The 220,000-nt window shown below is 46.9% G+C and overlaps 2 protein-coding genes across 5 annotated transcripts; both read right to left on the minus strand.

The window, feature by feature from the left end:
* Nucleotides 1–18,667: 18,667 nt before the first annotated feature.
* LOC123757338 (uncharacterized) lies at nucleotides 18,668–175,973 on the minus strand. Of its 4 annotated transcripts, XM_069323613.1 has the most exons (10): nucleotides 175,824–175,959; nucleotides 170,063–170,246; nucleotides 150,360–150,497; nucleotides 127,744–129,661; nucleotides 124,659–125,143; nucleotides 113,913–114,150; nucleotides 84,172–84,318; nucleotides 64,560–64,687; nucleotides 30,407–30,526; nucleotides 18,668–19,365 (listed from the first exon to the last, which is right to left on the minus strand). In XM_069323613.1, exons 3-10 carry the CDS (start codon nucleotides 150,456–150,458, stop codon nucleotides 18,709–18,711), a joined length of 3,792 nt encoding a protein of 1,263 aa, XP_069179714.1. In that variant the 5' UTR covers nucleotides 150,459–150,497; nucleotides 170,063–170,246; nucleotides 175,824–175,959; the 3' UTR covers nucleotides 18,668–18,708. The 4 variants fall into 4 exon arrangements, with proteins under 4 accessions (XP_069179714.1, XP_069179713.1, XP_069179712.1 ...); XM_069323612.1 differs by lacking the exon at nucleotides 170,063–170,246 and having other exon boundaries at nucleotides 113,913–114,138; nucleotides 175,824–175,973; XM_069323611.1 differs by lacking the exon at nucleotides 170,063–170,246 and having other exon boundaries at nucleotides 175,824–175,964.
* LOC138364498 (large ribosomal subunit protein mL41-like) lies at nucleotides 101,175–101,748 on the minus strand. The gene has a single exon (XM_069324143.1). It carries the CDS (start codon nucleotides 101,736–101,738, stop codon nucleotides 101,175–101,177), a length of 564 nt encoding a protein of 187 aa, XP_069180244.1. The 5' UTR covers nucleotides 101,739–101,748.
* Nucleotides 175,974–220,000: the final 44,027 nt, after the last annotated feature.

The raw sequence follows: 220,000 nt of genomic DNA on the forward strand, positions 1-220,000 counted from the left end.
GGGGAGGCAGGTGGTGTCAGGGGAGGCAGGCGGTGTCAGGGGAGGCAGGCGGTGTCAGGGGAGACAGGCGGTGTCAGGGGAGGCAGGCGGTGTCAGAGGAGGCAGGTGGTGTCAGGGGAGGCAGGCGGTGTCAGGGGAGGCAGGCGGTGTCAGGGGAGGCAGGCGGTGTCAGGGGAGGCAGGCGGTGTCAGGGGAGGCAGGCGGTGTCAGAGGAGGCAGGCGGTGTCATGGGAGGCAGGTGGGGTCAGGGGAGGCAGGTGGTGTCAGGGGAGGCAGGCGGTGTCAGGGGAGGCAGGTGGGGTCAGGGGAGGCAGGTGGTGTCAGGGGAGGCAGGCGGTGTCAGGGGAGGCAGGCGGGGTCAGGGGAGGCAGGTGGTGTCAGGGGAGGCACGTGGGGTCAGGGGAGGCACGTGGGGTCAGGGGAGGACAGGTGGTGTCAGGGGAGGCAGGTGGGGTCAGGGGAGGCAGGTGGGGTCAGGGGAGGCAGGTGGGGTCAGGGGAGGCAGGTGGGGTCAGGTGAGGCAGGCGGTGTCATGGGAGGCAGGCGGGGTCAGGGGAGGCAGGTGGTGTCAGGGGAGGCAGGTGGTGTCAGGGGAGGCAGGTGGGGTCAAGGGAGGCAGGTGGGGTCAGGGGAGGCAGGTGGTGTCAGAGGAGGCAGGCGGTGGAAAGAGGCAGGTGGTGTCAGGGGAGGCAGGTGGGGTCAGGGGAGGCAGGCGGTGTCAGGGGAGGCAGGTGGGGTCAGGGGAGGCAGGTGGTGGAAAGAGGCAGGTGGTGTCAGGGGAGGCAGGCGGTGTCAGGGGAGGCAGGCGGGGTCAGGGGAGGCAGGCGGGGTCAGGGGAGGCAGGCGGGGTCAGGGGAGGCAGGCGGGGTCAGGGGAGGCAGGCGGGGTCAGGGGAGGCAGGCGGGGTCAGGGGAGGCAGGTGGGGTCAGGGTAGGCAGGTGGAGTCAGGGGAGGCAGGTGGGGTCAGGGTAGGCAGGTGGGGTCAGGGGAGGCAGGTGGGGTCAGGGTAGGCAGGTGGGGTCAGGGTAGGCAGGTGGGGTCAGGGTAGGCAGGTGGGGTCAGGGGAGGCAGGTGGGGTCAGGGGAGGCAGGTGGGGTCAGGGGAGGCAGGCGGTGTCAGGGGAGGCAGGTGGTGGAAAGAGGCAGGTGGGGTCAGGGGAGGCAGGTGGGGTCAGGGGAGGCAGGTGGTGGAAAGAGGCAGGTGGGGTCAGTGGTGGAAGGTGTTGTCAGGGGAGGTGGAAGTGGAGAGAGAAGGGTGGTGACCACGCATGGCTGCCAAACCTCTCATTCATACTCTTATTATAAATCTCAATCTTAGCTGTAAAATATTTATGCCAAAATATGTTAATTTTCGTGTATTAATATACATTATTAATCATTAACACGTTTTATTGTTTCCTGAAGAAAACAATAGCTGACTTGGCATTGTGGTGTGTATGGCCGGGTACCTGGGGGGGGGTGGGGGTGGGGGGGTCCTGGAGGTGTGAGAGGAGACCTGTCAACCCATCATTTTTTTTTTGTCGGGCGAGTTGAGACGCTTCCAAGCCTGCTGCTTCAATACACGGTGTGGATAGTGTGGTATGGTGTGGGTGGTGTGGTATGGTGTGGGTGGTGTGGTGTGGTTTGGGTGTGGGTGGGTTGGTGTGGGTGGTGTGGTTGGGTGTGGGGGGATGATGTGGGTGGTGTGGGGTGTGTGGGGGATGCTGTGGGTGGTGGTGTGGGGTGTGTGGGTGGTGGTGTGGGGTGTGTGGGTGGTGGTGTGGGGAGTGTGGGTGGTGGGGGCGAATGGTGTTAGTGGTGTTGGGGATGGTGTAGGGGTGTGGGGGATGGTGTGGGTGGTGTGGGGGATGATGTGGGTGGTGTGGGGTGTGTGGGGGATGGTGTGGGTGGTGGCGTGGGGTGTGTGGGTGGTGGTGTGGGGAGTGTGGGTGGTGGGGGCGAATGGTGTTAGTGGTGTGGGGGATGGTGTGGGTGGTGTGGGGGATGGTGTGGGTGGTGTGGGGGATGGTGTGGGTGGTGTGGGGGATGGTGTGGGTGGTGTGGGGGATGGTGTGGGTGGTATGGAGGATGGTGTGGGTGGTGTGGGGGATGGTGTGGGTGGTATGGAGGATGGTGTGGGTGGTGTGGGGGATGGTGTGGGGGATGGTGTGGGTGGTGTGGGTGGTGTGGGGGATGGTGTGGGTGGTGTGGGGGATGGTGTGGGTGGTGTGGGGGATGGTGTGGGTGGTGTGGGTGGTGTGGAGGATGGTGTGGGTGGTGTGGAGGATGGTGTGGGTGGTGTGGGGGATGGTGTGGGTGGTGTGGGGGATGGTGTGGGTGGTGTGGGGGATGGTGTGGGTGGTGTGGAGGATGGTGTGGGTGGTGTGGAGGATGGTGTGGGGATGGTGTGGGGGATGGTATGGGTGGTGTGGGTGGTGTGGAGGATGGTGTGGGTGGTGTGGAGGATGGTGTGGGTGGTGTGGAGGATGGTGTGGGTGGTGTGGGGGATGGTGTGGGTGGTGTGGAGGATGGTGTGGGTGGTGTGGAGGATGGTGTGAGTGGGGTGGGGGATGGTGTGGGTGGTGTGGGGGATGGTGTGGGTGGTGTGGAGGATGGTGTGGGTGGTGTGGAGGATGGTGTGGGGATGGTGTGGGGGATGGTATGGGTGGTGTGGAGGATGGTGTGGGTGGTGTGGAGGATGGTGTGGGTGGTGTGGAGGATGGTGTGGGTGGTGTGGGGGATGGTGTGGGTGGTGTGGAGGATGGTGTGGGTGGTGTGGAGGATGGTGTGGGTGGTGTGGAGGATGGTGTGAGTGGGGTGGGGGATGGTGATTCTCGCATCTCAGATTATTATTGACACCAAAAGAGCATGAAAGATATTATAATGAAGCACCACACAACAAAGAAACAAACTAATGTGTCCTGGCATATGTTTAACAAAAAAAAAAAATAAGAAGGTTGTTGGGGCCGGACGGATGGAACGAATTCCGCACTGGAACGAATCGGCTTCGCCCCATATAGTTCGTTCAAGTGAGGACACACTGTATATATATATATATATTATTAAATATGACCGAAAAAGTAAGATTAATAATTCTAACACGAATTTTCTCGATCTTTCGTACATTTCTTTTCACTGTTGGTGGTAATTCAAAAGTCAATTCTCCAAAATTCATTTTTATTTCTAGTCTGACGCGACACTTGAGCGCGTTTCGTAAAACTTATTACATTTTCAAAGACTTTAGTTTACACATACACAACTGAATAGAACTTACACATCTCCGATTTGTTTATATCTACATTTGAGTGAGGTGGATGGGGTGAGGTGGTATTAATAAGGTATTAATTTCATCAACACAAGACAGAACACGAAACAATGGGTATTGAATGGAAGTGATTGTAGAAAGCCTATTGGTCCATATTTCTTGATGCTTCTATATTGGAGCGGAGTCTTGAGGTGGGTAGAATATAGTTGTGCATTAATTGGCTGTTGATTGCTGGTGTTGACTTTTTAATGTGTAGTGCCTCGCAAACGTCAAGCCGCCTGCTATCGCTGTATCTATCGATGATTTCTGTGTTGTTTACTAGGATTTCTTTGGCGATGGTTTGGTTGTGGGAAGAGATTATATGTTCCTTAATGGAGCCCTGTTGCTTATGCATCGTTAAAAGCCTAGAAATAGATGTTGTTGTCTTGCCTATATACTGGGTTTTTTGGAGCTTACAGTCCCCAAGAGGGCATTTGAAGGCATAGACGACGTTGGTCTCTTTTAAAGCGTTCTGCTTTGTGTCTGGAGAGTTTCTCATGAGTAGGCTGGCCGTTTTTCTGGTTTTATAGTAAATCGTCAGTTGTATCCTCTGATTTTTGTCTGTAGGGATAACGTTTCTATTAACAATATCTTTCAGGACCCTTTCCTCCGTTTTATGAGCTGTGGAAAAGAAGTTCCTGTAAAATAGTCTAATAGGGGGTATAGGTGTTGTGTTAGTTGTCTCTTCAGAGGTTGCATGGCGTTTCACTTTCCTTCTTATGATGTCTTCGACGAAACCATTGGAGAAGCCGTTGATGACTAGGACCTGCCTTACCCTACAGGGTTCTTCGTCGACTTGCTTCCATTCTGAGCTGTGGCTGAGAGCACGGTCGACATATGCGTTAACAACACTCCTCTTGTACCTGTCTGGGCAGTCGCTGTTGGCATCTAGGCACATTCCTATGTTCGTTTCCTTAGTGTAGACTGCAGTGTGGAAACCTCCGCTCTTTTCCATGACTGTTACATCTAGAAAGGGCAGCTTCCCATCCTTTTCCATCTCGTAAGTGAAACGCAGCACGGAACTCTGCTCAAACGCCTCCTTCAGCTCCTGCAGATGTCTGACATCAGGTACCTGTGTAAAAATGTCGTCAACATACCTGCAGTATATGGCCGGTTTCAAGTTCATGTCGACTAAGACTTTTTGCTCGATGGTACCCATGTAGAAGTTTGCAAACAGGACACCTAGGGGAGAACCCATAGCGACCCCATCTACTTGCTTATACATGTGCCCATCCGGGCTCAAGAAGGGTGCCTCTTTAGTACAAGCTTGGAGTAGTTTCCTTAGAATATTTTCTGGTATGTCAAGAGGAGTACAGGCTGGATCACGATACACTCTGTCGGCTATTATCCCGATTGTCTCGTCCACAGGTACGTTGGTGGACAGTGATTCTACGTCCAACGAGGCTCTTATCCCTGTGGCCCGTGTGCCCCGCAGTAAGTCAACAAATTCCTTTGGAGACTTCAGGCTGAAGGCGCAAGGGACATAAGGAGTCAGCAGGCCGTTGAGTCGCTTTGCCAGTCTGTACGTGGGTGTGGGTATCTGGCTAATGATTGGCCGAAGTGGGTTTCCAGGCTTGTGTGTCTTGACATTTCCATACGCATATCCAGGTTTATATTCCCCAATAATCTTTGGCAGGTGGAGTCCGGATTTCTTGGCGTTCACAGTTTCGATCAGTTTGTTGACCTTTGCCTTCAATTCGGCTGTAGTGTCCTTCGTTACCCTTTGGAATTTAGTTTGGTCAGAGAGTATGAGGTTCATTTTCGCCAGATATTCGTCTTTTTTAAGAATGACGTATATTGGCGACTTGTCGCCTCTCCTGACAACTATCTCCTTGTTCTCATGAAGGCTTTTAGCTGCCGCTTTGAGCTCGGGGGACAGTATGGTGCTTCTGTAATTGCCTCGATTCTTTCCTCCTTCCGCAATACGTTCTGCTTGTAAGGTATCTTTGGTAGTGACCTTCTTTTGTGTCTCGAGGTCGAATATGTCGTCCAACAGGATTTCCAACTCCACTTTCCGGGCCATCTCACTCGGTCTGGACATAACGTGCCAGTTTATACCCAGATTTAAGAGAGTGATTTGGTCCTCAGTGAGGTTAATTCCTGCAAGGTTCAGGAAGCCATCTCTTGGTCGTGGAATTGCCATAGGTCCTCCATATAACGTTGTTAGTTTCTTGATAATCCTAGTTTCTTGATAGGATTATCAAGAAACTAACAACGTTATATGGAGGACCTATGGCAATTCCACGACCAAGAGATGGCTTCCTGAACCTTGCAGGAATTAACCTCACTGAGGACCAAATCACTCTCCTAAATCTGGGTATAAACTGTCACGTTATGTCCAGACCAAGTGAGATGGCCCGGAAAGTGGAGTTGGAAATCCTGTTGGACGACATATTCGACCTCGAGACACAAAAGAAGGTCACTACCAAAGATACCTTACAAGCAGAACTTATTACGGAAGGAGGAAAGAATCGAGGCAATTACAGAAGCACCATACTGTCCCCCGAGCTCAAAGCGGCAGCTAAAAGCCTTCGTGAGAACAAGGAGATAGTTGTCAGGAGAGGCGACAAGTCGCCAATATACGTCATTCTTAAAAAAGACGAATATCTGGCGAAAATGAACCTCATACTCTCTGACCAAACTAAATTCCAAAGGGTAACGAAGGACACTACAGCCGAATTGAAGGCAAAGGTCAACAAACTGATCGAAACTGTGAACGCCAAGAAATCCGGACTCCACCTGCCAAAGATTATTGGGGAATATAAACCTGGATATGCGTATGGAAATGTCAAGACACACAAGCCTGGAAACCCACTTCGGCCAATCATTAGCCAGATACCCACACCCACGTACAGACTGGCAAAGCGACTCAACGGCCTGCTGACTCCTTATGTCCCTTGCGCCTTCAGCCTGAAGTCTCCAAAGGAATTTGTTGACTTACTGCGGGGCACACGGGCCACAGGGATAAGAGCCTCGTTGGACGTAGAATCACTGTTCACCAACGTACCTGTGGACGAGACAATTGGGATGATAGCCGACAGAGTGTATCGTGATCCAGCCTGTACTCCTCTTGACATACCAGAAAATATTCTAAGGAAACTACTCCAAGCTTGTACTAAAGAGGCACCCTTCTTGAGCCCGGATGGGCACATGTATAAGCAAGTAGATGGGGTCGCCATGGGTTCTCCCCTAGGTGTCCTGTTTGCAAACTTCTACATGGGTACCATCGAGCAAAAAGTCTTAGTCGACATGAACTTGAAACCGGCCATATACTGCAGGTATGTTGACGACATTTTTACACAGGTACCTGATGTCAGACATCTGCAGGAGCTGAAGGAGGCGTTTGAGCAGAGTTCCGTGCTGCGTTTCACTTACGAGATGGAAAAGGATGGGAAGCTGCCCTTTCTAGATGTAACAGTCATGGAAAAGAGCGGAGGTTTCCACACTGCAGTCTACACTAAGGAAACGAACATAGGAATGTGCCTAGATGCCAACAGCGACTGCCCAGACAGGTACAAGAGGAGTGTTGTTAACGCATATGTCGACCGTGCTCTCAGCCACAGCTCAGAATGGAAGCAAGTCGACGAAGAACCCTGTAGGGTAAGGCAGGTCCTAGTCATCAACGGCTTCTCCAATGGTTTCGTCGAAGACATCATAAGAAGGAAAGTGAAACGCCATGCAACCTCTGAAGAGACAACTAACACAACACCTATACCCCCTATTAGACTATTTTACAGGAACTTCTTTTCCACAGCTCATAAAACAGAGGAAAGGGGCCTGAAAGATCTAGTTTCCTCTTGAATATGTCCACGGTTGTTCCTGCAATATTTCTGATGCTCGCTGGTAGGACGTTGAACAACCGGGGACCTCTGATGTTCATACAGTGTTCTCTGATTGTGCCCATGGCACCTCTGCTCTTCACTGGTTCTATCCTGCATTTTCTTCCATGTCGTTCACTCCAGTACGTTGTTATTTTACTGTGCAGATTTGGGACCTGTCCCTCCAGTATTTTTCACGTGTACATTATTTGGTATCTCTCTCGTCTCCTTTCTAGTGAGTACATTTGGAGAGCTTTGAGACGATCCCAATAATTTAGGTCTTTATCTCGTCTATGCATGCCGTATATGTTCTCTGTATTCCCTTTATTTCAGCAATTTCTCCTGCTCTGAAGGGGGAAGTGAGTACTGAGCAGTACTCAAGACGGATGAACACAAGTGATTTGAAGAGTACAACGTTGGACTTGAAGGTTCTCGTAATCCATCCTATTATTTTTCTGGCTGATGCAATACTTGCTTGATTATGCTCCCTAAATATTAGGTCGTCGGACATCATTATTCCCAAATCCTTGACATGCTGTTTTCCTACTATGGGCAGATTCAATTGTGTTTTGTACCCTGTATTATGTTTAAGATCCTCATTTTTGCCGTATCTGAGTACCTGGAATTTATCACCATTAAACATCATGTTATTTTCTGCTGCCCAATCGAAAACTTTGTTAATATCTGTTTGTAGTTTATCAATGTCTTCAGCAGAGGTAATTTTCATGCTGATTTTTGTATCATCTGCAAAGGATGACACAATGCTGTGACTTGTGTTTTTGTCTATATCTGATATGAGAATAAGGAACAGCAGTGGTGCAAGGACAGTACCTTGAGGTACAGAGCTTTTAACTGTGCTCGAACTTGATTTTACTTGATTGACTGTTACTCTTTGTGTTCTGTTTGACAGGAAATTGAGTATCCAGCGTTCTACTTTACCAGTTATACCCATTGACCTCATTTTGTGTGCAATCACTCCATGGTCACATTTGTTGAATGCCTTTGCAAAATCTATGTATACTACATCTGCATTATGTTTTTCTTCTAATGCCTCAGTGATTTTGTCATAGTGGTCAAGTAGCTGTGAGAGGCATGATCTTCCTGCTCTAAATCCATGTTGGCCTGGATTGTGGAGATCATTGGTTTCCATGAATCTAGTGACCTGACTCCTGATCCCTCTCTCAAATACTTTTACAGTATTATGTGGGACGTTAGTGCAACTGCCCCTATCCTCCAAAGGATACCTGATCAACCAGGCTGTGACTCATACGTCAGGCTGCAAGCAGCCGCGTCCAACAGCCTGGTTGATCAGTCCGGCAACCAGGAGGCCTGGTCGACGACCGGGCCGTGGGGACGCTAAGCCCCGGAAGCACCTCAAGGTAACCTCAAGGTAACTGGTCTATAATTCTTTGCCAATGCTTTGCTACCACCCTTGTGTAGAGGGGCAATGTCTGCTGCTTGAAGCGCATCTGGTATCTCCCCTGTATCCAAGCTCTTCCTCCACACTATACTGAGTGCCTGTGCTACTGGCACTTTGCATTTCTTTATAAATATTGAATTCCATGAGTCTGGACCTGAGGCTGAGTGCATGGGCATATTGTCAATTTCTCTTTCAAAATCTGCTACGCTCGTGTTGATATCAGTTATATTTACAGGTGTTTGAATATCATTCATAAAGAAATTTTCCGAATCTTCCACTTTCATGCTATGTATCGGAGTGGTAAACATGTCCTCATACTGCTTTTTTAGGATTTCACTAATTTCTTTGTCATTCTCAGTGTATGAATCTTCACTAATACAAATAGGTCCAATACTGGCAGTGGTTTTCACTTTTGATTTAGCATATGTGAAGAAATATTTTGGGTTTTTCCTTATTTCTTGAATTGCTTTCTGTTCTAGTTGCCTTTCTTCAGTCTGATAGGAATGCTTCAGTCTGTTCGATTTCTTCAATCTCCCTGTTTAAATTATTTCTTCTTTGTATGGAGTCGTGTCTGCTTAAACATTTCCATTAATTTCTTCCTTCTTTTGTAATGTCGTCTACGTTCTCTTCATCTCTCTTCAGCTACATTCTCTTCAAACTACACAGTACCTTGCACCCCTAATAGTGACGACGCTACATCCTACCCAGAAACAAACAGTGGTGCATGAAACACCCCCAACTGAGCCCAAGGGCAGGCAATCACCGAGCAGAAAAAGACCTCAGCGGAGGTAGCCCCCAAGTGACTTGCGGAAGAGAACCCCAAGCCACAAGGGCACCTAGGGAAGGTAACCCTAGGCGCATACAACCCGAGTACAGGTGAAATTACTCCTAGCTCGTACACCACCGAAGAGACAGCACCACATCACAAGGCACAGTACTGAAACAAGTTGGAGCCAGAGTTGCACAATCCACCAGGTCACACATCAGCCGTGAACTAATGGTGTTGATAACCGGCACAGGGGGTCTGGCGCTCCCCCTTTCCACTCCTGGGGAGTGGGGAGCTGCGCAGTCATGGCGAGGTGACAGTTGTGACATCATGATCGTTTGTTCGTTTTTCGTTTAGGGGAGTTCTGTCCAACAGTTTGAATTTCAGTAGCAATATTTTAACCAGAGTTTGTTTTGGGGCGCCTACTTTTCTGGGTGCCTGACCTGGTCGATGGCAGACATAGAATGCTCCCGACCACAAGGGGGTTTCTATAGGCCATTGCTTCTCATGCCTCTCTGAGGGGGCCAGGTTCTGGCTTGTGGTCCCCGGTAGGCAAGAACTCCGAGAATGCTTCCAACCACACAGGGGTTTCTATAGACCATTGCTCCTCGTGTCTCTCTGAGCTGGCCAGGTTCTGGTTTGTGGTCCCCCAGTAGGCCTAAGAACTTCATTTGCTTTAACTGATGCCAGGGGTCTAATACATACCTATCAGCCTGGATAGCTCCAGAGAGCCGAAAGGGCTCCCCTCAGAAAAAAATACGATGACAGCATTAATGTTGAGAGAGGTTATTAGCGCACAACGTATAAATGGCTAGGAGGTGAGGCATAAAGAGCTAGATCTAGCTCCCCTGTAGTCACTCACAGGTAAGCACTTAGTCCAACAAATGTTAATGTGTTTCACATCTTAATGATTACTTTTGTACCCTATGATATATATGGCTGAAGTGTAATATTCAGACATGTTTCTTCTATTAAAACTGACATTAGGAAAATAAATCAGTTCATAACAAAATATAATACTTTATATAGACCTTGATAATTTCACAGCTTAGCTTTCCCAAAAATGGAAGACAAAGGAACAATGGGAATATACATACAATAACTGTGTGTGTAAATTACAAAGAAATTAACACATGATAAATAATGTGAAAATATTTAATCATGAAGGAAAATGGGACCAGAGAAGACTTGAGGCCTTGTGTTCATCAACACATTATCAAAAGTACAATCACTGACTGATGAAGATTAAGGCATCCAAGAGGTGGCACGAGCGTGAGTAGCCCATAAAACAATCACTAAAATTGTACCAGAATATACAGGCAGTAAGGAGACATGTAAGGTGAAGAACAATGCCATTGTAATATTGGTTTATGAACATAAGAACAACATGAAACTGCAGAAGGCCTATTGGCCAAGACATGTGTGTTTCTGGAAGCACCATCCCTAATGACTTGTATAATTCATCTTACAAAAATTGTTTCTTAACTGATCTTAATTTAACCCTTAGACCGCGCAATACATATATAGCTGAGGGGAGTAACTTTAGCGATACCGCGCAATACATCAATAGACGTTTAAGTGTCTAGCGCTAGATTTTAAATGCCCTGGGAGGGATAGGGGCAGCTATAGTCCAGCCACGATCGATAGTTAACAGACGCCACCTAGAAAAAAAATCGTGGGCAATATTCCCAGGTGTGAGAGCCTCAGTACTGAGTGAGCCACCAAGGCTGGTGCACACAGCATGAGCTCACAGCACCGCTGTTCAGCTTGTGACCACAGCATCGCCTAAAAATGTCAAAATATATATATGTACATGCTATTATTTAGCGATGATAGTATTACAGAAGACCCCTTGACTGTGATAAAACTGACCAGGATTCTGATAATAGCAGGATTGTGGTGATATTTAGCGCTATGCTCCATGGTGGGAATAGTAATGCTGAGGGAGGGACACAGGTGGCATCGTCTTCTGACTGTGTGTGGCCAACTATTATTGACTAAACTTACCATACCAGCTTAGCGGTTCGCTATGGTGAACACAAATGTAGATACCTATATATAACATGTGTATAAAGTGTATTAACAGCAATAGGAGTGTGTTGGTAGCTGCCATTTAGGTGACAGAGGTGCGTCATCTGCACGACTTGTCATGTTGTTTACTGGTGGCCACTATGGTCTTTGGACACCATACCAGCTTATCTGTACAGGTATGGTGATTAAAACATGTAGATACTTGTATATAATGTATGTATATAGTGTAATAACACCACAAACAGTATTGTTGGAGGAGAAATATTAGTGCGTGTGGCCTTGAACCAGTGGCGGCAGCAGCCACCAGCTGACTGTGTGTCTAGCTACGTCTTATTGCCTGAACTCACCTACAAGCTTAGATGTACAGTTATGGTGAACAAAACATGTAGATACTTATATTTAACATCTGTGTATATTGAATAAAAGCAAAAACAGTATGGTGGGAGGAGTATGTTGGCGAGTGAGGAGGTGAGTGAGGGAGTGGTGGGGAGTGGCTGACTGGCTGGTGAGTGAAGGCCACTCTTCGTTGCTTTTTGACTCACAATACCAACTTAGTTGTTCGTTATGGTGAACAAAACATGCAGATACTTATATATAACATGTGTATATAGTGTAATAACAGCAAACTATTTGTTTATTGTTTTATGAACATAATAATTGAATCACTAATATGCACACCATAATTTTGAGTACAGTGATGGTTCACACATTTTATTATATAAATATATCACAATACACACTACTGAATAATATTACTGCAAAAAACTAAGAAAAAATCAGAGGCATTGAAATAATTAGGTAATACAGTATTGTCTTTGTGGCAACCCCCGCCTAACATCTCGGGCAGAGCAGACCTCGTCTGGCGCCTGCTCTGTCAACGCCTCTTTTTTGCCAGACTTCCTCGTCCTATTGTGGCCAAAATATGCCACCTACAATTTTTTTTGTTATTTTTCCCGTAATCAGGGAACACAAATGAAAACTTTTACAGGAAGAAAGAATTTTTTGGATTTTTTTTTGTTGTGCCTGTGGGTGTTGAAAGCAAAAAGGCCCTTAGCAGCCTGGTTAAAAATTAATTAAATTGTATTATAAACCACCACTAATACACTAATATTCATATTGTATAGTTTTGTAATTTGCATTAAAGCAGATGTTTGTATTAAAAATGTTTTTACAATTTGTTATTGGTGAAAAACTCTCCCAATCTGATGAGAATTTTTGGACAAATGAAGCATTAGATAACTGACTACTTCTTAAAAAGTATTTGTGCTGCAAAATTCTAAACTTTGAATTTTATATGTTTGATCTAATACAAAGATATCCCATTAGAGCTTGTAGAAACTCACCTGTATTGGTCATTAGGAATAGTACTTCCAGAAACTCATAATACTCATTAGACCTTCTGCAGTTTCATACTGTTGTTATGTTCATGAATTAATATTACAATGACATTGTTTTACACCTCACATGTCTCCTTCCTGCCTATATATTCTAGTGTATTTTCAGTGATTGTACAGGGTCTCAGAGACACTTAAAGATGTTACACGGCCAAAGAATTCATTCATTCCAAACATCTACCACCTACAGGTTACTCATGCCTGTGCCACCTCTTGTAACATCTTTCGATGTTAAGTAAGTAGTTACTCAACACGTCATATGACGGGTTGAGTAACTTACCCAAAAGTGCGCATCACGTAATATGACGTGTTGGAGTACTACACAAGATTTAAATGGCCCGTGGATATACAGGGTTCACCTCACCTTCATCAGGGCTCTTGTAAACAGATGCCATTTTTTAACCCTTGTGTTAAAAGGGCTATTTGGTCATTGTCACCCACAGGCGCATAACAAAAAAAATATATATTTTTTCGTCTAAACCTATTAATTTGTGTTCCCTGATCACAGAAAAAATAATAAAAAAATCCTAAGTGGCATATTTTACACGCTATAGGGAGGGGAAGTCTGGCAAAAAAGTGGCGCTGACTCAGCGTGCGTCTGAGGCGGTCTGCTCAGCCCCAGCTGTCAGGCAGGAGTGGCCATAAAGAGATAATTACCTAATTATTTCAATGTCTCTGATTTTTCTTCATTTTTGTTAATGTAATATCATTCAATAGTGTGTAGTGTGATATATTTATATAATAAAATGTGTGAATCATCGCTGTACTCAAAATTATGGTGGGCATATTATTGATTCAATTATTGGGTTCATAAAACAATAAACAAATACTTTGTCAGTTATTACACTATATACACAGGTTATATATAAGTATCTGCATGTTTTGATTAATTATTTGTACATGCATAACAAACCACTAAGTTGATACTGCAAGTCAAAAAGCAGTGAGGTGGCCACCACACATAAACCCAGTCAGCCTCTCACCGCCACTCCCTCAATGACTCCTCACTCGCCCACATCCTCCTCCCACCATACTGTTCTTGCTTTTATTCACTATATACAGACGTTATATATAAGTATCTACATGTTCTGTTCACCATAACTGTTCATCTAAGCTGGTATAGTGCCCAAACAGCATAGTTGCCACCCCAACCCAGCATGATAAATCATGCAGATGTCGAAACCTCCCTCACCAAAATGGCTTCTTCCCACACTCCTTTCGCTGTTATTACACTATATATACACATTATATATAAGTATCTACATTTGTGTTCACCATAACGAACCACTAAGTTGGTATGCTGAGTAGCAGTGGCTGTCACTCCCTCCCTCCCTCCTTCACCTCACCTGACTCGCCACCCTTCTCCTCCCACCATACTGTTTTGCTTTTATTCACTATATACAGACGTTATATATAAGTATCTGCATGTTTTGTTCACCATAGCTAACAACTAAGCTGGTATAGTGAGTCCAGACAGTAAAAGGTGCTCACACACAGTCAGCAGACAACACTTCCTCCCTCCCAACCAAGATTACTCCTCCCACTACAGCGCTAATTATAACAATAATCCTGCTATTATCAGAATCCTGGTCATTTTTATCACAGTCAAGGGGTCTTCTGTAATACTATCATTGCTAAATAATAACATGTACATATATATTATGGCATTTTTAAGCAATGCTGTGGTCACAAGCTGAACAGCAGTGCTGTGAGCTCATGCTACGTGCGCCAGCCTTGGTGGCTCACTCAGTACTGAGGACCTCACACCCGGGAATGTGGCTAACGATTTTGTTTAAAAATGCCGTCTCTTTACAAGAGCCCTGATGAAGGTGAGGTGAGCCCCGTGTATCCGGGGGTGTGTGGTTAAATCTTGCCGCCAAACGCACACCGAAACTACGACGTTGGTACAACGTTCGAACAAGTTTTAACACCTCCTAACCAGTTATAACAACCAATATAGCAAGTTGTAACAATGTTCTAATATGTCATAAACACGTTAAGCCAAGATGTAACAACTTTATTACAAGTTGTAACAAGCGGAAAAGAGACAGTTTCAGTTCGTGTTTCCAGGGATATGACGTGATGTGCAATTTATAGCAAGTTACTCAACACATCATATGACGTGTTGTGCAGTTTAAAATAATTGTGAGCAACATTCCCGGGTGTGAGCGCCTCAGTACTGAGTGAGCCACCAAGGCTGATGCTGGCGCACGCAGCATCAGCTCACAGCACTGCTGTTCAGCTTGTGACCACAGCATCACCTAAAAATGTCAAAATATATTTGTACATGCTATTATTTAGCAATGATAGTATTACAGAAGACCCCTGACTGTGATAAAAAATGACCAGGATTCTGATAATAGCAAGATTGTTGTGATAATTAGCGCTGTAATGGGAGGAGTAATCTTGGTGGGGAGGGAGGAAGTGTTGTCTGCTGACTCTGTGTGACCACCTTTTACTGTCTGGACTCACTATACCAGCTTAGTTGTTCGCTATGGTGAATAAAACATGCAGATACTTATAACATCTGTATACTGAATAAAAGCAAAAAATGTATGGTGGGAGGAGAATATGGGTGAGTCAGGTGAGGTGAGGGAGGGAAGGAGTGGCAGCCAGTGGAGGGCTGGCTGGTGTGTGGTGGTCACTACTTGCTGCTGTTTGACTCAGCATACTAACTTAGTAGTTATACAGTACCTTGTTGATGGGGTTCTGGGAGTTCTACTCCCCAAACCCGGCTCGAGGCCAGGCTTAACTTGTGCGAGTTTGGTCCATTAGGCTGTTGCTTAGAGCGACCCGCAGGCCCACATACCCACCACAGCCCAGTTGGTCCGGCACTCCTTCGAGGAAACAATCTAGTTCCTCTTGAAGATGTCCACGGTTGTTCCGGCAATATTTCTTATGCTCGCTGGGAGGGTGTTAAACAACCGTGGACCTCTGATGTTTATAGTTATGGTAGGTAGGTATATTATTGTAAACACATATGTAGATACTCATATTATAGCGTGTATATATATAGTGTAATAACAGCAAAAGGAGTGTTAGGAGAAGCCATTTTGGTGAGGGAGGTGGCAACATCAGCATGACTTGTCATGCTGGGTAAGAGTGGCCATTATGCTCTTTGGGCACTATACCGGTTTAGTTCAACAGTTATGGTGAGCAAAACATGTAGATACTTATATATAATGTGTGTATATAGGGTAATAGCACCACAAACAGTATACTTGAAGGAGGAATGTTAGTGCGTCTAGCCTTGAATCAGTGAGGGAGGGAGCATCAGTTGTGTGTGGCCACCTGTTAATTTCTGCCATCACCATACAAGATTTAGTGGTTCGCTATCATAAACACAAATGAATATACTTATATATAATGTGTATATATATAGTGTAATAACAGCAAAAGGAGTGTTGGGAGAAGCCATTTTGGTGAGGGAGGTGGCATCTTCTTCCTGATTAGTCATACTGTGTAAGGGTGGCCATTATGCTCTTTGTGCACTATACCAGCTTAGATGAACAGTTATGGTGAACAGAATATGTAGATACTTATATATAAAGTCTGTATATAGTAAATAAAAGCAAAAACAGTATGATGGGAGGAAGATGTTGGCGAGTGAGGAGTTTTTGAGGGAGGGAGTGGCAACAAGACGCTGGCTGGTAGATGTGGTGGCCACTCCTCATTGCTTTTTGACTCGCAATATCATCTGAGTGGTTCGTTATGGTGAATAAAACATGCAGATACTTATATATATCCTGTGTATATAGTGTAATAACCGACAAAGTATTTCTTTATTGTTTTATGAACATAATAATTGAATCAATAATATGCACACCATAATTTTGAGTACAATGATGATTCACACATTTTATTATATAAATATATCACACTACACACTATTCAATGATATTACAGCAAAAAACAAAGAAAAAAATCAGAGACATCAAAATAATTAGGTAATTATATCTTTGTGGCAACTCCCGCCTGACAACTGGGGTGAAGCAGACCGCTTCCGACGGGGGCGAAGCAGTCTGCTTCCAACGCTTGCTGAGTCAGCACCTCTTTTTTTGGCCAGACGTCCCCACCTCATTGTGGCCAAAATATGCCACTTACGATATTTTTATTATTTTCCCGTGATCAGGGAAGACAAATTAACAGATTTAAAAGAAAATTTTTTTTTATTTTATTTTACGCCTGTGGGTGACAAAGGCCAAATAACCTGGAGAAGCTTAGGGGTTAAGGATCTGCGTGGTGGAGCTGTCAGAGTACTAATTTGTGTCTGGGTGTGCGAACACCTGGGCCTCAATGGGGCCTCAACTTACGATGCTAATCCGTTCCCAGAGATGGATCGTAAGTCGAAATATTGTAAGTTGAAGCGATTTTTCCCGTAAGAAATAAAGGGAATTGAATTAATCCGTTCCCCACCCTCCAAAATATTAACATACAAATACATTTTATACTGAATACAATGTTTTTTTTCTAACTACAATACAGTACCAAAGTTTCTCTTACCTTTATGGAGGGCTCTTGATGGTGTATGGAAGATGGTGATGAGGGGGGAGGAAGTGAGTTGTTCCTGTTTGGAAGGGAAGTCCCCTTCCATTATCACATCAGGCAGTGATGTTTTCTCTGGGGTACTCTCTCTCCTACGTTTTGCCTGAATACCACTAGGACCTGGTTGTGGTTCAGTGCTTGTTTGTCTCACTACAAATTTGCCAAGAGACATTTGTTTTTCCCTTCGTTTTACCATTTGTCTGTAATGATGCATCACAGTGTCATTGAATAGGTTAAGGCAACGACCTACTGCAGCTTGATTTGGGCGAGTCGTTTCAGCAAAGGTTTGCAGTTCTTCCCATGCTGCACACATTTTCTTAATTGTTGAGGAAGAGACATTCTGTACTCTTGTTTCTGCTCTATGGTTATCCTTACATGGGTTTTCATATGTTGAGTCTTACCATTGACTTTCCTGGGACTCATGGCGTGATATATAACAATTACTTAAATCTTCAAAATGCAAAAAATCACCACAAACGCAGAATTTCTTATAGGCGCGATCGTCACTAAGCGGGCAGCTGTAGTAAACTGAGGCAGGTTGGACCGCATGACTGGGAACCACACGCTCGGTCAACCCGAACGTGTACCAACAAATATTGGAAGTCGACGACACCATCGGATGTCGAGTCGCATTTTTTGATGAAATTTACATCGTAACTCGAAATTATCGTAAGTAGGGGCAATCGTAAGTCGAGGTGCCACTGTATGTATATGTATATGTATATGTATATGTATATATATATGTATATATATGTATATATATGTATATATGTATATATATATGTCGTACCTAGTAGCCAGAACGCACTTCTCAGCCTACTATGCAAGGCCAGATTTGCCTAATAAGCCAAGTTTTCCTGAATTAATATATTTTCTCTAATTTTTTTCTTATGAAATGATAAAGCTACCCATTTCATTATGTATGAGGTCAATTTTTTTTTATTGGAGTTAAAATTAAAGTAGATATATGACCGAACCTAACCAACCCTACCTAACCTAACCTAACCTATATTTATAGGTAAGGTTAGGTTAGGTAGCCAAAAAAGCTTAGGTTAGGTTAGGTTAGGTAGGTTAGGTAGACGAAAAAACAATTAATTCATGAAAACTTGGCTTATTAGGCAAATCGGGCCTTGCATAGTAGGCTGAGAAGTGAGTTCTGGCTACTAGGTACGACATATATATATATATATATATATATATAATTGAAAATATGTAACACTGTACACAAGCAGGTTTATGATACAGGAATTAATTTTCACAAAGGATGTGTGGATTTATATGGACCCTTGGCAACATGACTGATGGTATGCTTGTAACCTTGCCTACAATTCCACAAAGAACATAGGAAGAGCATTCTGGTACATCCTGAGAATAATTGTTGGTACAGTATATTAAGAATACAAAAATAGTCTGCTAAATGACTAGTAAATGTTTTTATTCATTTGCCTACAATTACTCTTGTCCTTGAGGCTGTTGATAAGCAGCTTCTTGTAAACTAGCGCCCAAGATTTCTGGGTCATATGAAACAGTCGAAAGAAAAACTTGCGACTGTAAACTGGACGAGCGAGAAGTGTTATCATTTCTAGTGTTTATTAAGTGTTCTTGGTGTTGAGACTGTCCTACTGTTACTGTGTGAAGCTGCTGAGCACTCTGTAAGTGGTGTGCATGTTGCTGTGGCGGAGACATTTCTCCAAGATAATTGTCCCCACATGTTTGTTGGCTAAGGTTAGTGGTTATTTGTGAAGAGCTCTGAGCTTGTTGAAACAATGATGGCTTTTTCTCGGATATGAAGCAAGCAGCATCTGCCTGCCTCAGTGTGACCAAGCCCCGATTCATCTGACTAGCTGTGGTGTCCCTGCTGCAGTCTTTGTTCTGAGATGCAGGGAGGGATTGATTGCTGCTTTGCTGTTGGAATGCTGAATGTGAGTGAGTAGCAAGATGACGAGATAAATGAGCTTCTTGGATAAATAATTTATTGCATACATGGCATCTGTGTGATGCGGATAAGGATGACTGCTGATGTTGACTCTGATGCGCTGTTAGTTGCTGGTGGTTGATGAAGTCCTGGCCACATACATTGCACTTGAGGGAGTTTTGACGCTCGTGGCTCTGGATAAAAGAAATAATATTTAAATGAGAATTTCCTCTGTAGGATATTAGAGTATACAATAATCATAATGTATCCATAGGAGCAGCGATAAGGGTTCAAAATTATGCGGTGTATGTTCCCACTCACACGCTTCTAGCGACTAGACTAACAACATGGTATAAGGATTGCAACCAGGTGTTCAAATGAACCCACAAGGATTTCCTGAGGCTTTTACTGAAGCCAGAACAGGATTTCACACATTTTCTCCATGCACTCAGTTATGCTAGTGAGATTACTCTCTCTGTATTGAAAGAGGAGCATCAGAGGTAGAAAAAGTACTGTACTAGACGACAGAGCCAGAGTGCATGGCTAGATTGTGTAAAAATCTTGCTCCGGCATCAGTAGAAGCCTCAGAAAATCCTTGTGGGTTCAGTAAAATTCCAGGTTGCAATCCTTATACCATGTCGTGGTCTAGTTGATAGAAGCGTGTGAGTGGGAACATACACCGCATAATTTTGAACCCTAATCACTGCTCCTACGGATTTCCCTCACTGATGCAGTCACGTTAAGTGTGATTACTCCCTGTGAATCATAATGCATGATATTTGTATTGCTGCAAAAAACCAGCGTTGAATGTAATGAAACGCCATTTTCTGGGTGAGCCCCGGAGGCTCCCTGGAGCTTATCGGGCTAATGTATGTTGTATTAGACCGGGACATTAGCTAAGGAGTTCAGACCTACCAGGGACCAGTGCCAGAACCTGGCCCCTTCAGAGAGGTTTCAGGGAGCAATGGCCCTGGAAAACCCCTTGTAGTTTGGGTTTTCCTTATCTGCCATCGACTGGGGTTAGGCACCCAGAAAGGTAGGCATAACAAAACAAACCCCACATGGTAAAAAACTAAAACAAAAACCGAACAGAGAGGTAGAAACTCCCTACAATCACAAGGAAACAAGCAAAAAAGCAAACATCACACTTTACTGCCGCGCCGATCATCCGCGCAGCCCTCCCCGCCCCGGGAGGGGGAGGGGGGAGCCCCGGACCTACCGCGCCGGCTGCCAAGCTTCAGTTCGTTCGCTAATGTCAACCGGGATTGACTCTTCTCTGGCCTCAGTTTCCTAGGCGATGTTTGCCTTGTGTGGCGTTCACTGCCGTGTGTTGTGTTGTGCGGTGACCAGGAGTACCTCATTAGTGCCGGGGCTGCATGTGCTTAGTGGCTGACTTCCTTAAGCGCCCTGTGAGTACTGCCCTTGCGTAACAGGGTTATCTTCCCTGGGGCGTTCGGGAACCATTCCCAAAGAGGTTCTTGCTGCTTGGCATTTGCCTCCCCCTTGGGGCCAGCTGGGGCTTGGGGCCCTTGTTTGGTCCTGGGTAGGGATTGGTATTGTGCTGGTTAAGGTGTCAAGGTGTTGCACAGCCTGCCACCTAAGCGGCGGCCGGTTTCTGTTGCCTCTGAAGACGGTGTACTTTTGTGTACCTTCCGCTGGTAGTGTTTGGCGGCTCTCTGCTAGGCCCCCGTGATTGTACACGTCTCAGGGGTTTTCAGTGCTATAATCTACCCTCTTGTTATGTTTGGGTTTCTTAACCGGTTAGTAACACCTTGCCCGGGCTTCCCGTAGTTGTTACCCTACGGGCCCTGGAAACCCCTGTCTGGGCTCGGGGGTCCATTGAATGTGTCTTCCGGGTTCCAACCCGTCTTGTACGGGATCGTTGGTTGCTGTTCCCTTGTCTCCGGGTGACAGTCGCCATTTTTACACAACAAACGACACACAAAACGAGAAGCATAGAACCGCGAAACCGCATCACGCAGGATGGGCGCGAAGAGCTTCAACAAAGCAGATGACGCCTGCACAGCAGAGGGCAGCGCACCAGACCCGGCAGAGGCCCCAAGCGCTCCCACATCCAACTCGAGTCAATCCGAAGACAGCTCAAGGAGGAAAAAGAAAAGCAGAGCCGAAGCAAGCAGGCCACGAGTCCGCAAATCCTCCGCAATCAAGGCAGTCGAGAGGGAAGGAACCTGCACGTGAAGCTGCACGACACCAACATCCCGCGGAAGGGCAGGGGCGAACAAACAAGCATTTAGATGCTCGAAAGCGCCCCCAAAAGAAAACCTGCAACGCCGAAGAAATCTCTCGCCACTCAAGCGCGTGGGACCGACAGAACGTGTGCCAAGCCTCCAACAAAAAGAGAGGACAGTCTGCCAACCAGGATGACTCCGGAACTTCATAACGAAACCAGCACGAACCAGGGGATCTGTACACGAAGGAACGCGGATCCAGCATGAAGGCATAATCCGGGTCACGCAAGAGGTAAGCAGCCAAGGCCTCCCGCACCTCCGAAGACGAAACATGGGAAGCCGGAACCCTCTGGAAAGACAGAACCGAAGAACCTTCGGGATCACGGAACCGAACCCGGGGAGGGGTGGACACCAAATCCAATTCGTATGTGGAGGGAGCAAAAGAGAACCCCTCTCCTTGTAACACCAAGCCCTGCTCAGAGGATAGAAAAACCCAGGTGGGGTCCAATGGGGCCCAAGGCCCCCAAGCTAACCCCCCCAACCCCAGGAACCTCGCCCAGAGGGCCCAGGGCTGAGCCGTCCTCCTGAGCCCCCACCTCCAAAGAAAAGGTGGGAGCAGCCGAAAAAGCAGGAACAAGGGGGGCTCACTGGCCAGACCCACAAGCTTCGGCAGAAGGACCAGGCTCAAATGCCTCTGCCACCGCCCCAGAAGGAGACACCCCTGTGACTGCCCGAGTCTCACAACCAACTAAACCCAGCCCCGGCTCCGAAACCCTCAGCCGTTTAGGAACCGGAAGCAAGGGGGGGGGGGGACCGAACGGGCAACAGAAGGGGAAGGACTCGGAGGGGGCGGACGGAACCAGAGCCGAAGTGACTCCCACCCCAAAGTCCGGGTTCCTATAATCAAAACGGGGCAGTCTCGGGGCATCCGGGGCAGCAATTAACCTAGCGTGCTGCAGCAACCTAAAGCGAGCATGCAACGCCTCAGCTGCCCTCACCCGCATATCAGGCGCAGTAGCCTGAGTGAACTGGAGAACGTACAGACAACACACGTCGCACGACTCCGGGTCAAAACAATCACTGACCCAACAGGCAGCATGGCGGAGGCAAAACCGGTGAGTGTTCCCCTGAGACAAGGGAACAGAGCAACCTTCAAACTCGTAGGACGCGAGGAGGGACTCAGGGGTCACATCCATCGGACCACGTAGACCCCCATGGGGTTTTCCAGGGCCCTAAGCCATGGTAACTCGCTAACGGAAGCTCAGGCAGGGTACTGCGAACCAGCACCCAAAACTACCAAACAAACTGCTATAGCTGAACCCCCAGGACGTGTACACTCGTGGGGGCCAAGCGGGGAGGACCACCAACACAACAAGAATGAGACAACCCCAGGAACAGCGATGGGGGACCAAACAGGCAGACCCCCCCCACACCAGGTGAAAACAAAAACAAAAGAAAAACCCTGCAAGAGGACAATGTACCCAGGCGGAACTGAGCCGGCTGCTGTTAATGGTGAAAACTAGCTGTGCAGTACCCCGCGCCCCTACCAGTGACGAAAACTACCACCTACCCAGAGACAAACAAGGGCAAGAAAAACCCCCAGCTGACCCCAAGGGCGGACAAGTACCGAGCAGTACATGGCACAGCTGAGGTAGACCCCAAGGCGACCCAGGGAAAGTGGCCCTAAGCCCCAAGGGCAGTACTTACAGGGCACCTAGGGAAGATAACCCTAGGAGTATGCAGCCCGAGCACCGTGGAATAATACTCCTGGCCCACACACCACCGGAAGAGACAGCTCATACCACAAGGCACAGAACTGCAACTGCAAACAGGAGCCAGAGGCACGACCACACCAGATCCCATCAGCCTGAGAACTAATGGTTGGACACCACCGTCGCCGACGGTGGGGTCTGGGGCTCCCCCCGTCCCCCTCCCGGGGAGGGGGGGGGGTTGCGCAAACTGTGGCGCGGCGACATGATGACGTCATGATGGTTATCTAATTTTCGCTTGGGGAGTTCTGTCCACCTGTTCGATCTTCGGTTGTAATAGTTTACCAGAATAGGGGCTTGTTTTGGGGGCGCCTACTTTTCTGGGTGCTTATCCCGGTTGATGGCAGACATAGAATGCTCCCAATCACAAGTGGGTTTCTATAGGCCATTGCTCCTCGTGCCTCTCTAGAGGGGGCCAGGTTCTGGCTCGTGGTCCCCGGTAGGCAAGAACTCCATGCATTGACTGATGCCAGAAAGTTATACATATCCATTCAGCCTGGATAGCTCCGGGGAGCCGAAGGGGCTCCCCCCAGAAAAAAGGACATTATGAGTGCTAAAGTGGCAAAAGGCATATCAACAATCACGAAACAAAGAACACAAACACTTGAGGATGTTGAAAAGTTGTTATTAATTCACCCAGAGCAAGCTGTAGCAAGTCATTGTATTAGCCTCTTTAATGACAATGTGATGTCTCACTTCAGATAAGTGTTACAACATAAGGAAAAACAAGTGTCACTAGACAGATATTTAGTGAGAAAAACAAGCAGTGAGCCACAAGCAGGTTCCAATGGTATGCAGGCAAAATGTTCCAGAGAGTGTACCCCAGAGAAGTCATCACTGTCTGATGTTATAATGGAAAGGGACTCCCCTTACAAACACTAACACCTTTCCTCCTCCCCCTCTTCACCATCTTCCATACACCAACAAGAGTCATCAGTAAAGGTAAGTAATAACTTATATATGCTTTAGTACTGAAGATTTAGGAGAAATAGGTATAAAATTTACTTTGAAGTTAATTTTTTTTAGAGTCTGGAATGGATTAATTCAATTTCCATTATTTCTTATGGGGAAATTCTCTTCAGTTTACGAATATTTACGAGCCATCTCTGGGAATGGATAAAATCCGTAAGCTGAGGTACCACTGTAAAGGTGTTTATAATAAAACAGACACTTCATCCACTCTTCTCTCATGCTGCAATAAAGACATTTTATCACAAGTTCCCTCAGTCAGTCTAAATAAAACTTTACTCATTTTAAGAGTGAGAGATAAAAAAAAAAACAGCATTGAATGTAATGAAACGCCATTTTCTGGGTGAGTCCCGGAGGCTCCCCGGAGCTATCCAGGCTGAATGGATATGTATAACTTTCTGATTTCAAAGTTCTAGGAGTTCTTGCCTACCGGGGACCACGAGCCAGAACCTGGCCCCCCTCAGAGAGGCACGAGGAGCAATGGCCTATAGAAACCCCCTTGTGATTGGGAGCATTCTATGTCTGCCATCGACCGGGACAAGCACCCAGAAAGGTAGGCGCCCCAAAACAAACCCCTATTCTGGTGAAATTATTGCTACCGAAAGCTGAACGAGTGGACAGAACTCCCCAAACAAAATTATCAAACTAGCATGATGTCATCATGTCGCCGCGCCACCATCTGCGCAACCCACCCTCCCCGAGAGGGGGAAGGGGGAGCCCCAGACCCTCCACGCCGGCGATCCAACTGGCAGTTCTTAGGCTGGATGTCAAAAGACGCGAAAACACCGCCGACCGGAGGGAGGGAGGGATGCCGGGGAGCCTCCGGGACTCACCCAGAAAATGGCGTTTCATTACATTCAATGCTGGTTTTCTGGGGGAAGCCCCGTCAGCTCCCCGGAGCTACCTTACCAAAAGATAAGTAAAACAGGGAAGAAACTGGGAGGCGGATACCACATGTCCTAACTGAACAACCAAAACCAGAAACAAAAAGACCAAAACAAGAAGAAAAAGACCACCCAGACCAACGACCAGGATGGCCCCAAAACTCAAGAGCGGGCCAGAGGGGAACGATGCCCAGGACAGCAAGTGAAATGGAGCAGAAGGAACTGCAACACTGAACGTAAGCAGGAGCGGCTCCGCCAGCACCACCCAACATAAGGTGACAGGACAATCCCAGACAACGGTCCCAGAACAACCCTGAAGGGAAGACAAACCAACCCTATCAAAGACCGAAGGACCCTTCGCAGCGATAGGAAAACCAAACACCGCCCCCGAGACGAAACGTGCAGGTGGGAGACCAATAACGAACCCACCTGTGCCGACACAAACAACGAGAAACGAACACCACGATCGAAAGCGCAAAACGCGAATCTAAAAACAGCGACCCCGCAACCCAAAGGAGCAACAGAACCAGCTCCAGCAGGGAAGAATGATGCATCCCCGAGGCATCCAAGAGGAGAACTACCGAGGACTAGAACCACAGGAAAACAAACACACCCGGTCCAGGAAAGGAACAAAGAAAAACCGACACCAGGACCGGAACCCAGCAAACCCAGTTCCAAGAAATGGAACCAGGAAGGCAGGAGCGGCAGACCGAAAAGTCCACACCTCCCCCCACAGACAGCGCAACCCGAAGCCTGCAGAAAACCACACAGAAATCGCAGGAACTCGGTACCAAAACGGAACACCGGAGAAGTCCAAAAGCAGGACGTGGAACATGGACAGAGGTCCACCGGAGCACCAAACAGGATAATCAAGAAGCACTGACTCGGATACACAAAAAGTGTAGCATGGGGGGAGGAAAAACTGCATTAGGTAAGGAAAACCACGATTACGGCCCAAAGAGCGGCCGGGAAGTAACGCACACGACCAACCACAGAATGTGTAGAGGAGCACGTACATACCTGAGGGACCTTACGAACAGCAGGGTTATCTTGAGGTTCTTGAGAAGATCTCTCCCTCGGCTATGTGAGGGTGCAGTCAGGCACCAAAGATAGGCAAGGAAAGTGTCCAGACAGGGAAAAGACCCAGGGGTCTACAACGAAAACAAAAAGCACCGCAATGCGGGGCAGAGCCTCACAGGACAACAAAGAACAAAAGATGGACAAAAGGCACTAAAGACGCACGCAAGGTGACCAAACACCACACCCAACACCCCCAGTCAGGAGCCATCGACGCAATCCCGCCAAGCGGGGAAGAGTAAACAAGGCTGGAACAGTGAACAAGGGTGGCGGAAGGAGTAGAGTATTCCAAGCAGATACTCGCTCCAAACGCATGAGCCTAACGAGAGAAGCAAAGCTCCACAAAGTACCAACGACGGAACTCAAACCGTTCCGTATGTCCAACAAAAAGTCCTGCCAACCTGTGGGGAACTGAGGCGGCGCCCAAGCATATAACCAGCAGAGTAGCGAATAATAACTAGTCTACCGGCAAGTGTGGTCTAGAACAGACATGCGAGATACCGTACCGACACTCAGTGCGCCCAACCCGCACCATTGCCCACCAACGATCACCCACAACTACTGTATATGCAACAAAAGATAAGTAGTCCCTTAGTGTTTGTGTTAATTGACCAATCTCCACGAAACAATAGAAACTGGGATAGTGGCACACGCCACCCGTGCGGCACAGTAACAGGCCCGGTGATGTGCGGAACCAATTACCACGTAACGTGGTGGTGGGGCCCCACTATTGGTGCAAGGGCGGGTTGGACATGTAAGTGAGTGGGAATGTACGATAATCTTCTTGTTTGAGGAACTGTTCACTGGAGACAGTTAAGGAAATCCCAGCTGTGTCTGGGTATAAGTGACCGGATGAACAACCCAGCAGGTATTGCTCCTATCGGAGTGTGTTGTACATGCTGCTATGGCGGTGTGTCTACTCACAAGATGAGTGGCGCTGCCCAATAAACTCGCCCCTCGGAGCAAAATTTAATTTAAAGTAGTAGCAGCCTCGCACGGGCCAAGAGGCCCTCCGCAGGGCCATTGTACTTATGTCCGAATGCAGGTATGCACAAGGGGACACAGAAGGTAGTGAGCACCCAAAGGAGCCAGACACTAAAAAGAACCCGAGTAATGGCAGAGGGAAAGGAAGCCAAAAGCACCAAAATGCCATGAGGAGGCAGACGCCACCCACAGGAGCAAACAAGAAGACAGAGCCCAGAAGGCTCAGGAAACTGCGCAACCGTCAACTGACAGGAGAGGCGGGGCTCAAGAGCCAGAGCTCAACCCCCGCAAGCACTACTAGGCAAGCACCCCACCAAAAGTGAGAACCAGCCCATGGCCGACAGAAGCGCCAGACAAAGACAACCTCACCTGCAGAGCAGACACACGACCATGCCACAACACAGGCGAGCCAAGTAACATACTAGGAGCAGCGCTAAAGGTGTGCCCGAAAGCCATGCATACTCGAGGCAGTAGGCATAGTATGTACCCTTACCTGAATAAAATGCGAGGTCAAAGGAGAATACAGCCAGAGGTGCGTGCCCTGCAGAAGACGAAGCAGGACAAAGGGAGAACAAAGTGACATCTGCCGACATAAGTCCAAAACACCCTCAGCATCCAGAGGGCCACGACCGGAGGGAGAAACGAGCAAGAAGCCGTAGAAAACCACGAGAAATGGCGTGAACACACGAGCATACCGCCCGTAAACAAAACGCACACCGCGGCCCCAGCACACGAGGTACGAAACGCACCACCCGTCCACCGGGAGGCGTGGCTCGTACACCAGGCGGACACACAAACCATACACACAACGTACAGACATCGTACAAACACCAGGAAGATGTGCGGAACGAAGACAAAGAACGCCAAAACTGGAAGTAGAGACGACGCGAAAACAAAACAAGGCGAAAACGAAGCAAAAGAAAAACAGATGAAGGAAGGGAACCAACAAGGCCGACAAAAGACCCGATGGAAACCACATCGAAAATCAACAGACGTTCCAATAATATTGAAAGGTACGAAGAGACTCATGAACCAACGAGAACGCTTTGCCCTATCTATAAATCCATCATTCTTTGTAAAATCTCTCGGACGTACGTACCTTACCTAAATAAACATTTATATTTATTATTAATATAGAACCCCGACAAGCACCCCTGACCAAGGAACTTGCAGGTACAATGATACGAAACGGTTGAGGCCCTGCGTACTAGGCCAAGATAGAAATCCATCAATGTTTGTTACACACCTTGTATGGATGTACCTTACCTGAAGACATTTTTTTTTTTTTTTCGTGAACAGCATCGCGACATAAGAGCGAAAAGGGTAAGGAAAAAGGGAGTGAAACACCCCCATGAACGACGGGACCGAAGGAACACGGAACCGAACCCAGGGAGGGGATATACCCGAAAACAACAGGAACACAGAGGGAAGGAACAAACCCACTCTGAGGAACTGCCAGCCCCACACCAAAGGTACAAGGACCCAAGAGGGGCAAACGGGGCCGAGGCCCCTCAGGTAACCCCTCCCTAACCCCGGGAACCTCTACAGCATGACCCAGGGCCGAGCCGCACCCCCAAAGCCCCAGCTTAACAAGGAAAATCCGGGGCAGCCGAGCAAACACTAATGAAGGGAGCCCACTGGTCAGACCCATACGGCACGGCTGGAGGAACCGACTCAAATGCCTCCGCCGCCACCCCGGAAGAGGAAAATCCCCAAGACCGCCCGAGTCTCAACCCAACCAGACCCCGCCCCAACCCCGAAACCTTCCTATGGTTTGGAGCAGGAAGCAAGGGAGGAAGTGAGTAGAACAGAAGGGGAGGAACAAGAACCGGAAGGAGCCGGAGTCGAAGCGACCCCCACCCCCAAGTCCAGACCCCAACCACCAATACGGGGCAGCCTCGGGGCATCCGGGGCCGCAAACCAAGAGCGTTGCAGCAACACACACCCAGCAAGCAACGGCGCAGCTGCCTGCACCCGATTATCAAGACTAGTGGCCTGGGTGAAGGAGAGCGCGTACTGACAACAATCATCGGACGACTCCGGGTCACAAGAACAAGGACCCAACAGGCAGCATGGCGGAGGCACAACAGGTGAGTGTCTCCCTGAGACAAGGGGACAGAGCAACCTTCAAACTCGCAGGACGCGAGGGGGACTCTGGGGACACATCTAGGGGACCACGGAGCCCCCGTGGGGTTTCCCAGGGCCCTTAGCCTTTGGTACACGCTAAGGGAAGTCCAGGCAGGGTACCGCGAATCGGCGCCTAAGTCTACCAACAAACTGCTAAAGCTGAACCCCCGGGACGTGTCCACTCACGGGGGCCAAGCGGGGAGTACCGCCAACAGAATAATTCGAAAGAAATTCACCTAAAACAGGAAAGGGGGACCATAGTAAAAGCAGACCCCCCACCAGGCAAAAACAAAAACAAAAGAAAAACCCTGCAAGAGGACAACGTACCCAGGCGGAACAGAGCCGGCCGCTGTTAATGGTGAAAACTAGCTGTGCAGTACCCCGCACCCCTACCAGTGACGAAAACTACCACCTACCCAGAGACAAACCAGGGCAACAAAACCCCAGCCGACTCCAAAGGCGGCCCAGTACCGAGCAGTAAAGGACACAGCGGAGGCAGAACCCAAGGTGACTTGTGGAAGGTGGCCCCAAGGGCAGTACTTACAGGGCACCTAGGGAAGATAGCCCTAGGCGCATGCAGCCCAAGTACTGTGGAATCTTACTCCTGGCTCACACCCCACCGGTAGAGACAGTCCACACCACAAGGCACAGAACTGAAACAAAAACCGGAGCCAGAGGCACTCGACCAGCCAGTATGACCATCAGCCAAGAACTGCCAGTTGGATCGCCGGCGTGGAGGGTCTGGGGCTCCCCCTTCCCCCTCTTGGGGAGGGGGGGGGGGGGCGTTGCGCAGATGGTGGCGCGGTGACATGATGACGTCATGCTAGTTTGATAATTTTGTTTGGGGAGTTCTGTCCACTCGTTCGGCTTTTGGTAGCAATAATTTCACCAGAATAGGGGTTTGTTTTGGGGCGCCTACCTTTCTGGGTGCCTGTCCCGGTCGATGGCAGACATAGAATGCTCCCAATCACAAGGGGGTTTCTATAGGCCATTGCTCCTCGTGCCTCTCTGAGGGGGGCCAGGTTCTGGCTCGTGGTCCCCGGTAGGCAAGAATTCCTAGCACTTTGACTGATGCCAGAAAGTTATACATATCCATTCAGCCTGGATAGCTCCGGGGAGCCGACGGGGCTCCCCCAGAAAAATCTTTATAATACTTACAAATTATACACATGCAATCTCATTCACTTTTATCAATCTAAATACTTGCTGTAAATGTTTTAAACCGTAAATACAAACCGCAATGTGTCTTTTAAGCAGGCTGGGGGTGGCAAATTTTTTGTTGCAGATGTGACATGCTGGCAGCACCGGGTTCTTGCCAGAGCCTTCATGCAGTCGCTGGTGACGCCCCAAAGAATCCTGACAAGAAATATAATATTTATCTTACTTGATATAGTTGCAAAATATTTTAAGCTTAATATTACTGAAGAGTATTTCACATAATAATTTTCAAAACAGAGTCTGACATAAGTTGTGTAGAGGTAGTGTGAGGTGCACCATTTATTCCGGGGCTACTCCACCACTACATTGATTTCACGCCCTCCAACTTCACGCTTCTCATTCACTGAATACTTTTTCTCATTTTTCCCTTTAACCACTGTGATGCACCGAGTTTATTGTGATATTCCCCCTGTGCGCATAGTATCAAGTGTTCCCAAAAAACTATTTTTTGTTTGTAAAATGATAAATTCCCTTCTCGGAACATGTCTATGTAAAAATAAATACCAAATTCCACTTACTTTGGATATGGGGACGTGGACAAGGTGCGCTGTGACATCACGCTTGGGTGACCAACCCGTGCGTGAAGCTCCCAGAGGCGATCGCGCGGGCCATTCAAACACCGCGAGTTGCCACAAAAATATTTTCAATTAATTGTTCCATGTATTTTCAATGTGGTTTTATTTTTTTTTATTGTATATGATGCATATTTGTGCCCTTTACAATATGTATACAATAGAACGTTCATACTTTCCCATGGAACTGTGATACATGTGTCAATAATGTGTCTACAATAAATGTTTATTTTCGCAATATTACTTATTAAAAATTCACTAAAATTGCAATATGTACAGTTTCACACACTATTATACAGTAACACATTGTATTACACACTCAGTACTTTGGAAGTGAGAAATAATCAACGAAGTAGCCCATGGTACACAGCGCAACTTCGCTCTCGTTGCACCAGGTACAGATTGATTTTCGCTTCCTGTTTCTTCGTTCTGTGTGCTTGCAAATAACGCACTCTCGTACACCCTTGGCTTTAGTACTTGTAGGTGGTATGTAGCCAAGCTTGTAAATCATAAGGTAGTCTTGAAAAGATTATAGGAAAAGATAAATTTGTAAGGTAGTCTTGAATAGATCACTTTGTATGGTCCCACACAGGAAGAGATTCATTCATTCTCGAAGAGTGTCAGTCAATCTCGAAGAGAATCATACATTCTGGAAGAGATTCAGGCATTCTGGAAGAGATTCAGCCATTCTCAAAGAGTGTCAGTCAATCTGGAAGAGATTCAGGCATTCTGGAAGAGTTTCAGCTATTCTAGAAAATTTCTATGTATCTTCTATATAAATTGAAGATGGCAAGAGTGGCGCTCAGAGCTACAACTGTCACTGTATTGTCCTAATAGGTGCTGTATCACTTGCATCCGATCTCTGTGTTGGATCCTTATTGCGCTTAGCTTCATCAATATCATGACCCTTATGTTATTCAAGCAATAAAGTCTGAATTTCACCGACAGAGAGTGATCTTTCAATACCATGTCGGACAGGTGTTTGGGAGTCAGAGGCGCGTGCGCCACCCATGGTTACTCACTCAGTACTAACCCAGTCTGCAGCCTTAGGATATTCTGGGAATTTTTTCCAATAAGATTTCCAAGATTTTTTTCTTTCATTGGAGGTTCCAAGAGTCCATTTCGTACCCAACCTACCGTGAGCGCTCTTCGACTGTGTACGAAAAAATATAAAATACTTTCGTCGGTTGGTGCAGTAATCGGTGAACGGCATTTGTCGTTTGGCGCAGTGCAGTGGTTAACTAAACTCTACCTGTGCTTGCTTGATTTGTTCTTTAGCCAGAAATAATAGCTTGGCTAGATCAGACAGGAGGAAGATGAGGCATATTAGAAACACTAAAATTGACATTGAAAGACAGCCAAAGCCGTAAGTGAAGAGCCAACAGTGAACCTGGTGACAAAATCCATCTACGTCGAAGATAATTTCACGGACGTACTTCTCGTGCACTGTTCCGTTTGATGCTTTATTCTGAGTATAAAATTGCCTGTCAGTAAGGAAATTCTGGTTGGACCAGATATGATGTTGTCTTAACACTTTCGCGCTTTCCGCAAAGGTCACTCAGCCAACCGAATGTGCGCGCAGCGTTTTTATCGCTTAAGCGTAAAAAGAAAAATGTGTATACTCTTTTTACTCTTCTGACCTTAGTTCTCATGCTACGTATTTCATTTTGGTACCAACGTGTTCGCAATAAAATTCTCTAGAAGAACATCAGTAAAAAAAGTCACGAAACGTATAGGGATACCAGCACCAAATAAATAACTACGAAGATGACTCGCCGTGAGCGCCCATCAGCAACAAAATGTTTTTACTCTTGGGATTGTAATCACCTCCACACTTATTCTACAGCGTTAATTTTGGTATCAATGGACTCGCAATGAAATTCCCAACACGGTGATATGAATATAAGCGTAGAATAATGATGCGGCCCGCCCGCAAGAGTGTGGGAAGTGGTGAAATTGTTACCCGGTATCGGTGACGGGATGACGCACGGCGCTTTGAAAGTTTATACTTATTTCACTCTCATGACATTAATTTTCTATGTACGTCATTCATTTTTGTGTCAATGTGTTCGCAATAGAATGTTCTATGTGCCCATAGGTAAAAAATATCAACAAAGCATAAGTTAGAATAGCGCCAAATATAAAACAACGCTGGAACATATCAGTGAGCGTCAAACACACACGAAATGTTTTTACTTTTGTTATGTTTGTCAAGTTTATACTTGTTGCACACAGTTATTTTTGGTTGTATATTGATCGGAATAAAATCAATATTGATTTTAGCAGGTGGGTGGCTAAAGTCACCCACCTGCAACCCGTTTGGGACAAAATACCATTTGATCGAAGTTATCCACACCTTTCATGAACTTATTGTACCATGCAGCCTAGTGGTGAGAAAGAGAGCCTCATAGCGCGCAGTTTGAAACAAACCCAAAGTAAATCGGATAAAAATTGAATTTTATACAAATATTTTAAAAGAGGACTCAACTTTATGTCCACTATGCGTTAGCGTTAGACGAAACGGGACGCGCCGGCGCGTCCAGATAGCGCGAAAGTGTTAATATGGATAGAAGTGCTATATTGACATAGAAAAATTACCAAGGCTGGGAGTAAGGAGGCTGCCTTAGAAGTGTTATGTTGACAATAGCACCATTTCTGAAATAAAAACTAGTAGAAAGTGCAGATTTTTAGAGAACATTTCCAAGAGAGAGAGTTCTGACAAAAAAAAAATGCTCTGTGCCTCCAACTGAGTTAGATGAGAGAGTTCACAACAATAAATAATGTTTCCAAAATGCTAGTTAAGGAGTCTCATAGTCAGGGACATGAAGTCTGTTAAGGTTATCGAGATGCACCGAAGCCAACTACAGCCTGTCTACTCGTGCTAATTTGGATCATATGAACACTACTCCAATCTGAAATGTATGAAGGTTTGAACAAACCAAATTTCTTGAGGCATGTTAAAATCAACATATTTGCTATCATTTGTACCCAACAACAAACAAATTTACATGATTAGGGGAGAAGCTTTAGAGAATAAATTAGAATAACAGTGACAAATACCAACTTGCCTTGATAGAGGTAATGTCTACTTGACTGATGAAGGACTAAAGTTCTGATCATCTACCAAACCTAACCTTAAACTTACAGCACAAGTGCTTGTATAGCATGTATTATCTTTCCCTAATATCAAACTTTGCACTTGTGCCTAATCCAAATTCTCTTGCAATGACTCACATCGGTACAGCCACTATTCTCAAAATTTAGTCACTGAGCTTAGCGATAATTGAGAAAGTAACTTGCTCCCTGTTAATACCTTTATGTTGACAAAAAACCAGCGTTGAATGAAATGAAACGCCATTTTCTGGGTGAGTCCCGGAGGCTCCCCGGAGCTATCCATGGCTGATATGGATACCCTAACTATTTTGCATCAGTCGATGTGGGTGGAGTTCTAGGCCTACCGGGGACCACGAGCCAGAACCTGGCCCCCTCAGAGAGGCACGGGGAGCAATGGCCCATAGAAATGCACATGTGATTTGGAGCATTCAATATCTGCCATCGACCGGGACAGGTACCCAGAAAGGTAAGCGCCACAAAACAAACCCCTATTCTGGTTAACAACAAAAATCGACAAACGAGTGGACAGAACTCCCCGGGAGGGGGAAGGGGGAGCCCCAGACCCCCGCGCCAGCGATCACCGCCCCAGTTCTGAGGCTGGATATCAAAACCGCGAAAAAAAACGCCGACCGGAGGGCGGGAGGGTGCCGGGGAGCCTCCGGGACTCACCCAGAAAATGGGGTTTCATTACATTCAACGCTGGTTTTCTGGGGGGAGCCCCTACAGCTCCCCGGAGCTACTTCACCAAAGACTACTTAAGAAAACAAGAGGACATACCCGGGAGGCAGTCGGTGAACCACTCCTCAACACGAAGTCGAGACAACAACCCAAGGACCCCTCCGGAAAGCAGCAGGCACATCATTCGCCAGAAAAAAGGGAGAACGGCGCAGACGAAGAAACCTATGACCACGACCATAGGAGCCAAAAACCAATGCACCCGAGAAGAGCAAGAAGCCCTGCCACACGACCCCCAGAGGCCAATGCCAACATAAAAAGCAAACCTGACCCCAAGGAGCCACAACCACCAAGGAGAAGAAAAACAGGAGAGCACCCTGTCCAAAGACCAGGACGACACAGGCAGTGCATAAGCAGGCCGGAGGTGAAACAATGCAAGATACAGCCTGTGAAACGGCGCAGAAGGAATATCGAAACCGAAAGCTAGCAGCAGAAACCAAGGTGCCATACCCAGGAACGGCCCCAAGCGCCTCTTACATCCTCCGCAAGCCAATCCTATGACAGCCCCAGGAGGGAAAAGAAAACGCAGGACCAAAACGAAAATGCCACAAGTGTGCAAGTCCACCTCCACAAGTGCAGCTGACAGGGAAGGAACTCGCATAAGGAGCAGCCCCGCACCAACATCCCGCAGAAGGGCAGGAGCAAAAAGACTCATTAAGAGGAGCAAAATTGCCCCCAGGAAAACGAGTAGCGCCGAGACAGCGCGAAGAGAAGAGATATGCACAAAAGAACAAGAAGGCCAAACACCCAGAAGCTGCCGGGAAGAGGACCCACAAGCCCTAGAAAGGACCGGAGGGAAGCTCAACCGAATGACGACAGACGCACCAGAAAACGGGAAGGAGCAAAACCGTCCCGAACCTACAAGAACAAAAAGAAGCAAACACAAAGGACGAAGGCACAAAAACCCCATCACACCAGGCCTCCGTCAAACACAAAGGCCTTTGCACAAAGGCAGCAGAGGAGCTCCAGCATATTTCAACAATCCTAAGTATTGTAGTACAGGTTGATGGTAGTGAGTGGTGTCCCAGAGAACATAAAGGTATAGTGCTCTTGAAAAATAGGTGAGATAACAGGAAAGTGCTAAGGGAAGTGAAAAATCGGATGAGAAAAAGTTGCCCTAGTGTTTACAGTGCAGAGAAGAACATTCAAGATGGCCACTGGCAAGGGGAAAAACAAAACAGAGCTTGATTTTGAGGGATTCAATGAAGAAAGCATTGATATTAGTAGTCTACATAACAAGTTGGTAAATTTAGATACTATAGTGAACTCTCATGTAGAAATAATTAGTAAATTGAAAGAAAGTAATGACCATTTGAATAGCAAAGTTTTATGTCTTGAGGGTTTAGTGAAAGACTTGCGCAAGGATAAGAATCAATTGGAAACAAATTGCAAAGCCATGGAAGAAGAAAATAAACTCTTAAAAATAGCTTTGGAAGAAGTTAAAGTAAATTTAAACATAAATGACTACAATAGGTTAGGCAAGGAAATTCAACAGGAGAAACAGCTTTTGTCAGCACAGATGGAGGAAGTTACACAGGGAATAGAACAGTGCAAGAAAGATATGCAACTCACTTATGCACAAGTGGCCAAGGAGAAGGAAAAAATAGAAGAAGCAGTAAAGGAAGTCAAACACTGCAGCAACCAAGATAAAACAAACATTAGGCTAGAAGTGAGGAAAGAATTGGCATCTAACCCGAAGTTGGTGCAAAACACAGTTGATCGGAGTAAGTCCCTGATCATTTTTGGCTGCAAAGAAAAGGCGATAACATCTAGGTCAGAAAGAGCTGTAGAAGAAGCTAAAATAGTAGATAAAATTGTTGGCCTCGTGGAAGGTCTTACAAACAGAGAGAATGTGTGCGACTACAGGAGAATAGGCAGGTACGTAAAAGGGAAAGATCGACCTTTGAGGATCACCCTAAACGGTGCCAAACAGATGGAAGAAGTACTAAGGAATGCTAGAAAATTGCAAAGGGATGAGGATGGGAAAGGGTGGTCGTTAAGACGAGATCTTTCAAAAGAAGATAGAGAGAAGCTGAAACTGAACCTCGCCGAGGCAAAACATTTAAATGAGAGCAGGAATGAAGAAGAAATAAATTCTTTTCTGTGGGGAGCCCCTACGGCTCCCTGGAGCTTATCGGGCTAATGTGTGTTATGTTAGACCGGGACATTAGCTAAGGAGTTCAGACCTACCAGGGACCAGCGCCAGAACCTGGCCCCTTCAGAGAGGTTTCAGGGAGCAATGGCCCTGGAAAACCCCATATGGTAGGGGGTTTTCCTTATCTGCCATCGACCGGGGTTAGGCACCCAGAAAGGTAGGCGTAACAAAACAAACCCCACATGGTAAGAAACTACAACAAAAACCGAACAGAGAGGTAGAAAACTCCCTACAATCCCAAGGAAACAAGCAAACAAGCAAACATCATACTTTACTGCCGCGCCGATCGTCCGCGCAGCCCTCCCCACCCCGGGAGGGGGAGGGGGGAGCCCCGGACCTACCGCGCCGGCTGCCAAGCTCCAGTTCGTTCGCTAATGTCAACCGGGATTGACGCTTCTCTGGCCTCGGTTTCCTAGGCGGTGTTTGCCTTGTGTGGCGTTCACTGCCGTGTGTTGTGGTGTGCGGTGGCCAGGAGTACTTCATCAGTGCCGGGGCTGCATGTGCTTAGTGGCTGACTTCCCTAAGCGCCCTGTGAGTACTGCCCTTGCGTTACAGGGTTATCTTCCCTGGGGCGTTCGGGAACCATTCCCGTAGAGGTTCTTGCTGCTCGGCATTTGCCTCGCCCTTGGGGCCAGCTGGGGCTTGGGGCCCTTGTTTGGCCCTGGGTAGGGATTGGTATTGTGCTGGTTAGGGCGTCAAGGTGTTGCGCAGCCTGCCACCTAAGCGGCGGCCGGTTTCTGTTGCCTCTGGAGACGGTGTACTTTTGCGGGGTTTTTCTTTTGTTTTTCATTTTCTTGCCTGGTGGGGGTCTGCCTAAGGTGGTTATAGTTCCACTGGTAGTGTTTGGCGGCCCTCTGCTAGGCCCCGTGCTTGTACACGTCTCGGGGGTTTTCAGTGCTATAATCTACCCTCTTGTTATGTTTGGGTTTCTTAACCGGTTAGCAACACCTTGCCCGGGCTTCCCGTAGTTGTTACCCTACGGGCCCTGGAAACCCCTGTCTGGGCTCGGGGGACCATTGAATGTGTCTTCCGGGTTCCAACCCGTCTTGTACGGGATCGTTGGTTGCTGTTCCCTTGTCTCCGGGTGACAGTCGCCATTTTTACCTCCGTCATGCTGCCTGTTGGGTCACTGACACCTTGACCCGGAGTCTTGCGAGTGATTCTCTGCTTGTTCTCCAGTACTCTCCTGATGTTATTACTGTTCAGAGTACAGGCGGCATCCGTGTTGCAAGCTAGGTTAGGTTGCTGCAACATGCTAGGTTGGTTTCCCACTCGAATGCCCCGTGGCCGCCCCGTTTGGTTAGGTGCTGCTCGCCCCTTTCTCTCCATGTTCCCGGCTCCGGACCGTCTGCGTGTTTCTGGGTCGGGGCGGGGTTCAGTTGCGGCAGAGACTCGGGCGGTTTTCGGGGGATTCCCCGTTCGGGTTGGGGACGGAGGTTTGAGCCTGTGCCTCCTGCCAAGGCTTCTGGGTCTTACCAGCGGCCCTTTCTTGTTGCCTTTCCCATGGGCTCTTGCTTTTCTTTACGGGCGGAGGGCTTGGAGGCCGGCTCTGCCCCGGGGCCTCTGTTGTTGGTTCCCGGGGCTGTGGGGGATGCCTACTAGCAGTTCTGGGGCGGTTTTGCCCCTTCAGGGGTTTTTTCTGCTGTTGGGCGTCGTTTTTCGCTCTTCCAGTCTGCTAGCTTCCCACATTTGCTGGCGTGTTTTTGTGTATTAAGCGTCAGTCACAGCCCCTGCTGGCGGCCATTTTCGTCTGCCGGTTTCCCGGCGTGGCCACCAGGGCGGCGTTGCGGTTTGTTTACATGCGTCTGGGTGTGCGAGCGAGCGTCTCTGGTGAGTTTTCAAAAAATTTGCAGGGTTTTTGTTCTCCTGTTGTCGTTTCTTTGTTTTCTGGTGTTTTCTTGCCGTTGCCTGTTCCTCTGGGAACGTTTGGGTGTTGATTTTGGGTCTGAGCCTCTGGGTTTAGGCTCAGTGCCCCTGGCTGGTATGCTTGCTCCCACACCTTGCCCCTCGGTTTTCGGTCTGTTGGGACCGTTTTCCCAGGGCGTTCTGCTGGGGTCTGTGCTTTGCCTTTTAGTGGTGTTCTCCGCCGGCAAATGTGGTGGTTTGGGCTCCCCCTGGTTCGATTCTGGGTTCCTTTGGGTTCCTTGGTTTTGTTCTGGAGGTTTCTTCCTCTTGGGCCCCCTTTTGTGGGTTCAGGGGACTTTGTTTCCTCGAGTGACCCGGTTCTGCCTTTTGGGGTTCCGGGGTCTTCCTGGCTTGCAGACTGAGCTTTTTGGGTCTTGGCACATGTTGTGGTTGTGCTGGGACTTTGTGGTTTTGCTGTCGAGGTGGGCCTTTTGATGCAGTTTTGTGCCTTCTTTGCCTGGCCGGTGTAGTGCTCTTTGCCACTAGTCGGCGGCTTGTGCTTTTACAAAATATGTCCTCACCTAGTTGTGCTTGTGGGGGTTGAGCTCTGGCTCCTTGGTCCTGCCTCTCAACCGTCCGTCAACAGGTGTATCGGTTCCTGTGCCTCTTGGGCTCTGTCATGTCTACATGTGACATTGTATGGGGGTCAGCCTCGTTACTTGTGTGAGGAGTCGCCACATTACTTCTTAGTGCTTTCCCGTTCCCATTCTGACACTCAAAAAAAAAAAAAAAAAAAAAAAAAAAAAAAAAAAAACTCTATCTGTGGCTCTTTTGGGTACTCAGTTTCCACCTGTGTCCCCTAGTGCGTGTGCCCCTTGTGTTACATATCCTGTCCTTCTCAACCCTGTCGATTCCCTTGGGTATCTTGTATGTGGTGATCAGGTCTCCCCTCACTTCCTCTTCCAGCGAAGTGTGGTTTCATTCCCGAAGTCTCTCCTCATGACTTCGGTAGTGTACTTTTTCTTTCTGAAGGGGTTCTGTTCCCTTCTCTGTTGAATGGGCGCTGGGGGAGCAGCTTGCTCTGTTGCCTCTCGCTTGGTCCCGCTGTTGGTGGGCGCTTTGGGTTGTCTTCCGGCCTCTGCTGGCGTCGGAGGACGGCTTCTCCCCCTTGGGGGGGGGTTCAGAGCTGGCGGGGTGGGCTTCTTCCCTGCGCTTCGTCATTTCCTCTTCGTGGGTGCGTGGGGCGTGGTCGATCCGCCCCATCCTTCTGGGCTTCCCGTCTGCTCTTTGCAGTCATGAGTTTTCCCGTCTGCTCTTTGCAGTCATGAGCTTTTCCAGTCTGCAGTTCTTCTGGACTACTTCCGTCTGCGCCCTGGATCCTCTGCCCTGCTCGGAGGACTGTTGTCTCCTGTTCGGATTCTGTTAGGGCCGGGTGCATGGATGGTGGACCTGGTCCTCCAGGCCACTTCTTGGCACGTTCCTCTCCAGTTTTTCTGGGGCTAGCACGGTTGGTAATTACCTATGTGTACTTACCTAAGTGTAGTTACAGGATGAGAGCTACTCTCGTGGTGTCCCGTCTTCCCAGCACTCTTTGTCATATAATGCTTTGATTATATTTGTCATAGTCATATAATGATGGTCATATGTCATAATGTGTCTTCATATGATTGTCATACAATGCTTTGGTGGTGGGGCTTTCAGGTTTGCTGTTTTTATTGCATTCCCTATTTTGTGAAGGGCACTTTGTATACTCTTTGCATCTTTACCGGATCTTAGTGCCCTGTCTGCGTCTGAGATTCGGTGTCTGGCCTACCTCGACGACTGGCTGGAGTGGGCTCCCAGTCAGTCCGCTTGTCTGCTCGCCAGGGGATGGTTCTTTCCAGATCGCTGGGTTTGGTTTCCTGGTGATCTGGGGGTTTTACCTTCTGTTTCCGTCCCGGGTTCGGACCTGGGCCTTGTTTCAGGCTCTTGGGCCCCTCATTGTCTTCCCTCCAGAAGTGTTACTGTGGCTGTGGTCCCGCCTTTGGCTGTTCAGGAGGGGGTCCCGGGTTGCTCAGAGGTTGCTTGGGCGGTTGTGCGGGAGTTTGCACTTCGGCGTGCTTGTCTGCCCGCGGAGTCGGGTTTGGCTCCGGCGTCGGTTGGTTCCTACGGAGACTCCACTTCCGCCTCTTGCATTCCTTGGGTTCCTCTGGGGATCTGGTGTTGGTGCTGCGTCACCAGCTTCCTCTTTGGGGTTTTCGGGGTTCCGTGCCTTGGCGGCTCCCCGAGCCTTCGCTCGATGTGTTCACGGACGGGTCGTCTCTCGGCTGGGGCTTTGTGACCAGTGCTCACCAGGTCGGCCGAGGTTGATGGAGTCTGTCTGTCCGTCGGGCTCACAGCCCGGTTCAGGTGTTCATGGCTGTCTGGTTTGCGCTTCGGAGGGTTTGGGTCACTAGGTACTCTACCATTCAGCTCTGTTTGGACTGTTCTCCGGTGGTTCTTGCCGGAACCACAAGGGGGGTTTGGTTAACAGTGTGGTTCGTGTCCGGGGTGTGTCCTGCGTCCTGGTGGACAGCTGTCTCGGTTCATTCCTCTTCGTGGGTTGGCCAGTCGTCGCCGATGCGTTTTGTTGGCTCTGTTGGGCTTATGGACTCATGGCCATGGACGTCTTCGGGTCGGCGTGGTCTAGGCGTCGCCCGTTTTGTGGCGCCCTTCCCACCTGCGAGGTCTTCACGGTGGAGGCTTTCGGCAGGCCTGGTCGAGGTGGGGGGTACCTGTACCTCTTCTCCCGGTCCAGCTGTTGCTTCGGTTTCTGGCTCAGTTGCAGCCCATTCCCACGAGAACAGTCCTTATGGTTCCACTGTGGCCGGCCCGGCCTTCTTTTCAGACGCTGCTTGATAGGTGTCCGTACCCGGGGCGTTTTTCCTGAGGCTTCGCCTCTTTCAGCAGGCCGAATCGGTCCTGTCCGTGACTGGTTCGGCCTTCTCTTTGGCTCTTCGCGTCTGGTATTTTGACGCAGGTATCGCCATCTCTATGGTGTTCAGGTGGCTTTGTTGCCGGTGTCCCACCTGCGAGCTTCGTCTTGGAGACTGTATGACGTTTATTACGTCTTCTCGCGTTTTGTTTCCCCTCCGGCCTGCTCATGAGTCGCCTGAGCCATCCTGGTCCTTGTTCAGGGTGCCTTCTTCTCTTCCCCTCAGTTTGTGGTAGCCCCTTCGGTTTCAGTTTCCTCCTCTTTGGTACTGGTGGTAGCTTTATTGGTGTGCAGCCTTTCTCTGTCCTGGCGACGGTCGAGGCGGCTGCTTTCCGGAGGGGTTCTTGGGGTATTGGTACTTGTTTGGTTTGGCCGGGGGGTGCGTCCTGTGTTGTCCAGTTGTGCTTTTTGCTGTTGCCGGCGTACCATGCCTGGGGATGCGCTGTGGTTGATCCGGTTCCTTCGTTCCCTGTTTTCAGGGCTCGGGTCTCCCGGGTCGTCCGCAGTGTTTTCCTTCTTACTGCGGTCTGTCTTTGCGCCCGTGCTGTTCAGACGTTTGCAGCAATTGCTGCTGTGTTGGTGACGTCTCGGGCTCATTTCGGGCGCAGGGAATTGTGGGTCGCACAGGTTTTTGGCCGCCCATCCATGTGTGCGTCTGTTCTTGGGCGTTCTTGTTGCCTTGGGTCGCAGGTTTGCGTCCGGTTGTCTTGGCTTTGCGTTGCAGAGTTTGTGGCGGCCGCCTCCCGGGTTAGCCCTTTCTTTTCCTTCTCTTTGGGTATGAAGCTCCAGGGAGCCGTAGGGGCTCCCCACAGAAAACCAGCGTTGAATGTAATGAAACGCCATTTTCTGGGTGAGCCCCGGAGGCTCCCTGGAAACCCTCCCTCCCACCGGTCGGCGGTTTTTTTCGCGTTGGTTGACGCTTAGCTTCCGAACTGGAGCTTGGCAGCCGGCGCGGTAGGTCCGGGGCTCCCCCCTCCCCCTCCCGGGGAGGGGAGGGCTGCGCGGACGATCGGCGCGGCAGTAAAGTGTGATGTTTGCTTGTTTGCTTGTTTCCTTGGGATTGTAGGGAGTTTTCTACCTCTCTGTTCGGTTTTTGTTGTAGTTTCTTACCATGTGGGGTTTGTTTTGTTATGCCTACCTTTCTGGGTGCCTAACCCCGGTCGATGGCAGATAAGGAAAACCCCCAACCATATGGGGTTTTCCAGGGCCATTGCTCCCTGAAACCTCTCTGAAGGGGCCAGGTTCTGGCGCTGGTCCCTGGTAGGTCTGAACTCCTTAGCTAATGTCCCGGTCTAACATAACACACATTAGCCCGATAAGCTCCAGGGAGCCTCCGGGGCTCACCCAGAAAATGGCGTTTCATTACATTCAACGCTGGTTTTTTCTACAAAGTGATAGGGGTAGGCAAACCAGTAAAGTGGTACATAAAGGCAAACCAACAAAATCAATAGAGAGAGGGGGAGTGAAGAATAGGGAGAGGGGGAACAAGTTCCTGAAGATTGCATACACCAACATAGATGGAGTGAGATCGAAGATACTGGAGTTAAGTGATGTAATACAGCTGCAGACACCAGACATTGTTGCACTCACGGAGACAAAACTTGAAGATGTAATTTTAAATGAGGTCATATTCCCAAGGGGCTACTCAATTTGGAGACGGGACAGAAAAATTAGGAAAGGCGGTGGCGTTGCTGTGCTGGTAAAAGAACACCTAAAGGTGAAGGAAATAATGACTGCCAATCCACAAGAAGTTGACATAATAGCACTAGAGATCTGCTATGAGGATGATAAACTAATGATGATAAATGCATATAGTCCACCGCCAAGCAGCACATGGTCAAAGGAGGAGCTAGATAGTAAACGTGAAGGTCTTATAACAATAATGAGAGAGATTATAGCGAGAGCGGATAACGATAGATCACGACTGTTGATAGTCGGTGACTTCAACTTGAAATCCATAGACTGGGAAGCATATGAAGCTAAAACAGAAGATTTTTGGACCTGTAAATTTGTAGACCTCATCCTGGAAACATTCTTGTATCAACATGTTAAACAAGCTACGAGGATGAGGGAAGGGGACGTTCCCTCCATGCTAGATTTGATATTTACCAGGAAGGAGGAAGAGATATTTGACATTCAGTACCTTCCTCCCTTGGGTAAAAGTGACCATGTCTTTTTGGGAATAAAGTATGCAATGCGTTATAAGCTGGAAGAAAATAAGGAGGTTGAAGCAGTGGAAAAACCAGACTTCAGGAGAGGACATTATGGTGACCTTAGAAATTTTTTTAGTGAGTATAATTGGACAGACTTGATGCTAGGCAAGGAAGTGAATGAGATGTATGGCAAGTTTTGTGAAATATATGATAAAGGCACAAAAAAATTTATACCAAAACAGAGATGCAGAACTAGGAAACAGGATTGGTTCAATAGAAATTGCGAGAGGGCTAGAGACCGAAAGACACAAAAATGGAATCAATACAGGAAGAGGCCGAACCCCCAAACATACCAGCGATACAAAGATGCGAGAAACAACTACACGGCAGTGAGGAGAGAGGCAGAAAGAAATTCTGAAAAAGGGATTGCGGACAAATGTAAAACAGAACCAGGTCTATTCTATAAATTCATAAACAACAAATTGCAGGTAAAGGATAATATTCAGAGGTTGAAAATGGGAAATAGATTCACGGAAGATGAAAAGGAAATGTGTGAAACACTAAACGAAAAGTTCCAAAGTGTGTTTGTACAAAATGAAATCTTTAGGGAACCAGATACAATAAGAATTCCAGAGAACAACATAGAACACATAGAGGTGTCTAGAGACGAAGTGGAAAAAATGCTCAAGGAGCTCGGTAAGAACAAAGCAGCTGGCCCAGATGGCGTTTCACCATGGGTTCTGAGAGAATGTGCATCTGAGCTCAGCATTCCACTTCACCTGATCTTTCAGGCATCCCTGTGTACAGGAATCGTAGCAGACGGGTGGAAACAGGCTAACATAGTTCCAATCTACAAAAGTGGCAGCAGGGAAGACCCCCTCAATTATAGACCTGTATCATTGACAAGTGTAATAGTGAAAGTATTGGAAAAACTAATCAAAACTAAATGGGTAGAACACCTAGAGAGAAATGATATAATATCAGACAGACAGTATGGTTTTCGATCTGGAAGATCCTGTGTATCGAATTTACTCAGTTTCTATGATCGAGCCACAGAGATATTACAGGAAAGAGATGGTTGGGTTGACTGCATCTATCTGGACCTAAAAAAGGCTTTCGACAGAGTTCCACATAAGAGGTTGTTCTGGAAACTGGAAAATATTGGAGGGGTGACAGGTAAGCTTCTATCATGGATGAAAAATTTTCTGACTGATAGAAAAATGAGGGCAGTAATCAGAGGCAATGTATCAGAATGGAGAAATGTCACAAGTGGAGTACCACAGGGCTCAGTTCTTGCACCAGTGATGTTTATTGTGTACATAAATGATCTACCAGTTGGTATACAGAATTATATGAACATGTTTGCTGATGATGCTAAGATAATAGGAAGGATAAGAAATTTAGATGACTGTCATGCCCTTCAAGAAGACCTGGACAAAATAAGTATATGGAGCACCACTTGGCAAATGGAATTTAATGTTAATAAATGTCATGTTATGGAATGTGGAATAGGAGAACATAGACCCCACACAACCTATATATTATGTGAGAAATCTTTAAAGAATTCTGATAAAGAAAGAGATCTAGGAGTGGTTCTAGATAGAAAACTATCACCTGAGGACCACATAAAGAATATTGTGCAAGGAGCCTATGCTATGCTTTCTAACTTCAGAATTGCATTTAAATACATGGATGGCGATATACTAAAGAAATTGTTCATGACTTTTGTTAGGCCAAAGCTAGAATATGCAGCTGTTGTGTGGTGCCCATATCTTAAGAAGCACATCAACAAACTGGAAAAGGTGCAAAGACATGCTACTAAGTGGCTCCCAGAACTGAAGGGCAAGAGCTACGAGGAGAGGTTAGAAGCATTAAATATGCCAAAACTAGAAGACAGAAGAAAAAGAGGTGATATGATCACTACATACAAAATAGTTACAGGAATTGATAAAATCGACAGGGAAGACTTCCTGAGACCTGGAATTTCAAGAACAAGAGGTCATAGATTTAAACTAGCTAAACACAGATGCCGAAGAAATATAAGAAAATTCACCTTCGCAAATAGAGTGGTAGACGGTTGGAACAAGTTAAGTGAGAAGGTGGTGGAGGCCAAGACCGTCAGTAGTTTCAAAGCGTTATATGACAAAGAGTGCTGGGAAGACGGGACACCACGAGCGTAGCTCTCATCCTGTAACTACACTTAGGTAATTACACCCGAGACCAAAAGTCATGCAGAAACCCCAAGAAGAGGGGGACATGACGGAGAAGGCCCATCCCGGAAAAAAGGGGCGAAGACCGTAAAAAGCACCCACCGACAGGACGGAAACAATGGGCACAATGGACAAGGAAACCGAGCCCAGGGAGGGGCCGACGCCCACAAAGCACGTGCGGAGAGGGGGAACGGAAAAACCCCACACCACAAAACTGCAAGCCCCGCCCAGAGGGGTAGAAACACCCCGGCGGGGACCAATGGGGCCTGAGGCCTCTCACGTTAGCCCCACCCCAGCCCCGGGAAGCCACCCTGCAGGCCCCGGGGCCGAGCTGTCCCCTCAAATCCCCAGCGTCAAGAAAATCCCTGGGGCAGCCGCGAAAAACACGAAGGAAGGGAGCCCACTAGGCTCTGGAACTTGAACCGAAACCGGAGGATAGGCGAGGGGCGAGACGAAGACCCCAAGCTCATCCCCAGCCAGCACAATGAGGCAAGGACAAGACAGAGAATCCAAGGAACATGGAAAAACCAGGCCCGGCACAGCAAGACCGGCAAGGAAGGAGAGCCCCAGAGGGAGCACGGAAGAGCCGAACATAATGCCACAACCAACCCCGACACGCAGCTGCAGTACCAAAACCGCAGCAAAACGTCACCACACTCCCCGAGGAAGCGACAGAGAACATTGAAAAATCGTACACGAGTGGCACACAAGGGGACACAGGCAGAAACCGAGCACCCAACTGAGCCACAGGGACGGTAGAAGAAACGTGTGCAGTGTAACAGGCAATCAAAGGAACACATTAGGCAGCCCAACATGGGCTGACCCCATACACAGCCCCAAGAGCAGAGATGAGAGCGCCCATGAAGCACAGAATCCGCCAGACAGGCAAACGACAGGGGAGAGGCGGAACCAAAGAGCCAGAACCCAACCTGCAAGCACAAGGAGGCGAACACAAAACCTCCGACACAGGAAAACGTACTACCAAACTGGCACCCCCCACTGTTGCACTGTGGAACAAGGTGGAGGCGGGGCCCCGAACTCAACCGAGGAAGGAATCAGGTGGAGAGAACAAGAGCTGCCCAGTATGGGCTAATAGCCCTGCAGTAGGCACCTCGGGTGATACGGTCCACGTTCTCAAGTACGTATGTACACCCATTCCTACTCCCAAAAACAAAAACAGCGGCAGGACGAAGGAGACGCCAAACCGCACCAACTCACCTGCAGAACATAGGCACTGAAGGGCCATGACACAAGCTTTCGAGTCCGTATCCGCCGGAGGCGGCCAGGGCGCCCATGCTGTAGAGGAGGGGAGCAGCGAAGGAGGCTCCCCACCCTAGAACGCAGGGAAAAATCTTGTGACTTCCCCACAGCGGCACCCCATAACACCCCCAAAGCAACGGGGCTCGGATTGGATTAAGAAAAAGAGCGAGAGGCGAAACCCCCCCCCCCCCCCCCCCCCGAGAGAAAATGGATGCAGAACACATGTGCACACCGCCCGGAACCAAAACAAACTCCCACGGCGCATGCGCAGGACGCGAAAGAAAAGTAGCCCAATCAGGCGAGAAGTAGCCCAACCAGGCGAGAAGTAGCCCAACCAGGCGAGAAGTAGCCCAACAAGGCGAGAAGGAGCCCAACAAGGCGAGAAGTAGCCCAACCGGCGACAAGCAGCCCAACCGGCAACAAGCAGCCCAACTGGCGACAGTAGCCCAAACTGCTACAAGGAGCCCAACGGCGACAAGGAGCGCAAACGGCGACAAAGGAGCGCAAACGGTGACAAAACAGCCCAAATGGCTACAAGGAGCCCAAACGGCTACAAGGAGCCCAAACGGCTACAAGGAGCCCAAACGGCTACAAGGCGCCTAACCTGTCCAGAACAGAAGGAACCAGTATGGAGGCAAACTCCGGGACACGCAGGAGGTAAGCCGCAAAGGCCAACCGCACCGCAGGCGGAGAGATGCGGTTAGCCGAAAACCTCCGGAAGACGGAACCGAAGAAACCACAGGGACATGGAACCGAACCCGGGGAGGAGCAGAACCCAAGCCCAAATCGTACGCAGAGGGGGGGAAAGAAAACCCCACTCCTCGCAACAGTAAGCCCCGCTCAGAAGGACGGAAATCCAGGCGGGGCGCAATGGAGCCCAAGGCCCTCAAGGCCACTCCTCCCCAGCCCCCAGGAGCCTCTACACCAGACCCCGGGGCCGAGTCGACCTCCAAAGCCCCGGCCCCACAAGAAAAAGCCGGGGCAGCCGAGAGAGCTGAAAGAGAAGGGGCCCACTGGTCAGACCCCGGAGCATCGGCCGGAGGAACAGACTCGAATGCCTCCGCAGCTACCCCGGACGGGGCAACCCCCGAAACTGCCCAAGTCTCAGAACCTCTAACCCCGCCCTGACCCCGAAGCCTGCAGATGCGTAGGGGCCAGAAGCAGAAGGGGGAAAAACAAGGGGGGCGTTCAAGAACCAAGGCCGAAGCGACCAAAACCCCCAAGTCTGGGTCCCTACACAAGCGGGGCAGAAGCGGGGCGTCCGGGGAAGCGACAAACCTGAGCGCGTTTTAACATCCTACCCTGCAACGCGCGAGCTGCCTGCACCCACAGGAATTCATCAGCAGACTGGGCGAATGGAGTCACAAACAAGCAACAAAGCTCGCAGGACTCAGGGTCGAATGTGTCACCGACCCCACAAGCAGCATGACGGAGGCAAAAACAAGGAGAGTCACCCTGAGACAAAGGGACAGAGCAACCCTCAACTCACACAAAGTGAGAGGGGACGCAAGGGTCTCCACTATCGAACCCGAGAGCCCCCGGGGGGTTTTCCAGGGCCCCTAGACTGGGTCTGCTAAGGGTTATCCCAGGCAGGGCACTGCTAACCGGCGCCCCAAACTACCAACCAAACTGCTAAAGCTGAACCCACGGGACGTGTTCACTCGTGAGGGCGAAACAGGGGGTGCCACCACACAAGTGAACCTAATATAAGGGGGGGGGGGGGGGAACACAAGGCAGACCCCCCTACCAGGCAAAAACAAATATAAAAGAAAAACCACACAAGTGGACAACGTACCCAGAGGGAACAGAGCCGGCCGCTGTCATAGGTGAAAACTAGCTACGCAGTACCCTGCGCCCCATCAGTGCTATAACTACCACTTACCCTAAGGTAAACAAGGGAGTAAAACCCCCCAAACCCTCGGGGCGGCCAAATGCCAAGCAACGAAAAGCCAACAGAGGTAGACCCAAGGCGACTTGTGGAAGGCAACCCCAAGCCCCAAAGGCGGTACTTACAGGGCACTCAGGGAAGGTGACCCTAAGCACATGCAGCCCGAGTACCTGAGAATAATACTCCCAGCTCACACGGCCACCGTAAGAGCAACACTGCAAACAAGTCACAGCACTGAGACAAGACCAGAGCTGGAGCCACACGACTGTGCATTATCCCATCAGCCGAGGAACTGGGGCGGGGATCGCTGGCGCGGGGGTCTGGGGCTCCCCCTTCCCCCTCCCAGGGAGGGGGGAGCTGCGCAGACATGTAATTACCTAAGTGTAGTTACAGGATGAGAGCTACGCTCGTGGTGTCCCGTCTTCCCAGCACTCTTTGTCATATAACGCTTTGAAACTACTGACGGTCTTGGCCTCCACCACCTTCTCACTTAACTTGTTCCAACCGTCTACCACTCTATTTGCGAAGGTGAATTTTCTTATATTTCTTCGGCATCTGTGTTTAGCTAGTTTAAATCTATGACCTCTTGTTCTTGAAATTCCAGGTCTTGGGAAGTCTTCCCTGTCGATTTTATCAATTCCTGTTACTATTTTGTATGTAGTGATCATATCACCTCTTTTTCTTCTGTCTTCTAGTTTTGGCATATTTAATGCTTCTAACCTCTCCTCGTAGCTCTTGCCCTTCAGTTCTGAGAGCCACTTAGTAGCATGTCTTTGCACCTTTTCCAGTTTGTTGATGTGCTTCTTAAGATATGGGCACCACACAACAGCTGCATATTCTAGCTTTGGCCTAACAAAAGTCATGAACAATTTCTTTAGTATATCGCCATCCATGTATTTAAATGCAATTCTGAAGTTAGAAAGCATAGCATAGGCTCCTTGCACAATATTCTTTATGTGGTCCTCAGGTGATAGTTTTCTATCTAGAACCACTCCTAGATCTCTTTCTTTATCAGAATTCTTTAAAGATTTCTCACATAATATATAGGTTGTGTGGGGTCTATGTTCTCCTATTCCACATTCCATAACATGACATTTATTAACATTAAATTCCATTTGCCAAGTGGTGCTCCATATACTTATTTTGTCCAGGTCTTCTTGAAGGGCATGACAGTCATCTAAATTTCTTATCCTTCCTATTATCTTAGCATCATCAGCAAACATGTTCATATAATTCTGTATACCAACTGGTAGATCATTTATGTACACAATAAACATCACTGGTGCAAGAACTGAACCCTGTGGTACTCCACTTGTGACATTTCTCCATTCCGATACATTGCCTCTGATTACTGCCCTCATTTTTCTATCAGTCAGAAAATTTTTCATCCATGATAGAAGCTTACCTGTCACCCCTCCAATATTTTCCAGTTTCCAGAACAACCTCTTATGTGGAACTCTGTCAAAAGCCTTTTTTAGGTCCAGATAGATGCAGTCAACCCAACCATCTCTTTCCTGTAATATCTCTGTGGCTCGATCATAGAAACTGAGTAAATTCGATACACAGGATCTTCCAGATCGAAAACCATACTGTCTGTCTGATATTATATCATTTCTCTCTAGGTGTTCTACCCATTTAGTTTTGATTAGTTTTTCCAATACTTTCACTATTACACTTGTCAATGATACAGGTCTATAATTGAGGGGGTCTTCCCTGCTGCCACTTTTGTAGATTGGAACTATGTTAGCCTGTTTCCACCCGTCTGCTACGATTCCTGTACACAGGGATGCCTGAAAGATCAGGTGAAGTGGAATGCTGAGCTCAGATGCACATTCTCTCAGAACCCATGGTGAAACGCCATCTGGGCCAGCTGCTTTGTTCTTACCGAGCTCCTTGAGCATTTTTTCCACATGTGGCGCGGCTCGTGTGACATCATTCTTGTTAGTTCGTTTTCCTGGGGGAGTTCTGTCCACTCGTTTGTCGATTTTTGTTGTTAACCAAAATGGGGGTTTGTTTTGTGGCGCTTACCTTTCTGGGTGCCTGTCCCGGTCGATGGCAGATATAGAATGCGATGGCAGATATAGAATGCGATGGCAGATATAGAATGCTCCAAATCACATGTGCATTTCTATGGGCCATTGCTCCCCGTGTCTCTGTGAGGGGGGCCAGGTTCTGGCTTGTGGTCCCCGGTAGGCCTAGAACTCCACCCACATTGACTGATGCAAAATAGTTAGGGTATCCATATCAGCCATGGATAGCTCCGGGGAGCCGTAGGGGCTCCCCCCAGAAAACCAGCGTTGAATGTAATGAAACGCCATTTTCCGGAAGCTCCCTGGAGCTTACTAGGTTGATAAACTAATGTTAGACTTTGGCATCATTCATGTGTATGGAGTTCTATGGGCCTACCGGGGACCACAAGCCAGAACCTGGCCCCCTCAGAGAGGCACGGGGAGCAATGGCTTATAGAAACCCCCGTGTGGTTGGAAGCATTCTATGTCTGCCATCGACCGGGTCAGGCACCCAGAAAGGTAAGCATCCCAAAACAAACCCCTATTCTGGTGAAAATATTGCTACCAAAAGCCGAACAAGTGGATAGAACTTCCCTAAACGAAACGAGCAAACGATCATGACGTCACTTGTCGCCGCGCATCTGTCTGTGCAGCTCCCCCCCTCCCCGGGAGGGGGAAGGGGAACCCCTAGACCCCACACGCCGGCTATCCATCCTTAGTTCTTAGGCTGGATGTCAAAATACGCGAAAAACCACCGACCGGAGGGAGGGAGGGATGCCGGGGAGCCTCCGGGTCTCACCCAGAAAATGGCATTTTATTACATTCAACGCTGGTTTTCTGGGGGAAGCCCCTTCGGCTCCCCGGAGCCAACTACCCACAGAGGAAAACTTAGGGACTTACCCGGGAGACGGTCACTGTTCACTCCTCAACCCAAAGTCGAGACAACTGGCTGCAACCGACGACCCAAAGCGACACAGGTGCGACTAGGCCCAGGGACGTTCACAAGGTAATGAGCAGCCAGGACCCTGTTCGACTGTCAAAAACCCGGCGCCCGAATGTCAGCCCAGGACATGTTGCCAAAGATGGCAGCAAGAGCAGCGAATTTACAAACGTCATGGGCACGGGGATAGGCCGCAGGCTGGCTAGCCTTAATAACTCTGCGGACGACCTGGGAGACCCGCACCCGCGAACAGGGAAGAAGGGAAACAGGATCAACCCAAAGCGCGTCCCTGGACACAGAAGCCGTGGCGTGCAAATAACGGCGAAGAGCCGCAACCAGACACAAAACATGAAGTACTCCTGGCTTAACCAACCAAGCATCCACAACCCAGGGACCCCCTCCAGAAAGCAGCAGTCTCGTTCTTTACCAGAAAAGGAGACAGCTGCAAACAAACAAAACCATCACGAAGACTGAAAGAGCAGAAACCCCTGCACCGGAACAGAGCATGAAGCTCACCAACCAACAGCGTTACTCGACGTGAGGCAAAAGTGTTAGGCATAAGGTGACGGTCCTGGAACAACCAAGAGAGAAAGGACAACACCACCGAACAGAAACCGAAGTACAGTACAATGACGAAGACGCAAGAAGAAATGGAAGGACCACCAGGAAACCTCATACTGCCGCCAAGACGAAACCCACAGGTGGGACACTAACAAGGAAGCCACTTGATCACCATAGAGATGATGATAAACTCGAGTAAAAAATACCATACGTGAAGACTCGAGGGAAAGATCGAACCAGTCATGTGACATTCCGGTCCAATCTGCTGGAAAAGACAGAGCTGCGAGAAAACCTCCAGGTTCAGACACCGAGCAAGCAATGCCTAAAACCACGGCTGGGCCGGCCACCAAGGGGCCAAGAGGACAACTCTCCCCTGGTAAGTCTCCAAGCGAGTCAGGACCTGGAGCAACTGCTGAACCGGGGAAAAGAGGTACAGGAACCCCTACCTCGACTAGTCTTGAAGACAGGCATCAACCCTGACAGCCTCGCAGTCGGGGAAGGGCGCCACATAAAGGGGAAGGCGCTGCAACCACGTCAAAGCGAAGAGGTCCACCTCGGGGCGACTGAACGTGCGGCAAAGCCAACTGCAGGAGTCGGCGTCGCCTGTCCATTCCGTGGAGAGGGGAACGAAATGTAACAGGCCGTCAGCCAAGACATTGGAAACGCCCCGCACGTGAACTGCCAGGAGAGCCAAACTCCGAGAACTTGGCAGACGAGTCACCCGAAAAGACCAGCGCCAAAGAGCCAAGGACCGCATCAAATTCCCCCGGTTTTGACAATGAACCACCAGGGAGCAGTCCGAATGGAGTCGGATCGTTAATCCGCGGGCAACCCGAACCCTCCGAAGAGTAAACCACACTGCTGCAAACTCCCGCACCATGCTGTGGACTCGACGGAAGGACGGACTCCACCGTCCCTGGTCAGCCTTATGAGTACTGGTCACAAAACCCCAACCAAGAGACGACGTATCCATGAACACATCGAGTGTGGGCTCGAGTAGGCGCCAAGGCATTGAACCCTGAAAAACCCTAAGATAAAGCCAGCGACGCAGCAGCCGACGCAAGGCCCCCGGGGTCCAAACCCAGCGATCGCGAAAGGCGGAAGGGATGTCCCGGAAGGAACCAGGACAGCCGACGAAGCCAAACCCGACCCGGCGGGTAGACCAGCATCGCGAAGTTAAGGCTCCCGCACAGACCCTCGAGCAACCGCCGGGTGACCTGGGAGCTCCCCAGAAACAGGCGCAAGCGAGATCGCAGCTGCAGGAGAGATTCCGGAGAGAGAAACAAGGAAGAGCTCCAAGAGTCCCACAAAAGACCCAGCCATGTCCGAACCTGGGAGGGAACCAAACGGGACTTCCTCCAGTTCACCAAGAACCCGAACCCAGCAAGCTGGGAAAGAACCAAATCCCTGGCTAGCTGACAACTGAACTGGCTGGGAGCCCAAACCAGCCATTTGTCAAGGTAGGCCAACAACCGAACACCTAAAAGACGCAAACAGGCCACAACTACCCATGTAAGGCGTGTGAACACGCGAGGTGCCAGGGTTCAACCCGAACGGGAGACAATGAAAGCAGTAACACTGCCGCCCCACAACAAAACCGGGCCAGTCCCTGAACCCCGGATGAATTGGGACGTGCCAATAAGCGTCCTGAAGGCTTGACTCTTGTTGGAGCCTGGTTCTTGGATGATCCAGGGACACCATCCAAGAACCCAGCTCCAACAAGAGCCAAACTTGGGACAGCGTAGTCATCCAAAAGGAGGGGCAATGAACCCAGGGGTTCAGACAGGACAAGTCCAGAATGAACCGCAGGTTCGCACAGTCCCGTTTCAGCACTGGAAACAGACGGGAAACCCATCTGAGGGAAATCGTCATTTCGACGACACCCAAGCGAACCCACTCCACGACGGAGCGCAGGAAAAAGAGGCCTTCCCCGCTAGCCCTGAACCTCCCGAAGGAGGGGCCACCCAACGCCACTGCAGGCCGAAAGAAACGACCCAAAATGCCCACAAATCGTGGGACCAGGCGTGAGCGAACAGCGCAAGTCTCCCCCCCATCGCCCCATCAATGGGGCGAACCGCAGGAGCCGGTGCCCCTTACGAGACCCAAAACCCTGAACAGGGCGAACACCACGCCGACCAGCCAAAGGCGGGTCTGAAGGTGGAGCCGAGCCTGAACCTGGCACCAGTGGCCTACCACAAAGAGAGGGAACCCCGAGCCCTGGCACGACCCCTCTGGGAAGGCATCCCACAGGACCCCCGGAGAACCAACAAGTCCGACATTGGATGGCAACTGGCCGACGCCGCCTGAATATACTGCGCCACGGCCGCAGGAGCAAAAAGCAGCAGACAAAAAGGCGAAGACATCCTAATAGCCAGGGCCTAGGCAGATTCCATAGAGGAGGCAAGCACCACCTGTCGACACGCGAGCCGGGAAGCGTAAAACTGGGTAACCGCATCGTTTAAGATTGGCCCAAAGAGTTTCAACAAGGCAGCCGACTCGCGAGCAGCCGAGATCAAGGCACCAGACCCCAGAACAGCCCCAAGCACCCCCACGTCCTCCCCAAACCAGTCCGAAGACAGCTCCAGGAGGGAAAAGAAGCACAAGGCCGAAGCCAAGAGGCCCCTGGCGCGCAAATCCTCAGCCACCTGCACAGCCGACAGGGAGGGAACCTGCACATGGAGCTGCAGAACACCAACATCCCGAGGAAGGGCAGGAGCCAACAAGCACTCATTAAGGTGCTCAAGGTGGCCCCCAGGAAAACCTGAACCACAGGAGAAACCTCGCACCACTCAAGCATGCAGGAACGATAGAAAGAATGCCAGGCCTCCAAGGCAAAGACAGGACAGTCTGCCAGCCACGACTCCGGAACCTCGTAATGGACCCATAAAGAGAATGAAGTCCCAAACCTGAAAGACGACAGATCCATCATCGAGGCATAATCCGAGTCACGCAGAAGGTAAGCCACAAGGGCTGCCCCCACTGCAGAAGGTTGGATGCGGGAAGCCGAGAACCTCCGGAAACACGGAAACGATTCACCCGAGGAGGTTATCTTGAGGTTATCTTGAGACGATTTCGGGGCTTTTTAGTGTCCCCGCGGCCCGGTCCTCGACCAGGCCTCCACCCCCAGGAAGCAGCGCGTGACAGTTGACTAACACCCAGGTACCTATTTTACTGCTAGGTAACAGGGGCATAGGGTGAAAGAAACTCTGCCCATTGTTTCTCACCGGCGCCTGGGATCGAACCCAGGACCACAGGATCACAAGTCCAGCGTACTGTCTGCTCGGCCGACCGGCTCTCACGGAAGACACAGAACTTAACCTGGGGAGGGGCAGACACCAAATCCAATTCGTATGTGGAGGGGGGAAAAGAGAACCCCCACTCATTGTAACAATAAGCCCCGCTCCGAGGGTAGAAAAACCCAGGGGGGGTCCAGCGGGGCTCAAGGCCCCCAAGTCAGCCATTCCCCAGTCCCAGGATTCACCTCCTTGGGACCCGGGGCCGAGTCATTCCCTAGAGCACCGGCCCCTAAAGAAAAGGCCAGCGCAGCAGAGTAAGCCAAACAGAAGGGGGGCCCACTGGTCAGACCCAGAGGCTTCGGCTGGGGGATCGGAGTCAAGGGCCTCCGTCGTCACACTGGAGAGGGCATCCCACGAGATGCCCGAGACTCAAGACCATCTAAACCCTTTGGAGGAAGTACATCGTGACGACAAAGATGTTTTTGTATTTGTCAATAGCCGAGGAGCACTTTATTCCTTAAACAGTCGAACTGCAGTCTTCATGTCCATAGTTGAGGATTGTAAGAAAAGGATAACTGAAATACAGCTGAAAGGTCATAGTGTGAAATTCATGTGGATTCCATCTCATGTTGGAATAGTGCTCAACGAGGTGGCGGATGACTTGGTCAAACGTGCCACATCAAAACCACAAGTTGACATCGAATGTGAATTCACAATAAGACAAATAAGAAGCAAAATCAGAAATATTCAGGCACAGGCAGAAGTGGAGAGGAGAAGTATATTGTATCAGAGAAGTCAAACCATGCAACATTACATGTGTGTGAGTCAAAACACCCATTTCACTTATGGTAAAAGGAGAAATGCTTGGAGTGACTCTGCGCACATGCGGCTCAGGCTTGGGTACAAATATTACTGGGAATATGGGATAGGTGTTCATGATAATGACACGAAGTGTAAACTATGTGGTATGTTAAGGTCTCACACCCTTGCCCATTATGTTCTTGATTGTCTGTTGATTAATGGTATAGCTGGTATGGTGCCCAAAGACCATAGTGGCCATCAGTAAACACCATGCCAAGTCGTGCAGATGACGCTCCTCCCTCACCAAAATGGCGGCTCCCAACCTTCCCCTTTCGTTGTTATCTCATACTATACACACGTTATATATAAGTATCTACATTTGTGTTCACCATAGCGAACCACTAAGCTGGTATGGTGAGTGCAGTCAATAAATGGTGGCCACACACATTTATTGACATTTATTGACGACGCCACAACCCTCCCTCCCACAGCCTTACTCCTCCCTCCATGGAGCACAGCGCTAAATATCACCACAGTCCTGCTATTATCAGAATCCTGGTCAGTTTTATCACAGTCAGGGGGCTTCAGTAATACTATCACTGGTAAATAATAGCAGTATCATTTACATTATGGTATTTGTAGGCGATGCTGTGGTCACAAGCTGAACAGCGGTGCTGTGAGCTCGTGCTGCATGCGCCAGCCTTGGTGGTTTCCTCAATACTGACGCTGTAACACTCAAGAATGTTGGCCTGGATTTTTTTCTAGGTGGCATCTGGCAACTATCGGTCGTGGCTGTACTATAGCTGCCCCTATCCCAGGCGGGGCGTTTAAATTATAGCGCTAGACACAAAATCATATCTAAATGATGTGCGCGGTTTTGGTTTTGTCACTGATATCATTTATATATGATATGCGCGGTTTGAGGGTTAAACTGAGGCGCAATTGCCGTGCCACCATGTGCTAGTTCGGCCGTACGCATATCAACAAACTCGTATCCCGATGTAAAGTTCATATCCAGATTCAAATTTTACATACAAATCGGGCTAGTAACCCAAAAAGTTCATAAACAGGGTCGTTCGTAACCCAAGATACTACTGTATATCTATATCAGCCTGGATAGTTCCAGAGAGCCAACGGGGCTCCCCCCCCCCCCAAGAAAATAAAAAATAAATTCTTAAAAATTATACATTTGCATGGAAAAGGTAAGGAAAAAACCAGCGTTGAATGTAATGAAACACCATTTTCTGGGTGAGTCCCAGAGGCTCCCCGGAGCTATCCAGGCTGAATGGATATGTATAACTTTCTGGCATCAGTCAAAGTGCTAGGAGTTCTTGCCTACCGGAGACCACGAGCCAGAACCTGGCCCCCTCAGAGAGGCACGAGGAGCAATGGCCTATAGAAACCCCCTTGTAATTGGGAGCATTCTATGTCTGCCATCGACCGGGACAGGCACCCAGAAAGGTAGGCGCCCCAAAACAACCCCCTATTCTGGTGAAAATATTGCTACCGAAAGCCAAACGAGTGGACAGAACTCCCCAAACAAAATTATCAAACTAGCATGACTTCATCACGTCGCCGCACCACCGTCTGCGCAACCCCCCCCCCCCTCCCCGAGAGGGGGAAGGGGGAGCCCCAGACCCTCCACGCCAGCGATCCGACTGGCAGTTCTTAGGCTGGATGTCAAAATACGCGAAAACGCCGCCAATCGGAGGGAGGGAGGGATGCTGGGGAGCCTCCGGGACTCACCCAGAAAAGGGCGATTCATTACATTCAACGCTGGTTTTCTGGGGGGAGCCCCGTTGGCTCCCCGGAGCTACCGTACCAAAAGATAAGTAAAACAGGGAAGAAACCGGGAGGCGGATACCACACGTCCTAACTGAACAACCAAAACCAGAAACAAAAAGACCAAAACGAGAAGAAAAAGACCACCCAGGCCAACGACCAGGACGGCCCCAAAACTCAAGAGCAGGCCAGAGGGGAACAACGCCCAGGACAGCAAGTGGAATGGAGCAGAAGGAACCGCAACACTGAACGTAAGCAGGAGCGGCGCTGCTAGCACCACCCAACATGAGGTGACAGGACAATCCCAGACAACGGTCCCAGAACAACCCCGAAGGGAAGACAAACCAACCCTATCAAAGACCGAAGGACCCTTCGCAGTGATAGGAAAACCAAACGCCGCCCCTAGACGAAACATGCAGGTGGGCGACCAATAACGAACCCACCTGTGCCGACACAAATGACGAGAAACGAACACCACGATCAAAACGCGAATCTAAAAACAGCGACCCCGCAACCCAAAGGAGCAACAGAACCAGCTCCAGCAGGGAAGAATGATACACGCATCCCCGAGGCATCCAAGAGGAGAACTACCGAGGACGAGAACCGCAGGAAAACAAACACACCCAGTCCGGAAAAGGAACAAAGAAAAACCGACACCAGGACCGGAAACCAGCAAACCCGGTTCCAAGAAAAGGAACCAGGAAGGCCGGAGCGGCAGACCGAAAAGCCCCCACACCCCCCCGCCTCACAGACAGCGCAACCTGAAGCCTGCAGAAAACCACACAGAAATCGCAGGAACTCGGTACCACAATGGAACACCGGAGAAGTCCAAAAGCAGGACGTGGAACATGTACAGAGGTCCACCGGAGCACCAAACAGGATAATCAAGAAGCACTGAAAAACTCATACACAAAAAAGTGTAGCATGGGGGAGGAAAAACTGAATTAGGTAAGGAAAACCACGAATACGGCCGAAGGAGCGGCCGGGAAGTAATGCACACGACCAACCACAAAATGTGTAGAGGAGCACGTACATACCCGAGGGACCTTACGGACAGCAGGGTTATCTTGAGGTTCTTGAGATGATTTCACCCTCGGCTATGTGAGGGTGCAGTCAGGCACCGAAGATAGGCAAGGAAAGTGTCCAGACAGGGAAAAGACCTAGGGGTCTACAACGAAAACAAAAGCACCGAAATGCGGGGCAGAGCCCCACAGGCCAACAAAGAACAAAAGATGGACAAAAGGCACTAAAGACGCACGCAAGGTGACCAAACACCACACCAAACACCCAAGTCAGGAGCCATCGACGCAATCCCGCCAAGCGGGGAAGAGTAAACAAGGATGGAACAGTGAACAAGGGTGGCGGAGGGAGTAGAGTATCCCAAGAAGATACACGCTCCAAACGCATGAGCCTAACTAGAGAAGCAAAGCTCCACAAAGTACCAACAACGGAACTCAAACCGTTCCGTACGTCCAACAAAAAGTCCTGCCAACCTGTGGGGAACTGAGGCGGCGCCCAAGCATATAACCAGCAGAGTAGCGAATAATAACTAGTCTACCGGCAAGTGTGGTCTAGAACAGACATGCGAGACACCGTACCGACACTCGGTGCGCCCAACCCGCACCATTGCCCGCCAACGGTCACCCACAACTACTGTATATGCAACAAAAGAGAAGTAGTTCCTTAGTGTTCATGTTTATTGACCAATCTCCACGAAACAATAGAAACTGAGATAGTGGCACATGCCACCCGTGCGGCACATTGTGGGCACGAAACAATGGGCATAAAAGGGATAAGCTCAGAATCAGGAAAGACCGGAGGAATGACCGGCACGGTAACAGGCCCAGTGATGTGCGGAACCAAGTACCACGTAACGTGGTGGTGGGGCCCCACTATTGGTGCAAGGGCGGGTTGGACATGTAAGTGAGTGGGAATGTATGTTAATCTTCTTGTTTGAGGAGCTGTTCACTTGAGACAGTTAAGGAAATCCCAGCTGTGTCTCGGTACAAGTGACAGGATGAACAACCCAGCGGGTTTCCATCCTATTGGGGAGTGTTGTACATGCTGCTATGGCGGTGTGTCCACTCACAAGATGAGTTGCGCTGCCCAATAAACTTGCCCCTCGGAGCAAAATTTAATTTAATGTAGTAGCTGCCTCGCACGGGCCAAGAGGCCCTCCGCAGGGCCACTGTACTTATGTCCGTATGCAGGTACGCACAAGGGGACACAGGAGGTAGTGAGCACCCAAAGGAGCCACAGACACTAAAAAAAAACAATTAATGGCAGAACGAAAGGAAGCCAAAAGCACCAAAATGCCATGTGGAGGAGGCAGACGCCACCCACAGGAGCAAACAAGAAGACAGAGCCCAGAAGGCTCAGGAAACTGCGCAACCGTCAACTGACAGAAGAGGCGGGGCCCAAGAGCCAGAGCTCAACCCCCGCAAGCACCACTAGGCAAGCACCCCACCAAAAGTGAGACCCAGCACTAGGCCAACAGAAGCGCCAGACAAGGCAACCTCACCTGCAGACACACGACCGTGCCACAACACAGGTGAGCCAAGTAACATACTAGGAGCAGCGCTAAAGGTGTGCCCGAAAGCCATGCATACTCAAGGCAGTAGGCACAGGATGTACCCTTACCTGAATAAAATGCGAGGTCGAAGGAGAAAGACTGGCCAGAGGTGCGCGCCCTGCAGAAGACGAAGCAGTACAGAGGAAGAACAAAGTGACACCCCCAGATATAAATCCAAAACACCCTCAGCATCCAGAGGGCCACGACCGGAGGGAGAAACGAGCAAGAAGCCATAGAAAACCACGAGAAACGGCGCGAACACATGAGCATACCGCCCGTAAATAAAACGCACACCGCGGCCCCAGCACACGAGGTCAAAACGCAACACCCGTCCACCGGGAGGCGTGGCTCGTACACCAGGCGGACACACAAATCGCACACACAACGAACAGACATCGTACAAACACCAGGAAGGCGTGCGGAACGAAGGCAAAGAATGCCGAAACTGGAAGTAGAGACGATGCGAAAACAAAACATGGCGAAAACGAAGCGAAAGAAAACAGATGATGGAAGGGAACCAACAAGGCCGACAAAAGACCCGATGGAAACCACATCGAAAATCAACAGACGTTCCAATAATATTGGAAGGTACGAAGAGACTCGCGAACCAACGAGAACCATGACAAGCACCCCTGAGCAAGGGACACGCAGGGACAACGATACGAAGTAATTTAGGCACTATGTATTAGGTCAATATAGAAATCCATCAATGTTTCACACCTTGTACGGATGTACCTTACCTGAACACTTTTTTTTTTTTTTTTTTTTTTTACTTTGTGAACAGCATCGCGACATAGGAGCGAAAAAGGGTAAGGAAAAGGGGGTGAAACACACCCCCAGGAACGACGGGACTGACGAACCTGAAGGAACACGGAACCGAACCCAGGGAGGGGTATACCCGAAAACAGGAACATAGAGGGAAGGAATAACCCCACTGTGAGGAACTGCCAGCCCCACACCAAAGGTACAAGGACCCAAGAGGGGCAAACAGGGCCGAGGCCCCCCAGGTAACCCCTCCCTAACCCCGGGAACCTCTACGGCATGACCCAGGGTCGAGCCGCACCCCCAAAACCCCAGCTTAACAAGGAAAAGCCGAGGCAGCCAGTGCAAACACTAATGAAGGGAGCCCAATGGTCAGACCCATACTGCACGGCAGGAGGGACCGACTCGAATGCCTCCGCCACCACCCCGGAAGAGGAAAACCCCCGAGACCGCCCGAGTCTCAACCCAACCAGACCCCGCCCCAACCCCGAAACCCTCCTATGGTTCGGAGCAGGAAGCAAGGGAGGAAGTGAGTAGAACAGAAGGGGAGGAACAAGAAGCGGAAAGAGCCAAAGCTGAAGCGACCAACACCCCAAAGTCCAGACCCCATCCACCAAAACGGGGCAGCCTCGGGGCATCCGGGGCCGCAAACCAAGAGCGTTGCAGCAACACACACTCAGCAAGCAACGCCGTAGCCGCCTGCACCCGATTATCAAGACCAGTGGCCTGGGTGAAGGAGCGCGCGTACCGACAACAATCATCGGACGACTCTGGGTCACAAAAACAAGGACCCAACAGGCAGCATGGCGGAGGCACAACCTGTGAGTGTCACCCTGAGACAAGGGGACAGATCAACCGTCAAACTCACAGGACGCGAGGGGGACTCCGGGGACACACCTAGAGGACCACGGAGCCCCCGTGGGGTTTCCCAGGGCCCTTAGCCTTTGGTACACGCTAAGGGAAGTCCAGGCAGGGTACCGCGAACCGGCGCCCAATTCTACCAACAAACTGCTAAAGCTGAACCCCCGGGACGTGTCCACTCACGGAAGCCAAGTGGGGAGTACCGCTAACAGAAGAATTCGAAAGAAATTCACCTAAAACAGGAAAGAGGGACCATAGTAAAAGCAGACCCCCCACCAGGCAAAAACAAAAACAAAAGAAAAACCCTGCAAGAGGACAACGTACCCAGGCGGAACAGAGCCGGCCGCTGTTAATGGTGAAAACTAGCGGTGCAGTACCCCGCGCCCCTACCAGTGACGAAAACTACCACCTACCCAGAGACAAACCAGGGCAACAAAACCCCAGCCGACTCCAAGGGCGGCCCAGTACCGAGCAGTAAAGGACACAGCGGAGGTAGAACCCAAGGTGACTTGTGGAAGGTGGCCCCAAGCCCCAAGGGCAGTACTTACAGGGTACCTAGGGAAGATAGCCCTAGGCACATGCAGCCCGAGTACCGTGGAATCTTACTCCTGGCTCACACCCCACCGGTAGAGACAGTCCACACCACAAGGCACAGAACTGAACCTAAAACACAGTTTTAGGTTCACAGTTTTAGGCTGGTCAAGTGCCAGAGGCACTTGACCAGCCAGTAATACCATCAGCCAAGAACTGCCATTTGGATCGCCGGCATGGAGGGTCTGGGGCTCCCCCTTCCCCCTCTCGGGGAGGGGGGAGTTGCGCAGACGGTGGCGCGGCGACGTGACGACGTCATGCTAGTTTGATAATTTTGTTTGGGGAGTTCTGTCCACTTGTTCGGCTTTTGGTAGCAATATTTTCACCATAATAGGGGTTTGTTTTGGGGCGCCTACCTTTCTGGGTGTCTGTCCCGGTCGATGGCAGACATAGAATGCTCCCAACCACAAGGGGGTTTCTATAGGCCATTGCTCCTCGTGCCTCTCTGAGGGGGCCAGGTTCTGGCTCGTGGTCTCCGGTAGACAAGAACTCCTAGCACTTTGACTGATGCCAGAAAGTTATACATATCCATTCAGCCTGGATAGCTCCGGGGAGCCGACGGGGCTCCCCCAGAAATCTAAGTCATCTGACTTCAAGCACTGTAGGAGGAAGGTGGATGGGGGTCATTGGATACATTGATACTCACATAATTGACAAAAAATAGTGAATGAGTACTATACAAAGGCTTACAATGCAATATGTATATATATATATATATATATTGCATATAACCCTTTTTCTGGCAGAACTCAGATGAAGTGTCTTGTAACCCAACTCCTTTGCTGCTACTCTGTTGAGTAATGTCATTCAGAAATACCCAAAGGTGTGGGTGAACAGAGTCCGGATTAGCGAACACTTAAAACACTATATTTTGATTTGACAATAACCACAAGCCACTAGTACATAAGCTCACTGTATAGTAAGACTTTCATATATGTAGTGGTCTCCCCTATTCATGATTCAGTCTTCTGAAGTACTCTGAAAGTGAAAGTATTGTGGAGCCCTGCCTTACATGATTACTTAGCAAACCTGTAGAATTTGGATTTTTCTTATAGATCTTTTCTTTTAGAAAGTGTTAGAAAGTTAAATGCTATGTATGCAATTCTCAACTATAGTACATATTAATGGGCTGAAAAATAATATTTGAAAACAAATCAAAATACAAAAATACCTGAGAGGTGAACTGCCGGCCACATACAGAGCAAACTAATTCTCCAGTGTGGGCTTTCATGTGGGCACGTAACTTGTATTTTGTCACGTATGAACGGCCACAAACACTGCACACCCAAGGTCGGCTTCCTGCCATTGGAACAATATGTAATGAGTTACATACTGACACAAAATTAAATTCTCCCTTTATCATGAAAATGTTTACAATTCCTACATTATACAGTACTATATTGTTACGGAAATCTCTCGCTTAGGCTAGGAGATCCTGCCTATTCCTTTACTGCCTATTCAACAACATATCTTCATACTAAAGTATAAGAAATTAACAACTATAATACGGGCTCAGAAGCCTGTATCTGGAGCAGACACGCACCCCCCTCCACCCTCAAGTACCCGAGATACCAAGATAGCAGTCTGGGGCCAACACTGCTCTCCGGTCGACCAGCTGAACCACTAGTTAACACTATCAGCCACTCTGGACCGGACTCGCGTCCATTATTTTTCTCCTGAGTCCTAACTTTGGACTGGACTTGCGTCCACTACAAAAATATTTGTATAAAATTCATTTTTTATCCAATCGACCTTGGGATAGTATCAAAATAAGCGCCTTTAGAATGCACACAATTTGATACCAAAATGAAAGATGTAACATGAAACGTGATGTCCGAACACTTATATGATTATAAAACCAGCGTTGAATGTAATGAAACGCCATTTTCTGGGTGAGTCCCGGAGGCTCCCCGGAGCTATCCCAGGCTGATATGCTAATGTCAGACTTTGGCATCAGTCATGTGTATGGAGTTCTTAGGCCTACCGGGGACCACGGCCAGAACCGGGCCCCCTCAGAGAGGCAAGGGGAGCAATGGCCTATAGAAGCCCCCGTGTAGTTGGAAGCATTCTATGTCTGCCATCGACCGGAACAGGCACCCAGAAAGGTAAGCGCCCCAAAACAAACCCCTATTCTGGTTAAAATTGCTACCTAATACCGAACTAGTGGATAGAACTCCCCAACCGAAAATAAGCAAATTAGTGTGACGTCACACACTGCCGCGCCGCTGTCTGCGCAGCTCCCCCCTCCCCGGGAGGGGGAAGGGGGAGCCCCAGACCCCCCGCGCCGGCTACCCACACCTCAGTTCCTGAGGCTGGATGTCAAAAACGCGAAAAACCGCCGACCGGAGGGAGGGAGGGATGCCGGGGAGCCTCCGGGACTCACCCAGAAAATGGCGTTTCATTACATTCAACGCTGGTTTTCTGGGGGAAGCCCCGTCGGCTCCCCGGAGCTAACTACCCACAGACAGAAAAAGAGGGACTTACCCGGGAGGCGGTCGTTGCTCACCCCTCAACTCGAAGCCGAGACAACTGGCTGCAACCGCCGACCCAAAGCAACACAGGCCCGACGAGGGCCAGGGACATTCACAAGGTAACGAGCAGCCAGGACCCTGTTCAACCGCCAAAATCCCCGCGCCCGAATATCAGACCAAGACATATTCCCAAAGACGGCAGCAAGAGCCGCGAACTTACGAACGTCATGGGCACGGGGATAGACCGCAGGCTGGCTAGACCTAATAACCCTGCGGACGACCTGAGAGACCCGAACCCGCGAACAGGGAAGAAGGGAAACCGGATCAACCCACAGCGCGTCCCCGGACACAGAAGCTGTGGCGCGCAAATAACGGCGAAGCGCCGCAACCGGACACAAAACATGATGCACCCCCGGCCTGACCAACCAAGCATCAACCACCCATGGACCCCTCCGGAACGCAGCAGTCTCATTCTTCGCCAGAAAAGAAGGAGACGGCTGCAAACGAACAAAACTATCACCACGACCAAAAGAGCAGAAACCCCTGCGCCGGAGGAGAGCATGAAGCTCCCCTACCCGACCCCCAGAGGCCAAAGCCAACAAGAAAGGTGCCTTGGAAAAACAATCCTGGACCGAAGGGGCCACAACGAAACGAGGAGATGAAAGGAAAGAGAGCACTCTGTCCAAAGACCAGGACGGCTCAGGCGACGCATGAGCAGGCCGGAGGTGAAACAATGCACGAGACAGCTTGCGAAACGGCGCAGACGTAACATCGATACCGAAAGCAAGCTGAAGCGGCTCCGCCAGCGCCGCACGATACGAAGCGACAGTGTTAGGCATAAGATGACGGTCCTGAAACAACCACGAGAGGAAGGACAAGACCACCCGAACAGACAAGGAGCTAACACGACGAAGACGCAAAAAGAAACGGAAGGACCGCCAGGAAACTTCATACTGCCGCCGAGAAGAAGCCCTCAGGTGGGACACCAACAAGGAGGCCACCTGATCACCATAGAGATGATGATAGACTCGAGTCAAAAAAACCATACGCGAAGACTCGAGGAGAAGATCGAACCAGCTACGTGACGTACCGGCCCGATCTGCTGAAAGAGGCGGAGCCGCGGGAAAACCCTCGGGTTCGGACACCGAGCAACCAGCGCCTGAAACCAAGGCTGGGCCGGCCACCAAGGGGCCAGAAGGACAACTCTCCCCCGGTAAGTCTCTAAGCGAGTCAGGACCTGGAGCAACAGCCGAACTGGGGGAAAGAGGTACAGGAACCCCCACCTCGACCAGTCGAGCCGAAAGGCATCGACCCCGACGGCCTCGCAATCGAGGAAGGGCGCCGCATAAACGGGAAGACGCCGCGACCACGCCGACGCGAAGAGGTCCACCTCGGGGCGCCCGAACGTCTGGCAAAGCCAACGGAAGGACTCGTCGTCGACCGTCCACTCCGTGGAGAGGGGAACGAAGCGAGACAGGGCGTCGGCCAAGACGTTGGACACGCCCCGTACGTGAACCGCCAGGAGAGCCAAACCCCGAGAACTCAGCAGACGAGTCACCCGAAGCGACCAACCCCAAAGAGACAAGGACCGCATCGAACCCCCGCGGTTCAGGCAATGAACCACCGGAGAGCAGTCCGAATGGAGCCGAATCGTCGATCCGCGGGCCACCCGAATCCTCCCCAGAGCAAACCACACTGCCGCGAACTCCCGCACCGTACTGTGAGCTCGACGGAAGGACGGATCCCAACGCCCCTGGCCGGCCTGGTGAGCACTGGTCACAAAACCCCAGCCGAGAGACGACGCATCCGTGTACACATCGAGCGAGGGCTCGGGTAGGCGCCAAGGCACTGAACCCGAAAAACCCGAAGAGGAAGCCGGTGACGCAGCAACCGACGCAAGTCCCCCGGGGGTCGAACTCTGCGATCGCGAGAGAGGCGGAAGGGGGAACCCCGAAGGAACCAGAACAGCCGTCGAAGCCAAACCCGACCCGGCGGGTAGACCACCATCGCGAAGTTCAGGCTCCCGCACAGCCCCTCGAGCAACCGCCGGGTGACCCGAGGGCCCTCCAGAAACAGACGAAGGCGGGACCGCAGCCGCAGGAGAGACTCCGGAGGGAGAGACAAGGAGGCGGTCCGAGAGTCCCACACGAGACCCAGCCAAGTCCGAACCTGAGAGGGAACCAGATGGGACTTCCTCCAGTTCACCAAGAACCCGAACCCGGCGAGCTGGGAAAGAACCAAATCCCTGGCTAGCAAGCAAGCTGACTGGCTGGGAGCCCAAACCAGCCAGTCGTCGAGGTAGGCCAACACCCGAACACCTAGGAGACGCAAACGAGCCACCACAACCCGTGTAAGGCGTGTGAACACGTGAGGTGCCAGGTTCAACCCGAACGGGAGACAACGAAAGCGGTAACTCAGACGCCCCACTACAAAACCGAGCCAGTCCCTGAACCGCGGATGAATCGGGACATGCCAATAAGCGTCCCGGAGGTCCAGGGACACCATCCAAGCACCCGGCTCCAAGAGGAGCCGAACCTGAGACAGCGTAGTCATCCGAAAGGAGGGGCAATGAACCCAGGGGTTCAGACGGGACAAGTCCAGAATGAACCGCAGGTCCGCGCAGTCCCGTTTCGGAACCGGAAACAGACGGGAAACCCATCTGAGGGACGACGTCGTTTCGACGACGCCCAAGCGTACCCACTCCAAGACGACTCGACAGAGCGCAGGGGAAGAAGCCTGCCCTGCCAGCCCCGACCCCCCAAAGGGGGGAGGGGCCACCCAACGCCACCGCAGGCCGCGAGACACGACCCGAAAGGCCCACGAATCGTGGGACCAGGCGCGGGCGAACAGCGCAAGCCGCCCCCCCATCGCCCCGTCAAAGGGGCAAACCGCGAAAGGGCCGGCGACCCTTTACGAGACCCAGAACCCCGCACAGCGCGAACACCGCGCCGACCAGACGAGGGAGGGTCCGCAGGAGGAGCCAACCCCAAACCTGACACCAGAGGCCTACCACGACGAGAGGAACCCCGAGCCCTGGCACGACCTTTCCGGGAAGACCCACCCCAGGGACCCCCGGAAAACCAACAAGTCCGACATCGGACGACAAGCCGCCGACGCAGCCTGAATAAACTGCGCCACGGCCGACTCCCCAAACAGGAGAGGACAAAAAGGTGAAGAACGCCTAAGAGCCAGAGCCCAAGCAGATTCCACGGAGGAACCCAGCACCGCCTGCCGACACGCGAGACGGGAAGCATAGAACAGGGAAACCGCATCCCGCAAAATCGGCGTGAACAGCTTCAACAAGGCAGCCGACGAACGCGCAGCCGAGGACAAGGTGCCGGACCCCGGGACGGACCCAAGCGTCCCCACATCCTCCACGAGCCAATCCGAAGACAGCTCCAGGAGGGAAAAGAACCGCAAGGCCGAACACAAAAGGCCCCTAGCGCGCAAGTCCTCCGCCACGAGCGCCGCCGAAAGGGAGGGAACCTGCACATGGAGCTGAATAACGCCCACATCGTGGGGAAGGGCAGGGGCAAACAAGCACTCATTCAGGTACTCAAGGTCACCCCCCAGGAAAACCTGAAGCACCGTGGAAGCTTCCCGCCACTCCAGCGTGCGGGAACGACAGAAGGAATGCCAGGAATCCAGACCAAACAAGGGGCAGTCTGCTAGCCAGGATGACTCCGGAACCTCGTAACGGAGCCAGAAAGGGAACGAAGTCCCAAACCTGAACGTGGACGGATCCATTTCCGAGGCATAATCCGGGTCACGCAGGAGGTAAGCTGCAAAGGCCGCTCGCACCACACCAGGTTGGATGCGATAAGCCGAAAACCTCCGGAAGGACGGAACCGACGTACCCGGGGGAACACGGAACCGTACCCGGGGAGGGGCCGACACCAAATCCAACTCGTACGCAGAGGGGGGGAAAGAAAACCCCACTCCTTGTAACAATAAGCCCCGCTCAGTGGGAAGAAAAACCCAGGCGGGGTCCAGCGGGGCCCAAGGCCCCCAAGTCAGCCCCTCCCCAGCCTCGAGGTCCGTCACCACAGGACCCGAGGCCGAGTCCTCTCCCCAAGCCCCGACCCCACAAGACAAGGACGGAGCAGCCGGAAAAGCTGGAGGAAGGGGGGCCCACTGGTCAGACCCTGAAGCTTCGGCCGGGAGACAAGACTCGAATGCCTCTGCCGCCCCCCCGGAAGGGGCAACCCCCGAAGCTGCCCGAGTCTCGAGATCAAGTAACCCCTGCTCCGACCCCGAAACCCTCAGACGCTTCGGGGCCGGAAGCAGGGGCGGGGGACCAGAACGAACAGAAGGGGAAGGACGAGGAGGTGCGGACTGAACCAGGATCGAAGCGACCCCCACCCCCAAGTCCGGGTCTCGAAAAGCAAAGCGGGGCAGCCCCGGGGCATCCGGGGAAGCAACCAACCGAGCGCGTTGCAACAGACGAAACCTAGACTGCAACGCACGTGCCGCCTGTACCCGAATAGAATCATCAGAGGATTGGGTAAATTGAGTCACAAGCAAGCAGCAACACTCACAGGACTCAGGGTCGAAAGTATCACCGACCCAACAGGCAGCGTGGCAGAGGCAAAAACAATGAGGGTCACCCTGAGACAAGGGGACCGAGCAACCCTCAAACTCGCACACAGCGAGTGGGGACTCCGGGGTCACATCCATCGGACCCACGCGCCCCCTAGGGGATTCCCAGGGTCCTGAGCGTTTACTTTAAGAGGACTCGCGCTCAGGTAGTCCCAGGCAGGGTGCTGCAAACCGGCGCCCAAAACTACCAAGCAAACTTCTAAAGCTGAACCCCAGGGACGTGTACACTCACGGGGACCTAGCAGGGGGCGCCACCGAGGAGAACAGTGGAAGGGCAAAAACAAACTGAATAAAATGACAGAACCCCCCACCAGGCAAAAACAAAAAGAAAAACAAAACCCCGCAAGAGGACAGCGAACCCCAAGGAACAGAGCCGGCCGCGATGTCGGGAATTACAAGCTGAGCAGCACCCTGCGCCCCTACCAGTGCAAACTGCCTCTTACCTGCCGGTAACAAGGGAGAACAGAACACCCAAGAGCCCAACAGGCGGCCGAAAAACCGAAAGGTAAAACGGACCAGCAGAGGCAGACTCCGAGGAGCCTGTGGAAGGTGGCCCCAAGCCCCAAGGGCAGTACTTACAGGGCACCTAGGGAAGGCAGCCCTAGGCGCATGCAGCCCGAGTACTGAAGATAACTCCTGGCTCTCGCACCCACAAAACTAACACCACACTCAAAGCACAGTGCAGTAGCGACACCGGAGCCAGAGCACACGACCATCGCCTATAGCATCAGCCTCAAGAACTGAGGTGTGGGTAGCCGGCGCGGGGGGTCTGGGGCTCCCCCTTCCCCCTCCCGGGGAGGGGGGAGCTGCGCAGACAGCGGCGCGGCAGTGTGTGACGTCACACTAATTTGCTTGTTTTCGGTTGGGGAGTTCTATCCACTAGTTCGGTATTAGGTAGCAATTTTAACCAGAATAGGGGTTTGTTTTGGGGCGCTTACCTTTCTGGGTGCCTGTTCCGGTCGATGGCAGACATAGAATGCTTCCAACTACACGGGGGCTTCTATAGGCCATTGCTCCCCTTGCCTCTCTGAGGGGGCCCGGTTCTGGCCGTGGTCCCCGGTAGGCCTAAGAACTCCATACACATGACTGATGCCAAAGTCTGACATTAGCATATCAGCCTGGGATAGCTCCGGGGAGCCGACGGGGCTCCCCCCAGAAATAGGTTTTTGGTCAAAATTGTAAAATATTTGTTAAATTTTTATTTATTGTTCTATTATGTTGGGACTAGTTTTAAAATGTGCGCCTTTACGTCGCGAACAATTTGATGCCAAAATGAAAGATGTAACACAAAAATTTAGGTCAGAACACTGGAAAGATATAAATAATTTTGTGATGATGAGCTTCCAGAATTAAAATATTTGTTAAAATTTCAGTTATTCCTCTATTATTATGGGACTAGTTTTAATATACGTGCCTTTTTATTGCGAACAATTTGATACCAAAATGAAAGACGTAACACGAAAACTGATGTAATCAAACTGAACGAGTATACACATTAGGTTGCAGTATACAAATTGGTGCTTGTTCACGGGTAATTTTAGGCTTTTCTGCGGGGAGGCACTCCAGGCTTTTGTACATTATATTCATACACATCTGTAGGGAATTTAATTGCGAACACAATGATACCAAAACGAGCGATGTAGCACGAGAATTAAGGTGAGAAAAATGGAACGAGTATGCACATTTTACTGATTTTGTGCGCTCACGGGTAACTTTTGCCGAGTTTAGGCTTTGCTGTTGGGAGTCACGCCAGGCTTTTGGACATTATATTTATACACACCTGTAGGGAATTTCATTGCAAACACAATGATACCAAAATGAACGATGTAGCACCAGAATTAAGGTGAGAAAACTGAAACGAGTATACACATTTAGGCTGTCGCCAGCACGCTCGCCCGCACCATTGGGGCCATGACAGTCAAAGTCTGCGGCGCGTTCATGGGGTGCGTGATAGTGTTAAGACTGCCGGCAATAGTTACATGCACATCAGTGCCACCTACAATAGGCCTGGCCACCTATATATGCAGCTCATCACTAGCCAGACCTCAGAATACTCTTCGTGCTCCAAGCTGCAAGATCTACTCCCGCTCCCCTGGGTGTCGGTAGACTCGAGCAGCTCTTGTATAAAGTATGTGTTTTGCACGTTTATTTTGCTATTAACATAACTGTCACATGTTTATATTTGTTTTGCATTGTATTTTGTGTTCTTGCCAAGTATCATAGGGGAATTGTTTTATTTGTTGTTCAAGTCATTTTTGTTATATTAAATATTTAAGTTTTTAATTTCTTTAGAATTTATTCCGCAGCTCTCACACCGTAAAGAGGTCAGAAGCAGTTTTATTTAAGTATCCACTCGATTTAACAGCCTATATGGGGCTGTACCCTGGCCATTATTTCCGGAGCTTCGGTATTTCCGAAGTCGATAATTTATCAAGTAACATTCAGGTAAGAAATATTTTGTACTAGACAGCCACTGGGTCCACCATTCTAGTGCCTCCTACCCTGTGACTGTCACAGGGTAGAAGTGTGATTGGAAGCATTCTATGTCTGCCATCGACCGGGTTAGTCTCCAAGAAAGGTAGGCGTCCCAAAACAAAACCCCATTCTGATGAAAACTGCAACCAAAAGCCAAACAAGTGGATAGAACTCCCCAAACGAAAACAAGCAAACTTGTATGATGTCACTCGTCATCACTGCCGCTGTTTGCGCAGCTCCCCCCTCCTGGGAATGGGGGAAGGGGTAGCCCCAAACCCACCACTGCCGGTGATCTACACCCCAGTTCTTGTGGCTGATATTACCGGCTTGGTTGTGTGCTCTGGCTCCAGTCTTTTTGCGGCGCTGTGCCTTGTCTGTGGCTGCTGTACTCCAGAGGTGCGAGAGCTAGGAGTTATTCTTCAGTACAGTATTCAGGCTGCATGCGCCTAGGGTTCCCTTCTCTAGGTGCCATGTAAGTACTGCCCTTGGAGCTTGGAGTTGCCTTCCACAAGTTCCTCAGAGTCTGCCTCTGTGGTCCGTTTAATTGCTCAGTTTTTCGGCCACCCTTTAGGTACTTGGGTGTTTTGTCTCACTCGTTTACCTTAGGGTAAGAGGTAGTTTTTGCACTGGTAAGAGGGTGCAGGGCTTGTTGTCACCTATCACAGCGGCCGGCTCTGTTCCTTGGGGTACATTGTCCTCTTGCAGGGTTTTCTTTTTCTTTTTGCCTTTGTCGGGAGTTCTGCCTTACTTACCACTGGTGTTTGGCCTCACCCTGATACTTGGTGGTGCCCCTTGCTTGGTCCCCATGTACACGTCCCTGGGGTTCAGCTTTAGTCAGTTTGTTTGGTAGTTTTTGAGCGCTGGTTAGCAGTACCCTGCCAGGGTTTACCTGGGCACGAGTCCTTTTCAAGTAAACGCTCAGGGCCCTGGGAATCCCTTAGGGGACAGGTGGGTCCGAGGGATGTGATCCCGGGGTCCCCTCTCGCTTCATGCGAGTTTGAGGGTTGTTCGGTTCCCTTGTCTCAGGGAACTCACTGTTTTTTGCCTCCGTCATGCAGCCTGTTGGGTCTGTGACACTTTCGACCCTGAGTTCTGTGAGTACTGCTGCTTGCTGGTGACTCAATTTACTAAATCTGTGGATGATCATCTTCGGGTACAGGCTGTGCAGGCGTTGCATTCTAGGTATCGTTTGTTGCAACGCGCTAGCTTGGTTGTTCACCCGGATGCCCCGCGGCTGCCATGTTTTGCTTATAGGGGACCCGGACTTGGGGGTGGGGGTCGCTTCGACCCTGGTTCAGTCCGCACCTCCTAGTCCCTCCCCTTCTGTTGTTCGTTCTGGTCCCCCTCCCCTGCTTTCGGCCCCGAAACGTCTGAAGGTTTCGGAGCCAGGGCTGGGGTTAGTTGGTCTTGAGACTCGGGCAGCCTTGGGGATACCCCTTCCGGTGTGGCGACGGAGGCATTCGAGTCTCCTCCCCCAGCCGAAGCCTCTGGGTCTGACCAGTGGGCCATCATTCTATCCAGCTTCTACAGCTGCGCTGGCCTTGTCTGGTGGGGTCGGTGCTTGGGAGGACTCGACCCTTGGTCCTGCGGAGGAGGACCCGGGGCCGGGGAGGGGCTGGACCCCGCCTGGATTTTTCTGCCCTCCGAGTGGGACTTACTGTTACAAGGAGTGGGGTTTTCTTTTCCCCCCCTCTGTGTACGAGTTGGACTTGGTGTCTGCCCTTTCCCTGGTTTAGTTCCGTGTTCCCTCGGGTGCTTTGGTTCCGTCTTTCCGGAGGTTTTCAGGCTTATCGCATACAACCTGCTGTGGTGCGGTCAGTCCTAGCAGCAAACCTCCTGCGTGACCCGGATTATACCTTGGCAATGGATCCCTCGGCTTCCTTGTTTGGGACTTCGTTCCCTTTCTGGTTGCATTACGAGGTTACGGAGTCATCCTGGCTGGCGGACTGTCCTGTCTTTGCTTTGGAGGCTTGGCACTCGTTCTGCCGTTCCCGCACGCTTGAGTGGCGGGAGGCTTCCACTGTGCTTCAGGTTTTCCTGGGGGCGACCTTGAGCACCTCTATGAGTGCTTGTTTGTTCCTGCCCTTCCCCGGGATGTTGGTGTCGTTCAGCTCCATGTGCAGGTTCCCTCCCTTTCAGCGGTGCAGGTGGCGGAGGACTTGCGCCCTTGGGGCCTTTTGGTTGCAGCCTTGTGCTTTTTTCCCCTCCTAGAACTGTCTTCTGACTGGCTCACGGAGGATGTAGGGGCGCTTGGGGCTTGTTTCTAGGTCTGGTGCCTTGGCCTCGGTGGCTCGCTCGTCGGCTGCCTTGCTGAAGTTTTTCGCGCCGATCTTATAGGCTGCGGTTGCTCTGTTTTATGGCTCCCAGCTCGCATGTCGGCAGACGGTGCCTGCCTCCTCAGAGGAATCTGCTTGGGCCTTGGCTCTTAGGACGTCTTCCCCCCTTTTGTCCCCTCTTGTTTGAGGCTTCCGCCATTGCGCAGTATATTCTGCTTCGGCTTTTTGCCGTACTATGTCGGACTGGCTGGTTCTCCAGGGGTCCTGTGGTGGACCTTCCCGGAAAGGTTGTGCCGAGGCTCGAGGTTCCTCTCGTCGTGGTAGGCCACTGGTGTCAGGTTCGGGTTCGGTTCCTCTTTCGGAGACGCCTTCATCAGGTTGGCGCGGTGTTCACTCTTTGCAAGGCTCTGGGTCTCGTAAAGGGCACCGGCCCTTTTACGGTTTGCCCCATTGATGGGGCGATGGGAAGGGGGGGGGGGAAGCTTGCGCTGTTCACTCATGCCTGGTCCCACGATTTGTGGGCGTTTCGGGTCGTTTTGCAAGGCCTCGTTTCAGCCCCTCCCCCTGCAGGGGGTTCAAAGCTGGCGGGGCAGGCTTCTTCCCCTGTGCTCTGTCAGGGTCATCTTGGAGTGGGTTCGCTTAGGGTGTGGTCGAAAACAACTACGTCCCTCAGATGGGTTTCTCGTCTGTTTCCAGTCCTGAAACGAGACTGTGTGGACCTACAGGTTCATTCTGGACTTGTCCCATCTGAACCCCTGGGTTCCATTGCCCCTCCTTTCGGATAACTACGCTGTCTCAGTTTCCGGCTCCTGTTGGAGCCGGGTGCTTAGATGGTGTCCGTGGATCCTCCGGGACGCTTATTGGCACATCTCGATTCATCCGGGGTTCAAGGACTGGCTCGGTTTTGTTGTGGGGCTTCATGCTTACCGCTTTCGTTGTCTCCCGTTTGGTTTGAACCTGGCACCTTGTGTTTTCACACGAGTCACACGGGTCATGGTGACCTGTCTGCATCTGTTAGGTGTTCGGGTGTTGGCCTACCTCGACGACTGGCTGGTTTGGGCTCGCAGCAGTCCGCTCACCTGCTGGCCAGGGATCTGGTTCTTTCTCAGCTTGCCGGGTTCGGGTTCTTGGTGAACTGGAGGAAGTCCCATCTGGTTCCCTCCCAGGTTCGGACCTGGCTGGGCCTTGTGTGGGACTCTCGGACTGCTTCTTTGTCTCTTCCTCTGGAGTCTCTTCTACAGCTGCGGTCCCGCATGTGCCTGTTTCTAGGGGGCTCCCGGGTCACCCGGCGGTTGCTCGAGGGTCTGTGCGGAAGCCTGAACTTCGCGATGCTGGTTTACCCGCCGGGTCGGGTTTGGCTTCGTCGGCTGTTCTGGTTACTTTGTGGACATCCCTTCTGCCTCTCTCGCTGGGTTTGGACCCCAGGGGCTTTGCGTCGGTTGCTGCATCGCCGGCTTCCTCTTTGGGTTTTTTCGGGGTTCAGTGCCCTGGCGCCTACCAGAGTCCTTGCTCGATGTGTTTACGGACGCGTCGTCTCTCAGCTGGGGCTTTGTGACCAGTGCTCACCAGGCCGGCCAGGGACGGTGGGGTCCGTCCTTCCGTCGAGCCCACAGCACTGTGCAGGAATTTGCGGCAGTGTGGTTTGCTCTTCGGAGGCTTCGAGTTGCCCACAGGTCGACAATCCGGCTCCATTCAGAATGCTTCCCGGTGGTTCATGGTCTGAACCGGGGTGGGGGGGGGGGGTTCAGTCATTGGCTCTTTGGCACTGGTCGCTTTGGGTGACTCGTCTGCTGAGTTCTCGGGGTTTGGCACTCCAGGAAGTTCACGTGCGGGGAGTGTCCAACATCTTGGCTGACGGCCTGTCTCGTTTATTTCCCCTCTCTATGGAATGGATGGTCGATGCCGACTCCTTCCATTACCTTAGTCGTTTGGACGCCCAGAGGTGGACCTCTTCGCGGCGACATGGTCGCGGCGCCTTCCCCTGTACATGGCGCCCTTTCCTGACTGCGAGGCCGTCGGGGTTGACACCTTTCAGCAGGACTGGTCGAGGTGGGGGTTCCTATACCTCTTTCCCCCGGTTCAGTTTTTGCTCCAGGTCCTGACTCGCTTGGAGACTTACCAGGGAAGAGTTGTCCTCTTGGCCCCTTGGTGGCCGGCCCAGCCGTGGTTACAGGTGCTGCTTGCTTTGTGTCCGAACCCGTAGGTTTTTCCGTGGCTCCGCCTCTTCCAGCAGATCGGACCAGTAACATCACGTGGCTGATTCGATCTTCTCCTCGAGTCATTGCGTATGGTATTTTTGACTCGAGTATATCATCTTTATGGTTATCAGGTGGCTTCCTTGTTAGTGTCCCACCTGCGGGCTTCTTTTTGGCTGCAGTATGAAGTTTCCTGGCAGTCCTTCTGGTTCTTCTTACGTCTTCGTCGTTGTACTTCGCTTTTTGTTAGGGTGTTGTCGTCCTTTCTCTCTTGCTTGTTCCAGGACCATCTCCTTATGCCTAAGACTGTCGCCTCGTATCGTGTGGTACTGGCGGAGCTGCTTCAGCTTGCTTTCGGTATTGATGTCACATCTGCGCCGTTTCGTAAGCTGTCTTGGGTGTTGTTTCACCTCAGGTCTGCTCATGCGCTGCCTGAGCCGTCCTGGTCATTAGACAGGGTGCTCTCTTTTCTTTTTTCTTCTTGTTTTGTTGTGGCACCTTCGGTTCCCTGATTGTTTTCAAAGGCTCTTTTCCATGTTAGCATTGGCCTCTGGGGGTCGGGTTGGTGCGCTTCATGCTCTCCTCCAGCACAGAGGTTTCTGTTCCTTCGGGCAGGGGTGATCGGTTTGTTCGTCTGCAGCCTTCTCCTTCTTTTCTGGCGAAAAACGAGATTGCTGGTTTCCGGAGGGGTCCCTGGGTCGGTGATGCTTGGTTGGTTAGGGCGGGGATGCATCATGTTTTGTGTCCGGTTGCGGCTCTTCACCATTATTTGCGTGCCACGGCTTCTGTGTCCGTGGACGCGCTTTGGGTTGATCCGGTTTCCCTTCTTCCCTTTTCGAGGGCGCGGGTCTCCCAGGTCGTCCACAGAGTTATTACAGCTAGCCAGCCTGTGGTCTATCCCCATGCCCATGACGTCCACAAGTTTGCGGCTATTACCGCCGTCTTTGGCATTATGTCCTGGGCTGACATTCGGGCGCAGGGATTTTTGCGGTCAAACAGGGTCCTGGCTGCTCGTTAACTTGTAAACATTCCTGAGCCCAATCGGGCCTATGTCGCTTTGGGTTGGCAGATGCAGCCAGTTGTCTCGACTTCGGGTTGAGGAGTGAGGAGCAACCACCTCCAGGGTAAGTCCCTATTATTTTCCTCTGTGGGTAGTTAGCTCTGGGGAGCCATAGGGGCTCCCCCCAGAAAACCAGCTTTGAATGTAATGAAACGCCATTTTCTGGGTGAGTCCCGGAAGCTGCCCGGCATCCCTCCCTCCCCTCCCTCCCTCCGGTCGGCGATTTTTTCGCGTGTTTTGACATCCAGCCTCAGAACTGGGGTGTGGATTGCCGGCGTGGTGGGTCTGTGGCTACCCCTTCCCCCTCTCAGGGAGGGGGGAGCTGCGCAGACAGCGGCGCGATGACAGGTGACGTTATACTAGTTTCTTCGTTTTCGGTTATGGAGTTCTATCCACTCGTTCGGCTTTTGGTTGCAATTTTCACCAGAATAATGTTTTTTTGGGGGACGCTTACCTTTCTGGGTGCCTAACCCGGTCGATGACAGACATAGAATGCTTCCAACCACACGGGGGTTTCTATAGGCCATTGCTTTCCTTGCCTCTCTAGAGGGGGCCAGGTTCTGGCTCGTGGTCCCCGGTAGGCCCATAAGAACTCCATACACATGACTGATGCCAAAGTCTGACATTAGCATATCAGCCTAGTAAGCTCCAGGGAGCCTCCGGGACTCACCCAGAAAATGGCGTTTCATTACATTCAATGCTGGTTTGTTGGACATATCTGCGTAATCAAGGAACATCCGTGCACCATGTCGGCTCCAAATGCACTCATTGTGTCAGTGATGGCTGATGGGTGGATGGGCAGGCAGACAGGGATGGAGAGGCTAAAATGTAGGCAGGAAGAGGCTGGGAGGGAGGCAGGCAGGCAGAGTTTGGGAGGGAGGCAGGGAGGGAGAGGCAGGGAGGGAGAGGCAGGGAGGGAGGGAGGGAGGGATGAGAGGGAGGGATGAGAGGGAGGGATGAGAGGGAGGGATGAGAGGGAGGGAGGGAGGGAGGGATGGGTGGGAGGGAGGGAGGGATGGGTGGGAGGGAGGGATGGGTGGGAGGGAGGGAGGGATGGGTGGGAGGGATGGGATGGGAGGGAGGGAGGGAGGGAGGGATGAGAGGGAGGGAGGGAGGGAGGGAGGGATGGGTGGGAGGGAGGGAGGGAGGGAGGGAGGGAGGGAGGGAGGGATGGGAGGGAGGGAGGGAGGGAGGGAGGGAGGGAGGGAGGGAGGGAGGGATGAGAGGGAGGGAGGGAGGGAGGGAGGGAGGGAGGGAGGGATGGGTGGGAGGGAGGGAGGGATGGGTGGGAGGGATGGGATGGGAGGGAGGGAGGGATGGGATGGGAGGGAGGGAGGGAGGGAGGGAGGGATAGGAGGGAGGGAGGGAGGGATAGGAGAGAGGGATGGATGGAGGGATTGAGGGATTGAGGGATGGATGGGTGTTGATTTGAGGTGAAGCAGAGAGAGAGAGGGAGAGAGAGTGTGTATGGGATGTAGGGGAGGGGGGCAGATGGGGGAGGTGTGTCGGTGGTGGGGAAGGGACCAGCTCACTCTGATAAGCCTAACACACTTGACCCAGTTAACCAGATTTGTTTTTTAAATTTTGGATGCTCATTGCAGTGCACAGTGCACCGATCTCGTGCACAAGCCCTATCTCTGTAAGGAGCCGGTCGGCCGAATGGACAGCACGCTGGACTTGTGATCCTGTGGTCCTGGGTTCGATCCCGAGCGCCGGCGAGAAACAATGGGCAGAGTTTCTTTCACCCTATGCCCCTGTTACCTAGCAGTAAAATAGGTACCTGGGTGTTAGTCAGCTGTCACGGGCTGCTTCCTGGGGGTGGAGGCCTGGTCGAGGACCGGGCCGCGGGGACACTAAAGCCCCGAATTCATCTCAAGATAACCTCAAGATAAGATCATATATATTTTTGGTTACAGATTTTGTTTAGTAATATTATTAGGATAATAAAAAGTTATAAATACTTGTTTCATGAATGCTTTATTGTATTAGATGGAGATTCTCCAGGCTGTCTCTAGCTGGCTGGCAATCTACTGAGCCATTTCCCAGAACGGTCTTGGGGGGGGGGGGGGAGCAGAAAGTGAGGGTGTGGGGGAGAGGTGCAGTGAGGGTGAGGGAGAGGATGAAAGAGGTAGGCAGGGTGCTTACCATGTGAGGACCCCCTGATGCCAAAACAAACCCAATAATACTTCAACTCAATAATACCCAACTTCAGTAATATCGACCGCCAGACCGGTACATGAGGCTCTAGATACCGGTCTCCAAAACCGGTCGTTATTACCGGCAGATCAGTATGAAAGAGGCCGTTAAATTGAGTGGATACTTTTGTTTTACTTTTTTTTATTTAATGTGATTGGCATTCCACCAGCCAAAATAGCCACTGCTTTATTCTTTCACTTAAACGTCACAATAGCAATAACCCAACTCAACAGTAGAGTTCATATGTATATCCTGGTTAAGTTTTGTAGTTCCTTAACTGCTTAAACTTTGTAGTGAGGATATAATCCCATTATCTCTCCTACCATAGACAACTGCTTCCTTAACTGCTTAAACTTTGTAGTGAGGATATAATCCCATTATCTCTCCTACCATAGACAACTGCTATCTAGGCTCGGTAATGCAATACAGTACATCTATGTGCTATCTCTAAAATTATAAAATAAAGTACTTTACACAATACTTAAATTACCTGTAATAAACAAACATAAGTCTTTTCGTTCTTTTTTTTAGTAATTTACATTTATAGTATAGAGTGAGATATATTTTCTAAATAGCATCACTTTGTAATTTTACAAAATAATAACCCATCTGCTCTTCAATGACCACACAGTTGTGTGGTTTTGCTCTTGGGAGGATAAATGTTCTTTCCCAGAGGGCCCTTTCTCGCTTCATGTTAGTTGTCAATGTAGTCCTGTTTTAACTGCCGACGGCATTCCTTTGGGCTGTTTTGACCTCTACCTTTGGTTTACGACACTTTCACACATGCTTGTCTGACTCCAATGTTGAAAGCCCCTTTCACCAGTAAAGCTAGGGGATGGAGGCAGCATTTAAAAATGTCATCTGCAGTCCCACCTCTCCACCCCTATACTGTTATAGTATTGGTGGGTTAATTTTGCCCTGAATTGAAGGCCTGTAGTGAAGGAGCACTCCTCCTCCTTGTGGGCTGGTGGAGGCCTCAGTGGGGGTATACACTGGGTCCTCAGGAGTCTTAACCTGTTGGCCGGAGGTCTATTTCTTCCCCATTGTGGCTTGTATCACTGTGCTGAAGATGTAAGCATACATCATTGTGGATGAAGGTGTACGCTTACATCATTGTGGATGAAGGTGTAAGCTTACATCATTGTGGATGAAGGTGTAAGCTTACATCATTGTGGATGAAGGTGTAAGCTTACATCATTGTGGATGAAGGTGTAAGCTTACATCATTGTGGGTGAAGGTGCAAGCTTACATCATTGTGGGTGAAGGGGTAAGCTTACATCATTGTGGATGAAGGTGTAAGCTTACATCATTGTGGATGAAGGTGCAAGCTTACATCATTGTGGATGAAGGTGTACGCTTACATCATTGTGGATGAAGGTGCAAGCTTACATCATTGTGGATGAAGGTGTAAGCTTACATCATTGTGGATGAAGGTGTAAGCTTACATCATTGTGGATGAAGGTGTAAGCTTACATCATTGTGGATGAAGGTGTAAGCTTACATCATTGTGGATGAAGGTGTAAGCTTACATCATTGTGGATGAAGGTGTAAGCTTACATCATTGTGGGTGAAGGTGTAAGCTTACATCATTGTGGATGAAGGTGCAAGCTTACATCATTGTGGATGAAGGTGCAAGCTTACATCATTGTGGATGAAGGTGTAAGCTTACATCATTGTGGATGAAGGTGTAAGCTTACATCATTGTGGATGAAGGTGCAAGCTTACATCATTGTGGATGAAGGTGCAAGCTTACATCATTGTGGATGAAGGTGCAAGCTTACATCATTGTGGATGAAGGTGTAAGCTTACATCATTGTGGGTGAAGGTGTAAGCTTACATCATTGTGGATGAAGGTGTACGCTTACATCATTGTGGGTGAAGGTGTAAGCTTACATCATTGTGGATGAAGGTGTAAGCTTACATCATTGTGGATGAAGGTGTAAGCTTACATCATTGTGGATGAAGGTGTACGCTTACATCATTGTGGATGAAGGTGTACGCTTACAACATTGTGGATGAAGGTGCAAGCTTACATCATTGTGGATGAAGGTGTAAGCTTACAACATTGTGGATGAAGGTGTAAGCTTACATCATTGTGGGTGAAGGTGTAAGCTTACATCATTGTGGATGAAGGTGTAAGCTTACATCATTGTGGATGAAGGTGTACGCTTACATCATTGTGGATGAAGGTGTAAGCTTACATCATTGTGGATGAAGGTGTAAGCTTACATCATTGTGGATGAAGGTGTAAGCTTACATCATTGTGGATGAAGGTGTAAGCTTACATCATTGTGGATGAAGGTGTAAGCTTACATCATTGTGGATGAAGGTGTAAGCTTACATCATTGTGGATGAAGGTGTAAGCTTACATCATTGTGGATGAAGGTGCAAGCTTACATCATTGTGGATGAAGGTGTACGCTTACAACATTGTGGATGAAGGTGCAAGCTTACATCATTGTGGATGAAGGTGTAAGCTTACAACATTGTGGATGAAGGTGCAAGCTTACATCATTGTGGGTGAAGGTGCAAGCTTACATCATTGTGGATGAAGGTGTACGCTTACAACATTGTGGATGAAGGTGCAAGCTTACATCATTGTGGATGAAGGTGTAAGCTTACAACATTGTGGATGAAGGTGCAAGCTTACATCATTGTGGGTGAAGGTGCAAGCTTACATCATTGTGGATGAAGGTGCAAGCTTACATCATTGTGGATGAAGGTGTACGCTTACATCATTGTGGATGAAGGTGCAAGCTTACATCATTGTGGATGAAGGTGTACGCTTACATCATTGTGGATGAAGGTGCAAGCTTACATCATTGTGGATGAAGGTGTAAGCTTACAACATTGTGGATGAAGGTGCAAGCTTACATCATTGTGGGTGAAGGTGCAAGCTTACATCATTGTGGATGAAGGTGTACGCTTACAACATTGTGGATGAAGGTGCAAGCTTACATCATTGTGGATGAAGGTGTACGCTTACAACATTGTGGATGAAGGTGCAAGCTTACATCATTGTGGATGAAGGTGTACGCTTACATCATTGTGGATGAAGGTGCAAGCTTACATCATTGTGGATGAAGGTGTACGCTTACATCATTGTGGATGAAGGTGCAAGCTTACATCATTGTGGATGAAGGTGTACGCTTACATCATTGTGGATGAAGGTGCAAGCTTACATCATTGTGGATGAAGGTGTAAGCTTACATCATTGTGGATGAAGGTGTAAGCTTACATCATTGTAGATGAAGGTGTAAGCTTACATCATTGTGGATGAAGGTGTAAGCTTACATCATTGTAGATGAAGGAGTACGCTTACATCATTGTGGATGAAGGTGTAAGCTTGCACTTTTAGTTCATTATTGTGAATGAAAGTGCAAGCTTACATCATTGTAGATGAAGGTGTAAGCTTGCATTACTGTGGATGAAAGTGTAGGTTTGCATTATTGCAGATGAAGCAAATTCTGCAAATGCATGCAAATTAAAAAATTCAGATCCATATTATGTACCTGTGTGCTGGGCTTTGTGAGTGTCTCGAGTAAACTTGAGAGCAAAGGACTGGCCACAAATATCACAGGTGAAGGGCTTGTTAGTGGCATGAGTAGCGAGATGAGTTTGTAAGGAACTTCGTAGCCCGAACCCTCGATGACACACATCTAGGAGACAAAATTGAACAATGTATTAAAATCTTAAAACGACTAAGTGTATAAGAAAAGGAAAGGGTGGGAAATTGTGTTCATAAACATGTGTATATATTGTATGTGACAAAAGGTACCAAAAAACCAGCGTTGAATGTAATGAAACGCCATTTTCTGGGTAAGTCCCGGAGGCTCCCCGGAGCTATCCAGGCTGAATGGATATGTATAACTTTCTGGCATCAGTCAAATTGCTAGGAGTTCTTACCTACTGGGGACCACGAGCCAGAACCTGGCCCCTCAGAGAGGCATGAGAAGCAATGGCCTATAGAAACCCCCTTGTGGTCGGGAGCATTCTATGTCTGCCATCGACCGGGATAGGCACCCAGAAAGGTAGGCGCCCCAAAACAAACCCCTATTCTTGTAAAAATATTGCTACCGAAAGCCGAACGAGTGGACAGAACTCCCCAAACAAAATTATCTAACTAGCATGACGTCATCACGTCGCTGCACCACCATCTGTGCAACCCCCCCTCCCCGGGAGGGGGGAGGGGGTGCCCCAGACCCTCCACGCTGGCGATCCAACTGGCAGTTCTTAGGCTGGATGCCAAAATACGCGAAAAACGCCGCCGACCAGAGGGAGGGAGGGATGCCGGGGAGCCTCCGGGACTCACCCAGAAAATGGCGTTTCATTACATTCAACACTGGTTTTCTGGGGGAAGCCCCGTCGGCTCCCCGGAGCTACCTCACCACAAATAAGGAAAACAGGGAAGGAACCGGGAGGCGGATGCCACGCGCCCTAACGTAAAAACCAAGACCACAGACAACACAAAGACCAAAACGAGAAGAAAATAGACCACCGCGGCCAACTACCAGGACGGCACCAGAACTCAAGAGCAGGCCAGAGGGGAACAACACCCAGGACAGCAAGTGGAATGGAGCAGAAGGAACCCCAACACTGAACAAAAGCAGGAGCCGCTCCGCCAGCACCACCCAATACGAGGTGACAGGACACCAGCCCAGACGACGGACCCAGAACAACCCCGAAGGGAAGACAAGCCAACCCTATCAAAGACCGAAGGACCCTTCGCAGTGATAGGAAAACCGGAAGGACCGCCAGGAAAACCACACACCACCCCGAGATGAAACACACAGGTGGGAGACCAATAAGGAACCCACCAGTGCCGACACAAACGACGAGAAACTAGCACCACTTGGATTCTGTGACAAATTTTCACTCAATCAGCAGATATCGGAGCCAACGAGAAATTAAAATATTTTAGATCTGGTCTTTACGAACAATGAAGACATTATCAGAGACATTACGATATCAGATACCACATACTCAGATCACAAGCTCATTGAAGTGCAAACGACCATCAATACTCAGAATAGACCTAAAACGTTGATAATGCGAGAGGGGCTATTCAGTAAATTCAATTTTAATAATAAAAGGATAGACTGGGAGATAATAAACAGGGAACTTACAAACATTCCATGGGAAACTGTTCTAAGTAATACAAGTCCTACAGAAGGAATAGAAAAACTGACTTCGGAAGCGTATCAACTCTGTCTGAAACATGTTCCTTTGAGGAAAGCCAGAAAGAGATCCAACGTAGAAAGAGAATGCAGACGACACTATAAACGCAGGAAAAAACCAGCGTTGAATGTAATGAAACGCCATTTTCTGGGTGAGCCCCGGAGGCTCCCTGGAGCTTATCGGGCTAATGTGTGTTATGTTAGACCGGGACATTAGCTAAGGAGTTCAGACCTACCAGGGACCAGCGCCAGAACCTGGCCCCTTCAGAGAGGTTTCAGGGAGCAATGGCCCTGGAAAACCCCATATGGTTGGGGGTTTTCCTTATCTGCCATCGACCGGGGTTAGGCACCCAGAAAGGTAGGCGTAACAAAACAAACCCCACATGGTAAGAAACTACAACAAAAACCGAACAGAGAGGTAGAAAACTCCCTACAATCCCAAGGAAACAAGCAAACAAGCAAACATCACACTTTACTGCCGCGCCGATCGTCCGCGCAGCCCTCCCCACCCCGGGAGGGGGAGGGGGGAGCCCCGGACCTACCGCGCCGGCTGCCAAGCTCCAGTTCGGAAGCTAAGCGTCAACCAACGCGAAAAAAACGCCGACCGGTGGGAGGGAGGGTTTCCAGGGAGCCTCCGGGGCTCACCCAGAAAATGGCGTTTCATTACATTCAACGCTGGTTTTCTGTGGGGAGCCCCTACGGCTCCCTGGAGCTTCATACCCAAAGAGAAGGAAAAGAAAGGGCTAACCCGGGAGGCGGCCGCCACAAACTCTGCAACGCAAAACCAAGACAACCGGACGCAAACCTGCGACCCAAGGCAACAAGAACGCCCAAGAACAGACGCACACATGGATGGGCGGCCAAAAACCTGTGCGACCCACAATTCCCTGCGCCCGAAATGAGCCCGAGACGTCACCAACACAGCAGCAATTGCTGCAAACGTCTGAACAGCACGGGCGCAAAGACAGACCGCAGTAAGAAGGAAAACACTGCGGACGACCCGGGAGACCCGAGCCCTGAAAACAGGGAACGAAGGAACCGGATCAACCACAGCGCATCCCCAGGCATGGTACGCCGGCAACAGCAAAAAGCACAACTGGACAACACAGGACGCACCCCCCGGCCAAACCAAACAAGTACCAATACCCCAAGAACCCCTCCGGAAAGCAGCCGCCTCGACCGTCGCCAGGACAGAGAAAGGCTGCACACCAATAAAGCTACCACCAGTACCAAAGAGGAGGAAACTGAAACCGAAGGGGCTACCACAAACTGAGGGGAAGAGAAGAAGGCACCCTGAACAAGGACCAGGATGGCTCAGGCGACTCATGAGCAGGCCGGAGGGGAAACAAAACGCGAGAAGACGTAATAAACGTCATACAGTCTCCAAGACGAAGCTCGCAGGTGGGACACCGTCAACAAAGCCACCTGAACACCATAGAGATGGCGATACCTGCGTCAAAATACCAGACGCGAAGAGCCAAAGAGAAGGCCGAACCAGTCACGGACAGGACCGATTCGGCCTGCTGAAAGAGGCGAAGCCTCAGGAAAAACGCCCCGGGTACGGACACCTATCAAGCAGCGTCTGAAAAGAAGGCCGGGCCGGCCACAGTGGAACCATAAGGACTGTTCTCGTGGGAATGGGCTGCAACTGAGCCAGAACCCGAAGCAACAGCTGGACCGGGAGAAGAGGTACAGGTACCCCCCACCTCGACCAGGCCTGCCGAAAGCCTCCACCGTGAAGACCTCGCAGGTGGGAAGGGCGCCACAAAACGGGCGACGCCTAGACCACGCCGACCCGAAGACGTCCATGGCCATGAGTCCATAAGCCCAACAGAGCCAACAAAACGCATCGGCGACGACTGGCCAACCCACGAAGAGGAATGAACCGAGACAGCTGTCCACCAGGACGCAGGACACACCCCGGACACGAACCACACGGTTAACCAAACCCCCTGTGGTTCCGGCAAGAACCACCGGAGAACAGTCCAAACAGAGCTGAATGGTAGAGTACCTAGTGACCCAAACCCTCCGAAGCGCAAACCAGACAGCCATGAACACCTGAACCGGGCTGTGAGCCCGACGGACAGACAGACTCCATCAACCTCGGCCGACCTGGTGAGCACTGGTCACAAAGCCCCAACCGAGAGACGACCCGTCCGTGAACACATCGAGCGAAGGCTCGGGGAGCCGCCAAGGCACGGAACCCCGAAAACCCCAAAGAGGAAGCTGGTGACGCAGCACCAACACCAGATCCCCAGAGGAACCCAAGGAATGCAAGAGGCGGAAGTGGAGTCTCCGTAGGAACCAACCGACGCCGGAGCCAAACCCGACTCCGCGGGCAGACAAGCACGCCGAAGTGCAAACTCCCGCACAACCGCCCAAGCAACCGCTGAGCAACCCGGGACCCCCTCCTGAACAGCCAAAGGCGGGACCACAGCCACAGTAACACTTCTGGAGGGAAGACAATGAGGGGCCCAAGAGCCTGAAACAAGGCCCAGGTCCGAACCCGGGACGGAAACAGAAGGTAAAACCTCCAGATCACCAGGAAACCAAACCCAGCGATCTGGAAAGAACCATCCCCTGGCGAGCAGACAAGCGGACTGACTGGGAGCCCACTCCAGCCAGTCGTCGAGGTAGGCCAGACACCGAATCTCAGACGCAGACAGGGCACTAAGATCCGGTAAAGATGCAAAGAGTATACAAAGTGCCCTTCACAAAATAGGGAATGCAATAAAAACAGCAAACCTGAAAGCCCCACCACCAAAGCATTGTATGACAATCATATGAAGACATATTATGACATATGACAATCATTATATGACAATATGACAATTATAATCAAAGCATTATATGACAAAGAGTGCTGGGAAGACGGGACACCACGAGAGTAGCTCTCATCCTGTAACTACACTTAGGTAAGTACACATAGGTAATTACCAACCGTGCTAGCCCCAGAAAAACTGGAGAGGAACGTGCCAAGAAGTGACCTGGAGGTCCAGGTCCACCATCCATGCACCCGGCCCTAACAGAATCCGAACAGGAGACAACAGTCCTCCGAGCAGGGCAGAGGATCCAGGGCGCAGACGGAAGTAGTCCAGAAGAACTGCAGACTGGAAAAGCTCATGACTGCAAAGAGCAGACGGGAAAAACTCATGACTGCAAAGAGCAGACGGGAAGCCCAGAAGGATGGGGCGGATCGACCACGCCCCACGCACCCACGAAGAGGAAATGACGAAGCGCAGGGAAGAAGCCCACCCTGCCAGCTCTGAACCCCCCCCAAGGGGGAGAAGCCGTCCTCCGACGCCAGCAGAGGCCGGAAGACAACCCAAAGCGCCCACCAACAGCGGGACCAAGCGAGAGGCAACAGAGCAAGCTGCTCCCCCAGCGCCCAGTCAACAGAGAAGGGAACAGAACCCCTTCAGAAAGAAAAAGTACACTACCGAAGTCATGAGGAGAGACTACGGGAATGAAACCACACTTCGCTGGAAGAGGAAGTGAGGGGAGACCTGATCACCACATACAAGATACCCAAGGGAATCGACAGGGTTGAGAAGGACAGGATATGTAACACAAGGGGCACACGCACTAGGGGACACAGGTGGAAACTGAGTACCCAAAAGAGCCACAGATAGAGTTTTTTTTTTTTTTTTTTTTTTTTTTTTTTTTTTTTTTTTTTTTTTTTTTTTTTTTGAGTGTCAGAATGGGAACGGGAAAGCACTAAGAAGTAATGTGGCGACTCCTCACACAAGTAACGAGGCTGACCCCCATACAATGTCACATGTAGACATGACAGAGCCCAAGAGGCACAGGAACCGATACAAGAAAAATGAGGGCAGTAATCAGAGGCAATGTATCGGAATGGAGAAATGTCACAAGTGGAGTACCACAGGGTTCAGTTCTTGCACCAGTGATGTTTATTGTGTACATAAATGATCTACCAGTTGGTATACAGAATTATATGAACATGTTTGCTGATGATGCTAAGATAATAGGAAGGATAAGAAATTTAGATGATTGTCATGCCCTTCAAGAAGACCTGGACAAAATAAGTATATGGAGCACCACTTGGCAAATGGAATTTAATGTTAATAAATGTCATGTTATGGAATGTGGAATAGGAGAACATAGACCCCACACAACCTATATATTATGTGAGAAATCTTTAAAGAATTCTGATAAAGAAAGAGATCTAGGAGTGGTTCTAGATAGAAAACTATCACCTGAGGACCACATTAAGAATATTGTGCAAGGAGCCTATGCAATGCTTTCTAACTTCAGAATTGCATTTAAATACATGGATGGCGATATACTAAAGAAGTTGTTCATGACTTTTGTTAGGCCAAAGCTAGAATATGCAGCTGTTGTGTGGTGCCCATATCTTAAGAAGCACATCAACAAACTGGAAAAGGTGCAAAGACATGCTACTAAGTGGCTCCCAGAACTGAAGGGCAAGAGCTACGAGGAGAGGTTAGAAGCATTAAATATGCCAAAACTAGAAGACAGAAGAAAAAGAGGTGATATGATCACTACGTACAAAATAGTAACAGGAATTGATAAAATCGACAGGGAAGACTTCCTGAGACCTGGAACTTCAAGAACAAGAGGCCATAGATTTAAACTAGCTAAACACAGATGCCGAAGAAATATAAGAAAATTCACCTTCGCAAATAGAGTGGTAGACGGTTGGAATAAGTTAAGTGAGAAGGTGGTGGAGGCCAAGACCGTCAGTAGTTTCAAAGCGTTATATGACAAAGAGTGCTGGGAAGACGGGACACCACGAGCGTAGCTCTCATCCTGTAACTACACTTAGGTAATTACACTTAGGTAATTACCTGTTGACGGACGGTTGAGAGGCAGGACCAAGGAGCCAGAGCTCAACCCCCACAAGCACAACTAGGTGAGGACATATATTGTAAAAGCACAAGCCGCCGACTAGTGGCAAAGAGCACTACGCCGGCCAGGCAAAGAAGGCACAAAACTGCATCAAAAGGCCCACCTCGACAGCAAAACCACAAAGTCCCAGCACAACCACAACATGTGCCAAGACCCAAAAAGCTCAGTCTGCAAGCCAGGAAGACCCCGGAACCCCAAAAGGCAGAACCGGGTCACTCGAGGAAACAAAGTCCCCTGAACCCACAAAAGGGGGCCCAAGAGGAAGAAACCTCCAGAACGAAACCAAGGAACCCAAAGGAACCCAGAATCGAACCAGGGGGAGCCCAAACCACCACATTTGCCGGCGGAGAACACCACTAAAAGGCAAAGCACAGACCCCAGCAGAACGCCCTGGGAAAACGGTCCCAACAGACCGAAAACCGAGGGGCAAGGTGTGGGAGCAAGCATACCAGCCAGGGGCACTGAGCCTAAACCCAGAGGCTCAGACCCAAAATCAACACCCAAACGTTCCCAGAGGAACAGGCAACGGCAAGAAAACACCAGAAAACAAAGAAACGACAACAGGAGAACAAAAAACCCTGCAAATTTTTTTAAAACTCACCAGAGACGCTCGCTCGCACACCCAGACGCATGTAAACAAACCGCAACGCCGCCCTGGTGGCCACGCCGGGAAACCGGCAGACGAAAATGGCCGCCAGCAGGGGCTGTGACTGACGCTTAATACACAAAAACACGCCAGCAAATGTGGGAAGCTAGCAGACTGGAAGGGCGAAAAACGACGCCCAACAGCAGAAAAACCCCTGAAGGGGCAAAACCGCCCCAGAACTGCTAGTAGGCATCCCCCACAGCCCCGGGAACCAACAACAGAGGCCCCGGGGCAGAGCCGGCCTCCAAGCCCTCCGCCCTTAAAGAAAAGCAAGAGCCCATGGGAAAGGCAACAAGAAAGGGCCGCTGGTAAGACCCAGAAGCCTTGGCAGGAGGCACAGGCTCAAACCTCCGTCCCCAACCCGAACGGGGAATCCCCCGAAAACCGCCCGAGTCTCTGCCGCAACTGAACCCCGCCCCGACCCAGAAACACGCAGACGGTCCGGAGCCGGGAACATGGAGAGAAAGGGGCGAGCAGCACCTAACCAAACGGGGCGGCCACGGGGCATTCGAGTGGGAAACCAACCTAGCATGTTGCAGCAACCTAACCTAGCTTGCAACACGGATGCCGCCTGTACTCTGAACAGTAATAACATCAGGAGAGTACTGGAGAACAAGCAGAGAATCACTCGCAAGACTCCGGGTCAAGGTGTCAGTGACCCAACAGGCAGCATGACGGAGGTAAAAATGGCGACTGTCACCCGGAGACAAGGGAACAGCAACCAACGATCCCGTACAAGACGGGTTGGAACCCGGAAGACACATTCAATGGTCCCCCGAGCCCAGACAGGGGTTTCCAGGGCCCGTAGGGTAACAACTACGGGAAGCCCGGGCAAGGTGTTGCTAACCGGTTAAGAAACCCGAACATAACAAGAGGGTAGATTATAGCACTGAAAACCCCCGAGACGTGTACAAGCACGGGGGCCTAGCAGAGGGACGCCAAACACTACCAGTGGAACTATAACCACCTTAGGCAGACCCCCACCAGGCAAGAAAATGAAAAACAAAAGAAAAACCCCGCAAAAGTACACCGTCTCCAGAGGCAACAGAAACCGGCCGCCGCTTAGGTGGCAGGCTGCGCAACACCTTGACGCCCTAACCAGCACAATACCAATCCCTACCCAGGGCCAAACAAGGGCCCCAAGCCCCAGCTGGCCCCAAGGGCGAGGCAAATGCCGAGCAGCAAGAACCTCTACGGGAATGGTTCCCGAACGCCCCAGGGAAGATAACCCTGTAACGCAAGGGCAGTACTCACAGGGCGCTTAGGGAAGTCAGCCACTAAGCACATGCAGCCCCGGCACTGATGAAGTACTCCTGGCCACCGCACACCACAACACACGGCAGTGAACGCCACACAAGGCAAACACCGCCTAGGAAACTGAGGCCAGAGAAGCGTCAATCCCGGTTGACATTAGCGAACGAACTGAAGCTTGGCAGCCGGCGCGGTAGGTCCGGGGCTCCCCCCTCCCCCTCCCGGGGTGGGGAGGGCTGCGCGGACGATCGACGCGGCAGTAAAGTGTGATGTTTGCTTGTTTGCTTGTTTCCTTGGGATTGTAGGGAGTTTTCTACCTCTCTGTTCGGTTTTTGTTGTAGTTTCTTACCATGTGGGGTTTGTTTTGTTACGCCTACCTTTCTGGGTGCCTAACCCCGGTCGATGGCAGATAAGGAAAACCCCCAACCATATGGGGTTTTCCAGGGCCATTGCTCCCTGAAACCTCTCTGAAGGGGCCAGGTTCTGGCGCTGGTCCCTGGTAGGTCTGAACTCCTTAGCTAATGTCCCGGTCTAACATAACACACATTAGCCCGATAAGCTCCAGGGAGCCGTAGGGGCTCCCCACAGAAAAATAATGGAAATGCTTATGCAGACACGAATTTCCCATCAAAGAAGGAATAATTTAAATAGGGAGATTGAAGAAATCGAGCGGAAATTGAAACACTCATATGAAACTGAAGAAAGGCAGTTTGAACAGAAAGCAATTCAGGAAATAAAGAAAAATCCAAAATATTTCTTCACATATGCGAAATCAAAAGCAAAAACCACTGCAAAAACCACTGTCTTTTGGACATGGACCTATTCGTACAAGTGAAGGTTCATACACGGAGGATGACAAAGAAATTAGTGAAATCCTAAAAAAGCAGTATGAGGACATGTTTAGCACTCCAATAAACAACATGAAAGTGGAAGATCCAGACAATTTCTTTATTCGGGATATTCAAACCTCTGTAAATATAACTGATATCAACACGAGCGCAATAAATTTTGAAAGGGAAATTGAAAACATGTCCATGCACTCGACCCCAGGTCCAGACTCATGGAATTCAATATTCATAAAGAAATGCAAAGTGCCGGTAGCACAGGCACTCAGTATAGTGTGGAGGAAGAGCTTAGACATGGGGGAGATATAGATGCACTTAAAGTAGCAGACATAGGCCCTCTACACAAGGGAGGGAGCAAAGCATTGGCAAAGAATTATAGACCAGTTGCACTAGCATTGCACATCATAAAAGTATTTGAGAGAGTGATTAGGAGTCAGGTCACCAATTTCATGGAGACCAATGACCTTCACAACCCAGGCCAACATGGATTTCGAGCGGGAAGATCGTGCCTCTCACAGCTACTTGAGCACTACGACAAAGTCACTGAGGCATTAGAAGAAAAACAGAATGCTGATGTGATACACAAGGACTTCGCAAAGGCTTTCGATAAATGTGACCATGGCGTGATAGCACACAAAATGAAGTCAATGGGAATAACTGGTAAAGTAGGACGCTGGATACTCAGTTTTCTGTCAAACAGGACTCGCGAGTAACGGTCAACCATATAAAATCTAGTCCAAGTGCAGTTAAAAGCTCTGTACCTCAGGGTACAGTCCTTGCACCGCTGCTTTTCCTTATTCTCATATCAGATATAGACAAAAATACAAGTCACAGCTTCGTATCATCCTTTGCAGATGACACAAAAATCAGTATGAAAATTATCTCGGCTGAAGACACTGAAAAACTTCAAGCTGATATTAAAAAAGTTTTCGACTGGGCATCAGAAAATAACATGATGTTTAACAGTGATAAATTCCAGGTACTCAGGTACGGTAAAAATGAGGACCTTAAACATAATACAGAGTACAAAACACAATCAAATGTACCCATAGTAGGAAAACAGCATGTAAAGGATTTGGAAATAATAATGTCTGACGACCTAAAGTTTAACCCTTAAACTGCGCAACGCGCCTGCAGGCTCACGTCTGGTTTGCGCAACGCGCCTCAGGGTATTTGTATTTTTCACGATCCATTCAAAACTCCCGCGGCTACATGGGGTTCACATCAGCTTCCTCAGGGCTCTTGTAAACAGACGCCATCTTTAAAAAAAATCGTGGTCCACATTCCCGGGTGTGGGAGCCTCAGTAGTGTGTGAGCAACCAAGGCTGGCGCTCGCAGCATGAGCGCACAGCACTGCTGTTCAGCATGTGACCACAGCATCGCCTAATAATGTCAAAATATATATATAACTTGTATTATTTAGCTATGATAGTGTTATATTAGAGCCTGAGTGTGATAATGACTGGGTACAATGTTCAAATGTCAGTGATTCAATGCTGTTCACGATGTTCACAGCGCTAGCCACAGCACCACAGCATTATTTCGTTCATCTAGGAATCTTCAAATACGTTCTTACGTTCCTTTTCAAAATAAACGTGTGGTCAATTATTCATTTACAGGAATTAGTGACCAGGATTGTGATAATAGCAGGAATGTGGTTATAATTAGCGTTGTGCGTAGTATTGTGAAAGGAGGAATTTTGATGAGGGAGGGAGGGCGAGAATTGAGGTAGCCTCATTGTGTGTGTGGCTGCCACTCTTGTTTTGCTCACCATACTAGCTTAGTGGTTCGCTATGGGCAACACATATGTACATGGGTATATATAGTGTGTGTATATAGTGAAAGAACAGCAACAGGAGAATGTTGAGAGGAGCTACTTTGGTGAGGGAGGTGACGTAATCGTAGCGTCGTCTGCTGTGTGATTTTTCATGCAGTGTATGGTGGCCACTGTACTGTTTGGACACAATACCGGCTTACTTACATAGTTCTGGTAAATAAAACATGTAGATAGGTATATAGAACATGTGTAATAAGAACTATAACAATATGGTGGGAGGAGCAATGTTGGCGAGTAAGATGTTGGAGTGAGGGAGACAGGCTGGGTGTGGCTGCTCTCACTCGAGGGGTTCTGAATGTGTTCATGGCCAAATGCTCCTGTTGGCCCATACGAGGCAGCTGCTATTGGCCCATACGAGGCAGCTGCTATTGGCCCATACGAGGCAGCTGCTGTTGGCCCATACGAGGCAGCTGCTGTTGGCCCATACGAGGCAGCTGCTGTTGGCCCATACGAGGCAGCTGCTGTTGGCCCATACGAGGCAGCTGCTGTTGGCCCATACGAGGCAGCTGCTGTTGGCCCATACGAGGCAGCTGCTGTTGGCCCATACGAGGCAGCTGCTGTTGGCCCATACGAGGCAGCTGCTGTTGGCCCATACGAGGCAGCTGCTGTTGGCCCATACGAGGCAGCTGCTATTGGCCCATACACGGCAGCTGTTATTGGCCCATATGAGGCAGCTGCTATTGGCCCATACGGGGTAGCTGCTATTGGACCATATGGGGCAGCTGCTATTGGCCCATGCGAGGCAGCTGATATTGGCCCATGCGAGGCAGCTGATATTGGCCCATGCGAGGCAGCTGATATTGGCCCATACGAGGCAGCTGCTATTGGCCCATATGAGGCAGCTGATAATGGCCTATATGAGGTAGCTGCTATTGGCCCATGCGAGGCAGCTGATATTGGCCCATACGAGGCAGCTGCTATTGGCCCATACGAGGCAGCTGATATTGGCCCATACGAAGCAGCTGCTACGCGGTGTTCTGAATGTGTTGATAGTGAATGTATATAGTGTGTGACAGTGTATAGTGTGTAAATAGATTGTATATATACACAAATTAGCATGATACATAGTAAATATGTGCTGCATATGTGTACACAAGTTTCATGCACGTAACACAGTGTCTACGGACAGTACGGATGTTGTACTGCGATATTATAGTGTACGTGTTCATTATACATTGGATTGGCACATAAAAACAATGAAAATGTGTTTGGAAAGGTGCGCAAAAAATGAACGAAAATATATTCGCGGCAACTCGCGCGCCCCGCCCCGAGTGCCCCACCGCCCCCGAGAGCTTACGGCACGGGCGCACGGGGAATGATGACGTCACGCCCCAACTTCCGGACCCCATAGCAGCCAAAGTAAGTACAATTTCGACTTTTTTTTTACATACCCATACTGAGGGAAGGGTTTTTGACACTTTAAAAAGAAAAAATTATTTTTTCCAGAGAATTTATTTCCTGCGCACTGCGGGGGTGTCACATTTGGAGGCAACGCAGTTAAGGGGTTAAGGAGCATAACCAAGCAAATATTGCGACAGCCAGAAAAATGATAGGATGGATTACGAGAACTTTCAAATCTAGGGATCCCATCTCAATGGTTGTACTCGTCAAGTCACTTGTGTTGTCCCGTCTTGAGTACTGCTCAGTACTCACTTCCCCCTTCAGAGCGGGAGAGATTGCTGAAATAGAGGGAATACAGAGAACATATACGGCACGCATAGACGCAATAAAGCACCTAAATTATTGGGATCATCTCAAAGCCCTCCAAATGTACTCACTAGAAAGAAGACGAGAGATATCAAATAAAATACACCTGGAAGATACTGGAGGGCCAAGTACCAAATCTACACAGTAAAATAACAACGTACTGGAGTGAACGATATGGAAGAAAATGCAGAATAGAACCAGTGAAGAGCAGAGGTGCCATAGGCACAATCAGAGAACACTGTATAAACATCAGAGGTCCACGGTTGTTCAACACCCTCCCAGCAAGCATAAGAAATATTGCCGGAACAACCGTGGACATCTTCAAGAGGAAACTTGATTTATTCCTCCAAGGAGTGCCGGACCAACCGGGCTGTGGTGGGTATGTGGGCCTGCGGGCCGCTCCAAACAACAGCCTAGTGGACCAAACTCTCACAAGTCAAGCCTGGCCTCGGGCCAGGCTTGGGGAGTAGAAGAACTCCCAGAACCCCATCAATCAGGTATCAACCAGGTATCAACCAGCACCACAAACGAAGGCGCAAAATGCGAATAGAAAAACTGCGACCCAGCAACCCAAAGGAGCAAGATAACCAGCTCCAGCAGGGAAGAAAGACGCACGCGTCCCAGAGGCATCCAAGAGAAGAACTACCCAGGACATGAACTGCAGGAAAGCAAACACACCCGTTCCGGAAAAGAAACAAAGAAAAACTGGAGCCGGGACCGGAACCCAGCAAACCCGGTTCTAAGAAAAGGAACCAGAAAGGCAGGAGCGGCAGACCAAAAGTCCACAACCCCCCACAGACAGCGCAACACCGAAGCCTGCAGGAAGTCACACAGAAAATTGCAGAAACTCGGTACCAAAACAGAACACCGGAGAAGTCCAAAAGCAGGGAACTGAACATGGACAGAGGCCCACCTGAGCACCAAACAACAGGATAGGCCAGAAGCACTGACCCAGATACACAAATAGGTGGAGCATGGGAGGAGGAAAAACGGGAATAGGTAAGGAAAACCCCGAATACGGCCCAAGGAGCGGCCGGGAAGTAAGGCACACGACCAACCTCAAAATGTGTAGAGGGCGGCGTACATACCCGATGGACGTCATGGACAGCAGGGTGAAGTCAGGCACCGAAGTTAGGCAAGGAATGAGTGTCCCGAGAGGGAAAAGACCCAGGTGTCGACAACGAAACCAAAAGCACTGAAATGCGGGGCAGAGACCCACAGGACAACAAAGAACAAAAGACAGGGACAAAAGTCACTGAAGACCCACGTAAAGTGACCACACACACCACACCAAACACCCCTTTTAGGAGCCATCGACTCAATCCCGCCAAGCGGGGAAGAGTAAACAAGGATAGAGCAGTGAACAAGGGTGGTGGAGTGAGCAGATTATCCCAATAAGATACTTGCTCCAAACGCATTAGCCTAACGAGAGAAGCAAAGCTCTACGTAGTACCAATGATGGAACTTAAACCGTTCCAAACTTCCAGTTAATATGCCTGCCAACCTTTGGAGAACAGCGAGGTATTGCCCGAGCATAGAAGCAGCAGAGTAGCGAATAATAACTAGTTAGTGGCATGATTTGCCACTAACTTTGCCTGCAAGTGTGGTATAGAACAGACACTTGCGAAAAACTGTACCGACTCCCAGTGAGCTGAACTCTCAACACTGCCCGCCAAAATAACACCCACATACCACTGTATACGCAACAAAACATATGTAGCCTCTGTGTGGTTGTGTTTATTGTCACCAATCTTCACAAAATAATAGAACTGGGACAGAGGCACACGCCACCCTTGCAGCACATTTTGGACATGAAACAATGGGCATATAAGGGATAAATGTAGAATCAGGAAAGACCCGAGGAATGACCAGCACGGTAACAGGTTCGGTGATTCGCAGAACCAATTACCACGTAACGTGGTGGTGGGGCCCCACGATTTATGCAAACGTGAGTTGGACATGTATATGAGCGGGAATGGTTGGGAAGAAATAGGAGCTGCCTCGGACGGGCTAATAGGCCCTCTGCAGTTCCTCTGGTCTTATGTCCGTATGGTCGTATGCACAAGGGGACACAGGAGGAAGGCGAGTACCCAAAGGAGCAACAGACACGAAAAAGAAACCGATCAATGTCAGAGGGGAAAGGAAGCAGAAAGCACTAAGAAGCTATGTGGTGGAGGCAGACTCCACCCACAGGAGTAACTGTAGAGAAGACAGAGCCCAGGAGGCTCAGGAAACTGCACAACTGTCAACTGACAGGAGAGGTGGGTCCCAAGAGCCAGAGCTCAACCCCCGCAAGCACAACTAGGCAAGCTCCCCACCAAAAAGTGAGAACCAGCCCATGGCCGACAGAAGTGCCAGACATGACAACCTCACCTGTAGAGCAGACACACAACCGTGCCACAACATAGGCGAGCCATGTAACATACCAGGAGAGCGCTAATGGTGTGCCCGAAAGCCAAGCATACTCAAGGCAGTAGGCATGGAATGTACCGTTACCTGAATAAAATGCGTAAGTCGAAGGAGAAATACGTCCTGAGGCGTGCGCACCGCAGAAGACAGAGCAGGACAGAGGGGGAGGAAGCGGCGCCATGCCAAGCCATCCCACACCCGGAAGCAGAGGAAGAACGAAGTGACACCCCAGACATAAATCCAGAACACCCTCAGCATCCAGAGGGCCACGACCGAAGAGAGAAAACAAGCAAGAAGCAGTGGAAAAACCACGAGAAACGACGCGAACACACGAGCATACCACCCATAAACAAAACGCACACCGCGGCCCCAGCACACGAGGTACGAACACACCACCCATTCACCGGGAGGCGTGGCTCGTACACCAGGCGGACACACACATCGTACACACAACGTACAAACACAACGTAAACACACATCGTACAAACACCAGGAAGGCGTGCGTAACGAAGACGAAGAACGCCGAAAATGGAAGTAGAGACGACACGAAAACAAAACAAGGCGAAAACGAAGCAAAAGAAAACAGATGACGGAAGGTAACCAACGAGGCCGACAAAAGACCAGAGGGGAAACCTCATCGAAAATCAACAGACGTTCCAATAATATTGGAAGGTACGAAGAGACTCGCAAACCAACGAGAACCACGACAAGCACCCCTGAGCAAGGGACACGCAGGGACAACGATACGAAGTGGTTTAGCCATTGTATGTACAAGGCAATATATAAATCCATCAACGCGTGTTTCACACCTTGTATGAATGTACCTTACCTGAACAAACATTTGATTTTTTTTTTCCGGAACAGTATCGCAACGTAAGAGCAAAAAGGGTAAGGAAAAGGGGGCGAAACACACCCCCAGGAACGACGGGACCGCCGAACCCGAAGGAACACGGAACCAAACCCAGGGAGGGGTATACCCGAAAACAACAGGAACACAGAGAGGAAAGGAACAACCCCACTCTGAGGAACTGCCAGCCCCTCACCAAAGGTACAAGGACCCAAGAGGGGCAAACGGGGCCGAGGCCCCCCAGGCAACCCCTCTCTAACCCCGGGAACCTCGACGGCATGACCCGGGGCCGAGCCGCACCCCCAAAGCCCCAGCATGACAAGGAAAGGCCGGGGCAGCCATGCAAACACTAAGGATGGGAGCCCACTGGTCAGACCCATACGGCACTGCTGGAGGAACCGACTCGAATGCCTCCGCCGCCACCCTGGAAGAGGAAACCCATGAGACCGCCTGAGTCTCAACCCAACCAGACCCCGCCCCAACCCCGAAACCCTCCTATGATACCTGGTTGATACCTGGTTGATGGGGTTCTGGGAGTTCTTCTACTCCCCAAGCCCGGCCCGAGGCCAGGCTTGACTTGTGAGAGTTTGGTCCACTAGGCTGTTGATTGGAGCGGCCCGCAGGCCCACATACCCACCACAGCCCGGTTGGTCCGGCACTCCTTGGAGGAATAAATCTAGTTTCCTCTTGAAAATGTCCACGGAGCTATGGCCAACTATAGTTATTCTTAAATACGTAGTCATTATACAAGTATCCTTTAATTTTTTGGTTCTATTATTAAATTATTTTGTAAATCATAAAAACTAATTTTCTATTATACGAGGTGGAGTTTGACACCCCCACTGCACTGTGTACACATGAATGAGCAAAATTTTAAATCATTATAACAAGAGTGGGGGTAAACTATATTAAACACAGAAAGGCATAAATTGCACACAGTAGTTCAGAAATAAAGTATATGACATGCTTTACCAATTCCAAAAAAATTACATAAAATATATCTGACCCAATGGAGAGTGCCTTTTTCTTAGCCTCATCTGCTGTCAAGAGTTCCATCTCTGATGGTTCAACTGGGCTACCGTCTTCATTTAACTTGCCATTCTTGAAATCTTCTGTTATCTTTTCACTATATACTGCATAAAATAAATCTTGTGGTCCAAATTCGCTTTGTATAACATCTGGTACTTTGTAAGACACGTATGGCTTTAGCTCAAATCCTTCCAGGTCAGGAACAATAATTTCAGGAAACATTTCTGGAATTATCTTAAATTTGTTTCCAATGTTCATGCCAATTGGTCGTACCCCTCGGTCAAAGAGGCCCTCTAACTCTCTATGTAACTCTGGTTTATGCATCATTTCCTCTTTTAGTTGCCTGGTCCCTCGCTTCCCATACATGAGGAATTTTCTAAAATTCCTTTTTCCTAGTGCAACAGAGGAGGTGGACAATGAGCGTGTGTGGACCAGCATCGCCGCTGGTTGGTTGGTTCGGAGCAGGAAGCAAGGGAGGAAGTGTATAGAACAGAAGGGGAAGAACAAGGAGCGGAAGGAGCCAGAGCCAAAGCGACCCCCATCCCCAAGTCCGGACCCAACCACCAAAACAAGGCAGCCTCGGGGCATCCAGCGCCGCAAACAACCAAGAGCGTCACAGGAATCTACAACCCGCAAGCAACGCCGCAGCCGCCTGTACCCAATTAACATGATCAGTGGCCTGGGTGAAAGGGAGCACATACCGACAACACTTGCCGTATGATTCCGGGTCACAAAAACAATGACCCAACAGGCAGCATGGCGGAGGCACAACCTGTGAGTGTCACCCTGAGACAAGGGAACAGATCAACCGACAAACTCGCAGGATGCGAGAGGGACTCCGGGGACACACCTAGAGGACCACGGAGCCCCCGTGGGGTTTTCCAGGGCCCATAGCTGTTGGTACACGCTAAGTGAAGCCCAGGCAGGGTACCGCGAACCGGCACCCAATACTACCAACAAACTGCTAAAGCTGAACCCCCGGGACGTGTCCACTCACGGGGGCCAAGCGAGGAGTACCACCAACAGAAGGAATCAAAAGAAATCACCTAGAACATCAATGGGGGACCCCAAAGGCAGACCCCCCCCCCCACCAGGCAAAAACAAAAATAAAAGAAAAACCCCACAAGAGGACAACATACCCAGGCGGAATAGAGCCGGCCGTTGTTATGGTGAAAACTAGCTGTGCAGTACCCTGCGCCCCTACCAGTGACAAAAACTACCACCTACCCAGAGACAAACCAGGTTAACAAACCCCCAGCTGACTCCAAGGGAAGCCCAGTACCGAGCAGTAAAGAACACAGCGGAGGTAGAACCCAAGGTGACTTGTGGAAGGTGGCCCGAAGCCCCAAGGGCAGTACTTACAGGGCACCTAGGGAAGATAGCCCTAGGCGCATGCAGCCCGAGTACCATGGAATCTTACTCTTGGCTCACACCCCACCGGTAGAGACAGTCCACACCACAAGGCACAGAACTGAAACAAAAACCGGAGCCAGAGGCACTTGACCAGCCAGTAATACCATCAGCCAAGAACTGTCAGTTGGATCGCCGGCGTGGAGGGTCTGGGGCTCCCCCTTCCCCCTCTCGGGGAGGGGGGGTTGCGCAGACGGTGGCGCAGCGACGTGATGACGTCATGCTAGTCAGATAATTTTGTTTGGGGAGTTCTGTCCACTCGTTCGGCTTTCGGTAGCAATATTTTTACCAGAATAGGGGTTTGTTTTGGGGCGCCTACCTTTCTGGGTGCCTATCCCAGTCGATGGCAGACATAGAATGCTCCCAACCACAAAGGGGTTTCTATAGGCCATTGCTCCTCGTGCCTCTCTGAGGGGGCCAGGTTCTGGCTCGTGGTCCCCGGTAGGCAAGAACTCCTAGCACTTTGACTGATGCCAGAAAGTTATACATATCCATTCAGCCTGGATAGCTCCGGGGAGCCGACGGGGCTTCCCCCAGAAAACCAGCATTGAATGTAATAAAATGCCATTTTCTGGGTGAGTCCCCGAAGGCTCCCTGGAGCTATCTAGGCTGATATGGATATGTACAACTTTCTGGCATCAGTCAATGTGCATGGAGTTCTTTGCTACCAGGGACCATGAGCCAGAACCTTGGCCCCCCTCAGAGAACTACGAGGAGCAATGACCTATAGAAACCCCCGTGTGGTTGGGAGCATTCTATGTCTGCCATCGACTGGGCCTGGCACCCAAAAAGGTAGGTGCCCCAAAACAAACCTCTATTCTGGTGAAACTATTGCTACCGAAAGCCGAACGAGTGGACAGAACACCCCAAGCAAAAAGTAGCAAACAAGCATGATGTTATCACATTGTTATGGCTTCTTGTTCCAGGGGAAGGTGTTTTCTTATTCCCCCCCCCTCCCTCCTCCCTGTATGAATTTGATATGAGTTCTGCTCCTCCCCGGGTTCGGTTCCAGATTCCCTTGGGTTTTATGGTCCCTTCTTTTTGGTGGTTTTCAGCTTACCACATCTCGCCTAAGGAGGTTCGGGATGTGGTAAGCCGTTGCTTGAGCAGTTGTGTGGGAGTATGAACTTCACCATGCTAGTTTACCTGCCGGGTCGGGTCTGGGTTCAGCGTCTGTTCTAGTTCCTTCGGGGCCATCCCATCTGCCTCTCTCGTGACTGCTGGGTTAGCCTCCAGGGGAATTGCGTCGGTTGCTGTGTTACCGGCTTCCTCTTTGGGTTTTTTGGGGGTTCAGTGCCTTGGCGCCTACCCAAGCCCTCTCTCTCTATGTGTTCACAGATGCCTTGTCTCTCAGTTGGGGTTTTGTGACCTATGCCCACCACGTCAGCCAGGGGTGGTGGGCTCCTTCCTTCTGCAGCAATGACGTCAGAGGGAGAAACAAGGAAGCGGTCCGAGAGACCCACAGAAACCCAGCCAAGTCTGAACTGAGAGGGAACCAGATGGGAATTCCTCCATTTCACCAAGAACCCGAACCTGACGAGCTGGGAAAGAACCAAGTCCCTGGCGAGCAGACACGCAGACCGGCTGGGAGCCAACACCAGCCAGTCATCGAAGTAGGCCACAACCCGAACACCTAACAGACGCAAGCAGGTCACCACAATTTGAGGTGCCAGATTCATGAGGTGCCAGATTCGAGCCGAATGGAAGGCAACAAAAGCGGTTGATACCTGGTTGATGGGGTTCTGGGAGCTCTTCTACTCCCCAAGCCCGGCCCAAGGCCAGGCTTGACTTGTGAGAGTTTGGTCCACTAGGCTGTTGCTTGGAGCGGCCCGCAGGCCCACATACCCACCACAGCCCGGTTGGTCCGGCACTCCTTGGAGGAATAAATCTAGTTTCCTCTTGAAGATGTCCACGGTTGTTCCGGTAAGCGTATCGCCCCAAGAAAAACCCGATCCCTGAACCCCGGATGAATCAGGATGTGTCAATACACGTCTTGGAGGTTCAGAGACACCATCCAAGCAACCGGCTCCAAAAAAAGCTCGACCTGGGAGAGAGTAGTCATCCGAAAGGAGGGGCAAAAGACCCAGGGGTTCAGATGACCTCAGATCAACAGTCCCGTTTCGGGAATGAAAACAGGCGGGAAACCCACCTGAGGGTGGGATGAAGGAGGACACAACCCACACCCAAGCGCACCTCACTCCAAGATGACCTGATAGAGTGCAGGAGAAGAGGTCTGCCCTGTGAACCCGAATCCCCTGAAGGAGGAGGAACCACCCAACGCTACTGCAAGCTGAAAGAAATGACCCGAAATGCCCACAAATTGTGAGACCAGGGGCGAGAATACAGTGCGAGCCTCCCCTGCCCCTCCATCGACCCGCAAAAGAGCCAACACCCCTTATGAGAATCCGACCGACGCACAGGGCAATCATCGAGCCGACCAGACGCAGCCGGCTCCGAAGGCAATGTCAGTTCTGAAACTGGCACCACTGACCTACCACGACTGAAGGAAACCTGAATCATGGCATGACCCTTCCGGGAAAGACCCCCATGGCCACCTCAAATAACCAGTAAGTCAGACATATGGCAACAGCTAGACAAAACCACCTGCAGATGCTGTACTGCAGAATCTGCAAACAGCAATGGACAAAAGTGCGACGAAATCCTAAGAACCAGGACCTATGCAGATTCCAAGGAGTGAGCGAGCACGTCAGCGAGCGCAGCCTGCCAGCATGCGAGACGAGAAGCAAAGAACAGAGACACCGCCTCCCTCAGAATCGGCGCAAACAACTTCAACAAGGCAGCCGACGCCCAAGCCACCGAGGCAAGAGCACCAGACACCAGATGGGACCGGCCCAGCAACCAGTGCCTCCACATCCTCCTCGAGCCAGTCCGAAGACAGCTCGATCAGGGAAAAGAAACACAAAACTGAAGCCAAGTGCCACCGGGCGAGAAAATCCTCAGCTACTAGGGATGCTGAAAGGACAGGAACCTGCATGTGAAGCTGTACGTGGCCAATATAAAGTTATAAAGTTCGCCCCCAATAACGGGGGCGAACAAACATGCATTGAGGTGCTCCAACTTGCCCCCCCCACCAGGTAAACCTGAACCACCATAAAGATTTCCTACCATTCAAGCGTGCGGGGACCGACAGAACGAGTGCCACACCCTCCAAGAAAAGAAAGGACAGTTTGCTAACCAGGATGACTCCAGCACCTTGTAACACATACCAATAAGGAAAAGTATAACCGAACTCAAACGAGAAAGGGAAAAAACCAGCGTTGAATGTAATGAAACGCCATTTTCTGGGTGAGACCCGGAGGCTCCCCGGAGCTTTACCGGCTGATATGCTAATGTCAGACTTTGGCATCAGTCATGTGTATGGAGTTCTAGGGCCTACCGGGGACCACGAGCCAGAACCTGGCCCCCTCAGAGAGGCAAGGGGAGCAATAGCCTATAGAAACCCCCGTGTGGTTGGAAGCATTCTATGTCTGCCATCGACCGGGTCAAGCATCCAGAAAGGTAAGCATTCCAAAACAAACCCCTATTCTGGTGAAAATTGCTACCTAAGCCGAACTAGTGAATAGAACTCTTCAACAGAAAACACGGAAACTAGTATGACGTCATACGTCACCGCGCCGCTGTCTGCGCAGCTCCCCCCTCCCCGGGAGGGGGAAGGGGGAGCCCCAGACCTCCCACGCCGGCTATCCACCCATCAGTTCTGAGGCTGGATGTCAAAACACGCGAAAAACGCCGACCGGAGGGAGGGAGGGTTGCCGGGGAGCCTCCGGGTCTCACCCAGAAAATGGCGTTTCATTACATTCAACGCTGGTTTTCTGGGGGGAGCCCCGTCGGCTCCCCGGAGCTAACTACCCACAGAGGAAGGTCAAAGGGACAAAACCGGGAGGCGGGCACCACGCACCCCCCAAGGAGGCGAGACAACCGGCAGCAAACGCCAACCCAAGGCGCCACAGCCCCGAAAATCCCGGGAACAACACGAGAACCACGAGCAGCAAGGCCCCTGCACGAACACCAAAAATCCATGCCCGAAAGACTGCAAGGCCACGTCGCCCAGACGGCAGCGAGAGCAGCGAAGCCACGAACGCCACAGGCATGAGGGAAGAACACAGGCAGCTTAGCCGCAAGAACACGGCTGACCACCCGGGACACCATCACCCGCGAATCGGGAAGAACAGAACCGGAACGCAAAACGCGCTCCGGACCCAAACGCCGTGGCACGCAAACAACAGCAGAGGGCCGCCACTGAACACAAAAACGACACACCCCCGGCCCGACTAACAAAGCACCAACAAACCCTGGACCCCTCCAGAATGCAGCAGCCCCACCCCGCGCCAGAAAAGATGGAGACTGCTGCCATCAAACAACCAAAACGCTAAAACCGAAGGAGCAAGAAAACACAGCGAACCGACCCCCAGAGGCAAAGGCCCAAAGGAAAGAGCCGACGAAAAAACACACCGGAACCGAAGGGACACTACCAACCGAGGAGAAGACAGAGCACGCTGACCAGAGACCAGGATGGTGCAAGCGGCGCACGAACAGGCCGGAGGTGAAATGACGCACAAGACAGCTGACTAACGGTGCAGAAGCAACACCAAGACCGAAAGCAAGCTGAAGCGGCTCCGCCTGCGCCGCACGAAAAGAGGCGACAGTATGTGGCAAGACGACGGCCCCCAACCCCCACTAGAAAACCAAGCCGAGAGTAAACCAAGCCAACAAGAAGGACCCACCGAAGAAGGGACAGGAAAAGGAAGGACCGCCAAAATACCCCATACTGCCGCCAAGAAGCACGCAGGTGGGACACCTACCACGAAGCCACCCGACCACCAACCGGAGGCGAGACCACGAGGCAGAACATAAGCAGCCCCGACAAGGCCCCCCCTGAGCCCAGGAAAAAGGCGGAGCCGCGAGAAGATCTCGGGCGCGACCACCGAAACCCAGGCGGCACAAGGAGATGGAACGTCTGCCGAACAGAAAAACTCCGAAGCATGAAAGCCCGCCAGGAGTTCAGAAACGACGGGTCCGACGCGAGACATCGCAAGACCCCCCCCCCCCCAAAAAAATAAAACAACAACAACCGGCAGGGCAAGCTAGGAAAACCAAAGAAGGCGGAAGGGTCGCCGCCAGAACAGGACCCGAACCAAGGGGCACGAACAACTGCAACAGACCGAGACAAAGAAGCACATCACAGGACACACGCAGAACATTCCTGCTGCAGAAGAGGCAGGAAGAAAGAGCAGAAGCACAAAAAAAAAAAAAAAACCAGGAGAACAACCAGGGGTGGACAATCAGGCAGGGACAAAAACCCCACGCAATCCCCAGGCACAAAACGGCAGCAAAGCGCCACTCCACAACCGGACACAGGAACAAGGACACGCCACCGTGAAACACGGTACCAATGCTCACGTGCAGCAGCAGCAGCAACAGGCACCACTGCAACATGCAACATGTAAATAGCAACTCCCCTCTGCAAAGGCAGAGAACGGAGCAGGCAGACCCCAGACAGGGCCAACGGAGACACGACAAAACCCTGCAGGCCCAGAAACCTGCACCAGGCGACCGACGGCGGAGAAACCCCGCTCGATACCTGCTGGATGAGGTACTGGGAGCTCTTCCACACCTCAAGCCCGGCCCAAGGTCAGGCCAGACCGGCCAGAGGATGGCCCACCAGGCAGCCGCTAGGAGCAGTCCACCGGCCCACATACCCCCACAACCAGGACGGGCCGGAACTGCCATACGAAAACAGGCCAGTGCGCCCTGGAAGTCCACGGACGAACCAGCAAGAAGGCTTATGCTCGCAAGTAGGTCGTGTAACAAGCACAGACCACTGATGGTAATACAGTGTTCCCCAAAAGTGCCAATAGCACCACTGCACTCCACTGGTACTATCCCGCAAGTTCTACCAGATAGGCGGGACCCAAGAGCCAGAGCTCAAATCCTGCAAGCACAGCCAGGAGACTCACCAGGTGAGTACAGAACCAACCCTACAACCCCCACACCTCACAACATTAAAAAAGGAGGGTCCCCTGAATGACTCCAGCATGGGTTGGACATGCACATGAGGGGGACAGGAAGGGGTGAGAAAGGGACAGTCACTGGTGTGCGAACGGTCTCAGTCGTACAAAATTATACCTAAATAAAGACAGGTATATGAACACCGCCGCATCCAGCGCCCGGCCAAAAGACGCCAGACCGCAGAAACTCACCTGGCGAATGGTGGCTCGAACTTGACACGACTCAACCGTGCCCAGAAGAACTTGGGAGCACCGCCAGGTGAAGACGCCAGAGCCGGACCCGCAGGAGAACAGGGAGAGGCGAAGGAGGCGGTCCACACCCATGACACAGAAAACCGCGGTGTCCTCCCCACAACTGGGAACCAGGACACCCCTGGCGCAAAGGGGCACATACCGCAGCCAGGGAGAAGAACGAGAGGCGAAGCACTGTAGCAAAAAAGGGCGCAAAACCCCAGCACTGAACCATCGCCCAGACCAAAACAAACTCCACGGCGCATGCGCATAACACGCTGGCCGAACCGCACACCCTCCCTGCGGGAAGGCGCCAGCCAGGACTATTGCACGAGAAAAAGAGCCAAAAGAGGAAGCAGGAACAATAAAACCGGCCAAAGAAGCAAAGAGCCCAAAAAAAGGGAACCCAAACGGGCGACAAGTAGCCCAAACGGGCGACAAGTAGCCCAAACGGGCGACAAGTAGCCCAAACGGCCGACAAGTAGCCCAAACGGCCGACAAGTAGCCCAACCGGGCGACAAGTAGCCCAACCGGGCGACAAGTAGCCCAACCGGGCGACAAGTAGCCCAACAGGGCGACAAGTAGCCCAACAGGGCGACAAGTACTAGGAGCCGACAGACGTTCCAATAATGCGGGAAGTAGCGAAAAACCTTCCCGTACCCTCGAGAACACAGAAGCCAACACTAGTCCCGAAGGCACACGAAGGCGCAGGCGCACCCGAGATCAAAAGTCACGCAGAACCCCATCGAACGGGGAAACATGACAAAAACACCGTCCCAAAAAGCGGGGGAGGAAACATCCACCCACAGGACGGAACCAACCGACTCAAAGGCCAAGGAACCGAGCCCGGGGAGGGGCCGACGGCCAACAGCACGTACGGCGAGTGGGGAGGAAAGACCCCACTCCGCGTAACCACAAGCCCCGCCTAGAGGGGGATAAAACCCCCCACGGGGTCTAACGGGGCCAAGGCCCCCCCAAGTCAGCCCCTCCCCAGCCCCGGGAACCTACACGACAGGCCCCGGGGCCGAGCCGTTCCCCCAAAGCCCCGGCCGTACCAGAAAACCGGGGCAGCCGTGAAAACACTAAGGAAGGGAGCCCACTGGCAGACTCATACAACACGGCTGGAGGAACAGGCCCAAATGCCCCCGTCACTACCCCGGAAGGGGAATTCCCCGAGACTGCCCGAGTCTCAACACCACCAAACACCCCGCCCTGAACCTACAGACGGTAAGGAACCGGATGCAGGCAGGAAGGGTGAACCAGGGGAAAGACAAGGGGGCGTGGATGGAACCGAAGCAACCAACACCCCCAAGTCCCAAAACGAAATACAACGGGGCAGCCCCGGGGCTCCCGGGGAGGAAACCACGAGAACGTTGCCACCACCAAGGCTCAAGTGCAACGCCCCTGCTGCCCGCACCCGCTTTGTTAGCACAACTGGGTAACCGAGCCACAACGAGCAACCAAACTCGCAGGACACCGGGTCGAAGGTGTCACCGACCCCACAGGCAGCAGACGGAGGCAAAACAGAGAGTCACCCAGAGACAAAAGGTGAGAGCAACCCTCAAACTCGCTGGAAGCGAGGGGGGGGCTCTGGGGTCACATCCATCGGACCCGCGCGCCCCCAGGGGTTTCCCAGGGTCCCGAGCGTTTACTTTAAGAGGACTCGCGCTCAGGTAATCCCAGGCAGGGTACTGCTAACCGGCACCCAAGCTACCAAACAACTTTCTAAGAGCTGAACCCCCGGGACGTGTACACTCACGGGGACCTAGCAGGGGGTACCACCAGAAATACTCAGAACACAAGGGACACAAGGGGCAAGAACGAAGGCAAACCCCCCCACCAGGTATATAAACAAAAGAAAAAGAAAACCCCGCAAGAGGACAGCGTACCCAAGCGGAACAGAGCCGGCCGCTATGATTGGTAAAGACAAGCTGCACAGTACCCCGCGCCCCACCAGTGCAAACACTGCCCCTTACTCTAAGGCGAACAAGGGAGACAGAACACCCGAGCACACAAAGAGCGGCCGAAAACCAAGCGGTAAACGGCCAAGCAGGGGCAGGACCCAAGGAACTTGTGGAAGGTGGCCCCAAGCCCCAAGGGCAGTACTTACAGGGCACCTAGGGAAGGGAACCCTAGGCGCATGCAGCCCGAGTACTGAAGAATCACACCCGGCTCACGCACCACCTAGAAAACAGACACCACACTCTAGGTACAGTGCTGAAACAACCACTGGAGCCGGAGCACATAACCATTGCCTATAGCATCAGCCGAAGAACTGATGGGTGGATAGCCGGCGTGGGAGGTCTGGGGCTCCCCCTTCCCCCTCCCGGGGAGGGGGGAGCTGCGCAGACAGCGGCGCGGTGACGTATGACGTCATACTAGTTTCCGTGTTTTCTGTTGAAGAGTTCTATTCACTAGTTCGGCTTAGGTAGCAATTTTCACCAGAATAGGGGTTTGTTTTGGAATGCTTACCTTTCTGGATGCTTGACCCGGTCGATGGCAGACATAGAATGCTTCCAACCACACGGGGGTTTCTATAGGCCATTGCTCCCCTTGCCTCTCTGAGGGGGCCAGGTTCTGGCTCGTGGTCCCCGGTAGGCCCTAGAACTCCATACACATGACTGATGCCAAAGTCTGACATTAGCATATCAGCCGGTAAAGCTCCGGGGAGCCGACGGGGCTCCCCCCAGAAAGGGTACATAATCAAAGCAAAATCCGGGTCACGGATGAGGTATGCCGCAATGGCCTCCCAAACCATCTTAGGTGTGACACGGAAGGCTAAAACCTCTAAAAGAGACCAAAGAACCCAAGGGAACCCAGAACCGAACCCGGGTTCGGGTTTGGTTCTGAGAAGCAGAACTCATATCAAATTCGTACAGGGAGATGGGGGGGGGGGGGTAAGAAAACCCCTCTCCCCTGCAACAGCAAGTTCTGCACCGAGGGTACCAACACCCAAGTGGGGTCAAACAGGGCCCAAGCCCCTCACCCCAAGTCAGCCCCACCTCAGCCATGGGATCCTCCATGCTAGGACCCGGGGCAGAGCCTTCCTCCATACCCTCCGCCTCTAATGAAAAGGCCGTCAACCGGAAAAGCTGGGAAAAGAGTGGGTCTGCTGGTCAGACCCCGAAGCAAAGAACTACTGGAACTACAAAGAACCCCGAAGCCCCAACTGGAGGAACAAGCTTGAATGCCTCTGTCACCGTACCGGATGGGGCAGCTCCCAAAACTGCCCAAGTCTCAACACCATCTAAACCCTGCCCCAACTCCAAAACCCTCAGATGTTTGGGAACTAGCAGCAGGGGGAAGGATGAGGGAGGAGGACAAATAACAACAGGGAGAAGGACAAGGGAGCACGTACGAAACCAAAGTCGAAGTGACTAACGGCGCCAAGTCCGGGTCCCAATAACCAAAGCAGGGCAGCCTCGGAGCATCCGGAAAGACAACCAACTTAGCGTGTTGCAGCAACCTAAACCATGCATGCAACGGCGAAGCTGCCTGCACCCGATTATCAGTATCAGTGGACTGGATGAACTGGAGCACCAGCAAGGAACACCACTCGCAGGACTCAGGGTCAAAGGTGTCACTGACCTAACTGGCAGCATGATGGAGGTAAACACAGTGAATGTCAATCTGAGACAATGGGACAAAGCAACCCTTGAATATGCACAAGGTGAGATGGAACCCAGAGGATGCATCCACTGGACAAATGAGCCCCAGTGGGGTTTTCCTTGGCCCTTAGCTGACTGCTAAGTAAAGCCCAGGCAAGGTACTAACCGGTTGGCCCAAACTACCGCGAGAGCAATTAAAGCTGAACCACTGTGACGTGTACAATCACGGGAACATAACGGGGAACCACCAAAAGAACAGAGGGTGGACAATAACCAAGGGGCAGATCCCAACCAGGCATCAAAGAAAAAGAAAAACCCTGCAGAAGCACAATGTCCCCAGGAGGAACAGAACCACCTGCTATGTATCAATGTCACACAAGCTGCACAGTACCTTGCACCCCTACCAGCGACAATACTATCTCCTATCCAAGGTCAAATAGCGGGTATAAAAACCCCCGCTGACCCCAAAGGCAAGCAATCACCAAGCAGCAATAGATCCCTACGGAGGTAGTTCCCGAACAGCTTATGAAAGAGAACCCTAAACTGCAAGGGCAGTACTTACAGGGCACCTTGGGAAGGGAGCCCTAAGTGCGTGCAGCCCCAGTACTTCATGAATTACTTCTGGCTCGCACACCACAACACAGCAGAACAACACCGCAAGGGCACAGCACTGCACCGAGTCTGCAGCCAGAGTCAAACGACTGCCACCAAGCACAACAGCCTCAGAACTGAGGTTGGATAGCCGGCAAGGGGGTCTGGAGCCCCCCTCATCCCTCTTCCAATTTGGGGGAATCTGCTCTGACAGGCAGCGAGGCGTCCGGTGTGACGTCATGCTTGTTTGCTTGTTTTCAGATTGGGGAGTTCTGCTTAGCAGTTCAGTTTTCGGTAGTAATTTCACCAGTTGAGTCTGTTTTGGAATGCCTACCTTTCTGGGTGCCTAACCCGATTGATGGCAGATATAGAATGCTTCCAACCACACGGGGGTTTCTATAAGCCATTGCTCCCTTTGCCTCTCTGAGGGGGCCAGGTTCTGGCTCGTGGTCCCTGGTAAGCATTATTACTCCATTCGAAGGACTGCTGTCACGGTCTAATATATGTATATCAGCCCGGTAAGCTCCAGGGAGCTGGAGGGGCTCTCCATACAAAATACTTGGAAAACACTGATAAAAATATAAATCAACTGAGAAATGATTACAAGTATTGTATTATTAAAATCTGGTAAGGAATGGGTGATGGATGATGTTTAATCAGGTGCATTTGCTCTCTAGTCATGTAAAATATATTATATTGCAAGTGAGAATAAATAATAATTGTATCCAAAACAAGTTACTTACAGCATGAAAACTGTCGTTGATGAGAAGGTACATGACAAGTAAGGCGATGTTTCTGGAGGTAGGATGTAGTACTGAAAGTCTTGCCACAGTTGCTACAGCCCCAGGGTCGCTCTCCAGTGTGAGTCCGATGGTGTTGTTTAAGTTTAAGGAGGCGGTTGAATATCTTACCACATACCACACATTCTAAGCCTTTGCCCCCAACAGACCGACGAACTTCAAGAGGAATCTGAAATATTCCCTGTTAATTTTTTTTCCTCATATCCTTTCACAGTGCTTCATAGACATACTAGCTTAGCACTTTTTCCTCATAATTGACTAACATTTTCCCTGTTAATGTTAAATGAATTCATTTGGCATTATACACTGGCTATATAAACTTTGTTGCATGATAAACAAGAATAAATTTTGATGAAAACTGAATAAAACCAGCGTTGAATGTAATGAAATGCCATTTTCTGGCCGAGCCCCGGAGGCTCCCTGAAGCTCTCAAACTGACATGTCCCATATTAATTTGGTGCCATCAGCCCCTGGAGTTCGAGTGCCTACCCGAGACCAGTGCCAGAACCTGGTCCCCTCAGAGAGGCACAGGGAGCAATGGCTATATGAGCATTCTACATTTAGAGTTTGTCATGTCTGCCATCGACCAGAGATACAAACAAAAAGGTAGGTGAAACAATACAAACCTTTAACTGGTTAAATTTGTAACTTACATCCAAACAGAGCCACAGAACTTCACCCCAAAAGAAAACTATGAAACAAGTCAATCATCATCCCACTAGGACGCCCGCTCGTTAGAAACGAACGAGCTCCACCTTGTCGAGGGTTGGAGGAGCCCGCTCAGGTGATCTGGTGAAAATCTGATCTGCTGAAAGAGGCGGAGCTGCAGGAAGACCCTCGGGTTCGGACACCAAACAACCAAGGCCTGAAACCAAGACTGGCCGCCCACAAGGGGAAAAACAGGATTACTCTACCCTGGTAGGTCACCAAGCGAGCCAGGACCCGGAGCAACAACAGAACCAGGGGAAAGAGTATAGGTAACCCCGCCTCAACTGGTCTAGTCGAAACGCAGTGACCCCCAACGGCCTCGTAGGCGAGGATGGGTGCTGCATATACAGGAAAATGCCTCGACCAGGTCGTCGCAAAGAAGTCCACCTCCGGGTGCCCAAACGTCCAGCAGAGCCAACGGAATAAGTTGGCATCAACTGTCCATTCTCTGGACAGGGGAATGAACCGGGACAGGCTGTCTGCCAGGACGTTGGACACACCCTGGATATGAACCGCCAGGGAGAACAAAACCCCGAGAACTCAGCACACAAGTCACCCCTGAAGCGACCAGACCCGAAAAGCCAAGGACCGCATAGAACCCCCCCGTTGTTCAGACAGTGAACCACTGGGGAGGAGTCTGAATTGAGCAGGATTGTCGATCCTCGGGCGATGCAAACCCTCTGAAGCGAAAGCCATATTGCCGTGAACTCCCGCACCGTGCTGTGAGCCTGACGGAAGGACAGACTCACTGACTGTGGCCAGCCTGGGGAGCACTGACCACAAAGCCCCAGCCAAGACACGATCCATCCGTGAACATATTGAGCAAGGGCTTGGGTAGGTACCACGGCACTGAACCCCAGAAAAACCCGAAGAGGAAGCCAGCGATACAGCAGCCAACGCAAGGCCCCCAGGGACAGAACCCAGTGTCCTTTCATGTAAAAATGTGAGGTGCCAGATTCAAGCCAAATGGAAGGCAACAAAAGCAATAAGCACACCACCCCACCAAAAAACCAAGCTATTCTCGGAACCCCGGATGAATCAGGACATGTCAATACGCATCCCGGAGGTCCAGGGACAACATCCAAGCACCCAGCTCCAAAAGCAGTCGGAACTGGGACTGAGTAGTCATCGGAAAGGAGAGGCAAAAGACCCAGGGGTTCAGAGAAGACAAGTCCAGAATGAACCTCAGATCTGCACAGTCCCATTTCAGAACTGGAAACAGGCAGGAAACATACCAGAGGGACAACATCATTTCAACCACACCCAAGCCTACCCACTCCAGGATGACCCGCCAGAGTGCAGGAGAAGAGGCCTGTCTCGCCAGCCCTGAACCCACCAAAGGAGGAGGAGCCATCCAACGCCATCGTAGGCCAGAGAAAACAACACAAAATGCCCACAAATCGTAGGACCAGGCGAGAACAGCGCGAGCCTCCCCCACATCGCCCCGTCAACGGGGCGAACAACAAAAAGACCAACGAACCTTACAAGAGCTCGATCAATGCTCACAGCGAGCACAGCGATCCAGCCTGGTGAGCACCGATCACAAAGCTCCAGCCAAGACATGACCCATCCATGAACACATCGAGCAAAGGGTCAGGTAGGTGCCAAGGCACTGAACCCCGAAAAACCCGGAGAGGAAGCCGGCGACACAGCAGCCGATGCAAAGCCCCCAGAGGCCAAACCCCAGTGATTGTGAGAGAGGCGGACGGGACGGCCCCAAAGGAACCAGAACACCCGACAAAACCAAACCCGACCCAGCGGGTAGACCATCATGGCAAAGTTCGGGCTCCTGCACAAACCCTCGAGCAACCACCGAGTGACCCGAGAGCCCCCAGAAACAGGTGAAGGCGGGACTGCAGCCGAAGCAGACACCGGAGGGAGAGACAAGGAAGCGGTCCGAGAGTCTCACACAAGACATAACCAAGTCCGAAGCTGAGAGGGAACCAGATGAGACTTCCACCATTTCACCAGGAACCCAAACCCGGTGAGCTGGGAAAGAACCAAGTCCCTGGCGAGCAGACACGAGAACTTGCTGTAGCCTACACCAGCCAGTCGTCGAGGTAGGCCAGCACCCAAACACCTAACAGATGCAGATGGGTAACTACAACCCAGGTAAGGCGCGTGAACACACAAGGTGCCAGGTTCAAACCGAATGGAAGGCAACGAAAGCGATAACCGAGACGCCCCACCACAAAACCGAGCCAGTCTCTGAACCCTGGAAGAATCGGGACGTGCCAATACATGTCCCAGTCTGGGAACACCATCCAAGCGCCCAGCACCAAAAGAATCTCGACCTGGGACAGAGTAGCCAAACAGAAAGGAGGGAGAACAGACCCCTGGGTTCAGACGGGACAAGTCCAGAATAAACCGTAAGTCCGCACAGTCCCGTTTCGGGACTGGAAACAGATGGGAAACCCACCTGAGGGACGTTGTCGTTTTGACCACATCCAAGCGCACTCACTCCGAGATGACCTGACAGGGAGCAGGAGAGGAGGTATGCTCCGCCAGACCCGAACTCCGCAAAGGAGGAGGGACCACCCAACGCCACCGCAGGCGACTCAAAACGACCCAAAAGGCCCACAAATTGTGGGACTAGGTCACGATTGCCTGGTCTCGGTGATTACCCACCCCCCAAGGGTGGGCAATAACCGAGCAACAAAAGAACCCTGCGGAGGTAGTCCCCGAACAGTTTGTGGAAGTTAACCCCCCAACCGCAAGAGCAGTACTTACAGAGCACCTAGGGAAGATGACCCTAAGCGCATGCAGCCCCAGCACTTCTTGAATTACACCTGGCTCGCACACCACCACACAGCAGAGGAACACCGTAACGCACAACACTGCTCAAAGGATGGAGCCAGAGTCGATCTACTGCCACTCAACACAACAGCCTCAGAACTGGGGTTGGGTAGTTGGTGCAGGTCTGGGGCTTCCCCTTCCCTCTCCTGAGGGGGAAGGATGGGGAGCTGCTCAGACAACAGGGCGGCAGCTGTAGTGACGTCATGCTTGTTTGCTTGTTTTCTGATTGGGGAGTTCTGCTTGCTCGTTCGGCTTTCAGTTAGCAATTTTTAACCAGCTGTAGTTTGTTTTGGGATTCCTACCTTTCTGGGTGCCTGACTTGGTAGATGGCAGACAAAAATTGCTTCTAACTACATGGGGGTGTCTATAGGCCATTGCTCCTCTTGCCTCTCTGATGGGGCTATGTGAGAGTATGGTTGATACCTGGTTGGTACCTGGTTGATAGGGTTCTGGGAGTTCTTCTACTCCCCAAGCCCGGCCCGAGGCCAGGCTTTACTTGTGAGAGTTTGGTCCATTAGGCTGTTGCTTGGAGCGACCCGCAGGCCCACATACCCACCACAGCCCGGTTGGTCCGGCACGCCTTGGAGGAAGCAATCTAGTTTCCTCTTGAAGATGTCTACTGTTGTTCCGGCAATATTTCTTATGCTCGCTGGGAGGGTGTTGAACAACCGTGGACCTCTGATGTTTATACAGTGTTCTCTGATTGTGCCTATGGCACCCTTGCTCTTCACTGGGTCTATTCTGCATTTTCTTCTATATCGTTTACTCCAGTACGGTGTTATTTTACTGTGTAGATTTGGTACTTGGCCCTCCAGTATCTTCCATGTGTATATTATTTGATATCTCTCTCTTCTTCTTTCTTGCGAGTACGTTTGGAGGGCTTTGAGACGATCCCAATTATTTAGGTGCTTTATCGCGTCTATGCGTGCCGAATATGTATTCCCCCTATTTCAGCAATCTCTCCTGCTCTGAAGGGGAAAGTGAGTACTGAGCAGTACTCAAGATGGGACAACACCAGTGACTTCAAGAGTACAACCATTATGATGGGATCCCTGGATTTGAAACTTCTCGTAATCCATCCGATCATTTTTCTGGCTGACGCAAAATTTGCTTGGTTATGCTCCCTAAACGTTAGGTCGTCAGACATCATTATTCCCAAATCCTTTACGTGCTGTTTTCCTACTATGGGCACATTTGATTATGTTTTGTACCCTGTATTATGTTTAAGGTCCTCATTTTACCGTACCTGAGTACCTGGAATTTTCACTGTTAAACATCATGTTATTTTCTGATGCCCAGTCGAAAACTTTGTTAATATCAGCTTGAAGTTTTTCAATGTCTTCAGCCAAGGTAATTTTCATACTGATTTTTGTGTCATCTGCAAAGGATTATATGAAACTGTGACTTGTATTTTTGTCTATATCCGATATGAGAATAAGGAAAAGCAGCGGTGCAGGGACTGTACCCTAAGGTACAGAGCTTTTAACTGCGCTTGGACTAGATTTTATATGGTTGACTGTTACTCGCTGAGTCCTGTTTGACAGAAAACTAAGTATCCAGCATCCTACTTTACTGGTTATTCCCATTGACTTCATTTTGTGTGTTATAACGCCATAGTCACATTTATCGAAAGTCTTTGCGAAGTCCGTGTATATCACATCAGCATTCTGTTTTTCTTCTAATGCCTCAGTGACTTTGTCGTAGTGATCAAGTAGCTATGAGAGGCACGATCGTCACGCTCGAAATCCATGTTGGCCTGGGTTGTGAAGGTCATTGGTCTCCATGAAATTGGTGACCTGACTCCTAATCACTCTCTCAAATACTTTTATTATGTGCGACGTTAGTGCAACTGGTCTATAATTCTTTGCCAATGCTTTGCTCCCTACCTTATGTAGAGGGGCTATGTCTGCTACTTTAAGTGCATCTGGTATCTCCCCAGTGTCCAAGCTGGTCACTGGGGAGATACCCCAGTTGAATCGTGCCTGGCACCCAATGGCGTATTTATACGCCATGCGCACAGTGGGCCATGTTACTCATGGCGTATATATACATCATGCGCAGCTTAAGGGTTAAGCATACTTGTCATAGGGTCAATGAGTACATAGCTGGTGCCAAGCGTGAGAGAGAGAGAGAGAGAGAGAGGCCCCCGCGAGGCGAGAGAGCTCTGACCTCTGGGTTCAATCTCAATAACAACAGTGACGTATTCGTGACATGGTCATGACATCACTCTTCTACCGATCATGTAACGATCAATATCATTGGTTAACCCTTAAATGGCACATGGCTATATACTGATTGACACCCACAGGCGCATAAAAAAAAAAAAAAAAAAAAAAAAAAAAAATTATTTTTTCTTTCTAACCTGTTAAGTCGTGTTCCCTGATCACTGGAAAAAAAAATTCAATTGTACTTACCGGCGATGTAATTGAACCGAGAATATGGATGATGACGTCACAGTTTGCATGTTCGCTCATTCATGGTGCGTCCCGGAGGCGTCGCGCGCGGTCTTCAAGCAGCCACAGTTGCCATGAATTTATTTTCGTGTCATTATTTACAGTGTTTACGCGTGTATTCTTTGCAATATTAGTCACTAATTATGTTGCACATAATGTCACTTGACAGTTATTGTCAATATATGTTGCACACATCGAGTATACACTTGCGCACACAAACGTTTTCCATTATGGCATTATATTATGTACAGTAATCACAATGTTCATTATTTTATATGTACACACTAGCACACACTATGTACAGGTTTTTGCACTATTATTGCACATTTAGAAGTCTTGGAGTGAGTGGTAGTTGTTGAAGCAGTCGACAGCACACAATGCAACTGCACACCCTTCACACCATGTTTGCACCATTTTACGTTTTTGCTTTCTTCGTTTTGTTGTTTTACATACTAAGGCAAGCACGTTGGCCTATTGCACACTTTCCACCTGCTGGCAAATTCTTTAGTCTGTGTTGCTGAAAGGCATCCATGTGAGCGAGCCTGGGTGTTGCATCATGCTGCAACACTGGGTTCATGATTGGTCTTCGTATGCCAGGGACTTCTTGACCAAACGTTGCTAATAACTGTGTTGCAAGTGTAAAAGCAAATGTACGGAAAATAGGTTTACGTCCAGTTTTCACCAGGTACAAATTATAGCAGTTCAACATGGTCATGTCAACAAGAGGGAAAAACACTTTTTTCGTCCACCTCAATGTTTTCCGCACACACTCGATAGTGCCAATCATCACGTCAGCCTTATCAATCAAACGCATGTTGATATTGTAGTCAAGAACACAATCTGGCTTATATACTGGTTCTCTTGTTACACGGTGCACCTTGCCACTGTTCAACATTGTACCCTCATGAACGGTTGTCAGCAGGTTCACTTCTCTCTTGTCTTTCCACCATACTGAGAGAATTTCATCACATTTCCGTACCTGGCACTCACCAACTGCAAGTCCACCGACAAACACTGGCATTTCCCTTCTTCGTGGCTTTACTGTGCCAACCAACTCGGTTCTATTTTCAATCAAGAACTTAGCTAGCAATGGACTTGTATAGTAATTATCTGTGTATAGGATGTGGCCCTTGTTCATCCATGGTGCCATCAGTGACTTCACCACACTACCAGAGAAACCATGTTCATCGTTACCGGGAATGTCTACATCGCTAGCTGAATACAGAATCATGTGTAACACGTATCCTGTTTCACAGTCACACAGTACAAAGAATTTCAAGCCAAATCTGTTTCGTTTTGAGGGAATATACTGTTTGAATGAAACACGTCCTTTGAATAGTATAAGGGATTCGTCAATCACCAGCTTCTGTGCTGGTACGTAAAAATCTCTGAATTTTCCAATCACCTCATTCATATAATGCCTCACTCGCCAAAGTCTATCCTCCTCAGTCCGGTCCTCATTAGTTGCAAAATGCACACACCTGAGGAGTATCTGAAATCTGTCTCTGGACATATATTTCCTGAAGAAAAGTGTTGGAATAGTCAGTTTTTTTCCCCAGTAATCTGTGAGAGCGTGTTTGACACTGTGTTTCATCAACATACATATTGCAAGAAACACATACATTTCACCTATATTGGTGTTTTTCCAACGTTGCAAGCGTGAAAATTCTGTTATCTCTTTTCTAATGAGATGAGCCGCATGAAGGTTCGTTTGGTGTACAATATATTCCATGAGCGGCTCATCATAGAATGCGGTAAAATAATCACATTCACTCATATCATCACCATTATCAGGGAAAAGATCTGTAATCCCAACGTCTTTATTGTCAAAGGCAGGAATTCAGGGAATAAAACCAGCACCATCACTCCACACTAGTACACCTGGTGTCCTGCGAGACGCAGGGGATGCAGCAGAGGCACTACGGCGAGGAAGCGATGCACCCCGTGGACTAGGAGCTGAAGCCCGTCTACGCACAGTACGGCCGCTACCTGCACGTGAGGTAGAGGCACGTGAACATGAAGCTCTTGGTGCCTCATGTTGTTCCATGCGGTGGCGCTTGGCTGGCCGAGATGCTGCTGACGTGACAAAATCTCGTCCAGTAACACCACTGGTACTGGCACCAGGCTCAGTAACACTATGTTCTGATTCCACTTCACTAAAACCAGAAAAAGAGTTGCCTTCCTCTGACTCGTCACCGAAAATATCCTCAGACTCTAAATAATCACAGGAACTGTGTGGCCGAGGGAGAATTGGAGTAGACACTGGGCGAGGTGGCAAGGGTGAGCGTATAGGCCTCACCATGGGAGGCGGCTGTATCTCATATTCACTGTCCGTGCTATCAACATCGGTCAATTGTGTGTAGTCTTTATCAATATCAGAGTCATCAAAGTCACTTTCCTCACCATCGGAAAATAATTCACTGTTTATTTGCGCTTGGGTGAGTGATTGCGTAGGGTGTGCCCGGGAAGCGTTCGGCCGTGCGCTCGACATGGTGGCTGCTGGGTAACTGAGGCCTCCCAAGCAATGGTAGCGTGAGCTGGATTTTTTTTTCAAAATGGCGGCTGTTTACTATAGCCCCTGGGCAGCGTATGGGGACCCCCTCTACCCCGCGGGCCTTTCAAATCGTGCTCAGTATGCCCGCGCATCATATGATGCGATGCGCAATCTACTGCAAGTCGGGCAAAGCATCATATGATGCGATGCGCAATTGAAGGGTTAAGGCACCTTTGCTGCAACGCCATTGGTCAATTGTAACCCCCCTTGTGTTTGTGCTACCACGAGGAGCGCTGCATCCCTTTACTCGTATTCACGTGAGGACGTCCGAACATGGTGGACATGTCCTTCTGTCTATTCAGCCAATAGACAGAACACCGTCCATTCCTCACCGTCAAGTTAAACTCAGCGTCTTTTCGATATACCAACGCTCGCCCGGAATCACGAGCGTGAATATATTGCTTAGAAGCCTTCTAGTGACAAATCACCAGAGCGAAACAGACTGGTATCAGGTAACCCCTGGTGACAAATAGAGATCGTCTGTGAGTGACCAAGAGTGACTTAAGGAGTGCTGCTGCCTAAGTAATCTGTGTAAGACTTTACCAAAGTGTACCTGTATGGTACCATATAATCAGCCGCCGCCAGTCACCACTCAGACCAGAGCGTGTAGCCGCCTCAAGCTGCCACCTGCCCTGCTTCACTGTACTACGTGATGTCACCACCTGTCACACCCTTACTCACCACCAGCGCCATCAAGGGTATGTCTGTCTGTTAAGCATACAGCACGCCCTCCTATGCGAGTACACTCCGTGTCAAGTACGGTTTGTTGGGAAAGTCTGTCATCAATGGTCTTACATCATAGCAAGCGAAACCAGCTGCCAGGCTACCTACGAGTTCTTGCATAAATGTGCACGAGTGAGTGAGTTAATGGGAGAGGTAGCCTACCTGTAAGTACAAAATCTTGTTTCTTTATTAGTGTGTCTCTGTCTGTGTTGATCTCAGGGATCAACCACAGTTCTCACCTTCTCGTACCTGACACAGGTATAGGTGCAGACCTATACACCCAGCGGTGTATGCGTGTTTATCACAACATTACACTCGTCTGTGAATGTGAGTTTCACATACACCACACATTTAGTTACTGTGTGACATAATTATTGTGCATTATTATTGCCTGTCCCATTGACAGTGCCATTGTGATTTATTGCACATCATCATTACCCGAGTATCCGATTGGAACTCCTGTGATCCCTTTGCACACCGGCAGTTAGGTTTGCCATGTTACTGATTGGCTGTCAATTGTGTTAAGTTAGGTGTTAAGTTAGGATCAGAATCGATTAGTCAGACGGCAAGAGCCTCGCTAATGCAACCATAGCCTTTCTGACGCTAATTTAAAGTAAATCAAGCACCCTTTGTATTAGTGGTTAAGTTTGTAAATAAAGTACTGTCATGCTTTATGTGGTGTTTCCATTGAACCACTTCTGAATACTGCCAACTATTTACTCAAGCCTTCAGCTCCAGATATCTTCAACACCGAGTTGCCTATTATTCACTAATCTATAAATGTGATGAGGACCCTGGGAGTCCCTTAAAGTGTTTCAAGCATTGAGGAGATTCCAACGATCAACGTGGAGCAGGACCAGGTGAGGCTAGTCTGAGAAGAGACCCTCAAGGACACTAACTCAACCTTGCTCCCAGGCCCTGTACAGTTGCTCTCGTATTTTCTCTGCTGGATTCCGACAGCTTCGTGAAGCGTCTGCCACATGTACATTGGTGACGTACGCATTGCAGTCGGGAAAGCAAAATAGAAAACCCCACAGGCTAGGGTTTTGGCTCGTGGTTCCCGGTAGGTTAGAACTCCATCGATTGATTGTTGCCATGGTCTAATATATATATACACATCAGCCAGGTATAGCTCCGGGGAGCTAAAGGGGCTCTCCACAGAAAAGGTATGGGATTATTATGATCATCTTCACCAAGAAAACATCCAGAAAGTGAGGCAAACATACAACTGCATAGTGTATAAAGAAACAAGAAGTGAAGCAGAAAACGTCTCTGCAGAAATCTTATTCAGTGGTCAGTTTGAACCCCTCTAGTTACAGCTGACCCCCCCCCCCATTTCCTTTGTTGCAAATCTTAATACATTCACAATCACAATCAATATAGATCACAATCCCTACTAATTATGACTCTTAGATCTTTTTCACATTCAGAATTGAGATTTTTTGGGTCACTCACCTCCTGTAGTTCATTCACCATGAAGGTCATTGGGTTGGCTGTAGAGCCTGGAGGGTTACTGTTGAGATTCAGGTTTTGACCTCTCTGTAAGTCAGCCAAGCCTTGAGCTGCCTGTAGATCAGCTGGGTCACGCCCGCTGTGCTCAATCTCTATAGGCTCTGGGCACGCTAAATGTGGAGTTAGACTAAGTGAGCCAGAGGGAGGCTCCACATAAACCGAGGCAACAGTTGGGGTTGATACTGTGGCAACTTCTTCATTGTTGTGTGGTGCAATATCCTCTGAAGAAGAAGCTGCAGAGTCTGATTCTATTTGATCTTCCATTTGGTCATCTAATTGACACTGAACATCTAGTTTGTGGTCAAGCCCTAGTTGGTTTGTGTGGTGGCCATCATTACACATAGGTGTCTCCTGGTTGGTAACACTGGCAGAGAGACGTGCTGCTGCTGAAGCTTCTGCCTCACGAGCTGCTTGAGCTGCCCTCTCCACTGTAAACAAAGAGAGTTTATATATCCTATAATAAATACAAAGTTTATTGAATGACAAAATCAATTTTACCAGCAAAACTGTCTTTCATGAAATTACATTTATATTTTCCTTAGCTAACCTAAAAACCCAGCACTGAATGTAATGAAATGCAGCTTTCTGAAGGAGCCCCAGTGCTCCCTGAAGCTGTCTTGCCAAAATTGTTCCATACTAAAGAGGTCACATCAGTCACATAAATTCTGCTCGGCCTGGGAGCCGGTCGGCCAAGCGGACAGCACACTGGACTTGTGATCCTGTGGTCCCGGGTTTGATCCCGGGCGCCGGCGAGAAACAATGGGCAGATTTTCTTTCACCCTATGCCCCTGTTACCTAGCAGTAAAATAGGTACCTGGGTGTTAGTCAGTTGTCCGGGCTGCTTCCTGGGGGTGAAGGCCTGGTCGAAGACCGGGCCGCAGGGACACTAAAGCCCCGAAATCATCTCAAAATATAACCTCAAGATAACCTACCTGGGACCAGAGCCAAAACCTGGCCCCCTCACAGCATCAATCACCAAAGGACCCCTTCGGAGCCCACTGACTCATTTTTCACCAGAAAAGAAAGGACACAGCTGAAAATAAACAAACTGCCTGCCAGGACCAAAAGAACAAAACCTCTGTCTCAGAAGAGCCTGAAATTCCCAAACATCTACCATCTAACATGGATGCCACCTGTACCCGAACCTCAGTGACAACAGAAAGCGTAAATTGGAGCACAAGCAGAGAACACATCTCACAAGACTCCGGATCAAAGGTGTCTTTGACCCAACAGGCAGCATGACTGAGGCAAAAGAGGTGACTGTCTCCCTGAGACAAGAGTACAGAGCAACTTTCAAACTCACACAAAGCGAACTGGAACTAAGAAGATGCATCCAGCGGTCTACTTAGCCTCGACAGGGTTTTCCAGGGCCCACAGGCTGACTGCTTGGGGAAGCCCAGGCAAGGTGCTACAAAACCAGTAAAACCCAATAGCTAACAAAGGGGGGATGAGCTAAAAACTGAACTCCTGCGATGTTTACAAACACGGGGGTCTAGAGGAGACCCACCAACAACTTAAGTGGACCAATAACCAAACAAGGCAGACCCCCTCCTGACAAGGAAAACAAAAAGAAAAAAAAATGGCAAAAGTACAATGTCTCCAGAAGGAACAGGCACATGGCCGCCAAATATGTAGGCAAGTTGCGTAGCACCTTGTGCCCCAACCAGCAACAAGTCCACTGCCTACCTAAGGCCAATCAAAGGCCACAAAACCCCAGCTGGCCCCAAAGGTGGGGCAAATGCTGAGCAGCAAGAACCCCCTATGTAAGTGGTTTCCCGAAGGCACTATGGAAAGCAACCCTAACACCCAAATGTAGAACTTACAGGGCACTTAGGGAAGGTAGCACATGCAGCCCCAAGTATGTTGTTGTTACAGCTAGCCACCGCACCACAACACCGCAGAGAACACCACTAAGGCGAAACACTGCCAATAAATCAAGGCCAGAGTTGATGACTGCCCCAGATCACATCAACCGATGAACTGAAAGTGTGAGTAGCCGGGGGGTCCGGGGCACCCTCTTCCCCTTTCCAGGGAGAGGGGGGGGGGCTGCGCAGACAAGCGGCACGGCAGCGGTGTACGATGTTTGCTTGTTTCTTTGGATGTTTGGGGAGTTCTGGCTCTCTTTTCAGTCTTTGGTTGCAATTTTCTTACAAAGTGGGGTTTGTTTTGTCGTGCATACCTTTCTGGGTGCCTAATCCCAGTCGATGGCAGACAAGGAAAGCCCCCAACCACATGGGGGTTTTCCATACGCCATTGCTCCCTTGCCTCTCTGAGGGGGCCAGGTTGTGGCTCGTGGTTCCTGGTAGGCTGAACTCCAACTGACTGATGCCGCAGACTAATATATTGCATATCAGTCTGATAGCTCCAGGTAGCCAATGGGGCTACCCACAGAAATCATATGTATTTAGCACTGATTACAAAAATACTTGATAAGCAGTTTGAAATGGGACCTACATTTCCCATCCAGCCTAGGCCTATTACCAGCTTTGCATGGCCCTGGGCTGGAGCCCCCAGGTGACTGGAGCTGCCACCTGCTGCCACATTCATTGTTTATCAGCATACTACTGATGCCTGCTTTATTTTCTATATTTGATCAAGATTTGTGGTTTGTTTTGGTTCATCTGTACTTTCAGGACCTTTTTAGGGGGTTTGGGTTGAACTAAACCCCTTGCTTGTCATGCCACTATGACCACATCAGATTCTGTTCCTGGTATTTGGTAGGCCTAAGAAAGTCTTAAGGCCTGGTAGGGTTATGGGTGCCTCTTAGGTACTAGAGACTTTTGCAAATAGGGAGCTACTGAGGGGCCAGCCAAGAGAAGACAGTACAGTACTGTATATATCCAAGAAGGGATATGAAGAACTCATTGCTGTGAGCTGACACAATAGAATCACCTATGCTTGGCCCAGAGTTAATGTTCGTGAAAAAAGACTAGGTTACTCTGAGTACAGTATTTGATTACACAAAAGTAGTGGCCATCTTAAATTTCCTGCATATACAGTAAATGAAGAACAAGCAATTTCACTTTACCTCTTTGTTTAAAGCTTATTCTGTCATCATCATCACTACTGGAGGAAGATGAAGATGAAGAACTACTACTGGATGTGACTGAGCTGGAGTCGTCATCATCACTCTCATCATCATCATCATCGTCATCATCATAGTCATTGTGCTGTTCATCATCACAACTCTGTTCACTGGCAATCTTCTCCATCTCAACATTGTTACCACATGAATTACTTTGAGTCTGTAACCCAAAAGATTCAGGATTGCTCTTTTTTTCCTTGACCAATGAGCAGTAGCCTAAAGGAAGGTCTAACGTTTCTAAGTTCCTCTCTTCTTCCTCTTCTTTTGGAGCTCTGATCACTTTGTCTACACCACATCTATCTGGGGTAAGTCTTTCCTCTTTATCTGCACCTGGCTTACAAGCTTCAGCATTTTGCATTATGTTTGGACTAGACATACCATCACTCGTTCCCTCCCTAGAGATGCCCTCCCTAGTGTCCTCTTCGTGAATAATGAGGGTACAGCTGTTGTCTCCATCAATGCTATCCTCACTCATAATGGCTCCTACAGCTGACACATTCCCATCTATGAAGGAACTACTGGGTTCTGATGGTTTACCTGGACTCATTGGATGAATACCCGATGTGTTTTTCTCTTCTTCACTATTACAGTTTTCACTCATTTCTTTCTCATGGACTCCACTTTCACTTACTACATCCTCATCACTTTTCACAGCTTCACTTCTTGCTTCTCCATCACTTCTGTCATATTCACTCATTGGTTCTTCCTCACTACTCTGGTATTCAATAACGGTATTATTGTCATTTCCATCTCTGCTGTCGTCTGAGTCCCTACCCTTATCTGCACATCTCATGCGTGTGTCCACATGGTGTTCGGGATGTCTAGCTGCATACAACTCGGCTTCGTCAGTTATTCCTTCATTCTTTTCACTTTCATCAATATCCACTTTTCTTTTTAATGAATATTTTCTAATGAAACCATTACAAACATCTTTCCCAACTTTCTCAGCATTCCCCATTTCCTGTTCAATGGCATAAGATTCCGATTGGTCCTCCATTTCACTGTCATCTTCTGCACACTCTTGACCACAGCTGTGAAGAGAGGATGACCGCTTTTTAAACTCTTCTATAGAGCCACCAGTTATTGCTGTATCTACAGACTTTTTGGTGAACCTTTGTGATTTTTTCCACTTATTTAGATCATACTTTTCACCTTTTGTAGAACATGAATGGATCTGGCAGCCTGACCAAACACTTGGTAGTTTACTGGGGTCAAATTTTACTCTTACCTGAGTGCTACTTAATTCATTATCATCCACTTTTAAAAAGTCTTCAGTTTCATTTGAGGCTGGTGCAGAACTATGACAGTGTTCCAGTTCCTCATTTTCTTGGCAGAATTCAACACTGTCTCTGTGCTCATTCTCATCTTCACCCAACACATCTTCGTCTTCACCTAAGACATCCTCATCTTCACCTAAGACATCCTCATCTTCACCTAAGACATCCTTATCTTCATCTAACACATCACAGTCTGCTGATGCTTGAGAAGGGTCTGGTTCCTCCCCACTGTCCCTATGATGGTTTTCTTCACTCTCCTCCTGGCCTTGGCAACTGTCCTTCATGTAGGGTTCTTCATTAGTATGCTCTTGCAAATAACTTTCCTTATTATCACTCTCTGCACCACTTCCTGGTTTTCCCTCATAGTCATCTTTGGTTTGATCATCTTGCTCCCCATCCTGATACACTTGAGCGTCTGCTTCCGTTGATGCTAGAAGTACATAGCACTCGCCCTGCACCCAGCGTACAACTGTCCCCGAAGTATATCTGTGGATATCAGTATGCTGTGACTCAGGCAGCTGAGATGTATCCCAACCACAACTACAGGCATCTGTGTAAATCTCATGACCCAAGTCTTCCAGTTTCTGAAAAAAAAATTAAATAAATAATATTTTGCAGGATACCTTTATCACTGCACACTTTGAGAAAATATGCAGTGCATTTGAATCATTTCTGAGATAGGGCACCTAAGGTGTTACCCAAACTAGAGCCTTATGGCCTACACAGAATAAAATACACAAACTAGACTCTATTTGATGTACCTACCACAGAGACAAGGATTTATGAAAACTGCTGTACAGTACAAACTCCATCATGCAGAAAAAATTGGTACTCTGGCATTCCAGATAACTAAGAATAGGATAATCACATAAAAGATCATGAGATGTAATTTTTTGAATTTTGTTTTTAATTTAGTATATATTTAAACAGAGGTGATAAAAAACCTGCATTGAATGTAATGAAACGCCATTTTCTGAGTGAGCCCCTACGTCTCCCTGGAGCTTATCGGGCTAATGTATGTTACAAACCCCACATGGTAAAAAACTAAAACAGAAAATTAAACAGAGGGGTAGAAACTCCCTACAATCCCAAGGAAACAAGCAAACAAGCAAACATCACACTTTACTGCGGCGCCGATCGTCCGGGCAGCCCTCCCCGACCCGAGAAGGGGAGGGGGGAGCAACGGACCTCAAAACGCCGGCTGCCTAGCATCAGTTTGGAAGCTAAGCTTCAACCAACGCAAAAAAAACGCTGACCGATGGAAGGGGAGGGTTGCCAGGGAGCCTCCCGGGCTCACCCAGAAAATGGCGTTTCATTACATTCAATGCTGGTTTTCTGTGGAAAGCCCTCTACGGCTCCCTGGAGCTTCATACCCAAAGAGAAGGAAAAGAAAGGGCTGACCCAGGGAGGCAGCCGCCACAAACTCCTGCAACGTGAAGCCAAGACAAAATGATGCAACCTGGGAGGCAGCCGCCACAAACTCCGCAATGTGAAGCTAAGACAAAAGGATGCAACCTGCGATCCAAGGCAACACACGAACGCACAGGATCACACACGAGCACAAAGAAAGGGTGGCCAGGAACCTGTGTGACCCTTAAATCCTTGCGCCCGAAATGAGCCCTAGACGTCACCAACACAGCAGAGAAAGCTGCAAACATCCAAACAGCACCGGGCAAAAGGATAGACCGCAGGCTGGAAGACTTAAAAACTCTGCGGACGACCTAGGAGACTCGAGCCTTGAAACAGGGAACGAGTGGAACCGGATCAACCCAAAGCTGCATCCCCCAGACATGGTACGCAGGTAACTGGCAAAGAGGCGCAACTGGACAACACAGGACACACCCCTGGCCGAACCAATCAAACATCAATAACCCAAGCACTCCTCCGAAAAGCAGCAGTCTCGACCGTCGCCAGAAGGATGGAGAAAGGCTGCAAACGTACAAACCTATGAAAACCAAACTTGAACTAAAGGGGCTACCTCAAACTGAGATGATGATAAGAGGGCACACTGATCAATGACCACGATGGCTCAGGCAACGCATGAGCAGGCCGGAGGTGAAACAAAACACGAGAAAGTGTACAGAACGGGACAGATATGATGTCCACCCCGAACACAAGCCGAAGCGGCTCCGCCAGCGCAGCACAAAACGAGGCGACAGTAAGAAACGTCAAATAACTGGAGTCCTGAAAAACCCAAGAAAGAACAAGACAACCCTGATGTGAAAGAGAAGACAACCTACAAAGGAGCAAAAAAAAAAAGGTGCATAGAAATACCAGGAACGTCATACTGTCGCCGAGACGAAGCTCGCAGGTCGGACACCATCAACAAAGCCACCTGATCACTATGGTGATACCCGCGTCAAAATACCAGATGCGAAGAGCCGAGGAGAACGCTAAACCAGTCACATGCAGGACCGATCCGACCTGCCGAAAGAGGCGGAGCCACAGGAAAACGCCCCGGATTCGGACACCTACCAGCAGCGTATGAAAATAAAGCTTGGGCCGGCCACCAAGGGACCATGAGGAACTACTCACCTTGGGAATGGACTCAAACTGAGCCAGAATCCGAAGCAACAGCTCGACCGGGAGAAGAGGAACAGGTACCCCAACCTAGACCAGTCCTGCCGAAAGGCATCCACCGTGAATGCATTGCAGGCAGGTAAGGGTGCCACATAGAATAGGGCGATGCCTAGACCACGCCGAACGAAGATGTCCATGGCCAGGAGTCCATACGTCCAGCAGAGCCAACAAAACGAGTTGGCGACGACTGGCCAATCTGCAAACAGAGGAATGAACCGAGACAGGCTGTCCGCCAGGCCGTAGGACACAACCCGGACATGAACCTCACTGTTAGCCAAACCCCGAGAATCCAGCAAACGAGCCACTCGAAAGGACCAACCCCAAAGGTCAAACACCTAAGAGAAACCCTGTGGTTCAGGCAAAGAACCGCCAGAGAACAGTCTGAATGGAGCTGGATGGTAGAGCACCGCATGACCCGAACCCTCCTGAAGCACAAACCAGACAGGCCCCACCATACCTGGCCGACCTGGTGAGCACTGGTCACAAAGCCCCAGCCTGAGAGATGACCCATCCGCGAACACATCGAGCGAAGGCTCGGGGAGGTGCCAAGGCACAGAACCCTGAAAACCCCAAAGAGGAAGCTGGTGACGCAGCACCAACACAAGATCCCCGGAAGGACGAAGCCAACGATTGCATGAGAGGTGGAAGGGGAGTCTCCGAAGGAACCAAACAGATGCCGAAGCCAAACCCGACCCTGCGGGCAGACCAGCATGTCGAAGTTCAGACTCCCGCACAACCGCTCGAGCAACCCGGGACCCCCTCATAAACAGCCGCAGCAACACTTCTGGAGGGAAATACAAGGAACGGCCCAAGAGCCCTAAACAAGACCCAGCCAGGTCCGAACCCGGAACGGAAACAGATGAAACGGCCTCCAGATCACCAAGAAACCGAACCCGGCGATCTGGAAAAACCACACGCCTGGCGAGCAGACAAGCGGACTGACTGGGAGCCCACACCAGCCAGTCATCGAGGTAGGCCAGACACCGAATCCTAAGCAGACTCAGACAGGGCACCAAGATTCGTTATAGATGTGTAAATACACCAAGTGCCAATTACAAACTAGGGAAGGCAACAAAAGCGGCAAGCCTGAAGCTCCACTACCAACTGTGCCAGTCCCTGGAATCCTGGAGAGGAAACGTGCCAAGAAGTGACCTGGAGGTCCAGGGCCACCATCCAGGCACCCGGCCCCAACAGAAGCCTGAACCGGAGACAACAGTCCTCCGATGAGGGCATAGAATCCAGGGCGCAGACTGAACAAGTCCAGAAGAACTGCAGATCCATCAGGCCCATGTCTGCATAGAGCAGACGGTAACAGCAGAAGGATGGGGAAGATCGACCACGTCCAACCCACCCACTAAGATGACATGACGAAGCGCAGGGGAAAAAGCCCACCCCGCCAGCCCCGAACCCCCCCCTCCAAAGGTGGAGAAGCCATCTGCCGCTACCAGAGGCCAGAAGACAACCAAAAACGCCCACTACTGTGGGACCAAGCGAGAGTCAACAGAGCAAGCTGCTCCCCCAGCACCCCGTCAACAGCGAAGGGAACAGAGCCCCTTCGGACAGAAAATTACATACAATGGGGCCTCGCCTTACGATGCTAATCCATTCCCAGAGACGGATCGTAAGTCGAAGCGATTTTTCCCATAAGAAATAAAGGGATTTTAATTAATCCGTTCCCCACCTCTCCAAAATATTAACATACAAATACATTTTATACTGAATATGTTTTTTTCTAACTACAATACAGTACCAAAGTTTCTCTTACCTTCATGAAGGGCTCTTGATGGCGTATGGAAGATGGTGATGAGGGGGGAGGAGGAGAGTTGTTACTGTTTGGAAGGGGGAGTCACCTTCCATTATCACATCAGGCAGTGAATGTTTTCTCTGGGGTGCTCTCTCTCCTATGTTTTGCCTGAATACCACTAGGACCTGGTTGTGGTTCAGTGCTTGATTGTCTCACTACAAATTTGTCAAGAGACCTTTGTTTTTCCCTTCGTTTTAACATTTGTCTGTAATGATGCATCACAGTGTCATTGAATAGGTTAAGGCAATGGCCTACTGCAGCTTGATTTGGGCGAGTCGTTTCAGCAAAGGTTTGCAATTCTTCTCATGCTGCACACATTTTCTTAATTGTTGAGGAAGAGACATTCTGTACTGGCACATCCTCCCCTGAAGAAATTTCCTCAGCTGTCAATTCGCCACTCGCATTATCACACAACACAAAAGAAAACTGATCTTTCATAGGCTTGTGCCCAGGCAATGACTTCTCCTCCTTGGTAATGTATGTTTTCTTTGGCAATCTTTTCCAGAATAGGCCCTGTCTCATCACAATTAAACACTTGTTGTGGTAGGTATGCCACACTCTGCACAAAATCTTCAAATTCGCCAATGAATCTTTCAGCCGCTGGTTTGTCTGAGCTGGCAGCCTCCCCATGCCTCACAACACTATGAATTCCACTTCTTTTTCTAAATTTCTCAAACCATCCCTTGCTCGCCTTAAACTCTTTCACTTCTGCATCACTCGTTCCAGGGGTTTTCTTTAAAAGGTCTTCATGCAATTTTCTTGCCTTTTCACAAATGATGGCCTCCGAAACGCTATCATCCACTAACTCCTTGTTGTGTATCCAAATTAATAATAACTGTTCAACATCCTCAAGTGTTTGTGTTCTATGTTTCGTGATTATTGATACGCCTTTTGCCACCTTAGCACTCATAATGTCCTTTTTCTTAGCCAGTATGGTGAATATCGTTGACTGAGATTTGTTGTACTGCCTAGCCAGTTCAACAACCCGTACACTATCTTCATATTTACGAATGATCTCTTGTTTCTGCTCTATGGTCATTCTTAGATGGGATCTCATATGTTGAGATTTACCACTGACTTTCCTGGGACTCATGGCGTATTATATAATAATTAGTTTAGTGTTCAAAATGCAAAATATCACCACAGAAGCGGAATTTCTTATAGGTGTGATCATCACTAAGCGGGTAGCTGTAGTAAAATGAGGCAGGTCGGTTGTGTGACTGGGAAACACTCGTTCGGTCGACCCAAATGTGTACCGACAAATGTTGGATGTCGAGTCACATTTTTCGATGAAATTTACATCGTAACTCGAAATTATCGTAAGTAGGGACAAAATAAATATTTAAATAAATATATATATATATATATATATATATATATATATATATATATATATATATATATATATATATATATATATATATATATATATATGTCGTACCTAGTAGCCAGAACTCACTTCTTAGCCTACTATGCAAGGCCCGATTTGCCTAATAAGCCAAGTTTTCATGAATTAATTGTTTTTCGGCTACCTAACCTACCTAACCTAACCTAACCTAACTTTTTCGGCTACCTAACCTAACCTAACCTATAAAGATAGGTTAGGTTAGGTTAGGTAGGGTTGGTTAGGTTCGGTCATATATCTACGTTAATTTTAACTCCAATAAAAATATTTTTACCTCATACATAATGAAATCGGTAGCTTTATCATTTCATAAGAAAAAAATTAGAGAAAATATATTAATTCTGGAAAACTTGGCTTATTAGGCAAATCGGGCCTTGCATAGTAGGCTGAGAAGTGCGTTCTGGCTACTAGGTACGACATATATATATATATATATATATATATATATATATATATATATATATATATATATATATATATATATATATATATATATATATATATATATATATATACTGTATATATATATATAATATATATATATATATATAATATATATATAATATATATATAATATATATATAAATATATATATATATATATATATATATATATATATATATATATATATATATATATATATATATATATACGCACACACACGCAGCTGGCCCAGATGGCGTTTCACCATGGGTTCTGAGAGAATGTGCATCTGAGCTCAGCATTCCACTTCACCTGATCTTTCAGGCATCCCTGTGTACAGGAATCGTAGCAGACGTGTGGAAACAGGCTAACATAGTTCCAATCTACAAAAGTGGCATCAGGGAAGACCCCTTTAATTATAGACCTGTATCATTGACAAGTGTAATAGTGAAAGTATTTGAAAAACTAATCAAAACTAAATGGGTAGAACACCTGGAGAGAAATGATATAATATCAGACAGACAGTATGGTTTTCGATCTGGAAGATTCTGTGTAACGAACTTGCTCAGTTTTTATGATCGAGCCACAGAGATTTTACAGGAAAGAGATGGTTGGGTTGACTGCATCTATCTGGACCTAAAAAAGGCTTTCGACAGAGTTCCCCATAAGAGGTTGTTCTGGAAACTGGAACATATTGGAGGAGTGACAGGTAAGCCTACTAACATGGATGAAAAATTTCCTAACTGACAGAAAAATGAGGGCCATAATCAGAGGCAATGTATTGGATTGGAGGAATGTCACGAGTGGAGTACCTCAGAGTTCAGTTCTTGCACCGGTAATGTTCATTGTCTACATAAACGATCTACCAGTTGGTATACAGAATTATATGAACATGTTTGCTGATGATACTAAGATAATAGGGAAGATAAGAAACTTAGATGATTGTCATGCCCTCCAAGAAGACCTGGACAAAATAAGTATATGGAGCAACACTTGGCAAATGGAATTTAATGTGAATAAATGCCATGTTATGGAATGTGGAATTGGAGAACATAGACCCCACACAACCTATAAATTATGTGAGAAATCTTTAAAGAATTCTGATACAGAAAAGGATCTAGGGGTGGTTTTAGATAGAAAAATGTCACCTGAGGACCACATAAAGAATATTGTGCGAAGAGCCTATGCCACGCTTTTTAACTTCAGAATTGCTTTTAAATACATGGATGGCGATATACTAAAGAAATTGTTCACGACTTTTATTGAACCAAAGCTAGAATATGCAGCTGTTGTGTGGTGCCCATATCTTAAGAAGTACATCAACAAACTGGAAAAGGTGCAAAGACATGCCACTAAGTGGCTCCCAGACAAGAGCTACGAGGAGAGATTAGAGGCATTAAATATGCAAAAACTAGAAGATAGAAGAAAAAGAGGCGATATGATCACTACGTTCAAAATAGTAACAGGAATAGATAAAATTGATAGGGAAGAATTCCTGAGACTCGGAACTTCAAGAACGAGAGGTCATAGATTTAAACTAACGAAACAAAGCTGCCGGAGAAATATAAGAAAATTCACTTTTGTAAACAGAGTGGTAGACGGTTGGAACAAGTTAAGTGAGAAGGTGGTGGAGGCCAAAACCGTCAGTAGTTTCAAAGCGTTATATGACAAAGAGTGCTGGGAAGACGGGACACCACGAGCGTAGCTCTCATCCTGTAACTACACTTAGGTAATTACACACATCTACATATATACTCATATAATAAAAATAAAAATAAAATAAAGAAAAGAAAAATACAGTACAACCTCGATTCAACGTACCCCAATTCAACGAATCTCCGGCTAGTTCGCACACTTTTCAGGCCGGATTTATTCACCCGGTTCGCCGAAGCGGGGGATGTTTGGATTTGCTTACGATGTCAAGACAGAGTTCACAGAGTGGTGGAAAACTTTCCCATTCCATCACAGGTTACAATTAATAATTCCTTCATATGACAAGTTGGATCACACAAGTGGACCACTCAACAAGTGAACCATATGAACCAAACACCAGCCACCATGGTCCACACAACAAGTGAAGCATATTAATCACACACCAGCCAGAGTGGTCCACACAAGCGAACGACTGAGTTTCAATGATTTTCGTTCACTGATATGTGGCACACGTATCTTTGTAAATTAATTTAAAGGCTGAAGCGTGAAGAGCCAGCTAATGTGTTGAAATCTTCTTATATACATTTTCTGTGATGAAACAAGATGAGTGAGGGTGGACAGATAAAGGAATACTGTACTGTAAACCTCACTTTACAGTGAGGTTTTACTCACTTTTGTCTGTGTCGTCATAGTTCAGTGACCCATGACTTTGAACGTTTCAGATTAATATATCATTTCTAAAACTAGTGTTTTAATAATTCTTTATTATCCTAATTAAACTAAACTAAATAAAACCAAAAATATACTGTAATATAATATATATCTGCTATATGAGAAATTATTCATGTTATTGGCGGCTCACAAGTCCAGCGCGAGTGGACTTGTTTGTTCGATTTCGTCGCCATAGTTCAGTGACTTACGGCTTCGAAATAATAAAATTAATAAATCAGTTCTAAAATAAATATCTTTATAGCTCTTATTATTGTAATAATGTTGCTATACTAAATAAATAACCCAAAAATATATAATTTGATGTAAATCCAATATTTGAGAGAATTTATGTTACTGGAAATTGAACACAACACCATCTTGAGGTTATCTTGAGTTGATTTCGGGGCTTTAGTGTCCCCGCGGCCCGGTCCTTGACCAGGCCTCCACCCCCAGGAAGCAGCCTGTGACAGCTGACTAACACCCAGGTACCTATTTACTGCTAGGTAACAGGGGTATTCAGGGTGAAAGAAACTTTGCCCATTTGTTTCTGCCTCGTGTGGGAATCGAACCTGCGCCACAGAATTACGAGTCCTGCACGCTATCCACCAGGCTACCAGGCCCCTTTAATGCTTGTTTTGTTCGATTTCGTCGCCACAGTTCAGTGACCTACGGCTTCGAAATAATGAAATTAATAAATCAGTTCTAAAATAAGTATTTTTTATAACTCTTATTATTGTAATAATGTTGCTAAACTAAATATATAACCAAAAAATATATAATTTTATGTAAATCCAATATTTGAGAGAATTTTATGTTACTGGATCTGGCTTAAACACCAGCATACTGTAGGGTGTACGTATAGACCTAGTCTGCGTTCATACAGTATGCACCCAGTGCCCTTAGCTTTGTCTGCGATTGGCGTACAGTATTTAACCGCCGGTGTAAGAATAATCGTGGACTTTACAATTTTTTTACTAACAGCTGTATTTATATACAACAAAATGTCTCAGGGTTTACTAATAGTGCCTAATTAATACCAAAAATGAAGCAATATTTTGCAAGAACTAGTAGCAGAAAATTAACCACCACGAGCACAGCCGTACCCAGCACGAGAACAGCTGTACCCAGCACAAGTTTTAAGTGTGTACATAGTGTTAAAATTAAAGTTGCAGTAATTTTAGTGTACAATAGTTTTCATAAACTGTATTGTAGTACTCAACATACAGCAGAACTTCTTAATCAACACAGTGCTAACGGTATAATACACTACAGTACGTATTTATTGTACGGCAGTCACAACTCCATGAGACTTCAAGCTGGACAATACTCCAACAATAAGGTAAATAACAAATGTAACACAGTATTTTTTAGTAGAATAATAATATATAGGTACATTATATAATATGATAATGCATTTTTATTGTGTACAAGAAAATAAGAGACACTGACATAAAAGCCTCCTGAAGGTCACCTCTTGCAATGCTCCAATGCACTGGGATTGGTCCCATATAGTATGTTGAATGGAGGTTGTACTGTACAAGCTGCCAACCTGTGAGCAGGGAGCACCACGCCGGCCAGACGAAGAAGGCACCAAGAGAGCACAAAAACCGCATCAAAAGGCCCACCTAAACAACAAAACCCAAATCCCCGGCATGACCACAACACGTGCCAAGACCCAGAAAGATCAGCCTGCAAGCTAGGTAGACCCCGGAACTCCAGAAGGCAGAACTGGGTCACAGACGAGGTAACAAAGCCCCCCAAACCCACAAAAGGGGCCCAAGAGGAAGAAACCTCCAAAACGAAACCATAGAACCCAAAGAAACCCAGAATCGAACCCGGGGGAGCCCAAACCACCACATTCGCTGGCATAGCACCCAGAAAGAACCCCAGGAAAACGGACCAAAAAACCACGGGACAAGGTGTGGAAGCAACCATAAACAGACAGGGACACTGAGCCCAAACACCTGGGGGCCCAGACCCAAACAGAAAGAGGTGAAAAAACTCACCTAAAATGCGAGCTTGCACACCCAGGCACATGTAAATAAACCGTAGTGTCGCCCTGGTGGTAAAGCGGGAAAACCCGCAGAAAGAAAATGGCCACCAGAAACAGGGAGCCGTGACCGATGCAATAGATCCGTAAACATGCCAGCAAATGTGGGACGTAAGCAGACTAGATGGACGAAAAACCCCGCCCAGCAGCAGAAAACCCAGGCAGGGGCAAACGGCCCCAGAACTGCTAGCGGGCATCCCCCACAGTCCCAGGAACCCACAACAGAGGCCCTGGGGCAGAGCCATCCTCCACACCCTCTGCCCCTAAAGAAAAGGAAGAGTCCAGGGGAAAGAAAGGCAGGAAAGAAAAGGACGCTGGTAAGACCCAGAAGCCTTGGCAGGAGAAACAGGCTCGAAAACCACCGTTCCCAACCCAAACGGGGTAGCCCTAGAAGCCGCCCGAGTCTTGGCCCCAAACGAAAACCCCGCCCCGACCCCGAAACCCGCAGATGGTCAGGAGCTGGGAACAGGGAGGGAAAGGGGAGAACAACACCTAACCAAAACGGAGCAGCCCCAGGGCATCTGGGTTGGAAACCAACCTAGCGCATTGCAGCAACCTAAACTAAGCTTGCAACGCGGATGCCGCCTGTATTCTGAACAGTAATGACATCAGGAGAGTCCTGGAGAACAAGCAGAGAACACAACTTGCAAGACTCAGGGTCAAGGTGTCAGTGACCCAACAGGCAGCATGACGGAGGTAAAAGTGGCGACTGTCACCCAGAGACAAGGGCACAGCAACCTACGAACCCGCACAAGACGGGATAGAACCCGGAAGACACATCCAATGATGCACCAAGACCCAACAGGGTTCTCCAGGTCCCGTGGGCTGACTGCTATGGGAAGCCCATGAAAGATGTTGCTAACCGGTTAACACCCAAGCTAACAAGGGGGATAGATGCAACACTGAAAACCTCTGTGACATGTATAATCACGGGGGGCCCCTAGCAGAGGGGCACCAAACACTACCAGTGGAATTATAGCCACACTAAGCAGACCCCCACAAGGCAAATGAAAATAAAAACAAAAGAAAAACCCCGCAAAAGTACACTGTCCCCAGAGACAACAGGAACTGGTCGCTGCGTAGGTAGCAGGTCGCGCAACACCTTGACGCCCTAACCAGCACAAAAACAGTCTCTACCCAAGGCCAAACAAGGGCCCGAAGTCCCAGCTGGCCCTGTAACACCCATGACCTCCCCCCCCCCTTAGAGTTCACACCCAGGGAAGCCTTCTCCAAGAGGTCAGCCCAGATGACCTCCGGATTATCTTGTATGTTGATTAAAAAAATTCCTGGGTTAGTCTTAGTCAGCATAGTTTCAAGTATGTAATATTTCATGATACTCTGGTCAAACATTGCAAGGGAATTAGACCCCAGATTCTTATGTGTAAACATCCATGGATCTCCCCCTTTTGGCCAGGTCAGAGGTCAGTCACACGTAATTAATAACTCCTCTCTTGAAGAGTGTATGGTGAATGTCAAACAAGCTTATTGAAATATTTTTTAAGTGTTTGTGCACGTGTGGCCGATCTTTTACATTCTTGGGGCAGGTAGCAACAGCAGATCTCCCCCTCCCCCCTGTGGGGGTTGTATATAGAGGTCCTGTAGATACTTAGGAAGGAGAGAGTGCCGGACACCGGGGCCCAGAGAGGTTGTGGAGAACATCGGGAGGTGACAGAAGGAGAGACAGAGGTCTTAAGGTAATGTGTGTGGTCTCTGAGGTTTTGTTCCATGTCCAAATTTCTTAAATTTTTGCCAGTGTTAGACTAGGATTTATAAGTGGAGATTGACATAATTTTGGTCTCAATAAACTCATGCTAAATTTCCCATTTGTGTCAATTGTTGAATCCTCTTAGCCTTTTGGATATAGTGGCTGACAACTGTTTTCATAATTAATGACAGTCATAGAAAGTACTGTACTCTCCAAGTCAAGCAATGTTTCTTGCCTCGTTGCTTGATATAGTCTCAATGGTCAAAGGCAGATGGTGGCAGCGTATTTAATCCCGTGTTAGCATTTCCTTGTTGGCAGTGTACCTTTTTAGTTCCGGTGTAAACATCATATGTCAGATTATAAGTGTTACCAAGTGCAACCGATGGGGAAGTGTTACTCAGGATAAGTAGTGTTTACATTATTAGTTTAGTATCCATTATAGTGGTGTTCCATTTATAGTGGTGTTACATTAGAGTGGTGTTACAGCCCCAAGGGCGAGGCAAATGCTGAGCAGCAAGAACCTCTACGGGAATGGTTCCCGAACGCTCCAGGGAAGATAACCCTGTCACACAGGGGCAGAACTCACAGGGCGCTTAGGGAAGAAAGCCCCCAAGCGCATGCAGCCGAGGTACTGATGAGGAACACCTGGCCACCACACAATACAAAAACACAGCAGTGAGCGCCACGAAGGCAAACACCACCTAGGAAACTGAGGCCAGAGAAGCGTCTGTTCCGGTTGACATTAGCTTACGAACTGGTGCTAGGTAGCTAGCACGGTGAAGTCCGGGCCCCCCTTCCCCTCTTGGGGAGGAGAGGGCTGCGCAAACGAGAGGTGCAGCAGTAAAGTGTGTTGTTTGCTTGTTTTCTTGAGATTGTAGGAAGTTTCTACCTCTCTGTTCGTTTTTTTGTTTTAGTTTCTTACCATGTGGGGTTTGTTTTGTTATGCCTACCTTTCTGGGTGCCTAACCCCGGTCGATGGCAGATAAGGAAAGCCCCCAACCACAAGAGGGTTTTCCAGGGCCATTGCTCCCTGAAACCTCTCTGAAGGGGCCAGGTTCTGGCACTGGTCCCTGGTAGGTCTTAACTCCACAGCTAATGTCCCAGTCTAATATAACATACATTAGCCCGTAAGCTCCAGGGAGCCATAGGGGCTCCACACAGAAAGGTTAACACAACGGCCTACTACAGCTTGCTCTGGATGAATTAATAAACACTGTTCAACATCCTCAAGTGTTTGTGTTCTTTGTTTCGTGATTGTTGATGCACCTTTTGCCACTTTAGCACTCACAATGTCTTCTTTCTAATCAATTACCTGGTTGATACCTGGTTGATGGGGTTCTGGGAGTTCTTCTACTCCCCAAGCCCGGCCCGAGGCCAGCCTCAAGTTGTGAGAGTCTGGTCCACCACGCTGTTGCTTGGAGCGGCCCGCAGGCCCACATACCCACCACAGCCCGGCTGATCCGGAACTTCTCTTAGAAAACCGTCCAGTTTTCTCTTGAAGATGTCCACGGTTGTTCCGGCAATATTTCTTATAGTCGCTGGGAGGACGTTGAACAACCGCGGACCTCTGATGTTTATACAGTGCTCTCTGATTGTGCCTATGGCACCTCTGCTCTTCACTTGTTCAATCTTGCATTTTCTTCCATATCGTTCACTCCAGTATGTTGTTATTTTACTGTGTAGATTTGGGACCTGACCCTCCAGTATTTTCCATGTGTATATTATTTGGTATCTCTCTCGTCTCCTTTCTAGAGAGTACATTTGGAGAGCTTCGAGACGATCCCAATAACTTAGGTGCTTTATCTCGTCTATGCGTGTCGTATATGTTCTCTGTATTCCCTCTATTTCAGCAATGTCTCCTGCTCTGAAGGGGGAAGTGAGTACTGAGCAGTACTCGAGACTGGACAACACAAGTGACTTGAAGAGTACAACCATTGTGATGGGATCCCTGGATTTGAAAGTTCTCGTAATCCATCCAATCATTTTTCTGGCTGACGCGATATTTGCTTGGTTATGCTCCCTAAACGTTAGATCGTCGGACATCATTATTCCCAAATCCTTGACATGCTGTTTTTCTACTATGGGAAGATTCGATTGTGTTTTGTACCCTGTATTATGTTTCAGATCCTCATTTTTGCCGTACCTGAGTACCTGAAATTTATCACTGTTAAACATCATGTTATTTTCTGCTGCCCAATCAAAAACTTTGTTGACATCTGCTTGTAGTTTTTCAATGTCTTCAGCAGAGGTAATTTTCATGCTGATTTTTGTGTCATCTGCAAAGGACGACACGAAGCTGTGACGTGTATTTTTGTCTATATCAGATATGAGAATAAGGAACAGTAGCGATGCAAGGACTGTACCTTGAGGTACAGAGCTTTTAACATCGCTTGGACTCGATTTTATCTGATTGACTGTTACTCTTTGTGTTCTGTTCGACAGGAAATTGAGTATCCAGCGTCCTACTTTTCCAGTTATTCCCATTGACCTCATTTTGTGAGCTATCACCCCATGGTCACATTTGTCGAACGCCTTTGCAAAGTTTGTGTATACAACATCTGCATTTTGCTTTTCTTCTAGGGCTTCTGTGATTTTGTCATAGTGGTTGAGTAACTGTGACAGACAGGATCTTCCCGCTCTAAATCCATGTTGTCCTGGATTGTGCAATTCATTGTTTTCCATAAAACTAGAAATATGATTCCTAATCACTCTTTCAAACACTTTTATTATGTGTGATGTTAGTGCAACTGGCCTATAATTTTTTGCCAAGGCTTTACTTCCCCCCCCTTGTGCAACGGAGCTATATCTGCAGATTTAAGTGTGCTGGTATCTCCCCTGTATCCAGGCTCTTTCTCCATATTACGCTGAGTGGTCTCGCTACTGTTACTTTACATTTCTTTATGAATATTGAATTCCATGAGTCAGGCCCAGGAGCTGAGTGCATAGGTATATTGTCAATTTCTCTTTCAAAGTCTTCCGAGTTTGTGGCAATATCCGTTATAGTATCTGCAGTTTGAATGTCATTCATAAAGAAGCTGTCTGGGTCATCAACTTTCATGTTGTTTATTGGTGTGCTAAACATAGCCTCATACTGGCTTCTTAGAATTTCACTAATCTCTTTGTTGTCCTCTGTGTACGTACCTTCATTTGTAATTAACGAACCAATACTGGTCGAGGTTTTGTATTTTGATTTTGCGTATGCAAAAAAATATTTCGGATTTTTCCTTATCTCTTGTATAGCTTTCTGTTCCAATTTCATTTCCTCAGACTCATATGATAGCTTCAACGTTTGTTCAATTTCTTCGATCTCCCTACTTAGGCTTGTTTTCCTTGCTTGTGATAGTTGTGTCTGCCGAAGCATTTCCGTTATTTTTTTCCTTCTCCTGTACAGTCGTCTGTGTTCTCTTTCTAGAGTGGTCCTCTTTCTGCCCTCCTCACAGGCACGTGCTTCAAGCAGACCTTGTAAGCTTCAGCTGTCAGTTGAGCTATTCCCTGTGTGGGAGTTTTGTCGCTTAAGACCGTCTCCCATTGAATGGTTGCAAGGTCTACATTTACTTTTTTCCCAGTCAATCCTCTTATTGTTGAAATTGAATTGATTGAATATTCCTTCTCGCTTGTTGGGTCTCTTAGACCTCTACCGTTATTTATGCTAGTTCGCACTTCAATGAGCTTATGGTCTGAGTATGAAGTATCTGAGATTGTGATGTCTCTGATTAGTTCATCATTGTTTGTGAATAACAAGTCTAGTGTGTTTTCGTTCCTAGTTGGTTCTTTAATCTGTTGATTGAGCGAGAATTTGTCACAGAATCTCAAAAGTTCTCTGACCTGTGGTTGGTTATTTCCCGGGTCATTCCCTGGTATGATATTTGTGTTTGCCATTCTCCATCTTAGACTCGGTAAATTTAAATCTCCAAGGAAGATAATATCTGGAGCTGGGTTTGCTAGGTTATCAAGTATGTTCTCTATTTTGTGCATCTGCTCTGTGAATTCCTCAACCGTTGTATCTGGCGGTTTATATATTAGAATAATAATTAGGTTTAGTTTCTCTACCTTAATTCCAAGTACCTCTACCACCTCATTAGTTGAGTTTAGTAGTTCTGTGCATACCAGGTCTTCTTTAATATACAGACCTACTCCTCCATTTGACCTAGTTTTTCTATCACATCTATATAAATTATAATTTGGAATCCAGATTTCACCATCCATGTAATCTTTTGTATGAGTTTCCGTGAATGCCCCGAATATTGAGTTTGACTCTAATAGGAGGCCATTTATGAACTTAACTTTATTTCTTGACTTTGGCTTTAAACCTTGAATGTTTGCAAATATGAATTACAGTGCATATCGTTGACAAATTTGTTGTACTGCCTAGCTAGTTCAACAACCTGAGTACCATTTTCATGTTTATAAATGCCCTCTTGTTTTTCCTCTATGGTCAATCTCACATGTGTTTTCTTGTCTTGAACCTTACCACTGACTTTCTTGGGACCCATGACAAGATATATAATAATAACTTTTATGTTCAAATACCCAAAAATACGAAAAACATTGAAATTCTTTACAAAGAATTCAGGCACGATTGTCACTAGGCGGTAGGCACTGGTAAACTGAGGTGCGATCGCCGTGCCACCACGCACTAGGGTGGCCATACGCGTATCAACAAACTCGTTTCCCGAGGGAAAGCTCGTAACCCGATTCAAATTTTAAGAAGAAATCGGGTTTATAACCCGAAAAGTTCGTAAAGAGGGGCATTCATAAGACGTGGTGTCACTATACAGGGAAGGCTTATCTACATACAGTGGAACCTCGACTTACTATTGCCCCGACTTACGATGATTTTGAGTTACTATGTAAATTTGATAGAAAAATACAACTCAATTTACGATAGAGTAGTCGACTAACTATATTTGTTGGTACAGAGCACCACTTGGTTTCCGAACTTTAGTTATCCGAAACTTCCAGTTTCCCGATTGGGGTTGGGGAGTCATGCTACCCGAACAAAGTTCGGGTAGGAAGGGGTCCGCCAAGCGTCACGCCGGCTTGTGGTGGTGGGTGGGCGATGGTCCAGTTTGCCCACTGTGACTTCACAGATTCACGGCCTATTATTCCTATTATTTTGAATTGCCATAAGGCTGGAATGTTCATTCTGTGCTTTTGTTTTACATATCTGCACAATCAAGAAACATCTGTGCACCATGTTGGCTCCAAATGCAGCATTGTGTCAGTGATGGGTGGATGGACGATGGAGCTTAGGTGGGAGGCAGTATGAATGAGGGGGGGGGGGAGAATCAGTGAGAGAGGGGGGGAGGTAGGGAGAGATGCTAGGAGGTAGGCAGGAAGGGATGGAAGTAGTGAGAATTAGGGAGGGAAAGGCAGGCTGGCAGGCACAGGCAGGCAGGATGGCAGGCACAGGCAGGCAGGCACAGGCAGGCAGGCAGGCACAGGCAGGCAGACAGGCAGGCAGGCAGGCAGGCTAGCTTGCAGGCAGGGAGTGAGTGGTAGTCACGCGGTTGAACCGCGTGACCTTGAGAGATGGGATGTAGGGGGCGGGTGGTTTGTTGGTGGTGGGGGTGAGACCGGCTCATTCCCGAAGATAAGCCTAACACACACTACCCGTTAGCATGATGGCAGGGAGGGAGGCAGGCTGGCTGGAAAGGAAGCAGGCTGGCAGGCTGGGAAGGAGGCAGGCAGGCAGGCTGGGAAGGAGGCAGGCAGGCAGGCTGGGAAGGAGGCAGGCAGGCAGGCTGGGAAGGAGGCAGGCAGGCAGGCTGGGAAGGAGGCAGGCTGGGAAGGAGGCAGACTGGCAGGCAGGGAAGGAGGCAGGCTGGCAGGCTGGGAAGGAGGCAGGCTGGGAAGGAAGCAGGCTGGCAGGCTGGGAAGGAGGCAGGCTGGGAAGGAGGCAGGCTGGGAAGGAGGCAGGCTGGCAGGCTGGGAAGGAGGCAGGCTGGCAGGCTGGGAAGGAGGCAGGCTGGCAGGCAGGGAAGGAGGCAGGCTGGCAGGCTGGGAAGGAGGCAGGCTGGCAGGCTGGGAAGGAGGCAGGCTGGGAAGGAAGCAGGCTGGGAAGGAGGCAGGCTGGGAAGGAGGTAGGCTGAGAAGGCAGGCAGGCAAGCTGGGAAGGAAGCAGGCTGGCAGGCTGGGAAGGAGGCAGGCTGGGAAGGAGGCAGGCTGGGAAGGAAGCAGGCTGGCAGGCTGGGAAGGAGGCAGGCTGGGAAGGAAGCAGGCTGGCAGGCTGGGAAGGAGGCAGGCAGGCAGGCTGGGAAGGAGGCAGGCTGGGAAGGAAGCAGGCTGGCAGGCTGGGAAGGAGGCAGGCTGGGAAGGAGGCAGGCTGGGAAGGAAGCAGGCTGGGAAGGAAGCAGGCTGGCAGGCTGGGAAGGAGGCAGGCTGGGAAGGAGGCAGGCAGGCAGGCAGGCTGGGAAGGAGGCAGGCAGGCAGGCTGGGAAGGAGGCAGGCTGGGAAGGAGGCAGACTGGCAGGCTGGGAAGGAGGCAGGCTGGCAGGCAGGGAAGGAGGCAGGCTGGGAAGGAGGCAGGCTGGGAAGGAAGCAGGCTGGCAGGCTGGGAAGGAGGCAGGCTGGGAAGGAGGCAACCTGGGAAGGAGGCAGGCAGGCAGGCAGGCAGGCAGGAAGCGATATATGGGTGTTGAAGTGAACCGTGAACCACGTGACCTTTGAGAGTGTGTGTGTGTGTGTATGGGTTTGGGGTGGGGGGTGGGGGTGGTGTGTCGGTGGTGGGGGGAGAGGGGGAGGTGTGTCGGTGGTGGGGGGAGAGGGGGAGGTGTGTCGGTGGTGGGGGGAGAGGGGGAGGTGTGTCGGTGGTGGGGGGAGAGGGGGAGGTGTGTCGGTGGTGGGGGGAGAGGGGGAGGTGTGTCGGTGGTGGGGGAGGGACCGGCTGACTCCGTAAGCCTAACCACACTCCACAGACCTGTGACCCAGATTTGTTTCTTAAATGTACAGTACATCATCGTATATTTTAGGCAGGATGTTCCTGCAGGCTGGCAGGAAACATCCAGAGGATGTTTGCCAGACGTCTTAATAATCAGTTAGGACTGATCAGTCCATTAAGGACTTTTATAAAGCGGATCAGGACTTCACTTATTGATGAGTACAAACAAAACACGGTCGCATTTACGCCATGAACCTGACGATTTTTTTCCCTAGAGTTTTTTTCATAAATTTTTCGGAAAAATTTCTTTTTACATTTCTAGTTGATTTTTTCCCCTCTATTTCTCGTATACGAACTTACATGTTAACCGACGGGTCTCGTCCCCAAGGGGTTCGGAAACCAAGTGGTGCTCTGTACACGTTTGGGTCAATCGAGCGCATGGTTCCCGGTCACGTGGGCCAACTGCCTCAGTTTACTAGAGCTGCCCATTTAGTGACGATCACGCCTATAAGAAATTCCATTTTTGTGGTGATTTTTTGCTTTTTGAACATAAAACTGATTATTATATATCATGCCATGGGTCCCAAGAAAGTCAGTGGTAAGGTTCAACATAAGATAATAGTTGTGAGTAGAGGCAGTAGAGGACGTCCCTTCCTTATTAAGAAAATGTGTGAAGTATGGGAAGAACAGCAAAGTTTTGTTGAAAAAACTCACCCAGATAAAGCTGTAGCAGGCCATTGCATTGACCTTTAAATGACAATGTGATGTCTTACTACAGACAAGTGTTAAATGTAGGGGAAAAAATAGCAGGTCCTAGTGGTATGCAGGCAAAACATGCCAGAGTGTGTATCCCAGAAAAGTCATCACTGCCTGATGTTATAATGGAAGCGGACTCCTCTTTCAAACAGTAGCACCTCTCCTCCTCCTCCCCCCTCATCACCATCTTCCATACGCCATCAAGAGACCTCCATAAAGGTAAGATAAACATATAAACTGTATTGTAGTTAGAGAAAATAATTGTATTCAGTATAAAATGCATTTGTAAGTTAATATTTTGGAGGGTGGGGAACTGATTAATTCAATTCTCTATTTCTTATGGGAAAAATCGCTTCGACTTACGATACGTCTCTGGGAACGGATTACCATCGTAAATCAAGGGCCCCACTGTAGTTGTTTATGGCCGGGTCAACCAGATATGAATGCGGATGATCGCAAGTCATGTGTTGTACTAGGTAGTAGATTGTTAATTCTTTTTCCCCTTTAATTTCACATATCAAAAAAGGGAGGCCATGCAATAATAATCGTAGCCAATATATGACAGCTATATCAGAGGAAATTAATATGATTAATTATTAATTTATATTTACCCCTTTGGGTGGTTCGACATGTGTCCTAACCAGAATAACCTAGTCTATATTACTAGCCAGAAATAGATAAATTTAACAGGTTATCGGTTATAGAACACTGCCCTTATTGTTGACAAAGATCGTGCTGATGATGGGAGCTGTTTACACCCCACAACAGTGAGTCTAGAGGGAAAATCTGCAGAGCTTCAAACGAGCTCCTAGTGAGACTTTGTTGTTAAATTAATGACGTCTGCCCCTCTCCCCTTCTCACGCATCCAGCATATTCTTCAGAGGAGTTTTATCAAGAAGTAGAAAGAGGGTTCATATTTAATCTATTTTAGTAATGATAATTAAGTTGGTTCTGGATTAATGTTTTTATAATGTTTACAGTCCAGAGACTGATGTTTTAAGATGAATTCACATTATTCTTTGGTTGGTGAATTTAATGGTGAAGTGGCAATGATATCCCACTTTTCTTGGGTAAAAGGCTACAACAATCTCATTTTTTTGGGGTGAACAACTAAGATATTTTGGGTTAATTTATTGGTACAAAATCAGCAGCAATATTATCTGCCAATTGTATTAAAGGTTAATAAATGGTGTCAGTTTTTCCGACACTGCTCTCGACAATTACCGAGTGCAGAATCGTGATCAGTGATCGTGATCAGAATAAGGTCTGATTCTCAGAAATTTATGCATGGTGTAAAACCAAGAGAGTAACTTACCCTCACCAGGAGGAGGAGGAGTGAGTGAAGACCAAACAGAAGATGACCTTGAAAGTTGTCATCATCATGAAATGACAGAGTTACATTCTGAAGGATCATCTCTAAACCCCATGACTCAAGCACACCATCTGCTGAAGCCTGAAATAAAAGTCTCAAATTGTAGTTTTAAAATTTTGCATGAAGAGTCTCTTATACAGTGACTAGTCTAGAAGAGTCTGGGATTCACCATCAGATCTGTCGTTATTGCATCACATAGAAATCAACATGAGCAATACAATTTGGATTTCAATGCACAAAAAATTGCGTAGCTTATGAAATGACATCAACCCAACTTATATGATATTAAACTAAACATGACTTTCAATTTGGGAAGAAAGTGCTACTTAAAGGATGATGTCATAGAGGTGACATCATCTTTATGGACCATGAAGGATGGTGGTTCATGGACCACTGGGCCAGGGACAGCATGAACCCATGGAAAAAAACCAACAGTGAATGTAATGAAACGCCATTTTCTGGGTAAGCCCCGTAGGCTTCCTGGAGCTATCAGGCTAATATGCGATACATTAGACCAGGGCATTAGTCAATGGAGTTCAGCCTACCGGGGACCACGAGCCAGAACGTGGCCACCTCAGAGAGGTGCAGGGAACAATGGCCCTGGAAAACCTCTGTGATTGGGGGTTTACCTTATCTGCCATCGACCGGAGTTAGGCACCCAGAAAGATAGGCATAACAAAACAGACCACACAAGGCGAGAAAAATGCAAACGAAAGCCGAACTAAGAGGTAGAACTCCCTTAACCACTGTGATGCGCCGAGTTTATTGTGACATTCCCCCTGTGCGCATAAAATCAAGTGTTCCCAAAAAATTCTTTCTTGTTTGTAAAATAATAAATTCCCTTCCCTGTTCATGTCTATGTAAAACTAAATACCAAATTCCACTTACTTTGGCTGTGGAGACATGGATAAGGTGTGCTGTGACATCATCAGGGGCTGGTCGCTTGTACATGAAGCTCCCAGAGGCGGTCATGCAGGCCATTCAAGCATCGCGATTTGCCACAAATATATAAATATATTTTCAATTATTTGTTCTATGTATTTCCAATGCGGGGTTTCATTTGTTTTTTATCGTATATGACGCATATTTGTGTCCTTTACTATATGTATACAATAGAACGTTCATAATGTTCCATGGAACTGTAATACGTGTGTCAGTAATGTGTGTCCACAATAAATGTTTATTGTTGCAATATTACTTGTCAAAAATTCACTAAAATTACAATATGTACAGTTTCACACACTATACAGTAACACACTCAGTACTTTGGAAAAGAGTAATAATCAACAAAGTAGTCCATGGTACACAGCACGACTTCGCTCTCGTTGCACCAGGTACAGATAGACTTTCGCTTCCTGTTACTTCATTCTGTGTGATTCTATGTCTGCCATCGACCAGGCACCCAGCAAGGTAGGCGCCCCAAAACAAACCCCTATTCTGGTGAAAAATTGCTACCGAAAGTCGAATGAGAGGAAAGAATTCCCCAAACGAAAATTAGCAAGTGAGCATGATGTCATCATGCTGCTGCGCCACTGTCTGTGCAACCTGCTCTTCCTGGGAGGCAGAAGAGGGAGCCCCAGACCCTCACTCCAACAATCAACCCACCACTTCTTAGGCTGGCTGTCAAAACTCGCGAAAAACACCACCAAACGGAAGGGAGGGAGGGATGCCGGGGTAATCTCCGGGACTCACCCAGAAATTGGTGTTTCATTATATTCAATGCTGGTTTTCTGGGGGAAGCCCCTTCGGTTCCCCAGAGCTACCTCACCAAAAATAAGGAAAAGAGGGAAGGACCCAGGAGGCGGACGCCACGCGCCCGATGACAAAAACAAGACAACAAGTAAAACAAAAAGACTCTGCAGATACCCCGGGAAACCCGAACCCAGCAACAGGAAGGAGGGAAGGGAACCAGGCCAACCCAAAACACGGCCATGGTCAGAGAGGCCAAGATGCGCAGACAACAGCGGAGAGCCACAACCAAACAACACATGATGCACCCCTGGCCTGACCAACCAAGCATCAACAACTCAAGGACCCCTCCAGAAAGCAGCAGACTCATACATTGCCAGAGAAGAAGAAGACGGCTGCAACCGAACAAATCTACGACAAGGACCAAAAGAGCAGAAACCCCTGAGCCGGAGAAGAGCATGAAGATCCCCAACCTGACCTCCAGAGGCCAATGCCAACAGGAAAAAGAGCCGAAGAAAAAACAACCCTGAACCACTACAAACAGTGGAGAAAAGAGAGCACCTGGTCCAAAGAACAGGGCGGTTCAGGCTGCGCATTAGCCGGCCAGAGGTGAAACAATGCACGAGACAGCTGACGAAATGGAGCAGACGTAACAACAATACTGAACACAAGCAGGAGTGGCTCTGCCAGCGCCGCACGATACGAGGTGACAATATGCAGCATAAGATGATGGTCTGAAAACAACCATGATAGGAAGGACAAAACAACCCTATCAGAGACAAGGAAGGCACAGACCCCGATGGCTTCGCAGTCAGGGAAGGGCGCCACGAATACCGAGAGAGACATCAACCACACTGACGCGAAGAGGTCCACCTCCAGAGGCCCGAACATCCGGCAGAGCCAACTGAAGGAGTCGGCAAAGACTGTCCACTCCATAGAAGGGATGAAAGCGGGACAGGCTGTCCACCAGGACCACAGACACTCCCCGATGAGAACTGCCAGGAGAGCCAAACCTTGAAACTCAGCAGACGAGTCACCCAAAGTGACAGCCCCAAGCTAAGGACCGCATTGAATCCCCATGGTAAAATAAAAGAACCACTGGGGAACAGTCCGACTGGAGCTGGATCGTCAATCCGCGAGCGACCCAAATACCCCAGAGTGACTTCTACGTAACCGCGAACGTGTCCACTCACAGAGGCCAAAAAGGGGTACCACCAAAAACACAATACAGTACAGTGGTACCTCGGAATACGAGTGTCCCTGAATACGAGTTTTTCGGAATACGAGCAGAATTTGCTCGGAAAATGAGCCTCGGAAGGCGAGGGTTACCTCGGAACACAAGTTTGTTGATACGTGTACAGGCCGACTAGCGCGTGGTGGCACGGCGATCGCGCCTCAGTTTACCAGTGTCTCGTGCCCAGTGACTATCCCACCTGAATTCTTCACAAGGATTTACAGTTTTTTGTCGTTTTTTTGGCCATTTGAGCATAAAAGTTGTCAATATATATCTTGCCATGGGTCTCAAGAAAGCCATTGGTAAGGTTCAACCTAAGAAAATAGCTGTGAATAGAGGCAGTAGAGGATGTCCCTTGATTAAGAAAATGTGTGAAGTATGGGAAGAACTGCAAAGTTTTGTTGAAAAAACTCACCCAGATAAAGCTGTAGCAGGCCGTTGCATTGACCTTTTAAATGATAATGTGATGTCTTACTACAGACAAGTGTTAAAATGTAGGGAAAAACAAGTGTCATTAGACAAATTCTTAGTAAAACAAGCAAGTCCTAGTGGTATGCAGGCAAAATGTGCCAGTGTGTGCATACCAGTGAAGTCCTCACTGCCTGATGTGATAATGGAAGGGGACTCCCCTTCCAAACAGTAACTCCTCTCCTCCTCCTCCCTCCTCACCATCTTCCATACACCTACAGCATTCAACAGCAAGGTAAGTAATAACTTGAACATAGTTTTGTAGGTTTATTTAGATGAATTAGGTATAAAAATTTAGTTTGATGTGGGGTTTTTGGGGTAGTCAAGAACGGATTAATTCATTTCCCATTATTTCCTATGGGGAAATTAGCTTCGGAATACGAGTTTTTGGAATACGAGCTGTCTCCAGGAACGGATTAAACTCTTAAACCAAGGTACCACTGTATATACATATGCAGAGGTACCTCGGTTTAAGAGTTTAATCCGTTCCTGGAGACAGCTCGTATTCCGAAAACTCGTAATCCGAAGCTAATTTCCCCATAAGAAATAATGGGAAATGAATTAATCCATTCCTAACTTCCCAAAAACCTCACTTCAAACTAAATTTTATACCTAATTCATCTAAATAAACCTACAAAACTATGTTCAAGTTATTACTTAGCCTTGTTGATGAATGCTGTAGGCATATGGAAGATGGTGAGGAGGGGGGAGGAGGAGAGGTGTTACTGTTTGGAAGGAGGGGGAGTCCCCTTCCATTATAACATCAGGCAATGAGGACCTTTCTGGTGTGCACTCCCTGGCACGTTATGCTTGCATACCACTAGGTCCTGGTTGTGGCTCACTGCTCGATTTTCTCACAACAAATCTGTTCATGGAAGCTTGTTTTTCCCTTCTTCGCAAGCTGTCTCTATAGTAAGGCATAACATTGTCATTGAAAAGATTAAGGCAACGGCCTACCACAGCTTTATCTGGGTGAGTCTTTTCAATAAAAGTTTGCTTCTCTTCCCACATCTGACACACCTTCTTAATTTCTGCAGAAGGGACATTCGCTACTGCCTCATCCTCATCCACTGAAGAAACATCCTTAGCTGGGTCTTCTTGCTGTTCCTTTTGAAGGGCTTGGAGTTCTTCGGTGGTCAGTTCTTCGTTGTGTTCTTCCACCAACTCCTCCACATCTTCACCATCCAATTCCAAGCCCATTTGCTGGCCCAGAGTAACAATTTCCTCAACAATAGGCGCATCATTTACAGGTTCAAACCCCTCAAAGTCTAGTTCTCTCACACATTCAGGCCACAATTTTCTCCAGCCAGAAATCAGGGTTCTCTGAGTCACTTCTTGCCAGGCTTTGTCAACAAGTTTTAAAGCACTACAAATGTTAAAATGGTCTTTCCAGAACTCTTTGAGTGTGAGGTTTTTGGCTTCAGTCACTTCAAAACATTTCCAGAGAAGTGCCCTTTCATACAGTTTCTTAAAATTTGTTATGATTTTCTGGTCCATAAGCTGAATTAGAGGAGTGGTGTTAGGAGGAAGGAACCTTATTGTGAGAAATTTACTGTATCTGTGCATCAATTCATCTTCCAATCCTGGGGGATGAGCAGGAGCATTGTCGAGAAGAAGCAGGGCCTTGAGTGGCAAATGTTTCTCCTGCAGATATTTTTCTATGGTAGGGCACAGCACTTCATTCACCAACTCTGAAAAAAAATCCTAGTCACCCATGCCCTTTTATTAGCCTTCCACATCACACACATTTGGTTTTTCTGCACTTTATACTGTTTGAAAACCCTTGGATTTTCAGAATGATACACTTGCAAGGGTTTAATTTTCAAATCGCCACTCACATTTGAACACAGCACAAGTGTAAACCTATCTTTCATAGGCTTGTGTCCAGGCAAGGATTTTTCCTCTTTGGTAATGTATGTCCTTTTAGGCAATCTTTTCCAGAACAGTCCTGTTTCGTCACAATTAAACACTTGTTGTGGTAGGTACTCACCTAATTGTGCTTGTGGGGATTGAGCTTTGGCTCTTTGGTCCCGCCTCTCAAATGTCAATCAACTGGTGTACAGATTCCTGAGCCTACTGGGCTCTATCATATCTACATTTGAAACTGTGTATGGAGTCAGCCTCCACCACATCACTTCCTAGTGCATTCCATTTATTAACTACTCTGACACTGAAAAAATTCTTTCTAACGTCTCTGTGACTCATCTGGGTACTAAGTTTCCACCTGTGTCCCCTTGTTCGTGTCCCACCTGTGCTGAAGAGTTTGTCTTTGTCCACCCTGTCAATTCCCCTGAGAATTTTGTAGGTGGTTATCATGTCTTCCCTTACTCGTTTGTTTTCCAGGGATGTGAGGTTCAGCTCCTTTAGCCCTCAGCCTCCGCAAACTCTTTAGATTCTTCAATAAATCGTTCAGCGGCTGGTTTGTCTGAGCTGGCTGCCTCCCCATGCCTTGTAACACTATGGATACCACTTCTTTTTCTAAATTGTTCAAACCATCCCCTGCTTGCCTTAAACTCTTTTGTATCTGCATCACTCATTGCAGGGGTTTTCTTTACAAGGTCTTCGTGCAATATCCTGGCTTTCTCACAAACGATGGCTTCCGAAACACTATCACCCTTTAACTCCTTGTCGTGTATCCAAATTAATAACAACTTTTCCACTTCTTTAAGTATTTGTGGTCTTTGTTTCGTGATTGTTCTTACGCCTTTAGCCACTTTAGCACTCATAATGTTCTTTTTCTTGCTAAGTATAGTGCATATCGTTGATGTGGCTTTGTTGTACTGCCTACAAAGTTCAACAACACGTGTACCATTTTCACACTTCCGAATGATCTCTTGTTTTTACTCTATTGTCATCCTCACATGAGCTTTCTTGCCTTGATTCTTACCACTGGCTTTCTTGGGACCCATGGTAAGATATATATATAACAACAACTTTTATGGTCAAATGACCAAAAATCCAACAAAACACTGAAAATCCGGGTGAAGAATTGATGTGGGATAGTCACTGTGCGCGAGGCACTGGTAAACTGAGGGGTGAGGGGCGACGATCGCCGTACCACCACGTTCTAGGTCAGCCTGTACACGTATCAACAAACTCGCGTTCTGAGGTAACCCTTGCCATCCGAGGCACATTTTCCGAGCAAATCCTGCTCGTATTCCGAGGTACCACTGTATGTATATATGTGTATGTACTGTATATGTACTGTATATGTATATGTGTATGTGTATGTGTGTGTATTACCTAAGTGTAGTTACAGGATGAGAGCTACGCTCGTGGTGTCCCGTCTCCCCAGCACTCTGTCATATAATGCTTTGAAATTACTGACGGTTTTGGCCTCCACCACCTTCTCACTTAACTTGTTCCAACCGTCTACCACTCTCTTTACAAAAGTGAATTTTCGTATATTTCTCCGGCAGCTTTGTTTCGTTAGTTTAAATCTATGACCTCTTGTTCTTGAAGTTCCGAGTCTCAGGAATTCTTCCCTATCAATTTTATCTATTCCTGTTACTATTTTGAACGTAGTGATCATATCGCCTCTTTTTCTTCTATCTTCTAGTTTTTGCATATTTAATGCCTCTAATCTCTCCTCGTAGCTCTTGTCCTTCAGTTCTGGGAGCCACTTAGTGGCATGTCGTTGCGCCTTTTCCAGTTTGTTGATGTGCTTCTTAAGATATGGGCACCATACAACCGCTGCATATTCCAGCTTTGGTCTAATAAAAGTCATGAACAATTTCTTTAGTATTTCTCCATCCATGTATTTAAAAGCAATTCTAAGGTTAGAAAGTGTAGCATAGGCTCCTCGCACAATGTTCTTAATGTGGTCCTCAGGTGACATTTTTCTATCTAAAACCACCCCTAGATCTCTTTCTTTATCAGAATTCTTTAAAGATTTCTCACATAATTTATAGGTTGTGTGGGGTCTATGTTCTCCAATTCCACATTCCATAACATGGCATTTATTCACATTAAATTCCATTTGCCAAGTGTTGCTCCATATACTTATTTTGTCCAGGTCTTCTTGAAGGGCATGACAATCATCTAAGTTTCTTATCTTCCCTATTATCTTAGCATCATCAGCAAACATGTTCATGTAATTGTGTATTCCCACTGGTAGATCGTTTATGTAGACAATGAACATTACCGGTGCAAGAACTGAACCCTGAGGTACTCCACTCGTGACATTCCTCCAATCCGATACCTTGCCTCTGATTATGGCCCTCATTTTTCTGTCAGTTAGGAAATTTTTCATCCATGTTAGTAGCTTACCTGTCACTCCTCCAATATGTTCCAGTTTCCAGAACAACCTCTTATGGGGAACTCTGTCGAAAGCCTTTTTTAGGTCCAGATAGATGCAGTCAACCCAACCATCTCTTTCCTGTAAAATCTCTGTGGCTCGATCATAAAAACTGAGCAAGTTCGTTACACAGGATCTTCCAGATCGAAAACCATACTGTCTGTCTGATATTATATCGTTTTCCTCCAAGTGTTCTACCCATTTAGTTTTAATTATTTTTTCCAATATTTTGATTATTACACTTGTCAATGATGCAGGTCTATAATTAAGGGGGTCTTCCCTGTTTCCACTTTTGTAGGTTGGAACTATGTTAGCCTTTTTCCACACATCAGCTACAGCTCCTGTACACAGGGATGCCTGAAAAATCAGTTGAAGTGGAATACTGAGCTCAGGTGCACATTCTCTCAGAACCCATGGTGAAACTCCATCTGGATGAACTGCTTTGTTCTTACTTAGCTCCTTGAGCATTTTTTCCACTTCGTCTCTAGACACCTCTATGTGCTCTATGTTGTTCTCTGGAATTCTTATTGTATCTGGTTCCCTAAAGATTTCATTTTGTACAAACACACTTTGGAACTTTTCGTTTAGTGTTTCACACATTTCCTTTTCATCTTCCGTGAATCTATTTCCCATTTTCAACCTCTGAATATTATCCTTTTCCTGCAATTTGTTGTTTATGAATTTATAGAATAGACCTGGTTCTGTTTGTCAGTGTGTAATTACCTAAGTGTAGTTACAGGATGAGCTACGCTCGTGGTATCCCGTCTTCCCAGCACTCTTTGTCATATAACGCTTTGAAACTACTGACGGTCTTGGCCTCCACCACCTTCTCACTTAACTTGTTCCAACCGTCTACCACTCTGTTTGCGAAGGTGAATTTTCTTATATTTCTTTGGCATCTGTGTTTAGCTAGTTTAAATCTATGACCTCTTGTTCTTGAAGTGCCAGGTCTCAGGAAATCTTCCCTGTCGATTTTATCAATTCCTGTTACTATTTTGTATGTAGTGATCATATCACCTCTTTTTCTTCTGTCTTCTAGTTTTTGCATATTTAATGCTTCTAACCTCTCCTCGTAGCTCTTACCCTTCAGTTCTGGGAGCCACTTAGTAGCATGTCTTTGCACCTTTTCCAGTTTGTTGATGTGCTTCTTAAGATATGATTCAATCAGACATTGAAATAATTAGGTAATAATATATTTGTGGCAACTGCCATCTGACAGCTTGGGCGGAGTAGACCTTGTCTGGCGAAGGCTCTGCCAACGCCCCTTTTTTGTCACACTTCCCTACCCTATTGCGGCTAAAATATGCCACCTACGATTTTTTTGTTATTTTTTTCCGTGATCAGGGAACAAAAATGAACACTTCTATGAGACGAAAGAATTTTCTGGGGGGAGCCCCGTCGGCTCCCCGGAGCTATCCCAGGCTGATATGCTAATGTCAGACTTTGGCATCAGTCATGTGTATGGAGTTCTTAGGCCTACCGGGGACCACGGCCAGAACCGGGCCCCCTCAGAGAGGCAAGGGGAGCAATGGCCTATAGAAGCCCCCGTGTTAGTGGAAGCATTCTATGTCTGCCATCGACCGGAACAGGCACCCAGAAAGGTAAGCGCCCCAAAACAAACCCCTATTCTGGTTAAAATTGCTACCTAAAACCGAACTAGTGGATAAAACTCCCCAACCGAAAACAAGCAAACTAGTGTGACGTCACACACTGCCGCGCCGCTGTCTGCGCAGCTCCCCCCTCCCCGGGAGGAGGAAGGGGGAGCCCCAGATCCCCCCGCGCCGGCTACCCACACCTCAGTTCTTGAGGCTGATGCTATAGGCGATGGTCGTGTGCTCTGGCTCCGGTGTCGCTACTGCACTGTGCTTTGCGTGTGGTGTTAGTTTTGTGGGTGCGAGAGCCAGGAGTTATCTTCAGTACTCGGGCTGCATGCGCCTAGGGCTGCCTTCCCTAGGTGCCCTGTAAGTACTGCCCTTGGGGCTTGGGGCCACCTTCCACAGGCTCCTCGGGGTCTGCCTCTGCTGGTCCGTTTTACCTTTCGGTTTTTCGGCCGCCTGTTGGGCTCTTGGGTGTTCTGTTCTCCCTTGTTACCGGCAGGTAAGAGGCAGTTTGCACTGGTAGGGGCGCAGGGTGCTGCTCAGCTTGTATTTCCCGACATCGCGGCCGGCTCTGTTCCTTGGGGTTCGCTGTCCTCTTGCGGGGTTTTGTTTTTCTTTTTGTTTTTGCCTGGTGGGGGGTTCTGTCATTTTATTCAGTTTGTTTTTGCCCTTCCACTGTTCTCATCGGTGGCGCCCCCTGCTAGGTCCCCGTGAGTGTACACGTCCCTGGGGTTCAGCTTTAGAAGTTTGCTTGGTAGTTTTGGGCGCCGGTTTGCAGCACCCTGCCTGGGACTACCTGAGCGCGAGTCCTCTTAAAGTAAACGCTCAGGACCCTGGGAATCCCCTAGGGGGCGCGTGGGTCCGATGGATGTGACCCCGGAGTCCCCACTCGCTGTGTGCGAGTTTGAGGGTTGCTCGGTCCCCTTGTCTCAGGGTGACCCTCATTGTTTTTGCCTCTGCCACGCTGCCTGTTGGGTCGGTGATACTTTCGACCCTGAGTCCTGAGAGTGTTGCTGCTTGCTTGTGACTCAATTTACCCAATCCTCTGATTCTATTCGGGTACAGGCGGCACGTGCGTTGCAGTCTAGGTTTCGTCTGTTGCAACGCGCTCGGTTGGTTGCTTCCCCGGATGCCCCGGGGCTGCCCCGCTTTGCTTTTCGAGACCCGGACTTGGGGGTGGGGGTCGCTTCGATCCTGGTTCAGTCCGCACCTCCTCGTCCTTCCCCTTCTGTTCGTTCTGGTCCCCCGCCCCTGCTTCCGGCCCCGAAGCGTCTGAGGGTTTCGGGGTCGGAGCAGGGGTTACTTGATCTCGAGACTCGGGCAGCTTCGGGGGTTGCCCCTTCCGGGGGGGCGGCAGAGGCATTCGAGTCTTGTCTCCGGGCCGAAGCTTCAGGGTCTGACCAGTGGGCCCCTCTTCCTCCAGCTTTTCCGGCTGCTCCGTCCTTGTCTTGTGGGGTCGGGGCTTGGGGAGAGGACTCGGCCTCGGGTCCTGTGGTGACGGACCTCGAGGCTGGGGAGGGGCTGACTTGGGGGCCTTGGGCCCCGCTGGACCCCGCCTGGGTTTTTCTTCCCACTGAGCGGGGCTTATTGTTACAAGGAGTGGGGTTTTCTTTCCCCCCCTCTGCGTACGAGTTGGATTTGGTGTAGGCCCCTCCCCGGGTACGGTTCCGTGTTCCCCCGGGTACGTCGGTTCCATCCTTCCGGAGGTTTTCGGCTTATCGCATCCAACCTGGTGTGGTGCGAGCGGCCTTTGCAGCTTACCTCCTGCGTGACCCGGATTATGCCTCGGAAATGGATCCGTCCACGTTCAGGTTTGGGACTTCGTTCCCTTTCTGGCTCCGTTACGAGGTTCCGGAGTCGTCCTGGCTAGCAGACTGCCCCTTGTTTGGTCTGGATTCCTGGCATTCCTTCTGTCGTTCCCGCGCGCTGGAGTGGCGGGAAGCTTCCACGGTGCTTCAGGTTTTCCTGGGGGGTGAACTTGAGTACCTGAATGAGTGCTTGTTTGCCCCTGCCCTTCCCCGCGATGTGGGCGTTATTCAGCTCCATGTGCAGGTTCCCTCCCTTTCGGCGGCGCTCGTGGCGGAGGACTTGCGCGCTCGGGGCCTTTTGTGTTCGGCCTTGCGGTTCTTTTCCCTCCTGGAGCTGTCTTCGGATTGGCTCGTGGAGGATGTGGGGACGCTTGGGTCCGTCCCGGGGTCCGGCACCTTGTCCTCGGCTGCGCGTTCGTCGGCTGCCTTGTTGAAGCTGTTCACGCCGATTTTGCGGGATGCGGTTTCCCTGTTCTATGCTTCCCGTCTCGCGTGTCGGCAGGCGGTGCTGGGTTCCTCCATGGGATCTGCTTGGGCTCTGGCTCTTAGGCGTTCTTCACCTTTTTGTCCTCTCCTGTTTGGGGAGTCGGCCGTGGCGCAGTTTATTCAGGCTGCGTCGGCGGCTTGTCGTCCGATGTCGGACTTGTTGGTTTTCCGGGGGTCCCGGGGTGGGTCTTCCCGGAAAGGTCGTGCCAGGGCTCGGGGTTCCTCTCGTCGTGGTAGGCCTCTGGTGTCAGGTTTGGGGTTGGCTCCTCCTGCGGACCCTCCCTTGTCTGGTCGGCGCGGTGTTCGCACTGTGCGGGGTTCTGGGTCTCGTAGGGGTCGCCGGCCCTTTCGCGGTTTGCCCCTTTAACGGGGTGATGGGGGGGCGGCTTGCGCTGTTCGCCCGCGCCTGGTCCCACGATTCGTGGGCCTTTCGGGTCGTGTCTCGCGGCCTGCGGTGGCGTTGGGTGGCCCCTCCCCTCTTTGGGGGGTCGGGGCTGGCAGGGCAGGCTTCTTCCCCTGCACTCTGTCGAGTCGTCTTGGAGTGGGTACGCTTGGGCGTCGTCCCTCAGATGGGTTTCCCGTCTGTTTCCGGTTCCGAAACGGGACTGCGCGGACCTGCGGTTCATTCTGGACTTGTCCCGTCTGAACCCCTGGGTTCATTGCCCCTCCTTTCGGATGACTACGCTGTCTCAGGTTCGGCTCCTCTTGGAGCCGGGAGCTTGGATGGTGTCCCTGGACCTCCGGGACGCTTATTGGCATGTCCCGATTCATCCGCGGTTCAGGGACTGGCTCGGTTTTGTAGTGGGGCGTCTGAGTTACCGCTTTCGTTGTCTCCCGTTCGGGTTGAACCTGGCACCTCGCGTGTTCACACGCCTTACACGGGTTGTGGTGGCTCGTTTGCGTCTCCTAGGTGTTCGAGTGTTGGCCTACCTCGACGACTGGCTGGTTTTGCTCCCAGCCAGTCAGCTTGCTTGCTAGCCAGGGATTTGGTTCTTTCCCAGCTCGCCGGGTTCGGGTTCTTGGTGAACTGGAGGAAGTCCCATCTGGTTCCCTCTCAGGTTCGGACATGGCTGGGTCTCGTGTGGGACTCTCGAACCGCCTCCTTGTCTCTCCCTCCGGAGTCTCTCCTGCGGCTGCGGTCCCGCCTTCGTCTGTTTCTGGAGGGCCCTCGGGTCACCCGGCGGTTGCTCGAGGGGCTGTGCGGGAGCCTGAACTTCGCGATGGTGGTCTACCCGCCGGGTCGGGTTTGGCTTCGACGGCTGTTCTGGTTCCTTCGGGGTTCCCCCTTCCGCCTCTCTCGCGATCGCAGAGTTCGACCCCCGGGGGACTTGCGTCGGTTGCTGCGTCACCGGTTTCCTCTTCGGGTTTTTCGGGGTTCAGTGCCTTGGCGCCTACCCGAGCCCTCGCTCGATGTGTACACGGATGCGTCGTCTCGGCTGGGGTTTTGTGACCAGTGCTCACCAGGCCGGCCAGGGGCGTTGGGATCCGTCCTTCCGTCGAGCTCACAGTACGGTGCGGGAGTTCACGGCAGTGTGGTTTGCTCTGGGGAGGATTCGGGTGGCCTGCGGATCGACGATTCGGCTCCATTCGGACTGCTCTCCGGTGGTTCATTGCCTGAACCGCGGGGGTTCGATGCGGTCCTTGTCTCTTTGGGGTTGGTCGCTTCGGGTGACTCGTCTGCTGAGTTCTCGGGGTTTGGCTCTCCTGGCGGTTCACGTACGGGGCGTGTCCAACGTCTTGGCCGACGCCCTGTCTCGCTTCGTTCCTCTCTCCACGGAGTGGACGGTCGACGACGAGTCCTTCCTTTGGCTTTGCCAGACGTTCGGGCGCCCCGAGGTGGACCTCTTCGCGTCGGCGTGGTCGCGGCGTCTTCCCGTTTATGCGGCGCCCTTCCCCGATTGCGAGGCCGTCGGGGTCGATGCCTTTCGGCTCGACTGGACGAGGTGGGGGTTCCTGTATCTCTTTCCCCCGGTTCGGCTGTTGCTCCAGGTCCTGACTCGCTTAGAGACTTACCGGGGGAGAGTTGTCCTTCTGGCCCCTTGGTGGCCGGCCCAGCCTTGGTTTCAGGCGCTGGTTGCTCGGTGTCCGAACCCGAGGGTTTTTCCCGCGGCTCCGCCTCTTTCAGCAGATCGGGCCGGTACGTCACGTAGCTGTTCGATCTTCTCCTCGAGTCTTCGCGTATGGTTTTTTTTGACTCGAGTCTATCATCATCTCTATGGTGATCAGGTGGCCTCCTTGTTGGTGTCCCACCTGAGGGCTTCTTCTCGGCGGCAGTATGCAGTTTTCCTGGCGGTCCTTCCGTTTCTTTTTGCGTCTTCGTCGTGTTAGCTCCTTGTCTGTTCGGGTGGTCTTGTCCTTCCTCTCGTGGTTGTTTCAGGACCGTCATCTTATGCCTAACACTGTCGCTTCGTATCGTGCGGCGCTGGCGGAGTCGCTTCAGCTTGCTTTCGGTATCGATGTTACGTCTGCGCCGTTTCGCAAGCTGTCTCGTGCATTGTTTCACCTCCGGCCTCCTCATGCGTCGCCTGAGCCGTCCTGGTCTTTGGACAGAGTGCTCGCTTTCCTTTCATCTCCTCGTTTCGTTGTGGCCCCTTCGGTCCAGGATTGTTTTTCCAAGGCACTTTTCTTGTTGGCTTTGGCCTCTGGGGGTCGGGTAGGGGAGCTTCATGCTCTCCTCCGGCGCAGGGGTTTCTGCTCTTTTGGTCGTGGTGATAGTTTTGTTCGTTTGCAGCCGTCTCCTTCTTTTCTGGCGAAGAATGAGACTGCTGCGTTCCGGAGGGGTCCATGGGTGGTTGATGCTTGGTTGGTCTGGCCGGGGGTGCATCATGTTTTGTGATCGGCGGTTGCAGCCAGTTGTCTCGGCTTCGAGTTGAGGGGTGAGCGACGACCGCCTCCCGGGTAAGTCCCTCTTTTTCTGTCTGTGGGTAGTTAGCTCCGGGGAGCCGACGGGGCTCCCCCCCAGAAAACCAGCGTTGAATGTAATGAAACGCCATTTTCTGGGTGAGTCCCGGAGGCTCCCCGGCATCCCTCCCTCCCTCCGGTCGGCGGTTTTTCGCGTTTTTGACATCCAGCCTCAAGAACTGAGGTGTGGGTAGCCGGCGCGGGGGGGTCTGGGGCTCCCCCTTCCTCCTCCCGGGGAGGGGGGAGCTGCGCAGACAGCGGCGCGGCAGTGTGTGACGTCACACTAGTTTGCTTGTTTTCGGTTGGGGAGTTCTATCCACTAGTTCGGTTTTAGGTAGCAATTTTAACCAGAATAGGGGTTTGTTTTGGGGCGCTTACCTTTCTGGGTGCCTGTTCCGGTCGATGGCAGACATAGAATGCTTCCACTAACACGGGGGCTTTTATAGGCCATTGCTCCCCTTGCCTCTCTGAGGGGGCCCGGTTCTGGCCGTGGTCCCCGGTAGGCCTAAGAACTCCATACACATGACTGATGCCAAAGTCTGACATTAGCATATCAGCCTGGGATAGCTCCGGGGAGCCTCCGGGACTCACCCAGAAAATGGCGTTTCATTACATTCAACGCTGGTTTTTTGGATTTTTTTTTTGTTGCGCCTGTGGGTGTGAATTCCATTTGGGCCCCTAGCGGTTTGAGGGTTAAATATGCAAAAACTAGAAGATAGAAGAAAAAGAGGCGATATGATCACTACATTCAAAATAGTAACAGGAATCGATAAAATTGATAGGGAAGAATTCCCGAGACCCGGAACTTCAAGAACAAGAGGTCACAGATTTAAACTAATGAAACAAAGCTGCCGGAGAAATATAAGAAAATTCACTTTTGTAAACAGAGTGGTAGATGGTTGGAACAAGTTAGGTGAGAAGGTGGTGGAGGCCAAAACTGTCAGTAATTTCTAAGCATTATATGACAAAGAGTGCTGGGGACCGACACCACGAGCGTAGCTCTCATCCTGTAACTACACTTAGGTAATTACTTAGGTAATTACACAATCAACTGACACTTCCCTCCCTCTCACTCGTTCAAGGCCAGACGCACTAATATTCCCCTTCTGACTACACTGTTTGTGGTGTTATTACAATATATACACACATTTTATATATAAGTACTTGTTTTATCCACAAAACTGTACAATTAAACTGGTATGGTGTCCAAACAACATAGTGGCCACAACAAAATTGCATGACAAAAGACAGAGCAGCCAGCAGATGACGCCACCTCGGCACCAAAATGGCTCCTCCCAACATACTCCTTTTGCTGCTATTTCACTATATACACACACATTATATATAAGTATCTACATTTATGTTCACCATAGTGAACCACTAAGCTAGTATGGTGAGTGCAGACAATAACTGGTGGCCACACTGAGTCAGCACACATTACCTTCCACAGCATTTCTCATACCACCATATTACGCATAGCAATAATTATCAACAATCCTGCTATTATCAGAATCCTAGTCTTTTTTTATCACAGTCAGGGGTCTTCTGTAATAGTATCATCCTAAATAATACCAGTTACATATTTATTTAGACAATTTTAGGGGATGCTGTGGTCACAAGCTGAACAGCAGTGCCGTTAACTCATGCTGCATGCACCAGCCTTGGTACCTCACTCAGTACTGAGGCTTTCACACTAGGGAATGTTGCCCATGATTTTTTTTTTGTTTTGTTTTGTCTGTTTACAAGAGCCCTGAGGAAGCTGATAGCCATGGGACTTTTAAATCTTGCATGGTACTCCAACACATTAGCTGTGATGCATAATTCTGCGACAGTTACTCACCACAGCTATTGATGTGTTGTGCAGTTTAAGGGTTAACAACACTTAGGTAATTAAATTTAGGTAATTAATAGTCTTGTGGCAATACCTTTGAACCTTCTCCAATTTAGTTTTATGCTTGACTAGATACAGACACCATGCTGGAGCTGCATACTCCAGGACAGGACTGACATATGTGGTAAACAAGGTTCTAAATGATTCCTTACACAAGTTTCTAAAGGCAGTTCTTATGTTCGCCAACCTAGCATATGCCATTGATAATGTCCTCTTGATGTGGGCTTCAAGGGACAAGTCCCAGATCTCTCTCCCTGATGCTTGAAGGATTTCATCTCCCAAATACTTCCTTGTATCTGGCACCTGCTCCTACTTCAATACTTCACATTTCCTTGTTTAACTCTAATAGCCACATGTTGTACCATTCCTTCAGTTTGTCCAGGTCTTCTTGTAACCTCATGCTGTCCTCCTCTGTCTTAATTAATCCCTTCTCATAATTTTAGCATCATCAGCAAACACTGAGATGAATGAGTCTATACCCTTTGGAAGATCATTTACATATATTTAATTTACCTGAGGGCTCAGGTAACCGAGTAAACGATTACATTTAAAGTAAGTCATAAGAGGCCACCATAGTGGCCTCGACGAGGAAAGGAAGCCGGTGACTTATCGAAGTTCCCCCCCCCCCCCCCTTCCATTTGCCTTGATGATCTTTTCTGGGTAGATTTTAAAACTTAATATATGTTTGGTATTTATGGCTTCGCTGGGTAGGCGGTTCCATGGATTTATAACCCTGTGGGTGAAAATGCCTCTCCTTTTCTCAGACCTACATTATGGCTTGTTGAGCTTGAAACTATTGCTCCTTGTTCATGTTACTTCTGACCTTTTGAAGAAATTGTCTAGATCAACATCCTCTAAACTGCCTAATAATTTAAAGGTTTCAATGATATCTGCCCTGTCATGCCTGGTTTGCAGTGCTGTTAGCCCTGTGGTCCTCAACCTTTCCTGATATGCGAGTTGACTTATCTCTGGAATGATTGTTGATGCTATGCAGTTGCCCTTTCTCCAGAGCAGCTATGTCCTTTTGAAAATGTGGTTTTCATGCTTGGATACAATAATGCAAGTGGGTACACAGCAGAGATTTATACAATTGAATCACTACAATACAAATTAATCAATGATTCAGTTTAACGTTTAACCCTTATGTTGCTAAGGGCTATTTGGCCATTGTCACCCACAGGCGCATAACAAAAAAAAGTTATTTTTTCTTCTAAACCTGTTAATTTGTGTTCTCTGATCATGGGAAAAATAATAAAAAAAATTGTAAGTGGCATATTTTGCTCGCTATAGGGCGGGGAAGTCTGGCAAAAAACAGGCGCTGACTCATCATGCGCCCCAAGCGGTCTGCTCCACCCCAGCTGTCAGGCAGGAGTGGCCACAAAGAGATAATTATCTAATTACTTCAATGTCTCTGATTGATTTTTCTTCCTTTTATTGCTGTAATATTATTCAATAGTGTGTAGTGTGATATATTTATATAATAAAATGTGTGAATCATCGCTGTACTCAAAATTATGGTGTGCATATTGTTGATTCAATTATTATGTTCATCAAACAGTGAACAAATACTTTGTCGGTTATTACACTATATACACAGGTTATATATAAGTATCTGCATGTTTTGTTCACCATAAAGAACCACTAAGTTGGTATTATGAGTCAAAAAGCAACGATGCATGACCGCCACACACCAGCCAGCCACTCGCTGCCACTCACTCCCTCAACACCTCACTCACCCACATTCTCCTCCCACCATACTATTTTTGCTTTTATTCACTATATACAGACGTCATATACAGTATAAGTATCTACATGGTTTGTTCACCACAACTGTACAACTAAGCTGATATAGTTAGTTCAGGCACTATGAGACGTCGCTACACACAGACAGATGGCGGCTGCCTCCCTCACACATTCGAGGTCAGACGCACTAAAATTTCTCCCCAACAATACTGTTTGTGGTGTTATTACACTATATACAGACGTTATATATAAGCATCTACATGTTTTGTTCACCATAACTGTTCAACTAAGCCGGTATAGTGCCCAAAGAGCATATTGGCCACCCCTACCAACATGACAAATCATGCAGATGTCGCCATCTCCCTCACCCAAATTGGCTTCTCCCCCACACTCCTTTTGCTGTTATTACACTATATATACACACATTATATATAAGTATCTACATTTGTGTTCACCATAACAAACCACTAAGTTGGTATGCTGAGTGCCAGTGGCAGCCTGCCACTGGTTGTCACTTCCTCCCTCCCTCACCTCACCTGACTAGTCACCATTCTCCTCCAACCATACTGATTTTGCTTTTATATACAGATGTTATATATAAGTATCTGCATGCTTTATTTACCATAACAAACAACTAAGCTGGTATAGTGAGTCCAGACAGTAAAAGGTGGTCACACAGAGTCAGCATACAATGCTACCTCTCTCCCCACCAAGATTACTCCTCCCACTACAGCGCTAATTATCACAACAATCTTGCTATTATCAGAATCCTGGTCATTTTTATCACAGTCAGAGGTCTTCTGTAATACTATCATCGCTAAATAATCACATGAACATATATATTATGGCATTTTTAGGCAATGCTGTGGTCACAAGCTGAAAAGCAGTGCTGTGAGCTCATGCTACGTGCACCAGCCTTGGTGGCTCACTCAGTATTGAGGCCCTAACACCCGGGAATATTGCCCACGATTTAAAAAAAAAAATGGCGTCTATTTACAAGAGCCCTGATGAAGGTGAGGTGAACCCCATGTATCTGCAGGCCATTTAAATCTTACGTAGTACTGCATCGCGTCATATGACGCGATGCACAATTTATTGCAAGTTACTCGACCCTTCATATGACGTGTTGTGCAGCTTAAGGGTTAATAACAGTGTGACAGACCAGTGGAATAGGGTGTCCGGAAGCATCATTAAGATAAATGGAATAACCATCTTTCAAAATAGTGACTTCTATTTAATTTTTTTTTAACAATGCATTAGACCATCGTTGCTTTGATGAGACTAACCTCAAACCTTTGTGCCCAATATTCACCAGGAAGAGCCCTCCATTGTTGATAGGGGCACACTTTTAGACCACAGTAGCCAGCACTAACATAAAGGTGTGAGCTTACAGTAGTATATGCAGAGGATCTGATAAAAGACTTTGGCTGGACACCCGAGATGAGGATGAGGATTTCACCTAATATAGTCAGGAGCCTGACAATGCCAAGCTTGCAATGAGGCAAATTCATAATAATATACCTGAATTTACCTGAGGGCCACCATCTCTACGAAGTTGACAACTTGTCAAAGGTCACCCCACTTGTCCTGGTGATGTTATCTCGAGCTTGAATTGCAGTAGTATTTTGGCATTTATGGCTTCAGCAGGTAGGCAGTTCTATGGGTTTATAACCCTTTGGTGAAAATCCATCTCCTGTTTTGTCCTATATTGTGCTCTGTTGAGTTGGAAACCATTGCTCATTGTTTGTGCTATGTGTAGTCTTTTAAAGCACACATTCAAAAGCGAGGTACTACCCTGATTTGTCACACAGTGTACTCCACTCTGTGATGGTGGCTGGTTTCATCTATTTTGTTTTATTTTGATTTATACAGTATATACAAGATTTCTTACATTATTGTACAGCCACTAGTATGCGTAGCGTTTAGCGCAAGTCTTTAATTCTATGTTCCCCGGAATACTACCCCACCAAATCGTTTAACAACCAGGTACCCATTTTACTGTTGGGTAAACAGAGGCTACAGTTAAGGATTGACGCCCAGTAAATCCTCCCCCTGCCAGGATACGAACCCAGGACAAAGTGCTCGCAAACACCAGGCAAGTGTCTTACCCCTACACCACGAAGACTGTTAACCCCACAACTGCTCTTATTGCTTCGTAATTACAATTATTACCTAACCTATACCTATAATAGGTTAAGTAACAATTGTAATTGCGAAGCTATAAGATGCTTATTTTAACATACTAAGTAGGTGAGGTAAGGTCGGTGTTTTCTATGAAGCTTTTCAAGGGAAACTATTATGTTTAGTATGTCACCTATGCACACAACTAATAAGTCAATATTGACTTATTAAATTTGCGAGAACGGGTTGGATTACGTCACCTCCCTCATCATAATAGCTCCTCCCAACATACTCCTGTTGCTGTTATTACACTATATACACACACATTGTATATACCCATGTATAAATGTGTTCACCATAGCGAACCACTAAGCTAGTATGATGAGTAAAACAAGAGTGGCTGCCACACACGCAGTGAGGCTACCTCGATTCTCTCCCTCGCTCCCTTCACCACAATTCCTTCTCCCACAATACTATGCACATATGTACATGGGCTATATACATACATTGTATATACCCATGTGCAAATGTGTTCACCATTTGCACATGGGTATATTCCGTATTATATTTAGGCCCGTTCGGTAGGGCCTTGTAGCCTGGTGGATAGCGCGCAGGACTCGTAATTCTGTGGCGCGGGTTCGATTCCCGCACGAGGCAGAAACAAATGGGCAAAGTTTCTTTCACCCTGAATGCCCCTGTTACCTAGCAGTAAAATAGGTACCTGGGAGTTAGTCAGCTGTCACGGGCTGCTTCCTGGGGGTGGAGGCCTGGTCGAGGACCGGGCCGCGGGGACACTAAAGCCCCGAAATCATCTCAAGATAACCTCAAGATAACCATAGTGAACCACTAAGCTAGTATGATTAGCAAAACAAGAGTGGCGGCCACACACGCAGTGAGGCTACCTCGATTCTCTCCCTCGCTCCCTCACCACAATTCCTCCTCCCACAATACTATGCACAATGCTAATTATCACCAAAATCCTGCTGTTATCACAATACTGGTCACTAAATCCTGTAAACTAATAACTGACCCCAAGTTTATTTTGTAAAGGAACCTATGAAGTCATTTGAAAAATCCTAGATGGACGAAATAATGCTGTGGTGCTGTAGCTAGCGCTGTGAACATCGTGAACAGCATTGAATCACTGATATTTGAACATTGTACACAGTCATTATCACATTCAGGCTCTTCTGTAATACTATCATGGCTAAATAATACAAGTTATATATATATTTTGACATTATTAGGCGATGCTGTGGTCACAAGCTGAACAGCAGTGCTGTGAGCTCATGCTGTGTGTGCCAGCCTTGGTTGCTCACTCAGTACTGAGGCTCTCACACCTGGGAATGTGGCCCACGATTTTTTTTAAAGATGGCGTCTATTTACAAGAGTCCTGAGGAAGCTGATGTGAACCCCACGTAGCCGTGGGAGTTTCGAATGGAACGCTAAAAATAAAAATACCCAGACATAGTTTGCGTTGCGAACCCGAGACATAGGCCTGCAGGCGCGTTACGCAGTTTAAGTGTTAAGCAGCAGCTAAGCAGTTCCCATGGCGCAGTGGCAAAGCACTCGCTCGGCACTTCGCGGGCACTTTGGCTTAGGTTCGCATCATGGCCAGGGAAGATTGACTGGGTGGCAATCCTTAACTGTAGCCTCTGTTCACATAGTACTAAATACTACCTAATAAACTCCATGTAACCTTACCCCCTAAATGTCAACCTATGTCTTGCTATTTTCAAACAATACTGTTTGTTGACCAAGTTGTATAATTGCTGATTTCTGCCATGTTCCCCCTCCCCCCTTTTTTTTCCATGTTCAACACAATTTATACTTTAATCTCAATTAGTATTAAGGGGTGTATTGCGGAAAAATGCAATAAATGAAAACTGGTTTGAGTTCAATCAAAATTTTTTGACTAGTCGTATATAAAATTTGGTTCAACTGGCCCAAGTCTCAGCATAAATAGGAAAGGAGAAAAAAAAAATATTAAATTATGTGTCGAAATTTTTTCAAAATGGTTAAAAATTAACATCAAACAAAAGTGTCAACTCAAATCATGTCTATGACTAAGCTATCACAATAGCATATAATAAAGTATTTTAATATTTAGTTTTATGCCCAAAATTAAAAAAAAAAAAAAAGATTTTTTTCTCGAATTTTTTTCTCATATTGTTATCAATCGATTTGCATGAAACCTATACATCTTATAGAACGTAAGCCTATCTGTAAGGGTGCAAATTTTGGAGGAAATTGGTCGAAGTCAATTTCAACCACAGGTGGCAAAATGTTTGATCTCATTTATTGTCAAGTAACAAAATTAACTCTCCTCTTTCATTTGTTTTTCAATTTACATGAAATTTACACCTTATATGTATAGTTAATGTCTCTAATAACTTTATAGAACATTTTATTCCTAAGTTTATTGATTTTATAAATACAGTGGCACCACGACTTACGATAATTTCGAGTTACGATGCAAATTTGATCGAAAAATGCGACTCGACTTACGATAGTGTCATCGACTAACAATATTTGTTGATACAAGTTTGGGTCGACCAAGCATGTGGTTCCTGGTCACACGGGCCAACCTGCCTCAGTTTACTAGAGCTGCCTGTTTATTGACGATCACGCCTATAAGAAATTCCGTTTTTGTGGTGATTTTTTGCTTTTTGAACATAAAACCGATTATTATATATCACGCCATGGGTCCCAAGAAAGTCAGTGGTAAGGTTCAACATATGAAAAGACATGTAAGAATGACCATAGAGGAAAAACAAGAGGTCATATGTGAACATGAAAATGGTCCTAGTGTTGTTGAACTAGCTAGGCAGTACAATAAATCTTCAGAGGCGGCGGCGGCGCCTTCCTCATTAATTAAGAAAATGTGTGCAGTATGGGAAGGACTGCAAAGTTTTGCTGAAAAGAATCACGTAGATAAAGCTGTAACAGCCTGTTGCATTGATCTTTTTAATGATAATGTGATTCCTCACTACAGACAAGTGTTGGAAAGAAGAGAAACACAATCTTCAATGGAATGATTTCTAGTGAGAAAATCAAGCAGTGAGCCAGAAGCAGGTCCTAGTGGTATGCAGGCAAAACGTGCCAGAGTGTGTACCCCAGAGAAGTCTTCACTGACTGATGTTATAATGGAAGGGGACTCCCCTTCCAAACAGTAACACCTCTCCTTCCCCTCCTCACCATCTTCCATACGCCACCAAGAGTCCTCCATTAAGTCTGTGTGTACTTATATTAAGGTAAGATAAACATAAATATTGTATTGTAGTTAGAGAAAAAATTTGTATTCAGTATAAAATGTATTTGTAAGTTAATATTTTGGAGGGTGGGGAACAGATTAGTTCATTTCCCTTTATTTCTTATGGGAAAAATCGCTTCGACTTACAATATTTTGACTTACGATCCATCTCTGGGAATGGATTACCATTGTAAATTGAAGCCCTACTGTATTTGCAAACATGAAATATTGGCATATATTTCTGGGGAACTTTGACTATTTGTATTAGTAAAACTAAAAATATTTTGGATAATCCTTTCTATACAAATCCTTTTATTATATGCTAATGTAATAGATGAGTGTCATAGAAATGATTTCATTTGAAAATTGTGGTTGTAGAGTTTTATTGAAAATGTGTAAAAATTGTTGACAAAAAAAAAAATACCTCCCTTTCTATTTAGGGTGTGATACTGAAATGTAGAACCAGTTGCAGCTCTTCTTATATACAACTAGTAAAAAAAGTTTGGTTGATATTAAATAACATTTAAAAATAGCGCAATACGTCCTCTTAAGCTTTAGTCTAATTGTTTGTTTTTTTTCCCCTCCTCACCTTGCCCGAAATGCTGTGCGTATTAGTGGCTTTAGGTATTGTATGCACTAGCTCTATCTATAAATCCAACATTATGTTTGTAACTCATCTTCTATGTATGCACAGTACTTTTACCTGAATAAACATTTTGATTTTTTTTTTTTTGTAGTGAATGAGTACCTGGTTGTTAAACAATTTGGCAAGTCATATTCCAGGGAAAATTAGGATTAAGGACCTGCCCAAATTGGTATGCATGCTAGTGGCTTTAAAAAAATGTAAGAATTTTGGTATATATAAATAAAACAAATAAAAATAAATAATTGGGAGCATAGTACAGAGCAGGTCCCAAGAACACCTGTTGTACATTACTGTTACTTTTGTAAACAAACCTAACCAAATCTAACTTAGAGAAAATAAAATATATTTTTATTTTCTAATGAACTGTGTGTGCAAGATGCATGACATAAGAGTGACATCGTTGGGCAGCTTCCTTTAGGTTACTAATTGGACTTAATGGTTACTGGTTACTTAATGGTTAGGTTAATGGTCTCCAGTTCCCTGGTACACTTATGCCAACCTTCAGGTTGGGAGTGACCTCCAAATATTCCCATTATCAAACCACCTATCCTAAGTGTTTTAATGATGAGCTGAAGTATCTTGCCTTAAAACTACATAACATTGAGCAAATAGAGAATAAATCACCAAAATACAACTGTCAACTTGCCGCCCAGTGCTCAGCCCCTGTCCCACCTCTCCACCAGCAATTGCCCCACCTCTCTACCAGCCCCACCTTTCTACCATCCCACCTCTCATCCAGTGCCAGCCCCACCTCTCCACCAGCCCCACCTCTCCACCAGCCCCACCTGTTCACCAGCCCCAGTCCCACCTGTCCACCAGCCCCATCAGTCCACCTATCCACCAGCCCGTCCCCCCACCTGTCCACCAGCTCCATCAGTCCACCAGCCCCAGTCCCACCTGTCCACCAGCCCTAGTCCCACCTGTCCACCAGCTCCATCAGTCCACCAGCCCCAGTCCCACCTGTACACCAGCTCCATCAGTCCACCAGCCCCAGTCCCACCTGTCCACCAGCCCCATCAGTCCACCTATCCACCAGCCCGTCCCCCCACCTGTCCACCAGCTCCATCAGTCCACCAGCCCCAGTCCCACCTGTCCACCAGCCCCATCTGTCCACCAGCCCCACCTGTCCACCAGCCCCACCTGTCCACCAGCCCCAGTCCCACCTGTCCACCAGCCCCATCTGTCCACCAGCCCCACCTGTCCACCAGCCCCACCTGTCCACCAGCCCCAGCTATGACACACTGCTACCAGTATTAATTCACTGATAATTACCAGTCTCATTAACTCTTGAAAGTGCTCGGAGACTTCAATAAGAGCGCGGAGGACAGTGGCAGCCATGGCAGCCGTCACCCGTCACCTGCAGCCGTCACCTGCAGCCGTCACCCATCACCCTCCCCACAGTGTTTACATCCCGGGTTTCGTACACACGTAATATTGACACCACACAATCGTACCCGCTTCGTACACACTCGCATCTTATGTACTCACCTAGTTGTGCTTGCGGGGGTTGGCTCTTTGGCCCCGCCTCATTGATAAGATATTTATTCAGATAAAGGTACACACAGTGAAAATGAGTTACAAACATAATGTTGGATTATGATAGATAGATAGATAGATCAAGTACATAAAATGCCTGAAGCCACTAATACCCACAGCGTTTCGGGCAAGGTGTGGGGAAAAAACTTAGACTAAAGAACAAATCCACAAGGGTTGTGATGAGGGATCGAACCTACGCACGGGATGTTCCAAGATGCGCCTTAGTCAACTGTGCCACGACATGGTGAGAAGAATTGCAAACTGGAGTGCTACTGCCCTCACTAGGATCCCGAAGGGATCTCCGAAGCCCAATCGGGGTTTCACACAATTTCCCCCATGCACCCAGGCTCTGTCAACCAAATGTTCTACCTCTATGCCCTTACAATAATACACACAGAAATATCCAATATTGAAGTAAGGGCATAGAGGTAGAACATTGGTTAACAGAGCCCGGGTGCAATGGGGAAATTGTGTGAAACCCCGACTGGGCTTCGGAGAAGCTTCGGGATCCTAGTGAGGGCAGTAGCACTCCAGGTTGCAATTCTTCTTACCATGTTGTGGCACAGTTGACTAAGGCGCATCTGGGAACATCCCGTGCGTAGGTTCCAACCCTCATAGACCATAGCTTTAGGTATTAATTGTTTGTTCTATCTCTATCTTTAAATCTAACATTATGTATGTACCTTTACCTGCATAAAAAATCTAATCTAAATCTAAATCTAATTAGGGTCATTGTGGATTTATTCATTTTATATATCACGCTATTGTGATATCTGTGTGTACTTAATTGGACTATATTGAATTTTGTAACTAGCTCATCAAGATTGTAACTTGCTTAGCTAAATGAATTGTGGGGTTCAGTCCCTGAGCCCATTATGTGCCTCTGTAACCCTTTCCACTACCGCCCACAACATATGGGTATGGGGTGCATAATAAATGAACTAAACTAACTTGGACTAAAACTTAATACTAATTGAGATTGTAACATATCTCTTGTTACGTAAATTATGATGACAATAAACACAGACACTAAGATAATATATATATTTGGACGAATGTAGTATAAAGAAATTTGCAGGTGAAACTTGGCGAGCAATGGTGTGATAGCGAGTTGAGTGCACGGCGAGTCAGTGTTGAAGGGTGCAGTATCTCTCAAGCATCTGTACTAAACCATTCTTGAAAGTAGAGTGGTTTAGTACAGACCATCATTCAGAATCATACATGGCAGAAAAATCATACAAACAGTACAGACCATCAACATTGGTGTTCCCCAGGGCAGCATACTTGGCCCTCTCCTCTTTCTCATCTACATTAATGACCTTTCAAATGCCTCCCAACACCTCAAACCAATTCTATTTGCTGACGACACAACCTTCATTTACTCCAGTCCTGATCCCCTTGCTCTAAATGCCACAGTGAATACTGAGCTAAATAAAGTCCATCTTTGGCTAACTGCCAACAAACTCACCCTTAACATTGACAAAACTTTCTATATTCTGTTTGGCAATAAATCCTCTCATCAAATAATTCTCAGGATAAACAATACCCAAATTTGTAACAAAATAGATGGCAAATTCCTGGGCGTTCTCATTGACCACAAGCTGAATTTCCAGGGACACATTCTAAATATATAAAAAAAAGTTTAAAAAACTGTTGGCATTCTTTCTAAGATCAGATATTATGTACCTCGCCCTGCCCTGGTGACGCTCTATTACTCCCTCATCTATACATATCTCAACTATGGTATTTGTGCTTGGGGTTCTACTACCCCAAATCATTTACGTCCTCTAATTACTCAACACAAAGCTGCTATTAGGACAATATCCAACTCTGGCCCCAGACATCACTCGGTACCCCTACTCAAATCTCTGAATATGTTAGATATTTAGTCACTGCACATTCTCTCATGTGTATTATACATATATAAAACGCTGAACTGTAATGCCAATCCTGACCACAAAAGCTTCATTGAAGGTTGTAACAGAACCCATGAGCACCACACCAGAAACAAATGCAGTTTTGATATTCCAAGAGTACGACTTGATCAAACTAGAAATGCTCTACAAATCAAGGGACCCTGCTAGAATAAATAAATATAAATAAATAAATATGTTTATTCAGGTAAGGTACATACATACATACAAGTGATGTTACATTAATGGATTGATATATAGATAGAGCTAGTACATACAATGCCTAAAGCCACTATTACGCAATGCGTTTCGGGCAAGAAAAACATTAATATCTAGAACTTAATACTAATTGAGCATAAAGAATAAAAAGTGTTGAGAACAAATACAAATAGAGATAAAAAAAAGGGGGAACATGACTGAAAAAGCAGCACAAATACAATAGGTTGACAAACAGTGTTGATTAAACAAAAAAAATTACAGACATGGGTTGACAATAGAGGAGTGAGGTAGGTTACAGGGAATTTATTAGGTAGTGTTTAGTTTTTATCTTAAACTGGTTGAGAGAGGTACAGTCTTTAACATGGTTGGGAAGGTCATTCCACATTCTGGGTCCCTTGATTTGTAGAGCATTTCTAGTTTGATTAAGTCGTACTCTAGGAATATCAAAACTGTATTTATTTCTGGTGTGGTGCTCATGGGACCCATGAATGTGGAATGACCTTCCCAATCATGTTAAAGACTGTACCTCTCTCAACCAGTTAAGATAAAAACTAAGCACTACTTAATAAATTCCCTGTAACCTACCTTACCCGCTATATTTTCAACCCATATGTCTGTTTTTTTAAACAACGCTGTTTGTCGACCTAATTGTATTTGTGCTGCTTTTCCTGCCATGTTCCCCCTTTTTTATTTTTATTTGTTCTCAACACATTTTATACTTTAATCTCAATTAGTATTAAGTTTTAGTCTTTAATGTTTTTCCTGCCCGAAACGCTTTGCATAATAGTGGCTTTAGGCATTGTATGTACTAGCTCTATCTATATATCTATCATTTTTTGTAAAACCTCTTGTATGTGTGAACTTTACCTGAATAAACATTTATATATTTATTTATTTATTATAGACTGATGATTACTCGATTGATTGATGAATGTTAATTTAAGCCACCAAAGAGGTGGCACGGGGATGAATAGCCCATAAAAATAATTACTCACTTCTTGATTGCTTTTATGATTGGACGACACCTCACCTCATCGTCCTCCAAAGGTTGGAAGGAATGTTAACTGTAATTAGGGAAAAGGTTTGAGTTTCGTCATTAGTGCTAATGAGAGTTGTGCTACTCTCATTAAGCTACTGAGAGTTTGGAGCGAGTATATTATTGGCATAATCTATTCCCTACATAACGCCCCCTCCCAGGGAATGAAAGGAAATGGCCACTGCTTTTTGCAGAAAAGCGGTGATGCTTCTGATAGGGAAAAAAGAGACAATTGCACAGCGCGATCCGCAGGCACAGTGCAGGCGGTACTGGGTGTCATATAAATAGCCGGGGGATGAGGGGTCCTGCCCACACACTTGGTCCGGGAGACATCTCCCGTCACGCAGGGTGCAGTTGCACCTCCACAGATCTCCAGTATCAGCTCTTGATACTGGTGGCTCAAAAGGGCCACCACTTACGGGCTATTCATGCCCGTGCCACCTTTTCGATGGTTTAATCGTCATCTTGGACACATTCATGGGAGACATCTCCCGTCACGCAGAGTGCACTTGCACCTCCACAGATCTCCAGTATCAGCTCTTGATACTGGTGATGGCTCGAAAGGGCCACCACTTACGAGCTATTCATGCCCGTGCCATCTTTTGGGTGGCTTCATCTTCATCTTCTTCATCTGTTTAAAACACGGGAGACATCTCCCGTCACGCTGGGTGCAGACGCACCTCCACAGATCTCCAGTATCATCTATTGATACTGGTGATGGCTCAAAAGGGCCACCACTTACCAATTCATGCCCGTGCCACCTATTGGGTGGCTTCATCTTCATCTTAACACATTCACAGGGGAGACATCTCCCATCATGCAGGGTGCATTCGCACCTCCACAGATCTCCAGTATCAGCTCTTGATACTGGTAATGGCTTAAAATGGCCACCACTTACGGGCTATTCATGCCCGTGCCACCTTTTGGGTGGCTTAATCTTCATCTTCATCTTCAAACATTAACCGACGGGAGGCATCTCCCGTCACGCAGGGTGCAGTCGCACCTCCACAGATCTCCAGTATCATCTATTGATACTGGTAATGGCTCAAAAGGGCCACCACTTACGGGCTATTCATGCCCGTGCCACCTTTTGGGTGGCTTAATCTTTATCAATCATCAATCGGGGTCCTGCCCTCACTCTGTTCCCGCCACGGACCGCCGCACTCGAAATATCCCGCTCCGCACCGCACCTCAACGACACGTGGACCAGTCGACGATACCGTGAGTTTAGTTGGCCTAAACAGTGTTGTCAAGTCCCAATGGACCAGTGGTGCCCCACCAGGGGCCGCCTGCCCAACTTATCTGTCCTAAGGTACAGTGTTGTCTGTGTTTTCCCTCCACGCTCTGCGTGTGGGGAAAACACTGTCTAGTTAGGGTTGTTCCCAGTGTTTGGCGTGTGCCCAGCACCGTGTCCCTTGCGGTCCGTGTGCGCCGCCCTAGCTAGCTTCCTTCCAGGTCTTTTGGCCTCTCGCTAGGAAGCGAGTCGTACAGGTTGTCCGGCCCGCCTGGCTCCCTTATGCCCGTGGGCTGGCGTCGCCCTAGGTGCCGACGCCCCACGTGGCCGGACTTTCAGTGGTCCTCTGCCCCTAGACGTTGTCCCTATAGGGGCCCTGGTGCGTCCTGGAAGGCGTCTGGCTCCCTTACGCCCGCGGGCTGGCGTCGCCCGCCGGTGCCATCGCCCCAGGTGGTGGTGCCCCATGTGGCCGGGCTTTCAGTGGTCCTCTGCCCCTAGACGTTGTCCCTATAGGGGCCCCGGCGCGCCCTGGAAGCTAGGCGCCTTTACGCCCGCGGGCTGGCGTCACCCCGCCAGTGGCTTCGCCCCAGGTGGTGGTGCCCCACGTGGCCGGGCTTTCAGTGGTCCTCTGCCCCCTAGACGTTGTCCCTAGGGGCCCTGGCGCGCCCCGGATGGATTTGGACGTCTTCGTCTGACGCTGTTGAGTGCACGCTACGCTCCTCACTCTAAGCTGTATTTCAGCCCTCAAACTACTGCCAAATGATGTAGACCACCACCCACAGGCAGCTAAGTACAAGGAGTCCAAGCATGTTATAGCACAATCAAAGTAACCAACCCAAATCAACTCATTCCATCTCAAACAAATTTCAAAACAATCCTCTACGGCTGTGAGTACCAGTGCATGCTGCCCGCCTCTGCCCGCCACCGCGTTGCCTGACGCAAGTTTCTTTACAACATATACCCCCAGTCCATTCTCAACCAATCATGTCTCCTAAAAACATGACTGCGCAGGGAAATAAGAGCAACAAAGCTCCTAACAAGGCATCCATCCAAACCAACTCTGACAGCCTTCGTGTTTCTCCGTCTGGAAGCTCTGGGGTCCGCGGCGGCGGTGCTGCCCTCCCCTCTACTCCATCACTGAGCCAAGGAGCGGTGTCCTCTCAATCCTCTCCTACTTCCATGCTTCCATCCTTCTTTACGAAATTCAAGCGTGCTTCTGGTCCCTCACTGGATTCTCCTAACTGGACCGAGAATCAATAGTTCAAAAAGTTGTGCCTAGTCCTTGAGACTCAAAATGCGATCATCCTGACTCTTCAAACTGAGAATCAAGCGAACGTCGCGAGCCTTCATGAACAACAACAAGAAATAACCGCTGCATTACGTAGGAATGCGGAGGAATTTCTGATGGAGGAGAAAACAATTGCACAGCGCGATCCGCAGCGCAGCGTGCGGAGCGCCGCGGGGGGACTATATAAGAGAGGAAGGGACATGCGTTCTATCTTGCTCCAGCCTCGCTCAGTTCCACAATTCAAAGGAAAAAAATTTCCCACCCTCCTCCCCTTCCAATGGTCAGCGGCAAATAACCCTACGCACAGTCCTATGTACTTTGTCCTTTATTGTTGGTAAACTGGGGGGGTGCAGCGCCGGCCCCTAAGTATTACGCTGTCCGCAGCTACTTACTCTCACTTGTAAGAGTATTGTTAAATTTGTCCTATAGGTGTATTCTACAGCTACTAGTAATTTACCATTTCACATTATGTCTGGGATTGGCGCATTATTTCTGTCATGTGTTAGGCCACTATATGATACTCTATAAGCCCTGATTCTACTTGAAAATTATGTAAACGTTTGCCTTACTTGTACCAATAGTTAATAAGGATTCCGCGTTCTGCAGACCATGTTCTATTTAGTTACCGGATATAAGCATATGTATTAATGTTATTAAGTCATTGTAGTCAAGTTATACATGTATTTATGCTGTTGTAAACTTAAACAAGTTACCTGTTCATTAACATGGTCTGAAAAATTTATTTATTTGTTTCTACTAAAAAATTAAATAAAATAGTTCCCAATGCTGTCGTTGTCTCATTCCTCCGTTATCAGAAAATAACCCTTCTCCGGGAGGATATTAGAAGCTTTAAGGCTAGCCAAGATCAACTCCAGCATGACTTGAATGATCTCCGTGAGGAAAATATGCGTCTAAAAATTGACGAAGCCATAAAAAACAAGAGGAAGCTCTCAACAAAATGACTGCATGTATCGGTACATTATCCGCTCAACATTCCATCTCCCAGGATGAACACGACCAGCAAAAAGGGTGAGGCGCCGGAGAAAATTTTTGTGCAAGGACTAGGCTATAGGAACGTTGCAAAATACGTTGAGGATGACCAGACCACACACTAGAAATTGAAGAGACGACGACGTTTCGGTCCGTCCTGGACCATTCTCAAGTCGATTGTGTGCACACAATCGACTTGAGAATGGTCCAGGACGGACCGAAACGTCGTCGTCTCTTCAATTTCTAGTGTGTGGTCTGGTCATCATACTTCAGCCACGTTATTGTGACTCATCGCCTGCATACGTTGAGGAGCCCATACTGTGCATGAAGTGTTCACGTTGGGGACATATGGCATGGAAATGCCAGTTTGACCCCAGGTGTCGGTATTGTGGGAAAAATCACGACTCGCGAGAGTGTAGAGTCAAGATTGAAAGAAGTGAAAAAATCATCCCATTTTGTTGCAACTGTCGAGGCAGCCACAATGCTGGTTCCTCTCTATGCCCCATGAAGCCTCATCTGAAAGAGACTAGAACGGGTCCTACAAGCAGGATAGATGTATCCTCGCAGCAAGGAAAAATTGTGCAAGAGGAACATGGAGGAAACAGTTGGAAGTCAACGGCAGCCCCTATGATCAATGTGTGGGAAAAAGGGACGGAGAAAGTAAAGGCGAGCTTAGGGAAAGTACATCATGCAGTGGAAAAACTGAAACCTTGTGACGACAAGGTTCAGGACAATATGGTCACCTCTGAGGTTGGTAATCAAATATTGGAGTATCTAAAAAAACTAGATAAGAGGATTGAGGCATTGGAAAAATTGGCTATGGAAGGTAGACGGGGTGAAGATGGTGGTGAAACAGGACGTGTAATTGAAAGTAAAACGAGACGTGAAATGGAAAGTGAAACGTGCGTAGAAGAAAGTAATGATGTGCATGAGGTAACGATGATAGAGGATAGTCAGGAGAATACACTTTCTAGTAGTGTTAGCGGTGTTCAACCTCCTGTTGTGACAAATGGTGAAAGAACGGTTAAAGTAAAACGGGTTACAGAAATTACAAAGAAAATAGATATGAAAAATATTACCTTCGATGTTAGTAGTAGTTGTGAAAGTGAGGAGAAAGAAAAAATGTTACGGTGTTGGAAGGAAGTTTCTAAGGTACTCTTGTATCTCATGGAATGTGACGGACAGGGCAAAGGTAGTTTTATTATTAATCATGGATGAAAGTAAATTGAGAATATTATCTTGGAACATTAATGGATTAAAAACTAGAGCGGCGGATGTACACTATTATACTCTTAGAGAGGATATTGACATAGTTGCACTCCAGGAAACTGGGGATAGGGATGGTAGCATATTGAGGCTAAATGGCTATAGAGGTTTTCATTTATATGCTGATGGAGGAACTAGGGGGGTCTCATGTTATGTCAAAAGTACCATACCTGCCGAGATAACTGGAATCCCTCAGAGATATAGAGGTATTGAAAGTATTAGCTTGCGGATACAATTAAAGGACCGAGAGTTAAATTTCATTAATCTATACATCTCTGATAGCTCCCTTGATTTACGATACTTGCCAGATTCCTTCTTTTCTGAAGATACACTTGTGGTAGGGGATTTTAATGCCAGACATCCAGCTTTAGGATCAAGGGGTAAAGCAAATAGGAATGGTTGCAGATGGTACCAGTTTTTGCAGGAACATGAAGATGTTCAACTGCTGGGCGAGCCCTCTCCTACTCATTTGAGGGGAGGGAGATTAGATTATGCTTGTTTAATAAATGCTGAGGGCATAGAGGGGAATTGTCTTACTGTGGATGAAATGCTAAGTGATCATTTTGCATTACAAATACAGCTTAAACTAGATAAAAAGCATGCCTGCCTTCAGAGGAAAAGGTTAAAGTTTAATGAGGGAGAATTAAGGGGTCTTGTTGGCCATATTAAGTCTTGGTATGATACTTATAAGCCGGTTTCGGCAGAAACATTTTATGAAGATTTAATTAAGGAGGTAGATGTATTTAATGCAGCATTGAACCGGAAACCATCTAGTATAAAAAGGCATCCCCCCAGAAAAGAAAATTATACACATGACAAGATGCTTAAGGGGTGGACATTAACAATGAGGAGAGCTCACAGGGATTGGAATAGGAATGGTAGGACTGAGGAAGGGAAGAATGCTTTACTGGCAGTTGCTAGGCTGTGTGGGGAGAAGAGAAAGGAAATTAGGAGCAAGTATTGGCAGGAATTTGCAGAGAAAGTTGGGAGTAACAGAAACTTGAAGGAAATCTGGCAAGACGTAAATAAAATAAGGGGTAAAAAACACAATTTTGTTGCACATCCAGACCCGCAAGGAATTGCAAATGGGCTCGTAAATAAATGGGCGGAAGCTGCCAAACTTAGTTCATTACCTGCTGTAACGAGAGAGTCATTAGATTCTTGGAAAGATCTAAGAAAGGATTTTATACTTACAGCAGGTAACAGTGGTGATGTCACTTGCACAGGTATTACCAGAGAAGAACTAATAATGGCGATTAAAGTTGGGAAATCTACCGCCCCTGGGGAGGATGGAGTAACTTATGAAATACTTAATGAACTTGCCACTATGACGAAAAGCCCACTTTTAGACCTCTTTAATATTAGTTATAAAGAGGGCAGTATTCCCAGTAAATGGAAAAAAGCTATGATCATCCCTATCCCTAAAGCCAATGGAGAATATAGACCTGTGTCTTTAACCTCGTGTTTTTGTAAAATGATGGAGAGGATCATTTTAAATAGACTTTTATATATAATAGGTGATCAGCTGTCTAGTAATTTGTTCGGGTTCCTCAAAGGAAAAAGTACCTCTGATTGTATTATTAAATGTCTAGCTAATGAAAATGATTATTATAGACTTTTCATTGATTTACAGGGAGCTTTTGATAAAGCCAACAAAGAGGTTATTTTATATGAATTAGCTAGTCTTGGTGTTAAAGGGAAATTATTGCGCTGGATAGGGGATTATCTTTACGAAAGGAAGGCTCAGGTGTGGTATCAAGGTTGTATGTCAGGTGTGAGGTCTTTTGAACTCGGCACACCTCAGGGAGGAGTGTTGAGTCCCACCCTGTTTAATGTACTAATGAATAAGATAGCATCTGAGAGATACTCAAATGGGGTAACTCCGATCATATATGCCGATGATATTTTGTTTCAGGGCAAAGATATTTCAAAGGTTCAAACAGTGTTGGACAATTTCGGAAACCTGTGTCACCATATGGGATTGGTGGTTAATGAAAACAAAACTAAGTTTGAATGTAGAAGTCGGAGCCCCATTGTTTTGAAAATAAACGATAAAAATATAGAGAGAGTTAATATATATAAATATTTAGGCATATATGTTGGATATACCCATGAGAGTTTGGAAGCTGAGATGAATAGACTGTTGGGTCAATGTCGGAAGAGATTTATTTATTTATTTATGCATATACAAGAATGTACATAAGGAATGTGAGGATACAATTATGGTAATTACAGTCTTGTAAAGCCACTAGCACGCGCAGCGTTTCGGGCAGGTCCTTAATCTAAGAAAATTTTAAGGAGGTAAATACTTGCAAAATTTATAGACAAAAAAATGATAACAGATTACATGGAATGAAAAAAAAAAGATGAGAGAAAATTATAGGTACAGTATATTAAAGCACATAGGTAGCTATGATTGATTGCAATGACAGCTTAAAATGGTAGTTGACGAAGAGAAAGGAAGCGCAGGCCCCTCAGAAAGTAAAGGAAGTACCTAAGCAAACATTAGTTGTGGGAGATTCCCAGATAAGGTATTTAGATAGAACGTTTTGTGCTAGAGATAGGGGGAACAGGTTAAGGGTTTGCTATCCCGGAGCTGGCATTGGTGATATTATAAACAACATGAATGATATTATGGCTGGTAATGGGAACAATCCCATTATTTGCATTAGCGTGGGAGGAAATGATGTTGGTCGAGTCAGGAGTGAGGAACTGATTCAGAGGTATAAAACAGCCATAGAGTTAGTTAGGAGCAAGGGAGGAATCCCGATCATATGTGGCATTCTTCCAAGAAAGGGAGTGGGAAATGAATGGATATCGAGGGCACTTGGTGTCAATTGCCGGCTGGAAAGATATTGCAAATCAAATGCAATATCTTTCATAGACAACTGGGAACACTTCTATGGAAGAAATGAAATGTATGCTCGTGATGGGGTGCATCTATCGAGAGCTGGGGTTGTTGCTGTTGCGAACTCGTTAGAAGAAGTGGTTAGAGGTGTTTGTTTGGGTTTAAACTGTTAGTAGATAGAGGTATGGGAATTGATTTGGAGGAAGGAGGTAATAAAAGTATGTGTTTGTGGGAGAAAGGAATTGGCAAAACGATCAGGGAAAGAGAAGGTCCGCAAAATAACAATTCACTTAGGGTATATTACACTAACAGTAGAAGTCTAAGAAATAAAATTAACGAATTAAATGCTCTTGTCTGCACAGAAAAAATAGATATTATTGCACTTACCGAAACGTGGATGAATGTAGAAAATAGAGAACTATTAGCTGAATATCAAATATATGGATTTAAACTATTTCACACAGATAGATATATTAGACGAGGAGGTGGAGTAGCCATATATGTTAGGGACAATTTGAAATGTAGTCTCAAAGAGGGAATCAAAACAGAGCCACACACAGAAACTATTTGGATTGAATTAAACGAAAAAGCTAATAATATTATAATAGGAGTAATATATAGGCCACCAAATTTAGACAGAATGGAAGCAAAGCATCTATGGGATGAAATATCTAGAGCATCTAGATCTAACAGTATTTATGTCATGGGTGACTTTAATTTTAGCGGAATAAACTGGTTGAACAAAACAGGGAATAGTGAAGCAGAAGATTTTCTAGAATTAATTGACGATTGCTTTCTTACGCAACACATTAAGGAACCAACACGGGAAAATAATATTTTAGATTTAGTGTTAACTAACAGGGAAACGCAAATTAATGACATCGAAATAGGGAGTGAGCTAGGGAGCAGTGATCACAAAGAAATCAGATTTAGCATAGAATGGAATAGACCAGTAGGAGAAAATTCTGTTAAAGTGCCAGATTTTCGAAAAGCTGATTTTAATAGCCTAAGAAATTTTTTGGGTCAAATTGATTGGAAAGGCTTGGGTATGGGGTGTGGGCCGGTCTTGGAGCGAGACATGAACCCAGCGATAGGTGACTTAAATGGGGATTTCGATGTGGATTCAATATATAACTTATTTAAGAATATTCTAAACAAAGCACAGGAACGTAGTATACCATACAAATTGAATAGATCGTATACTAATGACCCAAAGTGGATAACAAAGAATTTGAAGAACCTTATAGGTAAAAAGAGAGCTTGGTACAAAAGGATTAAAAATGGGGAGGTCACTTTAGAACAGGAATTCGTACAACTGGTTAGAAATGTTAAAAAAGAGATAAGGAAAGCAAAAAGAAACTATGAAGTTCGCATAGCAGGGCAAGCAAAGACAAATCCTAAAGGGTTTTTTCAGTTATATCGTACTAAGACTAGGGAAAGGATAGGTCCATTAAAAACTGAGACAGGTCAAATAACAGATAGTGATGAAGAGATGAGTAGTATTTTTAATAAATATTTTGTATCTGTATTTACTAAAGAGGAACTTAACAATATGCCTTCAGCCGAACAAGTCTATGTGGGTGGGGACGAGGACAGGTTGACGAGTTTAGCAGTTACCAGGGAGGATGTTCTTAAACAAATAGTAAAACTCAAACCAAACAAATCCCCAGGGCCGGATGAAGTGTTTGCTAGGGTGCTTAAAGAATGCAAAGAGGAGCTTTGTGACCCACTGTCAACCATATTTAATAAATCAATAGAGTCAGGCAGAGTGCCAGAGTTTTGGAAAGTTGCTAATGTGATACCAGTTTTTAAGAAAGGAGATAGATCACTTGCGTCTAACTATCGACCAATTAGCCTAACGTCTATTGTGGGAAAGTTACTCGAATCTATAATAGCAAATAAAATTCGTCTTCATCTTGAAAAACATAAATTAATAATTGAGTCGCAACATGGTTTTATAAATGGCCGTTCATGTTTAACAAATTTGTTATCTTTTTATTCTAGCATTGTTGAGGCAGTTGATAGTGGTAAGGATTGCGATGTTGTATACCTTGACTTTAGCAAAGCTTTTGATACAGTGCCACATGAAAGACTGATTAAAAAAATAGAGTCTCATGGTATTGGGGGTGCTATATTAAGCTGGATTAGGGCATGGCTATACCAAAGGAAACAGAGAGTTAGTATAAATGGAATCAAGTCAGAGTGGGAAAATGTTGTAAGTGGAGTGCCTCAAGGCTCTGTCCTGGGACCTCTGTTGTTTATAATATATATAAATGATTTAGATTCAGGTTTGAGTAGCAACATTTGCAAATTTGCCGATGATACGAAAATCGGTAGGGAAATTAATTCGGAGGAGGACTCACTATCACTTCAAGTTGATCTAGATAGGGTTTTGAAATGGTCAAAGGATTGGCAGATGCAGTTTAATGCTGATAAATGTAAAGTTCTGAGGTTAGGTAATGATGATAGAGTTACAAGATACGAGCTAGATGGTGTTGTGATTGCGAAGTCGGATTGCGAAAGGGATCTGGGAGTTATGATTAGTAAGAATTTAAAACAAAAGGATCAATGCATAAATGTTCGTAATAAGGCAAATCGGACACTTGGATTTATTAATCGCAGCGTTAGTAACAAGACACCTGGTGTGGTTCTCAAGCTATATCTTGCTCTAGTTAGGCCCCATTTAGATTATGCAGTTCAGTTTTGGTCGCCATATTATAGAATGGATATAAATTCACTTGAACGTGTCCAGCGTAGGATGACTAAGTTAATTCCCCAAATTAGAAATCTTTCATATGAAGAAAGATTAACAAAGCTTAAGTTGCATTCACTGGAAAGGCGAAGAGTTAGGGGTGACATGATAGAGGTTTACAAGTGGATGAATGGACATAACCGGGGGGATATTAATAGGGTATTAAAAGTATCAACACAGGACAGAACACGAAACAATGGATATAAATTGGATAAGTTTAGATTTAGGAAAGACTTGGGTAAATACTGGTTCAGTAACAGGGTTGTTGATTTGTGGAACCAATTGCCGCGTAACATTGTGGAGGTGGGGTCCCTCGATTGTTTCAAGCACGGGTTGGACAAGTATATGAGTGGGATTGGGTGGTTATAGAATAGGAGCTGCCTCGTATGGGCCAATAGGCCTTCTGCAGTTACCTTTGTTCTTATGTTCTTATGTTAACAAATTGGTAGGCACAATACAGCAGAAACAATATAAGATTGATTGCAATGACAGCTTGAATGGTAGTTGACAAAAATTGGTAGTCACAATACAGCATATGGCTAGCACATAAAAGAAGACAGCAATGAACACAATGATAAGGTTGTTTGATATTACATAAAAATTAGGAGATTGGGTACCACTAGGTACAGAGCAAATTTAAAGCTCAGTGTAGGAAACTATAGAGATTACAACCTCTGAAGGCTTTGGCATGCTGTGGAAAGGGAGTGGGAGTCCCTGTGCTACGAATGTTATACTTGAGTACTGTAAGATCTCTTATTGATTATGCTGCACCTGTCATTTCTTGTTTTGGTAAAGGTAGGATGGGCAAGTTGGAGAAGGTACAAAATGAAGCAATGAGAATTATCTTAGGATGCCCAAGAAATGCTATGATTGAGATAATGAGGATGGAGTTGAATCTGCAGAGTATTGGGGATAGAATTTCAGAGATAAATGTAGCCTCTGCCATTAGATTAATGAGAGGTGGGGGAGCTAATGAATTAATCCTCTCGGTTCAAAAGGTGGGAAGTAGTGAACAGTGTATGATGAAGAAGAGAGTATATATGAATAAATTATGTCATAATGTTATAAAGTATGATGTTATTACAGAGTGTGTTGCTGTGCCCAAGAGAAAATTTACACCACCATGGGAGGATTGTAATGTAGATGTAGTAATTACTCCCTTGCATAAGAAAAAAAGTATGTATGAAATAGGAGAGCTGAGGGCAACATATGATTGTATAATTAGAAAACTGCCTACGGAAAACACTCTACATGTATATTGTGATGGGTCAGTAGCTAGGGATGGGAAGGCAGGATGTGGAGTCTTGATCAGGGAGTACACTGACATCGGCACTGTAGATACTGTTATTGGACGCCGCTTAACTGACAATGTCTCTTCAACGCAGGCTGAACTCCAAGGAGTATTAGCAGGATTACAGGAAGTAGTCAAATGTGGTAAAAATGCTTGCTTCTTTATTGACAGCAGAGGAGCGTTAGAGTCTTTAAATAGCAGACGCCCAGTATACCAGAATATTGTGATAGAGTGTAGAGAGAATGTTAAGAGACTTGAAAAAACTGGGTATAAAGTAAGATTCATGTGGATCCCTTCACATGTGGGAATACTGTTGAATGAGGTAGTTGATGACATAGCGAAGAGAGCCACTGAAAAAACTCTTGTTGATGTTGTATGTCAGTTAACCTTGAAACAAATAAAAACTAGACTCAAGGTGATTCAGGAGGGTGAAGAAATGATAAAGAGAATGGCAATGGTGGACAGTAGTAACACACTTAAGAATTATTCAATAATAAATACAAATTCGTCCTTCACTTATGGTAAAGGAAAGTCTACTTGGAAGGATTCAATTTACATGAGATTACGATTAGGATACAAATATATCTGGCAATACGGTGTTGATGTCAGTGAAAAAGATAAGGAGTGTAAATTATGTAGTATGCCGCACGCCCACACCTTAGAACATTATGTATTAGAGTGTCACCTTATTGAAAAATATAGAAATAAGGAAATAAATAGTGTACCACATCAAATTGTTTGGATGTGTGATAATGGTATAATAGACAGTATACTTAGGAGCTACAAGAATTTTGCCCCAAGAATGTAACAATTATATGCTGTACTTGCTGTATGCAATGTTAAATGGGATTCTTGTACTGTTATATGTCTATTTGTACTCACTGAATTTGTGCGCCCCTTGAGGGACTTGAAGTAGAGGGGGGTAGAAATAGCCTAAGCTACTCTATCCCTTTGAGATCTATTTATTGCTTATCTCAATAAACATACTTGAACTTGAACTTGAACTTGAACTTGACCAGCAAAACCTGCTCGACTCTGTTATTGTGTCGTCCCAAGTTATTCCTATGGAACGTGAAGGTGAAAAGTGTATTGAAATAGCTCATGCTCTCATAAAAGACGAATTGAGTGTCACTCTAAATAAAACAGACATTATTGCTGCCTACAGAGTAGGCAAAAAGAATCCATCAGGTCTAAACAAGCCAAAAATTCGCCTCAAACAAGCTTCCCAGTCCACAAAATCGTATTTTGTCCGGACAGCTGCATCTCAACGAAAGGGAATCTACATCAACGAGTGCTTGACTAGAAAAAGACAGCATCTCCTCCACCGCCTGCGTCAAATCCGTTACGACTAAACAAAACCCAGCTGCGATTCATCAGTGCTTCGTTAGAGATGGCGTGATTAAAGTGAGAAAGACCACAGAAGGTAAAATGTTTACAATTGCTAATGAGGGTAACCTCAACACTTTCCTCTCCCAATGTGGTTTGTCCCACCTTAGTATATATATCCCTCTCATTGAGACAACATAATTAACCCCCCTTGTCACCTAGTGCAGGCTAGGTATCCAAAGTCTCTTTGTTACACCTTCTTTAAAGTAAATTTTAATTTAAGCTCATGCACCCTCTTCTCTTTCTCATCTACATTGATGACCTTCCAAATACAATACAATACAATACAATTTTATTTAGGTAAGGTACATACATACAATAAATTTTTACAAGGATTGGTAGACTTATAGGTAGAGCTAGTACATACAATACCTAAAGCCACTATTACGCAAAGCGTTTCGGGCATGATAAACTTAAATGACAAGCTTAATACTAATTGAGCATAATGAGTAGAATGAAAACAAGAAATGAAAACATAGATGAAAAAGCAGCACAAATACAAGTATGTCGACAAACAGCGCTCTTTAAAGAAAAAAACAGACATTGGTTGACAATAGAAGGGTAAGGTAGGTTACAGGGAATTTATTAGGTATAGCTTCGCTTTTAACTTAAACTGGTTGAGAGAGGTACAGTCTTTAACATGGTTGGGAAGGTCATTCCACATTCTGGGCCCCTTGATTTGTAGAGCATTTCTAGTTTGATTAAGACGTACTCTAGGAATATCAAAACTGTATTTATTTCTGGTGTGATGCTCATGGGTTCTGTTACAACCTTCTATGAAGCTTTTGAGATCAGGATTGGCATTATAGTTTAGCGTTTTATATATGTATACTACACATGAGAGAATGTGCAGTGACTTAATGTCTAACATATTCAGAGATTTGAGTAGGGGTACCGAGTGATGTCTGGGGCCAGAATTGGATATTGCCTCCCCCAGAATTGGAAATGCCTCCCAACATCTCAAACCAATTCTATTTGCTGACGATACGACCTTCATTTACTCCAGTCCTGACCCCCTTGCTCTAAATGTTACAGTGAATACTGAGCTAAATAAAGTCCATCACTGGCTAACTGCTAACAAACTCACCCTTAACATTGACAAAACTTTATATATTTTGTTTGACAATAAATCCTCAAATCAAATAAATCTCAGGATTAACTTAGTTTAGTTCATTTATTATGCACCCCATACCCATCTTGTGGGCGGTAGTGGAAAGGGTTACAGAGGCACATAATGGGCTCAGGGACTGAACCCCACAATTCATTTAGCTAAGCAAGTTACAATCTTGATGAGCTAGTTACAAAATTCAATATAAGTCATCACATCAACAATGGGTTCGAGATCGACCTCAAGTACAGGTTCTAAATTAAGCAACTGACATATGTGGAGAGCTAGTGTCAAAATTTATATGTTTGTCCTGCACACCGCCCCCCATCCAGTGGGCAGCGGTGGATAGGTTACAATCACTTAGTTACTACCTACAGTTAGCAAACTGGGGATATTTGGCTAAAATTTCTGGTAGCAGATCATTTTGAATTAAATATTGACACATCGTTGGAACATTGGTTATAGAATTGTCTCTAAATTCACGTATCTTTTCGCACTCCATCACATAGTGACGGAGGGTGTGCGAATAATTTTGTTGACACAGTTTACATTTGGTCAGGTCTACATCAGGATTAACAATACCCAAATTTGTAACAAAGTAGATGGCAAATTCCTTGGCGTTCTCATTGACCGCAAGCTGAATTTCCAGGGACACATTCTAAATATATAAAAGAAAGCTTCGAAAACTGTTGGCATTCTTTCTAAGATCAGGTATTATGTACCTCGCCCTGGCCTGGTGACACTCTATTATTCTCTCATCTATCCTTATCTCAACTACGGTATTTGTGCTTGGGGTTCTACTACCCAAAATCATTTACATCCTCTAATTACTCAACACAAAGCTGCTATTAGGACAATATCTCACTCTGGCCCCAGACATCACTCGGCACCCTTACTCAAATCTCTGAATATGTTAGATATTAAGTCCCTGCACATCCTCTCATGTGTATTTTATATATATAAAACGCTGAACAGTAATGTCAGTCCTGACCTTAAAAGCTTCCTAGAAGGTTGTAACAGATCCCATGAGCACCACACCAGAAACAAATTCCTATTTGATATTCCAAGAGTACGACTTAGTCAAACTAGAAATGCTTTACAAATCAAGGGACTTCGAATGTGGAATGACCTTCCCAATTATGTTAAAGACTGTACCTCTCCCAATCAGTTTAAGATAAAAACTAAGTGGTTCTGAGAAGAACCACCTAATTAACTCAATGTAACCTACCTCACCCCCAAAATGTCAACCCATGTCTTCTATATACAAAATAAGATCACTTGTCATTAATGTTTTTCCTGCCCGAAACGCTTTGCGTAATAGTGGCTTTAGGCATTGTATGTACTAGCTCCATCTATAAATCGATCAATTTATGTAAAATCTCTTGTATGTATGTACCTTACCTGAATAAACATTTTATTTTATTTTTTTGATTATATTATTAAACAATGCTGTTTTGTTGACCAAATTGTATTTTTGTTTTTTTCTGCCATGTTCCCCCCCCCCTTTTTCCATTCTTTTCTTATTTTTTTCTCAACACAATTTATACTTTAATCTCAATTAGTATTAAGTTTTAGTCCTAGTGTTTTTCCTGCCCGAAACGCGACGTACCGTGCGCGCTCCGTTAAAATCGGGACATTAACCGGGATTTCTTAGGACTACTGCCATGGATTACTGATTACAGACATAACAAAGTGCATAGTGACCCGCTGGAAAATTGAAAATAGTCATTAACAATAGAACTTTGTGTTAAATAGAGAATAAACGGGAGACCACGTGTGAGCCAGTGCACGAGGCTTTGTGTACATGTGTGTATGAGGAAAAAAATAGTGAACGGTGATTCGTGGAACAGTGATGTGGAACGGGTATCACAACAACATATAAGTTGGAAGTGAAGGAAAATCGTGCATAGAATATTATAAATATAGAATACTAGAAATATAGAATAGTGGCAAGAGGCGGCATCAGTGGTTATAAATCGAGTAACTGGAAACTGGTGACATCAACCTGGGACAACAAGAGGTCACCTGTACCGACCGGGGACCAGCTTCGCTACCCTATGCTAAGTACCTGCCATAAAGTTTGAACAAAATAACATACATAATATTACAAATATACGGTATACATATAATATTATAAATATTAAACATATAAATATATACATATAATTTTATAAAGAGTTAAAAGGACTGACATCAACAAGTGATCCATACAGTGAACCTCAAATACAATACAATACATCAGGCAATGGAGAGGTGTGGCGAGTGTTCAGGAGTACTGGGAAAACGTAATGCAGGCGTCCAGTGTTGCATCTGTAACATAAGATTTCACCTGGGCTGTACAGAATTAGCTCCAGGATGCACAAAGAGGCAATTAAGGAATTTACTGGGTTTGCAAAGATGACAGATTAATTTTTTTTTTTTTTTTTTTTTTTTTTTGAGATATATACAAGAGTTGTTACATTCATGTACAGCCACTAGTACGCGTTGCGTTTCGGGCAGGTCCCTGGAATACGATCCCCTGCCGCGAAGAATCGTTTTTTCATCCAAGTACACATTTTAATGTTGCGTTAAACAGAGGCTACAGTTAAGGAATTGCGCCCAGTAAATTCTCCCCGGCCAGGATACGAACCCATGACATAGCACTCGCGGAACGCCAGGCGAGTGTCTTACCACTACACCACGGAGACTGTAAAATTAATTAAATTTGATTAATGCTAGAGAACATAACTAAACTGATGAAAAACATTCCCGAGTCACAGAGATTATCATTCACAGACAAGCTACCAGTGATATATGCGGACTGGGAAAAGACAACATTGGATAACGACCAAAACTCAGGACCAGATAGTTTAGAGAACCGCAGCAGTAGTGTGGAGGAAGAGGGTATTGTGGTACAAAATAACAGCAATATTGCAGAGCCAGGTAATATAAACGATGAGAACAGTGAAACAAAGTGCATAGATGAAGGAATTGGGACGAAAAACGGAGATGGCTCCAATAAAGAGGTAGTCAAGACAGTCACAGATATAAATACCTTGAAAAACTCAAAACCGGAACACATTTGCAAATTCTACGCTAAAGGAATATGCAAATATGGAAAATTAGGAGCAAAATGCCTTCTGCATCCTCGAAAATGCAGGAACATGTTGGAGAGGGGTACATGCCGTTTTGGAATAGGGTGTAGATACTTCCACCCTAAATTATGTCAATTTTCAATTAGGGACAAAAAATGTTACAATCTTCAGTGTCCGGAATTCCACGTGAGAGGTACACAGCGTTATAGACGGGAAGATCAATATGACACTACTGGAAATTTTTAGAGGAAGGCAAAAACAGAGTAGTAAATATAAGAGAGAGGAACAGTCAGATGGAACCACTACAGGATTACAGAGGGGAACAGATACCCACAAGACTGGAATACAAATTATCAACAAGCACATGGGTACTACACCACACAACACCCGTCCTACTACCAAAACTGGACGAATCACTTCCAAAACAACACACCCTGGACGCAAACACAGTGACCTCCTTACCAGAGCCTCAGATATTAACACCAAGTAAGGCTTCCAGCACTACCACTAACACGATAACATCATTTATATTTGCCAACATCCAGGGTATAAAAACACGCAAATCCAACAAAGTTCACTTTATAGATAGTCTCCTTCATGAGGCAAATGCAGTGTTTGCAGCCCTAACAGAAACCCAAGTAGTGTAAAAGGAGACAGATGGGGAATTTTTTTTTCAGAAACGGTTGGGCACTTCCATGCCGACTCAACCCCGTCGGGCCAGATCGAACAAAAACTTATTTTAGGTGGTTAGGTTAGGGCACGGTCAGCACGCACCTGGCTGGCTGGCAGGGTGGGATGGTCCGTTCCCCCCAGGGGTCCCGGGGGCCCACCACCCAGGGTGTACCTGAGCAACTGGTGCCCTATCCTAACCTGTTTTTTGTACGATTCGTCGCTTGCTTTTAAGATGAGTCTAAGGCCTCAAGAAGGGGGTCTCTACTTATGGGAGGTACCGAGGATGAATGTTCAATAGATGAAAACCAAAAAATACACTGGTGAAAGGCATATAAACGTTTTTGGAGTATTTTAATGGCATGAGCAAAATTCACGATTTGGGCCGGGGGTGTGACCAGAGTACTATGGTATCAATTTGGGGGCCCTTACTTATGAATAGATCAGAGGGTGAATGTTCAATAGATTCAAACCAAGAAACACAGTTGAAAGCGAATATAGAAGTTTTTGGAGTACTTTAATGAGGCTATGACTGAATAGTACAGGGAGCCCTTGGCACAGCTCCATTTTCTGTAATGGTCAGAGGTGAGCGGTGAGAACGGGGCGCGATTTTTTGACCAATCAGGAGCCGAGTAGAAAAATTATCTTTCTGTCCCAGGGTCATGGGCCAATCAGGTGAAATTTTCCTTATTTGTCGCGGGGGTGTCACGTGACATGACGTCAGCAATAGGGACCCCCTACCTATGATTACCCCAGTGGGGTCAAGCATAGAAGGGGGGGTCAAGATTCCTTACAAAGACCAAGTTGGATATATAGGTGTAGTAAGCCTTATCTTGAATTTGCATGATACTGTGGGGTACATTGACATGAAGGGCGAGTCATAGAACAGGATCTGCATGTGAGATGGGTCATATTAGGGTTTTAAAGAAGTTAAGATAGCTTTAAAGAGTCCTGTGTGCTTGATAGTGGGTAAATGTTCAGTCAATAATTCTTGTGTTTTGAATCTGAATGAGGGGTCCTAGTTTGCGTTCTAGTCGTAAAATGAGTTCCTTAGTATATTTGCTATGGAAAATGAGCTTTCAGTACTCTATATAATTTGAAATGAGGTCATGAAAGACATGTTTATGTGCGAGAAGAGTCAGGTTGGAAACTGTTTATTCCAGTCATCCCCCCCTTGGCTTTGCTCCGTTTTCTGTAGCCAAAGTAAAGATTCCATTTTCTGTGGCATTCAGTTGATTACTGGTGAAAAAGGCATACTTGCCTTTGTATGGCTCTAACCTGTTTACAATACAATACAATACAATTTTATTTAGGTAAGGTACATACATACAATAAATAATTACAAGGATTGTTTAACTTATAGGTATAGCTAGTACATACAATGCCTAAAGCCACTATTACGCAAAGCGTTTCGGGCATGATAAACTTAAATGACAAGCTTAATACTAATTGAGCATAATGAGTAGAATGAAAACAAGAAATGAAAACATAGATGAAAAAGCAGCACAAATACAATTCAAGTCACAAGACAAATACAAGTCACTTGAACTCCAAACCTTCCCAGATATTCTAAAAAAGCGAGAGTAACGCCTGTCCACAAATGTTGTAATCTCACAGATGTTAACAACTACAGACCTATATCTATCCTGCCAAACTTGTCAAAAATTTTTGAAAAACTAATCTATAAGCAGCTTTACTCATATCTAGCCAAACTCAATATACTTAGCCCTTGCCAATATGGCTTCAGACCCAAAAAAAGCACTAACGATGCACTTATTAGTATGCTTAACTCGATTCATACAGCTCTTGATAAAAATGAGTTCTCTTTTGGGTTGTTTGTGGACCTGCATAAAGCTTTTGACACTGTCAACCACCAAAACCTTCTTCTTAAATTACATCATTATGGAGTCAGAGGACACTCCCTACAATACCTCAAATCCTACCTTACTGACAGGCTCCAATATGTTTCTGTGAATAACACAATTTCTCCCACCCTACCCATCAACATTGGTGTTCCCCAGGGCAGCATACTTGGCCCTCTCCTCTTTCTCATCTACATTAATGACCTTCCAAATGCCTCCCAACACCTCAAACCAATTCTATTTGCTGACGACACAACCTTCATTTACTCCAGTCCTGATCCCCTTGCTCTAAATGCCACATTAAATACTGAGCTAAATAAAGTCCATCTGTGGCTAACTGCCAACAAACTCACCCTTAACATTGACAAAACCTTTTATATTCTGTTTGGCAATAAATCCTCTAATCAAATAAATCTCAAAATAAACAATACCCAAATTTGTAACAAATTAGATGGCAAATTCCTTGGCATTCTCATTGACCACAAGCTTAATTTTCCAGGGACACATTCTAAACATATCAAAAAAAGTTTCAAAAACTGTGGGCATTCTTTCTAAGATCAGATATTATGTACCACGCCCTGCCCTGGTGACTCTCTATTACTCCCTTATCTATCCATATCTCAACTATGGTATTTGTGCTTGGGGCTCTACTACCCAAAATCACTTACGTCCTTTAATTACTCAACACAAAGCTGCTATTAGGACAATATCCAATTCTGGCCCCAGGCATCACTCGGTACCCCTACTTAAATCTCTGAATATGTTAGACATTAAGTCACTGCACATTCTCTCATGTGTATTATTCATATATAAAACGCTAAACTATAATGCCAATCCTGATCTCAAAAGCTTCATAGAAGGTTGTATCAGAACCCATGAGCATCACACCAGAAATAAATACAGTTTTGATATTCCTAGAGTACGACTTAATCAAACTAGAAATGCTCTACAAATCAAGGGGCCCAGAATGTGGAATGACCTTCCCAACCATGTTAAAGACTGTACCTCTCTCAACCAGTTTAAGTTAAAAGCGAAGCTATACCTAATAAATTCCCTGTAACCTACCTTACCCTTCTATTATCAACCAATGTCTGTTTTTTTCTTTAAAGAGCGCTGTTTGTCGACATAATTGTATTTGTGCTGCTTTTTCATCTATGTTTTCATTTCTTGTTTTCATTCTACTCATTATGTTCAATTACTATTAAGCTTGTCATTCAAGTTTATCATGCCCGAAACGCTTTGCGTAATAGTGGCTTTAGGCATTGTATGTACTAGCTATACCTATAAGTTAAACAATCCTTGTAAATATTTATTGTATGTATGTACCTTACCTAAATAAAATTGTATTGTATTGTATTGTATTGTATTGTATTGTATTGTATAATTATGTCGACAAACCGCTCTTTAAAGAAAAAAACAGACATTGGTTGACAATAGAAGGGTAAGGTAGGTTACAGGGAATTTATTAGGTATAGCTTCGCTTTTAACTTAAACTGGTTGAGAGAGGTACAGTCTTTAACATGGTTGGGAAGGTCATTCCACATTCTGGGCCCCTTGATTTGTAGAGCATTTCTAGTTTGATTAAGTCGTACTCTAGGAATATCAAAACTGTATTTATTTCTGGTGTGATGCTCATGGGTTCTGATACAACCTTCTATGAAGCTTTTGAGATCAGGATTGGCATTATAGTTTAGCGTTTTATATATGTATAATACACATGAGAGAATGTGCAGTGACTTAATGTCTAACATATTCAGAGATTTAAGTAGGGGTACCGAGTGATGTCTGGGGCCAGAATTGGATATTGTCCTAATAGCAGCTTTGTGTTGAGTAATTAGAGGACGTAAGTGATTTCGGGTAGTAGAGCCCCAAGCACAAATACCATAGTTGAGATATGGATATTTAAGGGAGTAATAGAGAGTCACCAGGGCAGGGCGTGGTACATAATATCTGATCTTAGAAAGAATGCCCACAGTTTTTGAAACTTTTTTTGATATGTTTAGAATGTGTCCCTGGAAATTAAGCTTGTGGTCAATGAGAATGCCAAGGAATTTGCCATCTAATTTGTTACAAATTTGGGTATTGTTTATTTTGAGATTTATTTGATTAGAGGATTTATTGCCAAACAGAATATAAAAGGTTTTGTCAATGTTAAGGGTGAGTTTGTTGGCAGTTAGCCACAGATGGACTTTATTTAGCTCAGTATTTACTGTGGCATTTAGAGCAAGGGGATCAGGACTGGAGTAAATGAAGGTTGTGTCGTCAGCAAATAGAATTGGTTTGAGGTGTTGGGAGGCATTTGGAAGGTCATTAATGTAGATGAGAAAGAGGAGAGGGCCAAGTATGCTGCCCTGGGGAACACCAATGTTGATGGGTAGGGTGGGAGAAATTATATTATTCACAGAAACATATTGGAGCCTGTCAGTAAGGTAGGATTTGGGGTATTGTAGGGAGTGTCCTCTGACTCCATAATGATGTAATTTAAGAAGAAGGTTTTGGTGGTTGACAGTGTCAAAAGCTTTACGCAGGTCCACAAACAACCCAACAGAGAACTCATTTTTATCAAGAGCTGTATGAATCGAGTTAAGCATACTAATAAGTGCATCGTTAGTGCTTTTTTTGGGTCTGAAGCCATATTGGCAAGGGATATTGGATAAGATATAAGTATATTGAGTTTGGCTAGATATGAGTAAAGCTGCTTATAGATTAGTTTTTCAAAAATTTTTGACAAGTTTGGCAGGATAGATATAGGTCTGTAGTTGTTAACATCTGTGAGATTACCACATTTGTGGACAGGCGTTACTCTCGCTTTTTTTAGAATATCTGGGAAGGTTTGGAGTTCAAGTGACTTGTTGAAGAGCAAAGCAATAGCAGGGGCTAAAGATCTGGAGGCTTTTTTGTAAATTAAAGTTGGTATCTCCTCAAGGGCACCAGACTTGGTTTTAAGGGAAAGGATTATCTCATTGACGTCAGTGGAATTAATAGGCTTTAGGTACAGAGACTGTGGATAGTTACCTGAAAGATAGTCATTAATGTCTACTGGAAGATGGAATATCATTTGCAAGGGATGAACCAATGGAAGAGAAGAACCTATTGAACTCAGTAGCAGAATCAGAGGCTGAAAGCTGACCATCGTTATTAGACAGGAGAGTCGGTTTGTTATTTAAAGACTTCTTTGATCCCAATATTTGAGAAATTGTTCTCCAAGTTTGTTTAATGTTGCTCTTTATTTGGGTAAATTTATCTTCGTAGTATTTAGTTTTGGCTCGTCTAATTATCTTAGACAGCAATAATGAGTAATTCTTTGAGAATTCTTTGGAGACAATTCCTAATCTATACTTCTTCTCAAGGTCATGTTTTTTATTAATAGATTTAAGTATTCCCTTTGTAAGCCAGGGATTGTTAAGCCTTTTGGTTGTGACTTGTTTTGTAAGCATAGGACAGTGGGTATTATAAAGGCTAAGAGTTTTTTGAAGAAAAGATTGTACTGCAAGGTTGATGTCCACTATGTTACCTAACTCGGACTCCCAGTTGACATTATCAGCAGCAGTTATAAAATTGTCTATAGCAGTTTCATTGTGTAGTCTAAAACGTATCACTCTTGACTCAAGAGGTGGTTTGCTAATGTTAGTTAAGAGAAATGTGGGGTAATGATCTGTGGTGCTATCGGTGATTATACCTGAAGTAAGCGGAGAGGTTATGTTTGTCCAGATGTGATCGAGCGTCGTGGCAGTGCTATCAGTGATTCTAGTAGGTATAGTGATTAAGGGTATGAGGAAGCAGGAATTCATACAGTTGAGGAAGCTAACAGCAGTGGGGTGTTCAGGCTCGCAGAGGTCAATATTAAAGTCCCCTGCGATAATTAGGTGGTTTTTGTTCAGTCTGTTATCAAGTATTAGATTTCTAAGGTTTGAGTTGAATTCGGACACATCAGTGTTAGGAATTCTATAAACTGCACCCACAGTCAGGACAGATTCGGCACCCTTGACTCTGAAGCTGGCGAAGATATACTCCCCATAGCAGTCTCTGGTTCTAATTTCTTTTAAGCATGTTAGTTCTTGGTGGTAGTAAAGAGCAGTGCCACCACCTCTCTGAATTTGACGACAGTTGTGAATTGCTGAGTAGTTAGGCATGTTAAAGAGCTGAGTAGTATCCTCTTTCAACCATGTTTCAGTAAGTATAATAAAAGAGAATTTGTTGTCAATAGCTTCAATCAAGGCACTAACATCATCGAAGTGTTTACCTAGGGATCTAACGTTCAAATTGATTACAGAGATATTGTGATTATGAGTTAATACATTGTTTACATCATGTGCTGCAAAATATCTGCAATTTAGATCATTAAAGTGATAATTGTCATAGATAGTGGATAAGAGGTTAAGTTCAGGGTCTATACTTGTGTGCATAAAAAAAGCTGATTGCAGTAAAAACAAGGGAAGAAAGGCAAATAACAAGGTAGAAATAAGCTATAAAATAGGGAAAAAGATGTACACAATACAGAACAAAGCAAACTCAAAAGGGGCTTACAGGGGTACAAAGCTTACAGGGGTTTAAAGATTTTATAGATATATTTGTCGGGCCTCAAATTAGATTTTAATATGAAAAATAGCATCAAATGTATGTATATCTTTTTGTAATAAACGTTACAAGCATTAACAATACCTGTGATATTTCATAGAATACGAAAAGAAGGCTAAATAGTGGGGCCTCAGCCATATTGTGTTGGGTTTGACACTCCAAACATTAATTTGACGCTCGTAAATATACTATAAAGGAAAGTAATTGAGTAGTTTAAGCAATTTAATATATATTAGGAATCTTTTCATATTCCGTATTAAATTTCATTTTTTAACATCATAATAGTTTGCAGCTATAGTGGTGGGGCCCCAATAACTTCATGCAACGCTTCGACTGGCACTATCTGTTGCTATGAAATGCTTTTTGGTATGTGTAAAAATTTAAAAGTCGACTCCATTAGTTACCTTTTGTCAGTAGTGGTATATCAAGTGCAAAGGTTTTCAGAAAATGTTACACCTCCACCTTTCAAAAAGTGAAAAGATGAATTCATTTTGGCATTACTGTCATTACTTTGGAAGTTTTTAATGATAGCACATGCTTAAACAAACTCGCTCGCAAAAACAAACTCATTTTTTTTTGGTTCAACTTACACAAATAAACCCAGTGCTTTCACATTCGCGCAAAATACTTAGTCCCCCCTAAACTTAAAACAGTTGCACAATCTTACTTAAACACATTGCTAAACTCTTATGCACAAACAAAAACTCAATTTTTAACTTACACAAATAAACACGGGCTTTGCACATTCACACACAAAAAAAATGCTTAGTCCCCCCCTAGACTTGAACACTCACAATCTTAATTGCCAAAGCCTTCCAAACCTGCACTGGGTCGTTAGTCATACATAGAATCAGCAAGAGCCCACCCCTGTCGCTCACGCGGGCAATAGACATGTTTTTCGTCCAACTGTATTTATTTATTTATTTATTTATTTATTTATTTATTTATTTATTTATTTATGCATATACAAGAATGTACATAAGGAATGTGAGGATACAAATATGGTAATTACAGTCTTGTAAAGCCACTAGCACGCGCAGCGTTTCGGGCAGGTCCTTAATCTAAGAAAATTTTAAGGAAGTAAATACTTGCAAAATTTATAGACAAAAAAATGATAACAGATTACATGGAATGAAAAAAAAGAAGATGAGAGAAAATTATAGGTACAGTATATTAAAGCACATAGGTAGCTATGATTGATTGCAATGACAGCTTAAAATGGTAGTTGACAACAAATTGGTAGGCACAATACAGCAGAAACAATATAAGATTGATTGCAATGACAGCTTGGATGGTAGTTGACAAAAATTGGTAGTCACAATACAGCATATGGCTAGCACATAAAAGAAGACAGCAATGAACACAATTATAAGGTTGTTTGATATTACATAAAAATTAGGAGATTGGGTAACACTAGGTACAGAGCAAATTTAAAGCTCAGTGTAGGAAACTAAATAGATGAAGTTAGGTACTTTTTGGTTTTGCTTTTAAATAAGGCAAAAGTTTTACAGTTTTTCAATTCACTAGGGAGTGAGTTCCATAGACTAGGTCCCTTAATTTGCATAGAGTGTTTACACAGATTAAGTTTGACCCTGGGGATATCAAAGAGATATTTATTTCTGGTGTGGTGATAATGGGTCCTATTACATCTGTCCAGGGAGAGTTTCAGAGCATGGTTTGCATTTAAGAACAGGGTTTTGTAAATGTAGTTGACACAAGAGAATGTGTGGAGGGAGTTAATATTTAGCAAGTTTAGGGATTTAAACAAGGGAGCTGAGTGTTGTCTGAAAGCAGAGTTAGTTATTATTCTGATAGCAGATTTTTGCTGTGTGATGATGGGCTTAAGGTGGTTTGCAGTGGTAGACCCCCATGCACAGATACCATAATTAAGATAGGGGTAGATTAGTGCATAATATAGTGAGAGGAGAGCAGAGTTAGGAACATAATATCTGATTTTGGAGAGTATACCAACTGTCTTAGAGACTTTCTTAGTTATGTGTTGAATGTGGGTGCTGAAGTTGAGTCTCTTGTCTAGGAATAGGCCAAGAAACTTGCCATCATTTTTATTACTGATGTTAATGTTGTCTATCTGTAGCTGAATTGCATTTGATGATTTGCTTCCAAATAAGATGTAGTAAGTCTTTTCGATGTTTAATGTTAGTTTGTTCGTTGACATCCATAAGTGGACTTTTTTTAATTCATTATTCACAACATTATTTAGTGTATGTGGGTTGAGGTTTGAGTAGATAAGGGTAGTATCGTCAGCAAACAATATAGGTTTGAGAATATTAGAGACATTAGGCAGATCGTTTATATATATAAGAAATAGAAGAGGTCCTAAGATGCTGCCCTGTGGCACTCCAACGGTAATTGGTAGAGTGGAAGAAGTTGTATCATTGATGGTTACATATTGGTGTCTGTCACTAAGATAGGATCGGATGTAGTCAAGGGCAAGGCCTCGGATTCCATAATGCTGGAGTTTAAGTAAGAGGTAGTTGTGATTAACAGTATCAAAGGCTTTTCTTAGGTCAATGAAGAGTCCAATCGGAAACTCATTTTTGTCAAGGGCTGAGTAGATAATGTCAAGGAGACTAATGATTGCATCATTGGTGCTCTTTTGGGACCGGAAGCCAAATTGGCAGGGGCTGAGTATGTCGAATTTTACGAGGTAGGAATAGAGCTGTTTGTAAATAATTTTTTCAAATATTTTTGATAGAATGGGTAGATTTGATATTGGTCTATAATTGTTTATGTCCGCCGGATTGCCTTCTTTATGGACTGGCGTTACTCTTGCTTTTTTGAGGATATCAGGGAAGGTGTGATACTCAAAAAATAAATACGATTTAAAATAATACGTCAGATAGAAAGAGTTTCGCATTGCTATTATATTTACCGTATAAAGCCTCTCTATAAAAATAATATGCCACTGCGTATTATGATTGTTTTATAATAAAATTAATATTGCATAAATACTTACACGATTTCATAAACAAAAGATTATTTTAATGAGCCATGTTAGGAAGGCTTCATCATTATGATAAATATAAACTTTTAAACTAACTAAAAAGATATATCTCATAGAGGAAGATTTGTTCTTCAGGATATATATTATTGTTTAAGAGTTTCATTCTGTATAAAAAGGTTACCAATGTTTTCAAAACTCTGGCCACAAATTTTTTTTTAAAGGTTTTCCGAGGGAGTAAATCTTGCTTCCTCTCTTTCTCCCACGTGTTTCCTCATTTGGACCGGATGCAGAGTAACCTTCGTGCAAGTCCTGACTCAGTTCCCCAACGTCCAAACTATTGGGCATTGCAAAATATCACTAAATAATGCGGTATTTTAGTTGCCCCCTCTAATTATAGAGATTTTAATCTCTAAACATTTGAGTGCCAAGAACAATTCTCGTGCAGGCCCGCGTTCAGTCCCCTGACGTTCAAGCTTTTTGCTATAGTAAATGTCTCTAAAATGAGGCCGTATCTCGCCCTGACCAACTGTTTTTGGCTCAATTGTAACCCATCCAGCAGCAGTCTGCTGGATAGAAGGGCAGTGGGCCTGATAAAAATAAGAAAAAAATAAAAAACATAAATTGTTAGACTAGCTCTTTACATATGCTAGTTGTTTAATTTATTAACTGCTACTAATGCGATGATGATGCAAGAAAAGCCAGTACACATCTATGGATCAACCAATAAAAGCAGCAGACTTCTAGATGTTACTACTGCTCAGCTTAGCCCCCCCACTGGATGGGCGGAAGTGCGCAGGAAAAACAGATAAATTATGACACTAGCTCGCCACATATCCCAGTCTTGGTTTTAATTTAGAAACTGCACTTGCGGTCTTTCTCGTGCCCCATTGTTGATGTGTGACAATGACCATTGGATTTTTTAAAAAACTAGCTCATTAAGATTGCGAAAACTTGCTTTAGCTAAATGAATTGTGTAGGTTCTGACTCTGAGGCCCGTTATGCATCGCTGCAGCCCTTTCCGCTATTGCCCGCAAGATGGGATTGATTGATTGATGAAGATTAAGCCACCCAAAAGGTGGCACGGGCATGAATAGCCCGTACGTGGTGGCCCTTTTTGAGCCATTACCAGTATCAATAGCTGATACTGGAGATCTGTGGAGGTGCGACTGCACCTTGCGACGGGAGATGTCTCCCCCCCCCCCCCCCCGTGGCAAGATGGGAATAGGGGGGCTGCATTAATAAAATGAATTAAAACTAACATTCAATTATATATTCTCAAACTTATGCAAAAAAAAACTTTACAATCACATTTGCAAACTTGCACAAATTAATTTTGGCAATTTCGTTTACCCATTATTTGTTTGTTTTTCTTGCTTGAGCCAAAAATGAATTGTTGGGTTCATTACCAGAGTCCATTTCCCGCCGTGGTAACCTATTCCCACTACCCGCCCCACAAGATGGGTATGGGATTCATAATAAATGAACTAAACTAGCATTCAATTATATTCTCAACAAACTTATGCAAGCCCCATACAATTACATTAGCAAGCTCACACAAATTCATTGAGCAAGTTTAACTATTCGCATACTTTGCGTCATTATATAATGGAATACGAAAAGGAAATTCGCAGAATTCAGAGATAACACCATCAATGGAGTCCAAGAAATACGCATGTACTTCATTCATAATGATGCGCTGCCAGGAATCTTAGCAAAGTAACCAAAATATTTGCTTACTGTATGTATGTGCAGGATGCACATGACTCTCCGGTTAGGCGGTTGTGGAGTGAGACCAGCAACTGCAGACTTCCCATAGTCGTAAAAATGCTTTGCATAGAGACCGTTGCAAGCCTCTTGTTGAATCACTTAGGGTGCATATATGTGTGTGTGTGTGTGTGTGTATGTAGCAGTGACAATCGCGTAACGAGCTTTCAAGAGATTGTCACTTACATAGCTAAACAATATGTAGGGTTCAGTTTCCAAATCAATTATGCGGCTCTCGAACCCTTTTCCCCCGCTACATGCGGGAGATCCCTTTTATTTTCAGCTAAAATATGCATTATATTCAGGGGGGTTCGCCGTACGTGTCATAGCACAACCAAAAGCCCAATATACTCCCCTAAACTTTCCCTATCCCATCTAAATTTAAAAAAATGCATTTCCAATATCCAATATATATATATATATATATATATATATATATATATATATATATATATATATATATATATATATGTATATATATATATATATATATATATATATATATACATATATATATATATATATATATATATATATATATATATATATATATATATATATATATATATACACAGCCAACGCATATTATACAACATCCCAAGACCATTTCATAAGAGTTAGTGCTGCACCCCTCCAGGTAATTTTACCTAAAATTTGTTGTGTATGGCACAACCAAAAGCCCAATTTCCCAAAGCTTAAAAAAAAAACCAGCCCAAGCTAAATTTATTTAAATTTACTCCAGTTTAAAGACAAGTCCACCAAAAGTTATCTCCAATTATAAAAAAAAACTAAAACTGAATTTAAATGTAACTAATCATATAAGAACCAAAAGCTAAATTTCACTGTCCCTCCCCCTCCCCCACCCACTAAACCCCCCCCCCCACCCCAGGAATAGGCCTGATTTGTTCAAGCCAAAGCCCAATTCACCCGAGTCTTCTCTATCTCATCTAAAAATAACGTTCATTTCCAATGCCCATTATCCAGCCACCACATATTCCCCATTCCCAGAGACCATTTCATAGTGATAGTGTAGGGTCCGACGAGCCATTTCCAATATACAGATGCGTTTATATACATCAATCCTACCTTAAAACCAGACCCAACCCTAACATGGCTAAGACCAGATTTAACCAAATGTATCACAATTTAAGACAATTTCTACATAATTTGCCCCAATTTATCCTAAATTTAAGACATTTTCTACCAAATTTACCCGATTTTACGTATTATAGCAAGGCCAATGCCCAATTTTCCCCCCAAGTTTCGCCTATTCCATACACTGCAAATTTAAGGCGCATGTTCAATATGCAGTCCAATATTCTCGACTGTTTTTTTTTTATTTGTTAGTTAGTTATGGATTTTTGTTAAATATTGTATTTTATATTCTTAGAAAAGTATTTGTTTGGATATTAACCCAACTACCCTGTACCCTAACCTGCGTGGATCTTGTCCAAATATTCCTGTCATTGTTGTTTATGGACTCAACAACCCTGAAACTAACCTGCCTTGACCTGACGTTAATTGTTGCACCTTCTTTTTTTTGGGGAAAGTGATGTTTTTGCATCAACCCAACCGCCCTTGCCCATACCTCTGATACCAAAAATCTTGGTTCCATATATGGTATCTTATTCTTGGGACACAGCCAATCCATCTCAACCTAACCTCTATTAACTATGGGTTTAATGACCATTTTTCTCTACATCAGTTCAAACACAACCCAACCTCATATAAATGGATCTGAACTCCATTTGTACACATGTTCTTAGGAAACATGATAAGATTCGCCATATCTCTATCATTAAATAATCAAATTTTCCTTAACCTAGCCTATAATCCCCCCCCCCTCCAATTGGGGACAAATTTGTGTTAAATTTGAGTCATATTAAGCTAATGTGAAAATATATTCCTACTTTAATTCTTTAATATCCATAATTTGCCAGAATTTCGAGGCTATTTAAACAATTTAAACTTTAATTTAAACAGAGGCTACAGTTAAGGAATTGCGCCCAGTAAATCCTCCCCGGCCAGGATACGAACCCATGACATAGCGCTCGCGGAACGCCAGGCGAGTGTCTTACCACTACACCACGGAGACTGCCTACACCACGGAGACTGTATGTTCTTGATTGTCCGTTGATTAATGTATATAGAAACACTGAGATAAGGACTGTTCCTGAGCAAATAGCCTGGATGTGTCACAAAGGAAAGGTTGATGATATTCTTGAGAGATATAAGAATTTTGCACCAAGACTGTAATATTTTGTTGAATTATCTGCATGTCTCTTGCAAATTGTCTATACAGTATAACTAGGTCATAAAAGTATTTGTGTGTACGTCTGATACCATACTACTTGTGAAGGAGGAAATGTACATGTTTATCTCTCAGAATGTTTGGTAACAGGTTTATTGTTTGTGATGTGTGTCTATGTATGTACTAACACGTTGTACTGAACGGGGTGAGAATAGCTTGAGCTACCTCATCCCTTTGTGTGTATTTTACCTCAATAAACTTATTTCAATTTCAATTCAAGTATTTTGCGCGAATGTGAAAGCCCTGGGTTTATTTGTGTAAGTTGAACAAAAAAAAAATGAGTTTGTTTAAGCATGTGCTATCATTAAAAAACTTCCAAAGTAATGACAGTAATGCCAAAATGAATTCATCTTTTCACTTTTTGAAAGGTGGAGGTGTAACATTTTCTGAAAACCTTTGCGCTTGATATACCACTACTGACATAAATGGCAACTGATGGAGTCGACTTTTAAATTTTAACACATGATTTCAAAACGCATTTCATAGCAACAGATAGTGCCAGTCGATGCGTTATATGAAGTTATTGGGGCCCCACCACAATAGCTGCAAACTATTATGATGTTAAAAAATGCAATTTAATACAGAAAATGAACAGATTCTTAGTACATATTAAATTGCTTAAACCACTCAACTACTTTCCTTTATAGTATATTTAAGTGTCAAATTAATGTTTGGAGTGTCAATTAACCCAACACAATATGGCTGAGGCCCCACTATTTAGCCTTCTTTTCGTATTCTATGAAATATCACAGGTATTGTTAATGCTTGTAACGTTTATTACAAAAGATAGACATACATTTGATGCTATTTTTCATATTAAAATCTAATTTGAGGCCCGAAAAATATATTTAAAAAAATCTATAAACAGGTTAGAACCATACAAATGCAAGTATGCCTTTTTCACCAGTAATCAACTGAATGCCACAGAAAATGGAATCGTTACTTTAGCTACAGAAAACGGAGCAAAGCCAAGTGGGGATGACTGGAATAAACAGTTTCCAACCTGACTCTTCTCGCACATAAACATATCTTTCTTGACCTCATTTCAAATTATATAGAGTACTGAAAGCTCATTTTCCATAGCACATATACTAAGGAACTCATTTTACGACTAGAACGCAAACTAGGACCCCTCATTCAGATTCAAAACACGAGAATTATTGACTGAACATTTCCCCACTATCAAGCACACAGGACTCTTTAAAGCTATCTTAACTTCTTTAAAACCCTAATATGACCCATCTCACATGCAGATCCTGTTCTATGACTCGCCCTTCATGTCAATGTACCCCACAGTATCATGCAAATTCAAGATAAGGCTTAATTACTACACCTATATATCCAACTTGGTCTTTGTAAGGAATCTTGACCCCCCCTTCTATGCTTGACCCCACTGGGGTAATCATAGGTAGGGGGTCCCTATTGCCGACGTCATGTCACGTGACACCCCCGCGACAAATAAGGAAAATTTCACCTGATTGGCCCATGACCCGGAGACAGAAAGATAATTTTTCTACTCGGCTCCTGATTGGTAAAAAAATCGCGCCCCGTTCTCACCGCTCACCTCTGACCATTACAGAAAATGGAGCTGTGCCCAAGGGCTCCCTGTACTATTCAGTCATAGCCTCATTAAAGTACTCCAAAAACTTCTATATTCGCTTTCAACATTCAAACCAACTTTCTTGGTTTGAATCTATTGAACATTCACCCTCTGATCCATTCAAAAGTAAGGGCCCCCAAATTGATACCGTAGTACTCTCGTAATACCCCCGGGCCAAATCATGAATTTTTGCTCATGCCATTAAAATACTCCAAAAACGTTTATATGCCTTTCACCAGTGTATTTTTTGGTTTTCATCTATTGAACATTCATCCTCGGTACCTCCCATAAGTCGAGACCCCCTTCTTGATGCCTTAGACTCATCTTAAAAGCACGAGAAAAAACAGGTTAGGATAGGGCACCAGTTCCTCAGGTACATCCTGGTTGGTGGGCCCTTGGTACCCCTGGGGGGGGGGGGGGGAATGGACCACCACCCCACCCAGCCAGCCAGCCAGGTGCGCGCCCAACGCGTCCTGACCCAACTGCTTTTTTTTTTTTTTTTTTTGAGATATATACAAGAGTTGTTACATTCTTGTACAGCCACTAGTACGCGTAGCGTTTCGGGCAAGTCCTTAATCCTATGGTCCCTGGAATACGATCCCCTGCCGCGAAGAATCGTTTTTTCATCCAAGTACACATTTTACTGTTGCGTTAAACAGAAGCTACAGTTAAGGAATTGCGCCCAGTAAATCCTCCCCGGCCAGGATACGAACCCATGACATAGCGCTCGCGGAACGCCAGGCGAGTGTCTTACCACTACACCACGGAGACTGCTTGAAAAAGATTTTCACGATCTGGCCCCCGGGAGTCGAGTCGGCATGGAAGTGCCCAACCGTTTCTGAAAATCAATTCCCCATGTGTCTCCTTTTACACTACTTCTGTGAATGCCCCAAATATTGAGTTTGACTCTAATAGGAGGCCATTTATGAACTTAACTTTATTTCTTGACCTTTGGCTTTAAACCTTGAATGTTTGCAAATATGAATGATTGTCCATATTGTGTGTCACTTAATGGAAGGTTTTGGTAGTTCTCCCTCCTCTCTACCCTGACCCAGGGTGTGTTGTTGTGGCAATGGTTTCTCCAGTTTTGGAAGTGATACTGGGGAGTGTGGTAGTCTCTTGTGTAGTTGGGGGGTGTAGTATGTGTGGGCTTGATGACGAACCGTAGTCCAGTCTTGGGCATTTCTCCCTCTCCGTCCGTACTCCTGCCACGTTTCTGCCTGTCTGTTTCTCCCCCTATTTGTACCTGCCTCTAAAAAAAATTTCAGGGCTATTATATTGGACTTCCTCTCTTATATAGAGCTGTGTACCTCTGACGTGGAAATCGGGGCAATGAAGATCGTAGCATTTCCTCTCATTAACTGAGAGTTTGCATAGCTGAGGGTGAAAATATCTACACTCTGTATCAAAACGACATCTGCCTTTCCCTAACCAGTTTCGGCATTTCCGTGGGTGCATGAATGAGCATTCCGGGCCTCTGGGCCCATATCTGCACTGTCCTTTTGCATAATACCTTACTTTTCGTAGAAAATATTTACATCTGTGATTGTATTATTCTTGTTTGTACCCGTGCACGACTTGGCTACCTCTGTGTTTTTTGTTCCAACTTTCTCGTTTCTGCATTCATTCTCGGTATTGCCCTTATCTTTCTCCTTGTTGCTTTCGTCTTTCTCATTTGTGTTCTCATTCGTCTCATTTTTTCTCTCCTTATTCATATCACCAGTTTGCTCTACAATATTGCCTTCATTTTTGTGTACCTCGACACTATGTCCTTCTACATTGCTATACTTTGACTCTCTAAATTCTCAGTCCCTGGGTTGTGCTCAGAGTTCGTTGCTGTCTTTATATACTCTGCATATATTTCTGGTAGTTTTTGTGTGAATTGTAGCCTGTGTACTTCAGGAATGTTATTCATTAGTTTGGTGATGTTTTCCCACATCTGTCTGTCTCTTTGACAGATCCAGTAGTTACCTTCCCGGTTTGCATATACAATACAATACAATACAATACAATACAATTTTATTTAGGTAAGGTACATACATACAATAAATATATACAAGGATTGTTTGACTTATAGGTAGAGCTAGTACATACAATGCCTAAAGCCACTATTACGCAAAGCGTTTCGGGCATGATAAACTTAAATGACAAGCTTAATACTAATTGATATGAAATATAATTGAAATGATATAATATCAGACAGACAGTATGGTTTTCGATCTGGAAGATCCTGTGTATCGAATTTACTCAGTTTCTATGATCGAGCAACAGATATATTACAGGAAAGAGATGGTTGGGTTGACTGCATCTATTTGGACCTAAAAAAGGCATTCGACAGTTCCACATAGAGAGGTTGTTCTGGAAACTGGAAAATATTGGAGGGGTGACAGGTAAGCTTCTAATATGGATGAAAAATTTTCTGACATAGAAAAATGAGGGCAGTAATCAGAGGCAATGTCCCAGCAAACATTTTCATGTTTTTAAAACATCCTAAAAACGACATTTCATTGTTTTCAGCACGTTTATAATTACGTTTAGAAAAGGTTTTTTGAGAACTTTTATATACAACCTTAGAACGTATATAATTAACATTTCTAAAAACTTTTTTATGATCTTTTAATTACCTACATTAAAGCGTTTAGGGTAAATTAGGGTATAATAATTTTGTAATTCATATCTGAAATAGAAAGGGAGAGAAAGAAAGAAGACATATCTGAGATAGAAATGGACATCCTATATATGTATGTGTAAATTACAAATAAATAGGGTACAAAAAGAGAATTAAAATATTATATTTATTTAATTAAGAATGAGTAATACAACAAAATATATGTAATAGCTCGAAATATATAGACTATATCTATAACAGAATATAAAAGTAAAAATTTAAAAATCTATATATGCAATATGTGAACACAATAGATTTTGTGATCAAGCAGCCTGTGATTCATGTCATGCTGAGATCAGTCTGACGTTATAAGCAGTTATTGTTACTTAAAACTAAAACAAGTAAAATTTTCCGAGTATACATATAACATTATAGTTTTTCTATGACTAATAATAAAAATCTATTAATCAAAAGTTTAGGACTAATTAACTAAAAATAAAAATCTACAAGTGAATGTAAACACAGTCAAGTATAATATTCATGTAGAAAGAGAAAGAAAAAGAGAGAGAAGGAAAGAAAGAGAAAGAAAGAAAGGGAGAAAGAGAAAGAAAAGAAAAAACAGTCATGTATAATATTCATATTAGCACCATGCAATATAACTTAGATTAAGTAAAAATTCTCAGACATTTTTAAATCAAATGAAATATGAGAGCCAGAGAGAGAGACCCAGAGCCAGAGAGAGAGAGCGAGAGCCAGAGAGAGAGCGCCACAGAGCCAGAGAGAGAGAGCGTGAGCCAGAGAGAGAGAGAGAGTCAGAGAGAGAGAGCCAGAGAGAGAGAGAGAGCCAGAGAGTGAGAGAGAGAGAGCCAGAGAGTGAGAGAGAGAGAGCCAGAGAGAGAGAGAGCCAGAGAGAGAGAGAGAGCCAGAGAGAGAGAGAGAGCCAGAGAGAGCGAGAGCCAGAGAGAGAAAGAGAGCCAGAGAGAGCGAAAGAGCCAGAGAGAGCGAGAGAGCCAGAGAGAGAGAGACAGAGCCAGAGAGAGAGAGAGAGCCAGAGAGAGAGAGAGAGAGAGAGCCAGAGAGAGAGAGAGCCAGAGAGAGAGAGAGAGAGAGAGAGAGAGGGAGAGAGAGAGAGAGAGAGAGAGAGAGAGAGAGAGAGAGAGACAGAGAGAGAGAGAGAGAGAGAGCCAGAGAGAGAGAGAGAGAGAGAGCCAGAGAGAGAGAGAGAGAGAGAGAGCCAGAGAGAGAGAGAGAGCCAGAGAGAGAGAGAGAGAGAGCCAGAGAGAGAGAGAGAGCCAGAGAGAGAGAGAGAGAGAGAGAGAGAGAGAGCCAGAGAGAGAGAGAGAGAGCCAGAGAGAGAGAGAGCCAGAGAGAGAGAGAGCCAGAGAGAGAGAGAGAGCCAGAGAGAGAGAGAGAGAGAGAGAGCCAGAGAGAGAGAGAGAGCCAGAGAGAGAGAGAGAGAGCCAGAGAGAGAGAGAGAGAGAGCCAGAGAGAGAGAGAGAGAGCCAGAGAGAGAGAGAGAGAGCCAGAGAGAGAGAGCAAGAGAGCCAGAGAAAGCGAGAGAGAGAGAGCCAGAGAGAGAGCCAGAGAGAGAGAGAGAGCAAGAGAGCCAGAGAGAGAGAGAGAAAGAGAGAGACAGACAGAGACAGAAAGACACACACACAACAAAAGAGGAGACAGAACAAAATTAAGGCAAGGAGAGAGAAGACAGAACAGAAACAACAGAGAGAGGAGAGAAATGAGAAATCATTGAAGAGAAGGGGAAGAGAAACACAAGATAAGAAAAAGATACAAGAAAAATATACAAGATAAAAATGACATAAATGAATACCACAAATATAAAAAGTAAAGGAAGAGAGAAGCTAGAAGAGACAGGAAACGAGAGGTGTTAGAAGAGAGGAGGAAAGGAGAGATTAAAAGACAAGAAAAACAGGAGAGAAACGTAAAAGAAATAAAAAAAAGGGACATCTGTGAGGAGAGAAAATAAAGAGACCAGAGAAGACCATATATCAAGAGTGAGGATAAAGACATATATTTTCTTAGTAGACATCCTCTGGCTCTTGTTGCCCCTCTTGTATACGAATTGTACTTGCAAGTTTTCCCTGAAAAGATATTAACAAAATTAATATTTAATTATTTATTTATATAAATTACACACACACAAACTTATATATATATATATATATATATATATATATATATATATATATATATATATATATAATATATATAGACCAGAGACCAATTATATATATATATATATATATATATATATATATATATATATATATATATATATATATATATATATATATATATATATATATATATATATATATATATATATATATAATTTCGTAAACCTCACCCTGTAAACATTCATGTTTCTACATGTTAAACAAGCTACGAGGATGAGGGAAGGGGATGTTCCCTCCATGCTGGATATTATATTTACCAGGAAAGAGAATGATATATTTATCATTCAGTACCTCCCTCCTTTGGTACCTCCCTCCTTTTACCCAAGTGACATGGTCACTTGGGTTAAAGTGACCATGTCTTTTTGGGAATAAAGTATGCAATGCATTATAATCTGGAAGAAAATGAGCTTGAAGCAGTTGAAAAACCTGACTTGTGGAGAGGTCATTATGGGGAACTCAGATATTTCCTTAAGGAATTTGACAAACACTTGCTGTTAGGACATGAAGTAAATGAGATGTATGTCAAGTTTTGTGAAATATATGATAATGGCACAACAAAATTTATACTAAAGCAGAGATGCAGAACTAGGAAAAGGGGAAAAATTGCCCAAACATACAAGCAATACACAGATGCGAGAAACCACAATAGCAGTAAGGAGAGGGGCAGAAAGACTGACTTTCGGTCATATTCAACAACACAAATATACATACACACACACACATTATTGGAAAAAATTGGAATTGGAATATTGGAAAAAATAATTAAAACTAAATGGGTAGAACACCTGGAGAGAAATGATATAATTTCAGACAGACAGTATGGTTTTCGATTTGGAAGATCCTGTGTATCGAATTTACTCAGTTTCTATGATCGAGCAACAGATATATTACAGGAAAGAGATGGTTGGGTTGACTGCATCTATTTGGACCTAAAAAAGGCATTCGACAGTTCCACATAGAGAGGTTGTTCTGGAAACTGGAAAATATTGGAGGGGTGACAGGTAAGCTTCTAATATGGATGAAAAATTTTCTGACATAGAAAAATGAGGGCAGTAATCAGAGGCAATGATATATCTATCCTGCCAAACTTGTCAAAAAATTTTGAAAAACTAATCTATAAGCAGCTTTACTCATATCTAGCCAAACTCAATATACTTAGCCCTTGCCAATATGGCTTCAGACCCAAAAAAAGCACTAACGATGCACTTATTAGTATGCTTAACTCGATTCATACAGCTCTTGATAAAAATGAGTTCTCTTTTGGGTTGTTTGTGGACCTGCGTAAAGCTTTTGACACTGTCAACCACCAAAACCTTCTTCTTAAATTACATCATTATGGAGTCAGAGGACACTCCCTACAATACCTCAAATCCTACCTTACTGACAGGCTCCAATATGTTTCTGTGAATAACACAATTTCTCCCACCCTACCCATCAACATTGGTGTTCCCCAGGGCAGCATACTTGGCCCTCTCCTCTTTCTCATCTACATTAATGACCTTCCAAATGCCTCCCAACACCTCAAACCAATTCTATTTGCTGACGACACAACCTTCATTTACTCCAGTCCTGATCCCCTTGCTCTAAATGCCACATTAAATACTGAGCTAAATAAAGTCCATCTGTGGCTAACTGCCAACAAACTCACCCTTAACATTGACAAAACCTTTTATATTCTGTTTGGCAATAAATCCTCTAATCAAATAAATCTCAAAATAAACAATACCCAAATTTGTAACAAATTAGATGGCAAATTCCTTGGCATTCTCATTGACCACAAGCTTAATTTCCAGGGACACATTCTAAACATATCAAAAAAAGTTTCAAAAACTGTGGGCATTCTTTCTAAGATCAGATATTATGTACCACGCCCTGCCCTGGTGACTCTCTATTACTCCCTTATCTATCCATATCTCAACTATGGTATTTGTGCTTGGGGCTCTACTACCCAAAATCACTTACGTCCTTAAATTACTCAACACAAACCCAGCAAACATTTTCATGTTTTTAAAACATCCTAAAAACGACATTTCATTGTTTTCAGCACGTTTATAATTACGTTTAGAAAAGGTTTTTTGAGAACTTTTATATACGACCTTAGAACGTAAATAATTAACATTTCTAAAAACTTTTTTATAATCTTTTAATTACCTACATTAAAACGTTTAGGGTAAATTAGGGTATAATAATTTTTTAATTCATATCTGAAATAGAAAGGGAGAGAAAGAAAGAAGACATATCTGAGAAAGAAATGGACATCCTATATATGTATGTGCAAATTACAAATAAATAGGGTACAAAAAGAGAATTAAAATATTATATTTATTTAATTAAGAATGAGTAATACAACAAAATATATGTAATAGCTCGAAATATATAGACTATATCTATAACAGAATATAAAAGTAAAAATTTAAAAATCTATAAAAATCTATATATGCAATATGTGAACACAATAGATTTTGTGATCAAGCAGCCTGTGATTCATGTCATGCTGAGATCAGTCTGATGTTACAAGCAGTTATTGTTACTTAAAACTAAAACAAGTAAAATTTTCCGAGTATACATATAACACTATAGTTTTTCTATGACTAATAATAAAAATCTATTAATCAAAAGTTTAGGACTAATTAACTAAAAATAAAAATCTACAAGTGAATGTAAACAGTCAAGTATAATATTCATGTAGAAAGAGAAAGAAAAAGAGAGAGAAGGAAATAAAGAGAAAGAAAGAAAGGGAGAAAGAGAGAGAGAAAGAAAAGAAAAAAGTCATGTATAATATTCATATTAGCACCATGCAATATAACTTAGATTAAGTAAAAATCTCAGACATTTTTAAATCAAATGAAATATGAGAGCCAGAGAGAGAGAGCGAGAGCCAGAGAGAGAGCGTGAGCCAGAGCCAGAGAGAGAGTCAGAGCCAGAGAGAGAGAGAGAGCCAGAGCCAGAGAGAGAG

This window comes from Procambarus clarkii, chromosome 13, assembly GCF_040958095.1.
Source record: "Procambarus clarkii isolate CNS0578487 chromosome 13, FALCON_Pclarkii_2.0, whole genome shotgun sequence".
NCBI classification, from domain to species: domain Eukaryota; kingdom Metazoa; phylum Arthropoda; class Malacostraca; order Decapoda; family Cambaridae; genus Procambarus; species Procambarus clarkii.

What these genes read in the sequence shown, in the direction of transcription:
- LOC123757338 (XM_069323611.1), bottom strand. Translation starts at nt 175,889, where the DNA reads ATGGCTGCCACTGTCCTCCGCGCTCTTATTGAAGTCTCCGAGCACTTT. An exon ending in AATAAGCTTTAAACAAAGAG is followed by an intron (nt 125,144 to 127,743) that starts GTAAAGTGAAAT and finishes CTTTGTTTACAG; the next exon opens with TGGAGAGGGCAGCTCAAGCA. An exon ending in TGGTGAATGAACTACAGGAG is followed by an intron (nt 114,151 to 124,658) that starts GTGAGTGACCCA and finishes AAAAATTAACAG; the next exon opens with GGAATATTTCAGATTCCTCT.
- LOC138364498 (XM_069324143.1), bottom strand. Translation starts at nt 101,738, where the DNA reads ATGCTGGTCCACACACGCTCATTGTCCACCTCCTCTGTTGCACTAGGA.